The following is a 288,358-nucleotide window of genomic DNA, read 5'->3' as shown; positions in this document are numbered from 1 at the left end:
ACAACAAACAGTACAGTGGTTTAAAGTGTTTCTATGGCAGTCCTGTTTTCAGAATATTATCTGGTCACCTTACAATAACTATTACTAAGTCTCACTGTTAGCAATTTTCTTTGAAGTTAAAAGACGCCACAAGATTCTTAGGTGCAGTCGCTTATAATGTTTATCATTTTGCCATGTGCTGCCTGAGTGTACAGTATTCCTCTTTGGTTTACAAACAGCAGAAACATTTAAGAGTTTACAAGGACTGACTCAGCATTCCACCAAAATGACATTCAACCATAATAACTGATAAGGTGAGAAATTCACCTCTTTACAAGCTACACATCTGGTCTACACAGCTTGGAGTAGCCCCTTCTCTGGAGGCACCAGCCCATGCATAAATAATCAGAAGTCTGATCATTTTGGGGGCGCCTGGGTGGCTCAGTCGGTTGAGCATCCAGCTCTTGATTTCGGCTCAGGTCATGATCCCAGGGTCGTGGGATCAAGCCCCGTGTGTGGCTCTGCACTGAGCATGGGGCCTGCTTGGGCTTCTTCCCCTCTCTCCTTCTCCCTCTGCCTCTCTCCCCTCTCTTCCCTGCGTGCTCTCTCTAAAATTATTTAAAAAAAATTTTTTTTTAATTAAAAAAAAAAGAAGTCTGACCACTGTTAGCATTTAAGACAAAAATGGAGCAAGAATCATCTGGGTTTCATCTCTCTAAATTAGGGGAAAGTTCCTAATAGGGAGAAGGGGGAATGGGGTGGGGGTAAGAGGCATAGAAATCAGGGTCACACTTAGAGGAGGCCACCCAGAGGATGAGATGGTGCAGGCTGTGTAACTTTGTCTTCAAGGGAGATCTACCTATTTCCTCTGTTTCCAGGAAAATGACCTAGGTGGGTGGTGGAGTTAAGGAGGAATGTGCTTAAAGTAGCACTGTGGTCAGTAGAAAAGGCCTAGCGTGGGACTCTGGCATGCTGGGATCCTTAACTTTGGTGCTGCAGGGACTTGTGCCATGTCTCACCCACACAGGCCAGATCTAGGGAAAAACAAAGCAACCCCCACCGCCAAGCCCTCACCTTCCAGGGCTTCACTTCCCTCATTTGTGGAAAGAAGAGGTTGAACAAGATCAAGGTGTTTTTACAAAGGGTCTCTGGCTTTGGACACAGGTCTGTGAACCTCTTAACAATGTATATAAGATTGTGCCTCTGCCTTGTTTAGGATTAGTTGCCAAGAAAGTCCTCCTATATTTTAGGTATACAATACAGTGGTTCAAATTTTTAAAAACGGAAAAAAAAGAATATATTACAAAATACTCATTATATTAACAATGGACATTTGGTTTAGTTCAGTGAGTCGTTATGAATAAAGATATTGTAAAAATTTACAACAACAAAAAAGTCCTCCTAACCCCAAAAGCTTAAGAACCTGTGGTCCCACTCAACTCTACCTTCCCAGGATTCTAAGACTCTGAGGCAAACATTTTCTAGACTCTATGCTTTTCAACTTCCTCTTCAGGGAACACGGCTTCCCACTGTGATCAGTGTTCACGGTTAGCTCTCCACCCCCAACCTCACCTGTCTGCGGGATGGCCTCTCTTACTGACCCCCCAGCCTCACTCGCCTGAGGGATGGCCTCTCTTACTGACCCCCCCCCCCAACCTCACCAGCCTAAGGGATGGCCTCTCTGACTGACCCCCCAACCTCCAGCAGGGCTCACGGAACTGCAATCTGACTCCGCGGTAGTGCCCGCAACACTTTAATTACAGGAACAGTTTCAGAATCCCAAAAGGGTTCCAAACACAATCAGAAACTTTCCTAGTCTTCGCGCCCGCGGGGACGAAAAGGGCTTATGCTTTGCAGACCCCCAGGTGAGGGCTCGAGGGTTTTCCCCGAGCTCTGGGCAAGGTAGGGATGGGGGCGCGGTCCTCGCTGCGCCCCCGGCCCAGAGTTGCGGGGACCCTAGCCCATTGGCACCCGCACCCCCTCCACCCAACCCCAGAGGCGAAACCCGCGCCGGGTCTGCACCCCACACTCACCCTGCGACGCACCCGATCCGCACGGCGAGTTGCCGCACACCCAGCACCTGCAGGGGCCGGGCGTCCCCGCTGCCGCCGCCGGCTCCTCACTGGCGCCCTGCGGCGCGTCGTCCGTCAGCGGTAGCCCGGGCTCTGGCACCTCCGCCGCCCCGTCACTGTCCACGGGCCGCATCGCGCGGCCAGCGGTCTCCCCAGCGCCGCGGCGACTAGCGCGGGGAGTAGCGGCTCCGCTGCCCGGCTCTTCCGGCCGGCAGCGGCGGCGACGGGGCGCATGCGCGCGGGGCCCTCCTCCCCTTGCTGGGGACCGCGCTTGTCCTCCGCTGCCCTCTTACCTTCAGTTCCTGGAGCCTCCTGCGCAGGGGGAGGTCGGCCACCTCTCTGGGCTGCGGCGGTGCACACAGCTGGACCAAAGGCGTCCACCCCTCTGCTGCAGTCTAGCTAAACTGGCCAGCAGCTTGGAGTCATCCTTCCCCAGGCTCAGTGGACCCTTTTCTGTCGTTGCAGAGAGAGCGACGCCCAAGGGTCTTGTGGCCTTCTTTGGGGGCGGGTCATCGGAGGTTAGGAGAGTATATATTTATTTATTTATTGGCGTGGCGCTGCATTCAGCCCCTCTGGAATACCCTGGAGACCTTGCCAAACACTGTGCCTGTCTTTGTCTCCTTGCCAGTTATCCAAGGAAGGTAGAATTTTAGGTTAAAAAAAAAAAAAAAAAGGAGTAGCACATAACCACAGGGAAAATATATTTATAAGACTGGGACAGAACCCTTATGTTCTTTGTAACAGTAGACATTCATTATTGATCTTTTTTTTTTTTTTCCTCTTTTTCTGTTGTTGTTGTTAACTGAAACATACTAATTTGGTTAGATATAAGATTACAATAATCTGACATAATTGCACCCCGTAAAGTAAACAATGTATGTCATCTGGCCCCAGGGTCCCTCGGATTCACTAATAGGCTCTTTATGTTTAAGTAATTCTTCTTTCATCTCTGCTTGCTTTAAATGTGAAAGGACAGTGTCTGGGCAAGGATGAACCTGTCTAAACTATTCTAGGCCCAAGTGCAAGCAAATTACCAACCAAGAGAGTAAAGTTTGTCTTTACTCAGATATTTGCACGAAGTGATTGACAACTGAAAAACACTGGACTTGAAGTCAGGAATCCTGGGTTCTGGCTCTGATTCTATCCCTGAGTATGTGACCTCAAACAGTCACCACCTACAGCTTGAAACCTTGGTTACTTCATTTAATTAACAGAAATAAAAGATTTCCCTTCCTATTTTGCAGAGTTGTGCAAATGAAGTCCAATGAGGTGTGCAACAGCAGTCACCTGGAAAGCACTTTACTAGAAAATCCAGGTGTATTTTTAAGTAAGGTGAGCATATAATTGATCTTCTAAAACTGGGAATGCCTTTTTTAGAGTAAAAGAAGGAGCTTTTTCAGAAATTATGCAAGCCAATAGGCTGAAACTGGGATTGTCGTAGACAAACTGGGACAAATGGCCACCTGAATTCTGACTTGGTTAGCATATAACTTTGCCTTGTCTTAAAAAGAATTTAAGGCTGCTTATAAAAATATATGAAACTGATTTTGTTGCTGGTGGTGGTGGTGGTATTTTAGTGGAGAGAAAGTGTAGGGAAGGGTGGTGAGGGTGGTAGATCATGATTATGAATGAAGTGAGAACCAAAACGCTTCTCCAAACATCTAGAAATCAGGTGCAGTTTCACAACTGCATTTATTTGTAAGATTTAGATGTGCAGAATGTTTGAAGAATCCCTGTAATACTGTGATTTACAAAGGAGTATATATTTGGTCATTCAGATATTTATTTGCTCTTCATCCATAGTACTTGGCTCACAGCTGTCAAAACCCTTGGAATTTCCTGAGTGATAAGAGCCATGAGAGCAGCTTTTGTTATAATATTTGGTCTTTTGTCCTTAGTTCCTAAAATGGCTTCAGGGCCATAAAGGTGAAATGGGCGTCTTGTTATTCATAACAAACCTCCTGCCACAACTGAATTTATGTTAATGAGGTGACTTTCTGGAAGCACCTAAGGATGGGGGCTCATTGCCAGGTGAATTAACCATGTGATTAGAGGGTTGGAACTTTCAGTCCCACCCTCCACCCATGGGGAGGGGGAAGGGCAGGGATTGAGTTCAGTCCCCAGCTGCCAATGATTTAATCAATCATGCCTATGTAATGAATCCTCCATAAAAACCTCCAAAGAATGGAGTCTGGAGAGCTTACTGTTGGTGAAAGCATGGAGATGTGGGGAGAATGGCTCTCTTGGAGAGCTCACAGAAGGCCTGCATTCTTTCCCCATAACTTACTTGCCTTGTGGGTCTCTTCCATCTGGCTATTCCTGAGTTAGATCCTTTTACAATAAACTGGTGATCTAGTGAGTAAAACCCTTCTCTTAGTTCTGTGAGTGGCTCTAGCAAATTCATCAAACCCGAAGAGAGGGTCTTGGGAACCTCCAATCTATAGCTGGTGGGTCAGACGCACAGGTGATAACCTGGACTTACAATTGGCATCTGAAGGGGTGAGGGACAGCCTTGTAGGACTGAGTCCTTAAGCTGTGGGGTCTGAGGCTATCTCCAGGTAAATGGTGTCCGAATTGAGTTGAATTATAGAACACCCAGCTGGTGTTTGAAGAACTGTTGTTGGTGTGGGGAAATCTCCTTCTGCCCACCCCCCTCTGCAGTAGAATTATGTCCAGCAACCCTATTAGTTTCCCTCTTCAAATAGTGAAGACAGTGGTTAGGAAGTCTAAAGAAGAAAAAATCAGATGATTTGAGCAAGAAGTACCTAGAAGAGAAAGAGAAGAAAATGGATACCACACCAGTATAGACTGGGGTGACTAAAGGGTGCCAGGATGATTTGGGTCTTGCACTTTATTCCCTCTACCCTCCTTCCCCTCTGCTGCTGGCATTGATGTATGAAAGGTATCTCACCATCGTTTTTCTTGTTTGCTAAACAAACAAGAGCCCTGGAAACATAAAATCAACTGGTAAGAACAGTATGGACCAGACTAAGAGTCAGAAGACATGGCTCCAAGTTGCAGCTCTGCCCAACAGAAGCATGGGATGGCTAAGTTTTTCCTTGAGCATTTCTAGGCTCTGGTGACAATGACTTAGAGCTGGTGAGAGGTGGGTTCCCCTACAGTGTGAAGGGTGGGGCAGAAATCCTGACTGGGGGATGAGGGGACCAGCTCCAAGCCCATTACTAGTTTAAGTGAGGTTCTGCCTTCAAGGCAGAGGAGGCAAGGAGGAAGGATTGCTTTTGAGGTAGCTGGCAGCTAGAATGGACAAGATTTGTGGACTTAGTATGAAGGAACATTGTTTCTGTAGGCGAAATCATACAGTGTTCCAATTGAAATTCTGCTTCTGAAGGAATTCAATCCTCTAGTGAGAACAGGGACTTTCACTATAATGCCAGGTAACCACAGTGGGGTGGCACTCCCACAGTTCCGGGGTTAGGAAGGAAGAAGGAGGCTGGAAGTAGGAGAGTGGTATGTTCTAGTTGTCCCATGGACAAGGAAAAGTGCAAGATCCTCATCATCCCGGTGGGTGTAGATGGAGACCTCCAGCTACTGCAGGGGAGAGGGTGGACTCCTGATTTCTGCCTCCATTTATATGCAGGGATGTTCCTATGCAAGACACTTGTGAATCGGGAGCTCTCTTCTCCTGGTATAGCTACCTGATTCCTATCGGACTGGTATCTTGGTACTGATTTGAAAGACTGCTCCCCCCATTCCTCCTAAAAAGTTCATTTCTTACTCTTCACTAATGCATCTTATGATTTGGAAAATGGCAGTTTGTCCCAAGAAGTGAGGTGCAATTGTGTTTGGGGGGAAATCAGTGCTGTGGAACAGAAGATCATAATTCTAAATACCCTGATAAGTGAAAGAGGGAACAAGCAAAAAAGAGAGGTAGTTTAGCATTTATGTAGAGTAGTGTATTGGAGAGGTAAAAGAAACTTTTTGAATAGATGATAAAAACTGATTCTGGAAATAGAAGAGGAAAAAAAATGCCAGGATCGGTTCCTCAAAAAAGAATTCAACCTCATGATCCAGTAATTTACCTCATGATGTAGTAATTCCACTTCTGGTTATATTTTACCTAGAATAATTGGAAAGTATGAAATCTAACAGATATTTGTACAACAATGTTCATAGCAGCATTATTCACAATAACCAAAAGGTGGAAACAGTCCAAATGTCTACCAAGAGATAGATGAGAAACAAAATGTGGTGTATACAATGGAATATTATTCAGCCTTAAAAAGAAATTCTGGGGTTGCCTGGGTGGCTCAGTCGGATGAGCAACTGACTTTGGCTCAGGTCATGATCTCACGGTTTGTGAGTTCGAGCCCCACATCGGGCTCTGTGCTGACAGCTTAGAGCCTGGAGCCTGCTTTGGATTCTGTGTCTCTCTCTCTCTCTGACCCTCCCCCACTCATGCTCTGTCTCTTTCTGTCTCAGAAATAAGTAAACATTAAAAAAATTAAAAAAAAAGAAATTCTGACACCTGGATGAACCTTGAAAACATTAACTAAGTGAGATAAGCGAAACTTAAAAGGGCAAATACTGTATGATTCCACTTATAGGAGGGACCTAGAATAGTCAAATGCATAGAGACAGAAGATAGAATGGTGGTTATCAGGAGCTGAGAGGAGGAGGGAAAGGAGTGTTAGTGTTTAATGGGAGTATCTGGGAGGATGAAAGTTCTGTGGGGGGATAGTGGTGATGGTTGTACAGCAATGTGAACTCACTTAGTGTCTCTGAACTGTGCACTTAAAAATGGTTAAATTGGTGGGGTGCCTGGGTGGCCCAGTCAGTTAAGCATCCAACTCTTGGTCTTGGCTCAGGTCATGATCTTGCAGTTGGTGTGTTTAAGCCTCACATGGGGCTGTGTGCTGACAGTTTGGAGCCCGCTTGGGATCCTCTCTCTCTCTCTCTCTCTCTCTCTCTCTCTCTCTCTCTCTGCCCCTTCCCTGCTCATGATCTCTCTTTCTAGGGAAAAAAACCAGTTAAACTGGTAAATTTTATGTTATTTATATTTTACCACAATAAAAAAAAGTTTTAGAAAAAAAAGCCAGGGGAAAACTTTTCTGAGGGTGTGCAACAGACAGCTAATAAACCAACAATGTAGATCCAAAGTTGAAGTAAACCTGGGTCTGCAAACAAACTGAAGAGTGCAAGATACTTTCCCCTGTACTAGCCATGTTCTCCTTTCTTCAGTTTTGATTCATAATTATAGAGAGATGATAATATATTTTAAAAATTCCAGGGGCTCCTCGGTGGCTCATTCAGTTGGGCATCCAACTTCGGCTCAGGTAATGATCTCACGTTTCTTGGATTTGAGCCCTGCATTGGGCTCTGTGCCTGGAGCCTGGAGCCTGCTTCGGATTCTGTGTCTCCCTTTCTTTCTGTCCCTCCCCAGCTCACACTCTGTCTCTCTCCCTCTCTCTCAAAAATAAATAAACATTAATAAAAAATCCATAGTAGGATGGGGCGTCTGGGTGGCTCAGTTGGTTGAGCGTCTGACTTCGGCTCAGGTCATGATCTCACAGCTTGTGAGTTCAAGCTCCGCGTTGGGCTCTGTGCTGACAGCTCAGAGCCTGGAGCCTGCTTTGGATTCTGTGTCTCCCTCTCTCTCTGCCCCTAACCCACTTGCATTCTGTCTCTGTCTCTCTCAAAAATAAATAAACATTAAAAAAATTTTTTAAAAATCCATACATAGTAGGAGGAAAAGAGGTAGCATGATATAGTGTGCTGTGTACTTCTGAAATTTTTCCATCCAAGTATCGCTAATAGCTAAAAAAGTATGAACCTGGAACTATAAACTTTAATTTCTGGAGACAGAGTTTAAAGCCCCCATGAGAAATGGGAAGTTTCTTTTTTTCTTTTTTTCTTATTTTTATTTTTTAATGTTCATTTATTTTTGAAGGAGAGAGAGAGCATGAGCAGGTGAGGGGCAGAGAGAGAGGGAGAGACAGAGTCTGAAGTAGGCTCCAGGCTCTGGGCTGTCAGCACAGAGCCCAATGTGGGGCTCGAACCCACAAGCTGTTATTAGATCATGACCTGAGCCGAAGTCAGACGCCCAACCGACTGAATCACCCAGGTGCCCCCCTTTTTTTAATGTTTATTTATTTTTGAGAGAGAAAGAGAGTCAGAGTGTGAGTGGGGGAGGGGCAGAGAGAGAGGGAGACACAGAATCCAGCAGGCTCCAGGCTCTGAGCTGTCAGCACACAGCCAGACATGGGGCTCGAACCCACGAACTGTGAGATCATGACCTGAGCTGAAGTCAGACCATTAACCGACTGAGCCACCCAGGTGCCCCAGAAATAGGAAGTTTCTTTAAAGTCCCCTGTCCCATCTTAGACATGTATGCAAATTTTCCATTCTACTCCCTAATATATTTATGTTTCTCTTAATGCCATTTTTCATGTAACTCATTCAACTAATGTTTGAGTGCCTGCACGGGACCACTTCCAGTTCCTAGCAAGGTAGCGGGGAACCGAACAGACAAGGCTGTAGTCCTCTCTAGCATGGCGTGAGGGATGACGCAGAAACAAAAGAGGATGCGACCATTACCTAGCATGCAGAAGCCATGCCTCATCGGTGTGTATCTTGCCTAGCTTCCTGTCCCTCCCAGTTTGACCCCTTGGCCTGGGAATCAGGACACTGGGTTCAGTGCAGTTGTGCAGGTCTGGACACATCTGCTTGGCCCTCTCCATCTCCATTTCCTCAGCTTGGAAGTCACACGACTGGATCTCAAGCAGTCACCATTGGACAAGGGAGTGCCCCGCAGGCCTTGACACTGTAGGGACTTTCTCCTGCAGCTTCTTGCTTTCCTACTCTCATCTGTTCCCACGGTGCGAAAGGTAGCTCCAGTAAAAATGATTTCTGGCCCCTGCCACAGCCCTGAGGAACCTGTATCCTCCTGTGGGAACTTGCTGTTGGCTTACAGATTTCTTGGGAGTGAGGATGCCTGTGCTTTAAGACTTTGCCCTAGATGATAAAAGTACAACACAATCCACTTTAACCCCAAATTTGGATTCTACCCAGCTCTTATTATAATAATTGCTCTTTATCAAATGATCAGTATGCCAACCGCTATTAAACGCATGTCATTTAATCCTTAGATGAACTTTACCAGGCGTTTTTTAGCATAATGGTTAATACCAGGGCTCTTGGGGTCCACTGGTGGGGTACCCTTCTGGCTGCTTCAGTTACCAGTTGTGTGACTTCAGACTAGCGACTTAGCCTCTCTGTGAGCCTCCATTTCTACATCTATTAAAAATGGGATAATAAAATGTATCCAGCTGCTGTGAGAATGAAATGAGGTAATACGTGTAGAACTTCAGATGGTAAGTACTTTAAGAAATTGTGCCTTTTATTATCCCCATTTTACAGAGAAGAAAATTGAGGCTCAGAGATGATAACTTGCCAAAGGCATGCTGATAGGGAAGAGCAGAAGTAGGTTCAAAACCCAGGACTGTCAGGAGTCAAAGTCCATTGTCCCAATGACTTTACTCATCCAAAGGTCTTAATTGCCAGGATTGCTGGTTTCTGAGAGGATCTCATTAGGGCACGATCCCTTTTATGTTATATCCTGGCTTGGACCTTGAGGCTGTTAATGTGGCAACATCCCATGACTATGTTCCATACCATAGTGAAGCTGTGTGGTTTGTGTTAGGCTTATGGTGTCTGTCTAGCATCTAAACTTTCTTGGAGTAAAATGTTATGGAATGAAGAAAAGCAATTTTAATAATAATGATAATGATGATGATAATGATAATAGACAACCTATTTCCTTATCAGCTTTGAGAACAGTCATGCTCCACTGGCCACAACTTCGATCTCTTCCTAACTCACTTCTGTTGTCCAAAGCTGGGTTCTTAGCTAGGGCCCTCAGGGATGGGGTGGGGTGAGAGCTCACAGGCAATTTGCAAAGTGAATAGGTACCCACCAGCAATGCAGACCTGATTTTAGTTTTTTCCTGCATCCTTTGACTATCCAGGGCACTCTCCTATTTTCCCTGCATCCTGGGTCTGCTCTATTTTTATTTTCCCATTACTGGATCTTCTTCCAACTTTTCATGTTGCCAACAAAAAGGGCAAATATTAGTTTTTAGTAATATGAGGGCCAAGGAGGGAGAAGGCCTAAGCAAAGTGTCAGTGGGAATTCCAGTATTAAAGCATAAAGCATTTACTTTCAGACAAACAAGAGGTGCATACATTTGCATGCATGTGCATGCACACACGCATACACACGCATGCACACACACACACACGGTTCTTGGTTGCCACAGCCTACTCGAGGCCAGTACCAGTTTTCTGAAGCAGCAAGCGGTTTCACCTTCAGTGCTGGTGAGGATGGGAAGCACTCCAGAAGTTCCATCTTTATACAGATTCCGGTTTATTTGTTTAACCTTTCTACTTGCTCCAGCTGTACTTTATAAATTATAGAACTAGGTTTTGAAGTTCTATGCAATATTTAAAGCATGATAAAATTTTTAACAGTATAAAAGGGTATACTATGAATAATAAAATCTTTTCTCTCTTCCCCCAATCCCACTTCTCAGAGGCAATCACCGTAAACAATTTTTGTCTTTAACTCTTCTAGTGGTTGCTGTTAAACTCTTACACATTCTGGAGTCTCTAATTACTGATATGCCACTGTTAGATGATTTCTTTTTTTCTTCTTTGGAAGATGGAGAATTTTAGTTTTACTTGCCACTTCCTGCTTTCCCTAGTTCCTGTCATAACTTCTTGGTCAACCGGTGTCTGAACAAGTTGATATCTGGCAAGGTGAGGACATGTTTGACTTTCAGATAGTTGTCCTTTGTCAAGTCCTTATTATTGTCAGGCAGGCAATATTTATGATAATATCAATATCAATATTTATGATAATTTAATTAGTCTCACACCCATGCTAGTAAATAGAGATTACTCACATTATACAGATAAGGAAATTGAGGTTTTGGCTAGTTATGTAACTTGCTCAGAGTCAGTTAATAACTGGTGGAGCTAAACTTAACCTGTACTCTCCAATACCTAAACTTTAATTCTTAACCATCATAACCCTCGAAAAACAAATGCTCTGAGGCCAGTCTAGTTCTGCCAAGGTGAATATTTCCTTCATCCTGTGAGTTGTCTGTATGTGTGTGTGTGTGTGTGCGTGTGCACATGTACGTGTATGTATCCACATTTATAGTATGTAAAAATAAAGTGTATGACAATTGTGACAGTGATATCTTAACAAACAGGAGAGAGGAAGTGGAGTGTTATAAGGTTCTTCACATATACATTTGTTTTCATTTTGTTCAAAAAGTCAGTTATCTTTTAAAGAGATTAAAAATTAGGAGAAAAATCTTTTAGATGTACTCGAGTACCATTTCTAGCACTCTTCATTTCTTTGTTCCAATCTAAGTTTTTATATGCTATCATTTTCCCTCAGCCTGAGGAACTTTTAAAAATATTTCTTGTAAAGAAGATGTGATGGGACATAATTCTGTCCTTGTCTGAAACATGTCTTTATTTCCATTTTATGTTTAAGAGATGTTTTTGTTGGATGTACAATTATAGGTTGACAGTTTTTTCTTTCAATCCTTTAAAGATCTTGTTCTATTTTCTTCTGGCTTGAATTGAATATTCTTATCTCTGTTCTCCTGTTTTCTCTAGAAAATTTTTAAAAATGTTTATTTATTTATTTATTTTGAGAGAGAGAGAGCAGAGGAGGGGCAGAGAGAGAGACAGAGAATCCAAAGTAGGCTCTGTCCTGTCAGAACAGAGCCTGTCACAGGGCTCGAACTCACAAACTGAACCATGAGATGATGACCTGAGCCAAAGTCAGATGCTTAACTGACTGAGCCACCTAAGTGCCCCTTCTCTGGCAACTTTTTGTCAGTGATTTTTGTCAATATGCATTGATCTAATTTCTAGTTTTCTCTGTCTTCATACTGCTTGAGGATCATTGAGCTTCTTGGCTCTCTGGGTTAATATTTTTCATTAAATATGGAAAATTAACAGCCATTATTTCATCAAGTATTTTCTCTGTTGCCCCACCCTATCGCCCTAATTTTTGAGTTTCTGATTATACAAATCTTAGACTGTTTGGTTTTGTTTCACAGATCACAGAGACCATTCCATTTTTAATCCTTTGTTCCCTCTGGTTTGAATAATTTCTACTTCCTGTTTTCAAGTTCGCTTGTCTTTCTTCTGTAGTGTCTAAATTTATGTCAGACCTATCCAATTAATTTTTCATTTCAGGTATTATATTTTTCAACTCCAGAAGTTCCACTTGATTCTTTTTAATAATTTTCATTTCTTGCCTCATTGTGTTTTTGTCTTCCTCTAAGTCCTTGGACATATTTACAATAATAGTTTTCAAGTCCTTACCTGCTAATTCCATCATCTCTGTCATTTCTGGGTCTCCATGTTGAGATTGACTTTTCTAACTAACTTTTCTCCTAGTTATAGGTTACATTTTCCTACTTCTTTGCAGGTCTAATGGTTTTTTGTTTGTTTTGTTTTTATTGGGTGATAGAGTCTAGATTTTATTGTCTTCCTTTGAGAAGTGTTGAGCTTTGTCCTGGTCTGCAGTTAATTTACTTGTGGATCAGCCGTATACTTTCAAAGCTTGATGTTAAGCTCTGCTAGAATGGATTTATAGTAGCTTTAACTCTATGGCTAGATTACTTTTATTCATAAGACCTGGACTTTCTGGCATCTCAAATGAATGTCTTAGATGTTTAATGAGATCTCTCCGCTGTGGTTGATCGGAATGGAAAGGTCTCCCCAAATTTTGTGAGCTTTAGAATTGTTCAGCTCATAGCTCTCTGAAGTTGTTCTTTCCCCCATAGTTTTTTTTTTTTTTTCTCCTAGACTGTGTGCAGATTTTTGGAGTTTTCCCTCTGCATAGTATCCTCCTTTCACATACTTCTCTGCAAATTCCAGCTCTCTTCATCTCACCAAACTAAAATCTCTGTCTCCTCAACTAAGGAAGGCTGTTATTCTTTGGGTTCCTCTTCTCTGTGCCAGAATCTGAGTGCCTTTAAGCCTAAAGCCGAGACAATTTTAAGGACTTACCTCATTTGTTCCCTTTCTCTTAGAGATTATACTCTTGTATAGCCTGTTGTTCAGTGTCTAAAATAGATGTGTTTCATATTTTGTCCATATTTCTCTATACTTTATTTATGGGGGGGGGGGGGCTAGGATAATACCAGTTACTCCATCAGAGCATGAGTAGAAGTCCTTTATTCTCAAGAGTTTTGATCTAATGAAATGAAGCTTCCTTTGGTGATAGTTGTGCTGAATGCTCAGAAATTTGAGATGGTCCTATCAGATAGCAAGGCCACTTTGGATAATGATTGCATGCAGATATGTAGTTATTAGCAACTACTTGTGTCTTCAGCCAATAAACCAACCAAGTCTCTCATACCTTCTGAAACCCACTGACTTCTTCCTTTTATTCTTTTTTCTTATTAGTTGATTAGCATAGGTTCAAATACTTGCTTTAAGGCTATACTTCTACTTTACTTGAAGACCTTATTCTTTAATGTTATTAGTTATCATGTAATATCACGTATCAGAATTATTTGTGTAAAGTAATAGTCTACTGGAGTCTAGCCATCATACAGAAAAAGACACAAATAATGAGTGTACAATTCAATCAATGATCACAAATTTAATGTGCTCATGAAAAGAACACCCAGATCATGAAATAGAACATACCAGTTCTGCAAATGTCCTTGTGCCCTTCCCTATCACTACACCCCCTCCAAAGATAACTACTCTTCAGACTTCTAAAACTTATACATTAGATTTGTTTTTAAACTTCATATGATAACAATTTTACATATGCACTTGTTTCTGTGTGGTATCTTTCACTCAATATCATATTTGTGAAAGTCATCCTTGTTACTATATGTAGTTTTAGTTGATTTACTCTCTTTACTATATTACATTTTATGGATATATCATGTACCATTATCCATGTTGACTATTTTGAGGGGCATGGCCACATTTAGAACTATAGTATCTCTTGCCAATTTAACATATTTCCATTGGAAAGACTACTGGAACTGAGTTATCATACTCTGTATATATTCAACTTTAAAACTCAAATCCATAGTAATTCACAAATATTTATCAACTGTGTATTATGTGCCAGGTACCAGGCTAGACACCAACACTGGGACCTTAGAGGATTTTACAGTCTAGTGACAGGGGACAGATGTAAAAGTAGATAATCACAATATATTGTAGTAATATGTTAACAAGAGCCATAACTATGACTTTGTTAAAATTACTTCAAATGATTCACTTTTTTAAACCTTCATCTTTCACAAAAGGTATCAGCCTGTATTAGGGGACCAATCTTCTGGAGTTCCCAGAGGTGCCTTTATAGATAATTCAGACAGATTTAGAGAGATTAAAAAGAGTCATTCTTTTCAAAGGGTATCTGTTCAGTCAGTTGAGAAGATCCTATTATGCATCAAAGAAATGCCAATGCTATTCCCACAGGCTTTCCTTCTTCTGTGTTCCCCTTAAATGACCCTGGACCTTTGCATTTCTTATGTCCTCTCTCAACCAGTTCATCCATTCCCTGGACTTTAACTACTGCTTGTATCTGTCCATGACCCCCCCATCTTTAACTCTACTCCAGTCTTCTCTTTGAACCTGTATTTAATTCCCCTGGTTTTTAGCTACCTTTCAGGTACCTCTCAGGTCCCTGAGAACTGACTCCTGTCTTCCTAGTACTCTTCTCTCTCTCTTATCCTAGTGGAACCACTAACATTCACTCAGGCTGGAAGCCATTTTTGTCTCTCTCTCCCCCTTCTCCTCCACCTCCAGTCAGTCAGTAAAGCTTGTTAATTCTTTTTTCGTTAATGTTTATTATTTATTTTTGAGAGCAAGAGAGACAGAGCACAAGCAGGGGAGGGGCAGAGAGAGAGGGAGACACAGAATCCAAAGCAGGCTCCAGTCTCTGAGCTGTCAGCACAGAGCCTGACACGGGGCTCAAACCCACAAACCGTGAGATCATGACCTGAGCCGGAGTTGGAGGCTTAACTGACCCAGCCACCCAGACGGTCCTAAAGCTTGTTAATTCTACTTTGTAACTATATCTTGGATCTGTCCACTTTCTTTATTTCCATGGCCGCCATTATGATTTAAACTCCTGCTATTTCTTTTTGGATTGTTGCCATAGCCTCCTTATAGATACTTCTGATTTCAATCTAATTCTTCATATTCCTTTATTTTCCAAACTATGGTTTATTTGCCAAATCTTATCATTAAAAATCTTCAGTGTTACTCCATTACCCATAGTAGAGCTTCCCAAAACATGTGCAACAATTGTGTGTTACAGCAGATTAACAAATACAAATGGTGGCCAGGGTTGGGCCAAGTGTGTTGTCAGTCACAAGAAACCTCGACTTTTTACCCCAGTGTGCCATATGTGTTTTAATTTTCCATGTATGGCATGAATGGAAAGATTAGAAAGGGTGGGCTATAAGATTAGGTCAAAACTCCAGACACTTGTTGACTTCTCTAGTCCCCTCTCCAGCGCTCATCACCTTACCAATAATTGCCATTTCCTGCCACATGCCAAGCTATTTCATACCTATATCATTGCATAGAGGACAAGCTCTTCCATCAACCTGGAATGAATCTATTCCTTTCACTAACTGGCAAACTTTTATACATCTTTTAAAATGTAATTCAATCTTTGCTGTCTTGGGCAGCCTTCTCTGAGTTTCCAGGATGGAGTTGGCCATTCCAGCCTTTGTGCTTCCACCATAGCTCATAATCTACCTCCATTATGGCATCATCACACAGAAGAACCTCTTTTGGTTAACATGTTTTTCTCCCTTGCTAGTCTGTAAATTGCTTGAGTCTTGTCATCTTTGTGTCCTCAGCATATGGCACAGAGGAGGCTTAAGAAAAGATTAGGTGAACTAAATGCAACATAATAGTTTATATCAGCTAGGATGGGGTAGGTTATGTTGCTGCAACAAATGACCATCAAATGACCATATAGTAGAACTTTATTTCTCAGTCATGCTGTAATTATTCAGATTGATAGATATTCCTTATCAACTCTGGGTCACCCTGGAGGATTATACATGCCCTTCATACACACACACACACACACACACTCATTTTTTTAAAAACTGTGGCAATAACACATATTATATATATTTACCATATTAACAGATGTGTGCAATTCAGTGGTATTAAGTATATTCACAATGTTTTGAAACCATCACTACCATCCATAACATTTTTATCACCCCAAATGGAAATCCCACATCTATTAAACAGTTAAGCTCTATTCCCCACCCCTAGTCTTACCCCTCACTCCCAAGCCCTGGCAATTGCTAATCTGCTTTATTTGCCTATTCTGGTTATTACATATAAATGAAATCATACAATTTGTGACTTTTTGCATATGGTTTCTTTCACATAGCATGTTTTCAAGCTTCGTTCATGTTGTAGCATGTATCAGTACCTCATTCCTATTTTTGGCTGAGTAATATCCCATTATGTGTGTATACCACATTTTGTTTATCTATTTATCAATTTATGGACATTTGTTTCCACCTTTGACAATTTTCAAAAATTTTTATTTAATTTATTTTTTTAATTTACATCCAAGTTGGTTAGCATATAGTGCAACAATTATTTCAGGAGTAGATTCCTTAATGCACCTTACCCACTTAGCCCATCCCCCCTCCCACAACCCCTCCAGTAACCCTCTGTTTGTTCTCCATATTTAGGAGTCTCTTATGTTTTTGTCCCCCTCCCTGTTTTTATATGATTTTTGCTTCCCTTCCCTTATGTTCATCTGTTTTGTATCTTAGAGTCCTCATATGAATGAAGTCATATGATATTTGTCTTTCTCTGACTGACTAATTTTGCTTAGCATAATACCCTCCAGTTCCATCCACATAGTTGCAATTGGCAAGATTTCATTCTTTTTGATTGCTGAGTAATACTCCATTGTGTGTGTGTGTGTGTGTATATGTGTGTATATGTGTGTGTATATATATATATATATATATATATATATATATATATATATATATCACTTCTTCTTTATCCATTCATCTGTCAATGGACATTTGGGCTCTTTCCATACTTTGGCTATTGTTGATAGTGCTGCTATAAACATTGGGTTGCATGTGCCCCTTCAAAACAGCATACCTGTATCCCTTGGATAAGTACCTAGTAGTACAATTACTGGGTCGTAGGGTAGTTCTATTTTTAATTTTTTGAGGAACCTCCATACTGTTTTCCAGAGTGGCTGCACCAGTTTACATTCCCACCAGCAGCACAAAAGAGATCCTCTTTCTCCGCATCCTCGCCAACATCTGTTGTTGCCTAAATTGTTAGTGTTAGCCATTCTGACAGGTGTGAGGTGGTATCTCATTGTGGTTTTGATTTGTATTTCCCTGATGATGAGTGATGTTCGGCATTTTTTCATGTGTCAGTTGGCCATCTGGATGTCACTTTTGGAGAAGTGTCTATTCATGTCTTGCCCATTTCTTCCCTGGATCATTTGGTTTTTTTGGTACTTTATAGATTTTGGATACTAACCCTTTATCTGATATGTCATTTGCAAATATCTTCTCCCATTCTGTCAGTCACCTTTTAGTTTTGCTGATTGTTTCCTTTGCTGTGAAAAAGCCTTTTATTTTGATGAGGTCCCAATAGCTCATTTTTGCTTTGGTTTCTCTTGACTCCAGAGATGTGTTGAGTAAGAAGTTGCTGTGGCTGAAGTCAAAGAGGTTTTTGCCTGCTTTCTCCTCAAGGATTTTGATGGCTTCCTGTCTTACGTTTAGGTCTTTGATCCATTTTGAGTTTCTTTTTGTGTATGGTGTAAGAAAGTGGTCCAGTTCATTTTTCTGCATGTCTCTGTCCAGTTTTCCCAGCACCACTTGCTGAAGAGACTGTCTTTATTCCATTGAATATTCTTTTCTGCTTTGTCAAAGATTAGTTAGTTAGCCATATGTTTGTGGGTCCATTTCTGGGTTCTCAATTCTGTTCCATTGATCTGAGTGTTCTTGGGCCAGTACATACTTTCTTGATGGTTACAGCTTTGTAATAGAGCTTAAAGTCTGGGATTGTGATGCCTCCTGTTTTGGTTTTCTTTTTCAGGATTGCTTTGGCTATTTGGGGTCTTTTCTGGCTTCATACAAATTTTAGGATTGTTTGTTCTAGCTCTGTGAAGAATGCTGGTATTAATTTTGATAGGTATTGCATTGAATATGTAGATTGCTTTTGGTAGTATTGACATTTTAACAATATTTATTCTTCCTATCCAGGAGCATGGAATATTTTTCCATTGTTTTGTGACTTCTTCAATTTCTTTCATAAGCTTTCTATAGTTTTCAGTGTATAGATTTTTCACCTCTTTGGTTAGATTTATTCCTTGCTTTTGGTGCAATTGTAAATGGGGTCAATTCTTTGATTTCTCTTTCTGTTGCTTCATTGTTGGTGTATAGGAATACAAATGATTTCCATGCATTGATTTTATATCCTGCCACTTTGCTGAATTCATGGATCAGTTCTAGCAGTGTTTTGATGGAATCTTTTGGGTTTTCCATATAGAGTATTATGTCATCTGCGAAGAGTGAAATTTTGACCTCCTCCTGGCCAATTTGGAGGCCTTTTATTTCTTTGTGTTGTCTGATTGCTGAGGCTAAAACTTCCAATACTATGTTGAATAACAATGGTGAGAGTGGACATTCCACCTTTGACAATTTTGAATAGAGCTGATATGAATATTCATGTAAAATTTGTTTTAACACTTGTTTTCAATCCCTTTGGATATATACCTGGGAGCAGAATTGCTGGGTCATATGGTAATTCTATGTTCAGTTTATTGGGAAACCATCAAACTGTTTTCCACAACAACTACACCACTTTATGTTTCTTTCAGCAATATATGAGGGCTCTAATTTCTCCACAGTTTTGTTAACACTTGTAATTTTCCGTTATTATTATTATTATTGCCTTACATGCTCTTAATATGTTCACATCACCCTACTCGTATTTTACTGGACAAAACAGATCACATGATCAGTCATGCCTAGCTTCAAGGTGGGTGGGAAGCACAGTCCTATCATGTACCAGAAGGAGGGGCACCAGGATATTTATGAACAACCCTAATGACTATCACACAGTTAATATCAAGAGATATGAGAGATTAGATCAAAATAACTCCCCCCCCCAAATTAAAAATAAACCCATCATCTCTCTGCAAGTTCATATGCACAAATCAGGCCATTATCTCTTACTTAAATATTATAAAATTTCTAGGAGGAAAATTAGAGAATTGCTGTATAGATGTGAGCTAAAAGAAGAGGAGGAGGGAATATAAGCAGAAGGAAAAAAGAACAGAAACAAATGAAAAACTTCTAAAGTAGAATACCTTATTTTGTTAATGAATTATAAATACAATTTTGGAAAACATACAAAAGCATGTCACTTTGAAAAAAATTTTTGATCTCTTCTTTTTAGTACAAAATACAGTGTAGCCAAATACCACACAAATTTCTGGTAATTAAACTTTCAGTTTGAAGTTGGTTCACCTCTCAATGGCTTCATGAGTAGATGCTGCAGTACATTTTGTGAAATAGAATAACCAAACAATCATTTTCTGATGATGCTACAAAATCAGTCTGAAAACTGTGGAAATAAAAATCTGCATGGAAAGATTTTCCTGAAAAGGAGCACTTCGTGTCAACAAGCTTCTGTTACCCAGCAACCACTCCTCTGGAGTTCCCTTTTAATGGGTAATTTCAGCTGGCAGCTGGTACAACCTTGAAATGATCCTGTTTGTTTTCCTGCTCCCCGATATGTAGAGGTCACTACTGATAATAATGTGGCTGCTATTCATTATTTATCTGGAGTGTGATAACATGGCAGAGTTGCCTCAAAATGCTCTTTTTATATCTTGACATTAACTCTGTGAATACAGTTGAGTCACACTAGATGCACATTTCAAGGCCTAAGGATATTTACATTTTATTTTTGGTTTTTGTTTTTGAGAGAGAAAGAAGGTGCAAGTGAGTGAGGGACAGAAAGAGAAAGAGAGAGGGAGAGAGAGAAAGAAATGGGGCTCACCCGAAGTGGGGCTCACATGAGGCGGGGTTTGAGCTCACCCCAAGTGGGTCTGGAGCTCACCCAATGCGTGATCAAACTCACAAACCATGAGATCATGACCTGAGCTGAAGTCAGATGTGTAACCGACTGAGCCACCCAGGCGCCCAGGATATTTACATTTTAGAAGTATAAATGACCAACATGGGCATTGATGGAGTGATAAACACTGTTGTGCTTTGTCCAGTTTGTAGCTGTTCCATCAATAAATAAACAACTTTTATTCAAACTGCCCAGGTTTGAATCTCAGCTCCACCAAGTGTGTTCTTATACGTGTTTATTAACCTTTCCATGATGGACCTGAATCATCTGTGAAATGCAGCTAATAATAGTATTTACCATATAACTTTGTGGGAATTAGATGATCTCATATAGGTAAAGTGCTTAGAATAATGTCACACACAGTAGCTGAATGTAATTGATGGCTTTGATTGGGGATTGTGTTCTCTCTTGACAAATCACTCTTCCTCTTGCACCCCTCCAAGACTGGGTTAGGCACCCCATGCCATGTGTCTTTCTGGCATGCTGTACTTCCCCATGGCTAAACAACACTTAAATAGAATTATAATTGTGTGTTTAATTCCCTGTGTCCCCCAGTAGCTAGAAGCTCTGGATGGGTAGATGTTTGGTCTGTCTTGTTCACCACTGCAACCCTATGTGTTAGATGACTTATTCATCTGATATGCCCCGAGCAAGGTAGTGTGAAGTTGCAGAAGCAGCCAACCTAACCCACTGGGGAACAAGGAGAGGACAGGGATTGGCTGAGATTTACTTGGCTGAGATTTACAGGACTTTGCAGGGACTCTGAGAAGAAATCTGCTGAGTCATAGGCATGCATTTTGAGCAGGAAATAATTTTATTTTGAGGTCTTGCAACATTGCTGTTTGGACATGTAGCAGGTACTGCCACCAGAAAACAAAGGCACACAAATATTCGCTATCTTACCTTTGAACTCTTTCTTGCAAGTAATGGATTCACTTGAGCTAGCTTCACAAAAGATGGGTGGAGGTGGGGCAGGGGGCGGGGGGATGTATGTAAGGATATATGAGGGTGTTTCAGAAGTCAAGGGTGGGCATATAGCTGGGTGTCCTGCAGGACTGCCCTCAGGAGCTAAGGCCACCCTCTCTCACACTTCAATCTCTTTCTTTGTGGAGCAGATGGTTCTATGATACCAGATCTCCCTGCCCATCTGCTTTTTTCTTCTCTTTCTTCACTTCTCTGTTCAGTGGAAGGAAAGTCTCTCACCTCCTGGGTTATGTGTCCCTCCGTTCCAGCTGCACCCTGAGAATACTTGCTGTTGCTTAGCCACCAAGCTTAATTTCCAGGGGACAATCTGATTGGTTCAGATGGAGCCAAATGTCTCCCTCAGTCTGATTTATCATTGCCCGGGATCATCTATTACAACAGGAGTCCACTTTCATGGAAGAGCAATTTACTGTGAACAGGGTCACTGAGAAATGGCAGATACTCCAATAGATTTCTATTAAAACAATGTAGTTCAAAATGGTTTCCAGTGTTATGCAAGGTTGGGTAAGGAAACTAACATCATGGAGTGTACAATACATCCCAGCTAACCAGAAACCACTGGTTTTTGGTAACTTTTGAGACATAAAATATGTTCCTTTAATGGCATAAAAATATACAAACAGATTCTTCTGGATGAAATTTTACTCAAAACGAACTACTACACTGGTCTCTGAAAACAAGAAGACATACTGCTCTTCCCTTTGCCTGGAACTCTCTTGATCTTGATCTAGTCTGGGGATGGCAGGTTGAGGAGGAGGTGGGATAGGAGCAGTGAGGGAACAGGAATAAACAAGAAATAATTTTGTTGCAGAAATGAACAAAATTCAGTTTTAAATGGATCCCTATGCCTTTATTTATGGCAGAATTCTAGAAAGGCCCATTTGATGAATCTTACCCACTTGGGAAAGAAGTGGTCATTGGGTGTCAGCAGGAATTCACTAGCTAAGTTAATCCTATTCACTTTTTGATGATTTACAAAGTTGGAAGATCAAAGCAATGCTGGAGATAGTGTTACTGGATTTCAGCAAAGCAGGTAGAAAACAGTGGTCACTGGGAGTCAGCAAGAATCCTTAGTATTATTAGGTACTTTTACATGTGTTACTTCATTTAATCCTAAAAGTAACCCAATGAATGAAAGAAAGTTAAATATACACTGAATGTCAGTTACAACCCTTGTATAATGTATATAGCTGAAGAAACGGAATTGTAGGCAGATATCACAATGCCTCTAAGGTTATATATGGCTGGTATATTAGCTAAAGACCTTGCAACTGCAAACAATACCTGAATCCCAGTATTTTAACTATCTATTGCCGTGTAATACACAACTCCATGACTTAGTAGCTTAAAAGAACAACAATTTTATGTATTTGCAATGTGGATAGGGCTCAGTGGGGGAAAGCTTATCAACTGGAACTGGAGCATCCATTTCTAAGATAGTTCACTCACATGGCTGACAAGTTTGTGCTGACTTTCAGCTGGGAGCTTCAGTTCTTGCTGTCGGCTGGTATGATGGTTAATTTTATGTGTCATCATGACCAGGGTAAGAGATGCCCAGATAACTTATAAAACATTATTTCTGGGTGTCTGTGAAGTTGTTTCTGGAAGAGATTAGCATTTATTTTATTTATTTTTGGGCTTTGTTGTTGTTTTTTAGATGGCGGGGAGGGGCAGAGAAAGAGGGAGAGAGAATCTTGAGCACAGGCTCCACACCCAGCATGGAGCCCTATGTAGAGCTTGAACTCACAAACCGTGAGATCATGACCTGAATGGAAATCAAGAGTTGGATGCTCAGCTAGCTGACTGAGCCACCCAGGTGCCCTGAGATTAGCATTTAATTGGTAGGCTGAGTGAAGAAGATCACTGTCACCAATGTGGTTGGGCATCATCCATCAAGGGCCTGAATAAAACAAAAAAACATAAGAAGGATAAATTTGCTCTCTCTCTCTGAGCTAGGATATTCATCTTTTTCCACCCTTGGATATCAGCACTCATGGTTGGACAATCAGACTCAGACAGGGAATTACATATTGGATCTCAAGCCTCCGGGTTTAGACTGGAACTATACCACCAGTTTTCCTGCACACCAGCTTTCCTGGGTCTCCAGCTTACAGATGGAAGATCATGGAACTTCTCAGCCTACATTATGAGCCAATCCCTCAGAATATATCTCTTTCTATATATCTCTCTATATTTATCCTATTAGTTCTGTTTCTCTGGAGAACCCTGACCGATGCAGCTAGGTTTCTTAGTTCTTTTCTATATGCCTCTTCCATATAGTTAGCTTGGACTTCCTTACAGTACGACAGTCTCAGAGTAGTTGGACTTCTAGAGTGGCTGGTTCCTAAAAGTGCAGTGGCCCAAATCCTAAGGCTTAGGCCCAGGACTTGCACAATGTCATTTTCATCATAGTTTATTGGCTAAAGTAAGGCAGAGGGCCATTCCAGATTTAAGGAGAGAGACTGCAGAAGGTATGAATACTGGGAAGTATTACTCATTGCAGGTTGTTAAAGTAATATGCTAACCATACTGGGCTAGGGATTTTATTGGCTCACATTATTGGCAGGTTTAAGAAGTATAGCTGGCTTAGGCATGTCAATAATAAGGCACTCAAGTGAAGTCAACTAGAATATGTTTCTCTCTCACCTCTGCTTCCTCTGTGTCAACACCATTCTCATGCAGACTCCTTACTAATGATGGCAAATGGGCACAATATTTCTGACTTTTTTTTTTAATTAAAAAAATTTTTTAAGTCTATTTTATTTTTGAGACACAGAGAGAGTGAGCAGGGAAAAGACAGAGAGAAAGGGAGAATCCCAAGCAGGCTCTGCACTGTCAGCACAGAGCCTGATATAGCACTCGAACTCACAAACCATGAGATCATGACCTGAGCTGAAACCAAGAGTCAGATGCTTAGCTGACTGAGCTACCAGGCACCCCTGTATTTCTGACTTTCAAGGAGCCATGCAGGACCATGTATTCATCCATCCATGCACCAATCCTGTGACTGGGAAGATGGAGTATGCTAATTGGCTAGTCTGGGTCATGGCACATGCTATTGATTAACAACCTACCCAACAGTGTTTCCCATTGCCTGAAAGTCAGAAAAAAACTAATACTCAATTTTTCAGCTTCCTTTCTAGCTAAGTGTGTCCATGTAATTAAGTCTGGCTGATGAAGTAAAAAAGGAGGTTGATCTTTCAGACTTCCAGGGAAGATTTTTGTTGAGAGCTTAGCTAAGCTGCCTCAGCATCTATTTTGTTTGGCCAAATGAACTGTAGAGACCTTAAACTAACATTAGCTTCCTCATGCAAGCTCTTATCCCAGTTAATAGCCCATAGAGTCCTAAGTAAATGTAAATTCCTTACATTTAAGGAATGACTTATGCAATTACCTTCGTGATAAACAGTCTCCACCTCCTGGGGCCTTCCCCTTGTGCCCTCCCTCTTAGGTAAGACCCCTGTAGAACTTACCAAAACCCTGCTCTTTTTGGTTTGAAATGACTAAATCTGGCCTTAACTTGGAAATTCCAAAGCACTGTACCCATAGACCCTCATAAATGCATGTGCCCAGGTCCTGCCTCTCTCTCTGCCTGAACCCTGCTTTGACTTTCCTGTGGGTCCCTCAAGACATGCAAAATACTTCCTCTAGTACCTGTAAGTAATAAATCTTTTTCAATTATTTTGTGGTCTTTTGTCCAATCCCAGCTCACCATCCAGCATCCTGGGGTTTATTAAATAATTATTATTTTACCAAAATCATAATCCATTCTCCCCTGATTAAAAGGAAAACACCAGTTTTCCTATATGAATACCCCACACCCCACCCAACTACTTCCTGCTCTGACACTGGAGTGTGAGAATGTCAAGACAAGTGTGGCAATGAGGAAAAGGCCAAGAGAATCTCAGAGATGCAGAACAAGAGTTGACACTGTTCAACCACTGCTCCAAACCGTTAACCTCCTACACCTATACAGCAAACATCTTTATAGTTTCAAGTCACTTAAAATTGAGTGTACCCTTGCTGAACTGGATGGACTGAAAGCATAGGAGAGGTGCTTCCCAAAAGAAACCAGAACTGTTACCAGAAGCAGGGGAGAGAGTAAATGCTCAACAGGTGAAAGATGTCCCTTGCAGCTGGTAGTCCTGGATCTAGGAACAGGTCTCAGGTTAGTCTGCCCTCAGAGCCCTCATGAAATCAGCATTATTATACTCAATTTGCACCTGAAGAAACTGAAGCTGAAGGAGATTGAGAGATTTTCTCATTGTCACTCAACTGGTTAGTGGCAGATCTGGGAATACCACCCAGTTCTGTGGATTTTGATGTCATTGCTCCTTCTATGAAGTAGGACAAAGCAATAGGGATAACATTACTTTGATAGAGAATTAAATTCTCAAGAGATTTTGACAGGATGGAACAATGAACTATGTCTTAATAGAATGTGAGAGAAAACGACTTAGGAATATTAATTGTAAAATCAACATGTATCAACAGGGCAATGTGACAGCTAAAATAGTCGATGTGAAGGATGTGTTAATTTTAACAATAAAAGTGCCAGTTATTTTACCAGCAAAAAGTGGGTTTATTTGGGAATTGCTGAGAATTGCAATCTGGGACAACCAAGAGGTGGCAAAACCACAGCCAAGTCCAGAGAACAAAAGAAAGGAATGGCTTTTTGTAGAGGAAAGAGGAGAGTTAGAACAGAGGAGAGTTAGGAGGTGCTGTTATAATGTAAATGCCCATTGGAATAAACTGGGAGCTGGAAGAACAGTGACTTTTCATTGGCTGAGCTCTGGCTGTCTTTCATTGGCTGGGCTGTTGCCAGGGTAGGAAGAAATTCTCCCTCCTCCTGCTGGGATAATAACATAGTATGGATGTGTAAGGTCTGTCTCTTCTTGTTGGGTCTACAACTGATGAGTGGGAGGGTGTGAGAGCTTCTCTTACCAAACTTCTGACTCCATTCTAAAAGATGTGTCCAGGGGTGCCTGGGTGGCTCAGTCGGTTGAGCGGCCGACTTTGGCTCATGTCATGATCTCGCAGTCCGTGAGTTCAAGCCCCGCGTTGGGCTCTGTGCTGACAGCTCGGAGCCTGGAGCCTACTTCAGATTCTGTGTCTCCCTCTCTCTGGCCCTCCCCCGTTCATGCTATGTCTCTCTCTGTCTCAAAAATAAACATTAAAAAAAATAAAAAAAAAAAGATGTGTCCATTTATTAATTTTCAGATATATGTACAATTGTCGTATTTTGGTTACTATATTAATTGTCTATAGCTGCATAACCAGTTATTCTCAAAACTTAGCAGCTTAAAACAAACATTTAATATTTCACCTTTTCTGTGGGTTGGGAACTAAAGACTGGTTTCTGGGTGTTTCTGGCTCAGGTGCTGAAGAGGTTGTAACAAAACTTTGGCCAGGGCTATGGTCGTTTGAAGGCTTGACTGAGGATCCCCTTCCAACATTGCTCACAAGACTGTTGACTGGAAGCCTCAGTTTCTCACCACATAGGCCTCTTCATAGGGCTTTAGAGTTTCCTCATGACAGAAGCCGGCTTTTCCTGAGCAAGAGAAAGAGCAAGCAGGAAACTGTGGTGCCTTTTATGAGTTAGTCTCTGAAGTGCTATTCTGTCACTTCTGCTTTTTCCCTATTGGTCCAGCTAATATTCAAGGGGAGAGTCGCACCTTTGAAGGCAGTGTCAAGGAATTTGTGAACATATTTAAACCACTCATTATTACCACTGGCAAGACCATACATGAAGCATTTTACATGATTCTGAGAAGCAACACTTAAGGGAAGCCTATAACCCTGTAGTTTTTCTTTATAGTACCTATCATGGTTGCAATATTTTTGTGTTAATTTATAACATTCATCTCTCCTCCTGGACTGTAAGCTCCATTAGGACAGAAATGTAATTTGTTTTTCTCATCTTATTCTCAAGATGTGATTTACTGCTTGGCACAAAGCAAATACATAAATAAACATTTGTTAAATGTTGAAAAAATTCACCAGACAAAGGTGAATCTCCATGCTACATGAGAACTAGTTGGAGTAAATTGAGACTTAGCCTGAGAAGAAAAGACTCACTGGGGAACATAAGAGCTTTCTTCAAACATGCAAAATGGAAGAGATTCATTATGGACACCTCCAAGGCAGGCAGTTGCCATTGACTGGTGGAAACTCTAAGTTGGCAAATTTTACCTGACTGTAGGGAACAACTTTGTAGCAACTAGGAACATTTTATAATGGATAGAATGCTTAAAGAGGGAGTAAGTTGTTTGAGTGCCTGCTGGCAGATCATTTGTTGGGAATATTATGGAAATAATGGATACATTAGATACGATGTGGAATCAGATGACTTTTATGGAATTCTGAGACTATGTGATTCTGCAATCTTAGATGTATGCTATTTACCTAAGTTTAAAATGTTAAAACAACCAATCAACCAACCAAACAACTATCAGCCTGTCCCCTGTGGTAGGCATTAGTTGCTTCGCTTATCCAGCATGTGTTCCTACTTCTTTTTGAAAATAATCCTACCTTTGTTTTCAGGGGCTGCTCCAACTGCCAACCTTATGATTTTAGTGGGCACTGCTAATCAGAGTCCTCTGTCTCTTCTCTCCAACTAAAGTAGATATATGACCCGAACAGATCAGTGTTCCCCAAGACTTTTTAAATTGGAACTAAGGAAGCAAAATCTGTTGTCTCTGGTGTCAGAGTGGGAAGCATGTGAACCTGGGAGATGCTGGCATGAGTATTCCAACTGCATGAGTGAAGTGAACCCAGAGAGAAGAAACAGATGCTGATGGTGAGATGAACTTCAAGTTCCTGTGCCAAATGTTTTTGAGACTCCATGTTATGCCTGCTCTTTCTGCAGTTTGGCTTCATGAGCCAGTAAAGTCTCTGTTTTGCTCATAGAAGTTCAAATTTTATTTCTGTTAGTTGTGATAAAAATCCTGACCAGCTGCCTCTCCTTTTCCTTGACTTCTCTATTCTGTTAATGATACTCGTCGTTACAAAGCTGTGAAATCTCCAAGACTTCTTTCCCTTGCCTCTGCAAGTCCTGTCAGTACCATGTCCTGCAAATTCATCCTTGACCTTGCTATGAACTAAATGTCCAAAAACATTGCTTTGGACAATTACTTTTTTTTCCCCCAAACTCCCAGAATACATGCAGTTAATACATAGTCTGAGCAGTTCAATTCTGCTCAGACTATGGAATGATAAAGTGAAAGTGTTCACAGGATCTCATCAAACTATTTTGCTGATTTTTTCTAATATGTAATTTTCTCTTCCTTGAATGACCTTCTGCCTGCTGCCCGCAAGATTCTCACCCTTCCTTCCAAATTGAGATTAAGTCCCAACTTCTTTATGAGGTTTTCCTAAGCGTCCACCTGCAAGTCAAACTCTCTCCTCCCTCCTCAATTTTGGAATAATTTGTCTCCTCCAGTCACTTGTTAATTATATACAAATCTTCTATTATTGTGGTTTGTCTATTTCTCCATTACATTGAGAACTTCGAATATGATGTGTGTCATATGTATCCTTTTACCTCTCACAATTGCTTGTACAGCACTAACTTCCTCACAATAAGCTGTTCATTCATTCAGCAAATATTGCTTGCATATATGCTATGTTTCAGGAACTATTCTCAGCTCTGGGGATACAACTGTAAATAGAACAGATGGGAAAATTCTACCTTTGGCAAGCTTATATTCCAGTAGAACACAAACAAAACAAGTTGTCATGAACAATTATATATTATTGTCATAAACAATTAAATATTATATACTGTCCATTGTCACGAACAGTACAAAATAGGTCTACTCTGAGTCAAAATCATAAAGACAAAAAATACAACTTTATTAAGCTATGATAATTATTATAAACTACACATAAATTAATATAATAAATAACTAAAGCAGATAGTGAGTTAAATAGTGATAAATACTGGGGTGAAACAGAGCAGGGATTGGGTTGGGTGTGGTGGGGAGTGTTACAAGTGCCCAATAAATATGTATTGATTGATCTTTCCTCCTCAGATATTTCTTTGAATTATTTTACCAATTTTGCAAATTTATTTGATGAAGTCAAACCTCCCTTTCCATAGCACTCATGGAATCTGTTCATTTTCAAATATTTCCTCTATTCATTTAAAAATTAATTTTTAAAACTATAATCATGTCCTTGACATTTTATTAAATGTATCCTTATTGACCCTAAGATCCCAAAGAGCAAGTGTTGCAAACTCAAATGCTCCCAGGGCATGGCTGTAGGGCAACAAGGAGAGATTTATGTTCTTGCCAGGCAGGATTGCAGGCCCAGTGATGCCAGATTTTTCAAGTGAAACCAGAAATCAGATGTTTAAATCTGCTAACTAAACACATTTAAAAATACATCATGCAGGACAAACAGGACAACTCTCATCTGAATCTGGCCTACAGGCTTCCTCTTTGCTACTCTTGCCATAATTTGCCTACCCTCACCAATTCTACATTGCTCATTCCTATTTTGGGGAGCAGGGGGTACTTGCCTTAATCAAAAGACTAGATGTTATTGATATTATTTTGCACAAATCTGGCATTAATTGTCAGTAACTCCTGTATGGACATAATGGCTATAGTAACATAGCCAACATGTGTTTCCTATTAACACATTTCTATTACTCAGTCCAAGTTTCCTTGTCATGAAATTGAAGAGTCGGAAGAGAGCTTGCAGGGGTGGGGTTGGGGGTTGGGGTCGGGAGTAGGAGTGCCCTCTGTCTCCGGACTGAACGTCACCCCCCTTTGACATCCTTGCAGCGGTCATTCAGGCAATCCTGAGCATTGCCACAGGCAGGCAGTTCTGTCTGCAGCAGACCCCCAACGATGGCCCTCCCTGAACACACATCTCTATGTAACACTTGCAACTCACATGTAGTGATTCTGAGCTTGTTCTGAACAGTACAAAATAGGTCTACTCTGAATCAAAATCATAAAGACAAAAAATAGAATGATGGTTGCCGGGGACTGGAGGAGCAAGGAATGAGGTGTTAGTTGATGAGTACAGAGCTTCAGTTGGGGAAAATGAAAAAGTTCTGGTGGTGGATGGTGGCGTGCAGATGGCTTCACAACAGTGCGAATGAACTTAATGCCATAGAACGGTACACTCAAAAATCGTTAAAATGGTAAATTTTATGTTATATATGTTATACCATAATAAAAACAAATAGCTCTTGTGAATGAACAGAATAGGCTTCTATCCATGTGTGGTATTTTAGAGTTGAGTAATATTTATTTTTATATTTATTTTATTTAGTTAATCAATCAATTAATTAATTAGTTAATGGGGGGTGGGAGGGAGGGGAGGGTGGGTGATGGGTATTGAGGAGGGCACCTTTTGGGATGAGCACTGGGTGTTGTATGGAAACCAATTTGACAATAAACTTCATATATTGAAAAAAATAATTAATTAGTTAATTAATTAATTTTTAAGTAGACTCCATGCCCAATGTAGAGATTGAGAGTCACATGCTGTACCAACTAAGCCAACCGAGGGCCCCGATATTTTATTTTTTATATTTATTTCATATTTATTTTTATCTAAGGCCTGCCCTATTACAATGCTAATACTCATAAAATAAAATAAGTGAACTCTCTCACATGGCGTGATGGTCTGCCAATGATTGACAAACAGTGAGATAGTAGACCTGGAAATGAGGTTTGCAGGGGTGCCATGTTCCAGATGCAAGCCAGGGAGAAGGGAAAAGGAGAGAAGCGTGGATTGGAGGAAGGAGACAAGCAGAAAGAAGTGAAATAGCTAAGAATGGGAAATGCTAGGTGAATTGGACCCAGACAGAGGAAGAAAGAGGCTTATGAGAGTTACATTGGGCCAAGCTTAGGAGCAAAGGATGAAAGAAAAAGGGAGAAGACAAAGAAGCTGGACTTCCTGTTAGAAAGACCAGACCTAGGACTGGGACTCCAATTAAGCAGGACAGCCTTGGAGAGATGTAAGATACCAGGAAAATCAGACTTTATAAAGTGAACTATGTCAGGCTGGATTTGTGAAGGAAGCCATGTAAGTATAATTCTCTCCTGCATACCTTTTGGGGCCAAGCCTTCCTTATTCTACAGGAAGGTTGTTGTATGTATGTTGATAGAGTATGCCATTATGAGAAGCTGGGATACTAGAAAGATGTGTGGGGGCAAGGCTAGAGGTTGAAATCTCAATAGAATAAGACCCCTTAAGAGACTATACATAAAAGGATATTATAGGGCATTATGTAAATGTAAGGTATTTGTCAGGGTTCTTGCAGGAAACAGATGGCAACCTAATCTGTTCTGTCAGGATTAAGAGAATCAACAAGGGATTATCAATAGTAGAACGCCATTACTACCCCTAGGCCTGACAAGGCAAAGGAAGGAATGGTATTAGTGGATACCAGTAGGAGAGAAGCTGCCGGCATGCCGTGGTCTTCAGTAGAGGAACATACCCTCTGCTAAACCAGAGCCTGACAAAAAGAGAGCTGAGGGAGCAAATACCTCTCTTTCCTCCCATCTTCTGATACCGTTGGCTGACCCAGATGATAAATCTGAGGGCACATGGGCCCATGTATTACAGCTTTTAGAGAACAGAATTTCAGAACCACATGAAGATAGAGAATAGGAAGAGTGGATCTGGAGGGGCAAATGGAGACTATCCATCATAATATTAATATAAGATGGTATTTAAGACACAAGAAACCAGACTGTCTGGGCTTGAATGCTGGCACCACCACTTAGTAGTGATATGGTCTTATCAAGTGATTTATCCTAAGATGTGGCAGATATAGATGGCTGGTTGATTAGGTAGTCATTCCCAACACCCTTCTCACTTGCTGCCTTCTACAAAAGATCAGGAAAAGTTAAATACTCACTGTCTCACACTCTTTCTTAGCCGGGAGTGACCAAGGGGGACACAGTTCTGGTCAATGGAACACAAGTAATAGAAGTTAATGGGAGAGTTTCTGGGAATCTTTGCTTTTCTAATAAAATGGCAGATGGAGCCAATGCCCCCGGCTTCCTTTTCTATCCCCAATCTTGCTGAACAGACATGATGCCTGGAATTGGACAATTATCTTGTGATCCTGAGGGAGAAACCTAAATAATCTCCAAGACAGCAGCCCCAGTATCACAGAGCCATTAGCCAGTGCCAGCGGGCAATCATCCCTGGACTGGTGTTGAGGGAGACAGGGGAGTGGGAGGAGAGGGGAGGGGGAAGGAAATTTATTGAGCCATTGTTAATTAAGTGTTCAGTTATTTGAAGCCAAAAGCATTTCTAACTTGTACACTAAGCCTCAGTTCCCTCATTTTAAAAATGCCAGTATTTATTTTACAGTATCATTGTAAAGATGAAGTAAGGTAAGAATAACTGACACTTTTATAGCCCTTGAGATGTATCAGGCATTGTTTTGAGCACTTTACATATGCAAACTCTTTAAAACTTCACAAGAACTCTATGTGGTAGGCATTATTGTTGTCTCCATTTTAGAGACAAAGAAAGAGAGATTAAGTCATTTGACCAGTCATATAACTTGTAATTGCTAGAGTCAGTATTGGAACCCAGGTAGCCTAAATCCAGGCTCTGTGCCTTTATAAAGCACTTAGCGTGATAGCACAGAGTAAGCATCCAAACATGTCAACAATAATAATGTTGGTGATCATTGGGACCATCACAGGGATGCACAGAAAAAGATGCAGGGGGACTTGTGTTTGGTGGCTTGGAGGCTGGTTCTTTTCCAGTCTAGTTTGAAAATGGAACTGTGCACCTGGAATAAAATCACTTAGAATGCCAAGTGAAAAACTCAAGGAGAGGAAGGACTTAAGGTAGGCAAACCAGGAGTTCTGGGGTCAGCTTTGGATGACATTTCAGAAGCTACCCCATGATTCTTTTCCTTAGGTCTTTTTTCACACTCGTGTCTCCATTTCCCAGTGGCCATACTTCTACCCACCTGGAGCCAGGATTTCCACCCCACCCCCACCCCACCCCCCCCACCCCGCTTTTCCTTCCAAATTTTCCTCTCCAAGAACCAGGAACTTTTCTTTTTCTTGGTCAAAACATGTCAAGCATTTAATATCAAATTTGGCCAGTAGGTGTCAGCATCTATCTCAAAATCGGCGATCACTTAAACCATCATTACATTTAAACTCAAAGAGTCAAAATATGTAAAACAAATTAGTTTCCTACTTTCTTAATGCTTAGAAAGCTGCAATTCCATTTTCAAGCTTCCATTTTGCTAGATATCTGCACAGAGGTTACAGTTTAAACATTAAAAAATGTAGGGAAGAGTTTGAGGATAGAAGCTGCCTGCTTGATGATTCTCTCTCCCTCCCTCCCTCCCTCCCTCCCTCCCTCCCTCCCTCTCTCTCTCTCTCTCTCTCTCTCTCTCCGTCCCCTCCCCCATTCACACTCTCTCACTCTCTAAAATAAAAATTAAAAAAAAAAGTCTACTTGATTTTGCTTCAGGTCATGATCTCATGGACTGTGGGACTGAGCCCCGTGTGGGGCTCTGCACTGTCAGTGCAAGGCCTGCTTGGGATTCTCTCTCTCTCCCTCTTTCTCTGCCCCTCCCCACTCTCTCAAAATAAAAAAAAAAATTTTTTTTAAAAAGTCTAGTCTAGTCCAGTATAATGGGAAGCTTTGATTTCACATCCAACTCAATGCTCTTTCCCTCCTCCTCAGCTTGGGTATGACCAAGGGGCCTGCACTGGGGAAAGAGAATCCTCCTCCTTACTCTGCTTCTGTATCCACCAGGATTGGATAAGGCAGAGCAGGGACTACAGGGAGAAAACAAAAACCTTGGTGGGGATAGAGGCCCTTCATGATCTCTGTACTGCACAGATGCTGCACATTTCATCAGCCAGAACTAAGCACATCTAGGTGGAGGGACATGGGAAATGTAATCTTTATTTTGAATGACCATTCACCAAAGGCAAGATGACCTCTTCCAAAAGAACTTTCTGACTACCACCCTCAGCCCCTTCTGGGCTAGGATCCTCTCACCAGCAGACAGCTGCCTACCCAGGGTACCAGTGACAAGTCTCAAGTTCTACTATTTTATGTGGAGTTGGTTAGCACAGAAAATGCAAATATCCTTGCCTGAGAAGACTTGGCATTCCTCTAGGGTCATTCTGCTACTCTGGGAATAGTTCTACTCTAGATTCAGGCTGTAGGAAATGATAACAGAATGGTAGCAGGATCCATTGGACTCCTTTCAATCCTTTGGCTATTCTTAGCACCTATTTTCCTCAGCCTAGGGTTTTTCTGACCATTCTAACAGTGAAAGTTCCATTCAATATCTTGTGACCCAAAGTTTTCTATGTAAATATCAGATGTGGCAATAAATCAAGATCAACTAAATGAAAGCAAAGGCTCTTTACTTAGAGTTTGCTATGTGGTCAGAGAGTCAACCACTGTCCTTTGTGTTTTGGCAGAAACTCAAAGGCAGATGGAAGGGTGGGATAGCTTTTCAATGGAAAAGAAGGAAGGCTTCAGGTTTCTCTAACTGAAAGCTGTTAGCTTGAGGAAGTGTAGGCTGCCTAGTAAGAAATGGAACATCCTATGTGATTGGTTAGGGATGAGGGATGCAAGTTTGTTTTTCTCCAATTGGTCCTCTGGTAAAGCCACTTCCTGAGGAACGTGGTGGAGGCCTTCTCGGAACAAAGGAAGGTAACAAGCAACATGGCCCAATCAATTCCTATACATGCATGCATAACTCTGACACTTGTAACTTGGACTGTGTCCAATCAGACTATATATCACAATATATGGGAGACAAAGAAGCAGAAATTGCATAAAGGTCTACACCCCATTGCACTCGGGGCTCAGTTTTTCAGGTACGAACCCACTGAGCCCATGCCGGCAGAACGAATAAAGCTGCTTCCTGGAAAGAAGAGTCTTGGTGTCCCATCTCTGTATGCATGAGAATCCTGCTATAGTCCTGTTGTAAGTAGAGACACAAATTAGGGAAACTGTTAATTCTTAATCAAGTCCTGGCCATTTGGGGCTGATTATTACAAAAGTTAGTGTTTCACTTCCTGGATTTTCACTAGAGATAGCAATCTGGCTTCCTGCAAATCTAACAGTAGGCTGGCTTCTTAGTCTGTTTATTGTAGAAAAAGGGTTGGTTTCCTGGGCAAGTTGTTTTGGGTGAAAGTTCTGTTTTTATATATGGTTTGGCCATTGTTCATATATTCAGTCTCTCAGCAGCAAGCAGTAAATTTGTCTTTGCTTTATCAGCTATGATAGTACCTCACATTACTATCAAGTTTTACAAATTATAAAGTGCACTAATGTGTATCTCCAAGACCAGTAAGTATAAAAGTCCTGCAGGGGTGGTTCTGTTGGTTAAGCGACCAAGTCTTGATTTCAGCTCAGGTCATGATCTCACGGTTGTTAGATCCAGTCCCAAGTCAGGCTTTGCGCTGGGCATGGAGCCTGCTTAGGATTCTCTCTCCCTCTCTCTCTCTCTCTCTCTCTCTCTCTCTCTCTCTCCCCCTCTCCTGCTCACTCTTTATTTCTCTCAAAATAAATAAATAAACTTAAAAAAAATCCTGCAGGACATTGTTATCTTCATTGTAAAGCTGAGAAATAGGCTCAGAAAGGTCAAACAACTCTTGGACTCCACTATCACAAAACTGCTAAGGAGCCAAGTAGTGTGGTGACCACTCATTCTGATTTTCCCAAAGAAAATTTCTGTTCTTTAGTCCTGGTCTGCCACCTAGTTAGCACCTGCTCTTACTATCAAACTATCAAATGTGCCCCTGGTTTGAATGATAAATGATCTAGTCACTTCATCCTACCCAGCTGGTGAAAGGGCGGGCCTACGCCTGCCGACTCCATCTTGTTCTGTGTCCTTCACCTAGACCACGCCTCCACCCCTTGAGTAACTTCCCGCTCACCCGTTCAAACATCCCGGTCAAAACACCCCCAGCGACCTGCGTAACAGGACTCCGACCCTTCCCCAGCCAATCAGCTGAGGCCACAGCCATTACCTCACCAACTGCCCCTAGGCCCCAATAAAACCTTTGTCCTTTTGAAACTCTCTCTCCCTGGTATCTCACTGCTGCATCGGTGCAGGTAGGGGATTGAGCTCGAGCTAGCTCGAATAAAGGCTCTTTTGCTTTTGCATCGGACTCGGCTCCCTGGTGGTCTTTGGGGATCACGAATTCTGGGCATAACATTGGGACTTGAACATATGACTTCTGAGTTCCAAGACCTCTATTGCTCTGTTTACTGGGTTTTATTAACCCCAGTCTCCTTAGTCACGGTCTCTCCCACGTCCAGGCCTTTGCCAAGGCCTGCCACTCTGTGCACTCCAGTCCAGTGATTTGTTTAAACAAAAGTTCTCCTTGAAGTCTGTTCCTTTTTGATGGGTTGATGAGAGTCAATCACAACAAGTTCTGTAAAGTGATAATTAGCAAAATGAAAATAGAAATGTAAATATAGGTCTTGACATTTAATAGCCTAATGTCAAGGAATCAGCAGCAGCAGCTTGAATGTTTGTCTTAAACACTATGGAAAGATAATGTGCATTAGTGTCAATGTTTAACATCTCACCCAGAGCAATTTTTACTAACCTGAGGCCCCTGAACTGTAAAAGCTCACTGAATCCTTTAAAAAACAACAAAAAACCCAAAAATTGTGTAAATGAACCAGTTACAAACCCATTCAAGATTATTTTCCTTCATCAGTACTTGGAGCAGAATGTCAGTGTATTTTCTGCAGTCAATTAATTCAGCTTTTCTTAAGCAGAATGTCTGATTGCCTTAAGCAACCCTACAGAAAGGCTTTTTGTTCTAGAACAAAAGGCTGTCTGCATAGTTTATGTTAATATAAACCCGCAAGTGGCAAATGACTGCTCTTTGGAATGAAGGCAAATGGCTACTTTGAGACCATTGAGATGCAATAGGGCACTTGATTTGAGAAAAAAGAAACTATGGCAAGAAATAAATTGGTCAGCCCTGGTTCCTTTGTGAACCTTGGGGTCTCAGGCCCAACCACTCTCAAAGCCCTCAGCCCACCCCCCATTCTTCTCTCTGCTGTGATCCTTGAATTAAGAAACTCTGCTGGGAAGGTGGATCCTTTCAGTTGGTGTCAAACCACCCCCACTCGCAAAATTTTCCATAAATCATTCAATGCAGGAATTCTTCACTGCAGGAAATGAACCTCTTGGAGCTTGACTTTAATTTTACATTATTATTAGAACTATAAGAGACAATTGGGTCCATTCTCTTAATTTCTGGCAAGGAAGGTATTAAAGGTAGTATGCCAGTTTTACAGATGAGTTTTCCTAGTGGCAGAGTTGGGAATAGAAGCTCAGCCTCCTGGGGCAGTGTTCATTCCATGGCACCCCCTTTGCCACTGGCCAGAGGCTGTAGGGACCGGCCATCCCTAGGTGCAGATAGTGTTAGGTTCTGAAACTTCATTTGTATATCACTTGTTTGGAACTTGGGACACATTTTCCCTAGAAACACACTTGTTTAAATGTTGACTAGGTTCTCTGGCCAGTTCAAAACCGATTTTAACCCGTATCACTGTTTCAATTCTTGAAGCAGCACAAGCCTAAAACTCAAATGTTGGGCCTGACACTGGTCTCTAAGACTTTCTGAAAGCTAAAGCTTGCGTTTGTGGGGAACCCCAAATGCGCCAGGGTGCAGGAAAAGGGAACAAGGCTGATGCTGATGGAGGAGTCAAGACTAGCAGAGAAAGGGTCAGTTTGGGAGCTTTGGCCACTGTAGGTAGGAGATGAGAAGAAAGGGAGTTTTCGGGAATGATAATAGTCCAATAATGAGGCTGTGGAAGGACGCGATGAGGAAGTAATGAAGGTTATTTTACAAGCCGTTCTTTCATAAATTAGATATTCTAATAAGTTATAAAACACCTATATGAACTTAGGATGCACTTAGGGGGATAGTTCTCTTTTTATAGCAAAAGAAATGCTGGAAATTCCCATAAAATACTCCCTTAGAGGGGTAAATCACTGGAGTCGTGTATCATCTGAAGACAGCCTCCTCCTAAGATAGTTATAGATCCCCAGGGAGGCCAGTGTTAGATCGCAGGCTTCCACCAGGCAGACTTGCCCTCAGGAGGTTCTTGGATATGCAAACTGGAAGTGCTAAACCTCTGCCCTCTTGGGATCCCAGATGTGAAGCATCCTTGGCTATGCTGGGCTCTGCCCGCAGGATTTCCCACAGTCTTGGTTGAGATCTGAAACACATTGACATCATGGCAGTAGATGCCATGGCATCTTGGACTTTGTAATATCCATTTTCAATGCTGATGCTCTTGGAAGCAATAGCCTGCTGGACTCACCAGACTCTGTGGGGTTTTTTTGTTTGTTTGTTTGTTTTTAGTGTTTATTTATTTTGAGAGAGAGACAGAGAGATGGTGGGGTGCATGCATGTGATGAGCAGGGGAGGGGCAGAGAGAGAGAGAGATTGAGAGACAACCCCAAGCAGGCTCTGCACTGTCAGCCAAGAGCCCCATATGGGGCTTGATATCAAGAACTGTGAGATCATAACCTGAGCTGAAACTAAGAGTTGGATGCTTAACCAGGTGGGCCACCCAGGTGCCCCTCTGGTGGGCTTTAATATGTATGTCTTATTATCATTCAAGAATAGTGAGACCAATAGATCAGGAAACAATTGCCAGTAAAAAGACAATTACTCATAGTTCCCAAGAGAAGGGAGCATGCCCTACCACAGTAGGGGGTGAGGGAAGCCCAAGGGGAAGCACCAGCGTTGGTCAGAGGCAAAACAGGAAAAATGTGGGGCAAGTGTGTTTATTGTGGTTTCAATGGGAAGAAACAGGTGAGGCAGTGTAAGCAGGCTGAGGACTATTAGCTAGTTTGAACAATTTCAGTGGGCTCTGGGGCTTTCAGGGTAGGGACTGTCTTTCCTTGTCTGGTTCCCGGTCCTCAGGTGGTTAGGGCAGAATAGTGGCTCTGAGTGGGAGAGGCTGATAGAGGAAGGAGGTGGTGGGGGTGTGGGGTCTGGATTGGTTAGATTGCATATGAAAGAACTCCTAGCAAGTCTGCTATCTCTAGGCTGGCCCTGGGAGGGACAGTCTACAGTTAGCAAGGTCCCAAGTTGTCAAAGCATTGGAAATGAAAATAAAAAGGCATGATTAATACAGGTACTCCCTGCTACAGTAAGAATGTGGAAACTGGACTGATTTCCTCTTTGGATGAAGTGAGATGCCCCCATCCCTACTTACAACTCTCCCCTCACGGTTTGTGGACAGTTGGGGGAAGGAGATTCTGTGCTTCCTGCTCGTAAGGCAGATGGGGCCTCAGGCAAATTGTTAGAAAACAGGCAGAGATGTGATCACATTTGATCTGTTAATTGTGCAGCATTCCACACCAGTTATAATAATGACACTAAAGTTGATTAGGATCCATTGGGGAGGAAAATTTTTTTCCTCTGTCTTTTGTGATTCTTTGGCTGGTCTAATAAACAAATTATAGATTAATAGGAATAAAACAAGTTTAACTACACACATACGTGGTGCCCATAAGACTCTAAGACCCAAGGACAAGTCCAGCAATTGTGGTTTCCAGGCATTTTGAACTAAGGAATGGGATAGAGGCCTGGGCTTCACAGGGGAGGGAGGTAATTCACAGGACAATAGGAAAAGCAGATGTTTGCTAATTAGATGTTTGCTCTACTGTACAGGTAGGTCCTTCAGGTAAAAGTGATCTCTGGTAATAGCTGCCTCTCTCTCTCTGTCTCTCTCTCTCTCCCCACCCCCACCCCGAGCCAGGCCCCCTATCTAAAATTTTCTGGACAGTTAAGGGAGAGGTAGAAGTTTTTCTTGAGTCTGCTGGATTTTTATTGCCTTCAGCTCAAAATAATCCATCTGTTCAAGGGACATGTTTTCAGGTTACATATTCTGCTTCCCTTCAGCTCAAATACACAGGATGAATTTTAAAGCATTTTCATTTCAAAACTTCTCTGCAACTCTTATTATCCTATTAAGGTGAAAGAAAAAGGGAAATAGATGAATATTTAAATCAACTTATAATGAATTAACCTGGGCAAACATATGGAACTTAGGATGATTCTTCAGATGCTGTGAACTTTCAAACAATTACAATTTGATCAGGATCCAACCCCTCAGTAAACATATGAAGGGTACCCAAATATGCAATCCCCAAATATGTCTCTGGTGTATGGGATTATTTTGAGCTAAAAGAATTGAGAATCAGCAGACACAAGAAGAGCTCTTTACCTCCCCCTGACTACCAAAAAATAGAGTATAAATTTCTCTTTTTATAAAGGAAATTTATACTTGTAAAGGAAATGTCCATATAAAGATGTCTCCATATTAGGAAGAGAGCTACTCTCAGAGATAATATCTCCTGAGAGACTTACATGGGTGTAACCTGACAACCCTTATTTGCCATACATTTCCTCCTCTCCCCTTCTCATAACCAGCCTCCCTGACCATAAACCCAGAAACTCTTTCCTTTGTTTGGCCTATGATGATGGTATCTAACCTCAATCATCTGGCTGCTTCCTTGAGCCACATTTTTCTTTGTCAACTTCCATGAATGGATATGGAATTAAAACTTTTTTCTCTTATTACTCTTTTATCAGTTTGATTGATAGGCCCAGACATTAAATCTAGGAAAGCACAGGGAAAAAGATTTTTCTGCTCCTGCATATATATGACCAAATATACATATATATTCCACCCTTATTTGGTATTTGGTCATATATATGCAGGAGCAGAAAAATCTATTCCACTGTTATTCTGGGCATGTGAAGCATGAGATTGTTCTTCAACCTAAGTCTCCTCTTCTTTCCTCAAAGAACTTCTGGGCAATGCCTCCTGAGATGCTGTCCTTCAGTATCCAATTCATTGTTGCATAAATGTTGCATTATTGAGTGAGCAGAGGTTAGCACAGAGGTTGCAATAATGGATAAACTACAAGCCTTGTTCTCATGGAGTTCTTGGATTAAGGATGAATGAGCCTAAATATTTTCTGGGTCATAGATCCCTGATCATCCTGTAAAGGTCCATGGATTGCAGATTAAGAAATCTGGTTTAGCAGGAAAGGCAGAAAAGTAAATTATACTAGAGGGTATTTGATACCATAGAAGTCTGTATAACAATGGTTCTCAATCTTGGCTGCATATGGAAACATCTAGAGATCTTTTTAAAAATACCAGTGCCCTTGTCCCACATCCAGAGACCATGATTTAGTTGGTCTGAATTGCCACATAGGTATGAGGAACATTAAAAAAGGTCTCTGGGGGGATTCCAATTCCAACTAGTGGCAAGGTTCTGCAGAAGCACAGTGAGGGAATATTAGCTCTGGCTCTCCCCAGAGCTAAAGTAGCCTCTCCTTTAGGACACAGAGACATGTAGCTAAATAGGCAAGAAGCAACACTCATCACAGAAAAACCTACCAAGGATCAAATGTGAAGGAAGAATCAAAGCCAGATCTTGGAGAATAATGTGGTGGCAGGTTGGAGAAACAGTTCAAAACTCCATTTCTGGATGGAGAAGGAGCACTGAATGGTGTTTTCAGACAGCATTTGGGACATGCTCTTAGGATGTATTTGGTGGTTGATAGTGGCTGTGAGAAAAAAGCTGACTGACCCAATCTAAGGAGGGACACAGAGTGTCTGAGCACAGTGAAGCAAGGTTTTAATTTGTAATCAACCTTCTTGCAAGAGCATGTGTCTGATGGACAAGCATATTCTGGGCAGTTACAGCAGACAATTTATCTTCATGCATGCAAGTCCCTCCCCTGGTTCCTCATTGGCTGAGTACTACAGAGGTTATAGCCTTACTTGGACATCGCCTATGCCCATGTAAGGCAAAAAGTAGTCTGATTGGAACAAATGTACATTCTCTGAGGTGACTCAGAGAGACTTTCAGTCCCTTCTTTGTTCTTTGGTACATGCTCAGTGAAAAACCTGTGAAAATAAGCCCTCGAAACAGAGAAGGGAAGAACCTGGAAGTGAAGTGTCTAAGACTTTGGGACTGCAATGTGGCGGGGGGGGGGGGGGGGGGGCACAGGAAGGTTGTACATATTTCCAATAGGTTGTAAACCTACTGTTAACTAGACAGCACAGCTTTTATTTGGTATTTCTGAGAATGAATCATTTCCCTTCTCACAGTGGTTGAGTAGGGTTAGATGTGACTAAATCCCTCAAAAGCTTCTAGAAAAATGCTATCATTAACAGAAAATGTGTAGTAATAGCAAGTTTTAAGTTACTAAGACCATCCATCAGACATTAATCAGCACAGGAAGCCCTAAAGACCAAGGCCTGTAAGATAGGGCTGGAGGGAATTAACAACAGGAAATAATTCCATCAAAATATTTATTGAAGGCTCACTACATTTTACACACATTATTCATTTAATCTTCACAGTTATCTCTAGGAAGTAGTTACAAGGATCTCCTTTTAACAGATAGGGAAATTGAGGCTTAAAAATGTCAAAGACAAAATGTACTGGACAAGTAAGGGGCTAGTTTTATTCAGGCTATTGCAATAGGAAGAAGGTTCATTAACTAGGACTGTCTCAATGAAAGGGAAGGGGGTCTGGGGTTTTATAGGAGCAGGTAAACAGGGAATGGATCTAGGAGAGTTCTGGGAAGGGTGGAGATAGGTCAGAGGTCAGAGTTGTTCTTTGTGAGATTAGCTGTTCCTAGAATACAAAAAAGGGTGAAGGGATTTTGAAGTACAAAAGGATAGGGGTACTTCTTAACCCTCAATGTTTTCTTCAGTCTCAAGTAAAATTCAATATTGACAAAAGGTTGAAGCACATGTTCAAAGTCAATTAGCCAGTAAGTGGCCCAGCTGGATGCAGACCCAGTCTGCCTGGTGCAATCTGTTTGGGATTTGTGGCCAGAACATCAGTTTCTGTAAAAAGAGAGATTAAGTGCTCTTCAGCCAGGAAAAGCCGGGCCAGGGAAGACGCCAGAGAGCATGTTTCAGATATAGTTATCCCATGAGCATATATGGAATCACAGAGTTGAGTTCTAATTAAATAGCTCTAGGACCAGTCTTTGAAGAACCCAACAAACCAAGGTCCAGACTGAGGGTCCCAGGCTGGGAAAGTTCCAGGCTCCCTGTTGGCCAAGAGAACAACCAGGAACTGTCAAAGACACTGAGGTAGAAGCTGCCTGAGCTCTCCCTCCACTTTAGATACCTCTCTGGTCTTGCACAGCCAGCTGGGTGCAGATGCAGGGAGCCAGAGACAGGCCTGTTCCACCTCTAAGGGGCTCTTCAGGTGATCCTAGTGGCTAACTTGGCCGAACAACTAGCTGCCTTATATTAATTAGCCATCATTCTCATGGACTCATTAAGCAAGTTCAGGGACCTTTATTACTTTGTGGACTGAAGGGTGAAATCAAAATGAGTTTTTTACACTTGTGCAGCTTAATAATTAAAAAGTCAGAAAGGCAGTTCTGTGCTTTCTAACTTGCGGGGCCTCATAAACTTTCCCTTGGGCTGCTAATGGCAATATCCCCTCATTTACTGCATATTGATTGAGCACCCACGATATGCTAACCACTGACACAGGCTATTCAGTGAATAAAACAGATAAATATCCTTTCACTTCTGTGGCCTGCAAGCTAGTGGAGTAAAGAGATAATGAATACAGTAAATAAGTCCATTATGGAGAATGATAAAACATCATATGTGCTTTAGAACAAAGCATTTTAGATAAGGTGGTCAGTTGAGAAGTGACATGTGACCAAAGACTTGAAGGTGAGAGAGTGAGCCTTGCAGATGTAGAGGGAAGGATACTTTGGACAGAGGTCAGATCCAATACAAAGGCCCTGAAGTGGGAGTGTGCCTGGTATTTTCAAGGGGCAGCAAAAAGGGCTGGCTGGAGCAGAAGGAAGGAAGAACATGATAGAGAGGCCAGAGAAATGATGGGGGCAGATGATACAGGACCTTAGAAGCCTTTAGAAGGGCTTTTGCTTTTACTCCGAATGAAATGGGAACTTGAACATTTGTTATCATCATATTACTAGAACTATTGTTCTTATTTGCCTACTCTTGGGGGTAAAGGCTTGAGTCCTTTTGGAGTCACAGGGGATGCAGGACACCAACCAGAAATAAGAATGCCAAAGTCTGGATGTCAGTCCGGGACATCAGTAGGAGAATTTGGGGTCAGGAACAAAGACATCAGTGTGATATGAACCTGAGGGAACAAAAAGAAGAGGCCAGAATTGTAGGACTTGGTTCAATATCTCTACCTCTGGTAAGTCTTCACTGCTGTGTCTCCCAGTGAAAGGTGGGGACTCTTTCTTTGGGTTCCCATGGCACGTAGGACTTGCCCCATCACAGCATCAATCCATTCTGTTGTATTTGTCTGTCTGTCTGTCTGTGAATCTTCCTTCATAAACTCAGCTTTTAAGGTTAGGGTTCCTGTCTTAATTATTTTTTTTTCCATGGTGTCAAATTCAGTTCTGGCATATGGTAGATACTCAGTGAATGATTGATGAATAAATGTTCCCTGTGAGTTGTTGAGTGCTCACTCTGTGCTTGGTATCATCTCTGCATTTTATATGCATTAACCCATTTCATTTTCCCAGTAACTCTCAGAAATAAAGACTATTACTATCCCACTCTACTGATGAGTAAATTGAGTTTCAAAAAAGTTAAGTAACTTGTTCAAAGTTACTCAGTAAGTGAAGAAGCCATAATTTCAACCTAGGCTATCAGAGTTCAGAGCTGTGCTATAAACCATTACAAGGTGGCTGGCTAGAAGATGGGTGAACAGGTGGATGGGTGGATGAATAGGACAAGTCAGAATTATGATGCAAAGTTTGAATTAGTGTTCGCAGAAGTTAGCAAGGATGGAGGACATATTAAAATGTACACTTATTGTTAATAATTCAATAGTGAACAAAAGCCCAGGAAGCTGAAATTATCTGCCTACTATTGAAAGGAAAAACGAGGAGGAATGTGAAATGCAGAAAGGGTAGAAAAGTAATAATCCACCTGGATTTTTACCAGATGCACCAAAAATTCTCCCTTTGGCCCCTTGGCTCTCTAGGAAGCTCACTCCCAGACTCTGGAACTGGCTTGGTGGCCATCCCTGCTGACATAGGGAACAAGGATGGGAGGTTATACCAAGAAAGCTCTCAGAGGAGATGAGGTTTTTTCTTTCTTTCCTTTTTTTTTTTTTTTTTTTTGAGTTATAATTTACCTACAGTGATATGCACCAGTCTTAAGTGTTACAATTCAATGGGTTTTGACAGATAAGGTGAAATTTTGAGTTGAGCCTTGGAAGAATGAACAGCAGGCCAAAGGTCAGGAGTACCTAGCACGTGCAAAAGGCATGGAGAGCTAAAAGAGCAGTAAGTCCCTCCTCCTGGCAGTAGTTTGTTCCAAGTAGTCCCTCCTCGTGGCAGTAGTTTGTTCCAAAATGCATGCAACAACACGCATTTTGGATGTGACCAGTAGATAAGTGTGGAGGAGAGTCCACAGATATGCATGTCAGAGAGAGGAAACTAGTTTACAATGCAGAGTTTTGTTGGGGTTTGCGTGTAAAACCTTAACTCCCAATAGGGAGACCTCTCTGTCTTTTGCTTTCTCTTTGGAATTCTTTGATTACTTCCATTTCACCTTCTTTACTTATGCATAGTGCTATTCCATATCCAAAAAGCCTCAGGTGGTGCTCTTTACCTGTCACCAATCCAACCTACTATATTAACCCTTACATGCCCATACAGCTGCCTTTTCAATTTCTGACAGTACAGAGCTGTTTATCCTTGAGGATGTGGATATATACATCAGCTGCATTTGGGATTGCTATTTACAGGCTGTGGATAAGGACACCATTCAAAAGTTACAAGCCATTTACAGTGTAAACACATCAGCCCCCAAAGGGAGGAGCCATCCCAAACACAATGAGAGCTGATGAACCAATTGACTCTGGTTCAGTTATTCAATTCATGAGTGCTTTCTATCTACCTGGCATGCACCCCTTCCCTCCCATCTTTACTCATCTTTTCTCTCTGAGGTCTTTTCTGGCTATGCCATTTGAAATCCCACACTACCGCAGACAGATTTCCTATGGACATTTCTCTGCTTAGCTTTTTCTTAGCACACAATCTACCATCACAGTCTACCAGCATACTTATTTTACTTATTTATTGTCTATCTTCATCACTAAAACACAAGCTCCCAGGAGGCAGGTGTCTTTGTTTAGCTGCTGTTTCTGCAGTATCTTGATCATACCAGGCACTTACAAATATTTGTTGAATGAATGGATGATGCTAGGTTCTGCTAGGAACACAGACAGTCTGAACTAGAGGCACATTATCTATGATGGACATAGACCCATAACTCAGAGAACATTGGAAATAAATGAATGAAAAGTGAATGAAAGCAGAAGGTTCAAAATCACCAATAGAAGCCCAAATAGCCTGCTTTAAGCTAGTTAACCATCTTATAAATTTGACTGCCTTAACCAAATTCCTGAACATTTCTTTAAAAGGCACAGATAATGTAGCTACCTCCTTTTTAAAAGCAGAGCATAATTATAGATACTTAGACTTCAGAAAGTAAAGGATTTACAGGTTCTATTTGCCTATTTTTAGAAACACTGTGCTCTTTGCAGATCTGAAGAAATGAACTTTTATGACATTCAAAACATAGGGGAATTAAACCCAGAGATACAGATAACTAAAATTTTGAATATTATAATCGTACATATTGGGAAATGGTGTGCAGACTTCATTAACATGTGAGAGCTTTTAACATCCTTCTTCTAGTTCTTTTATCCTGGACTGAACTCTCAGTTCTTAGTGATTAATTGAATTTGAGTCTTCTCCACCTAAATTTTAACAAATACTTCATTGGATATGCAGATTGTGACAAGGTTTATTTAGTGTTAAAATGCGTTTTTATTCATTAGAAAGACTCAGTTAAGTCTGTTTTTTTTTCTGAGATAAAATAAAATTTAAGTGAAATATACCCATCTGTCTAAAGGGTTTTTTTTTCTCATGGTAAAGCTTTAAAATGTAATGTTTATGAGTAATTATTACCTTTCTTCTCTTGGATTATGGCTGATTTTCCCTTAAATGTCAAATCAGAAAGCCCTGTGCTACAACTTGATAAAGACTCTGCAAATGCTCAACTTTTGTCTTTTTCTTCATTGACCTTGTCAGTGACTTTTCAAATGTTGTTTGGGATTCACGAAATAGTGCACATGGATTCTGAGGACGGTGCAAGGTATGGGCCCCTGGAACACTGATGCTTCTATTATTATAGCATTTATACTTACGTTTCTGGTATGGATTAACAAATATTCATAATGAATAAAATGTAAAAATGAAAAAATGTAAGTTCACTCATTCATTCAACACCTGTTTTATTGAGTACTCACTAAATACTAGGAATAATGTTAGGTAGGGGATTGTAGCTGTGAACAAAGCAGATATAGACCCAGTCCCAATAGAATTTACATTCTTGTGAGAGCAAAGATAATAAATAGGACAACAGATAAATGAGCAACATAATTGTATTTTTTTTTTTTAATTTTTTTTGTTAACGTTTATTTATTTTTGAGACAGAGAGAGACAGAGCATGAACAGGGGAGGGGCAGAGAGAGAGGGAGACACAGAATGGGAAGCAGGCTCCAGGCTCTGAGCCATCAACCCAGAGCCCAAGGCGGGGCTCGAACTCACGGACCGTGAGATCATGACCTGAGCTGAAGTCGGATGCTTAACCGACTGAGCCACCCAGGCGCCCCAATAATTTTAAATAGAAGAGTAGCACTCTAAACAAAATCAAACAGCATGATGTGATGGAGTGACAAGGTAGGGCCAAAGTGATTTTAGACAGGGTAGGGGGTGCTTAGGGCTGTCCTCTCTGAGAAGGAGACATACAAACTGAGACTTGAATGAGAAGAATAAAATGAGTCTAGACTAGAAAGATGTGCTGAGAAGATAACTGTAGCTCTTAGCATTCCATGGCTGGCAAATCACCGTCAGTTATCCAATCTGACTTTTATTCTTCCTCAACATGTACGTGCTGCTCTAGCCAGGTGTATGCAGAGAGTGACCTTACCCTTCCATGGAGCTGACATCTTCTTCATCAGCCCCAAATCATCTTTCTCAAACCCCAAAGGTTTAGATGTCTCTTACCCGTGAATCCTATTGTTTCTTAAACAATAAAATAAAGGTGGGGAGAGGAAACGCTTTGTGGCATTGTTTGGCATCTGGGGAAAACCACTCATGCACCCGATGCACCTTCATCCTGGTGGGAAGAAAGTAGAGTTTTGTGTGAGGAGGACCCTGACAAAGATACAAACATGAATGTGAGCTTTTGGACACAGTGACCAGCCAGTTGAGGCACCAATATGTGAATTTCTAGTGGATGATCATTTGGTACATTGTGTTGACCCATTTGAGATCTGATCAAACCCCATAGGAAGATTCCTCTGCTTATTTCCGGGGCAGGGGGGTGGGGGGGGGGGAGGGCTTCTGGCAGCAGAAACTTAAGACTGTGTGTTACAGCCAGCTAGGAAGGAATGTTTCTGAACCTGCCACCCAGATTCTGCAGCAACACTGTCAGTGAGTTCCAGGAGCCTTCTAACAATAAGTGTCCCCCTGCCATGTTTCTCCTGCTTCTTTTTTTTTTTTTTTTTTTTTTAACATTTATTTATTTTTGAGACAGAGAGAGACAGAGCATGAACGGGGGAGGGGCAGAGAGAGAGAGGGAGACACAGAATCGGAAGTAGGCTCCAGGCTCTGAACCATCAGCCCAGAGCCCAACGCGGGGCTCGAACTCACAGACCACGAGATCATGACCTGAGCTGAAGTCGGACGCTCAACCAACTGAGCCACCCAGGCACCCCTCTCCTGCTTCTAATTCTATAATTCTAGAATGTTCAAACCTCTTCAATCTGACCATGCAAATACCATCCATCATTCACAGCCAGTTTTTCCTTAATGCCTATTCCTGTAACTCTGGCTTCTCTGAGACCCTGCTGGGCTCAGCATATCACTCTCAGAGTCTCTGATTTAGTAGGTTAGTAATTTTTTTAAATAATGTTTGGATTACAGGTCTTTGACCTCATTATTTAAGTTTGTTCCTAGGTATTTTATTATTTTTGGTACAATTATAAATGAGATTTAAAAAAATTTATTTATTTAAATTCAAGTTAGTTAACATACAGTGTAGTATTGGTTCCAGGAGTAGAACCCAGTGATTCATCAGTTACGTATAACATTCAGTGCTCATCCCAACAAATGCCCTCCTTAATGCCCATCACCCATTTAGCCCATCCCTGCAGTGGGGTTTTTTTTTTAATTTCTCTGTCTGCTACTTCATTATTCGTCTATAAAAACGCAGCAGATTTCTATATATTAGTTTCATATCTAATGACTTTCACAGTGATATCTGTGACTTTACTCAATTCATTTATCAGTTCTAGTAGTTTTGGGTAGAGCCTTTAGGGTTTTTGAAAAATAGTATCATGTCATCTGCAAATAGTGAAAGTTTTACTTCTTCCTTACCAATTGGATGCCATTTATTTATTTCTGTATTTCTGTATTTATTATTTTATTTTATATTATATTCTGTCTGATTGCTGTGGCTAGGACTTCCAATACTATGCTGAATGAATACATCGGTATTCTTATAAAGCACTTCTCCCAGAGTTTATGATCAGCCTGGTCCAAGAACTTACTTTCTGTCTAAAGGAGACTCAAGAGGAAAGGGAAAGAAGGTAGACAAGTGGGAAAGAAACAGGGCTGGTCCTCTGCAGTCTTTGGTTCTTTGGTAACCACAGAGAGAGACCTTCTCAATTTAGATGAAACTGGTCTTTCTAGTTCAAAGATACCGTTCTCAGTGTAGAAGATTCTCAAACTTTAGGAGGCAGAAGAATCACCCAGGCAGCTTGCTACAAATGCAGATTTCTAGGGATCAGTCCCAGAGATCCTCATTCAGTTAATCTGGTGAGGCCTCAGGAATCTGCATTTATAACTAGCACCACCCACTCCCAAGTCTTTAGGATCTTGCTTACCTCCTGACATTTTGAGAAACACTTGCATAATGGAAAGTAGGGGACCATTACTTACCTCTGCCTTCTTCCTTGTGTGACAGGGCACTCTATTTTTTTTTAATGTTTTATTTTATTTTTGAGACAGAGAGAGACAGAGCATGAACGGGGGAGGGTCAGAGAGAGGGAGACACAGAATTGGAAACAGGCTCCAGGTTCTGAGCTGTCGGCACAGAGCCCGATGCGGGGCTTGATCTCCCGGACTGCAAGATCATGACCTGAGCCGAAGTCGGAAGCTCAACGGACTGAGCCACCCAGGCGCCCCAGGGCACTCTATTTTAAGATGGGGTCCTAACATCCTCATTCATCTAACAAACATTTACTTAAGCCAAGTACCATACAAGGAATAGGGAATAGAGCCATAACAATATTTGGGACTTACTTATACTAAAAAATTATCCCTTGTTTGTCTGAAATTCATATTTCACTGGGCAGTATTTTATCCGACAATGCTAGGTAGCAGGGGATAGGAGGAGTTGTTGCAGGTTAGGTCCTCTGGCAAGCAGAGTCTGAGATGGAGTTTAGTGTGCAGGATTTTTACTAGGAAGTGCCTTTGAGATCAACACACATGGAAGCAGGCGGGGAGGTGGGGAGATGAAAGCTGAACTGGGTTAAGAAAGAAGGTGAACTGAGATAGGCCCCACAGCCTCAACCAATCCTAAAGGCAACCAAATGTATCCAAGTTGTCCCACACTGGGTTGAAATGGCTGGGACTTTATACCCCTGCTTCCTCCCATCATGGGGTATAAGCTGCCTAGGAAAAATGTGGCCTTAGGCAAGGCAGCTCTATAGCTGAGGCTGACCCTGAAGGAGCTGACAACTGAAGTTTCTTTGCTGACAACACTCCCAGCAGCCATAAAAATCCTTCCCTGAAGGAAGACCTGGGATTCACCATCCTCATTACTACAGACTTTGAGATCTAGTAATGATCCCACTGGTTTCAGTCATTCAAATGTGGACATTAAAAATTAATGTGATCTTGTTTTATACTTGAGAAATTGTAACATCTGGCTATAGTGATTAAATTTCTTTGGCAGGAAGCCCCTGGCCTATAGTCATAGATTACCGTTGGCTTTTTCAGGCTGGTTCATAGTATGACATTTTTGTAGACACCAACTTTTAAACTCCTACAGCCCAGAAAATAGGTTTCTGAAGAATGAATGTGTGATTTGTAGTGAAATCTCTCAAGGTTTAAGGAACAGAACTGATAAGAAGCTGGAATCAGTGGCTAATCATGGGGTGATGAACACTTCCAATTTCTATAACCCAAGTGGGTATAAAGCATGACCAGTTTATTCAATACTGTCTTAGGGTTGTCTCGTCTCCCATTCGTTATTCATTCATTCATTCATTCATTCATTCATTCATTCATCCAACAAGTATTAATTGACTTTGTTCATAGAAATGAGGGCTCTTATTCCCCACATAGCAGAATTTCTGCAAGCTTTCCATTAGTACAATTTGAGTAAAGAATGAAAGGCTCTTCTTGTTATAAGCACTTTTTTAAAGTGTATTTATTTATTTTTGAGAGAGAGAGCATGAGCACAAGTGGGGGAGGGGAGAGAGAGAGGGAGAGAGAGAATTCCAAAGAAGCTCTACACTGTCAGCATGGAGACTGATATGGGGGCTCGAACTCACAAACTGTGAGATCATGACCTGAGCTGAAATCAAGAGTTGGAGTTTTAACCAACTGAGCCACTCAGGCACCCCCCTCTTTTTTTTTTTTTAAATGTTTAATGTTTATTTTTGAGAGACAGAGAGAGAGAGAGAGAGAGAGAGAGAGAGAAAGAGAGTGCAAGTAGGGGAGGGCAAAGAGAAAGGGAGGCACAGAATCTGAAGCAGCCTCCAGGCTCTGAGCTGTCAGCACAGAGCCCAACATAGGGCTCAAACTCATGAACCATGAGATCATGACCTGAGCAACTGAAGTCGGACGCTTAACCGACTGAGCCACCCTGGTGCCCCCTACATTTTTTAAAACACTTTTTTTCCTTCTTGTTATTGATGTGTTCAGTTTTTTTGTTTTTTAAAAATATCTTCCAATGCCTCATTTGTTTTTCCTTGAGTTAGGCATCAAGGCCTTTTTTTCTTTTATATATATAATTTATTTAAGAAACACTGGCTCCCATAGCAACTTCAAAGGTTAACAGTGCATGTAAGCCAGAGGAATTTTCAGAAAACTGTTTATGATAGAATCACCAGGTCTTCCAAAAAAAAAATGCTTAAAACCTTTAAAAGCTGCTTAATACTGTGAGACACACACACACACACACACACACACACACACACACACACACAGAATTGGCTGATGGTGAAATGTGGGATTTTCTGCATTCTAGCATCTTATTACAGGGTAGGAATGAGACAGAATTCCCTGAGAGAGATGGGTACATACCATGGTAGGGAATATAGGACTAGAGAAAAAAGGTATAGTCCCTAGCAAGAGTGAGAATAGTACTTTTCTGCTTCAAAGTTTCAAGGGAGCCTCTTGGAGAGCTGGAGCTCTTCATCTCTGTCAGATGTTAGGAAAATGCATTATGATTGGTTACCATGTCTCTGACTTTATAGAGGGAGAATAGAGGCTAAGAGAAAAATGATACTTGGGAGATCAAAGGCCAAGAAGAATAGAAAGTAGAGAAAGAAGATGGCATGGCCATGAAAATGTACCACCTGTATTTTCTATTGTGAAGAAAAAATTGCCTGGCTGGCCACAACCTCTGTGCCACTAGATCCACTGCCACCATTAAGTTGAGTCCTGATTCCCGGGATGCTCCCTCCAATGATTAAGCATGGCAGAGGGACTAAGGAAGCCCATCTATCAAGAGCACCATGACTTTGGCTTAAAGACTCCACATCAGCTTGCCCAAGACTCTTCCTTCCCAATCTTCCTTCCTTTCTAGTTTTTAAAATTAAACAATCCATCTTCTCATTATTGAGTTATAAGAGTTCTTTATATATTCTGGATATAAGTCCTTGGTCCTATATATGCATGTGAATATTTTATCACATGGCTTATTTATTCCCACGAACAGTGCACAAGGGTTTTCTTTTCTTCACATCCATGCCATCATTTGTTATCTCCTGTCTTTTTGATGATGGCTATTTTAACAGGCATGAGATGATATCTCAATGAATGCCACTCTTTCTTAATTATGGTTCATTTTATATTAAGTTTTAAAATCAAGTAATGTGAGTCCTCCAACCTTGTTTTTTTCTTTCAAAATGATTTTGGCTCTTCTAGGTTTTTGCATTTCTATATGAGTTTTAGGAACAAGTTATCAATTCCTATAGTAAAGTTTATTAGGACTTTGATTGGGATTGAGTCTATAGTTCAATTTGGGGAGAAATTATATATATATATATATATATATATATATATATATATATATATATATATATATGTTTCTGTCCCTGGTTCCTGGCACAGGGGTCCTAAAACCTCGTAATTTCCTCAGTGTTAAGAGCACAAGTAGCATCTTCTGTTGTAATATTTAGTCTTTGGTCCTGGTTCCCGACAAAGAGCTCCTAAATCCCTTGGGATTCCCTGGGTGATAGGAATGTTTTTGTCCTAATGAGGTGACTCTTGGTGGGTTCCTAGATGGCTTCAGGATGTCTGCTGGTCACTAAAAAGATGTAGCCACAATTAGAAGCTTTGAGCTTTCATCTCCACTCCCCATTCTCTGAGAAAGAGGGAGGAGCTAGAGATTGAGCTAAGATCAATCATGTGTACACAATACAACCTCCACAAAAATCCCAAAAGTACAGGGGTTGGAGAGCTTCTAGGCTGGTGAACACAGGGAGGGTGGCACATCCCAACTCCATGGAGCAGAAGCTCCTACATTTGGGACACTTCCAGACTTCCTCCCATGTATCTCTTCATCTGGATGTTCATCTGTGTCTTTTATCATATTTTTTTTATTATATAATAAACTAGTAAACATAATAAGTGTTTCCCTGACTTCTGTGACCTGTTCTAGCAAATTATAAAATCTGAAAAGGAAGTCATGGGAACCCTAATATACAGATATACTGTATATATACAGATATATACAGATATACTTTTGGTTGTTGATCAAAAGTATAAAAGACAACATGGGATCTACAATAGGTATCTAAAGTGGGATGGTCTTGTGGGACTGAGCTCTTAACTTGTGGGATATAATGCTAACTTCAGGCAGACAGTGCTGAGTTGAGCTGTAGGACACACAGCTTGTGTTGGAGAGTTGGTGGGTGTAGGTTTGTTACCCACACTTCTACCCAACACTGTCAGAAGAGTTGTGAGTATGAGAGGAAAGGAGAAACAAGAAGTTTTATAGACAAGAAGTCTATAGTTCAGTCTGGGGAGAACTGACATCTTAACAATATTGAGTCTTCCCGTACATGAACATGGTATATCTCTCTATTTTGGATTGTAGGTTTAAACACAAGTTTTATTCCTGTGTTTCATATGTCTTTTTCAGGGGTTCCAGTGGACCCTTCATTTTCTTTGTCTTCCATTTCAACCACTTTCTCTCTGAATCTTTTTACTTCTTTCTTTATTTCATTTTTGTTTTCTTATTTTCTTGTTTTTCTTCCACTCCTCAATACTCTTTATTAAAACTTCATTTGAGGGGCACCTGGGTGGTGCAGTTGGGTAAGCATCTGAGACCTCGACTCTTGGCTTAGGTCATGATCTCACAGTTAGTGGGTTCGAGCCCCACATTGGGCTCTGCGTTGATGGCATGGAGCCTGCCTGGGATTCTGTCTGTCCTTCTCTCTCCCCCTCCTCTGCTTGTGTGCTCTCTCTCTTTCTCTCAAAATAAATAAATAAACTTAAAAAAACAAGAACAACTTCATTTGAGTCTATTCTCCATTGGGTACTTATAATGTAGCTTTCACTCCTAACATGAATATGCATTTTCTTTCCTGACTTCAATCTCTCTCTCTCTTTCTCTCTCCACCTATCACTTTGTCCATTTCTATTCTTGGATTTTGAATTTCTGATTTAAGGTCATTTTTCATATTTCCAAATGCTTGTTTGAGGATATTAATTCTGTTTGGAATTTTGTGTTTTGTGGTTGCTTTGTGGGTGTTTTTTGGTAAAAATTTTGTCCAGCTGAGGTGTTTTATTCTAATTTCTAATTTTTTTTCCTCCCCCTTGGAGTCACTTTGTGTGGATTTATGATACTTCATTTCATTTCATGGATTTAGAGAAATTTGCCATTCCTAGTTCAAGATCACCCTCTTCTGTCAATGTAGTGAAGTACAGTTCCTTTAAGGGCTGCTTTTATTTTTAAGTTTGGAGGGTGCATATATATTTTTTTAATGTTTATTTATTTTTGAGACAGAGAGAGAGACAGAGTGAGAGCACATACAAATGGGGTAGGGGCAGAAAGAGGGGGCAAAGAATCTGAAGCAGGCTCTGCGCCGACAGAAGAAAAGTCCAATGTGGGGCTTGAACTCATAAACTGTGAGATCATGACTTAAGCTAAAGTTGGAAGCTTAACTGACTGAGCTACCCAGGCACCCCAAAGGTAGATAATTTTTTAATGTTCTTTTCATTATTTACCTATTCCAATTTTATAATGTCCTATTCTGATTTTATTGATGTTACCTTATTTTATTTCTTTGAAGATTTCAGACAGATTCATTTCAAATTTCTTTTCAGATTCTTGTATCTCTCTCACCTCAGGGTATAAATCTCTCCTTTGTGACTACTTTTCATTGTGCTATGTGTGTTTTGAAACTTTTTTCTGGAAAGCTCATATTGTGTAGGAATTTTCTCCCATACATCCCTCTTCTGCGAGGTAGTTTCTTAGCTGCCTTAGCCTTGATCTCATGGGTTGACCAGACTCAACCCAGGTCATATATTTGTAGTTCAGCTCAGAGATCCCCATTTCTGGAGTGACAATTCTCCACAATTCACATGGTACAGACCAGAAGGAGACTCTGCTATGGACTCTGGCCCTGAGTAGGTAATGGTGTTTCTACTACAATTCTAGATGCATGGATGGAGCTATGTCATCCACTGTTCTTGGGTGGGAAGCCCAGCTCAGGTTCTTGTTACAGAAGGTGCATTCAGACTTTCCTTAGGAGGTATTTAATTGTCTGGCTCCAGTCCCACCTTTGGTTCCTGTGACTTGACACTTTGCTTATTGTTTAAGTTTTCTCTCTGTTTTGAGCCACTGAGATTTTTCTCTTGTGTTTTGACAGTAGTGTATGAATATATATCTTAAATTTTTTTTTTTCAATGTTTTTTATTTATTTTTGGGACAGAGAGAGACAGAGCATGAACGGGGGAGGGGCAGAGAGAGAGGGAGACACAGAATCGGAAACAGGCTCCAGGCTCCGAGCCATCAGCCCAGAGCCTGACGCGGGGCTCGAACTCACGGACCGCAAGATCGTGACCTGGCTGAAGTCGGACGCTTAACCGACTGCGCCACCCAGGCGCCCCTGAATATATATCTTAATATCTCATCTCTCATTCTTATGGATTTGGAGTACAGGAAAGAGGATTTTGAGTATATTTACTTTGAGAACTTTATCCAGAGGTTTTTATGCCTTTTCAAAAGTGAGAATGACAATATGTATCTAAACTAAAAAAAACAAAATCCTTTGATCCAGTAATTCTGCTTCTGAAAATCTTACTTGAGGGGGTTATCCAAAAGGTAGGGAAAAAAAGCTTCATGCATGCACAAAGACATTTGGTTATTAAAATATGGATATATTATAAATATTTCTTAAGAACTGGGAAATATTTCATAAATATATTCACTCAATGTAGTATTTTGCCAATACCAAAAATATTAATTTACAAAGAATGTGCAATATAAAAATGTTTTTTATAATGCAAGAGAAAAAATTATTTTCAGCTATCTTTTGTTGTTTTATACAGGTGTACTTAAAAAAAAAAGCATAGAAAGATAGAAAGAAGAATGGAAAGAAACTACACCAAAATGATAAAAGTGATCAACTTTTGGTGACTTTTTATTTTATTTTCTATATTTCCAAAATTTCATGTTATGTGTATAAATCATTTTTATAATAGAAAATGACCTAAATAAATATGTTGTCAAGAAGCTGAATGATAGAAGAATGAAATTTTAAGTAGGAATGCTTTCATGATTATAAAGAATGGATTGGCCATATAATAATTGATTATAAAACATGGTTCTGATGGCCACAAACCAGAGGAAGCTTTGTGGTATGGGATTATTGGTTGTGATCAGATTGCTTTTCAGTAGCCCAAGTTGGAGATACAGAGCAAGGAGGTAGGACTAGGAGGGGACGACAGATGGCAAGAACCTACAGTTTGCAGGCAACCGGTCAGGATCCAGGCTCTGATGGGGGAAAGAACAACTAGGAGATGACTACTGTGGGAGCCAGTTGGCAGGAGGCATAATGGGAAGCCAACATTTATTGAAGGGTTCCTAAGTTTGGACCAGGCACTATTTGGACACTGAAAATAGAGATGACTAAGATGGACACAGTTTTTACCCTCATGAAACTGAGGGCATGGACAGTCAAATTTTGTTTGGATAGTAAACATTTTAGGTTCATGAAGCCACAAAATCGGTGTCAGAACTACTCAGCTCTTCCACAGACAATAGTCAATGAATGGCCATGGCTGAGTTCCAATAAAACTTAATTTACAAAAATAGATGGTAGCTGGATTTGGACAATGGGACATCATTTTGCCAACTCTGATTTGGGGGAAGACAGACAGCCAACAAATCAACATCACCATTAGATTGTGATCATTATCAGGAAGGAAATAAAGAGGGTGATGTGATAATAAATTACTAGGGTGTCCCACTTAATATGTTATCTTTCACTGGGTTGTGACATTCATACAATAAAGCACACAAATTTCAAGATAATGTAGAATGTACTTAGCACCCCAGAACTGAGTTCCAAAGGATCAGAATGATTTGTCCAACCAAAGATCTGGTCAAGGAAAACATTCCAGGCAGAAGGGAAAGCAAGAGCAAGATCCGGAGGCAAGAAAAGGCCTGGCATTTTCCAGGAACAGAAAAGGGTTCCACGTGGCTGAATAACAGTGGGTGAGTCATAGATGGAGTGAGATGTGTGGGTAGAGGAAAATCCTGCAGAACTTACAGGCCATAGTGAGCATTTTGTGTCTTATTCTCAATGTAATGAGATAGCAGTGGAAGGTTTTAAACCAAATAACATGATCTGATTGAAGTTTTAAGGTGATGTGTGAACCAATTTCTTGTCTTCTGTTTGGTCTTTTCCATAGTGGTGTTTGGTTAGGGCTGGAGCTGAGGTGGCATGAGTGAGAAACATCCATCAAAGTCATTACCGTTGCTGAACCATAGGCATTGATTTTTTGTAAAACACTTTGTTGAAATGTTGCTGTGACAGGATTTACTGATACCTGCCACCTAACTGGTGGAGGCTTTAAGAGTTGTGCATTAACCGTAGACAAGGGACTGACAAAGTGCCAGCAGGGAGCTCAGAGGTGGGGTCAACTGGTACAGGTGCAGATCGGCAGGAACAACCAGCAGCTGCAAGAAAGATTAGTGAGGTCAGGGTGGAGGCCCCAGGTGAGGCTGGAGGAGGCGCCATAACACACAACTAACACCCTGGAAAAGACAGTGTGATGTTGCAGGAACCAGAGAGGTCTGGTTTGATTGTGTGTGGCTTTGTTCGGATTTGATTGTTTGAAGAATTTGTGTAGGGAATAGAGAATATTCCATGATGATGAGGAGAGAGGAAAGCAAGAAGGAATGGAGTGTGGGTTGATAATTACAGAGAAAGTAACCATTTAGTGTTTAGATCCTCCCTCCCTTTTCTCCTTCTTTGCCTCTCTCCTTTCTTTGTTTTGTTTTTAAGTTTCTTTCTTTATTTATTTTGAGAGAGAGAAAGAAAGTGCATGCGCACCTACGCACACATGTGGGGGAGGGGCAAAGAGAGAGGGAGAGAGAATCCCAAGCAGGCTCTGCACTGTTCGCGCAGAGCCCGATGTGGGGCTCGAACTCAGGAACACTGAGATCATGACCTGAGCTGAAATAGATGCTTGTGGGACTGAGCCACCCAAGCGCCCCTCTCTCCTTTCTTTTTTAAATATATAGGGGATGAGAGAACAAGATGATATTTAATTAGTGGGTACCACCTTATTAGGGTTGCCATGGAACACAAACCTACTAAGATATTATTTACTGTTTATCTGACATTGGAAATTAACTGTATTTGTATTTGTTAAATGTGGCCATTCCGTCCTTATGGCGTTGGTTTTTCCACTTCAGCCTCAGTAGGGGAATCTCTGGGAGGACAGCTGCCACCAGGAGGCAGCCGGGTGCTTTGTGGACTCTGGATGACTGCAGTCTCTGGGAGTGTACCTTCGTTTCTATTCCATCCTTCCCCACCTCACCCCCGGCTCAGCCGTGACTTTCTACTGTTCACTCCTAATCTTGCTTTGTTAAAGTAGCTAAACTCTAGAAACGTTTAAAAACCCTTTCTAAATGTAAAAAGAATCCATGGTGTAACATACATCCTGCCTTCCTAGTTAATTGCAGTTACAAATTAATTCTTTCTTCCTTTAAAAACCTGAATTTAGCTTAAAAGTTCCTGCCACTCACTCATTGACCTGGGTGCCCCTCCCCTCCCCTCCCCGCATTCCCTCCTGCCCTCTATCTGTACTGGCTCTTTGCTCCCTTTCTCCCCACCCTTTCCTTCCTCTGCTTGTCACCATGGTTACATGGGGACCTGTTTCTGTGGTGCCCTCTTCCATAGCTTGCTTCTGAGGTAATTTCCCCAGTGAATTCCAGCTCCTCTCAATTATCTCTGCCCTCATCTTCCTCCAATGAAGAAAAAAATCAGGGAGAGAGAGAGATTGGAAATCCCAGCTGCTCAGATATCAAAATTCTATCTGTAACCAGGAGATTTTCTCCAGGTAATGTTACCTCTTTATTTGGTTTTCCTTTTTTGGGAGGAAAAGCCATTCTTGTCCCCATGCCTCTTACTCGGCTGTCATCCTAAATCCACATGTAACATTTAATTAATTAAGTGCCTTTTGGCCTTGAGGCTATAATAACACCCAGCAATTGTCTTCTTCTTTAAATGCCTCCAATTCTGGAAGTTAAAAGGGTCCCTTCAGGACAGAAAAAAGGAACCAAACCAAGAACACTGGCTCTGTCATGTGGGGGAGGCCTCAGTGTGTAAAGCATCAGCCTGGTCAGTCTAGGTCCCAGTGAGAGGTTTTGCAGGACAGCCTTGAACTGTGTCATGAGGTGGTAAAACTAAAGGTCCCCAGAAGAAGAAACTTTGCAAGAGAGATGGAGTGGAAAAGTCTCCAACAGTTTTCAAGCAGCAAAAATGATTCTAAAAAGCCCTAGGTACAATAACACAGAAGCAGAGATGAGAAACAGCAGAGTTTTGGTTAAGTATCTGGCTTTTGATTTGCTCGGTTTTTGGTACACTGAGATTCTGTGAGTTAGGTAATTTTCCATGCTCCTCATGCGCTACAGGATAACCTACTCAAATTATGCAAATGATCACTGCAAGGAAGAGGCAGAATTGTGTTAGTGTCTTCTGTAATTCTATTGAAACTAGGATTCGTAATGTCCATTCTCAAAGAAGACTTGCACCAAATGAACAATGGTACAACAACATGTTTTTTAATGTCATGAAAGGCTGTAACCCACAGAAATACTTAGAATCCCCATGTCCTCACCCACCCACTCCCCTTCCACAGCTGCTTCTGGGCCTCTCTCTTCTAAAACACAGATTTGAACATCCTCCTTCAGCCTGCCCTGTGAGTTTCTTTATGTTATTTTTTCAGTACGGCTTCATGAGAGTCCCCAAAACAGGACCCTGCTGGGAGAAGCGTGGGAAAGGAAGAAACAGAATAGAAAAAAGCAGAACCTTCTTTAGCTCATAGGGCCAGGGGAAGGGCTGAAAATACATTGACATCAACATTTTTACCTGATTAGACTTACATTTTTGATAACAAAATTAGCCGTAATTTCCTTTAAGCATCTGAGCATCTACCCACACTCATTGGGACAATCATCATAATAGCAATAATTCTTAGTGGTATGCCCTACTTGACCCTCCTCTACTCGTGAAGTTTAAGGAGTCTTGCTGTGTTCAAGGACAGTAAAATTCAACTATACTGAGTCATCTCTGGCTTAACCAAAGAAGAAAGGGAGGATGAAACAGGTCCTCTCTTTGTGTGTATTGCCCATTGCCCATACTCACTACCCTCTGATTAAGAACACTGACCTTCTGGAGAAGAAAACGGAGGGCAAGAGATCTACTGGGAAGATGAGAGCAAAGTGTTTATAGTATGTGTCTTTGTTGTGGAGGTGGTGGACATTGGTGGCACAAGCAATGCAATGGTAAATCTGTTAGGGCATAGGGAAGGATGGTGGCTGTTTCAGGCTGAATTTAATGAATTGTTTATATCTTGATTGAGTCATTAGACATTTATGTTCTAGTCTTTAGCTCTGTGTGATTTAAATTGCTTTTCTGACTGTTCCTCTTGGGATGAGCAGCCTTTGGAAGATTAATTTTCCAGGAGGCAGGCCAGTGGATTGATTTCAGAGAAAGAATATCATCAATGGGAAGGAAATCTCTTTCCCCAAACCTCCTTTCCCACTTTAGCTGTACCTTTTCTAGGGACTACCCTGTGTCGTCCTGGTCTCCTGGAGCACAGATGTTCACAGTAGTGGCCACAGGGTCACTGGAGCCACCTGCACAAGTAATCTGGTTCTGCTGCCCTCTGCTGGCCACAGTGGTCATGTTCGGCTTGTTAACCATTGGTCATGTCCCTCTCCCCCAGGAGGCTGCAATTCTTACCCTTCAACTCTTCTTCCTCCACAATTCACAGTAAGAACCAAACCGTCTTATTATTAAGGAAGGTGGCATGGGGCCAGGTTGCAGCTTCCACATAGAGTTTATCTAACATGTCTGAGTGAATGATTCTGGCACCCATCACAATGGATAATGGGTTATTTCTGGGAAAGGCCCTGAAATATGTGCAGGAAATGTCTGAGCTCATCAAATATACCCTGACTCATTCAATTTGTTATCAACGGTGATATCTCTTGACGTTGCCCCCCGCATATTATGATAGTTTCTATTTGGGGGCCTCTAAACACAAAGCCACTTTTTGTAGCATAATAATAGTTATTATTATTATTATGATTCATCTGCTAGAGCATCCTTGAAGCAGTACCTGAGCACTGCAGAAATCTCAAATCTCAGCATCAGGTTGACCTTTTAAACTGAAAGTAAAGGGGAGAAGATTTGGAAAGATGCTGATGGAGGTGAAATCAAGCATCCTGGGGATAAAGGAGACTGGGTTTAGATAGCCCAATGTGCTGGGTTACCAGGAACCAGTATACCTGCCAGATTTTATAGTATATTGTAGACCTCCTCAGAATCTTGGGCTGGCCCCTCTGGCCCTTCTTAGCACACTAATGCAGTACTTCTGGGAGGATCCACCTACCATGTAACCTTTCTTCTTTGTCATGGAAGAACCTTTTGGCAGATGTGTGTATATAAAAGTGGTCTGCACTTTGCCCCTACACCAGTGTAAATATTATAAACATGACCATCTGGCTCATATCATTGATGACTCCAGGGCATACTGGACTCAGATTAGGAGGACAAGATAGTAAAATCTTCATCAAACCAACAGTGACATCTCCAAGAGATGGCTGAGGTGGGGTGGGGGGAGCTTAGGCCATTTTAAGCTCCATTTTGGGGAAAACTTCCCTTTAAAAAAGTTATCCACGTATTAAATGCAAATAGTTCTTAAGAATTGGGAATGTGAAGTGGATAGAATCGATTCAATGCGGTTCTGGACCAGGCTATGGAGCAGGTAAATAAGCTAAAAGAGAAGGGCAATAAGGCCCTGAGAGCTGGCAACATTGATGATACATTATAGTGCTGTTCTAAAGCAATTAAGTTAGATCCCCAGAACCACATGCTCTATAGCAATTGCTCAGTGGCCTATGCCAGAAAGCTTATGAGGATGGTTATAAAACCATTGACTTAAAGCCTGATGGAGGCAAGGGCTATTCACGAAAAGCAGCAGCTCTTGAATTCTTAAACCGATTTGAAGAAGCCAAGTGAACCTATAAAGAAGGTTGAGAACATTAAGCAAATAATCTCAGCTGAAAGAGGGCTTACAGAATATGGAGGCCCAGGTGGCAGAGAGGAGGTTCCATGAACCCTTTCAACATATCCAATCTGTATCAGAAGTTGGAGAGTGATCCCAGGACAAAGACAATGCTCACTGATCCTACCTACCAGGAAATGATAGAACAGCTGTGAAACAAGCCATCTGACCTGGGCATGAAACTGCAAGATCCCCAGGTCATGAAGACTCTCAGTGTCCTCCTGGGAGTCGATCGGGACAGTATGGATGAGGAGGAGGAAGGTGCAATACCTCCACCATTACCTCCTCCCAAAAAGGATACCAAGCCAGAGCCAATGGAAGAAGATCTTCCAGAGAATAAGAAGCAGGCACTGAAAAAGAAGGAGTTGGGGAATGAGTCCTACAAGAAGAAAGACTTTGATACAGCCTTGAAGCACTACGACAGAGCCAGGGACCTGGACCCCACCAACAGGACTTACATGACCAATCAAGCATCTGTATACTTCGAGAAGGGCGACTACAGTAAATGCCTAGAGCTTTGTGAGAAGGCCATCAAAGTGGAGTGAGAAAATCAAGAAGAATATCGACAGATTGCCAAAGCTTATGCTCGAGTTGGCAACGCCTACTTCAAAGAAGAAAAGTACAAGGATGCCACCCATTTCTATAACAAGTCTTTGGCAGAGCACTGAACCCCAGATGTGCTCAAGAAATGCCAACAGGCAGGAGTACTGGGGTGGCTCAGTCAGTTAAGCATCTGACTTGGGCTCAGGTCATGATCTCACGGTTTGTGAGTTCAAGCCCTGTGTTGTGCTCTGTGCTGACAGCTCAGAGCCTGGAGCCTGCTTCTGATCCTGTGTCTCCCTCTCTCTCTGCCCCTCCCTTGCCCGTACTCTGTCTCTCTCTCTCTCTCCCTCAAAAATAAATAAACATTAAAAAAAAAAAAAGAAATGCCAACAAGCAGAGAAAGGAGCAAAGGTGACTGGCCTATAGAGGAGAAGAACAAAGGCAATGAATGTTTTCAGAAAGGGAGGATCCCCAGACTGTGAAGCATTATACAGAAGCCATCAAACGGAACCCAAGGGATTCCAAATTGTACAGCAATCAAGCTGCCTGCTACACCAAACTCCTGGAGTCTCAGCTAGTGCTCAGGGACTGTAAGGAATGTGTCCAGCTAGAGCCAACCTCCATCAAGTGTTTCACAGGGAAAGCATCTGCCCTAGAAAAGATGAAGAACTACAGGAAAACCGTGGATGTCTACCAGAAAGCCTTAGAACTGGATGCCAACTGTAAGGAGGCTGCAGACAGTTACCAACACCGTATGATGGCCCAGCACAACTGACACCACACACCAGAGGTGCAGCAGGTAATGAGTGACCCCGCCATGCAGCTCATCCTGGAACAGATGCAGAAGGACCCCCAGGTACTCAGCACATAAAGAATCCTGTAACGCACAAAAGATCCGAGAGCTGGTGAATGTGTGGGTCTGATCACAATTCAGTGATGATTTGCCCATCATCCCTTTCCTTTGCCCACCTGTGAACAGAGGAGCTGGGGCCACAGTGAGCAGCACAGAACAGAGGGGAGAATAGGGGAAGGTGAACAACTTCTATTTATATAGACCTATGTGGAAGGTAGAGAGACTCTCACTCACGTTCCTCATATTGAGGCTGCCTCTGGGCCCTCCCAGCCCATGCATGGTCTCACCTGTGGCCCTTGGGTTCCATGTTCCCTTCCCTACCCTCAGTCGCTGTCTTAGCTGCTCTCCCATAGTTGGTTATTTTTTATTTGGGACAGTTCGTATGTATGGGGAGGGGAGGGTGTTCTTCCGGACCTCAGGTCCCAACTATCTTCACATTGTTAACTCCACATGCCCTTCTCCAATAAAACAAGCCAGCCAGGCATGGTTGTAAAATTTAAAAAAAAAGGGGGTGGGGGGAAAATGAAAATAGTTTTTAAAAATCAGATAAAGAATTCCAAAACCAGTTGTAGCAGTCATGCATACTTTGCCATGGCTCTTTTCCCCTCTGATGTAGTAATGCCCCATTTGGTGGCTATCTCATCAATGCATGCATCCGTGTATGCAGATTGTGATGACTTGGAACTGTGCTGTCAGTAATGTGAACAAGAAATAAGTCTTTATTGTTTTAAGCCAGTAGTATTTGAGTGCCACCAAAGTATGACCAAATAACCCACCTTATCCTGACTGATAACAATCAGTATAAGTACATCAATGTAAGTCAATCACTAGGGTTCTGATTGCAGAGAGACCTGGTTTGAACCCTGGTTCTGCTGTCTGTTAGCTACATGCCTTGGGCAGGCTTCTGTACCTCTCTGAACTTCCATTTTTTTCTTAAGAAAATGCTGAGAATAATAACATTGGTGCAAGGTTGAATGGCTAAATACATATGAAATAGCATATGTTCTGCACATAGTAAGTGTTCAATAAATGGTAGCTATTATCATTATTGCCTTCAATCATTAACAATATTTTTAGCCCAATTTTTTTAAAGTTTATTTGTTTTGAGAGAGAGAGACTCAGAACATGTGTGTGTGTGTGTGTGTGTGTGTGTGTGAGAGAGAGAGAGAGAGAGAGAGAGAGAGAGAATCCCAAGCTGACTCTGCATTGTCAGTGCAGAGTGTGATAGCCTATTTTTTTTAAGGTTTATTTATTTATTTTGAGAGAGAGAGAGCACATGCACATGCGCATGTGAGTAGGGGCAGGGACAGAGAGAGAGAGGGAGAGAATCCAAAGCAGGCTCCATGTGTTTAGTGGGCAGAGCCCAGCATCAGGCTTGACCCCACCAGCCATGAGATCATGACCTGAGCTGAAATCAAGAGTCTAACATTTAACTGACTAAGCCACCCAGGCACCTTCTAGCCTACTAATCATAAGTATGCAGGCCATGCAAAGACAGGAGGAATGTGTGTGAGCCAGCATAGTTATTAAAGTAGATGGAATACTGCCTTTTAGAAAATACAAAAAGGGGTAAGTTCTTCAAGCTCTGTGGTGAAAATATGTACACATATGATTATTTTGTGATGGGGAGGGGGGTTATATTTGGTCTTTTAAAATAGTATCTTTGCTTGTTCACACTCCATTCACAGAACAAGCCCTCTTTACTAAAACTTAGCGAATTCTGTGCTAAAAATATTCCATTCTCATTTGGTGCAATGAAATGTCATATCCATTAAACACCAACATACCAAATGCTGCTTATAGACTCTTAAGCCAGCAAACCCAAGTCAACAGGAAATTGTGATCAACCTCAGCTTGTTCATACTATACATATTAACAGATTATTTTGGAGAATTATCTAAGGCTTAATTGTTATCTTACAGCTATCTTAGAATTATAACTCATGTACTCCAACCAATTTTTAAAGAAAAGAAATTGTGACCCAGGGAGTGAAAGTGACTTCTCAAGGTCACAAAACTATAAAGGTGGTTGTATTGGGCCAAGATCTCCAAACTTACAAGCTATTCCCTACCCCCCATTATAACAGAAAGTTACAGATTTTTCAGAGCTGAAAGACCTTTAGTTTGACCTGACTCAGTTCCAATATCTTATAGAAAAAACTGAGGCCAAAGGAGACTCGGTGTCTTGGTTTCGGGAAATCTTTAAAGCTAGTACATTCTACAGCTTTTGGCCAACTTTTGTAACCACAGGCTTGGTGTTCCTGACATGCCACGGTCAGTTCAATGTGGTTATTTAGAGCAGGGGCCCAGTTAGTAGACTGGTGATGGGTTAGCAACATCACAATCACCTAAGGAATGTTTAAAAATAAAAATTCCTAAGTCCTGTTCTTTGAAGATTCACTTTCAGTGGCTCTGAGGTGGGGTCCCAGGAACCTGTGTAGTTAGTTTGCTTTCTGGGTGATTCTGGGGGAAAACCAGGTCAGGGAACCGTTATTAACAAAAGTCAGTGTTTTATGTCATTCTCTTCTCTGCAGAGATTGATCTATGATAATTTCCAGCTAATGCCTAGTTACCTGTGGAAAAACTAAGTCAGGAAAAGTCCTGAGCAGTAGGGAGCCTCTAAGGTGTTAATCTTGAAGCCAACCTCAAGGTGATTAGAGTAAGGAGAGAGCTGCCCTTGCCAGGTGAAGATTGATCTGAAACGGAAGCACATCCAGGGGAACAAAAAGTGATCTAGGAATGCTTGATCTCATCTTCCAGGGATGGGTGGCCACTAAATCAGAATTGGCAGCCTGACTTCACTTGGGAAAACATCATTCTGAAACAGAGGATATCAGTTTAAATATTTTAAAACAGAATGTTTGCGAGAACACCATTTAAAAATGTATATAGAAATTGTTACAGTGAATCATCATGAATAATAGACAAAGATGGGAGATTATATTTTGTCAAGTTTTGCAAAATAAGAGCTGGAAGGACTCTTTGAAACCTTTTAGTGAAGGGATTCTAGAAACATCAAAGGGTGTAGCTTCTTCCCTGGGAACTCTGGCTCTCTAAACTCAGATTCTCGATAGAGACCACACCTCCTGCTGATGACTTTTGTTGTTTTGTCTGTTCAGCATCTTTTCTTTCTTTTTAATAGCATTACAGTTTTACTTTTGGGAATCACCCTTACCTCACTGTCATTGCACATGGTTCTCACCCACAGGTTCCAACAGTGGGCATATGACCCAAGCTTGGCCAATCAGAGCCTTCTATCCTTAGCCAAAACAATTGCTTCAGGGATGGGCACTGGGCCAATGAGTCTCAGCCCCAAACTTTTGCTACAACTACTGGAAAAGGAACACTGTCTTTCAACTGGGCATGTCTACTGGCAAGATGTCATGTTGGAGCTGCTGATGGGTATCTCTCCTCCATGAAAGGAGAGACTGGCTTAGAAAGAAGTCAACAATAGAGTCAGAGAAAAACAGATTTATGAAAGTATCACCTGAGTAACTGGTAATGTTTCTGAAGCTATATGTATTTTCATATTTAAACTAGTTTAGTTGGATTTCAGCAATTTATAACCAAAAGAATCCTGACCATTATTTCCCCTCAGGGATCGGAGCCTGGGTGGTGAAACAATGATTAATTAATTTGTCTAAGGTCATAGAACTAGTAAGTAGCCACAGTGAGATGCAAACGCGGATCTGCCTGAGTCTAAAACACATGTTGTTAATCACTATGTCTGCGGCTCTAAAGAGAGGAATATTCTGGTCACGAAATAGGATAGATTTACAGGCAAAAGTCCAGAAAATGTGGGTCATGTTTCACTTCTCCTTTAGATACTGTAGAACTTACTGATGCCTCTTTTATTGTTTTTACATGCTGCCTTTTAGAAATAAACTCCAGAGGCATGTACATTGTTTAAAAGGAGGGAGAACTTCTTGCTCATTTTGTTTCCTTCATATCATTTTTCATAGCACTTTGCATATAGTAGCTGTTCAATAAATGTTTTCTATCAAATTGAGCTTGTTGTGTCCATGGGTATAAATACCAATCAGTAGTCCTAGGTTACTTGGAACATTCAAGGTTCTTGATTGGGGTGTCTTCTGTAGTTTACACAGTCCTGAATTTTCAATTTTTAATATGTATTTTGTCTTTAAGCACTTCATAGCATGCCATGATGTCATTGATGGATACTATCCAAAATGAATCTTGACTTTCCTTCTTAACTGGCTATATGGGCAAGTTACTTAGCTTTTCTAAGACTAAGCTCTCTCATTTGTAAAACAATGCTATTATTACAGAATCCTAGAAGATGGAATGACAGTACAGATAAAGCATTTAATATAGTGCCTGGCTCAGGGGTACCTGGGTGGCTCAGTCGGTTAAGCGTCCAACTTCGGCTCAGGTCATGATCTCACAGTTCATAAGTTCGAGCCCCGCGTCGGGCTCTGTGCTGTCAGTTCAGATCCTGGAGCCTGCTTCAGATTCTGTGTCTCCCTCTCTCTCTGCCCCTCCCCCACTCATTCTCTGTCTCTCTCTATCTCTCAGAAAATGAATAAATGTTAAAAAAATTTTTTTTTAAATATAGTGCCTGGCTCATCGTAAGTACTCAATAAGTGCCACCTATTATTATAATGAAATTAAAATGTTAAAATATAAATCATAATACTGAATTAAAATGTTAAAATTCCTAAAGTTTTTTTAAGAACTGTTAAATATGTGTGGGTGGACAGCGTTAAGGGAATGAAGGACAAAGGACAGTTGTCCTGGGATCTGGCACTGTTGGAAGGACTAATTTCTGGGACACAGTTTTGCTGAGAATTATTGTTAAAAGCTTCAGCTGGGGAAGATGCTCCCTTTGAGGCATCTCTGAGTAGTGCTGACCATGGATATGGATCCCTCTTGGGGATAAAAATTTCAAAGGGCATAGACTTTCTGAAAGTGTTAATATCAAGCCTCGTGTTCTTTGGGTCTCTATGGATTAATTAAATTAGTTCCAGTCCTTCATTTTTGTGGATCAGGTTTTAGGTAGATTTGCCTAAGGATTTACTCAGGAAATAAATTGTTTGAATAAGGATTTACTCAGGAAATAAATTGTGTTTCTTTTACCTTCCAGACCACGCCAGTTACCCCTAGGAAGCAGGTGGGCCTGTACAGGTGTGTTCTTTTGGGGTAATCCATGGCCAGGATTACTTATTTATTTGTTTGTTTGTTTGTTTGCTTAAATTTACATCTAAGTTAATTAGCATATAGTGCAATAATGATTTCAGGAATAGAATCCAGTGATTCATCCCCTACTATAACACCCAGTGCTCATCCCAGCAGGTGTCTTCTTTAATGCCCCTTGCCCATTTAGCCCATTCCCTCCATCCCCCACAACCCGTCCAGCAACCCTCAGTTTGCTCTCTATATTGAAGAGTCTCTTATGTTTTCCATGGCCAGGATTCTTTGTGAGACTGGGAATTTGCTGTAGGGGATGAGGCCACTTCTCAGATATGCAAAACAGGGAGGCTGAAGCTGGTAGGCTTAAAGCCATTTCATTTCTACCAGCTTTATGGAGTTTCTACAAAGCAGGACTATTCCAGGGGATAGAGGACAGGATGGCATAGAAGAATCACAGATGCCTAAGACATAGTCCTGATCTGCAGGGCTGTGTAACCTGTGGAGAGATGGATAGATCAACAACCAACCATAATGTAAGGCAGTATGAATTATGAGCCTTGCTCATGGTAAAAGACATGGGCTGAGAAAGGAGAATCCACATCTAACTGGTTGGATGAGGACTAAGATATCAAAATGTAGAAGAGTTGGGAAATGCCATTGTTGGTAGTTGGGGTAGCATGGGCACAGAAGCAACTATGTGCTCAGATAAACAGGGAGTGGCAAATTGTGAGCATAAAGGGAGTGTGGGTGAAACAGAGGTGCAGGAGTAGGAGGAGAAGCTGGCCAGATTTTGAACTCCACCTTTAGGACTTTATAGGAACCACTGTAGGTCTTCCTAGGCCTGCGGTGGTCCTGGGTGCACTATACCCATGAGAGCAACCATGTTAAAATGCTTCTATATCCAAGGCACTTGGGTAGCTCAGACAGTTAAGCTTCTGACTCTTGATTTTGGCTCAGGTCAAGTTCTCACGGTGATGAGATCAGCCCTGCATTGGGCTCTGAGCTGGGCCTAGAGCCTACTTAAGATTCTCTCTCTCTCTCTCTCTCTCTCTCTCTCTCTCTCTCTCTCTCTCTCTCCCTCTGCCCCTCCCGAACTCTTGAGGGCATACTCTCTCTCAAAAAATAAAAAATAAAAAGATAAAAATAAATGCCTCTATATCCCACACTAAAATCGACAAAGAACTGAGTTGAGAGAGTTTAGCTCTCATTGACTAGTTCAGATACCTACAGATGTGGTCCTAGAACCACATCTAGTGCCAGGCTGGGAAGAGTTTGGAATTAAATTGGGATGGATTGAGTACAGGACTTGAAAGGAAATGTTGAGGGGGCACCTGGGTGGCTGAGTCAGTTGAGCCTCTGACTTTGGCTCAGGTCATGATCTTGCAGTTCATGAGTTCAAGCCCTGCATCAGGCTCTGTGCTGATGGCTCAGAGCCTGGAGCCTGCTTTGGATTATGTGTCTCCTTCTCTCTGCCCCTTCCCTGCTCATGCTCTGTCTCTTTCTGTCTCTCAAAAATGAATAAATGTTAAAAAAATTTTTTTAATAAAAAAGAAAGGAAATGTTGAGAATCTCTTACAGCAGTGTGACCACAATAACAAAGCATTTGATCATTTTTCTGGTAATTCATTTTTAAATTTTTTTTTTTCAACGTTTTTTATTTATTTTTGGGACAGAGAGAGACAGAGCATGAACGGGGGAGGGGCAGTGAGAGAGGGAGACACAGAATCGGAAACAGGCTCCAGGCTCCGAGCCATCAGCCCAGAGCCCGACGCGGGGCTCGAACTCACGGACCGCGAGATCGTGACCTGGCTGAAGTCGGACGCTCAACCGACTGCGCCACCCAGGCGCCCCTGGTAATTCATTTTTATTCTAATTTCCAAAAATGTTGGTCTGCAACACAATGGAAAGACATTGGCCTAAAATACACTGGAGATTTTTTAAATTTCCATGGTTCAAATTTTTTAAACATTAAAATATTTTTTAAAAGTTGAGCAGCTCTGATCTAGCTGAAGTAATATTACCTTTTAAAGAAATTTGAGGTCGGAGATGACAGAGGAGTAAGTGGACTTGAAGATAGATGAATAGAAATCACACAGTTTGAATAGCACAGGAAAAAGAGATGGGAATATCTAGTACTCCGCATTGTATTTACATTTCAGTAACTGTGCCTAAACATTCTGACTTAGGTGAAGATAATTGTGTGGCAAGTACAGAAACCCAGTCAAACTAATCTGGAACAAAGCCAAATGTGTGTGTGTGGTGATGGTGGAGGTGGGGTTGTTATTAGAAGGCTACTGAAGTACGTCAAGGAATTCAGCGGCAGGGAGTGCCATTGGATGCAATGAGGTATTTGCGGGAAATGGACAATCCCTAGGAATTGGGCTGCTTCCTTCTCGCACCCTCTCTCTCTCCCCCTCTTTCCCCTTGTGGTGGATGCTGTGTTGTGCTGCTCAGATCCTTATTCAGAAATAAAAGACTTACTTTTCCAGCTGCTAGGAGGACTCCCAGAGACAGCTTCTGCTTCCTCCCCTCTTTGGGGATTGCTGTGGTTAAAACACAGCCTTTCTTTCTTTCAGCCCACATCCAAAAACTAATCAACATGGAGGTGTAAAGACCTGGTGGGGCCCCTCGGTCCAACTTGGGACACCTGAGAGGGAGCATCTTGGCTCCCTACAGTGCTACTTTTATTGGAACTGCACCACAGCACAGCTGTTCTCTGCCGAATTCCCCTTTCTTTTCTCTGTCGGGTGTCATCTCAAGGGTACTACCTGATAAATGTGTGTACATTAGCTTCTCAGAGTCTGGTTCTCAGGCGACCTGACTTGGGACACCAGACCTCCCTCTCTCTTCTTTTTCTTACCTTTTCTCCCTCTCCTTTCTCTCTCTCCTAGCTCTTCCTCCCTCTCCCCCTCAGATAGGTAGTTTCTCACCCCTTCTTCTCTCTGACCTTCTAAGTCATTCTCTCCTCACTTTTCAGACCAGCTTCCTCTGCTCTTTTGCTGCCCTTATGGCTGCTCCAAAATGGTGTCTTTAGTACCTCAGTGACTGTCCCTGTAGCATCTTTCACTGGTTCCCACCCAACTGCTCTTTACTAGGTTGAAGCACCCATCCTGCAGCAGCCATGGGTGTCAGTTTATATCAGCTTACATTTGCATACTTTTCTGAGAATTGTCCTTAGCCAATAGGGACTTTCATTGCTGGAGATGTCTGAGACGTTATGCCCCATACTTTTTGGTCAAAGACTATCAGGTGGGGGGTGGGGTATGAACGTCTGTCCTCCTTGCCTCAAGGCAGGACACACTGTGTGCTACAGTTCACACTCTGGAGTTCCCCGTGGTGGAGTCAGGCTGAAGCTAACTTCTCCTGAAAGGACAACTTTGTGTGGCATCTTCCCCTGCCCTAGTCTCACTCCCTTACAGGTATAGCATGACAGCACTCCCCCAATAAATCCCTCTGCTTTGAGGGGACCTGATTTAAGATCATTTTACAATTCCAGTGCCTGTGGCTAATTGACCCAGCTTATGCTGTCCTAATTCCAAATATCCAGGAGAGAGAACTAGATCAGTTCAGGCTGAGCCCAGCCCAGCATCCGGGTTGAACCCTGGATGAGGAGTTCACTTCAGGTCCAATCATCTATGGCTGGAGAGGGGGCAGAGTTATACCGTGTAAGGTAGATGAAGGGTACAGGTGAAAAGAGCAACTCTGAGAAAGGACTGGCCAATTGTAGTGAAAGTGGACCCTACCATGTGTCCTCCTCCTCAGTCTTTCTTGAATTTCTGTCAGCCTTCTCACTCCTCACCTCATTCCTGTCTGCAATCCCAGGTTCAGACTGGAGGGTGAGGTGTTGAAAGGTAGCACCATGTGATGAAGAAAGATCTGAATTGAGTGTCCAGAGGCCGGGATTGTAGCCTGCCTCACTCGGCTTGCTTCACAGCTCCGGGTCTCAGGTTTCAGGTAAATCAGAGAGTCGGTTTGCTAATAATGCTTCTATTAAACAGAGAAGAATCGAAGTCTTTCATCTCTGCATCCCTGAACTCAGCAGAGGGCCTGGCACAGTTAGAACACTGGCAATGTATTGAAAACAGGAGACAGACTTTAAAAACAAAATGACCGTGGGTTACATTAAGGTAATAAGGTAGAGCATGACCCCGAAGCACGCAACATTCCGGGTGTGGAGCCCATTAACTAGCACTTGGTAAGTGCTGACTTGTGCTGGGTCTGTGTTAAGTACTTGGTGTGCTGTTCTGATCACTGCTGCAGTATAAAAAAATCACCCCAAAACTTAGATGTTCAAATAAACAATTTTATTATGCTCATAGATTCTGTGGGTGAGGAATTTGGATCCAGTACCATGCGGATGGTTTGTCCCTTGTCTTAGCTGCTTGTCTGGGGCCTCAGCTGGGAAGACTGGATGGCTGGTGGTGACTTAACAGCTTGGGGCTTGAATCACCCAGAGGCATCCTCGCTCACAGGATGGTGGTTGATGTGGCTGTTAGGAGGGACCTCAGCCAGAGCTGTTGATCAAAGCCTTGACTTCCTCAGAATGGTGGCCTCAGCCTAGTAGGATCCTGCAGGTGGCAGCTCAGGGCTCCAGAAACGATTGTCCCAGTTCACAAGACAGAAGCTTTCTTGTTTTTGTGATCTAGGCCCAAAATTCAAACTGCATCATTTCCACCACATTCTATTGATTACAAGCCTGCCCAGATTTAATGATAAGGGAATTAGGTACCACCTCTTGATGGGGTGAGGGCAAGGTTCTCACAGAACATGTAGGATGGGAAATTTTGTCGCCATATTTGGAAAATTCAGTCCACCAAGTGCACATTATCTCATTTCATCCTTCCACTGTCCTTGCAGTAAGCATTATTATCCCTTTACAGATGAAGAAACTGAAGCTCAGAGAACTTAAGTAACTTGCCTGTGGACAAAGCCAGCAAATGGCAAGGCAGGACTTAAACGCAGTCTGTACAAAGTAGGTGTTCTTCAACAGTATATATGCTACTTATAGAAAAAGGGAACTGAAAAAAATAAGACATTCAAAGGCCTGTCTCCCTGTGTACAGATCGGGAGTGGGTAAGACTTCTTATCCCCCCATAATTCTAATGTCAGTTAATATCTTCCCCATGTGGCAAAGGAATCTGGTTCCTGTGCATAATGCCCCAAGGTGTCGCTTCCTGGAAAATGTGTAACTACTGTGTGTACCTTAGGTCCATTAAGTTTGCCAGATATGTGCTGGCAGTGGGGTTGATGTCTACGCCTCTCTGCTCCCCATTCATTTGGAAAAAGAGTGTGGGGAGCAATAAGTTGGGGGAAGCTCTTTCACACGGAATCATTTCAGAAACAGCTCCTCTGCCGTGATCCCCTTTTGAAACCATATCTCCCCTTTAACTTCAAACAAGGACCACTTCCTCTAGGAACTCATCTTTGATACTCCCATGATCTTTATAATCAGAATATTCAGATGATGATTGGCACTCAGGGCTTACTCTGTAGGTTTCTGTGTCCTAACCCTCCGATTAGTCTAAGGCCCCAAAGGGCAAGGACCATGCCCTATTCCTCCTCAATTCTCCTCCCCAGCACCACAGGAACAACACCCTGTTCTTAATAGGTAGTCAATAAATAGGACCGAATAGATCAAAGGGACTTACGAAGTTTATTATTGTATTATAACAGGAGGACACACATGCATCTTCGAAAGCAGTTTTTGAGAGCCTACCCTATAACAGGCACTGTGCTAGGTGCTAACAAACCATGTGATCCAGGAGCAAGAATTTAGAAAATCAAATATGAGCCTCCTGGACACTCTGTGGCATGTCAGTAACATCCAAACTGATGTCTAGAAGTGAAGCATCCTTGATCAGATTAAGAGGCCATCATATTGGGTAAATTTGAGGCAAGTACTGTAAGGTTTACAAATCTATATCAGCTCTCAGATAATTCTAGAGTCAGACATTTAGAAAGTCCCTAAATAGGGTTTTTAAAATTCAGATTCTTGAGTTTGGTTTCTTCTATAGGTTCTTTGAATAATTTTTTTTTTAGCTAGAGCTATCAGATAGGAAAGGATGGGTCTTACAATTCTTTATTTTAAATCAGTCTTCTTGTAATAAGCAAATTTCTCTACCCTGCTTTTAATTCATCGCCGTTTCACCACAAAATGTTCTTAAATGCTGTGACCTTTGGAAACACCTTTGAATGTTCCAAATCAGCTGATAAACCTGTTCATATATCTTGGGTAATCAATATCAGTGCTTCATCATCACTTACTATTCACACCCTAAGTTCTTGATGTAAATATAACCCTATTGTATAAAGCTATTTCCTCAGCATCCATCACCAAGAATAAAATAATTGTAAATAATTACCTTTGAGATATGAAAGAAAATGTAAACATTTTATTTGGCAGTTGTTTTGGAACACATGAATAAATAAATGGAAAAGTACATATTAATATTTCTTTTTGGAGTAACAGATACCATTAAACACTTATTTACACATCTTCACTGCAAAGAACAGTTACACAATTCAATTTTGTCTTATAAAAGGTAACTTCCCACACCACTGGACTGGACAGTTAAGGATGGAGATACTGGTAGTGCTTGGTTCTAGCAGTCTCAATGTTTGAAAGGCATTCATTTGCAAGTGTGATAAGAAGAGTCATCATGCATTGAGTTCGTCCGGATCATGTACTGTAGAAAGTTTCTGATGGCAGCCACAGAATTTGGTGTGTCATGCGCTTAAGTCAACTATGACATGTTTGTAAATCTGTGTATTTCCCTTAAAACTGGAAGCAAAAAGAAAATTACGCTTATTAATGGACACATGCGTGAATGATCTCGGTGCCTGAACATTTAATTCCTGAAATTTCACAAATTTGGCTTTTTCTGCATCCCAGTTATACACTTGAGTAAAGGAATAATCACTTCCAAGAATTGCATATTGATAGTTATTTATCTGAAGAGGCTGGAACACCATGGATCCTCGTGATGGCATCCTCTGAATATCCTGAAATGAGGATCCTCCCCATTTCATTACTTTGGAATCACCAATGAATCTTGTCAAGCAAATGTACACGTCACCTTTCACTGAGAAGTGCTTAACAGCATATACATCCTCCATGTTAGGGATGTCAGTTTGGTTAGTGAATAATTGTGTTGCTTTGTTCCACTGATAAATTACAGGACGCTGGGAACTACTAGACAGGATTAAATGAGGCGTTCTGAGTGTCTGAGGTGTTCTGGCTATTTCTAGATATTCCACATCAGTGTCCCTGTACCACGCATGTAAGGATTGATGGGAGTAGAATCCATTTCCATTCCATTTATAAATGGTAGTAAAACCAGCTTTTGAACTGTCAGCAACAACAAAGTACCAGTTGTTTTCAATCTTGAATGTTTCAATGTCATTGGGTTTTCGGATTTTGAGAATTTCAATATCCTGGATTTTTATAAATTTATTTGCAAAACTGTCTCGCTTATAGATGTGAGAGCCGCCAAACAGCTGGGCCACAATAACATAGAGCTGAGTTTCAATGACTATAGGCTTGCACACTACAGTGGACGTGCCTGGGAAAAGACAAATGAGAGATTAGTTGGATGGCCATCCTCTTTTGCAGCATGTAAACATGCAGGCTGAGGCCATACAACTTCCACCAAAATCAGCCTGAAATAAGAGATTTCCTTGGTTGAACAGGCAAGGCCAATCTCTAAGACCCAATGGCAGCAGGATCCTGACGTTCTGTGCCTTTGTGCCTCATGAGGCCTTGTTACCAACACCTGAGTTGTCATGTCACATCCAACCTGCACTAGACATTCAGGACATATGGCTACAGCCTGAGTTTCCTCCTCTCACTTCTTACAGAAAGAAAGCATTGCTTTCCCTGACATATTATGAGTTATAGTAATTCTAGTGAAAACTGCCATTTATTGAGCACCAACTATGTGCTTTGCCAAATCATCTCATTAAAAATTCCCAACAATCTTAAGAGATAAATATTATTATACTCCCTTTTGCAGATGAGCAGATTGAAGCTCAGAGGGGTTCAGTGCTGCTAAGAGAAGGCAAAGTTGGGATTCAAACCCAGGTCTACCAGAGTCTCTATGCTTTTAACCCAAGCTGGGAGAAGGTGAGCTATTCCAGGGCTTCCAACTTGGGCTAGGATCCCACAAGTTTCTAGATCATCCTACAAAGTCTTGAGCAGTGATCTGGGTAGCCCATGGTTCTAACTGTAATTGGTTTGTTCTAATTGTGAATTGAATCTTGCTCTAAAAGTAACATAATTTTCCCCTAAAAAAGGATAAAGATGACACTTGTAATTTTTCTGAAGTTTTGGTGGCAGGAGAGAAGAGAAGAAAGAGGAATCTTTGAGAAAAATGGAAGAGGGGTACAGTCATGGGTGATACTCCTAACAGTTATTTTTGGAAATCTCAGAAAACAATATGGGATCAGTGGACCAGCTCAGTATCCTTTTGGTAAGAGTTTGATGAGAGTTTGATCAGTAAATTCTGGTTGACTAGAAGGAGCTTGGCTCTAAGAAATCCAAAGAGAGCGGGGCAAATCTGGGCCCACACCTTTTCTAACTGCAACTTTAAAGGCTCTGAGGCAATAAATTCTGCATCAACTCTGTACTAATAGGTGAAATTATTCTGTTTGTGACCTTTCAAGGGCTCAACTGATTGTATGACTTCAGGAAAATCACTTTACTTCTCTAAAATTCAGTTTCTCTTCTATACAATGAGAGTTTGGACAAGATCAGGGATGTCCACTAGATTTCAACCACGTACCGTATCAACTGATTGATTGGAAAACTTCCTGGAAAATTATTTTGAGAAGGATTCTGTTGCCCTGTCTGCACTCTGTAAGCAAGAGCACCATGATTGATTAGCGATATCTGTCTGGGGTAAGGGAAGTCATAGTAACTGCATATTTGGCATATATTTGTCATTCTAGATGAGATGATGGCCTCTGAAAGTCTGCAAATGTGTGATTCATTTCTCTTTCAAGTGTTCATCTTAAGATTCATCTGGAATAATGATGAATTATTCCGGGTAAGAAGAACCTGAACTGAACTGCACAAAACTGCGCAATAGCCCATGGGAAAACTGAGGGGTTTGGGGGAGAAAGGGAAGCATGACCTTCCACCTTGAGAAAGAAGGAGGTTTCTGGGACAACTTCAGTTTGAAGAAGATTCCTTCATCTGGGCACCTCAGTCTCAAGCCAGCCCCAGACCTGTCTTGATCCTATGAGCAATGGGGCTTGTGGCCACCCACAAAATCTAATTATGACCCTTCCCACCCAAAAAGGTGGGAGAAGTTTATGGAAAAGTTTAAGATTTAAATACGTTAGAAGCTAAAGCTAACGGAAATATTTCAGAAGGGGCCCATATTCTCACTTATTTAAAAATTGTAAAGTTGTTGAAAAAACTTAAGAGGGCACCTAAGTAAAAGTTTTCAGGGAAAAAAGGTGGTTTCCGACGTCAAATTAAATGCATAAAACACTTTAAAGAGCCTGCCTTACTGCCAGACTTCTCAGGGTCTTTACTGTGTATTATGAATCTCTAACAGGGAGATATAGCTCACAGATATATTGGACCAAAAACCCTTTCTGTCACTAGGAGTACATTAACCTTTTGTAGGAGTCATGTTTGTGCAACAAAGCTTGAGATTCAATGATCTAAAATAACATCCTTATTTTATAGTTAAGAAAAAGGGAGGGCCCAGTGAGGGTGAGTGGTTCACCCAGCTAGTTTGTGGCAGAACCTGGATTAAACCTCATGATTCCTAGTCCAATATTTTTCCTGGAAAAATAATCCACCTTTTATTGTGTGTTTACTAGGCTAGGTTCTGTGCTAAGTTCCTTGAATATGTGATCACATTATCTTATGATTGCATTATCTTAACAACAACCCTGTGAGTTGGGTATTATTATTCCCATTTCCAAGTCAGGAAATTAAGGTTTAGGCAACAACCCCAAGTCACTTAGTAAATGGTACAGTTGGGGTTTAAATGACTCTAAGCCTGCCCAAAGCATCCCCCTATACCACTTGTCTTTTTCTGTTCCCCTTGGTTCAATGTGCTTAACTTTCTATTCAAAATACAATCAGGCTTTTCATACCTGTAATGTTGTCATAATTCCGGAAGGTCTTTTCTACATGGTCCCATTCAAGGAAAATGCACTTTCCAGTAAAAGGCTGAGCAATGACCACATACTCATCGTTCATATAAGAAAAAGTATCTATGGACAGTGATTGATAAGGCAGGTCTTGAGACTTTGCAAATTCTGCAAAAACAGGAAATGATGATGAATAACTGTGCTAATGCCTTGCTCCTTGGCTAGATCTCAAATGTCCATAAGAAATACATTTATTTAAGAGAAATAGTAAAATGATAATTTTACTTTGCTTTTAAACACACAAAGTTTTAATGCTTTATAGTATTTTAAAAATTAAATCGGTCAGTTGGTTTTTAAAGATATAAAAAATATCAATTCCTGCACACACATAAAATGTAGCCCTTATTTTAACTTTATGAGGTGGAATCATTTGGAATCCATTACCTGTAATGATGCAATCAAAATCCTTTGGGGAGAGACTATTGATTTTGCGTTTCTTGTATTCTGGGGGGCCTTCGCAGTAGATGTCTTCAACAGTTGCATTGGTGTGGCCTAGCCATTCCACCAGCCACTTCAGTTTACAGTCACAATTAAATGAATTCCCTCTCAGGTCCCTGAAAGACAAATTTCAGCTGATTTTGCTGTATGAGGGTCCTACCTCCAAAGGCATGACTTTACTTCAGCAATTAACACATGCAAAATGCCTTTACCTGGCTTTACATCATGCCCCATAATCTACCTTAAACCTGATCGACAATTCACTTTGAGTTCAGAGAGTTCCCACAGTGCACCCTTCATTGCTACCCAGTCAATGGAACCTCAGAAGTTATTCCCTCTTGGATCAAAGGCAGCTCTGTCTAGAGCTGTGTGTCCATAGAAATATAGTGTGGACTCTATACATAATTTAAAATTTTCTATAAACACATTAAAAAGGTAACAGGAAATAGGTGAAATTAATTTTAACAATATATTTTATTTATTTTAAAATGATATTTTGCTTAGCATTTCACACAAAATATTATTATTTAGATGTGTAGTCAATACAAACATTATTAATGAGATAGTTTACATTTTTAAAAAATAGTAAGTCTTTGGAGTCTAGTGTGTTTTACACTTAGAGTATATCTCAATTTGGATGCTAAATTTTCATCAGAAGTGTGTGATATGGATTTAGATTTCATAAAATTTCTAGCTGGAAACAATAGTTTCACACATCCAAGTTGTTCCAAACATAATTACATTTTCCCATAATTGAACTCATTTAAATTTAGTTTTTGGCTTAATTTTTAAAAAATTAAGTAAAATTTAGGGGCGCCTGGGTGGCTGTTGGTTAAGCATCCGGCTTCAGCTCAGATCATGATTTCGCGGTTCGTGCGTTCTAGCCCTGCTTCAGGCTCTATGCTGACAGCTCAGAGCCTGGACCCTGCTTCAGATTCTGTGTCTCCCTCTCTCTCTGCCCCTACCCCACTCACACTGTGTGTCTTTCTCCTTCAAAAATAAATAAACATTAAAAAAAATTTTTTTAATTAAGTAAAATTTAAAGTTTTGTTCCTCAGTTACACTATGAATGCTGTTTGATGACCACATGTGTGGCTACCATATTGGACAATGCAGGTCTAGAAGATAGAATACAGTGCTTATTATATCATATTTAATTAAATCAAGGGAGCTATTTGCTTTTCTTCTTCCTCACAGATGTAATTCATTCTGATCCTACTCCATGGTCTACAAATTGAATTTTAATAGGAAATGACTTTGACACAGCAGAGTTAACTCAGACATACAACAACTCATGTCTGTAATAAACTATACAGCATGGGTAGTTCAAATTTCCACATATGATCCCAACTCACCAAGTTTTCTGTTTATTTGCATTGCTTTTGTTCGGACATTCCAGGTCCTTCCTAAAACCCTTCTTGGTCACACGGAATTCCTAAGATAGGTATTGCCTAGTGTTCACACAGCACATGAGTAATTTTTAAATGTTGAAGCATTTAAAAATGCTTTTGGAGGGATACATTCAAGAAAACCAAGAAATCCACTAAAAGACAACTTGGCAAGGATCCTTGTACTTCTTAGATAATTCTCGATTTGGGCATCTCAGAGTAGGCCCAAGAGGCCAAATCCATTATGGGATTTCCATAGAGGTTGAGCCAATTTCAAGTGGGTTTTCTTGTTGTTGTTTGTTTTTTGGGTTTTTGTTTTGTTTTGTTTTGTTTCTAGTGTGCAGTATTGGCTGACACCAGGATGGGCCAGAGGATGGTGCCCAAATAAGCTGTATCCCCAAGTCTGTCATAGCATATCATCTAACCTCTAAGACATTCCCAAGACTGACTTCATCTCCCAAGAATACTCTGACCCAGAATAATGAGTATCAGTTTTTCTGGGTGATTGTAAACCAGACGGATAACTGTGGTCTGTCCGAGACTCTCTTGGAAGTGTCCTGATTCTGGCACTCTCTTGGAAATAAACCATCATTCAGGAATTGGGGTAATAGGCATTGAGGAGGGGCTGGGGAAATACCACAAGGAACAAAGAAAGTTTTTCATTAGCTTACTGATTTGAAGTTAAATACTAGGTTTAGGAGAAAATACTTGACTTAGATCTTTTGTCATTGGAGAAAATTTGTTTTGAATGTATATTCTATAGCAAAGTACCTGAATTGATAAGAAGAAATCTTTTGGTTTCATATATTCTTTCATTTGTTCCTGTATCTGTCTATCTTATGACATTTAAATACCCTTCTAATGTCTGGAAAACACTTAATGAAGCTAAATTGCTTTTGAGAGGATTAGGCATATATTACTTGCTTTGCTTACAGCAAAATATACAAATTCCTTACAAAGATCTTTCACTCTGAAGCTTAAAAGTCAAAGTTTGAAAGCTCTTTTGTTTGAAAAAGGGTCAAAAATAATTAAGTTCATTCCCTTCCTGGGGCTTAAGCCAAATTCCTGGGGATTAAGCCTAGAGTTGTTGTTCAGTCTAACTAGAGAAAAGGCAAACTTGCCTCCCTTCCCCCACTTCCTGTTCCATTTCTCTGTTGATTGACCAACCCATGGGTGTAACCTTTCATCTGTACTCGGTCAGTTTCCCAGACTCCTTTATGTTTTTCCTTTGTAGCCCCATTTCCTGGAACTCATGTGAAAAAAGGCATCTTGAAACTTCACTCTGGGCCTCCTCTTCCCACACCCTCAAAGTCCCTTATCAGCACTACCTCCCAGAGGACAAACACTTTGTCAAAGGAATGCCTGGGCACCATATATTCAGAATTTCCAGTGGGAAATACCATAGAAGGCTCCAACATTAGTTCAAGTAAATTTAAAATTTAAGCCAATTTAAAATTTAAATTTTAAAATTCTAACTTAATTTTAAAGCCAGTTACGAATTCTAATCCTCAATAACAGGCTTCTTTGTTAACAACTGCGAATTAATTAATCAGTGATTTCTTAGGTCCTCTTACACATTCGTTAAAGAATCCAGGCCTTTGAAAATATCTTTTGGGAGTGTCTGGAGATTGTTGTTTGCAAGGCTCCTGGAAGAAAAAAAGAAAAAAAAGAGTGATGTAAACTATAGTCATAAACTAAATAAATGCATTTTATGATAAAACTTAATTATAAGTCCCTTTTATTCTTTCCCGACTACACTAAATTACTTGCAGGACCTTTTCTTCTCCTTCTTCTAAGATACTACTCAGATTCCTACTATCGTATTTTCAATTCTTGGTCTCATTGCTTCAACACTTGCTCAGTGTTTATGGCACTTTATGTGTCATGGTAAAAAAAGAAACTAACAAACAACCCCCACAATGCCAGCAATAAAATGATACTGGGCATTGATCCTTCTATGTAGAATAGAATATGAGATTCATACTCTTGGACATTCAGTCTAGGGGATGTGTCCCAAATGATGACTAACTAAATGGTTGACAGTGCCCTTTTTCCCTCACACTCAGGCTGCCCCTCCTCCTCCCTCTCTCTTCCTCACGTTCTCCAGACAGCAGCTGAATCCACAACTGATAGTGCCAATAGCTCTAGAGTTTGAGGACTCTGTCTAACTTACCTCCCTGCCAGCATATCCTTTCTTCTTTCCAAAGTATATACTCCCTTTTTACATACATTCATTCGACCTCAGAAAACAGCTTTCTCACAAATATCCATCCATCCATCCATCCTCTTTAATCATCTCCTCTTTCCTTTTCTTCCAGTTCTTGTCTTATTGTCACAGGAATTGTTTTTCTCTATTTGTTCTTTCATAAATCACTAGAATGATTCTAATCAAAGCTAATGAGTAGAAAATAGTCCTGATACTATCAAGAAAAGAGAAATGTGTCCATATTACAGAAGTGTGGACATAACAAGGAGTGGGCCTTGCATGATAGGAAGGAATGTACGTACTGGTAATTTTTTATTTTTAACCAGCATTGTATATATACATGTTATATACTTTTCTTATGATTGTTTTTATTCCACAAAACTATTAAAAACAATTTAAAAAATTTTTTTAAATTAAATGAAATAAAAAGAGCTTATGTGTTTGGCCTCCAAAGTCCTTGAAAATTCATTCAAATTCCATTTAAAACACACTGAAAACTCTTCTTGTCTTCCACCTGCTCTAATTATTATGAGATTTCTCAAGTGCAAACATTCAAGACTTTTAAAACCTATTTTTAAGTTAATTATGTTGTTTTCCTGAGTTTTAGAAATTACTACTAGATTGGAAAACTCTTTTCAATGGACCTTGGAATGTAAGAATGGGAACTGAATCAGAATGTTCCAGTCTCAGTGACAGTCCATTATATAAAGAAGGGCACAGCTCTGGAGTCATTCTGAGCTTGGTTTGAATCTTGACTCCACTCTTTCCTGGCTGTGCGACTTTATAAATCTTCCTCAAGACTCAGTTTTTTCATTTTTAGGGGGAAGTTAATAATACCTCATGTCATAAGATTGTTAGAAAAAGTAAATGGGATAACTCAGGAAGGCACCTGGCATCTGGTCTACTCTCAACAAAGGGCAGCAGGGAGGTGGGGAGAAGAAACAAAGGAGAAGGGCTTCTGTGTGTACACTGCTCAGGAAACAACATTTAGAAAACTGACCACACGAAAAAACTACCATGACTGTCCACCTATTTAGTATTAATAAAATGTTGTTAAAGAAGACTTTTCAAGAGAATGTCTCCATAATTCACTTTTCTGAATTCTCTTGAATGAAGAGATTTCCTAGTGTCTTGGACAAGTCCAGAGTCATTCCCGAGTTATGTGTCTCAATTTATTTTCTGGCACGATGTGTCTTTAAGTTCTCATGCTAACACCTACATGGGTGAAACCAGCACAAACTACACCTGGCTGCAGGGCACAAGGTTGGAGGAGGCTGGATCATAAGACAGTGGATGTGAAATGAAGAAACAGACAAGTCCTGAATTGCTACTGCCACTAGGGTTGCCCAGGAAGAGATACCCTGTTTGCATTGCTGCCCAAAGCAATTATTTTATTTATTTTATTTTATTTTATTTTATTTTATTTTATTTTATTATTTTATTTTATTTCAATTCAATTCATTTCATTTCATTCCATTTGATTCCATTCCATTCCATTCCATTTCATTTCCAAGGCAGTTCTTCTAAACAGTGAACAAATCTGGGAGTTCCACTTCCTGCCCAAAGGATGCATAGAGCTCTAGGCCTCACATACCCAAGGTGAAGGCAACCACAGAAGCAGCTGGTAAGACACAGACTTGGAGCTACAGGCTTCTGGGGTAGAGACACATCATTTTTCCATGACAAGATGGAGGACTTTTAATTCAACAGAGTTGTTGGATGGGACCGATGAAGGCAGGTTGACCTGATGGGCTGTAGAATAAGGCTTTGTGCCTCTTGAGGACTTCTTGTGACAGAGAGACTCTCACTCTGGGGACCAGAGGGTGGGACAGCATAAGAGGTGCCAAAGGCAGAAGTGATGGATGGATTTACTGCACTCAATGTGACTCTTTCCCTGTTCCACTGCCAAAATTCAGTGAAATACTGACTCACAGTGGACCGTTTCTGAAGGAGATAGGATGGAGCTTCATGCCTAGGTTTGGTGACAGGGAGGCATGAGAAGTCTGCCTGGAATCCTAAAAGAGGCAGAAATAAGTGGAAGACTCAGAAATGAGAGGAAGGCTTCCAGATGCCAGAGGCCCAGGAATTGGAGTTCAGACAGCTTCCCTGAAGCCTTTGGGAGGCCTCAGTGACAGGGTTCACATTTGCATAAGAAGAAAGCTGCAAGAGGGAATGGAGCAGAGAATGTCTTAGGAAAGCAATGCTGACAAAGCCTGGGAATTATTCTGCAAAACAAATGTAACTGGGCCCTGATGTAAAGCAGCCAGTGCAGGCTGATGGGCACATGGTGAAGGATGCACAGGGCACATAGGAGATCAGAAGAGTCTGCAAAGTGAAGAAAAGAAATATGAAATGCCTCCACACATTTCTTAGCTGGCCAGTTAAGAGTATTTTCCAATTTGCCAAGTAAATAGAATTGGAATTATGTTGAGACCCACTGCCCAACTGGGGAAAGATAGTTAATCTAGAATTATCTAGAGTAGAAAAGAATTGGAAACAACCTGCATGTCCGTCAGTAAGGATTGTGTGCAGTTAACATGGAATATTTTGCAGGAGATTTTAAAACATGAGGTAGATCTCTATTATTTGACATGAGATTATGCCTAAAGGAAAACAAAAAGCAGGGAAATTGGAGAATAGTACGTAGAAGATAATCCCACTTGGGGAGGGAGGATATGTGTCTAACAATCCATAAAGGTCTGGAAAAAGATATAATCGTTTACACTTAGAATCTTTTACTTTTGCTATGTAAACATCTGGATTGTAAGAGTTTTTATCATCGAGCATGTATTGTTATTCTAAATTCTAAATTCAGAAGAAACAAAGGATAAAGTTGAGGTTTTAAAAAGACCCCATTGCTTAGTATATGTGTATGTAATGGTTCTGTCCAGTGAGGATTTAATCATTCTAAACCAATTATTTTACTTCATCTGTAAAGTTCTGAAGTTACTGGGCTGGAGTGTGAATAACTGTCATGGTCAGATGATGTCAACTATTTCATGAGATCGGTTTCAGGATGGAGCTCCCATTTTTCTCACAAGATTCCCACATGGCTTCAGGCCCTCATCCTCTGAGGAAATTTAGGACTGCAGTCAGTCCAGATTTGGAGCTACACCTCTGGGTTCCTTGCACCAGCTGAAACTCAGCTTTGAGGAGGCCCTGGAGCTTCCAAAACCATCATGGGTGTCTGGGGCTTATGGGCAATTCTCTGAGAGACTTGGGAGGTGGGCGGGTGGGGTGGGGAGCTCCTGAGGGGTCTGGGCCAGGGCTGCTAGGAAGAAAAAGTAGCAAGTCCCTGATGCTCTGGGAAGCCTGCTCAGCATTTGGTCCTTAGGCAGAAAGGGTGAAGATTTCATGCCTATTAGGTTACTGAAACAGCTAGAGATATTGAGATAGGGTTAGGGTTAGAGTTTTTAGACTTGATGTTAGGATCATTTGATTCTTCAGATTCCATCTCTACATTGAGTCTTGCTACTGGAGAGCAAAATGGAAAATCCAATCCATTAAATGTTCTCAGTTTCTCCTTTCCCTCCATCTTCCCCCTGCTTCACGAGTAACAGCTTCATATTATCATTCCCTTTTCCCTAATAGCTGCTCTGGTTGAAATATGATCTCTGTCTTTTGTACAACTGGCTGTCACTTTCATACCCACATCAGTGTAGTAGTTTGGGTGCTGGCTTTGTCTCAAGTGGACGAGGGCTTCCATTTGAGCATCCTCACTGTCAGGAGTGTGCCTTTTACCAACTTAATTTAACCTCTCTCGGTTTCTGTCTCTACATCTGCAAAACTGAGTAAAGAATACCAATTTCATTTATTGTGAAAATTAACACAAAAAACTACTAATATTTTTATAAACACACGTTTGAAATAGATTCCAGGGAAAATTTCTGCATCTGCATGTGAATTTTTAAGCCTTATGTCAGATAATCAAGGCACAAAACTAATCTGTTTCTTGGTTGTTGTCAATGCCAGTGATACTTAATACCTAAGCACTTTTATTATTTTTAAAAAATTTGAGTTTATTTATTTATTTTGAGAGAGAGAGAGAGGCAGGGAGGGGCAGAGAGAGAGGGAGAGAGACACAGAGAGAATCCTAAGCAGGCTCCGTACTGTCAGCACACAGCCTGACATGGGGCTTGATCTCACAAACTGTGAGATTATGACCTGAGCCAAAATCAAGAGTCAGACACTAAATCAACTGAGCCACCCAGGTGCCCCAATATCTAAGCACTTTTAAATGCTCAATTCAGGAGGTTGAGATCATCTATTTTCTTTGCCTCTTTGAGTAGACAGAACTTTATGCCTTGGTATTTTTAAGTGTCTCATCTTTTACTGATGTATATAAAGCATACACATTTATTAGTGATAGATATGTCACTGGCATATATTTTTTCCTGATATACATATACACATATATATGCATATGCATATATATGTATACATACATATGTAATAATACTTATTATTATTTCTTCAAGAAAATTTGGAAAGTATAAAAATTCTATTTTTCAAGTGTAAAACAATAACCATCCTGCCAATTACTGTTAAGATTTTTGTCATATTTTGGGGTGCCTAGGTGGCTCAGTCGGTTAAGCGTATGACTTCGGCTCAGGTCATGATCTCACAGTTCACGAGTTTGAGCCCTGCATCAGGCTCTGTGCTGATAGTTCAGAGCCTGGAGCCTGTTTCAGATTCTGTGTCTCCCTCTCTCTCTGCCCCTCTTCCGCTCGTCCTCTGTCTCTTTCTCTTTCTCAAAAATAAATAAAAACATTTAAAGAACGATTTTGTCATATTTTCTTTTAGTCATTAATACAGCGTTCATCTCATGGTGATATTCATGTGGAAAGCAAGTGATTTCAGAGACACATGTTACTGTTCCTAAAGGTCTAGAGACCTTCTGTCTCCTTTCTGGTCCAGTGTGAGATGGCATGAAAGTGTGTGAGCTTGAACTGATGTGGGGGGCCTCCTTCCTCTTCAAAAATATGTTAGGTGGGTAAGGGTCAAATCATTGCTAGATTTTAAAACTAAATATGAGTATTATTAGAAATAAGAGGAAAACAAATTACAAGGCTGATGGAGAGAGAGGAAAGGAGTCAGAGGTGGCCCTAGAATTGTCAGGAAAAGACGTTCTGCATTGCATGACTGAAGGAAATCCGGGCAACTGACCAAGCCGACACTTTGCCTGCCTGCCCTCTTCAGGGCTCCCTGGATTGGGCAGCAGAGTGGGGTGGAAATGACATGAGCCAGGAATGGCATACTGGGTTTGAGCTCTGACTGTTTTCTTTTCTGCAAAGAGAACGATCACTTGGTCAGAATAATCTGCAAGTTCTATTCTAGCTCTTAAATCACATTTTTATACTTTTCACCTGTGAAAGGCTATGGCTTCATCTTTAATAATTATGAAATGATATGAGGAGGGGCAATACTTTAAGCCACATTGTTAAGAGTCAATGAGTTTGGTCACAGGTTTTTATAGGGAGTAGGGGTGTACCGGAATGTCTGAGGTGGGGAAGTGCGTGTTGGGGATAGCACTGATCAGGAGAGGAGTGAAGACAAGGCAAGGAAAGGTTTGAGGATATATTTCATCAATGTTAATTTGTTCTAGGTTGATTCTGTAGTTAGTACTGGAAGGATGCTTTTCTTATCACTTTATTCCTAGTACCTGGTACAAAGTAAGCCCTCAGTAGATACTTAGATATGAATGAGGCAGGCTGGAGTGGAGGAGTAGAAGGCCACCAATCTAGACAAAGAAAAGAGTAGAAGATGCTTCTCTTAGCCCCCTTATACCAAGACACTGAGTTAGGGAGAAAGTACAAAGCCCTGTGAACTGCCATTGGCATGCACCCCCACATCACATAGATCCACTGCTCACAAAGAGCCCTCCCTCCTCTTAGCCTCACCCTCACTTAGCCTCACTCATTCCAAAGCAATGTGGAGGCTCTTTAAAGTGTGCCTTCAACTAAGCACCATTCTCTAGTCTTGGTTCAGAGTCTGCCTTAGACATATTCTTTAAGACACCAGGAAATTACCCAACTGAATGTCTAGTTACCTTGAAACTAGCTGAGTAGGGTCAAGCATTCCCAATGGCAGACAGTCTTTCTTTCCCAACAGAGGGGATGACCATTCCCTCCACTTTGGTGTCTTCCTGGTTTACCTGAGAAAACCTGTGATTATGACTATGGAACCTACTGGAAAGTCTTGTCTCTTAAGGCAGACCAGACTGTCTCAGACAGCACGTTTGTTTCAGTGCCATTGGGCTCTGCTGCTAAGAAACATCACCCACAGCTATCTGCAGCTATCCCAGCCTCCCTGCAGTACAGATTCTCATCTTGAGTTGCTGTCTGACTGAACTTGTAGTGCTTCAAGAGCAGTTATTTTCATTTCATACAAAACATTTAAAGGGGTAAATACATTGCAGCATTTGGAATCTTGATCCAGGATGAATAGAAGTTAGGCAGTGAGTTTAATTTATCCCTACATAACGGTGCTGACTGCATACCAGACTCTGTGCTAAGCACTTTGCATAGATTAACTCACTTGATCTCATGATAACCTTAGGAGTTAGGTACTCCTAAGTATCTTATTGTTTCCTGTCGATATTTTTACAGATTATTATCACTCCCATTTTACATATAAGAAATCTGAGGCACAGTGGAGTTAAGTGACCTCCTGATATCCCACAGTTGTTCAGGCTTTGAACCCAGGCAGTCGGGTGGCAGAGATCACCCTCAGCCACTGCATCGCACTGCCTCCTTGCATGTATGTCATTGTGAAGGCATCCTGCCTGACTGATTGGGGATACATAGGCACCCTGAGTTTGAGGACTGCTGTATATACCTTTTGCACCCCTACAGTGCTGAGCAACCAGCAGGTGCCCCACAACACATACAGATCGATGACAATTTTCCCCGAATATTTTTATATATACATGCAAACAGACCTGCCTCTATTGGGCCTTAATTACAAACACATATGTGATACCCAAGGAAATAATTATGAAAAAGGCTCATGGGTATTAACAGAAATACACAATGTTTAGAGATTTCATCATCGTTGGCCATAAAATATTTTTAATGCATTTTCCCCCTGATTTCAAGAGTAATACACAGTCATTAGAAAAATTCAAACCTTGTTGAAATATATAAACTATTCAAACATTCAAGTTAAACATGTATAACATTGGGACAGTCACTCAAAATAAACTAATAGATAGTGTCCCAGGATTTGACTGGCCTTATAAGGACTGAAACGTATTCACCCTTCTCTGAAAGCTAGCTTGAGGGGGAGTGTGTATATATAGTAACTTTTAAGTTGTCTATAAATCTCTCTTTAGAAGTTAAGTCTCCTGAGATAGATGTATAAGAAGGTAATGTAAGTGTGCTGCTTCCTTAGAAACTGACTGAATGTGTATATGCTCAGGTGGGGCAGAGTGGAAGCCAGCTGGACCTAAAAGTATATGTCTCATCCCAACTATTTGCATTTGGAGAGGAAGAGCAAGGCTAGGGCTCCTGTCTTCAGGATCTTTTCCTTCTTTCCTAGTCATATTTGCTCCTCAGACCATGTCCTGTGGGAGGATCCAGGCAGCGCAATCAAAGCTTTCTGGTCCTGACATAATGGGAGGGCACAAGACGTCTTATTAAAGACCCCAGGAAACTTCTGCTTTTACTACTAACTGGGGAGCAGCTTAAATGCAGGTGCACTTCCATGTTCTCATGTCACCGTGGGTAGTGCCACTGTCCTGTCTCTTTTGTAAGGTCACCAGGAGACTATAATGAGGTCAAGACCTGAAAAAACTTGGCAAACTCTTCCTCCAGTATGTGCAATTTAGAGGGTCAGGTGATCATTCCTCACTGGTTCAGTGCTTGCCTTTGATTGGAAGACTTGGTCCGAGGTGGAGGAAATTGCACTTTGAAGCCTAAAATCTTAAAAAGGACACTAATGGCTCCAACAGATGCCAGATTTATTTATAAGTGGTAAATAATGGAAAATTAACTTGATGTGCTGAGCAGTCAGAGGGACATTTAGGCTTCAAATCTTCCCTACCCATCTCTCCTTGAAAGGAAAAAAAGGAAAGGAGAAAAGAAAAAAAGAAGAAAGGAAGTAAGGGAGGAAGGGAGGAGGGAGAGAAAGGAAGAAAGGAGGGAGGAAGGAAGGAAGGAAGGAAGGAAGGAAGGAAGGAAGGAAGGAAGGAAGGGAGAAAGGAGTACAGCTCAAAGAATGGCATAACTGGAAAGGAGAATATAACTTGGGGACAAAGGCACTCAGTGAGAAAATATTTGTTTGTCTAATTCCTCTTGCCAGGCTGAGCTTCTCCAGGTTGGAATTGGATCTTATTCATCTTTGTGTGACACTTTCTTAAAGACTATTTAGGATGAACCATATGGCATTGCATTTTTGTAGATCAAAAACAGTCTAATATTGGCAATGCCATATGAGTCAATCTGAGTATTAGATAAAGATGCAAGAGACCTAAGGGTCATATTCATTTAGTCAACTTTAACCTGTTCCCTCATAACACCTTCCCACCTCTAGCACCTGGTCAGAGAGGTTCGTCTTTCCTTTCACCGTCTGACCCTTAAGATTCATGCCCCTTTGAATACTGACTTTAGTGTTCCCTTGAGCTTGAAAATGTCTAGATGTTAAGCACACGCTATACCAGTGTCCCCTTCTTATAAAGGGCCTCATTATGACCCAAATTTCAATTCCCATTTCATTTGATGGACCCAACAGTCTGTAGTCAAACAAAATAGATGTTCTTCATTAGGGTGTTGTATAGATTTTTTTTTTCTTTTTCCCTTTTCTCCTCATCTCTAGCCTCTTTCCTTCCATTTTTTCTTCCCCTTCTTTCCTTCCTTTCTCTCCCTCTCTCCCTTCATTAACCATTCCTTCCTTCCTTCCTTCCTTCCTTCCTTCCTTCCTTCCTTCCTCCTTTCTTTCCAGATCAGGCAGTCCTTTAGACTGAAGAGAAGATACACTTGAGTGAACCAAAGGGAATGGCAAGACTTATACTGCAAGTTCCCAGAAAGGATACCTGGATCTTGCATCCTTCCTTTAGCCCTTCATGATGCTAAGCATCACACAGAAGCTATGTTGAATGGGATTTATGTGAATTAAGAAGCTCTCAAGTTGAGGTCAAGACTTTCATTTCTTCTTCCATATATTTGTTTCTGTTATTTATCATTTTCTAAATAATGAGGTTTGGTGGTGTTTGGCTCTGTGATAAAATGGCATAACATATATACCATGCACGATTATTTTTGCATCACATTATATCATTGACATGCAGAGCAGCCTAGCAAACATTTTTTATTGTAATTACTTTTTACAGGAGACTTGAAAGGTATAATGATTTGTGCATAATACATCTGGCCATCAGTTCCCCCTTCCTTGTTGCAAATCCAAACAGGAGTTGAAACAAGGCTTGGTGAGAAGAAGCATTAGGACCATGTGGACACACTAGAATGTGGCTCAAAAGGCAAGTATTTTTGTCTGCCTTGTTCCCTGCTATAGATCCTGGGGCTTAGAACAGAGCTGATAGTGAGGTATTGTGCGGGAACAGGTTAAAGTTGATGGAATGACATTTGGATCTCCTGGACTTTTGTGTCAACATTAATGAGACACATATTAGGCACTTGAAAAATAGCCTTGAATGGATGAATAATCATTGCAGTTCGACTACTGATGCTATAATCCCATAGCTATTCAGTTCACTAGTCACATATCACCTCTAGGTCTCTGTTTTCTCATTTCTAAAATGGGGATTATTTTACTTATCTGGCAGGATTGTTAACAGGATTAAATGAAAATCCATGTAAAGCAAATTGACCAACATAATAGTGGGGACTTAATAAATGTTAGTGCTTTTTCTTCCCATGCCCTCTAGCTTTCTTAAAAATACGCGTGTGTGTGTGTGTGTGTGTGTGTGTGTGTGTGTGTGTGTAGGCGGTGGGGGAGGCTAGGACAAATAAGTTATTTTGTTCATGTTTTTCAAGCTTCCCAAGCTCAGCACTATGCCATTTTAGGCTGGATATTTCTTTGTTGTGGGGGCTGTCCTGTGTATTGTAGGGTGTTTAAGAGCATTGCTTCCCTCTACCCACTAGATGTCAGTTACAGCCCCCAGTTGTGACAATCAAACCTGTCTCTAGATATTGATGAATGTTCCCTAGGAGGCAAAATTGTCTCCTGTTAAGAACAACAGTTGTACCTCTAGCCATCCATTGAATAATTAAACATTTAATTTATAAACAAGTTGTTCAGGTACTGTGTAGACATTGCTGGTGGGTATAGCATATATTTAAATGTATATAAAGTCAGGATTTACACAGAAAAAGAAAAACAGCACATATCAAATTAAGCTATATAGTCAATCCATAATTATCCATGAAGTGAGTAATGAAGTAGATAATTAAAAAGTTATTTCAGTCACACAACTTCCCTGCATTAGATTATTTTCCTAATTATGGTTGGATTAGGCTAATCCTATTAATAGTAATCAATTTCTTGGACACACACTGGCTGATGACAGGGAGATATGGCAAGTATGCATGGAGAGAAATCATTTGGGTTTCTTAAATTTTCATGGACTACCCATTAAGTGGGTGCTTTAGCCACAGATTATCAAACTGCATTGTCTGTTAGTAAGCTTAAAAAGTAACAGCAACATTCATACTTACAGGTGAATTAAAGACTTTAGTCCCCGGAAAGTATGTCTTGAAATGGACTTGATGTTGTTGTTTTCTATGAATCTGCAATAAGTTATAATATTTGTTGTCAGACAGCTGTAGGAACCCAAGAGGACTTGTCCTGAATTATTATGTCAAAGAAAAGTTTTTTTTACTTACAAATACTCTAGATGTGGAAGACCAATAAAAGCATCATCACTGATCACATCAAAGGAGTTCGATGTGAATAATCTGCCCAGGAAAAAGTACACAATGAAAACAGTTAACCTGACAGATTGTCAATCTTTGCTGCTATTATGTCTTAAAGAAATGAATGGGAGTTGTGTATGGAAAAGTGTCTAGGTGTCTGTCTTCCACAGTGTTGTTTATTTAGGTAATCTTTGAAGCTTTTTTTTTTACCCCCAATTCTCTCTTCATCAGATACTCATAGAGTCTTCATGTCCCACTTCTCACAGTGATGGATGTCACATGCCCTGAGTAACATTTTTGAGATATAACTGGACAAGTATGACAGTCAAAGCAGCCAAAGCAACATTTTGCACATTTTTATGACAAAGACACTAACAGAATCTTTCCCTCTTGCTCTATAAACTTCTGGAACATTCTGATCAGCTCACACAATGGTGCCTCAGGGTGTTAAGCCTGGAAGCCCTGGAAAAGTAGCTCCATCAAAGCCTAGTTTTGCTTTGATATCTCACAGTAGATAGGCCATCAACACTGGCTCAATGAACATCAACTAACATCCTTCTTAGATAATAGAACAGGCTGAAGATGGGAAACAGTGAGGCTTAGGAAAAGGTTTAGACCCATTTATTACTAAATAGTTGGGAAAAAAAAAACAGTTTCACTTGGGCACATTTATTTGCAATGTCAAAATCCACAAGAATTTGGTTTTGAAATTACTGATGAAAAGGAACATCAACCAGCAGTCCCAACATCCTGTTGAACAATTTGGAAAAGTTGCCAGCTTCTGAATGACAGACTTAAAAGAGGTGATTATAGGCCAAATAATACAAAGATGAGGTGTTTTTTTTTTGAGTGAGTATTAATTTATGGAATTCATTAGATAAAGTGTAGATACAAGCTAAAAATAAAGTTTTAAATGTACTGGTGACAAATTTATAATGGGTTCAAGTGATGTTCCATCTACACATTAAGGCTCTTGTGCGGGGGAACCTCTTATTCCACTTGTAACTATTATCCAAAATGTGATCTAGGTCATGGACTAGACCAGGTGTTTGACATAATTTGATAATTCAAATCTCATACATCCCATTTAACTGCACTATGTAAAGTCCAATATTCTCTGTTAGGAATCTTTTTGACTTACTTTTGAAGTCTAAGGATTAAAAATAATTGGCACTAACTAGCTTGGTGATTTCACCTCTAAGGAGATTAATACTAAGAGATCTTACTTCCTGAACATTTTTGAAAATTTTATTTGACATCTGGGATTGCTTCAGAATAATCAGGGGAGGGGAAAGCAGTGAGTTGGAGATGAATTGATCATGACTGAGAATCTTTGAAGGTAAAACATAGATACATGGAAATGAAGTTTACTATTATCTCTACTTTTACATGTGCTTGACATTTTCCATAAAAATGGGAGGAAACATGAACCAAATAAATAAAACTAGATGCTCTGTTCCATTTCATCTTAAGCTATCAATCCTGGAGTGATGTTGGATTCTCTTTCTCTCCTCTTCCAACATCATAGCTTTATACTTAAGTCATTGACTAGGCTCTGAAAAGTCAACACTAATGAATAATGATACTTATTAGATGCTTGTAGTTATTACAACAAATTCAAAGGTTTATGATTCCAGTCATAACTCTGGCACTTGTCTCTTCTTACTTCACAGTTGTGAAAAACAAGATTGCTCAGCTTTGCTCCAAGTAACATCCAAAGCCTTCCTTATGTTCCAGAGCTTTGTTTCATTCTGAATAGGCAGTATCAGTGATGGACAGAATAGAATAAGGCAAAAATAGATACTGAGAAATACCTCCCATGCTCACTGCTTTACAAACTGCCCCATGGTTGGGGCAGCCACTTCAAAACTGTACACTCTAAGTCACCAGAAGAAAGAGCTTTCAGCACTAGTTCCCCTTATGTTGAAATTAGATGCAAAACAGAGCAGGAAATAGATATTAGTGGGCAGAACTTGCCCACGCATGTCAGGGAAATAAAACAGAGGATTCCCAGTAGAATTTGTATCTGCGTGTCCATTGCTTATCCCTAGCACCTGTAATACTGCCCATCCCATAGTGGACACTGAATAAATATTTGTTAAACAAAAGGAATTCAATTTACATTAAATTCTTGTCATTACTACATTACTAGATTCAATGTTCCTTAGAGCAGGGGCTTACCCTTATTTACTTTTGTGTCCCCAGCCCTGAGCACAGTTCCTGGTTAAATAATGCTTGTTGAACTAGATATTTCAAGGATTAAAATCTCTGGCTAAAACGGAAGCTACATGTAAAAATATGAATGAATCTCACCAACCTAAGTTGAGAGAAAGAAGCCAGAACATAATAAAAAAAAACAAAAAAACAAAAAAACCAAAACCAAAACCAAAACAAAACCAAAACAAAACAAAAACAAAAACAACCCACAAACCCCATCAAAACTCGCTATACTGCCAGAAATCGAGATAGTGGTTACCATTGGAGATGGGTGGTAACTGGAAGGGAGCTCAAGGGGCGTCTTTGGGGGTAATGATAGTGCTTAGTTTCTTGACCTGGATGCTGATTACAAAGATATTCACTTTATAAAAAACCACAGTGGTGTGGAAGCAGGAATGAACAGGTAGAGCACAGAGGAATTTTAGGGCTGTGAAAATACTCTGTATGGTACCAGAACGATGGGTACATATTATCATACATTTGTCAAAACCCTAGAATCTACAACATCAGAAGTGAGCCATTATGTAAACTAGGGACCCTGGGTATTAATGTAGGTTTATCAATTGTAACAAATGTCCCACTGTGGCGGGGGATATTGGTAATGGGGGAGGGTATGCATGTCTGAGGGTAGGTGGTATATGGGAAATCTCTGTGCCTTCTCTTGAATTTTGCCGTGAACCTAAAACTTCTCTGAAAAACATTCTTAAAAAGTCATCGAGATAAACACTTAGTATATGTACCCTTTTCATTATGTATATTACATTTCAATAAAAAAAGTTTCTTAATAAAAACTAAAAAATAATCACTCTGGTTAAGATAATAATGAGTATCTTAGTCGTTCAATTCTAAATTCAATTGTGGTTTTCTATGGACAAGGATTCTGTAGACAAAGATGTATAAAATTATACATACATTATAAATATAGTTGAATAGGCTATCCATTTTATTATTCTATGTATACTTAAAAGACTAAAAATCATGTTCTATAAAGAGGGTGAAACTCTGATCCTTAATTTTTATGAATTTCTTGAAATATGTTTGATTTCAATATTATGATTTGCCATTGGGCCAGTTGTTAAAGAATCCCACAGTCCCTGTTAAAAGGAAACTGTGCTACTCCATACCATCTTCACACATGACAGACCTAGAGCAGATCAAGGCGGCATGTTTTATAGAGCACAAACTCTGTCCCTTTCCACAGATTACTAGGGCTAGGACTCATGTCTTTATCCAGAATAGCTGATCCTGGGGTCAGTCAGCCTCCCAAGGGCCAAATACCCTGGTTCAAAAGGCAAATTAGGCTAAAGATAAGTCCCTTCCTGGGTATTTGGAATCAGCAAACAGAGATGGAGCCAGCCAGCAGAGGAGCTGAAGGAGAAAGGATGCCTCAGGGTTGAGTTATCTCCCTGGCAGGCAAAGTATGAGCCAGGCACACTTACGAGAGAGCAGAATGTGGAGGAGGCCTTGCAAAGGGAAGGTTGTGTGAATGTTGAAGCAGGGGAGATGCCTAGGTCTGTGTTAGATCCTAAGCCACAGCTTCTTAATCTTGGTTGCACTTGGAAAGACCTGAGAAGCTTTAAAAATATGGTGGTAACTGGTTCTTACCCTGAGGGGTTCTAGTTAAATTCTACACTTGGGGCGTGGCCTGGTCGTGAGGATGTTTAAAAGCTCCTTAGGTGACTCTTATATGCAGCCTGGGCTGCATATGGTACGCTTCCCTTCCAGGTCACTTACACTACCCCCTCTTTACCTGTGGTGGCTGAGAGAGCAGTTCGCTCCTTGTAGCAAGTCTAGTTGGAGCAGTGGCTCTGGGACATAGAGGTGCTGTGGATGGTCCTGTCCCCATAACTACATGTAGTAAGACTCTGCAATAATATGACTCAGATTTGACAACCATGCTCACAAAAGCAGCATCATAGAAGGGTTGGTGGGGACCAATGTACCATCTGAATGAACTTGATACTCTGAGGCACAAATCAGAGATCTAGACCCCATAGGCTTGCCAAGCAGCCATCCTGTGGGTTGGTGTGGAGATAGTCTAGAATTTGCTCTTCACCTCTGGTCCTATGGGAACCTGTGAGGTCTCTGCCACTTCCTCTATTCTTAGGGAAGGAAAACATCAGGCATTTCCCCCTAGAGTTTTGGTAGAGGTGCACACAGGGATGTGTGTTGACCGATCTGACCTTGCCCCCAAAGGTAATGCACTTATATCTCTTAGTCATCACCCTCATGAATTCAGTAAGAAAGGGGACTGTAGGAGGAATGAGGAGGACTTTATTTCCTCTCTGCAACCAAGGGAGTGTATGTTTCCTTACAAGAAGGAGATTTAGGAAGACTGTACATACCAACTGTTAATTCCAGGCAGGCAATAGCTCATTCTTTAAATGATGGTTGTTGCCTTCATAATAGCCTATATTTCATAGATTCTTGCTGGATTATCTTATTTGGTCTTTGGAAAAACTCTGTGAAAGTGGTAGAGGAGATATTAATATCTGTTTGACAAGAGGAAACTGAGGATCAGAGGGCTGTGAAAAGCTTTGCTTAAGGTCATGAGGCCCAAGACTCCTTGTCCAGTGCCCTGGTATTGACACACCTGGTAGCCTGTCAGTATAGGGTCACATAATGACTTAATAGCTACATTCTGGCAGACAACCATAACAACACTGTTCGGCTCATAAGGATTTAAGAAATACAATGAAACAATAATCCCCTTTTTAAAGGAACTAATTAATGTGAGTAGTCTCAAAGTGATATTAAAACCTTTTAAACCTGTATTTTTTTTTCAAGTAAAGACTTTAAAACTTTTGAATGCAGTTTGGTGTATTCTGCTTATGAACACTATATGCTCATTGTAGAAATTCTGCAAAACACAGAAATGCTTAAAGGAAAAACTAAAGATTACATAATCATACTACCCAAAGATATTGATATGCATACATATGGTACATATTCTTTCTTTGCTTTTATTCTTAAAATGTTCTTTCCTACATAAAGATCAATGAACTATTACCTACATCTACCCCCTTAAAAAATTTTTTTTTAAACATTTGACTCCTTGATCCATTTGGGACTTACTTTTATGTATAATATGAGGTGAGATACTGCCTTGATTCTTTCCTAAATACTTACCCAAACTTACTCAAAACCTTTTATTGAATAATTAATGCTCTCTCCATTTGTGAGTGTTGCTTCCTTCAAAGGTCTGCTATGTTATTGGTTTCCCAAGAATCAAATGTTGGATTTATTTATTATTCCAATTGCTTTCTAGTTTATTATTTTGTCTAATTATTATTTATTTTCTCTTGTTTTCCTTAGGATATTTAGCTTAGTGCTCAATTCATATATGTTTATTCTTTCTGATTTAAAATGAAACTATTTAGAAATATGACTTTACTTCTGAGTAAAGCATCCAGTAAGTTTTGATAGGTAATAATCTTTTTTTTTAAATGAAATATATACTTTTTATTGATAACACATATCACATCACCATCAAGAGTGCTCTGACCTTGGAGAAGAGCACTTTATTTATTTATTTTTTCAATATATGAACTTTATTGTCAAATTGGTTTCCATACAACACCCAGTGCTCATCCCAAAAGGTGCCCTCCTCAATACCCATCACCCACCCTCCCCTGCCTCCCACCCCCCGGTAATAATCTTTTCAAATTGCATATTTGATTGCCTCAAGCATTTAGAATAATATTCTTAAAATTCCCTATCAATGATAGGTTTTTTAAAAAAGTTTTCATGATTTTATTGTTAATATCGCAGTGGGAACAGAGGATGGTATCTGAAAAGTATCTGCTAGCCTCAAGCTCCAGTTCCTCCCTCTGGTGCCTACATCCAACTGCTTAGATGGCAGGAGGGGGTGTGTGTGGGGGTCGCATGTCTTCGCAAGCAATAAATTAACACCAAGGCCATAAAATTGTTAGGGGGTTCCTGGTTGAATTCAAAAGCTAGGACCAGAGCATTTAATTCAAAGGAACAAAAAGGTGGGTGACAGGGTCAGCGCGGAGCTCAGAGTCCTGAGGGAAACCGAGGTAACAACAGAGAAGTAAAGAAATGAGCAGAAGATGAGAGAATTAGGATCTAGCTACACTGGAAGAAGGTCAAGTTTCAGGCTGCCCAACGTCCAGCCAAGAGGCTGGAGATGGAAGTCCACAAGAGCAAAAGGACTGGGCGGGCACATGTGTTGATGCCAAGACTAATGGGCCGCTGAAGTGGTTTCCTGCCCTGGTTCCTCACCTCTCCAGGGACTGCAGGAGGAGCACAGTGAAGAGGGAATCAGGAAGACTGGCTCTTAATTCCCAGAATTAACCATAAATACTCCGTGTGGCCTTGAGACTTCTCCTGGCTGTGTTGTCAAATGAGGGGGCAAGACAAGGTATTTTAGGTTGTTTCCAGCTTCAAATATATATGAATCTATGCTTGTAGCATTGTGGGCTTCATTCATGGAAGAGTAGGACTGGGCTCTGCATGGGGAGCTGCAGATAGCTGAATAGGAGGAGTAATCCTGCTGAGAAAATCTCCCCTAGTCTCCAACCAGACTGCTGATCTGGCCATGTGCCAGCATCCCCTGACTCTAATGATACCTACTACTTCAAATTCCCTCTAGTCACTTGTGATATCTCGATTACCATTAGAATTGTCATTCACACACGAGTGGCCTGCGTTGTGTCTTCTAGGCCAGAGCAGATTCTTCTGGCTATTTGGGGCGGGGGCGGGGGGGGGGGGGACGATGGAGATGATTTAGGAGGGCTCTCCCATATAATCTCCCCTCAGTAAGGACTACTCTGCATGAAGAAGAAAAGAGTGATCAGCCAGTACTTTCACTTGGAGATGGCATTAATCAGATATAGACTAGAGAATCTGGTTTCGAAGCTTGTAATTGTCACTTATGATGTACACGATACATAAAGTAGGTGAATCTGTTTCATCATCTGTCAAGATCAGAATTATGATAACCAAAAGACTTCCCGGAAGATTCTAAGAATTACCTGAGAGAATGTATGTGAGCATGTCTCCAATGCTTCTGCCAGAGAATAATCAAAGAGCATAGACATAAAACATCAGATCTGGAAGAGCCGTTAGATATAGTGAAGAACCTTAGTTTTACTGCTAGGGAAACTGAGGTCTAGTGAGATTGTCACCTGTCCAAGAGAACTGTTATGGGCATCGTCCAAGGAATTAACCAGCCATGGGTAGTGTGTGTGACACAAAAACGCACAATTCCAGGCACATATGCAACATGTGTTATATATGCATATATAGGTAAATGAGAGATCAAGCCACATAGGTTATAAGCTGCTAGAAGATTTAAGGGCATAGCTGGAAAGCTTGCCAACTTGTTTAGAGCTCACTGTGCTTAAATGATTCAGCCCCTTCAGTTACTAATATTCTCCTTTATCTAAAAGAATAGGGCTGGTTGAATGATAATTAATGATGGGCTGATGATTCACCTTAGTTAAATGCACATATTCTAAGTGCATGTGCCATGTGAATAATTTACACTTGAATATTTAAAAATATGTTTTTAAGACAGGAAAGCATTAAAATGGGAAGCATCACACATGAGCACATTATGTCACAGTTTTTTGGTTTTGGGGTTTTTTTTGGTCTCTCATCCCTGCAAAACATTTTCAGTGCAATTCAGCTGACACTTAAGTAGACCACCACCTCTTCATCTGGATTGATAGGAAACAACCCTACTTTAGCTTCATGTAAATCTGGCGGGAGGTGAGGGGCACTCCAGAGAGATATGTAGTTTACGTCCTCCTTTTTTTTTTTTTAATGTTTATTTATTTTTGAGAGGGGGGAGAGGCACAGAAAGGGAGACAGAGGATCCAAAGTGGGCACTGTGTTGACAGCAGAAAGTCCGATGCAGGGCTTGAACTCACGAACTGTGAGATCATGACCTGAGCAGAAGTTGGATACTTAACCAACTGAGCCACCCAGGTGCCCCCAATTCCTCTTTTTTAAGGTGAGAAAACAGGTCTCCATAAGTTAAGTGATTTACCTAAGGTCACATACATCTTTTATCAGTGGCAGGGCCAGGATTAGAATGTAGGTGTTAGAGTTGCAGGGATTCCCTTGGGAATATTCTTGGCATGCATACTAGCAAAGATTAGAGCATGGATCTACCTCATTGCTTTTATAGTCTATTACCTCTCATCCCAGGATAGTCAAACTTTTCCTTTCTAGGAGTTGGCATTACTAGTCAACAGCCCATCCTCCTGATGTTGTGTGTAAATTCAGCGTGTATTGCCCTGGTCTTGAAGCACCAAGGAGAAGGGACTTAAATTTTAAGCCTATTCTGTGACAAGCCTCATCTTCAGCAGCTTGCCATCTATTAACTCATTTTAATCTTAAAATGAACACTTAATTTAGGTTTTATATTCTCCTCTTAAAATATAAAGAAAAACCAAAGTGAGAGAGGTAAAGTAATTTGAAGCCTGTAACTGGCAGAGCTGGGATTCTGTGCTTAGACTGGTAATGGTCATAGGCAAGGCCACGCTTCCTCTTTTTAATCCCATCAGATCTGCCCACTTATCTGCTACAAATCTGGAACAGCCTTGCCCAGTTGTTCCCTGAGTATATTCCCTGAAATATGAGGCTTTATAGGGTTGAGAGATTGTACATGAACAACAACAACAACAATAATCCAAATAAGTCTGGGAAAAGTGAGTAAGTGAAGATAATTGAAGATAATCTTAATTACACGGATCTTTCTATCCTTAAACAGAGACTCTTCAAAAGGGAATGAAATATGCAATTTCCCAATTTTATTGATCATGGGACCCTTTTATCACTGAGCTTTATGTAAAACGAATATTCCACGGAACATACCCACAGAAATGTTGGATTAGCCATTTGGGAAATAGCTGTGATGGAACCTGCTCCAGACAAAAACGGTGAGAGTGTAGATTTAAGTTCAGGGGCATTTTTCCTTTAACATGCTGCAAGTGGTAATCTACTTCTTCAGGAAGATGGAGCACCCACTGGGAGGTGCCAGAGAAGCTGTGTGTGCCAAGCTGCTTGACCAGGTGGACAGTGTGGCAGGGAGGCGTCCTCCCAGATCTCACACCCGATGAATCCACACTAACAAGATAGTCTGAGTTAGGCCTTATATGGAGATAAATGGTTTCATGTATCCTCCAAGATGGAATTCTTTGTATCTGCCTAAGCACTGCTAGCAAGGCTTTCTAAAAGAAGGTGGGGTACAAATAATTAATCTAATAAATAATATGCATACCAAAGGCATAGATTCCCAATATCCTATGAGATGTTAAGAAAAGTGAAATGACATGAAATAATTCCAGAGGCTTTTCTAAGCCCAAGTGCCTGTGAATAGTCAAGGTGGGGGTAAAAAGTGCAGTTTCCCAAATTTATTTGAGCACAGACGCATTTCTTTCAGGACAGTTGTTCCACAGGACACAGGTTTAGAAAATGCTGGTCTAAGGCATAACTTTAAAGTATATAAGTCCTTTTTCATTTACTATTTTTTTCCTCTCTCTCTTTTTTTCAAGTAAGGAGACCAGAGCTTACACATACAAATGAGAGTTGAATCCTAGGGAAACAAGATGTTCTTGCCAGTAATGCTGCCACTCTTTCAAAGGGCTTTTGAAACTCCTTCTCATTAATTGTGTCCAGGAATCAGGACACATTCCCCTGAATACCCTCATTAATGGCAAAGGTTGACCCTTTGAGAGGGGGTTGGATTTTGGGAACAGAACTGTGCAAAGTCAAGCCCGGTGATTCATGTTCAAGAGGAAGTAGACGAAAGTAATTAAAAGTGAGGACATGGGTTTAAACCCCAGATGTGCCACTTAGGAAGGGTGAGACATTGAGGAGGTTACCTAAAACCCTTCTAGGACTCAGTGCTTCCTCTGTGGAATGGAGGTAATCATACGCCCTCATAGGGTTATTGTGATGATGAAGTTAAAGAAAAGAGAGAGAGAGAGAGAGAGAGAGAGAGAGATCTATAAAGTGCTTAGCATCAGGCGATTCAAAAATGACAAAAACCCCCTAAAAAGACTGCCTGGTTTTACTGCATGGCTTGTAAAGTGGCAGCAAAGACAATTCTCAGAGAAGGACCTAGAAATGCTTTGCCATGGAAGCATAGAAGGGAGGAATCTATGACCTTCCACAGGAATTCGCTGCAACTCCAGAGTTATTTGTACATACAAATTCTTGTCTGTTTATTTTTTTTAAAGGTTCGTTGCTTTTTAATCACACCTGACACAGGCAAACACTTGCCATCTCGCCATGTAAACAGGCACAATTCCTTTCTAGTCCCTGCCCATGGGAGGGATAGTGAAATATTGTTTTATCATCAGCCACCATGAGAAATTGAGAACTACATTATTATTTTAATAATGATTCTATAATAGTCAATTCCATATTATGAGGCTCTTTCATTTAACAATCCAGTTTACTGGTTTGTTAGAACTGATACAATAAATTTTGTCCATTTCTTTAACAAGACCACTTTCTATATTATAATTTAAAGTAACTCTATTTGTAGAATAGAACAGAATACAATAGAATTGTTTTAAGCCAGGAAGACGCCTTAGTTAATTGAATGTAAAGGTTTCAAAATGTCAACTTACATTTTATTTGGTGTTTATCCTTTAAAAAAATCTGCTTCCAGGGGCGCCTGGGCGGCTCAGTCGGTTGAGCGTCCTACTTCAGCTCAGGTCACGATCTCACGGTTCGTGAGTTTGAGCCCCGCGTCAGGCTCTGGGCTGATGGCTCAAAGCCTGGAGCCTGCTTCTGATTCTGTGTCTCCCTCTCTCTCTGCCCCTCCCCCATTCATGCTCTGTCTCTCTCTGTCTCAAAAATAAATAAACATTAAAAAAAAATTTTTAAAAAATCTGCTTCCAGATTTTTGCCTTTTCCTGAAAATAAGGAAAATATGACCCCATGTTCATGTACCATATTCTCATCAGCAATAATCAGTTGGAGCAGAGGATGGCATTTTTAGGCAAGGCATGTCTTCTCTGGTTTACCCCAGTCACTACCAGGCCCTAAGGTCTTATACCCAGCTGATTCCTTTATTTATGCTACCACCCAACCCCCGCTGGCAGTTGAGTTTGAGAACCATAATTGGTCTATCTCTGGTATTCTCTACATATAAAATCTGAGGCCCATGGACATTTTGTGACCAACCCAAGTTCAGAAAGCTCATTAATGGCTGAACTGGATTGAAACAAATGTCTTCTAGCGCAGACTTCTTTCTATCCTGTCACAGAACCACTCATCTGAATACTGGTCAGTGTTCATTATTTTGAACAAAATCATGTTTTACAAAATGTGGTGCATTTTTTTCATGAGGAGGAAGTGACAGCATTCTGCTTCCTCTCTGTCCCTGACCCCAAGAAAGGTAAATAGTTCATGTTTTCTGTCAGAAGTATTTGAAGGAAAGATTTCTTAGCAGGTTCTGATGGAGACCTATGCGTAGAACAACAAAATTTTGAATCTAGGATCCTAAGCAAACCCAGCCCATACAATCGGATGCTAATCTAATGTTGTGGTCAGTCAAATTAAAGTGATTTTCAGTGCTCGCTTCAGCCCCATATATACTAAAGTGATTTTCAAAAACTATAATAAAAGCTAACATTTAATATTGACTTACAGGCACAGTGCCAAGTACTTTATTTTTCATTTTTGAATGAAAATTTTTTTGCTTTATTGCTTCATTTAATCTTTACTGTAATCCTGTGCAATCTATGATTAGTCCCCATTTTGCAGATGCAGATAATGAGGCTTGATAAAACTTGCTCCAACTCATAGAACTACTAAGCAACAGAGTGGAAACCGAACCCATGTTTATTTCACCATAAAACCTGTGTTCTTTGCTACTTGCCACATTGCCAGCTCTCCAGGGTTAGCCATTTGGATATCACAGCTGTCACCACAAAGCCCCTTCAATCATTCTGTAGCCTATATCTCAACAGTTGGCACAAGTCACCATCATCACCAATCAACTGGATATCATTTTGAACAAAATGAGAAAGCCAATCAAGACTGGCTTACAATAGGGGCACCCGGGTGGCTCAGTCAGTTGGGCATCCAACTTTGGCTCAGGTCCTGATCTCATGGGTCAGGTCATCTCATGGTTCGTGAGTTCATGTCCTGCATCAGGCTCTGTGCTGACAGCTCGGAGCCTGGAGCCTGCTTCCGATTCTGTGTCTCCCTCTCTCTCTGCCCCTCCCCTGCTCATGTACTGTCTCTCTCTCTCTCTCTCTCTCTCTCTCAAAAATAAATAAACATTAAAAAAAATTTTTTTAAAGACTAGTTTACGATAAAATTGTTTAAAAAAGAGACTACATTATGATACATTCAAAATCAGGCAATTATAATTTACCTTATTAGGGATCTCTGTTAACTGAGAGCTGCCATATCAGGTCAGGGAGGGAGGTGACACTCATCTCTGTGTCCCTAACAAAGTCCAATGCTATGCCTGTTGCATAGCAGAATCCAAAAATGTGTTTATGAAATGGGAAGCTTTTTGCTTTCATTTTGTTACTGCTTGCCACGATGCAATGAATAAATACTTTTAGCTAAGCAAATATAAATAAGTCAAAAAGGAAATTACCCTATGTTAATGAAATTTTTTTTTTATCTTCATACTCTTTAAGCTTAAGCAACATTTCCCTTTGGATGTCTTGTTGGACAGGATAATGGGGGAATTTTACCCTTCATAAGAGAGAAGCTAGTTGACCTCCAGAATCAATAGAGAACCTGGGAGAAATATTTGATTTCTTACATGTCAAAGGCCTAGTAGAAGTCCAAGTGGGACAGAAGAGACTCAGGCAGTGCGTCTCAGGAAAGGCTTTGAAAGCTTTGCCTTTTACATTCTGGTATACTGGAAATCTCTGGTGAAGTTTAACATCATAACACCATGCTTTTTTCCTTTCCTTTTTTTTTTAAAGTATAATTTTTATGTACAAATAACACACCTGACACAGAAGAGAGGATTGGGACAGACCAGGAGTAGGTGTGAAGAGACGGGCTGGGGGGGGGGGGGTGGGGGAAGCATAAAGAAAGTGAAGAGGCAGGGAACAGGGAGGACGGGGTCTCCAGGTAAACTTCTACTGGCCCTGGCCTCTCCTGGGGAAGAGGATGTGGCCGTGCCTCGCAGTCTGCCTTCCACTATTTTGTTCTGGTCCCAAAAGCAAGGTAGTTTCTTGACTAGACTCTCTGCCTGACCCACTCAAATTTAGTCTATATCTAGGTCTTCAGGAGGGAGGAGGGTAGAAGTCCTCCAGTAACCTGAACCTCAGAGCCAGGGGCTCCCCACATTGTGTTCTATCCCACACTTTCTAGGTCAACCTGGGTCCCTAGGACAGATTGGGGAGCTTCTCTTTGGCTTGAGAGAATATCACCCAACCATTACTCTCTTTGTAGGAATAGTCCTTGGTTCCTAGGGAAGGGGGACGATTCCCAACTTAAGGTGCCAGTATGCAGGAGGGAACTGAGAGGGTACCTGGGTGGCTCAGTTGGTTGAGCTTTGGCCTCAGCTCAGGTTATGATCTCGCAGTTTGTGAGTTCAAGCTCCGCGTTGGGCTCTGTGCTGACAGCTCAGAGCCTGGAGCCTGTTTCAGATTCTGTGTCTCCCTCTCTCTCTGCTCCTCCCCCGCTCGTGCTCTGTCTCTGTCTCTCTCAAAAATAAATAAACATTAAAAAAATTTTTTTTAAAAAAGGAGGGAACTGAGTTGGTGAACAACACCTTTATTCTGAGGCTGAAGAAAATCTCTTCACTTTTTTTTCTTTTTTGGTTCAGTTCACTTTCTAGCTCTCCACACAATTAGCTCATGTGAAATCTGATAGGGTACACCGAACATGAAAAAGGATGTGACTATCTACTGATAGGAAAGCAAGAGTATTAAGCATAAAATCTGTGGAAATATGGATTGAATCCAACAAATAACATGCTTAGTCCAGACTTACAACATCTGGGCTCTTTTGTAGGACCTTGGCTATTGATAACCCTCCATGATGTCCAGAGACATGGGGCAGATACAAGCACAAAGAACTCTAGTAAGTGACAGGAAGAACGAGAGACATCTGTAAAATCTATAGAGCTTGAGAAAATAGAGGTCAGGGAATGAGGTACTTCAGTCTGGTATAAATGGAGCCAAGGGAGAGAGAATGTGTGTGTGTGTGTGTGTGTGTGTGTGTGTGTGTGTGTGTGTGTGTGTATGTGTGGTGTCAATATTATGAGAGATGACCCTGGACCAATAGCCAAATTCTATTAATACCAATTCAGATGTTCAGTCTTTCTCTGTTTCTAGGGAAACATTAAACATTTCCAAGCACAAGTGTGACTTGATGAGATCTGTGTTTCAGGAAAGTAACACTAATGGAGGAGGGTTAAACAGGCACCCAGTGCACAAACTCCCACAGTGGCCTGAGGGGTGAATTGCAGCCTCATTCAGGGCCATGGCCCTGGGGTGAAGAAGAGGTGGCAGGTTCTCATCCTGTTTGAGAGAGGACTTGTCTGGTTGGAAGTGGATAGTGAGGGATAAGGGGCAGGTAACTCCTAAGTTTCTTGCTTGAATAATTGAAAGGATGAAATACACTTTCAGAGAAAACATTGGTTGTACAGGGTCAGCTTGCAGTCACGACAATTAATTAATTAAAAAGCTCAAAATCAGATCTATGGTCCTTAGGCAAGTTGTAGACAGAACAACCTAGTTAGCTGGCTGAAATTTTTACTTCTTGGTCTATTGTGGGGGGGAGGGGCATCAGCTGGGCATAAACCAAAACAGGCTCATCCACAGCCAGCAAATAATTCCTCTAGAAGCCCTCTTAGCTTTTAGGTCTGGCTTGAGTACTCATCAAAGAGTGCTACATATGGGGTGCCCGGGTGGCTCAGTCATTAAGCGCCCAGCCAGGTCACGATCTCATGGCTGGTGAGTTTGAGCCCAGTGTCAGGCTCTGTGCTGACAGCTCAGAGCCTGGTGCCTGCTTCGGATTCTGTGTCTCCCTCTCTCTCTGCCCCTCCCCTGCTTGTGCTCTGTCTCTCTCTCTCTCCCTCTCTTTCTCAAAAACAAATAATCATTAAAAAAAATTAAAAAAAAGAGTGCTACATTTTTCTTAATCTTGTAACCTAAGGATGAAAGGGGGCTGATCACTGCAAAGAAGAGATAGGCCATGGATATATTTTCCCAGACAAAGAATATTTTGAAGGACTAAACGATAAAAACTTAATAAGGATGGATTTATTATTTACCTTGTTCATGGTATTTGCTTTTTCCTTATTTAGTTTTTTTACTTCTTATGGACTATGTACTTGTGTGCCAATTGTGGATTAAGAAAAGAAATAGTGATTTTTTTGATATCTTCTCCCCCACAAGGATCAATTCTATTGCTTCAAACAAGATCAAATCTCATTGGAATAAGTAGAATTTTTTTCTGACCACACTGAATTCTTATATATATAGCAGGATACTAAAATCAACCCTGTAATTTATTCCCTGCATATAGCACTCTCATAAGAATTGGAGGGATTTAGTTTATTAAACATTTTATAAATGAATGGAAATGTGGCCACATTTTATACTCTTCAGTTAGAATTTTACTTCTGGAATGAGCCTTTATCATTGGGGATTTCAGTCTGTAATTGAGAAGAACAGGGCTTTAATGTGTGAAAACACATTTCTGTAAATTGCATTCACTCCAAGCACTGTTCTCCACCGCTAAAATCAAACCCAAGTGAATAATCATTCTCCTTGGTTATGCTTCATGACTGGCCCTATGGAAAACATGAATGAAATTGCATTTTCTTAGGCAAAGTTTTGTTATTGTTGCTGTTTAAAACCGTAAATAAGACATTTTTAAAATGTTTTGCACAACTAATTTGATGATTTTCTTTCTTTTTTTTTTTGGTGATAATTCTATTCTTTCTCTCCTCTCTACAGAGTCTGGGCTTTTGCTGTTCTTGCTCTCCAATGCACATTGCCAGCCATGGCCTACCAGGATCTTTTCCCCAAAAACACGGTATGCAACTTAAGGAGGCACTGCGTCCGTTTCCCTCACTACCCGGAGCTGACATTTCAAAAAGTACTTCTCATCATGCTTCTGCAGAAGGTCTGAAAAAGCCATAACAAAATTATCAGATTGTTAGCGTGGATGATGAGAATGGGTCATTTCTTTTCCCTTTTCAAAAACAGAGCAAGAAACCAACTGTGTTTGTGTGTCAATCAAGCAGAACTGAGTCTGAAGTTTGCATCTTCACAGGATATGACAGGTCAGTCCACAGTCACAAATGCTTTAGAATTCATTGCAAAACACAAGCAATGGCTGGTGTGATCCAGGCCTCGTTTGATGGCAAAAGTCATGCAAAGGCAAATTCAGGCCCCTTTGTCTTCATGTTCCACGGGGAGTTGGCAGCCCACATGGGTTTTTCAGGGCACTGGATGGCCCTACCCCATAGGAGAACTCTTCCTGTCTGTGAACCATCTAGTCCCATCAATGTTATGATTATGGCACAATTCGTATTTGGAGCCTTAGAATTTATTTCCTGCTCAGTGAAAATCAGCTTATTAGACCCTTTCCTGAGGAGCAGGAAGCAGAGAACATTGGGCAGGAAGAATAGGGAGCAAAATCTTTAGGAAACAGGGTCCTGAGATCAGAGACAAACTTTGACACCTGACATTTTTGCATAAGCTCTGCCCTGGCACAAGTCTGCCATGTTGAGGTTACCCAATGTGAGTTAAGTAAGGACATACCGGGCAAGAATCACTCGCCCTTTTGTTATTTCTGAAACCTGAACTGCTTTTAGAAATAAGGGCTGGAATGTTCCATAGGAACTCAGAGCATGGGACACAGGGGCATGGCACACACTCGGTGTGGGCTATTTAAAAACCAGTTCCTTGGCTTCCCTCTGTGATTCTAAATACGTGGAATCACATTACCCCGCAGCAGCCGGTAACTATTCCTATAACACTGTCCGGCATCTGTGCCTGTGAGGCTGGTCCTCCAGCAAAAACAAAGTAGGGGCGTTCTGACTGATGGGGTTGCTCTATCCAGGTTTTCTGTGTCACAGCTAATGTCTATTTAGTGTTGGAATATTAGTATGTGTTGACTGACCCTTCTTGAGTTTTAAGGACTGATCTATTTAACTATCCTGGGGGGAAGGAGGTGCCTCAGCTCATCAAAAGGATGCTTTTTAAATGAGCCATTTATTTATTTAACAAGTGGACAACAGAAGCACAATGTATCGCGTTTTCAGATACAACCAATTCTTACGCTATGGAAGGATTCCAGCACTGGAGACTTTGCCTCTTCATGTGCTCTTTGCCTGACTCTTTTTTGGGTCTGTTTGATGTGTAAACACTTCCCCTAATCACACCACTAGCCATCAATCAGGTAAATCCCTTAAGAATATTCTACTCAATTGTGTATCACTCAAAGACATTAGCTGGTAGAAAGACATTAGCCAACATTGTTACGTAATGTCATAACACCTGATCGGGTTTGTGAATCAATGACATAGACAAACCAGTTTTGGGATTTCATATAGATAAAGCAATATATTAACAGATTTAACCGAGGTTTTTTTTTTTTTTAGCTTTATAGCTTTATGTAAAAAATTAAACCTCCACCTTTTGTAAAATGTGTAAACAATTTTTCATACCTGATGCCAAGCATTTTATCTACTTAAATCTTGATTATCTCTGGTAACACTCCTTCAATGCATTATCACCTCCATTTTACAGATGAGGAGACTGAGGCTCAGAGAGATTTAGTCATTTGCACAAGATTCCATGTCTAGTTTCTAATGAATAGTGGGGTTAGATTTACACAGGTCTCTCCAATTTCAAATCATGCTGTTTGTCTCTCTATATATAACTTAAAATAGCCAAGATGGCCAGTTAAGGCAAGAAAACAAAAAACAAGCAAGCAAAAAATTTGGGTCTTGAATCATGCAGTTCAGATAGCCAAAACTCAGTTGATTGACAATTGGCTAAATTTCCTCCTGGACCCATGTCACTACAACCCTAGTCTGTTGCCTGATACCTGAGTACCAGGGGACCTCTTGACCCTCACGTGGTCCTGCTCTAAGGACGAGCATTCCAATGGCCCCAACATTACACGTCCAAACAAATTATACATGTGACATTGTGCCTGTGGAGAAATCTGATTTCTTAGTCGAATATTGTTTTTTGACTGTTTTGAGACATAGACTGAATATGTGGTTCCCTCGTGGCTAACTCAAAACATACAGCAAAGACTAATCCTTTGCACTATCCTATATTAATATTTTCCTTCCCTCCTTGTAAGTTATAAATTACAGGAGATTAGAAAACAATCTCACGAGAGTTAATATATTAAGGAGTTACCTCGAAGGAACCCGGATTTGTTTTTCCCCACATGGTAAATCATACAGGGTAGCAGCCGGCCCCAGATCCCTGGGAGACAACATCTTGAGCGCATATGTTACGCAGGGTTCTGTATGGACTAATTCAAAAACTCCAGGGCGAAATAAGCAAAGTTCCCAAGTCAAAAATGAAAGTAAAATAGTGGCATGGAATTGGGATCATTGTTGCAAACATTCCAACAACTTCATAAATAGCCATGAAAGTAGACAGCATTACAGGTTAGCAAATTTACCCTTGCAAGAAACAACCTGCACTGCCCATGTCAAGTCGCAAACAAACCCAGCTACCTCTTACTTTACTGATATTCTTTTTCTTTCCAGAAACACAGTCACATTTGACAAAATTAATATTGAGTTCGCTTTACTAGAGGGCTTATCCAAATATATGCTATATTAAAAATAGTCATGATATAAATATTTCTCACAAGAGCTGCAGCGATGGTGTGAATAAAAAACTCCCTTCTGAGATTTCAGTAAAACCAGATCTCACAAAGGATCTGAAAGAAAACAAACAAAAAACAAACAGACAGACACAAAGAGACACACACACACACACACAGAACAAACCTTATGTTAATCCGGTTTAGCAAAACAGTCACTATTTTGACACTATTTTATGAAGTACGATACTGTTCCTTCCCAGATGAAGTAGGAGAGATGAATCGGCTACAGGTTTCCCACAATAATGTTCAGGGGTTGGGGGGTCTCTAAGCAGGTTCCATAGCAGCTAATAAAAATCAAAATTTCTAAATGCAGCAAAATGTTAGCATTGTCAAATGGCCAAGCACGCAAGAGGAATTTCTCTCTCCATGCCCTCCTACCGATACATACAAAAAGCCCCAAATACATCGGCTGGAATTTTTAAATCGTAAATTAGATATCAAAATGCTTACGGGCCTTACAATGAGATAACATCAGGAGGAACGGTGCGTGGAATAGATCTGGCATTCTCACATAAAGCATTATCTTTGGTACAAGTACACACGGCAGGGCATTTTGGCTTCGCTGGTTTCTTCCCCTCAGTCAGCAAAAGCGCAGATAAGAGACATAGGAAATAAGCGATTCTTTTCAGGGGGATGCAGGCATTTCCCATCCTTTGGCTTCTCTCTGATTCCATGCAGTCGAAAAAATATCCCCAAACATGAACAGGGCTTCTGGAATTCAGCTGGTGATTGTCTTGCTCTGAGACCAGGTCACACAGGAGTCCACCCTTTTCCTTTGCCTCTCTGTATCTCTGCTTTTCAAACCGGGGACCTGCAGCTGATTCGTGAGCTGCTCTTCGCTCCAGCAATGCGCTGCTCCGGGAAGAGACCTGTGAGGTGCTGTGTGATGGGAGGGACCCAACGGCTGGAGGAGAGAGCCGACTTGCATCACCACGAGAACACTGAGCACAGACCAGCCTTCAAAGGCAAAGTGAAGTGATGTAACAGAAAATAAACAGCGTTCCGCTTGCACGGGGAGGCTCTTTAATTGTTACCAAAAATAGGATGGCTTTCTGTCTTATTAGTGGATGGGAGCAGTCATCTTGTATCAGATCTCGGCAGTCTCAGAAACCTCTGGGAATTTGCTTTGCATGTAGCAAACCAAAAACTCGCTTTGGAGCCAGCCCTGGCTGGAAAAATGAAGTTAAATGAAACTCTCTCCCTCTGCAGCATTTGGCTAAAACCTTGGTAGTTTTTGCTGAATCCACCTGACTGATGCCATCGTTGAAAGACAAATGAGAACACATGGAGAATGTGACTTTCAGGGAATGAATGTGAGTAAATACTTTTCTGACACTTATCAACAGTTATGAATTATTGGTTATCATAATACCTCCCTCCCCCCCATATGTAAGCCATCCTCTCCTTCCCCAATGAGGTGTGGAGATGGCAGTGTGGACTGCCTCTGTGCATAATCCACTTTCCTCATTTCTTACTCCCCCTGCGTTAGTAGTGGAACCAGAAGCCTGAAAGAGCTCCCTGCCAGCAGGAGGCAGCCAACTTTGGCTTCTCAGGGCCCTGAAAAGATCCTGGTTTAGCCCAGGAGGCTCAGACAGGGTGGGGGAAGCACTGGACTAAGAGCCGGAGACCTGGCGTTGAGGTCCCAGTTCTGCCACAAACTAGCTGATGTTATCCCTGCATCTGTTCCCCTGCCTGTGAAATGAGGATGGTCGCCAAGGTGTTCCATAAATATTATGAACATTAAATCAAAACGGTAGGCTATGGTACTGTCACATTTGATGGAAAAGAGAATGTACCCTTGGAATAGGAAATTAATTTAAAGAAGAAAAAAAACCCACAACAGTCCTTGACATTGGGATAGGGCGGTATAGTCCAAGAGGGTGGGAAGACCCTTAGCTTGGAGGACACGTTGGAAAATAAACTGTGGGTCCTCTTACCATGCTGAAGTCGGCCACCCCTAGAGCTGGCACAGCTGGCCAGGGGATGTCAGCCTGCAATCCTGTCTCCTGCTCAGCTTCTTAGCGGAGACATGTTCTTAGGAACATTTGAGCAAAGGTGTGATTATGACATAAACTCAACCTCTACGGGAGCTTGATGCATTGTCAGTTTACCCATCCCCCCTTTCCCTCGCATCACATGCCCCATGCTCATACCTATCACTTGTTTAACCTCTATAAACTCTGGAGGGGGGGGGCGGAGCAGCAAAGGCATGTTCATTCTTGTAGCTGATTTCTGTCTGTTTACCCAGAAGACTGTAAGCTTCATGAAGGGAGGCACCCTGCAGTGAACCCAGTGCCTGGACAGCGTTGTGCACGCAGTGTGCAAAAAGTAAGCCTTCTAGAGCGACAATGGAGCAGAGAAGCTATTCATGGTCAGGACATGCTCATCCAAAGAAATGTCACATCACATCTCAGAGTTACAATAGAGGGATCTGATCTCATCAAGGGAGTCTGGGGACAGTTCCCTGAAGAAGTAATGATTAAACTGAGTTCCCAGGTAAGGGGGAATGAAAGAGAGAGTGGTAGCATTCTAGGTGGGGCAAACAGACACAAGGGCCTGGCCTCCCCCCAGGGAGCAGCGGACACCCCTCCAGTGTTTTAGGAGTGATTTAATCTGGTTTGTGCTTCAAAAGGACCAGTAGATTATTATCATTCAGCCAGTTTTTGAGGGTATATAAATATGTTGCATTTTTACAAAAAAGGAAAAAAAACCACCTCAATCCAAGATAAGTAATGATTTTAGAATAGATTCTACTAATGTTTCACTGTCAAAGTCTCTGTAGGGAGGGAGGGAGGGAGGGAGGGAGGGAGTATATGAGAGTGTTTTTAGACTGTGACCCACGGGCAAGCCCTACTTGAAATGGTAAAAGTGTCACTTAAAAGTTGGCTGCAAGCCAGATTTTTGTAAATTGCATCCTGCTTCAAGTGCACAGTGGAAATTTGCTCCATAAAAATAATTATGTGGTAAAAATTTTATAGAGGATTGTTTTTATTCTTACCACCCATCCCCTAACTTATCTGACTTGTAAATGATGCATTTTGTAATTATAAAATAAAGACCCGGAGAACTTTCAGGAACCTTGGAGTTCTCAGATTCGATCTCCAAAATGTTATAGATGAGGAAACTGAGTTACTGAGAGGTCATTCGGACGGTTAGGAGCAGAGCCACCACTCTGTGTGGGGTGACACCATCACAGATACCTGGTTAAAGTGATCGATGCGGTTAAACAGGATCATTCGCTCCCTGTGTTTCCCCTTCAAATGTATCAAATTATCAAGATTGCTTGATCAGACCTTGGCTTTGTACTCTTTAGACATGGTCAAAGAAAGTGTGAGCAGTCTTTTATTTTTGACTTGAGTAAGCCAGAAGGACAAATGGATGAGGGAAAGAAATCATATCCATAACTTCACTTTGCCGCTATATGTATCTGGTGGCTAAGTTTGTCAGCTCAAGTGGAAAAAGGACCATGGGGAGGGGAGTGGGGACTCTAAGGACAAATTACAATGGGCATTCTGAAAAGACAGTAACTTTTTCTTTTTCTATGGCATTTAAAGCCCAGACTTGAATTCCCTATTCAATGAAAACACCCACTAACCCACTAAGATCAGGCAAAATGTTAACCCTGTCATGTAGATTGCTAATGGCCTTTTAGGAAAGACAAAGTCCTGACTGAAGGATTGGATCTGAGGAGGGGGCTAGGGAGAGCAGTTTACCATGTTAAAGTCTTAGGGGGCCTGGCAAGGGGGCTCTTATTGCTGATGACACTTCCCCCTTCTCCAGGAAGCCCTGGTTGGGCTCAGAGAGTTGTGGGAATCGAGAGGATGGAGGCTTAGGAGTTTCCACAAACTCAGACACCTTTAGATAAGGTTTGATAAGCCACCTGTGGATTGCGGTGGGGACCCTGGGAGATTGGCCTAGAAAGGATGAAAGCAGAGCTGGAAGGAGGCCCAGGGGGTCTGGGAGGCCAGGCTGAGGAAGGCTCGATGCCAGGCCCAGGCTGGAGGAGTAGCTGAGTGGGTCCAGGGCTGGCTCTGCGTTTTGCCAGCCGTGTGACTACAGGCTACAATTTAAGCTTTCTAAGCTATAGTTTTTTCCTCTGTAAAATGAGGATAATAATAATATACATCACACAGAATTGTCGGCAGAATTAAATCCAGTAATGTATCCAAAGTGTTTAGTATGGGATACATGGGAAAGATTTGTCATCATCATCATCGTTGCTGCAACAGGACTTGAACTCTGAACATGTGACTCCTGATACCTGGGAAGCAAAGCTCTCAAATAAAAATGGGTTTACCTTAAGTCTGTATTCACTCTAGGAAGCAGGCACTTCTGGGCAGGATGACAGACTGTGGCCTTGCCAAGAGTCTATTTGCATAAAGCAACCAAGGATCCTCCTGGGAAAGAAAGAACTCACCAATTTGGGTGAGACTACAACATCGAAACTCAGTCCAAGGACAAGGTCCAGAGCTGGAGAAAAAGAAGGTGCTTCTAAACACGGGACAAAGATTGTTTTCAGCCTCCTGCCCTTGAACGTGTGTAAATTAGAAGGGGTAAGAGGAATCTGCTTGGGATCCCTGTCACAGAGGGGGTTCTCTCTAGTTTAGTGGGCATCGCGGCATTGCAGGTGGGTGCTATGAGGAACTGCACACAGCGCTGTGGCACTGGAGATACAAGACCAACAGCGTCCCCATGCAAGTGCGTAACTCAGATATCACCAAAGTCACCGGGCTTTCCACCAGGAGCAGCTCAACACTAGTGACCCAGCAGCAGTGACAGCCCCACAGAGGAGTTGGCGGATGATCCCAGCAGGAGCCAGAGCACAGGAGAAGGGAAATGAGGATCTGGTGTGTGTTTGGGAGCATGTGTGCGACGTTCCCTGGGCATCCTCAGAAACTGGACAGGGGCTTTGTGGGGGAGCTGGAGATTCTGGGAGAGCTGATGAAAGCAGAGTGAGAGAGGAACAGCCTGTGCTGGTTCTGATTCCAGCTCTCCCATCCGGCTGGTGTGGCCTAGGAAACACGCATTATGCAAGTAAACAAATCATTATTATGAGCCTTGAAAGATGCAGCTTGGCCCTGCCTCCTTTTACAAACACTCACACACGCAAATGGTGTCAGTTCGTGCGCGCGCATGGTTGTGATGTAAAATGTTTCTTACAGTCTATGACCAAAAAGAAAAAAGAAAAAAAAAGAAAGAAAGAAAATGAAAATGCTTCATTAGAGAGTGCATAAGATCTTCACCGCCCCAGGAGTCTGTGAAATGTTGATCTCAATTTCAATCAATTCCACTTACTGATTGAGGGCAGTAAATAGACCAGTTAGAATGCCATTTCTGTTATTCACTAGCTGTGTGACCTTGGGCAAGTTGCTTAGCTTCTCTTTGCCTCACTTGCTACGTTGATAAAGTAGCAAGAATACCATCTTTGCATTGTTGATATTAAGATTAGTGACAATGCACGTGGAAGGCATGTCACAAAGAAGGCATTCAGCTACTGACAGTTCTGCCAGAAAGTAGATGAGAAGTAGGCGAGGGCAGTGAACAGAGGACCAGATTTTGAAGATTGCTTAGAAGGAGTGTGTCACTTAGGACTCTTTGGAGAAAGTGTCAGACATTGACTCTGCCAACCTTAGCATAAAAGGCCCTTATTGCCATGGTGATAGAGTGACTGGCAGAATCCAAGGAAGGGCTGTCCAAGCAGACTGCAGAATGGAGAAACTTGAGGGAGCTTCAGAGTCTAGGTAGAAGGAGGTAAGGGACAAGGTCCTCAGGTGCATGCACTCTAACCAGTTCTTATCCCCATGTTCCTCCCTGAAGGAGAGAGCCCGGTGGGCTGATCTGGGTTCAGGTACCTACCCACTTGCCACAGGAAAACAGGACACATTGGCAGCAGTCCCACCCCCACCAAGAGTGGACACAGTGGCAGGGGGGTGGCACCCCAAAGGAAACTTTGGTACTACTACCAGGAGCAGAGAGGATGGCTGCTGGGTAGGCAAAACCCAGGAATACTCACTACGGATGGGACGTGTGCCAGTATCTGTCTGCTAATATCATTTCCCTTGGCCCCAGCTTATCACCCCAGCCGAACTCATGATTTTTAAGAGAATGACCAGAGGACAATTCAGACAAACAGGGATAATTTCTCAAAAGACAGCTAAACTCTTGTGTCCTGACTGTGGAATTGGGGCATTTTCGATTCCTGCAGTCCATCTTTGGCCAAAAGGGGAGATGGAAGGCAAGAATAATGAGAGCTGACACTTAACAGAATGCATATTGTGTGCCATCTGCTGTTCAAAGCCCTTTATGTATATTAATTCATTTAATCCTCATAACAATCCAATGGGTTAGATCTTTATTAGTGTTGTTATTTCCTCTCTACTTACAGATAAGGAAACTTAGGGCCAGGAGGTGAAGTAGCTTGCCCCGGGTCCTGCAGCTGGTGAGGAGTGGCACTGGGATCTGACTCTGATACCCACGATGTTGCTGCGTCCCCAAAGGATCAGTGGGATGTGAGACACTGGGTGCTGCTTTGGAGGCCCATAGTGCCTCATTGGCTAGGTGCTTCTCCCGGACTACAGTTCCCAGCATGCAACCGGGCTATCACATTAACCCCTTCTTCACCAAAAGTTCCTCACTGTCTTCGGTAAAAAAAAAAAAAAAAAAAAAAAATTAATGGCAAATGTGGCAAAATCTGGTCTCCCTAAAGGATAATTATGCAATTGAGGCATGAATGCAGATGTAAGTGGGAATGACAGAGGAGAGGGTAAAATTCTAGTTTAAATTATACTCTTCATTTTTTTTTAATGTTCAAAGGAAGACACTGAAAATTACTGTGGGAAGGATCATTTTTTAACTGAGAAATGTGTACTGTGACAATATCAATAAGGGTATTTTAAAGCACCCATTCTCAAACTTTGTTGCACTTTGCAATCACTTGGAGAATTTTTTTTAATGTTTATTTATTTTCAGAGAGAGAGAGAGAGAGTGTAAATAGGGGAGGGGCAGAGAGAGAAGGAAAGAGAATACCACGCAGACTCCACATGGTCAGTGCAGAGCCCAACACGGGGCTCGATCCCACGGATCACAAGATCATGACCTGAGCTGAAATCAAGAGTCAGATGCTCAACCAAATGAGCCACACAGGCACCTCTACTTTGAGAATTCTTTTTTTTTTTTTAATGTTTATTTATTTTTGAGAGAGACAGAGACAGAATGAGAGTGGGTTAGGGGCAGAGAGAGAGGGAGACACAGAATCTGAAGCAGGCTCCAGGCTCTGAGCTGTCAGCACAGAGCCCGACGCAGGGCTCAAACTCACAAACCATGAGATCATGACCTGAGCCGAAGTTGGACGCTCAACCAACTGAGCCACCCAGGTGCCCCATTCACTTTGAGAATTCTTAAAAATACTTAATGCTGGGGTCACATCCCTAGAGGTTCTTATTTAATTGGTCTGGTGTATGACCTGGACATTGAGACTTTTAAAGGTCACATGAAATTCTAAAGTGCAGCAAAATTTGAGAACCTTGGTTTTGAAGATGTGAAATATTCAGGTGGGGTCATAAAGATAAATCAACATGTGACTAGCTCAAGGAAACTTGTAAGATAAAAGAGAGGGAGACAGAATAGGCTCTCAAGCAGTGGTTTTTAATCCTGGCTGCATATTAGGATCATCTGGGAAATGTTTAAAAAAAAATACAGGTGCCTGGGCCTTACCCCAGACTAACTGAATTAAAATCTCTGGGGATGTATTCTGGTTCCCGGGACTGTGGTTCTTAAAGTGTTCCCAGACCAGCAGCATTGGTATCACCTGAGAACTTATTAGAGATACAGATTCTCGGGCCCCACCCCAGACAAATGGAAACAGAAACTCTGGGGTGGGGCCCAGCAATTTGTGTTTTCACAAAGCTTCCAAGTGATTCCGATTCACTCTTAAGTTTTGATAACCACTGCCCTAGGATGCAGGCCCGTGGAGACAGGAATCTGGTCTGACGTTTTCCCAAAGATCCTAACACAATGTTAGGCACAGAGAATGTGGTTTCCATAGTCTGTTGCATTAATGGCCCTCAATGAACCAGGCCTCCCAGTATTCATGCCCTTGTGCCCTCTCCTCTGGGAGCAGGACTGTCCAACAAAATCTGCAGAAGTAACACAATCGATGCCAGTTCCTGGCCAGAGTCTTAAGAACTGGCAGCTTCTGCTTTTGCACTTTTAGGAGTGCTGAGGTGCTATGTAAGTCAGGCTCCTTGTGAAGAGGTCACGTAGAGTTAGAAACCCTGAGTCTCCATAGAGAAGGAGACCCAGCCACTCCAGCATCTAGGCTGAGTTCAGCTCCCAACGGATCTGCCAGATGAATGCAACCACAAGAGTGACTGCTGGCAAGGCCAACAGAAGAAACTCCCAGTTGAGCCTACACCAGATCAAAGAGCTGTGAGCAAATCAAATGATTTTAAGCTAGTCAGTTTTGGGTGGTTTGTTAATGCAGCAACATGAAAAATGAAACAATGCTTAAGAAATACCTGTTGAATTAACAGTGAAAGTGCTACAGGGACATGGAGCTAGAACACAGCCTCTCGCTTTTGTCAAAGGGGGAAAAACAGGAGTTAGATAGAAAGCAGGGACATAACTACCAGTTGGTGAAAAGGATGGCTAAGGAGGGAATTCTGAGCAGAAGTCATTAACACTGCATCCACAGCCCAGACAGCAAAGGCCCACAGGGCCTAGCCAAGAGCGGAAGAATCAAAGGTACTCGGGAGCCTGAGTGGCTCAGTCAGTTAAGCATCCAACTCTTGATAATGGCTCAGGTCATGATCTAATGGTGGGGAGATAGAGTTCTGTGTCAGGCTCCTCGCTGGACACAGAGCCTGCTTGAGATTCTCTCTCTCTCCCTCTCTCTCTGTCCCTCCCCTGCTAGCATGCGCTCTCTCAAAATAAGTAAATAAACTTAAAAAAGAAAAGGTGCTAACTCTTGCTACCACACTGAATACTGATTATATAGTATAATATATATATGCCACCTACTGGCTGTGGGATCATGGTTAAATCACGCAACCTCTCTCTGTCTCAGTATCTTTGTGTGAAATGAGATTAATGTTGCTTCACAGGCTTTTGCCAATGGCTGGATGAAATTGTGTCTGTGAAAGCATTTCAACTCTAGTCTTTCACAAGTGTGAGGGTCTATTATGCTGCTCTAGTCATGTTTACTAAGTTGAATTCTACCCTTCCTCCCCACCTGGCTTTTATCTATTATGGCATATAGATAAAACATCTCTCCAATATTAATGCCCAGCAACAAATATTACATATTTAAAGTTACATATAACTTATATAATAATATTCTATATAACTGTATTATATATATTTGAATTATATATTAATTCTTCTCAACAGATTTGCATTAATACTATTATTACCCCATCTTACAGATAAGGAAATGTAAGATCAAATGCGTTAAGTCATTTGCCCAAAGTCACGCAGCTACTATTAAATGGAACTCAACCCATATTTGTCTAATTCCGAAATTCAAGTTTTTAGGCACACAGTAGGGCCAAACTATTCAGGAAAACTGAATGGTGACCCTGTGGGTACTCAAAGAAGAGTAACCATCTGCCATTGGTTGTAAATAAAATGTGCTATGTTACCACATGAATGCATCTCCCATTTTAGGATAGAAGTCCATGGAAAAATAGATCTCATATTATAGCTAAAGTTGACAGGTTACATCTATTCGGTAAAACAAAGGAAACCAGTAGTTAATCTTAGGGCCAGCAATCTGTGATGAAGAGTAGTCAGAATTTAGGCATTTTGAGAAACAAACTAAACTTTTTAGTCCCGGAAGTGAGTTTCCTAAGTAGTCAGTTGCTTAAGAAAAAACAAGCCCAGATACAAGCCATGCCAGAACAGCTTCTTTGGCCTCTAAGTCTCCAAAATTATACAAAAAGAGTGGGTCGTTTTTTGTTGTTGTTGTTGTTCTTGTTTTTTGAACTACTTCTTTTAAAATTCTTCTGACAGAAGCTCCAGTGTCTTCTGTAGGAAGTATCTTAAAATCACCTTTGTCAATACCAATGCTACATTGGTGTGTCAGAACCAAGGATAAGAGAGGGAGGGTCAGTGGGTTCCTAAGGTGCTTGGAACTGTTTACTGCCCCCTTTCAATTGCTCTTCATTTATTAGTTCAATGTATACTTCTGAATATTATGCACAAGGTGTTGGGGAATGCAAAGACATACAAGTCTCTGTTCTCAGCAAATGGAATGATTACCCAGACTGTAAGATGGTAGAAAGCTCATTCTCCATTCTTATTCTCTCTGCTTCTTTGAGAGGCAGCAATAGAATTGTAGAAACTGATAGATCTGAGTTCAAATTCTGACATTGCCACCTACTGGCTGTGGGATCACGGTTAAGTCATGCAACCTCTCTCTGTCTCAGTATCTTTGTGTGAAATGAGATTAATGTTGACTTCACAGGCTTTTGCCACTGGCTGGATTAAATTGTGTCTATGACAGCATTTCATCAACTCTAGTCTTTTACAAGTGTGAGAGGTCATTATGCTGTTCTAGTCATGTTTACTACCCTTCCTCCCCAACTGGCTCTTGTCTCGGAATCTTTTTCCATTTTATTTCCCTTTATTGTAAGGGTAGCCAAGATTTGTTTGAATCAGGTCTGGTAAAACAGGCAAGCATGGAAATGACTACCATGAAGGAAAGAGTTGCTGTACTCACAGAAGTTGCTGTACCAACCTTGGAGTGTAAAGTAGGAGGTGTGGCACACTATGTAGGGAGGCTACATGGGGAAGCACTGGGGTCAGTCAGGAGGCAGAAGGAGTGAAGGAAAATGTAGACAAGAGCCTTTATTGTGCTAGTCTGAATAATCTCAGTGGGCTTTGGGACATAGGAGCTGTCCCTGATTATCTGGTACCTGTTTCTGGGATGATTAGGGCAGGTGGATAGTGGCTCAGAGTAAGAGAGCCCAATAGAGGAGATGGTTGGGGAGATGGATTCTGCATTAGTTGGTTTGCAGATGAAAGATATTCTTACAGATGTGTCGTTTACTACCTCTAGGAATTGGTTAACCTTGCAGGGGCAGTCCCTCCAGGGTCAGGAAGTCCCCAGATGTCAAACCATCAGAATATAGAAGATAAAAAGACATACTTACTGTACCCTTCCAATGGCTCCTCAATAGGAAGCAACTGACTGAACTCTAAGGGATCTGAGAACACTGTGGAAGCCTGGGGAAGCTATTCGGAGTGGTGATCTGCAAGGAAGGGAGTAGGAGGGTCAGTGAATCCAGTAGGATTTTCGCCCTGGCCCTATTCAGTTTACCAAGATTCCAAACCCGTCACAGAGTGAAGCCCGGGTGAATGGGATGAAAGGCAGCAAGTTGTACTGCTTAAAAAAATCCTCCTTGAAGGTGCGATCTGCAGTTTTATTTATCTTTCTATTCCCTTGATTGAATGATCATTACCTAGGAGAAACCGCTAAAATGGGCTTGTAAAGGAGAAAATGTAGTTTAGATGTGTGGGCTTGTACTTACTTTTTCCTCTTAAAAAATGAACTCAGTTTTGTTTAATTTTTATTACCACAGTTAAGTATGCCAAGTTTATACATTTTCATAACTGTCTTCAAAGTTGAGTAGAAACTGAATTAGGCATGGACTGGAGACCATTGCTTGCAGCCCCAAAGAAAGAGACCCCCTGACTCATGCTGGTGGCAGAAACTGGCCCTGCTTTCTTTCCTTGGTTAAATTTTCAGGGAGGAAAGTTGATGTAATTGATGAAGAAGAAGAAAATGATGGTGGTGGTGATGTTGCTGACAAATAACACTGGCACCTGTTTATAATGTGCCAGGTGCTGTTGTAGGTGCCTTGGAACTATTGCCCAATGAGGAAACTGAGGCACAGAGGCTAGGCAGCTCACCCACATACAATAAGAAATCCATCTGGCTTAAAACTGAGACATTCCACACTCTTGATCACTCCACAGCACTGTTGCTGTGAAGCTGTGAAGCACTTCTTGCTTCAGCATGGTTTCCTGGAACAAGGGTTGTCTCACTGTACTCACAAGAGCAGGCAGGGACTGTGGGAGTGCAGAACCCCTGTGAGGTGATGGGTATTCAGCCCCTGTGCTCCTCTGGGTGTGTACCCGGGGCTGATCCTGGCCAAAGATGTGGCATTTGGGAAGTTTGTCTCTAAGCCGTGGTAGAAAGAGAAGAGGCCAGGATCTGGTTCTGTCTGGGATGAGCTGTATGACCTTGTGCATAGCTCTTGACATCCCGGCTCTGGTTTTCAAAGGAAGTGCTTGGTCTGGATGATCTCTAAGGATCCCGTACATGTGAACTGCCTCTGTCAGAAACCCTCCTGGAGGGAAGATTATCAGAAAGGCAGGGAGAGCATTGAGCAGCTTCTTGCATGGACAGTAGTAAGTTACTCCTAGCTATTTGGTGCCCTGAGGAGTGAAAACATTGGCCTAGTTGCCTCTTGCTTCACCCTGGCTGCAACTGTTGGACGGGAGATGCCAACATCCTGAAACTCTTGGAACCTCCACACACAACGAAGAATTGTCCTGCCCCAAAGCTCCTAGCGTTCCCACTGAGAAGGAATAAAAGGAGTTCTCATAGTGGGAACATAAAAAACTTCTTTGTGCATTTTTCTGAACATTAATCAATAATCCATTAACTCAGGGACACTGAATGCTCTACATACAGAATCCAAAACAAACTGACAGATACCCTCCGGCAAGAACTGAGGAGAGGCTGTGTGGCCTTGGACAGGCATTTCGTTTCCTCATTTCCTCAGGCCTCAGTTTCTCCATCTTTCTAGCACTGACATTCTATAACTTCCAAATTTCTCTCCTCAGGCAGGAAAAATACCTTGTCAAAACAGGGGCTTGAAAAGACTTTGTTTTCCTCACTTCATGTCTGGCAGATGCATATCCTTCAGTTAACCAAAATGCACATGGCAAAGTTTAAATCAAAATACAAAAGCATTCTTTATGGACTATATTGACTGTAGCTAACAATGCCATAATGCATATTTGATCTTGTTCTCGTCACAAGAAACAAAAAATTTTTTTGTAGCTCTATATGGTGATGGGTGTTAACTAGATTTATTGTGGTGATCATTTTGCAAAACTACATACAAAGATCTCATCATTATGTTGAATACCAGAAGTTAATGTAATATAGGTCAACTGTACCTCAATTTAAAATAAAAGTATATGGAAGGAATATTTTTATCAAAATATTTTATCAGAATATTTTATCAAAAATATCAAGAATATTTTTGATAAACTAGGATTTTAGCTATTTAGCATTTTCTCTATAAATATATTGGAATTTTTCAGAGCCAAACACCAAAAACAGGGGAAGGGCATCATGGTAGGCTGCCCTTGCTACCAGCTAGACTTGAATAGCGAAAAAACAGAAGGTTGTTAGTGAATATAATGAGCATGATTCTAAGTCATGGGCAAGGTGAACGTAACTGAGCCAGAAATATGATTTGGGGTGGTACTAAGGGAAAACACTGCCTCTAGGGAGGACTTGTTTATTGAAATATAAAGTTGAAAACATGATTATTCTCTCTTCTTCTCCTTCTTCTTCTTTTTCTTCTTCTTCTTCTTCTTCTTCTTCTTCTTCTTCTTCTTCTTCTTCATGCCTGAATCACTGCCACAAAAGTTATTAGACATTTTTTTCTTAAAAGAGACACTTCTCTACCTTTTCAAGGAGGCCACTAAGTGCTTTTTTGTCTGATGATTTTGGTTTAAGATTCTGAAACTAAAGGAGAAACATACAACCAGACTGCTCGGGCTTTGGAAACTTGAACTTCGTGATGTTGGATTTCAAGCTTGTTGCTTTTGCCTTATCCATTTAGAAAGGTCCTGTTTTGTTTGGCTTTGAATTCTCATTCTGGAAGAATTAAGAGCTTTCCGTTGCTGCCCGTGACTTACGGCCTGTGTTACACCCATTAAGTTTGCATAGGAATGATGATCCAAGAAGCTTGGAATTTAACCCCAGAAAATGGCAAAGGAATGGTTATGACCATAGGATTAGTGCCCCGCTGGTCTGGGGCAAGGAGGAGCATCAGCAGCAGGAAAGCATCAGGCTCCTGCACCAGCCCCTCTCCTGGCCACACGTGCGTCACTGTCTGTACTGTTCCTGAGGTGGACTGAGGAAGATGGAAGAGCCAATACTTGCTGGGCCAGCTGATCATCTTACCTGCCCTGCATACAAGGCATTGTCATCCTCATCCTGCAGAAGAGGAAGCACAGCTCACAGAGGCTAAATGACCTGCCCAGGGCCACATAGTTTGGCTTCACACTGACTTCTGTCTATTTCCAAAATGTTTATCATGTGATTCCTTATTTTTGATGTATATGAAATTATGGGCAGTTCTGGAGGCCTTGTCTATGTGAGGCAAGTGTTGTGTAAGATGTCTGTAGAATATATGGCATTCGAGGCATGGACACGACTGAGGATGATTCAGCGCTGGCTCGGGAGGCTCTTTGGGGACACGTAGGGGAAGCCTTGGGTCATCCCAAACCAGTAGTGTGGTCTAGTGTGGTGGTTATGGCTTCACCCCTGGCTCTGCCATTTACCAGCTGAGTAACCTTGGGAAAATTTTGGAACTTTCTTATCTTTTTCTCACCTGTAAAATGGAGATACCAGTACTCTTGTCACAGGATTGCTATGAAGAGGAAATGAGATACTGTAAGAAGGTGCTTAGCACATAGCAAACTATTATTATTCTGATGTCTCCCGCTATCCCAGGTACCCTTATGAGAGCCTCCCTCCTGAACCTGTCAGAATGACTGAAGGGAGAAACCAGGCCTGACCCAGGGAGGAGAACAGAGTGGAAAGGCTGCCTTCCCAACCCAGACTATACCCTCAAGCCCAGACCTCTGTTACAGTGCCTTCATTCTAGTCTGAGGGTAAATCACAGAACCTTGAAGAAACACAATCCAGAGGTGGCATTTCCTTCCACCCTCAGCCTGAAGAGCAGCCAGATTTCAGAAGGGCTCTCAAATGACAGCATCAGCACCCTGAGATGATTGTTAAGGTTTTTCCAGGAAAACAACACTCACTTTCCCTTTTGTCATTTTTCAGGCCCAACACTGAAGTGAGTTGTGACGGACACAAGCCTTGCTTAAGTGGAGTGCCCATCGGCTGACATTTGACTATAATCGTGCCACTCAGATTAGATTGCTGGATTGTTTTTTGTTTTTGTTTTTTTTTACTCTAAACAAATGAATCTTATTTCTTACTCAGCATGTTGTCTAAGTTCACTCATTCAACACATGTGTGCTAAGTGTGTTTTCCATGTGAGGCACAGCACAGCACCGGACATTCAGCACAGGGCAAGCCCCACAGAGCTGCTACCTTTGGGCATCATGTAGTCTAGAGGAGGACACGAGAATTAAACAAGAGGAAGCACAGTGTGGGAGAAGGCTGTGTCAGGGGACAATCAGGTTGGCGGAGCAGCGATAGCAGCACCGAGTCCTGACTAAAGTGTCAGGAAAATTTAAACTAAACCTGAAAGGCCCCATCTCTATTTCAGCCCACGCTGGCAGCTTCCTCAAGGTCCCCAGATTCCCTGTGGATGTCAGATGGCTCAGTAGTAGAGAGTATCTCACCGTAGTCCTTCTGCTCCCAAAGATCTGGGAAATGTCTTCTCTCCTTTGCCTCTGAATCCTCCCCCAAATGGCGAAGGCTTCTGAGAAATGGTTTCTAGGGTAAACCAGGGAACATTGAATATAATGTGAAACAAGAAAAAAAAAAGTACAAGAAGAAAAAGGTTTTATGCCTCTGTAGGGAAGGAAAAACTTTCTCCTCTACTTTCTTATGTTCTGTACCTGAGTCCTGCAAATTAAGCTGATGAAAGGCAGATTGACAAGAGATTTTTAAAAACAGGATTTAATTACACACTTGTGCACAAGAGTTCACAAACAAATGTGACTTAAGGAGGTGTAAGAATTTGGGACTTGTATGTCATCTTAACAAAGGGTGATACTGTTGGGGGAGAAAGGGGAGACAAAGGAAGAGGGGCTTGGGGCTTCTGGAATGTGGGTAAATTATGAGAAGGGTCTAGGAAATGTATGATAAATAAGACTTGGTTTAGTAAGGTTTGTTATGCAGATAAGTTTCTCTCAGGTGACAAGAATTGTCTCAGTAGTTCTTTTCCTGGTACTGGAGAGAAAGGCATGTTCACAAATGAAAATTTACATTACATTTACAAAGGGAAATGTGTGCTTTGCTTTTAGACAAGAAGTGAAAGGGCAAAGGCTAAATGCTTTCAGCTCAAAACAAACCTTATTTCAAAATGGCATTTTTTGGGTGACATACTCTGACCCCTTTCACTGGGCCTTGTGTGAGTATAGAGCATTGTGCTAAGAACTGTTTATTTATATTTTGTTATATCATTTATTTCTCATTACAACTCTCTGAGGTAGGTGTTGTTATGCCCATTTTTCAAGTAAGGAAACAGGCTAGAGAGGTGAAATAAATAGGTTGTAGAGCCAGCCAACAGCAGAGCTAGGATTTGAGTCCAGGAAAATGATAAAGTTAATTGATCCTTTTTCAGTAAAGACAAATTTTTGCAGGAGTGAATGTGGGAAACACCATTGTTCCTCAAAAGGGGCATTTAAAAAGAATCAAGAAATGGATCCTTGGCAGGAATTGTAAATCCTCTAACACCTTGTGGTGCTGGCCAAGGAGGATCTCGATGAACATGAACTGAGTAAAGCAGAGGGAAGACATGGAGATGAGAGAAAGAGAACGTGGGAAGCCCCTCAATTAGTATCTCCCAACGCATCAGGACCCACCCAGGCTCTTCTCTCACCAATCCCAGTCACAGGCCAGCTGCCCACACCCTCTTCTCTTGGATTGTCCTGCTCCCAGGAATTTGGAGAGCTTGGTGGCTGGTTTCCATCACTCTCTCTGGCCCCTAAAATCCTGATTCTCAGAGCACTCGATAAATACAGTACTTTAAAGCATTAGCTTTAAACATCAGTGTTCAAGAAGCACAATAATCTACTAGCAGCAACAGAAGTCGATTCCCTCCACAGGCAGAGTAAACCTGAAGTTGGTTTTCATCCTTTATTGGTTGCCTTCTCTCCTTCTCTCCTTGCCATACACTGACAGGTCCCTTCATCCTGGGTTTGCTGTTTTATCTCACTGTGTCAGCCAGTAGGAAGTTATCTGATGGGATACAGTGTATGAGTGACACTAAGTGGTTCCTCCAAGGCCATTTGTATCAGAATAGGGGACAGATGCTTTAACCCAGTGGCTTTTAGACTGTACTTCTTGGGCTTTGCATCTACTTCCCTGAGCTTTCCCTCTCCCTGTCTCTCGTTCTCATAAATACACTTTGACCAGAACCACTCCACTTATACACTAAGATTCGGGTGAGATTTCATTTGAATGAGAAATTCCTTAGGAGATGCACTGAACCCAAAGAAGCGAAGCTTTAATAATGTCACAGGCAGTTGTGGTGGGGTCGAAAGAACTCTGAAGCCACTGAGCATATGAAGTGTCCCCTTTCTGCCCTTTATTAGCTGTGTGATCTTGTGCAAATCTCTTGATTTTGTGGAGCCTTGGGGTCCATACTTATACCCCTAACTTGCAGGAGAATTGGGAGCATTAAAGAGATCGTGCAAAGTAACATGTTTGTGAAAGGTTGTTATGAACCACTGGTCAGGCATTGCTGATGCAATGGAGGAGATGTCTGGGGGCCACAGGAGGAACCCCTGGAGCTCCTCAAATCATGCTAAGTGGCCACCTAGTCACACAACTATTGATTTAGTACCCTGAATTCCTTGAAGTTGTCAGAATTCCTTTTGCCACCCATCTGGTTCTCCAGTTTCTAATCACAATCTGGAAGTTTTGTGAAAACTCAGGAGGAACAGTTTTTATGGACTGTTTTCTCCAGTGGACCAGATTGTGCTGCTTCTCCAGGTTAGCCCTCAAACTAATTGAACTCTCAGCCCGGTAGCCTTCATACGGAAAGGCAGGGAAAGCAGAATGGAGCGGTGATGAATGGTGCCAATTGGACTGCCTCATGCCTCTGACTCATTTCAGAACCATTATCATGTCAACAGAAGCATCTCCTCTATCCTCATAGTTTTTGCAAGGAAATGCTATTAGTAAAGCGAAGTCCAGAAAGAAGTATTGCATTGACATTTTGATCAGGCTTAAAGACAGAGCAGAAATAGACATCCAGATATGCCTTGGTCACTGGCTCAAAGGGAAGAAATAGCATTAGAAAAATAGGAAGGGAAAGTCTACGTACCTAAAGTAGGGTAAATATCACATAATAACAAATAGCTATTACTTACTAAACATTTGCTATGTTCTTGACATTATGCTTGACATTATGCTTGTGAATAAGTTAACTTGTTTGATCTAAGACTGCTGTATAAGTCAGGGTAAGCTAGCCATAACAAACATTCCCTGAAGTTCAGTGACTTAACATATGCAGATTGACTGCTTATACATATCCCACCCTCCCCAGGACCTTGGACTCCTCCACTGGACTCTGCCTCCCACCAGCAGACGAAGGGAGAGGGAGAGAGTGCACATGGGGAGGTTCTCAAGCAAGGTTTCTTCAAGGCTAGGCCTGGATGTGGCATGTAGCCCTTCTGCCCACATTCCATTGGTCAGAATTCAATCGTATGTTCCTTTAGCAGAAGAAAAGGGAGATAAGATTTGGTGAATACATAATGTCTGCCAGAATAACCATTGTACCCTTTCTCAAAGATTCTTTAAGACTCCCTTGTTTAATAGCCTCTGCTGTGATATGGCTACAGGGACATCTACCATATTTTAGACTTGGAGACAGCGAATTAAACTCTACACCACTACCTCCATGTCCCACTGAACAGTGGTGGCCCCAGTATGTCACCTGATGCCTCATTTCCCTATTCGGTGTTCCAGGCATGTAGAACTGTGAATATTCCCATAAACTTACCCTGTTCTCCAGGCCTTCCCACTCGTTGCTCCGTAAGCCCAGTTGGGTCTAGAATCAGTGGTGTGGGGTCTAGACATTGGGAATTTATTTTAAAGCTCCCTAGGTAGTTCTACTTTACAGCCAGGGAAGAGGACCAATGAAAGGATTGGTCTAAGCCAATCATGGCTAATCACACTCTCTTTGGTCAGATCAACAAATGAATATACTCCTTACCAATCTAGATTGGTAGGATTTTGAGGAGTCCACTCTCATGACCAGGATTATTTCTCTGATTGTCCTAGACTGACTTGGATATCTTTTCAAGGGTCTTTAACACCTTTAACCTATTTCTATCATAGAGCTAATTAGTCCATGTTATGCGATAGACCGACATGGGCAATGTTACCCCAAATGTTGGGAAGACTGTCTAATCCCAATATGCTGTTGTAGTTCTTTATGGCCTCCCTGGAACCACCACTGATTTTCAGGATGCTGAAATGATGGCGGTAGGTTCTAGTTTTTGCCCCAAGTCTAAAATGTGGTATAAATAGCACCTTTTAAGGTATCTTTGCATTCCAAGGAAAGAATGAATGCTTCTTTAAATCTTGACACTTCTCTATTCCACCCACCCTTGCAACTGAAGAGCCCCAAAATGGCTCTTCCTTTCTATGACATCTCCTACCTCCCTACCCTTGTATGAATTCTGTGTCCAGACAAATGAAGGTTCCTTGAGGCCGAGACCACCCAGCTCCTCACCAAGGAGAAGGCCCAGACTCCCCGTGGGCAGCCCCTGTGAGGTGCAGGTGCCTAGGCAGCCCCCTGCCATGGCACAATCATGTACATAGGACTCACAGATTTCAGACCTAGCTACCAAACTGGCACCCACTATGATGAACACGTAGAGGAAAGAGATGACAGTGTGAATGGAAAGTGCTACTGTGAATTCTGGCCAGGTACAGTGCCTTCATCAAGCCATCAGTTGTGACAGTGGGGGACTTCCCTGAGGAAGACATGGGCTGGATGAGGTGTACTGCCCCAAAAAAGGCATGCCTCTGCTCCAGCTCCTAACTTGTGCACTTCTTGCCCCTCCCTGTGTGTGCCCATGGCCCTCTTCCCTGACTTCATTTTTATTTTATTCACCTTGCCCTTGCAAAATGCCATTGCATTTTGAGAGCTGTGCATTAAATTTGCTAGAAACCTGAGGGGGAAAAAAAAAATGACTCTGTCTTTGGAGATACTGTTTGCTTTCCTAGTATGCCTTTCTCCTCTTTTCCTTTCTATCCTTGATGGTCTGCTCAGCTGTTACCTTCTTGAACTCAGACTCAGGGTTTCCAGGCTCTGCAGGGAAAGACTAGTCAAGACAGCTGGACCTGCTGATCTGGCCACCCAGGTACCATAGACATGCCTTAGGGACAAACTGGCTGTGTGTGTGTGTGTGTATGTGTGTGTGTGTATGTATGTATGTATGTATGTATGTATGTATGTATGTATGTGTAAACCAGCAAGTGATATAACACTGCAATCACTGACTTGTTTGGTGCAGATGTTCCAAGGGTGGGCATTGTTCCAGAGAGAGAGAGACACCATCTCCCCACAGTCCCTAAAAATCTCTCAGGATTGTCAATGGCTGTCTGTCTTGGTAGTGAAGACCACTATATCTTAAAAAAAAAAAAAAAAAAGACTCATTCTATACAACTTCCTTTCTTTTGCACCAATGTAAATCTGTTCCAACAGCTGATGGCAGAGCCCTTTAGTAGAATGACCAGACTTTCTGTTTTTTTCTTCAGTGAGGCAATATTAGCTAATTAACAATTAATAGGTTGACCACTTTGGACTATGTACTCCTGGAGCTCTTGCTCTTAGTGATGGGATGAGCACACCAGTAAGACTAGGATGGACCCTTGATCAAGACTAAAACTTTGGAATCATTATGTTTTTCTTTTATTAAAGTATAATTGCCATATGGCATTGTATTAGTTTCAGGTGCACAATATAATGATTCACTATTTGTGCACATTGGGAAATGAATACCATAGTCAGACTAGTTCCATCCGTCACCATGCGGAGCGACAGAATTGTTATGGTCTGAGCCCTAACACAAATGTGGCCTCATTCTGAACCAAAGGCAGAGGAAACAAGAGTACCAATACATTGCTGAAATAAAGCACCTTTAATTTGAGACCGTATTTTCCTCCTCACATCTCTGATGTGCTGAACTCATTGAATGAATGTGCCCTGAGGGATTGTTAAGCGCTGGGTACTCCTGCCACCTCTGGGTCCTCCTGGCAGGTCCCTGCCCTCAAGGAGCTGCTTGTTTGCAGCTGGAAGTTCTTGTTCCATTCTCAGAATCGCTCTTTTGAGGGTGTCTGGCTATGTTAGAGGGACTTCAAAAGCAGCTTTAACGCTTTCCCCCTGGAGAGCAGAGCACTAGTAATCAGTATGGGAAGAAAGGAATGGATACTTTGGTATCCATGAACTGAAGGGTTAATGTCTTGGTTTCTCCATGTGAAAAGTAGTCAGCTTCCTGATTCCATACTGTTGAGGGTGACCTTTTTTCTCTCTTGGAAACGATTTAATGCGGAGCATCTATTGGTGGGCTGCAAGTACGAAGAATTCTCAGGATCATGTGTTTAATTTCCCCTTGAAATCAATTCACATTTATTAAGTGTTTTTTTATATACGAGGCACGGAGTAAGGTGCTTCATATACATTATCTCATTTAGTCTCCTGTAAGCCTCCCAATCTCCTGCGAGTGAGACATCATTAGCCAGCTTTTACAGAGAAGATAAAAGGGGAAGGAGGAAATGGTAGCTCAGGGCTCTGAAAAGTGCTAATTCACTTCCAGGGGATGAATATGCTTGCTGTCCAGTTTCTATTCGATGGATTTCAATAAGCGTGTTTAATATTAATACCTGCCTCTCATTTGCATAATCTTTTCAACTTTTCAAAGAACCGTCATCTCTTTCATATGTTGTTTGATGCTCTTGCTAGCTCTGCCCTGATAACAGTCTAGAACTACTTGATGGCGTCTCTTTTCAAGCCTGAATCTCTGCAGAGAAACTTGCTTTTGAAGCCAATAGAAAGCTTGCTCCCAGAAACCAAATCCACATCTTCATTTGCAGGGTCTCCCTGGGGCGGCATAGTGTGCTGCTTTGCACAAGCAGCATACGTGAGCACTCATACTGGAGCTGATTGCTATGGTTACATCTGCCCCCAACATTCTAAAAAACTCTAGATTTTAGAAATTTAAGTGCCTTTACTACCCTGCCTTTGTCTGGATCTTCCTGCCACTCGGTTTGCCCCAGTTAATGATAGCCAAAGCAAATAGAAAGAAAGAAAAAGAAGAGGAAAGCACATTTGTGTGCTTGTGCACTGAGGTGCATTTATTCTCAAAAAACCCAGAAACCAGCCTAAATGAAGCCGGGAGGGGATGACGGGAGATGAAACACAAAGCAGGTGCTTGCTTAATTGCTGCAGCTGGTGTCAAGCGTTTGGCATAATTTTTCTCCTCGTTTTGTTGGCACTGGTGCTCATTTAACTTTTTAGCTGAAGCATTGGAGAAGAGTCTAGGAACCCACTCTGTTCTTAGTTTTACAGAAAAGCAAGCAAAGCAGTTTTCTGAAGTAAACACAATCCTGAGGACTTTTTTTTTTTTTTTTTGGCTTCAAAACAACTCATTGATTATAGAAAGGGAAATTGGCTTTAATGCAATTTGACATCTTATTTGATCCTGCCCAATTTGCCATGGGTCAAATTTTTCATTCGTGTCCAAAGACTTGATTCAACTGTTCAGACCCATCTGTACAATATGGATTTCAGAACTTTATGTATGAGCCCAATGCTTCTTAAGGTGTTTTCTTTGGAAAAACAAGTTGTTAAACTCTCCAGTTAATGTGGCATATTCATTTTGCTGTTTGACTTTTCTTCTTTCCATGGTGAAGGGACATGTTACAAAAATATTGGCTGCAAGTTTTTTATACACTGTTATTCCACAAATGTTTATAAAGCATGAACGCCATGCAACCCTTTGAAGAATAAACAATGTGCCAAAAACAATACAAAGAATCATGAGGCATGCAAAGATAAGGTCTTTTCCTTTCAGCAGATTGGGTCACAGAAGGAAAGGGAAACAAGGACAAGGAATAACATAACGCAGTTCCGCAGTTCTGAGGGAAGTAACAGTCACATGCCAAAGAAAAGCACATGTAGACCAGTTCTTTTTTGTTTTTAAGTTTATTTATTTATTTATTTTGAGAGAGAGAGCATGAGGGGGAGAGAGGCAGAGAGAGAGAATCCCAAGCAGGCTCTGCACTGTCAGAGTCGAGCCCCATGCAGGGCACAAACCCACAAATTGTGAGATCATGACTTGAGCGGAAACCAAGAGTCAGACCCTTATCTGACGGAGCCACCCAGGTGCCTCTGGACCGGTTACTTCCGATGGCAGGTCTAACTTAAAGGAAGAAATTCTTCATTTTTCTCTTCCTTGAAGCAATTCAACTTAAAGAATGCTATTCAATTACTGCATTTAAGGTGATATTTGGATTTCTACACATTTACCATAACTTTTTCCACCTTCTATTGATTTTAATCTGTATATATACGATGCGTATTTGTATATTTTATGTATAAATACATAATTACATTTTACATAAATGTATTTCTATTACATACCATCTGTCTATATGATTAGTACAGTTTTGAACTGAAAAAAATTTTTTTCTTTTGGAACTTTATTTCTGGTTGCATTTCAGGGATGGGGAAAGACAAGTGGTCGTTCAGAGAGGGCTTTAAGAGACCTGGGTTCAGTCTTGTTTTCTCCTTCACCACTCAAGTTCTAGGTCCCTGAGGGCTTAACCTGGAAACTTGACCTTTCAGTCCTCATGTTAGCATGATGCCTCCTGTGGTCCTGGACGAAGCCAGCGGCTGTGCATGGAGCGAAGGAAACTGGAAACTTGAGGGAGCATCAGAGGTGCCAGAAGTGGAAGTGGGAAAGGAAGTGCGGGATTTGGGGGAGACGTTCCAGTGCCTCTCTGCTCTGTCAGGTTCCGCCTTAAGTACGACAGTATTTGTAGAAGGCCACGAGGTCAGGGCCACTTGCAGTTTGTGGTGTGGGTGATTCCTTGTAACTACCAGTGGGTATAGCCCTGGCTCTGGGAGGTGTGGAGCATGGCATAGCAAAAAGTCTCTGAAAGATCTACAGGGTAGCTAACGTCTGTGCTGAGTGGTGTCCACAAAGCCTTGAAGGCAAATAAAATGAGTTCTGAGGAACGGACAGAAGGAAATTGGGGAAAGTGTGGAGAGAGGAATGCCATGGCTCTCTGTGGTTCTTTCTTAATTTGACAGCCAGCGATCTGTCCAGGCTGTAACTAAACACATGCCTAGAGGTTACTGCTGGTCCCTCAGTGATCTCCTTGCTTCAGACTCTTCCTGCCCAGGTCACACGTCACTGCCTTTCCTCAGACGCTCCACTCCCCATGTGCCTTCCTAAGCCATGATTTATCATGAATCCCTGTTACCTGTCACATCTCGTCTCAACTTTTTAGCTCAGGGTTTGGTATTTTAGCTCAGGAAGCACGGTATTAAAATCGGAGCCTAGCTTTTGCCTCAGCCTTTGCAGCTCTCAAGCTCTCTGACTCTGGACATGTTGTTCAACTTCCCTTGCCTTCATTTACCTTATCTATAAAATGACTGGGGACTGAGGTCTCCAAATATAAATGATTTCCTAGAACTGCTCGTTCAACATGACCGCCCTGGTCTCACACATTTTCTAGGAGTTCCCAGATTCAGATATGCTGGCCCGCACTCCCAACAGAATCTATACTCAGCTATCCCCCATCACTTCTCAGCCTTTTGGCTAAGATCAAGTGTAAAAATGTCATCCCCCTCCTATTATTCTCTGTAACATTCCTCTACTACAGACAAGTGGGTGGCCTCAAGGACTCTGAAGCAACTTAAATGATTCCATCCTATCTGCTCTGGCTCTGAGTCACTGCTACTGAGGGAAAGCAGCTCCTGGTCCCTGCACCACCCCATGACTGTCAACTCCCAGATTAAAGCCCATCTTATCCAGAGGCCCTCTCTGACTAGTCATACCAATGGCCCAGCTTCTATGGTGGCAAGTTTAATAGCTCTATCTTTGGATCCAGTGGCCTTTGGCAATCTATTTTAAAATTCCAATCATCCCCCCCACCCCCAAAGTGCTTTTTTAAAAAACGTAATTGTCATTATATATATAAACACTGTTGTAGGCTTTTTCTCCCCCATTGTATCATAGATATTTTCTCTCATTTTCTCATAATCTGCACAAGGTGTTAATAAATGCCTTGGGGCTCTGTTAACCCTTCCCCTAATGTTGGGCAATTAAGTGTTTAGTTTTCCCATATTATAAATATGTTGCTTTTGAATATTTTGAATTATTTTTTTAGTCACCTCAGATGTGTTGTTATTGTAGGACAGAAATATTCTTACCTGCTTATAGCATCTTGTGGTTTGGAAACCCTTGCATATATCTTATCGAATCTTTAGCACCCTCCTATGATAGTTGTCCCAGCCTCCTTCCCTGCTCCTTCAGCCTCCGCTTGTGCCCTCTGCCACCTCCATACTCAGCAGATGGCTTGCACAGGGCACTACATAACTTTGTCTCAAAGATCCCTACCTCTTCAACTCTTGCCTAATCCAGTGGTTCTCAAGCTTCAGGTACATTGGAATTGCCTGGAGGGCTTGTTAAGGCAAAGATTGCCCCATCCTTCAGAATTTCTGATATAGTAGGTCTGTGATGGAGCAGGAAAACTACATTTCTAACCAGTTCCTGGTGGGACTGATGCTGCTGGACCAGGGTTCACACTTGCTAAACTCCTGTTATAATTCTTTCTTCTGATGTCAGGGGAAATGGTATAGCTTCTCTAACTAGTACCCACCCAACTACCCATCCTCTGAACCTCCTTCTAATCTTCTCTGAGACTGGGCTCTTCTTCTTGTTTTCTTCTAGTGCCTCCTATATTTGTGCCATTGAACTGTCCTTACCTCATCCTTCAAGCACCCTCCCATCACCGCTCTTCCAATAGTAACCTTTCTCTCACCAACATCACCCAGTTCTGACTACCAAGCCAACTGTCTTTCCTTCTGCTGCACATGTATCTGAACTTGAACCTGATCTTCACCTACTACTTCTACTTCTTATCCATGTATTTGCTTTCTAAGTACCAGAAATTTCCCAGGGCACCTGGGTGGCTCAGTTGGTTAAGTGTCTGACTTTGGCTTGGGTCATGATCTCGCAGCTCATGTGTTCAAGCCCTGGGGACTATGTGCTGACAGCTCAGAGCCTGGAGCCTGCTTTGGATTCTGTGTTTCCATCTCTTTCTGCCCCTCCCCCACTCACACTCTGTCTCTCTGTCTCTCTCAAAAATAAATAAATATTTAAAAAATTAAAAAAATAAAAAGTACCAGAAATTTCCCAGGCTGCTCTATTGAGACTATCTGGAAAATTGAAAATCACCCTTCTTCCCAAATATAGCGGCCTTTCTTTATTAGGTACCCATAGCAGTTGATATTCATTGAATTCCAACGGCATTCCAGGCATTGCGCTAAGCACTGAAATATGTAAGCTATATATATAAATATAATCTCATTGTGAAGATCATCCTCAGATCCACCCTATGAAGCTGGTATTATTTTACAGATTAAACATACTAGGCTCTGAGGGGTGCTCTGAGAGGTGCTCAGTTGGTAAGCATCCGACTTCAGCTTAGGTCATGATCTCACGGTTCGTGAGTTCAAGCCCCGCATCAGGCTCTGTGCTGACAGCTCAGAGCCTGGAGCCTGCTTCAGATTCTGTGTCTCCCTCTCTCTCTGCTCCTCCCCCACTCACACTCTGTCTGTCTCTCAAAAATAAATAAACATTAAAAAATTAAAAAAAAATACTAGGCTCTGAGAAGTTCAACAACTTGCCCAACAGCTTAAGGGAAGAAACCAGAATCCAACCCAGTTCTGATTCCACATCCCATGTATTACATATTACTCCAGAACATGCATCAGAATCCCCGTGCACCTGTTAAAATGCCAATTCCAGGTTCTAGTGCCAGAGGTTCCAAACAAGGTGTGGCTGAGACCTTAGGAATCTGAATTCTTAATCATGCCCCAAATGATTCTGATATGAGTGTTCCCAGAACCACATACATTTTGAGAAACAGTCCCTCTGTATTGACATAATTGGCCACTTCCTTTCTTTAAACATTTCCTTTGGTTGCTATGATACAACATTTTTTTCTGGTTCTCTGGGCTCTCTGAGTCTGTTGTTCTCCATCTCCTTCTTCCTCTCGTGCCCCGATCAGTGGCCCCAGATTCTGCCCTCCGCCTTCTCCTCCCTCTGCTGTCTGTCCCCATGAGCCCATCCACCTGCAGCACTCCAACTCAGGCAGATGGTTCCCCACCCAGCCATTCTGGTGCCAACATCCTGGTGAGAGTCATGGAGCAGCATGAAATGATTTTGGAACAGCAATGAACTATTGCCCAGGCTCTGGATAAAACTGTGAGGCAGATGATACGTCGATTTGGGTGCCCCATCACCCCACATCACCCTTGGGTCTTTCCTCTTGCCCCAAGGGCCCTGTGCTTTGCAGGTTTGTAATCCAATCAGTTCAGCAAAAAGCCGATCATGTTACACAGTCACACTAACATGTTAATTCTGCCGCCTATTTGCATTTTTAAAGTCTTTTATCTTTTTATGTGGGTTCAACCGTTGTTCACAAGTGGAAGACATTTCAGGCTTCACTTAGCAGATGGGGGTAGTTCAGAGGGAAACTGGGTCAGAGGAGGAAGGAGTGCAAGCTGGTTTGGGAGGGACCCTTCTCTTTGGCATTTTTTGAAGCTTAGACTCAAAGGCAGCCAGTAACACCATTGGCTGGGGTGGTGGTGGGGGGTGGGGTGGGGCAGGACTTGGCCTTTCTTGCCTCCTGAACACCCGGGCAGGGATAAGCAATAACTGAGCTGCTTGCAGGCCCATCCCTAGAAGCACAGAGGGTGAAGACAGACTGTAGCGTTGGCTGCTCTGCTGGCTTCCTGCCACCGTCCACACTCAGAGTAGCTGCTCCTCTTCATCTGTCAAGTCTCAGCTTAAATGTTCTCTTCAGAGCGGTCGCCCTGACCGCCCTACTTACCCAGGCCCCTCTTGGTGATTCTGTGTTGGCAGCTATTTTCCTTCATTGCATTTATCAGTTTGTAATTATTTTATTTGTTTATTTACTATTCTTCCTGTTCCCATTTGGACAGTAAGGCTCGAAAGGACTGAGATCAGTCTGCTTGATCCCCACTGTGCTCATAGCATAATGCCGGCTCAGAGTAGATATTAAGTATTTGTAGCAGGAATGGCTGGATAGCTGCACCTTCCCCACCTGGCACCCAGTGAGTAGTCCCTGAGCTCCAATAACTGTCCCCAGTAGCCGTCCCAGGGCTGAAAGACTCAAGACAAGCTGGTTCAACATACTGGTGAGATAGTGGTGGTAGGGGTGCTCTGAGAGTGGCATCAGGAAAAATTATGAAAGACTTTGAAATAGGCATTAAAAAGTTACTAGGTGCCCTGTCTAGCACCCTATTGAATCACTGGGACTTTCATCATCTTTGAACTCTTTTACAACTATTTAGGTTGTATAAAACGGATAGCAATACAAATGATTTTTGTCACTAGAGATGCGAATGAATTTTGTCTGGTGGAAGTGCAACTGATTATTGCCCTTGGATATTGACCAGTTTTGCATCTATTCATAAGTTCATTTTAGCTTTCCTGATTGCCTTTATGCATGGATTCTTTGAATTCTTCTTTGAACTGACAGTAAATTCTTGCTGGTTGCCTCATGAAATAGGTAAATAAAATCTCTGATACGTGTTTTTATATTTGTACAAGAGTCATGATTTTGGCTTTTTAGAAAATTATCTTTTTAAATTGGACTTGTCAAATCACCTTTTGTGGATTAAAGGATACCATCAAGAAAGCAAAAAGACTGTATAAAATGGGAGAAAATATGTGTGAATCACACACCTGATAAGAAATTAATAGCTGGGGGTGCCTGGGTGGCTCAGTCAGTTAAGCATCTGACTCTTGATTTCGGCTCAGGTCATGATCTCATGGTTTGTGGGGTTGAGCTCTGCATCAGACTCTGTGCTGACAGTATAGAAGCTACTTGGGATTCTTTCTCCCTCTCTCCCTGCCCCTCCCCATCTCACACATGCGTGCACACTTGTCTTTCTCTCTCTCAAAATAAATAAATAACCATTGGAAAAAAAGACATTAATATCTGGAATCTATAGAAACTAAAACTCAACAACAGAAAAAAACTAAACAGCCCAATTCAAAAGTAGGCAAAGGACTTGAATAGACAGTTCTCCAAAGAAGATATAAAAATGCCCAATACTCACATGAAAAGGTGCTAATATCATTAGTCATTAGAGAAATAAAATCAAAACTATAATGAGCTACCACTTCATGCCCACTAGGATGGCCATCATAATAATTTTCTAAAATAACATGTATTGATGAGGATGTGGAGGAGGTAGGAATGTACAATGGTTGCTGCTATGGAAAACAGTTTGGTGGTTTCTCAAAAGGTTAAACATAAAACTCCCTTATGACCCAGCAATTCTACTTCTCCAAGTGTATCAAAAGAATTGAAAGCAGGGACTTGAATAGATATTCGTACACCAATGTTCATGCCATCCTTATTCACAATAGCCAAAAGGTCTAAACAATCCAAATATTGGTCAACAGATGAATGAATGAACAAAATGTAATATATATGCAATGAGTATTATGCAGCCATTAAAAGGATATAAACTGGGGCACATCAGCAAATAGATGGACCTCTGAGCATGGCGGTGTCTGATATTGCAGGTAGTGAAGAACACCCAGCCTTAGCCCTGCAGAACACCAGGAGCCTGAGAAGGCATAGACTCTGGGGAAGAGGGAAAACAGAGTGTGGTGTTGCAGAAGCCAAGGCAGACTAGCGAACTTACCCTTGACATCTAGTAACTAACTCACTGTCCAGTGACTGGGGGCCACATTGGCCACGGTCTAATTCTTGTCATGTAAGAGGGCATCATCACCCAGTAGAGTAATACATCTGGTCATAAAGAGAACCTTGTCAGTCACACACTTTATTTTCAGAAATTGTGCTAAACAGTATAGCCTGCATAAGGTCATTGTCTAATAGAAAACAAATCAGGACGTAGTTAGGAGAGATTTTTTTTTTTTATTCAAAGATTATTACAAAGGAGGAAAGGGACTATTGCAACAGAGAGAACCTGCAAGTGTCTCAGAGGTCAGGGCAAATAAATGTCTTTTTTTGAAAGGCGTGAACAAGGCTGGAAAGAACTGAGTGTGGGGAAATGGAGTGAAGGGCTGGCATGATCAGATGGTAGATCAGAGACGATTTTATGCTAAAAGGCCCATCCGTTCTCAGGAGGGGCTCAATGCTGGCTCATGCTGCAGGTGGGCCAAAGTTCAGGGACTTGGAAAAAGGAAAGAAGCTTAACCAAAGTTTGGTTAACAAGCATTGAGTTCTAATTGATCAGTGGAGTAAGCAGTTCAGCTCATCATTTCTGAGGCAAAGAATGGGAATTTGGAAGGTCTGGGTGTAACTTTGTCATGGGTTAAACAGGGGTCATCGGAGGCTTATCTAAGTCATATGTGAAAGAGTCATTCTTTGCAGTAAGCTGTTTTCCAGAACACAAAAATGAGGGGATTCCTGGGGCAGCTCAGTCCATTAAGCATCCAACTCTTGATTTGAGTTCAGGTCATGATCGCAGGTCAGGAGATAGAGCTCCACATGGGACTCCATGCTCAGCGTGGAGCCTGCTTAAGACTCTCTCTTCCTCTCCCTCCGCCCCTCCCCGACTCTCCTTCTCTCTCTCTCTCTCTCTCTCTCTTTCTCTCAAAACAAAACAAAACAAAACAAAAAAACCCCAAACAAAACAAAAATGAGGGGTTCCTTTAATCATCACTATTTTCTAGGAGCAAAGAGCTCAGGTAAAATTCAACATTGTCAGCATGCTCTGGGATGTGAGTTCCATCTCCCCAATCTGAGGGTCACACTGGTCCTCTCAGCCAGCATAGATATTCCTGCTCAGGAACTTAGGGACCACCCTTTGCTGTGGCCCAAGCTGGAACCCCTTCAAGCCCCCTTTCCTGAGTGTTTAGTTAAGGCTTTTGATTCCTCCCTTGAAAGAGTCCTGCTGCTTGACATGCCAGGAACACATCTTATCCCCAAGACTTACCTCCAAGATAGCCTCATAACCTTTTCTTCCAGACCGCTGGCTCCAAAATGCTGTTCTGAGGGTAATGGACCACTCCTTGGAAATTTGCTTCCTATGGGCTGAATGCAGTTCACAGAAGTGTTTTGCTCCAAGTGGTGTTTTGCTTTGATTTTCAAACTTGAATTCGATGCCAATATTAAAAATCCGAATATTGAATCTAAAAATCCAGATTTCCAACTTCTCAAGAAAAATGGGGTGCTCTAGCAATTCTGGCCTGCATCTCTATCGTATGTTTCCTACAGTATTTGACAGAATTCCTGACAATAAACTGTGCCATTGGAAAAGTTCTATTTATGGATCCAAATATTACTTTGGGTGCTGTTGGTTTTTTAAAGCCCTACTCAGGAGAAGCATGAGCTCTCCATTTCCTGTTTACCATTGCTCCTCTGAACCTATTCAGTCATTTATATTATTGTGTATGTTTAAGTGTTTCCATTTCCTACCACCAATGATCACTTTCAGTACCAGGACAACCAGTCAAAGAGGTTTGACTTTCAGAGAATATGTTAATTAAGGCATCGTTTTGGAAAATTTCTTACTATTTACATATAATTGCCTGCCCACATAATAATGCTGACATGTATCCTTAACCATCCAGTAGACCTACTTCACTGGACATTTCACTTGATATACTAACATGCTGTCTACACGATCAACTTGTGTCCATACACTGAAATCATACGATTTGATCAACTCGTACTTAGTTCTTGCTTACACCTTATGAAGAGAAAGAGGCTGTTGGGGGTCACTGGTGAATGTGGGAGGTCTAGGAGGACATACTTCCCTTTCTTTTGGATGCAAAGTTAGTCCGATTTGTAGATAGAGTTAAACCTGTGGTTTAAGCATTTGGAACATAAACATCAAGTCCTCCGTCTCCTAAGCATTTCCAGTCTTCCTGTTCTTAGGACTAGAGGCCCCTCCCTGGCGCTTCCACAGCCTTTTGGGTCTATTCATATCACTGCCCACAGCGCTGTACTTTAATGATCTGTTTCTGTGTCTGTGTCTCATGTAGAGATTGAGCCTTGATGGGGGAATTATGTATTTTCCATGATTATAGGCCCCAGGCCTAGCCAGCTGTTGAGGCAGAATCCAGAGATACAACACCCATCCACCTTCATTATTATAGTGAGTCTCTCCACTTCACACGTTCCTGAGTGAGGCATGAAATCTTTATACCCATAGATATTATATGACAAAAAATAAGTGCACCAGTTTTCCGGTGACATTTAGTGTTCCTGGTGTCTGCTTCTCATCTCGTCTGATCTGGTGTCTCCCTATCTGTTGTTAATCACAAGCCTCCTTATCCACGACTGCCTCAGGGAGCGGTTTTATAGACATCCTGTCTCTGTTCTTGCCTCCTGGGAGCAGGCCTCAAAATGACAATCAATTCATTTGGTAATTGATATATTGCTCAGTCTCTCCGCTTCACTTCCATCCAACCACAGTGTTCATGCTCTGGCAGTTTCCTTCGGGCATTTACACAAGCAAGTGACCGACCTTTGACCAGCTTGCAAAAGATACCTATTGGACTGTGTCTCTGTTCATGGACTGAGCTCTACTTAGGGAGGCTGTACAGCTGCCTTCTGCCAGATCCTGACTTAGAAATGTATGGTAAATACAGGCTGACCTTGCCAAGGGATCTAGGCCTGGGTTCTTCCAGTCCTTTGGGTACTGAGTAGAGTCTTTCTCAGCACTTACAAAGCTCCCCCTCCATGATCCACCCCTCTCCCCCAGTTTCTCCCATCTCAGTGCCTAGGAAATCTGTCTTTGACTATCTAGCATTTATATGACATGATTTCTGGGACCCCAGGAAATCCCACCTATCTACTCCCCAACCTGTTCTATTGTGCCTGACATTGCTTTGATCACCAATACTTGCATTTACCCATTGGAGTCAAAGTTTTTAAAAACCTCTGGGAGTAAATTTTTTAAATGTAAACTTTTTATTGAAGTATAACATTCATACATAAAGGTACACAAACCATAGGTGTAAATGAACCACTATGGTTCAAGAATGCAAGGATCAAGAAACAGAATATTGCTGTCTCCCCAGAAGCCCTCCCCACCATGGCCTTGTGCCCCCTTCACCTCCCCTTCACCCACCAGGGAAACCATTATCCTGACTCATAAACAGATTACTTTTGCTTTTGTTCTTTATATAAAGATTGTGTTATATGTATTCTTTTTGCACAGACTGATGAGGGAAACAAAGGCGAAAGAAATGTGCCTTAAATTAAATCTCCTTACAGCTTTGTAGCCCACTGATAGACACCTGAAACATAGAAAGCATGACCTTGCTCAAGGAACTCCTGGCTGTCTTACTGCCTTAATGTTTATGTTTTGTTAAAAACTAAAAGTAACCTTACCTGAACAGCAGCTAGCCCCTCGAGGTCCTGAAAGCCTTGCTTCCAAAATTCCTTAGAAACTTACTTTATCTCTCTCTCCCCTCCCTCCACCAACTTAAATATATATAATCAGTCACTCCTCACAACCCCAGTGCAGCTCTTTCTGCCCACGTGTTCTGTCCCCATGCTTTAATAAGATCACTTTTTTGCACCAAAAAGTCTCAAGAATTCTTTCTTAGCCATTCTCTCGCAAACCCCACTTCAAATTTCATCATATACAACGTTTCTTCTGCTCAGCATTATATTTATGAGATCCACCTAAGCTGTTGTGTATAGTTGTAGTTTATTCACTTGTATTGTTCTATAGTCTTCCATTGTGGGAATAAACTATAACTTATTGAACTGTTCCATTGCTGAGGGACATTTGGGTTGCTTCCAGTTTTTTCCTTATAAATAGCGCTGTTATTTATAACTAGTGTCTTCTAGTTCAGGTCTTTCAATGAACATATGTACACTTTTCTGTTGAAAATACGCTGAGGAATGGAATATATGAGACATAGGATATATTCATCAGCACTAGATCTGTCTTTTCTGTTTAGCCATTCTGGTGGGTGTGTAATGGTATACCTCCTGTTCTTAATTCCCATTTCTCTGATAACTGATAAAGATGAGCACTTTGTTTGGTATGCATTGGCCATTTGGGTATCCTATTTTGTTAATAGTTCAAGTCTTTTTGCTAAATTTTCTATTAGCTTTCTGGCTTTTACTTAACGATTTTTAAAGTTCTTCATATAACCTGATAATTTGTTGACTGTGCATACTGCAATATTTTTTCCCACCCCATGAATCAACTTTTCATTTTTAATCATCTTTTAAATGCACAGAAACCTTAATTTTATTTATTATTAATTGATTGATTAATTAATTTAAAGTTTATGTATTTCGAGAGAGAGAAAGCACGTGTATGCATGCAGGGGAGGGGCAGAGAGAGGGAGAAAGAATCCCAAGCAGGCCCTGGGCTGAGTACAGAGCCCCACATGGGGTTTCAATCCCAGGACAGGGAGATCATGACCTGAGCTGATATCAAGAGTCGGACGCTTAACCAACTGAGCCAATCAGGTGCCCCTATTTATTTATTTAGTTTTAAAGATTTATTAAATAATCTCTATACTCAATGTGGAGCCCGAACCCACAACCCTGAAATTAAGAGTTGCTCACCCCACTGACTGAGCCAGCTAGGCATCCCTAAACAGAAGTCTTTAATTTATTTATTTTTTCCTTAATGGTTAGCCCCTTGTGCGCCCTGTCTAGGAAATTTTTTTTCTGCCCTAAGGAAGATATGAAATATCATGAAGATGGTTTCCTGTTTTCTCTGAAACTGATTTTTTTTTGCCATATTATTTGATTGACCCATTACTACTTATTGAAGAGTCCATACTTAAAACCATGCCATTAATCATGGGATTATATATGTGTGGGTTTGTTTCTGGGCTATCTTCAAGAAGCAGTTAAATGTTAAGCTTATTCTCAAGAAAGAATGCTTGTAATCTGATTGTTTCCCCAAGTAGCATTTATTATGTACTCATTGTGAATTAGACATGATGCTAAGCACGTAGCTGCCTCATTTCATTTTAAACCTCATTAACCCCCTAGGAGATAGCTGCTATTTTAATCTCCATTTTGTAGATGAAGAAATTAAGACTCAGAGATTAAATAATTTGCCCAAGATCTCCCAGCTAGTAAGTGGAAGAAAATCTGGCTGACTCTGAAATGTGGCTCTTTACTATGAGCAGAGTAGAGCGGGGAGGGTAGGCAATAAGAGTATGTATGTTGAGAGTGAAGGGTGATGGTAACGGGGAGGCGTGACACCAACTTCCCTCACTCCACCACATACTTATCATAGTATTTTGTTGCTTTGTTTGACTTACATGGCACTGGTGCACATTTAAATGTTCACATTCATTGAAATAACACATTTTATAGATTAGGAACCATAGGTTTATGCCATTTACTATGTACTTGGCATATGATAGAGTATATTGTTCTTTAAGGATTTTATTTGTTAAGTAATCTCTACACCCAATGTGGGACTCAAACTCACAACCCTGAGATCAAGAGTTACATGCTCTACTGACTGAGCCAGCCAGGCGCCCCCATAGAATATACTGTTGTCATTACACTATGTATTCTTTCTTGATTAGTAGTCAACCTTTGAGAGGAAGGAGTGACTTTTACATATTTGTAACCCTGTAACTAGAATAGTGCTCTGCCCAGAGCAAACAGTTAATAAATATATTTGTGTTTTTAGAGTTGTTGAGCTGTGATTGCAAACTTGAGATTTTCTGTTCAGGGAGGTTTTCTATCCTGTATAAATTGTATTTAGTTCAGATCATGTGTTCTATCCCTAACATATATTTCCTATTTTTTCTCTTTCAATAGCTGTTGCCTCAAAGGGAAAAATGCAAATCTTTGACGGAATGGTCTGGAAGCAACAGATCTGAAATTCTTAAAATGTTAGAACCAGGAGCTACTTCCCACACAATGAATGAGTTAAAAAGAGAGAGAAACTGACAGAGAAAGACACAGAGACACAGAGAAAATTGAGTCTTGTAGAGAGACAAGCACTCCAAGTTCTAGACCTTCACCAGGTCTGTGGCTTTAAGTTCTGTGCTTTTATTTCTCAGGTGCAAAATGGGGCTTATTTTAAGAATAAAATGAAGCAACAGACAAAATGGACAAAAACATACCAAGAATAGTTGAAAAATGCTATTAAATGTCAAATACTGTGGGGGGGGGTGGGCACCTGGGTGGCTCAGTCGGCTGAGCCTCTGACTTTTGGTTTTGGCTCAGGTCATGATCTCAAGGTTCATTAGCTTGAGCCCTGCATGGGGCTCTGTGCTGAGAGCACAGAGCCTGCTTGGGATCTCTCTCCCTCTCTTTTTGCCCCTCCCCTGTTTTCTTTCTCTCTTTCTCTCTCTGTCTCATAATGAACAAACATTAAAAATTAAAATAAATGTCAAATATCGGTAGAAAGTAAATTGAATATAAGGTACAGGTGTGCTTGGTTTTAATAATAAAAGAACTAAATATAGATTTTAGATATTTACTAAAAAAGGAACTGCTTGACAAAGTAACTCAATATAGTATAATGTTAAATTGTGAGGCTACCTATTGCTTTACATTTTTTGAATAAATGTTTTTATTGCAGTATAATCTGATTGTATTTTGAAATAATCGAATTTACAGTAATTTAACTTACAGATTTTTGAGATCACATTCACTGCATTGAGTAAAAAAAGATCTACAATTTACTCTCAGGAATAGAAGGGGGCCTTGAATATCATTATCTTCTGTTTAGTGCAAAAGATGTAAAAATGATATGTATGTTAAGTGCCAAGGTTTTCTCTAAAATGGGCCCGCTGTAAAAGTCAGTGGCGTGCCAGTTCGATTCAACAAATATTTAATTAGCGCTTGTGATTTCCAAGGAACTGTGTTGGGTGCTGAGAGGAAGCAAAGATGAAAAGCATCAATCAGTTAGCTGGAGGGAGACAAGACGTGAACCCAGTAACTGGTCTGCAAAGCAGAATGGGGCATCATAACGTAGGAAAGGTAAATCACAGGGAGAACCTGGTGGAGCTCAAATAATTTAAATTTTCCTGCCTACGTTTTTGTCTTTTTCTTCTTTTTAAAAGGAAATATTTTAGATTCCTTTTCACGTGTGCCAGGTGGTTGCGGAGAATCTGCGACCCTGTGAAATCTCCCCTATTCCCTGTTCTTCCTTTGCTCCCATATTCCATGAGCTCCTCTGCCGCCAGTACTGGAATGGCATGTATTGTGTGGGTGGTGAAACGATGGAAAGTTATTTTTGTTTTAATTATGAGAACTGTTTTATGGAGGGAGGAGGAGAGGCAGATCGGAGACAGACGCTTCAGCGGGGATGCTCCGAGGAGGCGTTACTAAGGTTACTAGAAAGAGGACGGCAGGTGATATACAGGCAGGATTTTTTTCTAAAACAAAATATTTTCAAACGGGCGTGGGCGTAGTGCAAGCAGTACCACACGACATTAAAAGCTGCGCTCGCGAGGGGAAGGAGGCCGAGGGAAAAAACTAACGGTTGCGACTGTAGAAAGTAGATAGCCTTTGCCTACTCTCCCGGCCTTAGTTGCCGCTGCCTTTGTTTCCCGGGGCTGTTCTGGCTGTAGCACGAGGTCGGCGCGCCCGAGGACGGTGTCATTTAAGTGTGACACGCGGCCGAGCCGGACCGGAAGCGGCGCCCAATCGGGACCCGTAGAAAGAGGCGGGGAGCGGGCGGCGGCGGCCTTCGCTGCGGGGAGGCTGCGCGGCGGGGGCGAACCGGACTGGCCCTGCAGCGGCTCGCTCAGGCCGTGCGTAGTCGCTGCAGCCACCGGGAGAGGGGAAGCGACTCCCGCGGGCGTACTTGGCAGAGCAGAGAGGAGCGAAGGGGTGTGTGATAAGGGCCTTGAGTGTATTTGGGGCTGGCTAGAAGGACCTCCAGAATTGTTCCTCATATGCTACTCGTTGATTATCTTTTGGTTGTTTTTTTGGTTCTAGAGAACACCCGGCGTCTGCCGTCTCGAATTTCTCTCGGCCCTTGTCATTTGATTCGTTACCCGAAGTGAGTGAGAGCTTTTCAGTGCAACCACTGATTTGAGATGAGTATGGGATGGATGAAGCCGCCAGAGGGGGGAAAATGGGAGAGGGGGAACAACGGTAGGAGGTGGTGTCGCGGGCTGTGGGGTCAAGATGACATTAATAATAGTCAACATTTACAGGATTTTACCATAGTAGACTCTGTTCTAAAACTCTTTATATGCGGTACCACATTTAACGTACAGTCCTATGAGATAGGAGACCGGTGCTCTTATTAGCCGCGTTTCATAGAAGGGGGAAAGAGGGAACTGAGGCTCAGAGAGGTTAAGGAACATGCAGAACAAAAGACAAATGAAAAGTTCAGAGCCAGGATTTGCACTCTGGTAGGTTGATGCCAGAAATACATCTCTAAGCTCCACACAATGGTTGACCCTCATCAAGATGTTTGGAAAATGAGGACATAAAGGGTGAGAAGTTGCTGAGATGTGGTAAGACAGCTGGAGCAAGGAGTTGACATGATAAAGGGTGGGAGATCCAGGTGATAACAGATGTTAAGGGAGGATAGAGTTGGAACTGTGGCCTTCTTCTACCCTTTACCTCCAACCTTGGCTAGCACCTTCCTCTTTAGAATTTTGTGGGACAGAGAAGAGAGGTTTTCACCCACACACCTAAGTTTGAAAATGGAATCATAAAAATTCACAAATATGTAAGATTTAAGGTTTACTTGATGTAGACACCTTATTTAGCAGATGAAGCCCAAAGAGATAAAGTAATTTATTCAAGGTAGCCAGGACTAGAAAGGTATCTTGTCTTAGGTCCAGTGCAATAAAGTTTAGGGAGTTCTTTCCTTTTTGTCCTGCTGCACTTGTAATAGTGAATATTAAAGTTTAAAAATTTCGATATGTCATCTGACCTGGACTAATTCCTTGTAGCCATATGAATTGAGTATGACCTCAAAAGTCAAATAATCCACTGATTCCCCATTAATGTGTGTTCCAAATTCAGTGTAATGCTGAAACCAGAGGCTTCTTCAAGTACAATTGAGTGACAATTGAGATCTTCCTGGATTTCTAAGAACTTCAGTTAAAAAATGAATTGGAACAAAATAAAGTTTACTAGACCAAAGGGCAAGGTTGTTTACTTTGAAGAAACTAGGAAATCTCAACATATGTTGTAAAAAGGCAAGTTTTAATGAACTGATAGTGTACTCTTCACAGAGTAAGTCTAACGGAATATAATAATCAGGGTAGCATATTCCATAAAGGCAAATTGGAGTAGTTGAAATCGTGGGCTTAAGAGTCAAGTAGATCAGCTTAGCCACTTATTTGCTCTGTGACTGATTTACTTAACTTTGTCTTTGATTTCTTCATCTGTAAAGTGGAGATCATAGTTCCTAATTTATGGAATTAGAAGCAGTGTTTGTTAAGGACCTACCATAATGTCTGGAACAAAGTTGGTGATAAATACACTGAATCAGGTGAAGCATCCCTGAATCTTGTGTGCGGTCACATGGCAGGTTCTATAAAAAGAACCTCGTTTTCAGTGAAGAGGTCAAAGAGTAGCTTCCCTGGTTGGCTTAATAGTAATTAAGGTGGAAAATGTTGATTGATTCATTTTCTGAAGGGTAAGTCTGTTACTTCAAAGTGAATGAAAATTTTAGTTGGCTGGTGAACAGTGATATACCCACCATGATCCTTTACAGTTACTACAGCTTTTAAAGATAACTCATTTTTGAACTGTTTCCTGAACTATGAGCAATTTAGGTTCTAGGTAACTGACTTCATACTTCTTTACAGATGCATGGTCATGGGGGCTATGACTCTGATTTTAGTGATGATGAACACTGTGGTGAATCTAACAAAAGGAAAAAAAGGTAAGTAATTTTTTATTGATCTGTGTTTCAGATCCTTTCCAGGTTGAGATGACGTATAAATAATACTGAAAGTTTCTGGATTATGTTTACCTGTGAAGACAACGATGCTCTACTCAATGAATTTTTGTTCATTAAACTATAATGAATTGACTCGAGAATTTGAGAACAGTTAATGTGAAAAATAAGAAAATGATGTTTATGCTGTGAAGAGATTTATGGAAGTGGAGGTGGGGGAAAAAGGAGACCAAACAAAACTTAGATTTCTCTGTTGCATCTATTTTTCATGCAACTGTTCAGGTCTTTTTACTTGTGAATGTCATAGCTAAGTATGGGCTTAGTTGGAGGTCCCTTTGCAAGTACTTGACCTCAAAATGAAGTTCATGTGGAGGGTAAGACTGTGCAGTTTTATGGTTTTGTGAATGAGCAGACTAAGTGTTTAAAGGAAGGAGCTCATGGAAGTTTTTATTGAATTGGAAGGGACAAGAACTGTCAGCAAATAAAGCCTATGCTTTATGACGACTCTGCATCCGGTGATATTGCTGTGTTTAGGTGCATTGTTTTCAGCTTTCAGTGGTTAGAAATTGATTTCAACTGTTAACTTAGAAGTGATTGACTGATCTATATTAACCAAACTTATAAAAGTTGTTTTACTATTTCACACCGAGAGCAATACGTAAGGCATACTGAATGGAACTGAACATTTTTGTTGGGTTCAGTATTCATGGGTGACCAAAAGAATAGAAATGATTATAACAAATTATGTTGTATGGTTCTTTATGTTTTTAAGATTTTTCACTTAAAAGTATTACTTTGTAAGAATAGAACTTGAGCAAATCTAGCTGAATAGTCTGTACTCTTCAGTTATATCTATCTTTATAACTAGGGCTGATCATCTGTAGTCTATATCATTTATAATCAACCCTTATTCTTTTTATATTATTGGTTACCAAAAGCATCAGTATCTCTACAAACAGGAAAATTGTGGCGCAAAGAGATTAAGTAACTTAATCTCATTTAAGATTAAGATGGTGGAAAAAAAAAAAGATAGTGAATGACAGAGCCCAAATTTGGATCCACGAATGTAGGTGGTCTAACATCAGAACCCATGCATTTGTTTGTTTCACCTTCTCCATTTTCTAAGTATTAAATAAAGTTAAGATATTAATTAAGTGATTTAAGGAGACCTAAAATGTCTCATTAAAGATCAGTGAGTCATTTTTAAGTTTAGACTTGAAATTTTAAAACATGTTCCAATTAGGAAAATAAAAAGAAACAAGAAACACCCTTTAAGAAAAATGAACTCTTTTAATAATTTTTCTTCTTCATAAACCAGGACAGTTGAAGATGATTTACTGCTCAAAAAGCCATTTCAGAAAGAAAAACATGGAAAGGTGGCCCATAAACAAGTTGCCGCAGAATTGCTGGATAGGTGTGTACTTCAGTGTAAATGTCCTTTTTTGGTTTAAGATGTTTTTGTAAACTCAGGGACTTGGGGGATTTAATTGTATTAATTAGAATATAGAAATTTGAATTTGCTTAAAATTTGTCTTAACAGGGAAGAAGCAAAAAATAGAAGGTTTCATCTGATAGCTATGGATGCTGTATCCTTTTTATACTTCTAGATTTTTATAACAAATAGAATATTTTTAAATCTACTTTTCTATTTCATAAAATCTTGTGAAGTCAAATAGACCTATATTATGTTTTTAAAGGTAAATGTTTATTGATGTGCAATCTTGTCATTTATACTTTTGAGTACAGTTCTCTTTTATTGATACATAAGAAAGATTTAGAGACAAAAAAAAAACGTATTAGTAATGATCTATAAATAAGTTTATAAAATAGTCCATGAACTTGCAAATATTTTTCCAACCTGTTTTTGTCTGGCTCTCAAAATTTCTCATTTTAATACTGTTTTATCTTTAATCTCATTTTAACTCTTATTCTCTTACTACCTGGTTCTTGGCTATGGAAGTTCTTTATGTGTCTAAAGGTAGATCTGTCTGTGGACTGTCCTCAGGCCTGTAGTTGCTTCAACTCTAAGGCATGACTTGGGGCTGTCTTTAAGCTCTTTCTTGCTTCCCTATTATAGTCATGTCTCACCTCAACTTTTTGGTAAAACTGTGGCTTATTACACTAACTGCTACCACTATCCATCCATACTACTGTTTGGAATATTGGGAGAATGAAAGAGAGGTCAAGCAAGACCTGAAGTATTTCTGGATGTTTATTACTATGGGCAGGATTAAGAGGAGACCATGGCAATTAGATACATCCCCTATCTATTGACGTCTCTTTCACTTTGTTATCATTCCTAATCCTTTTCTATAAGTTATAGAAATCCTCTTATCACCGATTTATTTATTCCTCTTATCTTCTAATCCAATATCTCAGCTTTCCCATGGATTTATTCTCATCTGCCACTTGTTCCTTTAACATTTCGGCATCTATTGTGCCTTCGGTGACACCACTCTTTTGGGGGTATTGGGGCATCTAGTTACAGCCTGGTAAGAGTGAAAGTGTAGGTCCCTTTTCTGGCATTGGTGGAGGTGGGGCCACAGTTATTTCTAGAATTTTTGGCTGGAGTAGAGTAAGCGTTGTCTAAAGTTATCTGTCTTGTTAGATTTCCTCTCTCTTGGTTATTCAGAGAGAACAGGCTTTTGTTGGGACTTTCCTTGTCTGTGCTTGTTGACATTTCCAGGTTGCCAGCTTCTTCACTTCCAATTCTGAGTTCATGAGGCAAAAAGAAAACCTGGGGAACTTACCGCCGTGTCAAACCATGGGTCTTGAACTCCCTAGCTATTAATGGATTCTCCTCCTCACTTTTAGAGTCTTTTTATATTTGTTTTAGATATAATTTCCAAGGTTTTTAGTTGTTCTTAATGAGAAAAATAGGGAGAAGCACAACTTTGCTCCATCTTCCTGGAAGCAAAGTCCCACTCAGCACCTGTTTTTATAAATAAAGTTTTATTGGCACATACCTGTGTTCTTTCATTGAGGTGTTATCTGTGCTTATTTTCATGCTAAAATGGCAGAGCCAAACAGTTGTGACAAAGACACGTTTACAGGTGACAAAGAGACCATTTATAGAAAAAATTTGAAATAGACCAAAAGCTGGAAAACCCAAATCTCTGGATGTCTGGATTTTCTCTTTTTTCTTTTCTGGAAGGTTAACTGCTTTATTGCCAGCATCATATTCTGATTCAATATTCTATCAGAACACATTGTAATGAATAAGGTCATTATTTATCTTTGATATAATAGGATGTAGTCAGACAGTATTATGGATGAGGTTAATTTTATTTGCATATTCGGCTCTGGAGAAAATACCTTTGAACTTTTTAAAACAGGTAAAACGGTCATGTATCTTGTTGTATTGTGTTAAAAATAAACATGACTGAATTCTTTAAGTATTAAAAGAAATATAAAAAAATAACATTGTTTTTGAAAGCTTAATGTTAGGATTTAATATTACAAAAGTTGTATCTTCTATTTTAGAGGCTTTGTCATTACTGGAATAACTAGATCTTATAAGAGTTAAATTGTATTCCATATCTTTAATTTTGGACACTATATTTTTCATAGTATTATGTTAAATATTGATGTGAGGCTGTATGTATTTCAGCAATAGGGACAAGAAGTTTTCCTTCTTCCCAGTTGGAGATAATATTTTATCACAAGAGTAGTATATGCTTGAAAAATGTTCAAAACAATATAAACAGTATTCAGTAGAAAGTGAAATCCTTCTACGCTACAGTGTTGACTCTTAACAGTTTAATATTTACCTTTCAGATATTTTTTAATTCATAAACATATATAGTATGTATTTACATATTTAAAAAACTAAGTAGATTCACACTGTTTGTCTCTACTTACTAGTATGTCATGGACACAGAACAACTCCTGAACAAATAAAATCCTTAATTTTTTGCATTTCAGTATCAAAGGCATACAAAGTTTGTAAATGACTATATTTTGTACTATGGTGGCAAAAAAGAAGACTTCAGGCGATTGGGGTAAGTGTCATGAAGTTTACATAGAATGGGAGGAAGATACGGATGTCTTTAAAGACCCACAGCTACTGTGTCTTCTGATTCTGTCATTCTCTCCTGCTCTCCATTCCAGTTTCCTTATCATATCCTGAAATGGAGAGGCTATCCATAACTTTTGGCTAAGTAGCTCATCATGAAGCCCATTATCTGGCAACAGGCCTCAGGTAGCCTGCAGAGCCAGATCTGCCTCAAACAGTAACAGGATATGTGAGGAATACTCCGATGCCTGATTATGCAGTAATTTTTTTTTTTTTTGGTAAGGATTTTTGAGATCATTAACTTTTTAGACCTCAGTGTTTGGGATTGCTTTTTAAAAGGTAGCGCAAACAGGAAAAGAAACAAAAACAAAAAGCAACTCCTCCCTGTAGTTGAGGCTCTTCTATCAGAGCCTTTTCATGGTGTGTGTTTTTTTTCTCTGACTTAATAATTTTCTGAGTTTGATAAAGCCCTAAAAAACTTTGTATTATCTCATCTACCTCAAATTTATCTCCCCTCTCACTTTAGTCTGTATTCCCCAACAATCCCTTGTTCTACCCCCAAACTGTTAACACCTTTTTTTTTAAGTTTATTTATTTATTTATTTTGAAAGAGAGAGTGGGGGAGGAGCAGAAAGAGAAAGGAGAGAAAGAAAGCCAAGCAGGCTCTGCACTGTCAGCACAGAGCCTGACACAGGGCTCAGTCTCACGAACCGTGAGATCATGATCTGAGCCAAAATCAAGAATTGAATGCTTAACTGACTGAGCCACCCAGACACCCCCAAATTGTTAGCATCTTAAAAATATTATCCCCTTTCTTCTGGTCTGCCGTTACTCACTCTTTCTAGGAAGCTGTAGTAAAATGAGGTATGGAAAACTCTTCCATTTTTTAAATTTGATCTCTGTGGCATGGTGTTACTGACGTTTTAGATTCTAAAACTTACTTTCACTCATTTTTCCTTATCCACTTAGTGTTTATTTAGATTTCTCAAACTATCTTTGGTAATTTAGCACCATTTGTATAATTGAAACCAGTACTAGAGACGGATAAATGCCTTATTCCTTTAACTTGTTTGTGTAGCAGCCCTCTTTATCAGTGTCTTTTGAAAATACTGAAATCCTTTTTATAAGTTTATGAACATATATACATATTCACACATAAAACTGTATCTTCATGTATTTATACTCAGCTGTTAAAAAATCTCACAGAACTGTTTAACCTCCTAAATTTGACAAATTTTGTGTTTATATTAAGTTGAAATAGTTTTATTTTCCAGGGAAAATGACAAGACAGACATGGATGTTATACGAGAAAATCATAGATTCCTATGGAATGAGGAGGATGAAATGGACATGAATTGGTAATTTTTGCCACCCAACACATAATACATAAACTGTTTTAGTCCTGTCTCTCCTGCTTCCTGTTTTCTTATCCTGTCACCTGTCCAGGTCATTCAGCCCCTGCGTGGAGGAGTTCTGAGTGGAAGACATAAAAACATGCCTTGGAGTAGTATTAAGTTTGGTTTGGTTCTTTTGGTAATTTTTAGCAGTTTTTACTGACTTGTCATTGCTTGACTTTGTCTTGAAAATACAGTTTATTGCATTTTTAGTGTATTGTTTGTTGTTCCATAATGTGCTTCTTTTTAAATTTTTAAAATATCTTGGGAAAAAGTAATACCTGAAAGTAATACTTGAAATGCAAACATAACAAAAGACAAAAAGTGAGGAGTAAGGCTCCCCTTCTCTGACTGGCAGCCTTGCAGTTGCCCTCCCTGAGAGAGCCACTATAAATAGTTAATATTCAGGTATTCTATGCACATGTAACGAATAGGCCTCTTTTAAAACATTAATATTTATATCATATGTGTTATTTATTGACATTGCTTCCAAGTAGTAAACTGTGGTTGAATTTCTAAATGCAAAAGATTTATATATTTTTATGGATCTAGGGAGAAGAAACTTGCAAAGAAATACTATGATAAATTATTCAAGGAATACTGCATAGCAGATCTCAGTAGATACAAAGAAAATAAGGTATGCCTCCCAAGTATTTATAGAAGGTTCTTATTTAAGTACAGTATTATTATTATTATTATTATTATTATTATTATTATCATGCCCCACATTATTCTTTTAAAGGTGCTAATTCAAGTCTAGGTTGAATTAGTCCTGCATCTATGAAGAGTCATTTGGACCGTTTAACCTCTACAGCTATGAAATTTACAAAGGGTCTCTTAGTCAAGGGTCTCTTAGTCAACCTTTGTGGACTGAGGCATGAATAGTCTAAGATTAAACACAAGTGGCTACTGGATCCTGTTTCATCCTGACTCTGGCCTAGAGCCTCTACTGATTATAATGAATGATTTGACACTGCAGAATGATGTCTTGTCTCACAGATGATGTTTGAAATTGATAGACTTTTTTTTTTCAAAAAAATTACCATCTGTAAAGAGGTAGATGCACATCTTCTTTTATATAAATGTCTGTTCTAGTAGAATTAAATCTTACCAGTGCTAATTAGTAATGGCAGATTTCTGTTCTCACTGCATCTTACTCTAGTTGATATTAAAGTGATTTTTATTCCTATCTCAAATTTCACATTTGTAACTAGAGAAGGTGACCCAGGAACAGATGATGTCAGTTTGAAATGGGTTGGTGGGGGGTGGGGGGGAGGGAATGTTGCATAAATCTGTATGTTTTGGCTAGTGTGCATTTGTATTAAGAAAGATAATCTGTTTAAAAAGTTGTTTTAGGTTTATTTATTATACGAATTTCTTTTTCATTTAAATAATTAAATCTCAGAATCATGATTGGTTTAATTTTTTTTTCAGTAGTGGCTTTAATATGTGAGTTGCTTCACAGTATTCTTATAGGTAACAGTATCTGTTTTTACAAACCCTTGTTTTTTTTTTACAAACCCTGTTTACAAACCCATGCATGTCATATATCCCAAAGATTTCCCCAGTTTCTTAGGAACTAGCTCTCCTGTCTGTACTAGTTCTTGATCACATTAAATCCAAAAGGCATCACAGCAATTGGAGTTACTCAACTGCAAGTTGAGTATGAAATATAAATCTTTCTAAAAGCACATAATAAAGCAGCTTTTTCAATGCTGACTCATCTGTTGATTGTTTTTCAGTATTTAGTAAGGACTGGGCAAGGTGTTGTGGATTAAAATGTGACTGCCGTTCAAAAAAACCTATAGTAATAATTGAGGGGAGAAAGTGTATATAAATCAATGTTAAATATTTGTATTCTCCATTTAAAAAACACAGTATATTACTAGAAATCATGCTTGAAAGAGGATAGTCTTGAAATAAATTATATTTTCCTATTAGAACATGATGAGTAGTTAGATATGAAGGTAAATCCAAGTAAGAAATCAGAAATAGGAAATCTGGAGGGAGACAGATGTGTTGTTTTTTTTTAAAGACTTAATTTTTTAGGGGCAGTTTTAAGTTTACAGCAAAATAAAGGGGGAAGGTACAGAGATTTCCCATATACCCCTCACCCCATACACAGGGGGATCTTTTCTAGGAGGAAAGATGACTTTTTTTGGCATACCACATTTGAGGTTCTGGAAAATGTTAAAAGAGTAGTGCCTTTGATTTCCTTACTAGGATGCATTTTCTCATAGTTTTATTTATACAAAGACAGTGTTTTATTGATTTTTAAAAAATCAGCTCCTAGCTCAGTGCCTAATATATATAATAGATGGGGCATTTTTAGTGAACTCCAGCTTTTGTCCCACACACCTATTCCCTTCCTTATTACTTCTTCCCTTTCATCATTGAGAATTTGGTTGGATCATTGCATCAGGATTAGATTCAGCTGGAAGGACTGAAGCACTCCTCCATAACACTGGCTTAAAGGAGATATAAGTTTATTTTTCTCCTACATAGGAATCCAAGTGGATGGTCACAGACTTTGTGTTTTCAGGAAGTTAGGATCTGTCTGTCTTATTACTTGCATGTGTGATCTCTTTGTGCTAGCGGGTAGAGTAAGAGGCAGTGGCTCAGCACCAAATCCTTAGTAACTAACTAGTAGGACATACTGTATTTGTTACATTTTTTATCCCCCTATAAGATTGTAACCTTCCTGATGACAGACAGTGTTTTTAAAAAAATTTTTTTTAATGTTTGTTTACTTTTGAGGCAGAGACAGAGTGTGAGTGGGGGAGGGGCAAAGAGAGAGGGAGGCAAAGAGTCCAAAGCAGGCTCCAGGCTCTGAGCCATCAGCACAGAGCCCAATGAGGGGCTTGAACTTACAAACCGTGAGGTCATGACCTGAGCCGAAGTCGGACACTGAACTGACCGAGCCACCCAGGCACCTCTGACAGACATTTTAATAATCATTTTATATCTTCAGCAGAGTTCCAGGCCCAGTAAGTAGTTGCTTAATAATTATTGAATAGATTGGGACACCTGGGTGGCTCAGTCAGTTAAGCGTCCAACTTCAGCTCAGGTCATGATCTCACGGTTTGTGAGTTCAAGCCCCATGTCAGGCTCTATGCTGTCAGCTCAGAGCATGGAGCCTGCTTCGGATTGTGTGTCTCCTTCTCTCTCTGCCCCTCCCCCACTCGTGCTCTGTCTTTCTCTGTCTCTCAAAAATAAATAAATGTAAAAAAATTTTTTTTTTTTTTTAAATAATTATTGAATAGATTAATGAATGGAAGAAAAAGTTGGGAAACTTATTTTCATTTGACTGTGCTTCAGTGGACATCCTAACATATATGTTTTATGACAAGCAATCCTCACATACATGTATGGACTTAAAAGTAGAATTAAACAGACTTATTTTGAATGCTTTATTTTTTTCCTAGACTGGAGAGATTTTTTTTTTTTTGGGGGGGATTTTAATGAGAATATTTTCAAATATTTTGAGCCCTCATTTGCATTTAAAATACAAAATTGCCTGATTCAAGTAATAGGTGATTAAAAAAAATAGGCAAAGTTAAACAGGCATTGAATACTTCATCTGAATTATCTTATTATAGCAACCTATAATATTGGGGTTTTTATTCATACAAAGGAAATAAATAGACTGAGAAGTTAAGAAACTTTCCAAGGTCACAGAGCTAGTTAGTGAATGGTAGAGCTTACATTGGGTCTGTATGATTCTAGAGCTGAGCTTTTAACCATTACAGTAAACTGAATAGAAAACGAAATAATTTACTATAATTTCAGGAAATTAACATGTGAATATGAAAGATCTTAAAAAGGCAGTGGAGAAAAAACATTTTTTAGCTAAAATACAAAGGTATGTTTAGGAATCTGGAGGGAAGTTTAATACCTTTCCACTTTAGGGTCCAGAGGGTCCCATTTCTCTTTCTTGTTCATTACTTTGCCATTGCAGTGAGGAAAGAGCCATTCATGAATGAATGGTTGTGGTTGTGTTCTAATAAAACTTTATATGTAAAACAGGCAGCAGGCCTGTGAGCCATAGTTGCTAACCCCTGGGGTAGTATGTACCAGGTACTATTCTAAGTACTTTATGTGTACTATTCCTATTTAAACCTCTTAAACCAAAGAAGAAAGAACTGTGTTATCTCTGCATTACGTATGAGGAAACTGAGGCACAAGAATATTTAATACCTTGTCCAGTTATAACCTGTTAAGCGGTGGGGCTAAGACCTAAAACCTGGATAATTCAACTCTTTTGCACTATAGTATATTGCTTCTTTACTGTACTATAATCTCTTTTTTTTCTGTCAATGTCATAAAATAATATATATATTTTTTATTAAAGGAGGCATCTTGTGGCCTAGCACCTGTACCTTTTAATAAGTAGTTTAAAAGTAAAGATTGTTCAAGGGGCACCTGGATGGCTTAGTTGGTTAAGCATCCGACTTCGGCTCGGGTCATGATCTTGCAGTCTGAGTTCGAGCCCCGCATCGGGCTCTGTGCTGACATCTTAGAGCCTGGAGCCTGCTTCGAATTCTGTGTCTCCCTGTCTCTCTGCTCCTCCCCAGCTCATGCTCTCTCTCCTTCAAAAACAAATAAAAACGTTAAAAAAATTTTTTTTTAAAGTAAAGATTGTTCCTTAACATTGTTCAAATATATCTTTAAATAACTGGAATCCTATATGGAGAAAAAAAAGCTATCATGTTTAAAATTAAGTTTGCTTTTTTTTAACTCTTTATTTTAATCACTTGTTGCTCATCACAAGTTTACTCCCCATCATATGTTTCATCTACCCACCCCCACCTCCCTGCTGGTAACCATCAGTTCTCTATAGTTAAGAGTCTCTTGGTTTCTCTCTCTTTCTCACTTTCTCTCACTCTTTCTCTCTTCCCTTTATCTATTTTGTTTCTTAAATTCCACATGAGTGAAATCATATGGTATTTGTCTTTCTCTGACTGACTTATTTCACTTAGCATAGTAGTCTCTAGCTCCATCCATGTCATTGCAAATGGCAAGACTCCATTCTTTTTCATGGATGAATAATATTCTAGTGTGTGTGTGTGTGTGTGTGTGTGTGTGTGTGTATTTTTATATAACACATCTTCTTTATCCATTCGTCAATCTATGGACACTTGAGCTGCTTCCATATTTTGGCTGTTGTAAATAGTGCTGCATAGGGGTGCATGTATCCCTTTGAATTAGTGTTTTTGTATCTTTGGGTAAATACCGAGTAGTGTTATTGCTGGATCTTAAGGCTGTTCTATCTTTAACTTTCTGAGGAACCTCCATACTGTTTTTCAGAGTGGCTGCACCAGTTTGCATTCCCACCAACAGCGCAGGAGGGTTCCTTTTTCTCTACATCCTTGCCAACCCTTGTTGTTTCTTATGTTTTTTTATTTTAGCTATATTGATAAGTGCGAGGTAATATCTCATTGTAGTTTTGATTTGCATTTCCCTGATGATAAGTGATGATGAGCATCTTTTCATATGTCTGTTGGCCATCTGTATGTCTTCTTTGGAAAAATATCTGTTCATGTCTTTTGCCCATTTTTAATTGAATTATTTGTTTTTGGGGTGTGGAGTTGTATAAGTTGTTTGTTTTTTGGACCAACCCTTTATTAGATCTGTCATTTGCAGATATCTTCCCCATTCCATAGATTGCCTTTTAGTTTTGTTGATTGTTTCCTTCACTGTGGAGAAACTTTTTATTCTGATGTACTTCCAATAGTTTTTTGCTTTTGTTTCCTTTGCCTCAAGGGACCTATCAAGAAAAAGTTGTTATAGCCAATGCCAGAGAAATTATTCCTATTGCTGTTTTCTAGGATTTGTATGGTTTCAGGTCTCACATTTAGGTCTTTAATCCATTTTGAATTTATTCTTGTGTATGGTATAGGAAGTAGTCCAGTTTAATTCTTTTGCTTGTTGCTGTCCAGTTTTCCCAATACCATTCATTTGTTGAAGAGATTGACTTTTGCCCATTGGGTATTCTTTCCCACTTTGTCAGAGATTAATTGACCTTACAATTGTGGGGTTATTTCTGGATTTTCTATTCTGTTCCATTGATCTATGTGTCTGTTTTTGTGCCAGTACCATAATGTTTTGACTACTACAGCTTTGTAATGTAACTTGAAGTCCAGAGTTGTGATGCCTCCAGGTTTGCTTTTCTTTTTCAAGATTGCTTTGGCTACTCATGGTCTTTGTGGTTCCATACAAATTTTAGTGTTATTTGTTCTAGTTCTGTGAAAAATGTTGTTGGTATTTTGATAGAGATTGCATTCAATGTGTAGATTGCTTTGGGTAGTACAGACATTTTGACATTTGTTCTTCCGGTCCGTGAGTGTGGGATGTCTTTCCACTTCTTTGTGTCCTCTTCAGTTTCTTTCATCAGTGTTTTATGGTTTATGGAGTACAGGTCTTTCACCTGTGTCTATTTGGTTAGGTTTGTTCCTAGGTATCTTATTATTTTTGGTGCAGTTGTAAATAAGATAGTTTCTTAATTTCTCTTTCTACTGCTTCATTATTGGTGTACAGAAATACAACAGATTTCTGTACGTTGATTTTGTACTCTGCAACTTTACTGAATTTATCAGTTCTGGCAGTTCTTTGGTGGAGTCTTTCAGTTTTCTATATGTAGTATCGTGTCATCTGTAAATAGTGAAAGTTTTAATTTTTTTCTTACTGATTTGGGTGCCTTTTATTTCTTTTTGTTGTTTGCAGTACTATGTTGAATAAAAGTAGTGAGAGTGAACACTCTTGTCTTATTCCTGACCTTAGTTAGGGGAAAGGCTCTCAGTTTTTCCCCACTGAGAATGATGTTAGCTCTGGGTTTTTCATATATGGCCCTTATTGTGTTGAGATAGGTTCCCTCTAAACCTACTATTTTTGAGGGTTTTTTATCATGAATGGATGTTATACTTTGTCAAATGCTTTTTCTGCATCTATTGAAATCATATAGTTCTTATCCTTTCTCTTATTGATGCGATACATCATGTTTGATTTGCAAATATTGAACCACTATTGACACCCAGGAATAAATCCCACTTGATTGTAGTGAATGATTTTTTAAAACGTATTGTTGGATTTGTTTTGGTAGTATTTTTGTTGAGTATTTTTGCATCAATGTTCATGAGAGATGTTGGCCTGTAGTTTTCTTTTTTTGGTGGTGTCTTTATCTGGTTTTGGTATCAGGGTAATGCTGACCTTATAGGGTGAATTTGAAAGTTTTCCTTTTTGTATTCTATGCAATAGTTTGAGAAGAGTAGGTATTAACTCTTCTTTAAATGTTTGGTAAAATTCACCTGTGAAGCCATCTGGTCCTGGACCTCTGTTTGTTTGGAGTTTTTTTGATTACTGAATCAATTTCTTTGCTGGTTATCAGTCTGTTCAAATTTTCTATTTCCTTCAGCTTCAGGTTTGGTAGTTTATATGTTTCTGGGAATTTATTCATTTTTTCTAGGTTGCCTAGTTTGTTGGCATATAGTTTTTCATCATTATTTGTATTTCTGTGGTGTTGGTTGTTATTTCTCTTCTCTCATTTGTGATTTTATTGATTTGGGTCCTTTCTCTCAGTTTGGCTGGAGATTTATTAATTTTATTGATTTTTTTTCCAAGAACCTGCTCCTGGTTTCATTGATCTGTTCTATTATTTTTTTAGTTTCTATATCATTTCTGCTCTAATCCTATTATTTCCTTCTTCTGCTAGTTTTATGTTTTATTTGTTATTTTTCTAGCTCCTTTACGTACAAGGTTAGGTTATTTATTTGAGATTTTTCTTGCTTCTTGAAGTAGGCCTGTATTGCTATAATCTTCCCCCTTCGAACCGCTTTTGCTGCATCACAAGGTTTTATTTATTTTATTTTTAAATGTTTATTTATTTATTTTGAGAAAGAGCAAGCAAGCAAGGGAGTTGCAGAGAGAGGGGGAGAGAGAGAATCCCAAGCAGGCTCGAACCCACCAACAGTGAGATCATGATCTGAGCTGAAACCAAGAGTAGGACAGTTAGCTGACTGAGCCACCCAGGTGCCCCATTTTGTTTTTTTATAAAGGTTTTTAAACTGTTGTGTTTTTATTTCATTTGTTTCCATATACTTTTTTCAGTACTTCTTTTATTTCCTGGTTGGCTCATTCATTGTTTAGTAGCATGTTATTTAACCTCCATGTATTTGTGGTCTTTCCAGAATTTTTCTGGTGGTTGACATCTAGTTTCATAGCATTATGGTCAGAAAAGATACATGGTATATGACTTTGATCTTCATGAATTTATTGAAGCTTGTTTTGTGGCGTAATACATGATCTATCCTGGAGAACGTTCCACATGCACTTGAAAAGAATATGTTCTGCTATTTTAGGATGCAGTGTTCTGAATATATCTGAATATATATCTGTTAAATCCATCTGTTCCAATGTGTCATTTGAAGCCATTGTTTCCTTACTGATTTTCTGTTTAGATGATCTGTCCATGATGTAAGTGGGGTATTAAAGTCCCCTACTGTTACTTATTACTGTATTATTATTGATTAGTTCCTTTATGTTTGTTATTAACTGTTTTATGTATTTGAGTGCTTTCATGTTGGGTGCATAAATATTTACAATTGTCATATCTTCTTCTTGGATTGTCCTCTTTATTAATATATAGTGTCCTTCTTTGTCTATTGTTACAGTCTTTGTGTAAAATTTTTTTTTTTAATGTTTAGTTTTGAGAGAGACAGAGACAGAATGAGAGTGGGTTAGGGGCAGAGAGAGAGGGAGACACAGAATCCAAAGCAGGCTCCAGGCTCCGAGCTGTCAGCATAGAGCCTGATGTGGGGCTCGAACTGAGGAGCTGTGAGATCATGACCTGAGCTGAAGTCGGACACTCAACTGACTGAGCCACCCAGGCGCCCCAACAGTCTTTGTTTTAAAGTCTGTTTTTTCTGATATAAGTATTGCTACTCCGGCTTTCTTTTGACATCATTTGCATGATAAATGTTTCTCCATCCTCTCACCTCTCACATCCTCTCACATCCTCAAAGCATGTGTCTTTAGGTCTAAAATAGTCTCTTGTAGGCAACATATAGATGGGTTTTGATTTTCTATTCATTCTGTCACCCTATGTCTTTTGATTGGAGTATTTAGTTCATTTACATTCAGTGTAATTATTGATAGATATGTATTTATTGCTATTTTATTACTCATTTTGTGGTTGTTTCTTTTGTCTGATCCTTTCTCATCTTTCTCTCATAAATGGTTTGCTGGTTTTCTTTAGTGGGATAGTTGGATTTCTTTCTCTTTATTCTTTGCATATTTAATGGTAGTTTCATTTGTGGTTACCATTAGCTTTATGTATAACATCTTTTATATATTGCGGTCTCTAGTAAGTTCATGGTTTACGTTTGAATCCATTTTTCACTCCTCTTCTCCCTATGTTTTAGGTATATAGTGTCATATTTTACATAGTTCTTTAAGTCTTCAGGTTGATTTCTGGGGTATTTAGGATAATTGATAGTTATCTAGTAGTATTCATTGGACAAGGTGAGCCTAAGGTCCTCCTATTCCCCTGCCATCTTCCCCTCCTGGTGAATTAGATTTGCTTTTTATGTTGGTAAATATCATTATTTCAGTTATTGGCTCTGTGTTTAGATGTACATACAATTTAAGTAATGTTTAAATTTATCCTAACATAAATGTAATTTTTTTCTCATTAGTTTGGATTTAGGTGGCGAGTAGAAAAAGAAGTAATTTCAGGGAAAGGTAATTCCTTTTTGAAATTTTACTTTTTAATAGGATGAGGTTATTTTGTTATACTATTGAATTGAAGTCATTTGGTAAGATTGTTCCTGATTTATACAATAAATGCTTATCTATAAAAGTAAAATTACAGACAATGTATTTGTGATACATTAGCAAATGTCAAAATATAATGCTTTAAAGATTTTTACCTCTAGAATTTTTGCTTTTAGAACATTTGATAAGAGTATAAGTAGAAAATGTTTATTTTTTACAAAACTTTTAAAGTTTATTTATTTTGAGAGATAGAGTGCTTGAGCAGGAAAGAGGCAGAGAGAGCGGGGAGAGAGAGAGAGAGAGAGAGAGAGAGAGAGAGAGAGAATGCCAAGCAGACTCCACACTGTTAGTGCTGTGTCCAATGTGGGGCTCGAACCCATGAACCGTGAGATCCTGACCTGAATTAAAATCAAGAGTTGGACACTTAACTGACTGAGCCACCGAGGCACCCCAAAAATGTTTAAAGAGTTAAAGGAAACTAGTAAAGGATGAATACTTGAGTTTTTCTTTTTATTAACTTTTGGAAGAATGATTTGGTATTATTGTATTTCAGTCTAATCACATTTTGAAAGTAGAGATTAACTATCACTTTCAACCAAATGGAATTTTTGGATAGGCTAGTTCTTATTTTGGGATATCATTGAGACTGAGACCAAATATTTAGTCTTACAGCAAAAGATCAAACATTTGGGAGGCAGTTATTAAATGCTTTTTTAATGCATTTTTGTAATCTCCTCATAAGTCTCTGAAAAATTAATATCTTTATCCTATTTCATGCTGTAAAGTTACCTCTTTTTTGATAATTGCATTTCAAACTGTTAATGCTTCTGAAAACTGCATAGGAGCATTTAGGAAATCATTTTAAACCAATAACTTAAAAACTTTAAAAATAAAGGTTGCATTTTAGAATGATTAAACTTTGACACCACCCTGTGGATCATTTCCATCTTCCATAAATTCGATGTCTGTGTGAAGTGTAAAACTGGATATGCAATAAAACAAAATTAAAGAGTAGGACTTTTTTTTTCTTTAGATAAAGGATCAGCCCTGAAGATACTCTAAAGGAGAAGGAAAAAGAATAAATTTAAAGCTATTTTTAACTTTTCTTAGTATTACATTTTAGTTTATGTTTTTACCTAAACAATGAGAAATTTTGAAATGTTTCACAGTTTTAAAATTTTGTACTTTTATTAAGTGGAATTTTCAGGTGATGGTAAGTAATACTGCTTTAAAAAATTAAAGGGCTGGGGCGCCTGGGTGGCGCAGTCGGTTAAGCGTCCGACTTCAGCCAGGTCACGATCTCGCGGTCCGTGAGTTCGAGCCCCGCGTCGGGCTCTGGGCTGATGGCTCGGAGCCTGGAGCCTGTTTCCGATTCTGTGTCTCCCTCTCTCTCTGCCCCTCCCCCGTTCATGCTCTGTCTCTCTCTGTCCCAAAAATAAAAAAAAAAATAAAATAAAATAAAAAAAAAATTAAAGGGCATTCTCTAAACTAATATAAGTGAAAAAAGGATTGATTGGTGAGCGAAAGCTATTGCTATGATTTAGAATTATAATTTGGTTGCCATTTTAACAATAGAGCCATTACTAAACATGCATACATTTCATAATGTATTCACTTGGAATGAGTGAAAAATGCCAATTTAGAAAAGTTACAGGTTCTTTGGACTGATAATTTTCAAAATCCATTTTGATAATTTCTTTTTAATGAAAAGTTTAGATTTGTTCCTGTTGGTGCAATTACTTTTTTACTGTACAAATAAAAGGTTCATTCTGTGAAAGGAAATAGTAGTTGGGTAGTTCCTTTCATTTTTTCCTCTTGGATTGTCAGGATCAGTCCTTTTATGCAGAATGTTTTCATACACAGCAGATATGTTGTGTTGATTTTAGAGTCAAGTAACTCTAAAACATAGAACATTATTATTCTACTTAGTCATTTCATCTCAGAGTGCTACCATCTAAAACGTGCTTTAAATGCCATTTTATGCTGGTATTTAAAATAGATGGCATAATGTTAGAATTTTAATCAATTTAAAAATTATTATTAAATATTAAAAGGGATTCGCCAACATATAAATACATGTATTATGGAAAATATATTTATTCTTTTAGGGTATTATTGAGTATACTCTTTTAGTACTTCCATTTTCCAAAGTAGAAGATTCCCTAACAGGGAGTTAGTAAAACTCTGATCTAAACAGTTTATCTGTTGAGCAAGAATTCTGTGACTGATTTTTTTTTAAATACTTTCTTTAGCTCTTTGATTTAATACTTATTTACACATTTGTTGAGCATACTGTAGTTATTACACTCAGTTATTTTTTAATGCTGACTTGCTAGAACTAGAATATATGTATGTTAAATTTCAGGAGTAATTCCAAATTGATATTAATATTCCAGATTAAAATTGTTTCCAACTATCGTAGCTAATATTCCTTTCTTTTTCACAGGCCAGTTTTTCTGTGGAAATAAATGTTGTGAAGAAAAAGAAGATTTGAAGAGTTGGGAAGTTAATTTTGGTTACATTGAACATGGTGAAAAGAGAAATGCACTTGTTAAATTAAGTAAGTTGATTTTAGGTGTTATATAATTGCTTTCTTCAAAGTTTATCTAATTGCTTAGATTTAAAAATATATAGGCTAATTTAAGGTTTAATTAAAAAATTTTAATGTGTCTTTCTGGAAGTGCTCTTTTTTCTGAGAGCTTCCCAAAGTGATAGATAACTTTTGAGGCTAAAATTTTTATGTGGTCACTATTATGGTGACATTTGGGTGAAACAGTTCTTTTTTTTTTTTTTAATTTTTTTTTTTTTAAACGTTTATTTATTTTGGAGACAGAGAGAGACAGAGCGTGAATAGGGGAGAGGCAGAGAGAGAGGGAGACACAGAATCTGAAACAGGCTCCAGGCTCTGAGCTGTCAGCACAGAGCCCGACTCAGGGCTCAAACTCACGGACCGCGAGATCATGACCTGAGCCGAAGTCAGACGCTTAACCGACTGAGCCACCCAGGCGCCCCTGGGTGAAACAGTTCTAATGACAGATGTAAACCGATAATTTGTAAAGTTAAGACCTCTTCCCATTAACATGAGTATGTCACCAGTGCACAATGAGATGCAGAGTATCAGAAAAGTCAGCATAAAATCTGTTACCTAGTAGCCATATTGTTACGGTGTGGACAATAAATACACTCTCTTTGTGTCAATAAGGAAAAAGATTTAGGTGGGCATAACTGTTTGTGACATCAGTCTTAAAATCTTAAGGTTATACCCCAGAATACAGCAACCTCTTGTAATATGCATGTTTTAGAATCTTTCATTCTTTCTCTTTCTCTCTTTCTCTCTTTCTCCCTCTTTCTTTTTCTTTCTTTCTTTCTTTCTTTCTTTCTTTCTTTCTTTCTTCTTTCTTTTCTTTTCTTTCTTTCTTTCTTTCTTTCTTTCTTTCTTTCTTTCTTTCTTTCTTTCTTTCTTTCTTTCTTTCTTTCTTTCTTTCTTCTAAGCTACTCTTCTGTGTCAGCTTCTTCTCCTGTCATGTTAATTACCTTACCTAAGTAAACTCCTGGCAATTTTCTGCCCACTCCATATAGAAGTCAAGAATTTCCTCATGTGCTACTTAATGCTCACCAGTGCAGAAGTCCCTCCTGGAAGTACTCATGGGGACAAGTCAGCTGGTATGAACTGAAATTAAGTATAAGTCAAAAGAAGAGCCCACAACTGGAACTTTTTGAAATGCTCTTTTCTATTTGAAAACTCTTAGAGCACTTCAGACCAAGTGACTATACCCAGACTATTGTTATTAGATACTTTTGATGTGAGACACACATTAATGCTGTGTATGAAACAGAGTTTGCTTTTAGAATAAATTGACAGCACTTTTTTTAAAGCAATGTTAGAATATTTAAAATTTCTCAAGCATTCTAATACCATTTTTACTGTGCATAGGCATTTTTTGAAGTGGAGAGAATCAGATTTTTTTTTCAGAGTTTTGTCTCCCCTCTTATAGTAAAGGGATATAAGGAAGAATGAGAATGTATGATATTAAAAGTACAGTAGCAGTACAGTTATTCAAATTCAGCCTTTCAGTGGTGTCACTTTTTTATTTTTATTTTTTAGGATTATGCCAAGAATGTTCCTTTAAATTAAATTTTCATCACAGGTAATATTATCTTTTGAAATGCTGTTGTTATTGTTTAGTAGTCTTGTATAGTCACTTACCTGCACTCAGTGTCAAAATGTAGATTTAAGTGGTTGATGGTTTAATTAATTGATTGTGTAGAATGTCTGGGATAGACTGTATACATATACCAGGGAACTGGAAGTTTGCCATGCCTTACTCTAGCCAAGCAGTTTTAAATAGGAAGGCCTGTGCAGGGTGATAGATATTAGAATTTTTAGTTTGGAGTCAGTGTTCAGATGCCATAATATTCTTGGAACTGTATTATAAAGCAGGTCTTCATAAAGTGATTTTATATGTCTCATTTAAACAGTGTTTTATTTGGAGCTTGTCATTCTTACAAGGGATTATATTCCTCTGTTCTCATTTCAAATGTCAAAATCAGGCTCCTGTTGAGTGAGCTAGAATGTGCCTGTCATATTCAGTGGGGGAGGAGTATCCATGTTCTGCAATATGCAGTGTATATATAAGTAAGATCATGGGCTTGGAAATCAGACTCCTGTGTATTTCTCTCAGCTTCTCCACTTACTAGTTGTCTGTTTTAGGCACGGTACTTAAGCTCTGGGGGGCACCTGGGTGGCTCAGTTAAGCATTAAGCCTCTGGAATTGATTTTGGCTCATGTCATGATCTTATGGTTTATGAGATTGCACTAACAGTGCAGAGCCTGCTTGGGATTCTCTCTCTCTCTCTTGCTGCCCCTTCCTCTCCTCCTCCCCTCTTTCAAAATAAATAAATATGCATTAGAAAAAAAGGTACTTAACCTCTGTAAGACTCAATTTTATCAACTCTAAAAATGAGGATGCTAAGGATACACTAGTGAAAGTGCATGTAAAGTGCTTGACATGGTGCCTGGCATATGGTAGGTCAAGCATAGAGGGGTCCCTGGTATTGAGGATGTTCAGACAAAATTGGTGACCTGCCATTATTGTGACGATCACATTTCAGGGCCTGAATAAGGCCCTGAATAAGTTAAAAGTTTAACAATGAGATTCTGCAACTTTATAAAATATATATGTCAGTATATTAAAAAAATTTTTTGACGTTTATTTATTTTTGAGAGACAGAGCACGAGCAGGGGAGGGTCAGAGAGAGAGGGAGACACAGAATCCAAAGCAGGCTCCAGGCTCTGAGCTGTCAGCACAGAGCCCAATGCAGGGCTCAAACCCACGAACCATGAGATCACGACCTGGGCTAAAGTTGGACGCTTAACCGAATGATCCATCCAGGTGCCCCAGTAGATTAATTTTTAAATCAGCTATGCTATGAATGTGCTGTAAAATATCTAGTATTTTAGTTGTTAAAAATAAATATTAAATAATTAATAATTTTTAAATTATTGAAATTAGTAGAATTTCTTAGATTACTTGAATAGCCTAACCTTTATTTCCCCTCTCCATCAGTGATACCAGAGGGTTTTTTTTTACCTTGACTTTCGAGCTTCATTTCAAAATTGAAATGATTCTTATGAAAGGCAGAAAGTGATGATTGTCTTAAAAAGTATAGCATTTGGGGGCGCCTGGGTGGCGCAGTCGGTTAAGCGTCCGACTTTAGCCAGGTCACGATCTTGCGGTCCGTGAGTCCGTGAGTTCGAGCCCCGCGTCAGGCTCTGGGCTGATGGTTCGGAGCCTGGAGCCTGTTTCCAATTCTGTGTCTCCCTCTCTCTCTGCCCCTCCCCCGCTCATGCTGTGTCTCTCTCTGTCCCAAAAATAAATAAAAAACGTTGAAAAAAAAAAAATTAAAAAGTATAGCATTTGGTATAAGTACCTTAATTTGGAAGGTCTGATGAGTAAATTTCTTGAAACTAATCCCCTGTTGTCTCTTCATTCTCCTTCTCGGTCCTAATTTCGGCATTATCACCTTTTCCTATCTAGTGTTTCCTTTCTTAACCAGTTAAAATCAATTGCTTGCCAGCCATGGTACCAACAGCCTTGTAAACATGGCCTAGAAGAGATAAAGCTACAGCAGTAAAAGGACAAATGGTCTAAAGTAGACATTTGAGTTAAAGTAAGCCCCTCCATCCTCATTCCTTTATGCCTTTACTGTATTCCTTTTCTCTTAGCAGAAGAATTTTCTATTTACAGATGATTTGGAACTGTTAGAGTGTTTCTTCTTGTTTTGTGTGTTTTTTCAAAGTATAGATAGATAGGAATTATGTGGAGGGAAATGACATTTGTTTTTGTAATTTAAAAAATGGCTAAATGATAGAAAACAAGTAGGAAATGAGGAAACTATGATTTATATTTACTAAGGTTTGTATACAGAACTTACAAAAAATAATTTGTCTTAGAGTTTTAGGCTTCCTTCAAAATTGTCTCAATTAATATACTAGCCTGAAATATTTACAGACTCATTTAAGGGTTCCTTATGTAAAGTCCATTGTAAAAATATGTACTTTAACTAACTTGACTGTTTTGCTCATTGGTTCTTATTTTTCATAAAGGTCAGTTGAAAAAGTTAACTTTAGTTTTATATTGTTCAACATAAAGGAGAAAAGAAGTCAAGTCAAAAAAAAGAAAGGATAAATCCAAAAAAGATCATGAAGAGTCATCACATAAAAAATCCAGATCATCTTCTGTAGAAGAGACGTCTCAGAAAAAAGCAAAAGGTAAAAGGGAATTCAAATATAATACCTACTCACATTTTTAAACATGAAATGTAATCTGCTATATGTATCAAATGTAGAATTTAATTGGTGAATGTATTTAGATTTCTGTTTTATAGTAGTTGAAAGGAAACTGGTTGGGGAATTTAGATAGGAATTTATAGTAATTTACAGGAGTTTCAAAAACAAGTATGGTTTTAATTCATTTTGGGCAGACAGTAATAATGTTGCAAATAGCATTCTCCTTCCTGACTTTGTCTCTTAGACACCTGTTACCTTGGGCAAGTCCCTGAGCTTTTTGAGTTTTACTTTCCTCATGTAAGTAGGGACGATGTGAATAATGGGCTTCTGTGCTGTTTGAGCTTATTGTGGAGAATCAAATAAGAATGTGAGAGGCACTTTGAACATTGTGAAACAGTACATAATCTATAAGTCAGTATAAAATTATAACACTGTGATTTTAATTACCTTGGCCTGTGTGATTTTCTTACTAGCTTATGAGCTTCTTGAAATCATAGAGCTTGATATATATGTGTCCTCAGAACCTAGCATGGTGCTGTTCACATACACTTAGTAAATAATTGTTAAATTCAAATCCATCAATCACTTACTTCTTCCTCAGTAGTCCTTAGGCTCTCTAAGCCTTAATTTCTTCATGTGTAAAATTGTCATGATGGTAGTACCTAGATTATAGGATTGTTCAGAAGTTCAAATGAGATAATGCATATAAGCTGTTAGCACAGTGCTTGGTGCATAGTTAGCTATTATGAAGGTTACTGCTAGTTTATTTTTCAGTCCATAATAGAGTAAATTGGCTATAACTTAGAGTGAATTGAACTTAAATTACGTGGTTAATGGAAGATTACATTAGATTCAGCCAAATGTTAACATAATACTTGGACAGGAGAGGGCTCCCTTGCTCCAGCTATGAAGATTATTAATAGGTTTCCTTCTTACATGTATTTTTTTTCTTGTGAATCATAACATATTCAAGCGTATAGTACCACCAACTTACAGAGTTGGTGAGATTGATAGATGGTGAGAAGAAAATACTGTTCTGGGGTTTATTGAGAAATGGTATTTGAAGCAGAATTCCTTTTTGTGTCTGTCTCAGTCATTTCCAAACTCTAAAATAAATGTTAATAAATGTGAAAATCCTGTTTGTGTTTAAAAAATTGTTTTAAAAATATTTAATGTATCATACTTGAGAGTTTTGTTAAATTCATTATTATAGTATATAATATTGTATTCACATCATAGTATGATACCATGTTAATCACTATGTATTCCAAATTAAAGAAGAACTAATCCCTACCTTGTAAAAACTTGTTTAGTACATTCAAAGCAGACAGTCAGATAGCTGGATACTCAGGATCAGGTATGGGGTTGGAACGCTCGGATTACACAAGGATATGCGTGTGATCTTCCTTACACATGTTTTTCCTGTAGTGTTCCGTGTTTTAGTAGATGACATCTCTGTCAGCCTAAAAACTAGTATCATATCTGGAACTTATCCTTGATGCCTTCTTTCTTCTCATTATTTATGTTTAATTTGTTACCAGATCCTGTCAGTTTTACCCCAACAGTGTGTATTTCTCAAGTTCTCTCTACTCTAGTTCAAACCACCATGTTTTCTCATCTAGACCACTGCTGTATTATCCTCACTAGCTCTGCCACTATCTTGCCATCCCTCCTGCCCTCCCCTTAATCCATTCTCCATAAAGCAGTGATTTCCTATTTTTCTTAGGATATAATCAAAACCTGCATAAAACCCAGAGGCTTTATATGATCCAGCATACAAAACTTGTGGTTCTCACCATGCTTCACCTCACTTTGATACTCCACTTTCACAGCCTTTCAGTTTCTAGACAATGCCAAACTTCTTTCCATTTAGAGGCTACACAGATGCTGCTTCCTCTCTTTCTAACCCCTCCCCCCACCACCAGATGCCATCCTAACTCATCCTCCGGGTCTAAGCTTAAATGTCACTTCCTTAGGGATCCTTTCCTGATTCCATCCTTGACCATGAATTTAAATTAATACTTCTAATTATAATACCATCAACATTATAGACCTGGAACTTTTCTCATTACATATATGACAGTTATATAAAAGCCCCAGGAAGGCAAGGGTTCTGTCTGCTGTGTTCATTGCTGTATCCCAGCACCCCACTAGCACATGTAAGGTGTAAGAAAGAAAGATTGGGAAAATGAAAGACTTTGAAGATTGTTTCGGGACAACTTCAGGGACAGAGAACCAAGGCAGAGTAGAATTGAGAGATGTGTTTCGTATTTAGTCTTTATTCAGAGCCCCTGATGGCATAAAATATAGTTACTTTTTTTCAACTTCTGTGGCATAGAGCAGAAAATGACAGCATTTTAGCAAACTTAGGAAAACCATGTGGAACTCTATAATATCTTTGTATCTGGGATCATCTGGAACTAGCTTGATTTTTATGTGATACTTTATAGCCAGACCACCTTAATTTGGCCCAAAATTGCATAATAATAAATGCTTAATATCTCAGCCTCATTTTGAACTGTTGACAAAACTTCTTCAAAACAATCTACTTTCTTGATTTTCTTCCTGTCTTTCTGGCCTTTCCTCCACCTCTTGATTATAGGTCCTCCTCAGTCATACCCTTAGGTGTTGGGGTTGCCTAGGGCTGTTAACATGATTTCTCTTCTTTCTCTATGTTCTCCCTTTGTGGTCCCATTGATTCCCGTAGTGTCAGATTACTATCATACAAAATGTTAAGTAAGTGGATAGATGGATGGATAATTGGATAGCTAGATGGTTGAGTGAATGGATAGAGAAAAAAATCTAAAAGAGATCCATAGCTTGACTTTGAGGACCAGTCTGCTTTGGCAGGTCTGAGCAGAACACGGTACTTAGGTAGAGTGTCTTGGCAGAAAGTTGAAGATATTACCCCTCCCCCACTACCAGTCAATCCCCAAGCTCACTTTCTTGGGAAGGCCTTTCCTGGCACCCTTCACCCCACTCCTCCAAGCAAGGTTAGGTCCCTATTAAACATTTCAGTAGCACCATGCACTTCTCCTTTGGACATACATATCACCCTTGGAATAATGTGTTTTCTGTTAAGGAAGGGGCCATGTAACTTATTTAATTCTTTATCCAATTTCTAAGCACAGTGCTTTCTCCATATAATAGGTGTTCAATAAATGTTAGGTGAGTGAGTAAATCGGCGAAACAGTTCTCAACATTGAAGGGAACATCAGAGATCCCAGCCCTGGGATCATGAGCAAAAAGATACTCTGTGGTTTTCTTTTCAAAGTATGGTCCTTTGGTATTGTCATCTCTTGGGAGCATGTTAGAAATGCACAGTCTCGGACCCTTCCTGATCTCCTGAATTACAAGTACACTTTAAGTTCCGGGATGATTCATAGGCACCATAAGTTTGAGATGTACTCTCTATATCAGGTACTTGTTCTGCTTTCACTCTGACACCTTCAGGGAAGAACGTAGTACTGCCCAAAATATTCTTTTACATTTCAGTTAGTTGTAATTGTTAGCAGATTTCTCCTTAACTAATTTAGCCCAAACCTACAATTTCTTACCTTTGGTTCCAGTTATATCCTTAGGCCTCCAAAGTAAGCTAACCTCTTTTTGTACCTATAGACATTTGGAACCTGGTACTGTGTTCCTCATAGGACAGAGAAGAATCATTTCATTTGTCACCAGCTTAGCTATGTTTTTATTTGCTTTCTGATAAGTAGGAAATAGGAGTGAAGAAACAATAACCTAAAAAAGAAAAGAAAAGAAACAATAACCTAAAGTGGTTGCCACAGTCCAGGCCTTGGCTTCCTGTGGAGTCTTTACCCTGTGGTTGTGCCACCCTCTTCATTGGGCCTGAAAGGGGCTATTTATGCATCAGCTTTGGTTTACGGGATCTTTGATCCAAGGAGGTTTAGAGGGCTTGTTGCTCTCCATCTGTTATCTGTCATTTTCTGATTTATCAGGCTTCAGAATTATTTCCCCTCTGGTCTTACTGCAAAAGATTCTATAGAGTTATGATTTTTAAAAATTGTGCTAGTACATTTTTAGTACTTTTTGCTTTCTGTTTCCCTCACTGGATGACTATTGTAGAAATGAAAATGTTTGTTTTATGTAGTAATATTTTGTGTGAATTTTAGTTACTAAGAATTCTCATCTGTATATGAAAAAGTATTGTGAAAAATGAGTATTTGTAAACTGCTTTCAAATGTTGAACATCTCTATTGATAAAATATGATTATGTTGCAGCTAATCTGCAGGGTTTTTGTTTTTTTTTTTGCAACATGAATTCATGTTTTTTGTTGTTTTTTTTTTAAGGTGTTTATTGTTTGTTTAAGCTTTGTGCTGTATATTTCAGGCATAAAATACCTCTACCTAAAAGACTCTAACATTTTAATTAGAGAGATAAGTCTGAGAAACATGAAAGATTAGAAGACAGTAAGGTGCTTTTCTGTAAGAGTTTAAAGTAAACCAGGCTCTTGGGAAGAATTCTGGTCACAGGTATAACTGTTACACTGTTGCAGAATGATTTTTAACAAAGCAATGCTGTTTTCTTTTCAGGGCATTCATCCTCAAAGAAATCAGAAAATTCTGTGAACAGTAAGTATTTAGCATTTCTTTATTTAACACAAATATATAGATTCAAGTTATTTCCAGTTTGGGTTTCCCATCAGTTGTGACTTGCTCATATGTATATTATTTTTTGGTTTTGTACTATGTGAGAAAAATCATAGAAAAAGTGCTAGAAGTGTATGATTTTTCCCCCAGTTTTAAACATTTTAAAGTTTCTTATTTTAAAATGGAAGAGCATAAAATTTTTTTCAGTAAATATAATGGATACACACTTTGATTTCACATCATGGAATATGAAGGAAGAAAAACAGATGAGGTTGGAATGGAAAAAGAATTGGGAAAGTAGATTAAGACTTAAGAAATGTCACTTACAGGGGCACCTGGGTGGCTCAGTCAGTTAAGCGTTCCACTTCAGCTCAGGTCATGATCTCACGGTTCGTGAATTCAAGCCCTGCGCCAGGCTCTGTGCTGACAGCTCAGAGCCTGGAGCCTGTTTCAGATTCTGTGTCTCCCTCTCTCTCTGCCCCTACCCCATCCCCCTTGCACTCTGTCTCTCTCTCTCTCTCAAAAATAAATAAACATTAAAAAAAAAATGTCACTTATATTGTACGAGACTGAATTATCTCCGTTGTCTTGTGGTTTTGACTGATCAAGTGAAATGTGTGGTTTGTGTATGGAAAGTAGAATTTGGCAGCTGGTTACTACTGATTCGTTTTTTAATAAGTACAGTGGTTTTCACCAAATTGTATCAAACCAGATTGGATTTCATTGAATATTTGCCACAAATTTTATTGTTCTTTCCCCGCAACATTCCAAAAAACATTCAAATGACTTACAGATATACATACAATAAAATAAGATTTTTAAAAGTGAAATCAGAATAATGGAAAAATAAGATAGAATAGCAAAATAAAGCTAGACAAACATTTACCAAAAAGCCCTGCATAATTGCAAAGGTAGATCACACATTTGTCACTCTTCTTCCATACAACCAAACCACATAAGGAAGCCACCAGTAGAATGATTTATAATCACACACAGTGTGTTCATCTTTTTCTAGGCTGAGTTCTGAGAGTGAGTCGACTCTCCTGTAGATTCATAAAAGGGGCGTCCATCTGTGATGTAACAAACAGTAGCCTTGCATCTCAGTAGTAATACAGTGTCAAATTTCTTCAAAGACATTGCAGTAGGGTTAGTGTAGTTCAATAGCATATCTAATTCATTTAGGCCTATTTTATAGAAATTCAGAAATTTGAGACTTGTAGGCTTAGAAATTTATAACCTTAAGAGTTAAGTTTTTTCTGATTTAAAGTAATATATATTACTGTGACAAAATCAGTAAAAGTAATTACTCCAAATCCCGCCTTTCAAATAGAAATATTACTAGTATTTTAATTCTTTTTTTTTTTAAAGTTTATTTATTTATTTTTGAGAGAGAGAGAGTGAGCAGCAGAGGGGCAGAGAGGGAGAGAGAGAATTCCAGGTGGGGCTCCACGCTCTCAATGCAGAACCTGACACAGGGCTCGAACTCACAAACTGTGAGATGATGACCTGAGCAGAAATCAAGAGTCAGATGCTTAACTGGCTGAGCCACCCAGGCACCCCTTAATATAATTCTGAAGGAGAATTTTTAAGTGGTCAGTAATCAGAAATTTTGCACTGGGAAAAATAGAGGAGTTTTAAGATATTTACTGTTTAAAGATTTAATGGAGAGGGAAGTGTCAGTGGAGGCATTCCTCTAGTTTAGGAATACAACATACATCTTATAAATTATTTTGCTGATACCTGTTTTGTTTTCAGCATATTTGAAGTGTCCTAAAGCACTGATATTTGTTTCTCCCCACATAAATCCTCATTGATGTGTAGCCCCTTTTCCTAAATTAGGTAAAGTATAGTAACAGTTTCTAGAACGTAGCCAGGCTTGATACTGAAAGACTTCTGCTATCTGGGGCGGAAGTAGTGTGTATATATCTATATCTATATATCTATATATCTATATCTATATATAAACATATATGTGTATATATGTCCCATATATCTATATATCTCTCTATATAGATATATATAGATTTATACGTACACACACACACACACACACACACACACACACATATATATATATACACACACACACTATCTTTCATTTTCACTTGGATGATGTTTAGTTACTTTTACTGCTATTTAATATATGGATTATTAAAACCAAATCCATGAAGAAAAACCCAATTTCTGTGGGGAAAAAGAATTTTAACTTGCATTTGTTGATTATTTACTCTGTCAGCCACAATGGCAAGTGGTTTAGTTGTGTTACCTCATTTAATCTTAATAATGGGCATATAATAGCCCATTTTGCAGACAGAAGAACCAAGACCCAGAGATTTTACATAAATTGCCTAAGATCTAGTTGTTGTTTAATAGCAGATCTGGGATTAAACCCAGATTTATAACTCTACAAAGTCTACGCCCTTTTACCTGTATCATCAATAACTATTCATCAGTGAATCAAATGTAAGTCCACTCTTTATACCCCAATTTTGGCAGATACATTCGACAAATCTATATTAAATAATTTGATCTGTGTCTCAGTTCTATCTGTAAAATGGATATAAAGAAACTTAACTTTTTTTTTTATTATCAGAGCCAAATGAGACAATATACATGTAAAGCATGTGTCCCACACAAAGTTAACTTCTTGATAACCTATAGCTATTATTGTTGTTTAGGAAAAGAAAGAAAACCAGACATTAAACAGATTCTGTGTTTTGTTCTCTAGAATTGATCAAATCAAAAGTTAAGTCTATAAAAGTTTGACCTATCCATTATGTTATCATAAGTGGAGACTTGCCACTTCTTCAGTAAGCCCAAGTTACTTAGTTATCATAATATCTAGAAGAACCAAGATGACAGATCTGTTTTCATTATTCAGACATATAGGGAAAATTGTATGCAGTTTGTACCACATTCTAAAAGGAACATTGAAAACCAAGAGATTTTCGCATTGAGAGAACTTGAAATTGTCATAGGAAGAAGGTTGAAGGAACTATACATGTTTAGTTTGGAGAAAAGTGAAGGGTTGGGAGAGAAGGGATAAGGAGTTAGACATGGAAACTGTAGATGTTTGTAAAACTGCTTTTGTGTAGACTTATTTTTGGTGAGTATTTGGCAGAACTAGAGTCTATGGATAAAAATTGCCCAGAGACAGATTTTTGCCTTAATTTAAGGAAAAACTTCTCAATTAGAAATATCTGAAGAAAGCAATGGGGGAATGGGCTGCTTCAGGAAGTAGTGAGGTGTTTAAGCATAGATTGGACAGCCACTTGTTGGGGGAGATACTGCAGTAAGAGATTGGATCATTGGATAACACCTAGATTAAAGACCTCTAAGATACCATACAGAGAGTCAGTGATTTATATTTTGATCCTCACTTGCTAATAACGGCTGCGTAGATTTGACACTGATACAAGAGTACCATTTTGTATTGCCTGTTCTCTTGTTATTTCCTTAGCAATGCCCCTCCCACCTCGGGCAGGCTGTATCAATTATCATAGGAATGGTTTCTAGTTACTGCCACTCTCAGGGAACTAGAATATTATAGATTCACAGGGTTGCACTTAAAGGTCATATAGTCCAGTCTTCTGGATTTGATTCTCTAATAATATTTGGTCACTTTTTTAGCTTGTGATCTTTCAAAGAAAGTTATTTTATAATACTCTAAACTGATTTGCTCTTTTACCAAAAAACTGGATTGTCTGGTATCATAAAACTGGTATAGGAAAGCTGGCCTATGGGAAGTACTCTTGACAGGGAAATTAGCTGCGCATTTTCAAAGTCCTTGTAGGTTTTGTTCTCTGACAACATTAACAGGGTAACACTGTAGTGTTAACTGTTAGGCCTGACTGGTTTTTCTGTGCTTTCTTTATCTCATGTTAGTGAGTTTTCATAAAAATAAAAAATAAGAGTAGAAGACTTTTACTCTCTTTTCTCTCATATTTGGTTTGGGACACTGGCAGTTTCAGTGCTGGTTGTTATTGAGTGGGAATCTTGTTCCCAAGGCTTTATAATTTTGTCATCTTTTATTGTCTTTGTATGTAGATCATTAAAAGTACAACCCCTCCCCCCCCCCTTTTTTTTTTTTTACCATTTTTGTCAGAATTTGTGCCAGAATAGATTTCATTTAGAACCAAAGTTCAGATATACATATTGATTCATGGATCAAAGTCCAGCAGGTAAAAGGCTATAAAACCACTGTGGCAGATCAATGCTGTTTTATTTTTGTGTGTGTTTAACTAAGGGACATTCTGTATTGACAGGCCAAATTTGTGTCAGTTCATTTTAAGACCAACTTATTGGAGAGGAACTATCTGCTATTAAAATTACTTTACGACATATACTTTTATTGTATTTTTCAGTATTTGATAATTTTTAGTTCACCAATATAGGGGGATTTACAAGAAACATGTCTATTTTGTTATATTTTAAAAATAGAGTATGGGGTGCCTGGGTGGCTCAGTCGGTTGAGCGGCCGGCTTCGGCTCAGGTCACGATCTCACAGTCCGTGAGTTCGAGCCCCGCGTCGGGCTCTGTGCTGACCGCTCAGAGCCTGGAGCCTGTTTCAGATTCTGTGTCTCCCTCTCTCTGACCCTCCCCCGTTCATGCTCTGTCTCTCTCTGTCTCAAAAATAAATAAACGTTAAAAAAAAAAATTAAAGAAAAAATAGAGTATATTCATTGTTTTGATTGATTTTTAAGGCAATACATGATCACTGTTTAAAATATAAAATATTTGGGGAGCACCTGGGTGGCTCAGTCGGTTAAGCGTCCGACTCCAGCTCAGGTCTTGATCTCACAGCTCGTGGGTTCAAGCCCTGCGTCGGGCTCTGTGCTGACAGCTCGGAGCCTGGAGCCTGCTTCCGATTCTGTGTCTCCCTCTCTCTCTGCCCCTGCCCTGTTCATGCTCGACATTCTGTTTCCCTCAAAAATAAACATCTAAAAAAAATTTTTTTAAATATAAAATATTTGGAAATGCTTGAAGTAGAAAGTATCCCAGGCCCACAGGTAATGTAATGACTGTTAAGTTTGGTTGGACCTTACAAACTTACAGTATATGTAACTACAAATTGGATTATACCATACATGCTTTCTGTAACTTTTAAGAAACTTGATATAGCACAGATGTTTTTCCATGGTCATACATATAGATATGCTAAGGTTTTTTTTTTTAAAGTTGTATAGTATTAATTTAACCAATCCTTAATCCCTAACTGGTGAGGATATAGGTTGTTTTCTTTTGTTGTTGTTATAATATAATGAACATCTTTGTACATGTATCTCAGGTGCTTATTTATTCTAAGTAAATAGCTAAATTCTTAAAAGCAGCATTGCTGGTCAAAGTGTATGTACATTTTAAACTGATCTATATTGCTAGATTTTCCTCAAGAAAAAGGTTTATAGAAATTTTACTCCAGCAATGTATTAGTATGCTTGTTTCTTTGAAACAGCTTCTTCTAATTAATTTAATCAGCATTAATTTTTAAAAGTGTCTGACAATATTTTTTCATAATTTAACTAACTTGTCCTACACACTAGTTCAATTCTTCAGGTCATGATCCTAATGCAAATAAACTCTACAAAATTCTTAACCTGTGTGTCCTTTGTATGCTGATAGAAAGAAGAAACTAAAGTGAAGACAATTACATTTCAAGAGATCATTCCTTTGTAAGAGTTAATATTGGAATCACTACTTTAACTCAGTGTAACTTAGGGAAATTTCCCTTGAGACTTTCCTTGGTCTTTTTGCTGAGACTCTGGTATATCTCAGCTTATTTATTTATTTTTAAAAAGAATGTTATTGGTCTGGAAGAGTGAATTACATATTCAGAGCCACAAATGTTGAAGCTAAATTGCAGTTAACTCTGAAGTTAATTAATTGCATTGGTGGGTAGTTCAAAACATGTTTTAAATATAACACATTTTAAAAATCTCTTTTAAATCAACAGGAAATTCTGATGAAGATGAAGGTACTTCAGAATCTGAACTTTGGAAGGGCCCCCTACCAGAGACAGATGAAAAATCACAGTGAGTCCTGATATTAACAGATAATGCATACCCTTTACATCAGTTAGGAAGCTGCAGCCACAGCCGTTCTTGATAACAATTAATGAAAAAGCTCAGCATCATGAATGTCTGTTTAATTCCAAGGACTCTCTAGTCTGGTAAGATCAGAGTTTAATTCTAGTCATTGCTTATGGCCATAGACAGCTAACTCGTCCAGCTTCCTCTCTGTCAGTAAATTTTTCTTCAGCTCACCTTGACAGATGGCCCTCTGGTCTTTGCTTAGAATCCATCAGAGAAGGGCTGTTTACTAGTTCCAGAGCAGCCTATTCATGATATTCTGATTATCATAAACCTGTACAGGGGAGCTCCTTGAAGATACAGATGGGTAAATTTCCAACAGCCACCTTAGCGCCCAAAGACAGATAATTCAGTGTGTACGTTGTTATCTGCTTTGGGTTGGAAGAGCTATCTGGGTATGGGCTGGGATGTTATCAGCTCTTGTCATATACTGGGAAGTTCAGCACTAGAGCTGTCTCTCCTAAAAGAGGGTAAAATAATACCTACTGCATAGAATTTATTATGAAGATTTAATGAAATAAAGAATGTAAAGCACTTTGTGCCATACCTACAAATCTAAGTGCTCAATAAATTTTAATCCCATTTTGTTAGTCTTTAGGCATGTTGGTTCATAATGGAAAAACAATGAACCAATCATTATTCACTAATTTAAGCTGATTACAAAACATCTTGCCAATTATGATATGTTCCCAGTGTAATAGAATTCAAGTGTATTGGAAAGAGTTTTTGTTAAATAAGATTACTTTTATTCTGTGACCTTAACTTTTTTTTCCAGCCAAATAAACAATTCCTACATGTAAAAGTTATTGCTATAAATAAAATATTGCTATCCTAGTCAAACTATTGACTAAACTTTCAACCGTGTAACTTCTCTTTGAAGAGCTTTATAGCTGAAAGTGATTAGACTAGGTCTTAGGATCAGCTCACCTTTTTAGGCAATGAAGATACTTGAGTAAATCCTAAGAAGGCTTTCATAATCCAGAACTCTTTGTGACCTCATAAATACTTGACGTTGATCAAGTACTCAACATCTAAGTCTAACAGAGATTCAGCTAATTTCCCATATTTAAGTTTTGACTACAATTTGTAAATTTTTACTGCATTTTGCTGTCATGCTGGGGAAAAAGGGACAACAGCAATGGGGAGTGCCAAATTGCAGATAATTCTTAAATCAACTTTAGCTGATTCTGTTTTTTTTTTTTTTTTTATTAATTTGAACATGGTATAATAGCTTTTTGCATTCACAAGTATTTAAAATCAAATGATGAAGGCCCATTGTGAATCCCTGATCTAGAAGAATTTTTCTGAAGAGACTGGTAGACTGGTGACTTTCCAGTTTGATTGCCTGTCTCAGAAAGAAAAAAGCAAATGTATATACATTTAATTCTCATAGCACCTCTGTGAGGAAATATAATATCCTCTATTGCACAGATAAGGAGACTGAGCCCAGAGAAGTTAAGTAACCTGCTGTTACTAGCTAGTAAGTGACCGAACTGGAACTTAAATACCATCTGACTTGAAAACCTGTACATTTTCCTTCATCACAATGGTTCCAAACATTAATTTTGTACTTGACAGTTTTCATAGTATTTTAACAATTTAATATCTCCTTTCAGACTTCAATTCTTTGTGTTAGACATGATTTTTACAGCTACAAATATATATTGACTATTCTCAGAGCAATAAAAACCTATAGCCTAAGCAGATTTTTCCCATTCCTAGGAGCAAGACGTGTATTTTGCTGAAAATAGTTTTCTTTTTCATTCATTTCTTGATCAGACTATGATTTGAAATGAGAATGAACAGAGAAACTATAAAGTCAACCAAAAAAAATAAAGAGAAGCAATAACATTTTATAAAGTATGCACTTTAAAGTAAAATCTTAGGTAATAAATACATTTAGGGGGAGGTGGCAACATATGAAACACTTTATATTTAATCAGTCTGGGTATAATTATGATTATTCAAAAAGTTAAGAATTATTTGATGGCTGAATCATGAAATACATTGATATATAGAAGAATCAGCAAATTACATTGAGTGAAAATATTTTATTTTCATTAATCTCCTATTACGTGTCACCTAGTAATTTCTTTTCTGTTGGTTTTAATCAATATGTATACTTTTTCTTTTAAATAGAGAAGAGGAATTTGATGACTATTTTCAAGATTTATTTCTGTGAGATGGAAGAGAGAAGCCTACGTTCCTTAATGTGAAAGTGCACTTTGAAACTCTCCACAACAATGTCATCTACAGGTTGCAGCTTGAGTGGTTTATCTTTGGAAATAAAAATCCAACTACTGTCAGGATGTCAGCTGCTTTGAAAGTTTTTCAGTTCCATTGGAGACATGTTTCCCTTTCCCTTCTGTGTCTTTTCAATTGCTTATATACAGCCGCTCCGCCCACAGCTCCTCAAGGGTGAAGCTAGTACACTCTACAGAGAGTCTGTTGTTCCTGTAATTTGTAGTTTTTGTTGTTTTACTCATTCATATTTATCTTCCCTTGCCTCAGTTAGTTTAAATTATTAGAATTATTGGTATCTCACAAAAAATTATAAAATAGAGTAAGTATGTCTCTCCAGCTTCTATTTATTTACTTTCCTTTCATCCACTGGCACCCTCTTTTTAAGCACCTGCTTTCCCATCACCACCTGTTTCTAGCTGCCTTTTTTTTTTTTTTTTTTGCTTACCTTTCTCTTGCTTTCTTCTCCCCTATACTACTTAAGGGAGTTTGTTATAATCAAAGTTGACTTCCCAGTGTGTGAGCAGTTTATTATAAAGTAAGTTAATTACTATTGGGGGAGGGGGGCAAATGAGGTCCCAGAAGTCAAACCAGTAGATTAGGTTAAAAGTTGACTCTCCAACAGAGCAATTCTCCAGTAAGATAATTGAGCTGAGTAATAGTAGGTGCTAGAACTTGTCCCAGATATAGTCATGCAAATATGGGTGTACTTCCATGCCAAGATATATTATAAAATGTAAATCTTAATTTGAGGATCATACCCCTCACAGTCACTGGATGTGCTTTAGGAGATCTAAGCACTCCTAGAATCTGTGTAAACTTCTGTGATTGTGTGTATTTTGGGGGGAAAAGGGTCTATAGTTTTCATCAAATTTTCACATGGATGTGTTGATATTTTTAAAAAAAGGTTTTAACCCATTTTTATAGAGCAAGAGCCAAAAGATAGAGGAGAAGATGCATGATTTGGTGAAGAGAGAGGACCTGTAGAAAGTGATCTAATAGCATGTCGATTATTTTGTTGAAGATACACTTTTTTTTTTTTAAGTTTATTTATTTAGAGAGAGAGAGTGTGAACCGGGGAGGGATAGGGAGAGAGGAAGAACAGGAATCCCAAGCAGGCTCTGTGCAATCAGCACAGCCTGACATGGGGCTTGGGGCTCAATCCCATGAACCTTGAGATCATGACCTGAGCGAGATCAAGAGTCAGATGCTTAATTAGAGCCACCCAGGTGCCCTGAAGATATACTATTTTAAATGACATTTAAACATGGAATGATTGGTATTCAATTGCAGAATAAGTAGTTTAGTATCTTTTCTTTTTTTTTTTAACATTTTTGAGAGGGCTTGAGTGGGGGGGGGGGGGGGGGCACAGAATCTGAAGCAGGCTCCAGGCTCTGAGCTGTCAGCACAGAGCCCAACATGGGGCTCGAACCCACGAACCATGAGATCATGACCTGAGCCAAAGTTGGACGCTGAACAGTCTGAGCAGCCCAGGCGTCCCTAGTGCCTTATTTTTATATGGTTATCATCAGAGATTTTCCTTTTATTAAACAGTTCTTATTCATTGTATTTGTCAGACTTCTATACGTGAGGCATTATGCTGGATATTGCTACAAAGGAACTATCTACGAAATAATTATGCAGTCATTTCTAAACTATCAAAAAACGGTAAATCAGTATTGGTTTATTAATATTGAACATTGTTTTCATACACCCTCTTAAAGAAACTGTGTTTTTTTAATATCTCACTACTTATAGTGAATAAAAAGGAACCTTGATTCCTGAGGAAAAAGTGTTGAAATGTTCAGCAGCAAACTGAAATTAGGAAATATGTAGCTAAAACATTTTTATGATAAAAATATATTCATAGTTTGGCGATCATCAGAAAATAAAATTCCTGTAAAATTAAATGATGACTAGAAAAACCAAAGACTTTTTAAAAATAGATCCACATATTTGGTATTGCAGGTGTGGTTTATGGACATGAGGTTCATTTATAAATTCAGATCATTACATATAATCACAATACTTAATCTGTTCATACATAATGGAAGTCCTATTTTTAAGGTGTCTTTGAAAAGGCCTCAAGATGATGAGTTTAAAGATTAATTCTCCAGCAGACCTGTCTCACATTTGGCTACAGTGCAGTCAGTTTTCAGTGGACCACTGGTTTGGGATATGAAGTTATGTTTTCTTCTACTAGCTCTTAAGCAAAGTTCCTATTTTTGCAGACCTTCAATGGTGGCACATCTTTGCTCCTCAGTTTGCTTTCTAGTGAATAAGGAGGGGAAGTTGTTTGAGCTGATATTTTGTTGTCAAAAATTACATAAAGGAAGAGTTTCTTAGGCAGTTTCTAAAATAATCATAAAAGTGGAGTTTCAAAATTATTGTAAGTAATGGAAATCAGGTATACATGTATTACCTACTCAAGGTGATGAGTTTAATAGACAACACTCATTTGGGTGTATATATTCAATGAGTTTTTTATCCTCTAAATATATTTTTTTAACTTTTGGGCACTCCTCATTTATACCTGTTTGTTATGACATTTATTCAAAATATTATTCATTCATATTTACTGAGCACCTACCTTGTACCAGGCACTACTCTAGGTACCAGGATAGACTTAGGAACCAAACAGACAAAAATAGACAAAAATCTTTTCCTCTCACAGACCTCACATTTTAGTGTGAGAGTAGCAATCCTAGGATTCTAAATCTTAAAATTTTTTAAATTGTCCTTAGTTTCTCTTGAGAAACCAATATTTAGAATGCCTAGTACATAGCTATAGTAATCGTTTTTTAAAAATAATCTCTGTTGAAGATTGTCACAGACTGTTATAACTGTCTCTGTTACAGATTGCCAAAAGTGGGTGTGATGTTCACCTTTCCATCGTCAAGGATAAAAAGTGGAAATAGATGATAAGCATTTCAGATAGAATAACATTTGATGTCCTTTTATTTTCTAAATAGTATTTACAGGCATTATAAATTCTATACTCTATTTACTCTTACCTTAAGACACGTTGATGAGAGATTTTTAGTTTAGGAAGGAATTTGAGGTATGAATTACAATTAATGTTATGGGCTGAATTATGTCCCCTCCCCCCCCCCTCCCCCAATTCATGTTGAAATTCAAAATCCCAGTACCTCAGAATGTGATTATATTTGGAGACAGGGTATTTAAAGAGGTAATTAAGGTAAATGGAGATCATATGAATGGGCCCTAATCCAATACGACTGTGTCCTTATAAAAAGGAGATTAGGACGCAGACACGCAAGATGGAAGACTTTGTGAGGATACAGGGAGAAGATGACCATCTACAAGCCAAGTGGGGAGAGGCCTCACAAGAAACCGATCCTGCCAACACCTTGGTTTTGGACTTGGAGCCTCCAGAACTGTGAGAAATTTCTGTTCGAGCCACTCAGTCTGGTATTTTGTTACGGTAGCCCTAGCAAATGAATACTATTAATAAGAACCTTTAAAAAAAGAGTTGGTGACTGGTTTCAGGATTGTATATTTTTAATTTAAAGCAAATTGGCACCAAAAATGCACTTGTTTTCGTCTTGTATTTTCCACTTCTGTTGAACTTTATTTTACCCTCGGGGTTTCATGCTAGCAATAGGTTTTCTTTTGGTGGTCACAAGGGTAGTTTATCTGAAGATCTTTTACTCTCTTAGTTCGTGGTTTGCTGAATGAAATTCGCTGAAGTTCTTTTGCATGTTTTCTGTTTTTCTTTAGAAGTAGAAACAATATTTGAAATTTAGACCAGTTGGATTATATTACAACATTAGACATGTTTTGGACTTTTTGTCATCACTGCCACCTCCTGAATCTTCTGTGGCTAGCAAAAAGAAAAACAGTAGTATTGGAAATCAGTGGACCCAGAGTATTTTTCTTCTAACCTTCTCATGACCAACTTAATAGCCTAATTAATAGTTTTAACTTTCAACAAGTACCAGTGGTTTGATCATTTAAAAACTTGAGATCACGTTCAAGGTTGGTCCTTTTGAAAAAGAGAATCTAATAAATGATTAACCAATTAACATCTGGTTCTCAAGGAAACCACTGATCTGCACAATCTAGGAGTCTAAGTTGTTACTTTGTGCCAGGTACTAATGTTGCCTGAGAGTACAAAATTATGTTCTTGGGTCACAGAGACTTCTCAGGGTAGCAGGAAAAAAAATTCAAAAGGAATTTTTATGCAAATAAAGTATAATAGATCCATATCCAATATACTGAATACTAAAAGAAAATGTCGGGAGACACTTAACCTGATATCCTGTTCGTCGTAAAATTGAGATAAGGATTAAATTTACTTGTACTAGGAAATACCTTTGCTTTTCACTTAGATAGTAAAATTTACCACTTCTGTTATCTTTTTGAAGTGCAAATCAAATCTTATTGTTTTCCCATTTAATCCTTTTAATGATTCCCCCTTGCTCCTGTAGAGGACAAATCCTCAAGCAAGGCCTTTAAGGCCACACTTTCCTGCAGAACTGTCTTACCAGTTCCCCAGACTCCAGTTATACCCGTTTTAAGTTCTACAGTTGCATCAGGCTTATTTCCACCTCAAGGCCTCTGTTCGTCACTTCCTCCCCAACCCCACCTCCTTTCTTTGCTTAGCCAAAGCCTGCTGTCTTCAGAATTTACCTTAAGCATCGTTCTTCTGGAAAGACTTCCCCTGTGGTAGTTATAGATAGATAATCAATTGTTCACTTATTGGTTTAATGTCTAGCTCCCCTACCAGGTGGTAAGCTCTGTGAGATAAGGACCCCAACTTTTCCCAGGCCCTGCCTAACACGGGGCCTTATACAGAGCAGATCCCCAATAAATACATTGCTGAATGGATATCCAGAAGTCATAAACTCCTACTTTTATTGTGTTGAAGGACCTCCTTAACCTTTTAAGCAAAATATTTTCTCCCTCTATGAATTTTTAAAAATACCACTAAACACAGTAGAATCATCTAAAAGGTATGTTGTATCTTTTGTTTTACAAGGCTCTTCCAGACACAGATGATTTCTTTGCTAAACAGAATTTCTTACAAAATCTTTTGAGTGCTGTCAAGACGGAATACAAAATCATGATGTTAGCATTCCAATTTCAAGATGACATTTGAGTCATGTGATAAACTCATAGTTGATCCCAAGCATCTTAACAGTGGTTTCCTGAAGATAATGTTAAACCGAACAGAGTGACTTTAGGAGTAGAAACTTCATTGGGAAAAACAGCACAATATGGGAACATTCGAGGCATAGTCTCAAGTCACCCCATTCAGCTGTCCAGCTTTACTTCCATGTAGGGCTTCCTTAAGTCTGGAAGGGAGGCTGGAGATAAATCTTCTCATTACATACACAAGAATTTTGAGCTCAGAGAGGTGAAGCAAATTGCCCAAAGCCTTATAGCTAATGCATAACGTTAGGACTAAAGTTGTTTTTCTCACCTAACCCTGATCCCACTGGTTCCATGACTCTTGTATTTCTAAAAACTCAGTATTCTGTGGATGTACCCAGGAGCCACCTACTAGAGTGGATAAAGAAGCCTAGCCCCAATCCCTACTTCAACTGGACCAGTCAATTCCTCCTGGAATTATTCATAAGATCTTGTTTGGGGGGAGGAAAAATCTCTCAAAAGCACTAATCAATTTATTATAATTACTGGGAAAGCAAGTCTCCTGTTTGCATTTACTTTTTATGGTTTTGTCAGTTGAAATTAAGCTCAGCCTGACTTCTGGCTACTTTACAACGAGCAAAAACAGATACCATCTAGGGGTGCCTGGGTGGCTCAGTTGGTTGAGAGTCCGACTTCAGCTCAGGTCATAATCTCACAGTTTGTGGGTTCGAGCCCTGCGTCGGGCTCTGTGCTAACAAACAGCTCAGAGCCTGAAGCCTGCTTTGGATTCTGTCTCCCTCTCTCTGCCCCTCCCCTGCTTGCGCTCTGTCTCTGTCTCTCTCTCTCTCTCAAAACAAACATTAAAAAAAAAAAAAAAAAAAAAAACAGATTCCATCTAACCTTTTGCAGCCATGTTTCCTTCTTCCTGCTTTTTTGTCTCCTCTTCAATTACCTTCATCTTTGCATCGTATTCATCAGCTAGGGATTTCCATTCTACTCTGTTGTTCTGAAGACCAGTCAGCATTGGTGTGATTTCTTTGTGAAACCGTGAGAACTCCTAGCAAGAATTTTAGGTCAGAAACATAGTCATAGTTGATTTTCAGTACTTTTCATATGCAGAAAAGGAACTGTAAGGAATTATTACAGTGCTCAGAGCTGCTAGATTGGGCCTAACTCAGGGCCTTGGGAACAGGAAAGACAGGTGCTGTTTTCTAAGTACGTCTGGGTCTGTTCAGTGTGCTCACTTCTAAATTCTCTTAGTTTTTATTCCACCCCTGAATGAGAGATTAGGATAATTCCTCAAGCTACTTTGGAGAAACAAGGACACCCCTAATGGCTTTCCATGTGGGAGACTCAATTTTGGTAACAGTTTGAAAGAAAAACCCTAGTCCAGCTGATTATACATTTTACTCAATTCGTTTACTTACCTTGTATACAAAAGTACAAACAAAATCAATAAATCCAACTTGAAGTTTGGGTAGTTCGTCTTTTTTGTTTCTGTCCATCATAGGCTAGAAAGAGAAGTACATTCTTTAAGGATAGTTTTCTAAGACTCAGGGAACAAAAGAGACTGATTTGTATCAATAATTTGTAATAAGTAGTGTGTTTCTATGTCAAAGTCTTTACAATAGGCTGTTGCTGCAGCACAGTCCTCTCCAGATCTCCTTGTTCCCAAAATTCATTTGCAACCAGAAGTGCCACCTGCAAGGAAGAGTAAGACTCGGTTCATGAAAGTGACTTATTAGTAGAGAATTTGCATTTTATCAGTGTGAGTGACATTTCAGGATAGCGTTTATATTAATGCTCGAGGTGTTGTCACACCATATGCTCTTTGGTATTAAAAAGATGTCATCTACAGATTATATTGAAATGGCAAAGAGGAATTCCTCTTCGTGTGTCAGTGTTCTAGGCCCATTCTTGGAGTACCTGTCTCCTATTTGCTATTGCCACCACTTCTCAACAATAGAAAGGGGAGATGGGAGAATGTTTAATTCCATTATATTTTGCTTCAAGCTCTAAAGCTTCCCACACCCTCCTTTTGTCCTGCTTCTCTCTTAGCATCTAGCATGTGTGTGCACATACACGCACACACGCGCACACAGATTAGAACACAGCTTTACTTGACTATAGTGTGAGGACATTTAAGGGAAATTTTATATAGCTTTAAAAAACCCAGTATCTACCAAGTTCGATGATTATCCACTAGCTGCCTTACGTTGACATGAACCCAGCTTGCCAGGAAGAATAAGATGTGACCACCTTCTTTAAGATGCTCACAGTCTAGTAGAAACAGTTCTGTGAACTATGTGGGGAAGTGCTGTGGATCAAGAAGGGAGTAAAGAGGAAGGGAAGACGATCTGCTGAGAGAAAATTGAACATGCAGAGCTTAGAGTGTGAGGCAGTGAAGGGGAGAGAATGACAGGAAATAATGGGGTGACCGTGAGTTAAGGACAGGTGGTGACAGGCCATGTAAGCTTTGCTAGAAAGTTTGATTCTCTAGACCAGTGATGCTTATTCCTGGAGGGGTAGGGTTCCTCCAGAATGCACTAGTGGCCCAGGCAGGTGGGGGCCAAGAGAGATTTAAGCGAAAGTAACTTTGTTTTTTCTTTTATATAAAGCGCTCTTTGTACAACTTTTGGCGGGAGGTGGGGGTGGGGGGTGGACTGAAAGCTTGAAAATCTCTGGCAAGGGGGAATTTAGAAGGCTTTGAAGCATGGGAGTGGCTGAGCAGAACTCTGTAAATAATCCCAGCAGCCACTCAGAGGAAGGCTGGGCGTTTCAGGATGAGGAAGGATCACTCAGGAGGATCCCTGCCACCACAGAGCTGATGGAAGAGGGTGGAAGTCTGACCTGAGGCTGTGGCAAGGGTGACAGGCAGGAATGGGGGAGATGAACTTCAAGCAAGGCCCCAGGTTTCTGGCCGGGGTGACTGTGCAGATAAAGAATAAAGGAGAAAGAGCAGGCACGTCAGGATGGAGGAGCACCAGTGTATGGTTCGGGATTTGATGGTTCCAATGATTCTGTCTTTACTAATACAACCCACATTTATAATTGGACCCAGTGAATTCTGGCCTTTCTTCTGCTTAGGGTTTTCCCTAGACGTCACTGAGGGAAAAAGAAGCTTCTTTCATCCAGTTAGTAAGAAATAAGTAGTAAACTAGTGGCTCCTGACTCCCACTCCCCAAGGCTGGCAAAGAACTTCCAGGGAGGGCACCCTTAAACGTGAACTTATTACAGATGGTGCCTTGTGATAATTGACAGCACAGTGAAGAAGAGGTTGTGGGAGCAAACCACCCCTGCTAGGGGAAACCACTGATGATTCATCTTTGCCCTGTGCTGATTGATTCTACTAAAAACTCAGACATTCCCTGAATAATTTTATATAGTTCTTGCAGCTTGTTCAGTGATATGGAATTCTTTGCAGAAAGTAGTTCTTTCTAAGGTCCCTTCTCTTTGCCTTGTTCTGGGCAAAGAGACCAAATGACCTATCGTGTTATTGACATCTGTGAGCGCTTGAAAGCTATTTGCCTTTCTTCATTAACAGAAATCCAACAGGGAACATTTTATTTTTGTCTTAACTTCTCAAGTTTCTTTTTTCTTTTCAAATTATAAACTGATGGTTTGTTCCAGGGTAATGAAATATAGTTGTGTACAAAATATATAGTCATATAATTGCTAGCTATAATAAAATTCCGAGATTGCCAGAATCTTCACATTCACCCTTACATGGGACCTAGACTGCATCTGAGAATGTGACAGAAAAGGAAACGTAACTGTACTCGCCTGACTTTGTACCTCCCAGGGTTTGGTTATAGCTGACAGATCACATGCAGTCATCATCATTGCCCTTAGAAGAAAACAAAAGTTGTTAAAATAGAAAGACATAAAAAATAAAGTGGGGTTTTTTTTTGTTTTTTTGTTTTTGTTTTGTTTTGTGTGTGTGTGTGTTTGTTTTTTGTTTTTTGCCAAAAGAGGAATAAAATTCTGACTACTCACATTATAACCTCTTTTTTGGTTGGATCAATGGTTACATATTTGACGGCCTCTTCCTCAGTTTCCATTTTTTCACAGGCATCAACAATTTTTTGAAACATGGTTCTCTTCCTAAAAAAGATACAGCTGTGCAACAATTATAGCATATAAGACCAGAGATTTAAAAAAGTATCTTTAATATGCGCTTCTCAGAGTTAAAGTTTCCACTTTGCATCAGATGTTTACATAGTGGATCTAAAGGGTCAGGGAATAAGAGACTAAATGGCTGCTAACCGTTGGCACAGAAAGGGTTTAAGACAGGAAAACCACCAGCCACAGAAAGGGAAAAAATTGGTAAGTTTGAATACATTAAAGCTAAAAGATACATGTGACAAAAGAGATCATAACATAAACATAAAGGCCACAGGCTGTGATGAGACGTAATGCATAAAAGCAACAAAAAAATCAGAACCTAAAATACATGAAAAGATACTCAACCTCACTGGTAAACAAGAAAATACAAATTTGAACATCAATAAGAAGCCATCTCACTGTCAAATTAACAAGATAAATAAGTGTGTGCAGATCAAAAGTAGTCCAGAGAAGAGGTAGCAGGAACTCTTGCACACCGCTGGTGGGAGTTTAAGCTACTCAGGAGTGCAGTTTTGCAACGCAGTATAAAACTTAAGATTTGCAACTCTTGTCGCAATCCCACTTCTAGGTACGCACTTCAGAGAAATTCTCACGTGTACAAGGACATATGATGTGGTATTGTCAACAATAACGAAAAGTAGGAAATGATCTAAATGTCCATGAATAGAAGAACGGCTAAATTAATTATGGCATGTTCATAAAGCTGAATATACAGTTCAAATGAATGAACTGGATCTTCATTTACCACCAGGGTAAATCTTTAAAACATATTTCATGAAAAAGCAAGTTGCAGAAAAGTATGTACAAGATGAAACCATTTATGGAAAATTTTAAAACGCACGTAACAATACCATATGAAAATGTGGACGGAAAGGACAGATACACAGCATCCGGATGATGATGACTGTGAGGGGAAAGGGAGGGGTTTTTCATGGTAGAGTGGGTTCGGATGCCTCAATTGCATTTTTTTTTCCTTAAAAAAAAAAAAGACCTCAGGTGTGGCAAAATCTTAGCATTTGTTGAATCTGGGTCATGGATATTTGGATATCAATTATATTCTTTCAAGTATCTGTCTTCATCTTTGAACTATTAAATAATTTTTTAATTAAGAAGGATCAAAGAGGCACAATTTGATACTACCCATCTAAGTCATTAAATAGTTGGATATTATAACTAGTTCACCTTGTCCTAATCCATTTTGCCAAGCAACTCTATAGTTCACTGACAAAATGGGCAGAAGCTGGGAGTATCCAGTCTCCTTGGTCATTTCTGTAGTGCTCTGCTGTACATAACTCAGAATTATGTGAGTTGGGTTAACGTGCATCCATATGATCAAGGTTTTTTAGCTCCGAGTCTCCAGCAGAATCAAATGTCTGAGCCTGCAACTCTAAATACCAGACTCTGGACCATGATGACTCCACCAGACCAAAATGCTCCTCAAAGGCTTTGCGGCATCACCCTTCTGGCAAGTACACCAACTTCACCATGCATTCCTCAAACTTCTTCAATAACAAACTAATCAACAGCAGGGATTAGTTTTTTTAAATGTATTTTCAGATGTCTAGTAAATTCACTGTCAGTACCTTGAAGGTATTCTACTGATGTTCCAAAAGGAAAATGAATAACTGTGTGTGTGAATAAATGCCTTTTGACTTGAATGCAGTGGATCATTTATGTGAGGCAGAAACATAGTGTAGGGGAGTTCTGTACTTACTTGAAGTATAAAGCCAGGTCAGTTGCTATTATTGCAACTTCAAACAAATGAATAACTGTTTCAAACTGGCGTTTATTTAGGTTCTGGAAGATGTTTAAACTCTGTAAGATAAAAATTCACAATAAAGTGCAATCATTAATTTGTCTTGGTTCAACAAATAAGCCAAACTATGTTTAACAAAATAAAGATTATTGGCACAGAGAGACGAAAAACTAGGTCTTTCTCTCACGTTTTTTGTTTTCAGCTTTCTCTTGGATTAAATTACCACTCTACTTTGAGTAATTTAAACTATAAAAGTAGATACTATTAGCAAATATTCATATAAGCAGTGTATAAGTTTGGGGAGTAAATAAAAGTGTTTTCTCCCAGGATCACTTAAAAATATAACAGTAGACTTAAATTTTGCTTGTATTAACTGAGGAGATTTAATAAAGAATATCTGGTACATCCAGTTGTTAGACATGCTGAATTATCCACTGGATAATTTTTTTTTTTTTTTTTTAACATTTATTTATTTTTGAGACAGAGAGAGACAGAACATGAACGGGGGAGGGGCAGAGAGAGAGGGAGACACAGAATCAGAAGCAGGCTCCAGGCTCTGAGCCATCAGCCCAGAGCCTGACGCGGGGCTCGAACTCACGGACCGTGAGATCGTGACCTGAGCTGAAGTCGGACGCTTAACCGACTGAGCCACCCAGGCGCCCCTCCACTGGATAATTTTTGAGTAATCACAGAAGTTGCTGGATGACTTCAGAAACTATAAATTATACTAGTACTCATGTATATATGGGAAAAGATAATGAAATCTCTCAAGTTGTTCTTAAAATGTTTTCTTGCAATTTTACAAACAACTAGACCTTTCTTCAGAGAGATTCCCAGTAATAATCTCTTCACATATGGATCAGCTTAATAGTGTGATAGAAAATGAGAGTAAATTTGGCAGTGTGTGCGTGTGTATATATATATGTGTGTATATATATATGTATATGTGTATATATGTATATATATGTGTGTGTGTGTATATATATATATAATGTTTTTTATTTATTTTTGAGAGACAGAGCAAGAGTGGGGGGAGGGACAGAAAGAGAGAGAGACACACAGAATCTGAAGCAGGCTCCAGGCTCTGAGCTGTCAGCCCAGAGCCTGACATGGGGCTCAAACCCACAAACCGTGAGATCATGACCTGAGCCAAAGTCGAACACTTAACTGAGTCACCCAGGGCACCCCTTGGCAGTGGTTTTTAAAAGGTTTCATATTCCAATATGTATCCTTTTGATGATTACATTATTTTAAGCAACAAACTACACCGGATAACCACTGAAAATATGGAAGCCTAGTTAATAGCAGTGTAATAATATGTATTATTTGAAAAAGGTCTCATATTCCAAATAAATCACTTTAGGCATACAGGCCAAAGGACAGATGTATAGTAGTTTTGCTACATGAAGTTGATGGTCATGAAATACATACATATACCCGAACTGCATTCTTGTCTTTTTTTCCTCACTCATTTTGATGTTCATCTAAAAACATGGACAAGTCTCCAAATTGAAAAACCTGTCTTAATTCTATACTTTTTTTATTTTCTCTTTTTTCTTTCATATCTAAGGATCATAAAAGAAGAGCTTCTATGTGTTTTTTTTTTTCTTTTTTAAGTTCATTTATTTATTTTGAGAGAGCGCGAGCACACGAGCATGGGAGGGGCAGAGAGAGCTGGAGAGAGAGAGAATCCCAAGCAGGCTCCTCACGGTCAGCACAGAGCCTGACACGGGGTGGGGGGCTTGATCCCATGAACCGTGAGATCATGACCTAAGCCAAAATCAAGACCTGGACACTTAAGCAACCGAGCTACCCAGAGGCCCCTAAGTGGTTTCTTTTTAACCTATAGATACAGATTCATATTAAAAATCCTGCTCTGATTTATATTAGTTGGTAGAAAGCTCTTGACCAAATTTGTGGCCCATCTCTTGTCCCTTTCACTGTACACATTTTGGCCTTTACTATGGCTTCGTCTTAGTTTTATTTTTCCAGTAACCCTATTTTATTTTTTTTAACCTGATATGTATTTTTGAAAGCTCAAATAAAACCTTTTGGGAACAAATTGAGTAACATACACACATATACACATGCCTTTTTTTTTTTTTTTTTTTTTTTTTTTTTAAAGTAAGCTAAGGCAGAGCCAGTGATCAGAGCAGGAAAGATGATCAACACCAAGACATCAGATGACATTACTAAAATATGAAGAATTAAGTATCAGATGAGAGTCTATGCAGAAAAAACAAGTCACATGTAAGGCAAAAAGATTGGCCATATATACCTCTTCAGGGTAACACTTCAATGCCAAAAGACAGTGAAGCAACGTCCTCCAATTTCTGAGAATAAGTGTGACACAAGACTATATGTCCAGTCAAACTGATCTTCAAAAACAAATGTAACAAACAGTATTCTTTTTTAAGCATGTACTTAGATTAGCCTCTCTTAGAAAAACTACCATTTGACAAAAGTCTAGCCCATCAAGAGGTGAGTGAAAATAAGATACACAGGAATGGAGAAACCATAATAAAAGGATTGATTGTAAGTATTGGGCCCATTTAAATATAGAATTACGAATAAACAATTGTGTTAGAGCTAGAGAATATTATGCTAAGCGAAATAAGTCAGAGAAAGACAAATACCATATGATCTCATTCATATGCGGAATTTAAGAAACAAAACAAATGAGCAAAGGGGAAATAGGGAGAAAGAGACAAACCAAGAAACAGACTCTTAACTACAGAGAACAAACTGATGGTTAACAGAAGGGATGTGGGCTGGGGGACGGATTAAATATGTGATGGGGATTAAGGAGTGCACATGTGATGAGCACTTGGTGATGTATGGAAGTGATGAATCACTGTATTGTAAACCTGAAACATATAACACTGTGAACTAACTGGAATTTAAATAAAAACTAAAAAAAAAAAAAAAAAAAAGGTTAGGGGTGCCTAGGTGGCTTAGTCAGTTAAGTGTCTGACTTCAGCTCAAGTCATGATCTCACAGTTCATGGGTTTGAGCCCCACCTTAGGCTCTGTGCTGACAGCTCAGAGCCTGGAGCCTGCTTCGGATTCTGTGTCTCCCTCTCTTTCTGCCCCTCCCCCCGCTCACAACGTGTCTCTCTCTCTCTCTCTCTCTCAGAAAATAAACATTAAAAAAATTTTTTTAAAGGATAAAAAACTCTGGAAATTATTGAGCAACATATGAATTTATAAATATATAATGGTAAAAAAATACTAATGATAATAAGTACCTTACAAAATGGAGGTGAAGATGGAAGCAGTATTTTAATTGTTTCATGTTTCATAGCAGTGAGTTAGTAGACAATATAAAGTTAATACATATAGTCTAAAAATATCAAACATCTAAATGCTGAGCTATGGTTTTTCACAATTTCTCATAGTCCTCTGTTCATTTTAGAGGGTTCGTTAAGAACTAATATCTCGTGGGACACCTGGGTGGCTCAGTCAGTTGAGCATCTGACTTTGGCTCAGGTCATGATCTCATGGTTTGTGAGTTTGACCCCTGCGTTGGGCTCTGTGCTGACAGCTCAGATCCTGGAGCCTGCTTCAGATTCTGTGGTCTCCTCTCTTTCCTCCCCTCCCCAACTCAGGCTCTGTCTCTCTCTCTCAAAAATGAATAAACACCCCACTATTTCTTTTGATAAAGACACAGTATCTAAAGTTCTGCAATTACATTTCTAAAATATTTCTTCCATTAAATTTAAATAGAATTACACAAAAATAAATGGAAAACTACTCAACAATGAAAAGGATTCAATCGCTGGTATATACAATACTAATCTCAGAATTATTACTTTGCATGAAAGAAGACAGCACAAAAGAGTACCTGTATAATTGCGTCTATATAAAATCTACAAAATCTAAACTATAGTGACTAAAAGCATTTCAGTGGTTGCCTAGGGCTGGGAGCAGAGAGAGGCCTGCACTGCAAATGGGCATGAGGAGTGGTTTGGGGTCATAGGAATATTTTATGTCTTGATTGTGGTAGTGGTGTCCTAGGTATATAAAATTGTATAAACTCATATAATTGTACACACTGAAATGATGCAGTTTATTGTACATATATTATACTTCAATAAAGCTGATTTTAAAAACATAACTCTGGGGGTGCCTGCGTGGCTCAGTCAGTTGAGTGCCTGACTTCGGTTCAGGTCATGATCTCACCATTGGACCCCCAAGTCGGGCTCTGTGCTGATAGCTCAGAGCCTAGAGCTGCTTCAGATTCTGTGTCTCCCTCTTTCTCTGCCCCTCCCCTGCTCTCTCTCTCTCTCTCTCTCTCTCTCTAAAATAAAGAAACATTTAAAAAAATAACTCTCTGGGGCACCTGGGTGGCTCAGTCAGTTAAGCGTCCAACTTTGGCTTGGGTCATGATCTCACAGTTTGTGAGTTCAAGTCCTGCATCAGGCTCTGTGCTGACAGCCAGAGGCTGGAGCCTGCTTTGAGTTCTGTTTCTCTCTCTCTCTCTGTCCCTCCCTTGCTCATTCTCTGTCTCCCTGTCTCTCTCTCAAATATAAACATTAAAAAATTAAAAAAAATAAAAACCATAACTCTGACTTTAAAAAAAAGCTTGAATACTATGATCCCATCTTTCTAAAATTGTTTCTCTCCATCCTGCCTGCATACCTTCACAGGGTGGCTGATTACAGTTCATTAGGTGTTAATGAAATAGCTATTTTTGAGTCATCGAATTTGAAATGAATTTTTTATATTTATTTTTAAATTTTTCCCTGTCATTGAGTTTTCATAGTGAGCAAGTGTAATTTTTACAACCAGTATTAAGTTATTAATTTTGAAAACATAGAAACGTATAACATTCTATTTGTTTTCCTGAGGATTGTGCTGAAAACCTGAGGTAGGGACAGGTGCACCACCACAAGAGAGGGGACCATGTCCCAGCTCATTCTGGCGGGGCCCCCACTTGCTCAGCTGGTTTCACTAGCTCACAGAGAGTCTATGTTCTCTCCTACTATTACAACAGCAGTAAACATATAAATTCCCAGTAGTGCATCCAAATAGGTAGGAATGACTCCAATTCATCCTGATTAGAGCTTCCTAGTGAGGTGAGGCAGGAGAACATATAGGCTATTCTAGTCTTCGGTGTGGTACCTGTGACACCCGTGGAGGAGACTGCTAACGTGTTCATGACTCACTGTGACCATACATTGGATATTTCATTGCTTCTTCACTCCTTTTATAAGATGGGGTTGGTATGGAAAAGCATAAAGAGGATTGTCACAAACTCTGTCAAGAAGTGTTTGGAATAATAACAGGGGTCTGTTATTTATGCTGAGCCATTTGTGTTGTCATTTCTACAATACATTGTAGCATTAAGATGTATGCTCTTTCTAATCTGACTAGCGAGCTTTCCATCTAGTCCCTCAGGTGAAAGGGTTGACTGCTGTCTGCTTTGGAATGCAGGTGGTTCTTAACCCTCAGAACAGTGAATCCCAATCTACTGGGATATAATGACATTTTAAGGCAAAGCTTCATAATATACAAAACAAAATACCAAAATTGTTATCTAAATCATGAGGATTTCCCTTATTTAAATGCTTTTAATGCAAATATTTTCTTTATACAAAAAAAGTAAATAAAAGAGCAACATTGTTTCCCAAAGTGTAAAAAGAACATTTGATGGCTAAAAAAATTTGGTTTTTTTTGTTTTTTGTTTTGTTTTTTTTTTAGCGTTCCATTTGCCTGCTCATAAAAATCTCTGTGATTGCATTGCCTGGCGACTCTATTTACAGGCCTTATAAGTCTGCAATTAGCAGGTTGGATAGCATTGTAGACAAGTCCTTGCCAAGGTGGTATGGATTACCGAGATGCAGTATGCCTTTTGAGAAAGAATAATAAGCCTTTATACAGCCATCAAAACCAGTTCAGACTCCAGAGTAAATAACATTTAAAAAATTAGGATGGAAAGCCACAAGTCCATTATAAACCCTTAAATCCCAGAAAGGAAAAACATGAGTACGAGTACCACCCAAACATTTGTTTGAACTCATGACACTGAGGTCAAGACCTGAGCTGAGATCAAGAGTCAGACACTTAACAGACTGAGCCCCCCAGGCGCTCCTTGGCTGAAGTTTTTAAATATATTTTGCTTTAGTAGGTAAATGTAAAATTAAATAATAAATTATATTTGACAGTACCTGTTTACGATGTCACATAATCAGTGACACCACTGATTATGGAAAGTGGAGAAAATTCTTACTCAAAAATGTAAGGTTGTTCCAACCAGTAAGAAAAAGACTCATAAAAAATTAAATAATAGCAATTTACTCTTATCTTCCCAAACTACTTTCAATTCCACTCCTTTTAATTTTCATAGAACAGATATTACCATCATTTTTATGTTATAAACCCTACTGCAGGGAGAGGCTCTGGCTATCCACCAGAATTATTAGCAGTCTTATTAAAATGCAGATTCCCAGGCCAGAATCCCTGAGAACCCCATCAGTAAGTGTGAAATGAAGCCCAGGGTCTGTTTTTAACAGCCTGAGTACACTTGCCTGGTGAATTCTGATGCACTTGTCTGGGTCCCTCTCTCTGGGCGTGGCATCAATCACAGGTGATAACAACACTCAAGTATTGGGGCGCCTGGGTGGTGCAGTCGGTTAAGTGTCCAACTCTAGATTTCAGCTCAAGTCATGATCTCACAGTTTGTGAGATCCAGCCCCATGTCGGGCTCTGCCCTGTCAGCTCAGAGCCTGCTTGGGATTCTCTCTCTCTCTCTGCCCCTCCCTCGCTCTCGCGCGCGCTCTCTCTCTCTCAAAAATAAATAAATAAACTTTAAAAACAAACAAAACACAGTCAAATACGTTTTTTTCTTTTTCCAACTTTTGGCCTGATCTCTCTGCCGTACAAGTTTCCCCACTTGGCTTCTCATTACTTGGGAAAATGTAGTGTTATCTCTAAATTTGGACATATTTCTGTATGTTCCTTCCCTGAGACTTTAATAAAATATTATCACAGAAACAGAAAAGCTCCACTCCCAGAGGGCTTATTTCTCCTGAGCATGTGTGATTCTAAACAAGGTCTCTGCTATGACAAAATTGTTCCCCTCCATCTAATAAAGACTCATTTAATTAGTTTTGGTTTGGAACTTTCTCAAGAGATTTTTTTTTTTTTTTAAGTCTAACTAGATTATATCCACAACTTTTCCACAAGCCTATATACCCCTTAAGTAAAAGTGTTAAAAGGAAGAATGATTGCTGCCTATGGAATGTTCGTAGTACCTGACGTGTGCAAATCCAAGTGAATTCAAGACCACGCCCAAGCCACTTCCAGCCCAAAGCTGTCGTTGACCCCGCCCCTCTGCTCTCCTATGCCACGCCCACTCCTGAATGTGGCCTCTCCCTGTCTCTCTGATGCCAGCTGTCTGTCCCTGTCTTGTATCCTGATTTCATGCTTGCCTCCACTACCAAAGCTTGCCTTCCTCAAAGATATGGACAATTCCTCACAGTGCGTGCCCCATGAATAAGAAAATCACTGGCTACCTAGCCTCGTTTCCCCTTTCCATGGATATACACGTTAGGGTGCACAGAGCCCTCTCACGTCCACCGTAAGCTTTTGCTTCTCTCTCCACAGACCCGCTGAGATTTTGCGACTTTCTATGCCTCTTTTCTATCTCAGCTCCTTCTAACTTGGTTGCTCAAAAACTGTTGCAAAATAGCTATTTCTAGCAATTGACCTCAAAGAGAGTATAGACTGCCAACTGCCACAACTCAAGGCCATCCTCTTTCTAAGCATTTTCTGTGGGTTGGTGCTTTGATCCAGAGCTTCTGGCTGCCCCTGGGAAAGCCTCACGTACCTCATCCTGCAGTAGAGTCTTACTGTACTCCAGGTGGTGCCTCTCCAGAATGGAAGATCCATGAAGCTTTGCTAATGGAGATGTGGATCTAGGAGGAAGAGGATATACCATAATTTTAAAGACTACACATATGCCCATAGAGAATAGAGTCTTTACTCTCTGAGGATGTTTTCCATTTCTCCTTTCTCCCTGTCCTCTAATGGCTGTGAAATGGTCGAAAGTAACATATTGGAATAGATTTTTTAGGCTTAGAACATGAGAATACACTCTTAAAAAATTCTTTAAAAAACCTAATTTGTTGAATGCATAAAATGACTGAATTATTTAAATTAGGAAGTTTGGTTCATCCACTGCATCTTTCAGTTTAAAATCTTTAGGTTCCCTGGAGCTTATGGTAGTGGCCTATGACTTCCAGAACATGTAACAAGTCTGTTGAAGCCCCATCGACAATTTGCATGGAAAATGTTTATTAAGAATTTCCAGGAACCAAAATAAAAATGATTGTAAAGCAATCATTTCTTTCCTCCTCAAAGACAGGGACACAGAGTTTAAGTTAAAGTTCCCATTTGTTTTTTATTTTGTTTTTGAGACAGAGAGAGAGAAAGAGGGAGAGCTGAGGAGGGGCCGAGAGAGGGGGACAGAGGATCCCAAGCTGGCTCCTCACAGACTGCAGTGGGTCCAATGCAGGGCTCGAACTCACAAACCATGAGATCGTGACCCCAGCCAAAGTCTGATGCTCAACTGACTGAGCCACCCAAGTGCCCCTTGAAGTTCCCACTTGTTAATGATTAGGTCACAGCTTTATATAAGTGGGGACCTCAGTCTTTGGTGCCTTGTCTTTCTTCAAGTCTTCCTGTTTAAGGAATGGGAAGCATCTGAAGATAAAAAGGTAGAAAGAGGAAGTGATGGAGAGAGGCTAAGGTCAAAGGCCTACACAGATAATGTGAAGACTTTGCTATAGAAATACAGAGCGAATAAATAATTTGAAGGGAGGAAGAAATCAGAAATACGGGTGGGAGCCTTAGTAGAGAAGTTTCATCTTATTTCAGCAAGAACAGAACTTTAGGGAGTAGGGGAGACAGTAACAGGTCACGAACAAGTCTGGTAAACCAAATGCTCCAGTTAGGGAACAATCAGACTATGCCTGAGCAATATTATAATTGATCATAATTTTAGCACATATTTACATACATACTCTGTGTCAGCACTGGAGATTAAAAAAAAAAAAAAAATCAAAGCTTGATTCCAGTCAGAAAAGAGTAGTATCTTTAATTCCTTTAGTTTTAAAAATATCAGTCAAAAAAGGTTTCTGGGAGTTAGAGATACATCCAGTCTCAAAATAACACCTCACAGATTACTTAATACAAAGGAGAAAATGTACCTTTACATAAAGAGATCTCCTGGATATCACCCATAAATAATTTAACTAAACCTCATAAATAATGGGACAAATTGCTCTCATGGGCCTCCTGAAGAGCTGAGAAGGGCACAACATCATCAATGTAGAGTTCCTGCCAAAAATGTTTACTCTGGGCATAAACTGAGCCTGGGTGGCTCAGTTGGTTAAGTGTGTGACACTCGATTTTGGCTCAGGTCATGATCTCGCGGTCCGTGAGTTCGAGCCCCACGTCGGGCTCTGTGCTGACAGCTTGGAGTCTGGAGCCTGCTTTGGATTCTGTCTCCCTATCTCTCTGCGCCTCCCCTGTTCACGCTCTGTCTCTCCCTCTCTCTCAAAAATAAATAAACATTTAAAAATTTTTTAAAAATAAAGCAAATTTCAGAGAAGTTATTAAAAGTTTCAATGGGATATTGAGGGGAAAAATGTTTAAATCACACCATCCGTCAATAATTCTCTGTATTTTGGATGTCTGCAACAGTAAGCTTCAAGTATGGAAAATAGCCAGTGTAGACTGTGATACTATCCAGGCACTCAGGGAGAAAATAACCAAAGGAGAGAAACTCAAGCAATAGAGATTATGGTATGGCTTGACTATTGAACCTATCAGTTTCCCTGGAACATTCCCCCAGAATGATTTTTGAAAATTAGAACTCCAGCAAGGGGCAGTGTTGGTAAAGAAGCACTAAGGGGTTCTTTTACGGTAGACTAGTAACATCCCAATTTCCTGAAGAAATTTGAGGATTGTAGTACAGGGGAACACCACTGTCAGTATCCCCTGGAGAATTCTGAGGTAGCGGAGGAGACGATTAAAGACTGGATCCAAGTAAATTTTACCCTAAAATGTAAGAAGTAGAAAATGGCACAATCTGTAGATGACAGAACAGGAAGATTGACCTTTATCTCTGAAACAGTTTAAACTGTTTTGGAGTTTGTGAACGCTTACAGAATAATCACAAGGAGATTCCAGAGAAGGTTTACAAGGAGAATATGATGCCAAGTTGATGTTATGGCACCTTCTGTGACAGGGCTGGTGGGAGCGGAAGGCCAGGACCTCATGTGTCTGGATTTCAGCCAGGTAATTGACAGGACACCTCAAGATATCTTCAGTACAAGCCAGAACAGCAGAGCTCAATGAGTGTACTTAATTGGCTGTCTTCAACCCTGGGGGTACGTTTCCAGCCCTGGGCCCCGAAACAAGACCCTTGCTCTTGTCCTGATGCATAACTTTATCAGAGACTTGAATGAATATTGATGGAAATCATGAGTAACTTTCCAATGACAGAAAACTGGAAAAAAACAGATAATCCACTGGCTGACAGAGCGTGACAAATGAAGACTTCAAATAAGAGTGGAATAAAGAATCAAATTAAGAAGATGAAATTTAATGAAGATTAACTATAAACCACTTCAGGTCCTATCTGGATTACTGTGTTAAATTCCAAGACCCGCTTTTAAAGAATGACATAAAAACACCAGACAGGATTCACAGAAGAATAACAAATAAAATTACATGTGTGGAAACTGTTATATACGAAATGATTTAAGTAACCTGCTGTGTTCAACCAGGAAAGGCTGGGGGAAGTGATAATTCTCCTTAATATGAAGGAATGGCCTGTGGTTGAGAAATTACATATATTCTAGCAGCTCCAGAGACCTGAACCAGGACAAACAGATGTTCTCGGGAGACCGATTTCAGTTCAGTATCATGAAAAACGTCCAACCGTTAGAATCATCTACAAATAGAACTGTCTGCCCCATGGGCCATTATGGAAAAAAAAAATCATATGTGGACTCAAGGAAATGGGGAAGGAGGCAGTAGAGAGGAGAGGTCTGCGTTGAATGGGGGATGAGATAAATTCTAAAATTCTTTGTATTTTTGTCCCAATAACATCCTGTATTTCTTCAGGAACAGGATGGGGGAGAGTAAAAAGGCAGAAAGACAAGAGGGGTGAGAAACTAAACAAGGAAAGGGGGCAAAATGAAGAAAGAAATCAGTAAGCTTAGAAATGAGGGAAGCAGAAAACAAACTGGCTAGCAAAGTGAAGTGAACACAGGAGCACAAGAGAACTGGAGGGAATAATAGAAGTGTGAAAATGGCCAGGTTTTTAGGGCATTGTCAGAGGGTAGGCTAGGGCTGGGGGATAAGGATGGAAACCAGAACCAAGAGGGCCAGACATGTTGGAGACAAGAAATCAGACCAAGGGCACGAGGAAGTGGACTCCAGCCGGGAAGTGGAGTCATGTCTGTCCCTGCTGCTTCAAGTCACCCTAGGCAGTGACCTGATTTGTAGCCATCAATGTGAGAATAATAATACTGTTTCATTCAACCTTGTAGTGAACTGCTTTTGCCAATGTAATGTCTCCATGTCTTTGTGGGCTCCTGAGCGATTCCTCCAGAACAATAAGGATGTGAAGAGACTCATCGAGCGTCACTACTGAAGGACAGTGAGCAGAAAGACCGTGTTTGATCACAACGGTGTAGTGGAGCTACCAGAACCAGGAGCACATCTGTGCTCAGGTGCCTGCCGTGGGGAAACCCGTGCACGGGTCCCAGGCCTTCCGCGGCCACCTATTCCTGCTGTCCGGTCTACGGAGAGAAATGTTGGAAGAAGTTCAACGTGCCCCCCCACCCCCAGCTGACAGCCAGGGGGACCCGCACAGACTCTGAATGCTGGACCAGAGCAGAGACCTCAAATGTGGCTGCATCCTTCCTGCAAACTGGAGGCCAGACACCACATCCAATGTGGCTGCTTCCTTTCACGTAAGGCAAATTGGACTTCACCTTTTGGAGCTTGTTTCTTCATCAGTAAAAGGTGGAGTGCAGCAAAGATTAAATGAGACGATGAGTGTCAAGTTCTTAGCCTGGGTCAGCTCACGATAGGAGCTATAAATGTGAGCTCCTTTGGAGCTGAATTGGCTAATGCACCAGTGATCCGAGGAGAGGAAGGGGACCCGGTGACTGTCAGGAGACTTGTGTGCGAGGTGTGGAATAGCCAACGTGGGCCCGAGTCTCTCGGGAGGAAGACATCCCTTGCCCGAAACCAGAGTGCCATTCCTCTTTTCAAGGCAAAGCCCCATAGGTGAGAAGTCACTGCTCACGATGTGCTTTTCACTCAGTGAACACATTTTTCTTAAGCACCTACTATGTAGTTTCGTCCACATGTAATTTCATTTGATTCCCACAAGTCTTTGCGGGTAGATATTGTGCCCATTCTACCGCTAAGAAATTGAGTCTCAAATAGACGAAGGGATGTGCCCCAAGCTGCCTCAACCAGGAAGTGGTTGGACCCCACAAGCCCAGACTCCAAAGCTTGTTGTCTCTAGAATACCTAGTGCCTCCGGTAGCTAGTGTGTCAGAGGTGAGGATACAGTATCTAAGGCACACAGGGCATCCTCAAAGCCATTATCAAGGAGCAAGGCTGGCCATGGGCATTGCTGATGAATTTTGAAAGGTGTCAGTGACATAATAATAATACTTACTACTCATTTACTGCCAAGAGGCTACCATGATATTCATTTGTTCATTTCATCTTTACAACGACCTTACCTATTAGGTACCATTATTATAACTCTTATTTTCCAGGCGAGGAAGTCGAGGCTTACAAAGTTTAAATGACTTGTGAACCCAAATCTGTCTGAGCTGAGAACCTGCACCCTTACTGTTTGCACGTTGTCAGGGCAGGAGAATAAGGTGCAAACCAGCTGAAGGAGAGCTGGGGAGCAGCAGAGGAGCCAGGGGAAGGGAGGGGAGTGAGCCCAGGAAGAAACGCCCCCTGGCTTAAGCTGGGGGCTACACAGGTGTATACAAGTGTAAGCCCAAGGCCTGTGCACTTTCATATATGAATCTGATACTCTGGCTAATCAGGTTGAAGAAAGGAGGAGTGAAGGCATTTACAGGTAGGGCAGGGCACGCCTGGAAGTGGAAACCCAAGGGCAAGGGGGCTGCAGGGCTGCAAGCTTCCGGGGAGAAAGCAGACATTATCATGAGGCTGAAGCTCAGAAGGAACAGAACATGGCCCTGAGAGTCCTAAATGTGATGAAGAGTTGCTGACAGGGCCAAGGGACAGAGACAAGTTCTCTTCTCCCCCGAGGTGCCTTCAAACATCATCAGTATATCACTTACTTCATCTGATACAAATTATTGGTGCCTCTGTGGTCAATGTCATGGCAGAAAGCAGCAGCGAGCATGGCAAAGGCTTCAAGATCCGTATAGTATTTCTTTAGTCTCCCTGTCTAAAAGAATATATGTATATACATTTACTTAGATAAATACACCTCCGAACAAGTGCAGTGAAGACTGCCTGCAAAGGAGAAGACGGCCTGCCATGTTTTTAGACCAAGTTGGCTTAATTTCTTGCATATTACAGCTCCTTCTGGGCAATTACAAAACCCAGCAGGTAACCGAATTTTCCTTTAAAGAGGTAAGTATGTGAATGTCAAGGTGATAATCCAGCCCCATGCCCAGGGATACCCATTTTCCCTGGCATCATCCACAGGGAAGTTTGGGATTTACAGGATTGTGTCCACGAATTCCAAAATTACTGACCTAAAATGGTGGACCGTATCCATTTCTCATCATGCCTAAGAGGGAAATATGTGGGTTGACAATTATTTACAGCTCTCTGCACCTACCATCAGCAAGGTAAACATGGTCTGCCCCACGTTGAACCCGTGCCTCCAGTTGTGGTAAGTGATGGACCGGTACCCTTTTCTCACGGTGTACATCCACCTGGTAAGAACCTGTCACCCAAAGAAGACAACACCGTTCAGACTTTGGAATAGAATTCTAAAGGTTACAAGGTCTGTGACAATCTTATCTAAAAAGATAGGTTGGTCTTGTTGACAGGGTTTAAGCTGATATATTTACAAAGTTAATAATAATTGAAAATCCTAACTGAAGTTAATCTTTTGAACCACGGGACACATTAGCGAGTACAGCAACAGAATCACACAGTATTTTAAATTAAATGCGATCTGACCTCTACGGGTACTTTGAATTTCTCCACCACGTTTATTTCAAAGAAGAGTCGCAGCCCACACCTAATCAATTCGTGCTCTGTGATGGGGAAGTCACTGAAGCGGAATTCGTACAGGTCCACCGTCTTTGGGTCTGGCAAGTCCTCTTTCTGTTGGGACAAGGACAGATGGTTTCAGGTTACATGCATCTTCTTTCCCTTTGGTCTCACACATTCAGCCCTGGGCGTAAAACAAAATTACCATGAAAGGATACCGCATGCAACCCCACTGAGCCTCAGTGGGACCGGCTCTGGGGGATGCGGTTTACGTGTGTTATTATCCTCACAACAAACCTGCACAATTATCCCCATTTCCAGATGGTGACACTGAGACTCAGCTATATTAAGAAACTTTCTGAGTGCTGGAATTCAATTCCAAATCCATCTCCAATGGCTGTTTTCTTTCTTTGCTGCTAAATGAAATGTTTAGTTGCAGCAGCCTTACCTGTTTTCAGTACTCGACTTTATTTTCCTATTCAAGAAATGTTTAGTAAATAGTATGTGATCACTTAATTCATTTCTATTGTATTCTTTTTTTTTTTAGTTTTTATTTTACATATATTTATTTTTGAGAGGCAGAGTGTGAGCAGGGGAGGGGCAGAGAGAGAGGGAGACACAGAATCAGAAGCAGGCTCCAGACATCTAGCTGTCAGCACAGAGCCTGATGCGGTGCTTGAACCCACGAACCGTGAGATCGTGACCTGAGCCGAAGTCGGACGCTTAACCGACTGAGCCACTCAGGCGCCCCTTTTTCTATCGTACTCTTTATATGCTCAGTAGACTGTGGGCGCCACAGTGTGGGAGCACGCGTGTCTTATTTGCTGCGGTAGCCCAGAGTTGGCAGGGCCTGTCCCAGACAGGTGCTTGGGACATGTCTGTGGACTGAATGAACAAATGCTCTGCGGTGCATTGCTACACCTGCAGACACCTCACTTACCCCCACACCTTGTTAGGATTTAGGACTGTAGATAGGTTAGAGAGTGAACTCAGCACATGAGTATTGACATGGCTGAGGAAACAAAATTATGGATCTTGCCCTTAAAGAACGCGGTCTATTGAAATGGTTATACAGTATAGATCATTGAAAGGTGAGAGCTTAGAATACTCACAGAGCATAACATCCAGGGCCCAGGGCTGGGGGAGAAATTGAAGGCAGGTTGGAAGTGGGATTGAAGAAGGAGAGATTCAGGAAGGATGTGAGTTCACCTGATTTGTTGGAAGGCAGGGAGGAGGAAATCCCAGGGGAGGAGTGAAAGCGCCAGGAGGGAGAAGTTAGCAAGAGCTATGTGGGTCCACGTACAGGAGCAATTCAGTGCATTGGGTATTTACTGAGCCCGTGCTGAGTCCTGTGCACTGTGCTAAGGCCATGTCCCTCAGCAAGTTTAAGGTCCCCCAGGGGATAGTTCACGCTCTACTTTATACAGACTTCAATACCAAATGGTATATGGTTGTTTTAAGTAAAATTATGGGTTTTCATCCACTAACCCCTGAGTCGGAGTTGACTTCTCACACCCTTGTCCTTCTCTCTGTTCCCCAGGTCTCCCAGTGACCTCCTCTGATCCCTTCTCATCAGTCTACTCTTGGACTGGTCACTTTAGGCAGAGATTTTTTTTTTTTTTCTTTTTCCCTGAAAAGCAATGGTTTGGAGCCAGGAGACTAGTGTTCAGTTCTGGGTTCAGATTAGCTACATCTCCCAGACTGAACTAGCCTGTGAAATGGGAACAATAACAGTAACATTGTTGTCTTCATTGTCTAGCAATGGCAATTTCATCTGCAAGTGCCACACAGAATTAACAGGGATTCAATTCACAAAACTTTTCTTTATTTCTCACAGGACCCTCCTATGTCCTTGGCTACTCCTTCTTGTCATTTTCTTTCTCTCTCCAAACCTTCCCGGCTTCCTTGCCCATGTGAGTTCTTCTGTTTCTTTCATTCATTTATTGTTTATTCATTCAACAAACACTTATTGGTTCCTATGTGTGTTGTAGGCATTATGGATGAATAAAGTAGACATTATCACTGCTCCTGAAACATGCATTCTCACGGAGAGGCAGACAATAAGCACATCTTTTAAAAATCAGAGTAAGAGAAGGTTCATCAGCTGGGGTGGGGAAAACTCCATGCCACACAGACTCCCCACTAGAGGCTGTCTCAGTCCTACAATTTGCAGAGTGAAGATAAAATGTGAAAGTGCTTTTTAATGCTTTCAGGCTCAGTCACACTAAAGTGTAAATGTGCATTTTAGCAGGAAACGAAGGAAGAAGTTCGCAGAAGAATGACTCCCAGATCCCATTTGCAGTAACAGGCAATCCAATAAGATAGCAGTTTAGTACAAAGATGATAGGTTTTGAAGAACAGCCATTTAAAACTCTGTGACACAGAGGGTTTGTAAGAACAAAGGCTTTTGTTAGTCTGCTAAGTGGGAATTCTGGGCACCCCAAGGCCAGTTTTCACCTCTCTGAGGAATCACACAGTTAAGCTGTTACCCCAACTCGGCCATGAAATGGCTCTGATGGCCACCTGTGTCGAGGCTGGTTTGCTCCGTCTGTTCCCAGAAGGGTCCCCCTGGGCCCCTGAGCGGGCCACTTCACGGGGTACCAGGCGGTCATGCTGCCCTGCCTTCCCGCTGGGCCTCAGGGCTCCTGCCCTGTGCTCCCTGGGGCTCTGCTACACCAGCTGGCCTGGGGTTCTCTAAGACAATGTGCTCGCTTGTGTCTCCAGGCCCCGTTTTGTACCGTCTTGCTTCCCCTTCTCACCTCCAGCCATCCCCAAAGCCCTTATCTGCAACTCCTGCTTTCCCATTAAGCCTCATTGCCACGGCTATTGTCTCATATTCGACCACCCACCGTCTGTGAGTAGAATCAGGCCCTTGGCCTCCCCGGGGCCGTTGGTGTCCACAGTCTATGAACTCGTCCATCTGGGGCAGTGTCACTGTTTGCATTTTATCTCCCCAGTAAATGGGGCTTCTTGAACCAGATAAGACCAGACCACACTACCTTTTGTCCTCAGGATGCAGCGCAGCTCCTTGAATTATAGTACCTCTCGATAACTACTGCATGAATGAGAAAAAACTGAATTAAGGATGAGTGACGAAGGTACTTCTTTGGGAAATCCTCTCCAGATCTACGGTGTGGCGATCGCGAGCTGCAGGGCCTCCTGATTTGTCTTGGAAAGGAGGGAAGGTAGGGGGATTTCTTTCCTCATCAGCGCACCCCTACCTCAGTCCTCCTCATAAAACAAAATTGCAGTTGGCATCCTGACACTGTAGAAATTCTCTAGTTCTCCACCTAAAGGACGAAGGCCCTTACATTGAAGAAGCAACAAAATGGGCAAAGAACCAGTAGCTTTACAAGGAAATAGACTGTTTTGAATGTAAAATCTGCTCCAGGCTTGTCCCAAATCATTACTGCATAAAACTGAGGAACTCAAAACACAATCAAATATTGCCAAGTTCTCCAAAAGTCATGCATCTCCCCTTGCCATGATTGCATCTTCACTGCAAACATTCTTGCTGTGTAACTAATTAATCAGCTATAAGGTAATTTTTGCCATAAAAATAAAATCACAAAAAAAAATGAGAGGGACATTCAATAAAAAGGATGTAACATAAAACATGTAACATTATGTAACATCTTTATGTAACATAAAAAAATGAATAACACAATAAAAGAGACCTTACTGTAAAATTTTTTTAAAAATGTGAATATATTTAGAATGTATAGCGTAGATTCATGGCAGTACTGTGCCAATAACTGATTTCATTCTGTGGATTGAACCTCAGCGCTTGTCTTCAAAGTCTTTCATTTAGAGTATTACACTCTTTTTTTTTTTTTTTTTTTTTTTTTTTGCTTGTTGATTTGTCTCCTCCTTTGGCATCACACTTTCTTTCTTTCACTAAAATTTCTTCCTTTGTTAAGAGAGGCATCAGTTTCCAAATACTAGGAGGCATATTTGCAACAGAGCTCTGTATTGTGCTGTGAAAGCCTTCTACACCATTGTTTGTTCCTGGCAGATTGTCCCGCGTCTGCTGATAGACGTTCCTAAGTTCTATGGGGAATGTGGAGGAAATGCTAAGGTTGTAATGCGTTTGTAACTGAGCTTTGGCCATTATGACTGGCATGTTACCGTTGTCTAGTACAGCCTGGTGCGCAGTCTGGCTTCACATTCTACTCCACACTTCCAGTGAGGTTTATCACCGTATTTTCTATCAAGTCCGTATACGGAGTTGTCATCATCCCTACTTTAAGACCACCCCGTGTACTTGTCACAGCATAGACCACTATGAGGGCTAGCTGAGGTCCATACAGACCATTATGAGGGCTAGCTAAGGTTTATATAGACAATTATGAGGGTTAGCTGAGGTTTACATAATATAAAGACGAGAGTTTTACTGATAACTAGCTTCAGTAGATTAACTCTGCTGAAGGCAGTCAATTCCTCAATGAAGAAAGGAAACCAAACTGTCAAAAGAGTTTTCTCTTTTACAGAAAAACTGCCTTACAGATCACTTAGTTATGTGGCAAAAATATTTGCCACGAAGTGGTTGTGGCAAAGATGTCTACAGCAAAGAAGTTTCAGGCAAAACTACCTAGAACCAAATATAGGATTAATAACAGGAAGAGAAGTTATTTCAACCATTTCAACTGGTGGCAACAAGAGGAAAGAACCACATTCCTCCAAGTTCCAGAAAACAGAAGCGAGTGCTGGCAGAGGACAATTGTGCCTTGAAGGGTCTTTGTTCTACTGTAATTCTGTCATGTCTTCCGAGGTGACCACAGTGTCATCCAAAACTATCAAAATCAACGAGGCCATGACATACCTAGAATCTGTGCCTGCGTTCCTTTACGCAGAAGCCTAGTTTTTGATTCTCTGTTATCTTTATGGATTGGACTGTAGGGGGCACAAGGAGGAAAAAAATGCAGAGAACTAAAAGGTCACTCTTTATAAGAAATCTCTTTTCTTTTTAGCCTTTAAAGGTGACAGAGAAGAGGGAACTCTTACATGAGAAATGAGAACATGTATCCTAATATATTTTATTTAAGCGGCGTTAAGGATAGAAGTAAAACACTTACCAAAATTGTGACAAGTTGTTTTTCTTCACAGTCTTCAATTACATCTATATTTAACTTCTCTTTAATTTTCTAAAATGTAAAAGCAATTGAAGTGTGAAATTCCCATAAAGTAAATTTCTATCTGACTCCTCTACTCTTAAAATCAGTTTAAATGTATTTAAAATATGCTGTAATGAGTTCTTTGCAAAGATGTATTCTAGATACAAAAAAGACCTATAGCATTGATTATGAAGAATTTTCTCCAAAAAAAATAATGTAATGATTTTTTTTTATTTCCTGAAAATGTAACAGTGGCTGTCAGAGAGAGAGAAGGGGAGACAGAGAGAGAGAGAGAGAGAGAGAGAGAGAGAGAGAGAGAGAGAAATGTGGGTTATTTATATGTAGGCAAGAAAGAGAAAAATGAGTGGCTTATATTTGTTTTTCTATTAGTTTATGGAAATTTCTCTTCATCCTCCTCAGGTTTTCTCATTTTTAACATCTCAAACTGTCAAATAAAATTTCTCTTAATCCCCAAGCAACTCAGCAAAACCAAGACCAGAAAAAACAAAACCCACCCCAAGAAAACTACACCTACACACACACTCTGAAAACCAGGGAAATAAAAGGAATAGAGATAGGGGATGTGTGGTATTTTCCCTTCATTTGGTGGTGATTAGAACACTGTTAATAAATATCTATCTACTTGCTTCCCCATCGTCCATGATATTGGTCTTGGCCACATTTGGCCAATGAGAATTTTAGTGAATGTGCCATGAGGGAAGACTTGAAATGAGCTTGCACAGTTTGGCTTGCTCTCTTGCACCTTTGACCTCACCATAAGAAGGGCATTTATCAAGTGGCTTCTGGGCAAGAAGGATGAGGTATGCATAGAGCAAACCAAACTCACAGCTTAGAGCCAAGCCCAACCAGAAATCAGTTGAAGACTAGTCAACCCACCAATGCATGAGTGAAAAAATAGATGTTTAATGTTGTATACCACTGAGATGTTATGGTTGTTATACATGGCAATGTATATGGCAATAACTGACTGATACACTTCCCTTCCTGGAAATATTTTTTCCTTGCTAACATACTTGAATCTAGATGTCACTCCTCCAGCTCCTACAGACCCGGGAGTTGTGTTGTTGTTGTTGTTTAAGCAAAGTGCTATTCCAACCAAGCAGCCAAGAAGTCCAATAAGGCTCTGTGTCCACTGGGCCACCCAGGTCCGCAGCTCCCACCCCACCCCCCACCAATCTCCTTGTCTCCTCCTCCTTAGCCTAGGACTAAACCTATTCTCATCTGTCAGACCTCTAAGTAATTAGGCGAATTCCAGGAGCTGTGCTTAGATGCCACCTAATGTCCACAGGACTGAATTCCCCACTTACCAGAATAGACTTGACTTCATCAGGAGTAGCTTTGGTCTGGCTCATGAGCATTTCCTGAGCTATATCCTTTCTGTTTTCTAGCTTATTCATTTTATCATAGGTGTCAGTATTTAAAAGAGACCATCCAAGAAATTGTGTGAGAGTCTGAAATGGATAAAATGTGATTCAATTCTCTAAAACTGAAAAACTGATTTGGAGGCAACCATCTACATTCTTTCCTCTCAATCAATCTCCCTTCTACCATCAACAATTCAGCTTCGTATTTCAATCTAAGAACAAAAATGTACCAATAATCAGCCCCAGACAATGAAATCGGCTAATCCCTTGCTTTTCAAAGTGCACCAGGCACCATGAATATTTTATTAGAGCAAAAGAATTATAATATCCAGTAGAATAAAGCACAGCCTGAAACTCAGAGGATTGAGGGTGACAGCAAGAAACATAAGGAATAGAAGGGGTGGGGAAAGGAGATAGAAAATTTCTGTCCAGTTGCCTAATATTGTAAAGAATTTTGATTAAGCCAAAGTTCAATCTTTGGAAGAAAATGTTGCAGTTTACAGAAGCCAGGAAACAGAAATGACACAATAACCACATATTGACCGCAAACATATGTCACTCATGCCTTAATGGCCCTTCAAAAATACCACTCCAGAATAACAAATAATTGCACCACCTCTATTGTTTCATGAATTTCATTTGTCTCCATTAGTTTATGATTGCACTTACCTCAGTAATGTGTTCATCATATTCATCAAAAGGTTTTCCATCTTTCCTGTTGTAAAATGTAGCTACTCCCACAATATCTTCTTTCTTGTTGACAATAGGCAGGGATAAGACATTTTTAATGACCCAGCCAGTTTCATCTACAGGTCCTTTCTACAAACAGGAAGGACATTTAGATTATTTTCTTAACTTTTAATTTTGAAATACCTATAGATTCACAGGATGTTGCAAAAGAAATATATAGGGAAGCAGTAGGTACCCTTCACCCAGTTTCCCCAGAGGTAACAGCTTGTGTAACTGTAGTGCACCATCAAATCCAGGAAATAGATACTGATACAATCCATGGATCTCAGTCAGATTTCACTAGGTTTATGTGTACTTATTGTGTGTGTGTGCATGCGTGTGTGCATTTCTATGCAAGCTCATCACATGTGTACATACGTGCTCCTACCACTAGGATCAAGACAGAGGACTAATGGAGCATCACAGGCTTCCCTGAACTACTACCCTGTCGTAGCTACCTTCCCCAACTCTGGTTATCTTTAAGGAAGAATAATCTAATCTCTATGTGAGCTGCACAATTCCTACACTGGGTCAGAAATTAGCTGGGACTATAGAGCCATAAAAGTGTTCTAGGCCATTTGATGCAGTGTACTGGAACCAAGTGTCTACACTGTAACAACCCTAACGGCTTCTCTTTTGCCCACCGCTATAAGGATCGGAAGCCTCAGTGTTCCCCATTCACTTTTTCTGTCCCCCAACACCTGCTTAACTAATTCCTTATATTAAATTCTCTCTGTTGAAATACCTAGTGTGGTTTCTGTGTTCCTGACGGATCCATCAAAACCGTCTTTTGTGTTCCCCTGTGATGTGCCAGGACCTGGGCTAGTTGCTGGGGCTACTAACCACAGGGCCCTAATCTCAGGTTGATAACATTCTAGTGGGGGGATACAGACACAGAAGTTTAGGAGCATTTCTCAAAGTGTGGCGTGAGGTCAATGTGCAAGACCTTTTTTCTTTTTTTTCCAGCTTGTGTCATAATTTGAGGATGTGCATCTTAAATAAGCTCCCCGGGTAGCTCTGATGTCCTCTGACACCTGTGATCCAGGGTGCGGCACCTGCACAGTATGAGCAAGGTAGCCAAGCACTCAACACACTACCCTATTCCATCTTCTGCTTCCTTCAGCACAGTGAGCCGTCCCCAGAGGCCCAGGCTGGTCTGCCTCTCCTGTGACGCCTTCTCTCACCTTTTCCACCCATACGGAACTTTTCTTTTTCAGAATTCTAACAGCACTTTTAGCCTGGAGCACACAAGGTAGCAGTTTAGATGATTTCCAAATGCTTCGGAGTTGTTGATTTTTGTCTGTGAGGCTATTTCCTAATCCTGCGGAAGAGCATTTCCTACACTGTTGGCTTCCATGTAAGTGAGGGGCCGGTGCTGGGCATATGACCGGTGCTCAATAAACAACTGCTTATTAGTTGGCGAGCTTGTCTTTATACTTGGAATGAAAAGCAGAGAAACCAAGCCTCAACTTATTGTGTCCTGACATTCAAAGCTTTGGGGAAAAAAATTTGAGTGGTTCTCAAAATCTTTATCCTCAGAGCCATGCGTGGCTGCCCCCAAATATCAGAGCAGAGTCCGGGCTCTCCCGGGCCAGCTCCCTTCCTTCCCTGTTCCGACAAGGACTGCTTAGGGTCAGACACTTTAGAAAGTGCTTGCCCCCTTGCTCCTTCCTGTGTACTCTTCCCCGGCACCCGACTGCCATAAATGTAGGGGTCAGGGCCAGCACAGCATGGTCACAGTGAGGCTTTGGCTGCAAGGAGGGAGGAACAGGAGCAAACGCGCCATATGGTGTTTGTGTGTTTTCCACATCAGTGAGCAGAGGGACGAACAAGGAGATCCGAGGGAAACCTTCCAGGAAACAAAGCAGGCGCCCGTAGGTTTCCCCAGGCCCGGCTTGCGTCTGTTGCTGCTCCCACACCCCTCTCGCCGGAGGAGGCAGCCTGTCCAGCAGGCATAGCTGGGGCTCTGTGTGTGTGTGTCTGTGTGACAGACAGGAAGACACTGGTGGCTCTCTATTCCTGACCGGAACTAGGGCTCTAAGTGGATGTTTGTGAAAATAGGGACACAGAACACGGACCAGAAGGCAGAAAGGGAGGGGCCGCAGAGATAGATGCGAGTTTCTCCCCAGCAGTCACGTGGGGAGGGGGTGGCAGAGGGGACAGGTAGGGAGGGGGATCCCAGGATGCTGCAGGAGGAAAGATAAAACCAAGAGTCTGACAGCAGTAGAGGCCCCCGAGGACCCGATAAATAGTTTTTCTTTTCTAATAAGCTGCAGGGAAGGGCCTGGGAAAACCAACAAAGGGCTGAATCCAGGTGTAGACCTTGTGCAGCTGATCACTCCTGCGAAGAACACTTAGTGAGCACCTATGATGTGCCAGGCGCTGTTTGAAGCACTGAGTGACCAGGAGTGGGAGGGCATGGAGAAGGGGCAGGGTCCCCCCGCTTCCCTGCCCAGTGCTGGGGTGATAAACACCCTGTCTCCTCTCATCCCCTCCACCTCCCACCTCTTCTCCCTTCCCTGAAGAATCTGCTACTTGGCTGGTGACCCTGGTCCCTCCAGGGTGAATGGGACATAAGCCTTGTGCGTGCCTCCTGGCCACCTGAGCACAAGGCAGACCCTGAGGATGGGGGAGGGGGCAGCAGTGATAGGAGGCCTGGCAGAGGGCAGAGTTACCTGAAAGGTGAAGTACTCATCTGCGGGGGCGTTCAGCATGTTACATATCTGTAAAGCAAGAGGACATGAAAGTCCTGAAACATTGTGCGGAGGGGGGACCACCGACCCACAGAGCAGTGTAAGAAAGGATGCATTTGAGGCGAGGGTTTCTTCTGTGGCTCTCCATGGTTTGCACGCAAATTATTCACACTGAGCCACGGCTGGGCCAAATTTGCTAACAACACATTGAGGTTCTCTTCTGCTAATTAAGTCATTGTGTGACATTTAGCACAATCTCTGCTTCTGCCTACTCTTCCCAGCCTCTAAGGATTCTTCTTCCAAATTCAAAACTTTTAGCTGTTCAGACCAAGGAGTGGAGGAAGCTGAGGAGAAGGTCATTCTGCTGGGGCAGGGATGACAGAGATTCTGGGAAGGTTCTATTTCCTTCCTTCCTCCCTCCTTCCCTCCCTCTCTCCCTCCCTGGCCCAAGGTCAAGGATTTGCCAAGGGATTTGCCCAGGGCAGGACCGAGTCAAGGCACCCAGGGCTCTTGAGTCATAGAGTGCACCACCATATTACAGCAGCCCCCACCCCGCCCCGCCCAGGAATGCATTGTTCTGGCTGGGTCTGCTGAAATGTTTGAAATCATCCTCTAGGCTAGTGGTTCCCAGCCAGGGTGGTGTAGAGCATCTGATGGGTAGAGGGCAGTGATGCTGCCGAACATCGTACAGTGCACGGGATAGTTCCCCACAACTGTTCTAGATAGTTCCCCAGAATTGTCTGGCCCCAAATGTCAATAATGTCAAGTTGGAGAAAATCCCGTGCTAGACACAAAATATGTTTTCAGTAAGTCCTGCCTCTTGTAAGTGCATATGATAGGGTGATACCTTTGGGAGTGAAAGGGAGGACTATTGATAACTCAAGCACAACAGGTGTGCGTGGAAGCTGGCCCAGGCAAACTGGATGTATGTTCACCCTAATCATGATTAGAGTCCCAGGAAATGGCTCAAGCTCAATTCTCTGGAAATCACTTTGGGAATGCCAATTTGCCTAATGAGCAATTTTGTGAGAAATACCTTAAACTAGATTTACAACAGTTTGCGCCAATCTTGGGCTCTCAGAGAGCAGGGATGGGGCCCAGGGAAGGAGCTCCGATGTGGAAGGCAGCAGTGAAGCATGTGCAGTGGGTCTGTGATAGAACCACAACCTGGCGGAAAATCCTCCCCTGCTTTGGGAATCAATCCCCTGGCACGTTGGTAATATGGCAAGTTGATGACTTGGCAAATTAACCATTCAATGAACTGGCTTTTGACACAATCGTTTTCTCCAAACTGATTTTTGGGGAAACGCTGTTTCCCTAGAAAACTGCCTAGGTGGCCTGCAAGGAAACAAAGGATGGGGGTCAATGGTCGAGCAATCTGGTTATGTACAGACGCTGAAAAGTTGTGGTATCTGTGGACTCAGGAATGAATTGGAATGTTTTCGTCATTACTACTAAGTCAGGAGTAACATTTAAAAAACACTCCAATTATTTTGGAGTGATTTTGAAAACATGATATTTGTTAGTGTAAAGTGCTGTTTATTCCTAAAAGAAATAAAATTGTTTTTTCTCTTTGTTTTCTTTTCTTCCCCTTTGGCATGTCTCTACCTAGAAAAAGGGATCGTGTCACCTGTTTGAGGCCACCTGGTCCTGTACCCAGTGACCCCAGGGTTTAGGCCTCCTGGAAACCCCAAAGCAAAGCACCCTAACATAAGAACATCCTGCAGTCACATCTGGAATTTTCCTTACTCTGCTACTGTTCCAAACCCAGCAACTTTCACACTAAGCAGAGGCAAATTTGGGACAGTGAAAGAAAACAGGAGCTAACCTAGGTTTTATTTCTCCTTCCCTCTGACCCTCGAGTGACTCTATTAGTCACTATAATTCACATGCCCATTTCCTAAATAATGAAGATGAATGAACACTGCTCAAAACACAAGGACAACGCTAAAGCGAAATCAAATATGCAAATATGCAAATAAGTGCTATAAATACATTACAGAAACTTGGATTCATAACGGGGAAGATAGGAAAATGCCAACACTAAGAAATGTTGGAAGCATTGAACTCTCGCAGGGAGGAATCTTGGTGCCAAAAGACGACACAGATGGTGGAGAAGCCCAACAAGGGAGAGAAATCAGCCACGAGAAGGAAGGAAAGCATGGCTGAGGCAGAGTGGGAAAAATATGGTGACTCTGGTCCTCTGGCCTGGAGACCTGTGGGACCTACCAGACACCTCTTGCTTGTTGTCTGCCTATATCTTGACCTCTCTTAGCCAGACCTGGCCTGCTATCTGTCCATCCCATCCCACCCCACGTGATAGACTGGGGCAAAGATCTTCACTTACTTTATCAACCCACTACATTTTGCATTGCAATCAGTGGTAAAGTTCCCCATTTATTCATTTTTCTCTCTTGTCAGTAATTTCCCATGCTTCAAAAGTCTTGACCAAGGTAACTGTACTTGAGATCAAATTAAACCTAACATGAATCATGGTCACAGACTTCTAAAGGATGTCTGAAATTTGCATGGCTAACAGAATAAGAAGTTGGGGGAATGGATGAATCTTTCTCACAACGACTAAATATTTTTTTTTTTTTAATGTTTATTTATTTTTGAGACAGAGAGAGACAGAGCATGAACGGGGGAGGGGCAGAGAGAGAGGGAGACACAGAATCGGAAGCAGGCTCCAGGCTCTGAGCCAACAGCCCAGGGCCCGACGCGGGGCTCGAACTCACGGACCGTGAGATCGTGACCTGAGCCGAAGTCGGCCGCTTAACCGACTGAGCCACCCAGGCGCCCCTCACAACGACTAAATATTTTTGTGTAATCTGGAAGTCTCCAGTCAACCTACTTTCAACTGCCAAGATGCCCCTCCCCCATGTCCTGTGTGAGCATCTCACATGTGTGTGCATTTTACTTTCACAACTGCTCCCACCCCTTAGTTGATAAGGGCTTCATCCAATATTATTCAAGGTTTAAATGTGTTCAATAACTTACAAATCCATTTTCAGCAACATAGGTCGGCAACCCGCTAACGAGAGTCCAGTGGTCTGCAGGAGGTGTCCTTGAGGAAGATTAGAAGAAAGAAAATCATTGTCATACAGAGAAGAAATGCACTGTGCACGAAAACAAAATGGCAACTTCCTGGCTGCTGAGGACAGTACTCACGGGATCACTTTGATCTCTTCTTTTCCATGTAAAATGTAATCGATGATTTTATAAAAGATGACTTCCTAAGAGGAAAGAGATTATGAGAGCGATCTCATTTCCCAAAGAAAACACTTCTTATAGGCGAGCTTATACTTTAAAACTCATTTAAATGGTACCTTACATTCTAACCACATTGCTCTGCATAACTACCACCAAATTACTCATGTCCTGATTACAAGCTTGCAACACAACTAGAAAATACTATTGGCTATTTATCTACATGAAGAAGCCTGTTAAGCTAAATTTTAAAAGTTGAGTTTATCCAAACAGCTTTCACGGGAATCTTGTTTTACTTTTAGCTGATCCCTTTCTATTGTCCAGAAATACCTGACTACTAACTTCAGCATAACAAACCATGTAATTTCTCAACCTCAGTCAATGTTTTCTCTTCCCCACTGTATAATGAACATTTCCCACCTTCCAAGCTGGAAGGGACTTGAGAACTAATCTCTCTACTTCTTTGGGCAGATGAAAACCCCAAGGCCTGGACACATTCTATCCCAGTACCTTCACTTTCCTGTGTGTTTGGGAACATGGTGGTGAGACATCGTTCCTGCCCTCTGAAGCTTGTGTCAAGGGGGACACAACTATCCAACTCTTGCCTGGAGTCTCGAGTCCAGCAGGTGTGAAGGAGGGCCTGGGCATAGTGCACTTAAAAAGCTGGGCAGGTGGCTCTGATGTCCCTCCCTATTGAGATCTATTGATTCACTAAGCCCGGCTTTACAGAAAAGGAAATTGAGAGGTTAAACAATGAGTTAGGCAAGGAGCACCTAGCTGGCTAGGGAAGACCTGGGACTTGAACCTCAAACTCCTTGTCCAGTGTTCTTTCTACTACTCTGAGGTCCCCCAGAAACTTACAGGACTAGAATCCAGGGCTTCTCAGGCCAGCACTCTTCTTTCCTCCCTACTGGTTTTGGCAACCTGTACCATGCACACATATCACTGAGGAAGACATTTGCACTTACTCTGCCATCTGGTGTCTTTGGACCTTTATAAGGCTCAACTTCTCCAAGTTTGATTGGCCACTCATCATAGAATTCCTGGAAGCAATTATATGTAAACATATTAAACAAACTGTTCCATGACCTACTATATCTTCTATGAGTTTCATGGCTTTGCATATTTTATTTACTTATTTATTTTATAAATCCAGAATTTTAGAGCTGGAAAAGATCTACGATTTCCAGTAATATCGCTTACAAACTTGTGAATGTGAACAAGTCACTCAAGCGTTTTCATCTGTAAAACAGTGATGATAATAGAGTTTATGCTATAGGGTTGTGGTGAGCATTAATGAACAATATGTACAGAGCACTTGCCCTGACACATAGTCAAAGGGACTCAATAGCTAGTGGCTCTTTTATAGATAAATAAACTAAATCTAAATAGGTTAAGAAGCTTGGCCAAGGTCATGCAGCACGACCAACAGTGTGGCCACCTTACCCAACATCTGTTCTCTCCCTCTTCCTCTCTAACAGACCCTGATTTTATTTAGGTGCCAGGTGGTCATTTTTCTCAGGGAATATGGGCTTGTACAGCCCCTGGGTGGCCCCTATGAGATGCCTGGGATTAGTCTGAGGGCAGGCAAATGGCCCAGTTGTGGACAGTGAAGAAGGGGGAGAAATCTGCCAAGGCGCTTCTGGGGAAGGGTGCTCCTCACATCACATGAAAGGTGATGATGGTAACATTTACAGGAAAAGCCTCCCAGTTTGGTCCTGTCCATGTGCCATGCCTTGAGCTATAACAGCCATCTTGCCACCCCAAGAGGAGACCTTGCCACCATGCTGAAGGCGGCAGAGACCCTGCCGTGGGAAAACAGGAAGCCCCTGGGGCCTTGATGACCGTGCTGCGTTCTCAATGAACCAGACCTAGAACTGCCCTTCTTCTGCCCTTCTTCTTCCAGGAAGAACTCGGGACTTCTTGTTAAATGAGATAATAACTGTCTTATTGTTAAAGATGCTTTTAGCTGGGTCTGATGTTACTTGTAGCCAAAAGCACCCTAACCCAAATACACTCAACTACAAAGTCCCAGAGCCAGGATCAGAACCCACCTCTCCTGACACTTGGTCCTGTGTTTATCCACTTAGAACAATTACTCTGAAAAAATAACTTCAATTCACAAGGAGAATAAGAAATAGAAACAAGACAGTGTTCATTACTTATGCTGAGCTAGGAGAGCTCCAACCGAATGAATGAAACAAGATGAGAAATGATTATACATTGTATGTGAATATTATCCATTTTTTAATGGATCACTGTCTTGTATAGACGATTTGAGGTGAGACAAAATGTATGGAAGAATGAGGACCTTCTCCTTGGTCATGTCCAGCAGTCCGATGGAGTACCGTTCACAGTTCAGATATGTTCTAATTGTGTAGAGTGCTTTGTGAAATTGCCGCTCAACATCTGTGAGCTCTTCAAATACTTTATTGGCAGACCACATAAGGATCTGAAAGGATGAATTAAAGAGAAAACAGAACAAAATACAGTGAAGACATGGAACATTAGCCAAAAGAAAGGAGAAGGTGTCTCAGACAAAAAGAACACATATCAGTAAACAATGCAATTTCATTTTTGAACGTGTACCTGTCTGACAAACTACTCAGATGCAAGGGTGTGGGTTTATGAAAGTGGTAACTCATGATTGGTCCCCGTGCCCGAATGTTTTGGCTTCAAAGGGCAAGTGACCTAAAATTGCAGAGGCAGAGGCAGTTTTGGGGGAGAGGGTCCAGTATTGGGGGCCCTCTGGCTCGTGCTGGCAGTTAAGGGGAGAAAGCCATAGGCCTTGCTCCATGCATCTTGAGCTACCCAGAGGTAACCTAACCTGGACAGTTGGAGGGGAAGGGATGTGGAAGCCCTCCATCCCCACCACTCTCCCCCACATTGTACTGATGAAGAAACTGAGGTTCAGAGAGCAGCCTGGACTCAGGTACCCTAGTTACCAATGTTGTTCTTTATGCTTCTGGCTCAAGGAGGCAACAGACTTCAGAAGAGTGATCTGCTCCTCAAATTAAGGGCTTCAATATGTAGCAGGCACCGCTAAGAGCTTTATGTTACAAACTCATATAATGATCATTTGATAGTTACAACAAGCATGTAGGGTAGGTTACTCTAATTATAGCCAACCCACAGAAGAAACCATGGCTATCCGGGATAAAGACTGAAGAAAGGCAAGCCAGTGGTACCTACAGACGGAGAGGCAGGGAAGGGGGGCGGGAGGCAGGAGCAGACCACGAGAAGACAACTGGGACTAAAGTTTGGGAATCTGCTCCATGTGGCTTAAACCCCCATGAGTGATAGGAGGGGTCTGAGCTTGTTGCCTCTGGGTCCCTTTGTCAGAACAGGTCGGCATGGAGTGATTAATGTCACCTTCCTGTTACCTGGCTTCTCCGGGATTCAACACTGTACAGGTACTGGGTGTGATGAAGTTTTAGGATGACAGAAACAAAGCTGAGGTATTTGGAAAAGACCTATGGAAGGCAGAGAAAACCAAATCAGGTATGATATCTTTCTCTCGTTAAACAACAAATCAATTTCCCAAGCCTCTGACTCGATGCCCAGGGTTAGCGTTACCTCCTCGTCCTCTTTGGAAAATTCAGATGCATTTACTTTGTTAACTGCCATAACCACAGCAAGAACCTCCTTGCCTGTCATGATTGGTGTTGCCAGCAGGTTCTTTGTGACATAGCCGGTTTGTTTGTCCATGAAGTCAGAAAAATGGCTGTTCTGAAAGACACATTCACATGTTTGCCACAGCAGCACAGAACCACGCAGTGTAGATCCGGGAATGGCAGCAGACCACTCTCTCTAGTCCAAACCGTACAGACAACCGGGGCCCCGGCACAGTGGTCCCACACACACCCCCATCCCATGATTGCACAGAATGAACTCACCGGTCTCAGGACGAGCATCTCCCACCTGAGCTATGGCCTCTCTAGGCGAGGCTGAGGTTGGGCCAGGAGAAAAGAGGTGATGTCACGGCAAAGTGGAAAGTGAAGTGCTATGAGGAAGCAAGGTTACAACGGACAGAAAGTGTGCTGGGAACGAGCGCACAGCTGGGATTACAGGTATAGGCCACCGAGCTCTTCTTTCTAATTATGACAATAAAATGTGCACTTGGACTCAGGCAACCAGTACATCATAACAAAGAAAAAGATTAATCCTCTCCACCTGATTCTAATCTCACCAACTTGAGAGAACCAGTGTTAACTGCTTAGTATGTTTCCTTGCGTACCTTTCCCTAATGTTTGGACAAAAGATTTTCTTTTTCCCTTTTCATAAAGCTTTCTTTTCGAATTTACACATGACATTCATCACATAACAATATTTTGTGGACTTCCCTCCGGACCAGTGCATATGGATGTGAATTTACCCTCTAGATTCTTGTACAATAGCGCAGTGTGGGAGCCCCGTGGTCCACTCGACCATTCTCTACTGACTTAGACTGTTTATAGTTTTCCCCACTACAAACAACGTTGTGCTAATCATGCTTGCTTTCGTTTTTATGTGATGGATTCCCCAAAGTGGAAATCCCTTTTGCTGGATCCACAGGTGTATGTGGTTTTTATTTACACAGATTACTTTCATAACAAGTTGGAAATCTTACTTCCACTGGTCATGTGTGAGAGGACCACTCTCTTGCCAGCACGAGATGCTTACTAGTTTTTAATGTTCTACCAACCTAATATCTTTCATGCATTTTTTTTTTTTAATTTCTCTCTTTGGGAGAGACGAAGAGGATCTTCCCAGATACAAGCCTCATGCAGTAGATGCGAGAGATGATTCTAATACCCTCATCATGGAAAGGGCACAGTGATGAGTATGAAGAGGCCCATAAATGGAAGAGCATCAGAGGATCAAGGATAGTCATTCTTATCAGCTGTAAGTTAGAGGATCACGCACTCTAGATGGGTGTAGACTCAGCCTTTCGTGGCTCATACTATCTCTCCTTTGAACCTTCAATTGAACCTTCAACTGAACCTTCAATTGAACCGAACTTTCAGGCTGACTCCAAGACTCACAGGCCAAAATTAATGTGGTTTTCCTTTCATAGGTTGTATTATTTTCATTTCCCTGTGTTGATGGTGCTTCTAAGAACAGCACAAACCCCTAGAGGCTGGACTCTGTTCAGTTTCCCAAATTAAAAAGGTGGGAGTCCTCTGGTGTGAGACTTCTGGGCCGGAATCTACCAGGGAACAGGGCCACTTGGTCAACAGAAGTCACAGCTCAGCTCAGAGCAGTAGACCTGGGCTGTGCCTCACAACCACCTGCAGATAAATGCGGATCTTCAGACCCACCGGGTCCTAACCTCCTAAAACAGAATCAATCTCCCCCAGGAATCTGTACTTTCAGTGGGTGATTCATTCCTGTGGAGGATCCCTTAGAAGCAGTGAGATGCTAAAGGAGTCAAATGCAGCCCCTTATCCCAGATCTCTTTTCTACCTTTCCTACCGTGGACCCACACAAACCAGCCATTTACTTAGGCTCTGGAGTCAGAGTACCCTGGCTGAAACCAGGCCTCAGTTTACCAGCTGTGTGATCCTGGGAAGGCTACTTAGCCTTTGTGAAAACAGGAACACTGATACTGTGAACTGTCCAAAGTTCCTGACACATAGAACAACGCAGGATGGGTAGAGCACTTAGAAAAGTCTCTGACACATAATCGTTGGTCAAAAATTACTGGGAAGAGACACCTGGGACTTCATTGGGCCTCCCTGGATGAGAAGTAGTTCTCTCTTGTGATTACCGTTCTGCCTCATTTACACACCGATCTCGGCCACTAAATGAATAATCAAAATACCAGATACACGCACCAGGGGATGATGGAGTCAGGCAGTGTTTCTTTGCAAACACACTTCACTCTGCAGGTTCAAACCTTGATGCTATTTTATCCTAGATTCTAAACACAAGGAAATATTCTTAAGTTTAATCGGCTGTTTTGAGAAAATGACTTACAAGTATCAAAATGTAATTCTTGCTTATTATTGTATCTGAAAGCCCTAGATAAAACCAGCCGTCAGATTACACGGTAGGCGAGGTGAGGCTTTCCGGTTCACCAGCTCAAACAGGCCCCAGTGAGGTATGCTTGAGTAATTCCTGTATTTCTTGGATTCACAAACTCCCCTTGATGGCCCTTCAAAGAAGCCACTGAAGGCAACTGGAGAAATTATGTAGAGCAGCAGACTTACTGTGTCCCTCATCCAATCTTCCCATTGTTAGATTCTGATGAAACACCATTATCCCTTGAGACCAGGAGCCAGAAAGAGAGAAGAGAAGGAATACAGAGGAGAGAAGTACGGCAGCTAGAGGCAACCTGTTAATTATTGAAAACTTAGGACTTCTCCGTGGCTTTCTTTTAAACCACATTCAGAATGAAAGCCACCCATAGAATTGATCAGCAGTTTGCCCAACAGAGAAAGAAATCATTAACCTGAGGAGGATATCTCTCAGTTCCCTATTATTAAAAGTTTTCCTGTCTTTAACCTGTTTTAAAAACAGACAATAATCATTGACCCTTTTTTAGCCACCTAAACACAGACCCCAAAAGCCCCTTGGCATAAATATAGTATTATCGTAGTTGTAGTTTATTGAGTACCTATAGGAACCAGGCACTTTACGTACGTTGAATCTGTATATTTATTTGCCTCTATGTCTCAGGTGCAGAAAAGCAATCTATCACACAATTACCTGGTCTCAGGCCTGCACCTGCACTGGGGTCGGGCTCTTACCCTACACCACGTGGCTTCCCTGCTATCACTTTCATGGATTCCCCAAGGTCAGAGCATCTGGCTTTACCTCTTTTTCTAGGTGTGACACGTCCTTCCCTCACGTGTGCCAACACTGTCAACCAGAGAGAAGCCATGTGTGGTCAGTGGTGTGGTAAAAGAGGGAGACCTCAGAAGACCCAAGTTATGGTCCCAGACCCATCACATGCTGCCTAATTGCCATTGAGAAGATTCTTACATGTACGGGATGGAAATAAAAACATGGTCCCTCCTTCCTTGCAGGGTCTTTGCCAGAATCAAATAGATTACAAATGTGAAAATGCCTAGAAATTGTCAGATACAAAGAAACAGTAAAGAATTAGTAGAAATTTCATTAAAACATTGGTTTCCATCTTTCCCTTTGCAGATTTTACCACAGTTGATTAAAGTCTGGCAAAATTGCAGGGATGTGTGGTAGGGGGAGGGTAGAAAGATCATTGGACACAGACTGGGGACACCTCATCTAGTCCAGCCCTTCTCACTCACTGACCATACCATGGACTGTAGGAAAGATGCAGCCTCAGCTTCCTCTTCCCAAGGAAGAAGTCAGCTCCAGACTGCTGGAGCCCCTTCCATCTGGTATCCCATGCTTGCCTTGGAATCCACTTTTCCCTCCTGCATCTGCTCACCCAACACACCAGTGGTTTTCAATACTGACTGCATTTTAGAATTGCCTGGGGAGCTTTTAAAAATACTATCGCCTGCATCCCAACCCCTGAGAGTCTGGTGTATTGGTCTATTAAGTCTTGCATGGTTATTTTTTTTAAAGCTCCCAATTCGATTTCAATGTGCATTCAGAGTTGAAAAGCACTATTCTACCAACCATGAGAAAAAATGCTTAGAAGCAGTAGAAATGGAAAGCAAACGAGCTGAGCAGGATGTCTGTCTTCAACACATACTTCTCTGTTCTACCCATAACAACCAGGAGTCCTTAGGTTAAAAAAAAAAAAAAAAAAAAAAAAAAAAAAAAAAAGGAAAAACACGACTCCTGCCCACCTCCACCTCCATTACTGTCCTGTTCATGCAGCGTTGCTCACCATGGACAACAACAGACCAAGGCTGCCTGATCTGTTAAGTAGCTCTCTGCTATTATTCTCTTCTCAGCATGTGGAACTAGGCTCATTAATAAAGCATTACAACAGAAATCATTTTACCTGTCTCTTTAAGCAAGTTTTTTTCCAGAAAAAAAAAAAAAAACAAACAAACTTGCATGTCACTTTAAGTTTGAAGTCCTAGTAATTTTGGAGATGGTGGAGACTGGCAAGAAGCATATTCCCGTGAGAAAGCCTCAGGGTGAGTGGGCATAGCCTCCTAATTGGTGTCAAGAGAATTTTGCTGAAAGGGTGCAAATTGCTTTAGTCACTGAAGCGGGGGCAGTCAGCCCCAGAAGCTTAGACCAGCTTGAACTCACGGAAGGGAGGGATCAGAAAGGACTGAGGGACTCTGTGCTATCTGATGGCAACCCTTGCACCTAAGGGCTGTGGTGTGGTTGTTTGCAGAGTGCTGCTAATGTTTGACGACTTGTGTGTTTTCTGGATCCATGCGGCTGTGCCCCTGTAATCAGCTTCAGGAGGCATGAAGGGGATTATCCTCCTGTGACCAGCTGCCCCCATTCACGACCCAACAAACCTTGGCACAGAAAGCAGAGAGATTTTAGGGACCACTTCCCCATCAATTCCCTTCCATCATAAGCTACTGCTTCCCTTTGGTTACCAGCAAATCATACTAATGGGGCGTGCATATAGAAAAAAAGTCAGCAGGAGAAAGTACAGGCTGGTACCTGTGGTTATTGATGAGCAGAACAATTATGAGTGATTTATATTTCCTCCCTTTTGTTTATTTGTATTTTATAATCTTTTTAAAATGAATAAGCACTGGTGGCAAGAAGAGTGATTTTTTTTGTTTGTGTGTTTGTTTGTTAATTTTTTTCTTAATGTTTATTTATTTTTGGGACAGAGACAGAGCGTGAGCAAGGGAGGGGCGGAGAGAGAGGGAGACACAGAATCTGAAACAGGCTCCGGGCTCTGAACCATCAGCACAGAGCCCGACGTGGGGCTCGAACTCACGGACCGCGAGATCATGACCTGAGCTGAAGTCGGTCGCTTAACGGACTCAGCCACCCAGGCGCCGTTTGTTTTTAAAAGCATGTAACAATGCCTTGTGTTTGTGCGGGACGCTGTGGGTCTTCAGGGGCAAACTACATGACTGGAGTGGATTTTTTTTTTTTTTTTTTTTTGAAGTTTAAGTAATCTCTACACCCAACATGGAGCCCAAACTCACCACCCGGAGATCAAGAGTCACACACTCCCCGGACTGAGCCAGCCAGGCGCCCCTGGAGTTGATTCTGAGTAGAGCTGAGTTATAGGGGGTTGGGATGGTCAACTGCACTTATCACCCAAATTTACACTTTTCACAATCCAAATGTGAACATCTGAACTTTCAAATGGTATTATTTTTTCTTTCTGCACATCTGGTCTGTAGGTGAAAGTGTTCACTTGTGAGCCAGTCCATCTCAGAGCACAGAGTGACCTGAAAAGGTTGTGAGTGAGAGGTGTGTATGCGTGCGTGTGTGTGTGGGGCCGGGGGGGGGGGGTGCAGTTCACAAGTCTCAGCATCGAGGAGCTTCCTAATCTCCCAATAGCACCGCTGTGCCTCGCTGTTCAGAAGGAAAGTTCCCAGAGCAGGGAGGAGATGCAAGGAGCACCCGTGGAATGCACCAGGCCCAGGTGAGTTTGCCCGACAAAATGCAAAACATTACAAGGGACACACACTAAAAACTTACTCATTGTTTATCTGAAACTCAACCTGAACTGGGCATCTTGTATTTTTATTTGCTAAATCTGGCAACCCTTGGCCTGGCGGATCCTCTCCCCACCGTTCCTACTCAGGTTATAGCCAAACCCACGCTACAAGGGTGGCCCTCGGCGCCCGGCTCTCTCTCCATTGCTTCCTCCCCTCAGCCCGGCCAAGACGTCCGGTGGGCCCCACCGTCATAAAGCCACCTACCTTGTGCACGTCTGGGACATTAACGGCTTTCTTCGTGTGAGCAACCCAACCCACTATCCCAATTTCCAACGGGAACACGACTTCTCTGTCGGGGCCCACCAGGTTGTCCTCAAACCTGGAGGTGGGGGTGACGTCGAACAGCCGGGAGGCCACCTCAGGCGTGCCGTTGCGAGCCCGGCAGGCGAACAGGCTGCAGCGGTCGGCCTGCAGCAGCTGCGCCAGCTTCTGCAGGGCCCCGTGCACCGCGGGCTCGGCGCCGCGGGCCTCCTCCTGCACCGCCCGCAGCAGCTCGGCGCACAGGGCCCACTCATCCGCCGGCGACAGCGCCCCGCTCGGGCCCGGGGCTTCCGGCAGCCTCTTGGCGAAGTACTCCTTGGCAAACTGAGGGTTGTCCTCCAGGTATTTCTCCACGGCCTCTTGGCTGATCTCGCCCATGGTGTGGTTCGCTTTGCTTCGCTGCTCTTCCAGGAAGGAACACCCTCAGAGCACCGCCTGGGACCCAGTGCCAGCGAGGAGATACATCCTGGTAATGGCACCTCACAAGATCCCCCAAAGATGGAACAGAACGGTTGCTCGCTTGGAAGAGCTTTCAAAAACTGCCGGTAACTCTTGGGCTGTGACAGAAGGTCTGGCTTAGAGTAGGATTCGGAAGCACAGGATTAAAGAGTTCTTCGGGACACGAAATCCCTAAGCATTATTAGCTCATAAGTCCTCGGAGAATCCTCAGAACATCTTAGATCAGCCAGGCAAGTGGCAAGTCGAAGTGATTCTTCCAGAAAAATAACGGAACACGAGCCGCCATCCGCAGCAAGAAGAATCATCGATAATATATCCATTAATGATATTACATTAGCATCGATTGACAATTTGACTCATTTTTTCCATGACAGCTATATGAAGTGAGACTATTAGACCTTGGAAGTGTCTCCTTATTTGTACAGCAACTTTAATGAGCACGTAGGGGAGATAGAAGCATTTAGCATCCATGCAACATAAAATGGAATATTAATCTTTCCTTCTCTTAAAAGTCCTATGATCAAACAAGTTGCCTGGCCTACTTTGTCTAAAACCTTCACCTCTCAATTCCCCTCATTTAAAAGCTTGACCTCGGTAGTGTTGTAAGGAAACAAACCTTAATCTTATTCTAGAAAGGTGAACACGGCAAAACATTTGCCTGGGATCCAAGCCTAATCAAGCCACAACTTAAGCAATAATCCTTGTCAACAGACATGATTGTAAAAAGCAGCCCATGCAGCTGCTAACTGGGTTTTCCTGCCATGCATATTAGTGTGGATTTTGTTTTGAATAGTAATAGCCAGACTTGTGCATTTTTGCTCCGAGACACAGTCTGTTAAATCTAGTGGATAAAACCTGTCTTGTCCGTTGCTTGGATCTCCAGCATCTCGGGGGAGGGGGTGGAGGGTGGGGGGTGGGGTTGTGCGTGGACAAACACGTAGTACTACTTAGTTTGGCTTAATGTTCAGTTTATTAAACTTTTACATCCATTAAGCACACTTTCCCAAATATTTAAACACTGTTATACAACTAATAAGTCAAACAACATATTTCATGAACTGATTTCCTTGAATTTTCTTTTTTTCTTTTTAGAGAGAGAGAAAGAGAGAGAACTCATCACGAGGAGGGGAGGGGGCAGAGGGAGAGAGAGAATCTTAAGAAGCCTCCACACCCAGGTTGGAGCCTGACTCGGGACTTAATCTCACAACCCTGGGATCATGACCTGAGCTGAAACCAAGAGTTGGATTCTCGACTGAGCCACCCAGCCGCCCCCAATTTCCTTGAATACTTAAATGCTGATTTCAAAGGTAGCCAAGGTCTTTTAAGCATTTTAAAAAAAACTATAAACTTTGTAACAGATTCTCTTGAGTGAGCCCCCATGTTACAGTGGCTCTAGAAGTTACCGTTAGACCCACATTTAAGTCTACTTCAAAGATAGCAACGCTGTGCATTTCATTTACTGTGCTAAACTTAAAGCTTACCTTGATAGAGTGATAACAGTCTTACCGAAAAAAAGACATCCACTGAGGTCACAGGTTCTATGTCAGTTAATGAGAGGGTCCTGGTTGGAACATGGTTTTCCCAGAAGAACCCAACTCAGACTGGCACTTGAGCTATTGGCTTCTCATGGAGTTCACTTGCTACCTCGAGGGGCCCTGCAGAGCACACACCTTCTGTCCTCCTCTGCCTAGTCTCAGGAGAGTCCTCCTCAGAGTGCTGTTTACTTCAACATCCTATTAGCATCTCATTATAATCAGAGTAATGCAGGGGTTTACCTCTGAAGAGAAAGGAGCTGAGTCAGCCCACCCCTCTCATGGGACCCTCACCTTCTCACAGTTTGGACACTTCCTACTGAAAGAGCAGACCTAGGCCGGCCGACTAGTAACTATGTCCTGGACATGGCCTCAGAAAGAAGTTCCCGCTCAAACCTCAGGCCACGCCTCCTCCCCTTGAGTAACATGTTTTCTAAGAAAGCAGGCTATCAATTGATGCATTCTTCCGAAGTCTAAGGTGGGAGGAAGGGGAGTGTGAGAGGCATGGAAAGTGTGAGTAGAAGAGGGAGGGCTTCTCTCAGGTAGGGGCCAGAGGCAGGAGCCCTCAGCCCTGTCCAGGCTTAGAATGACCTGGGAGCATTTTTACCCCTCTCCAAACCAATTAAATCAGAGTCTCTGGGGATGGTGTTTGGTGCTAGGTATTTATATAGCACAGCAAGGCTGACAGCCAATGGTTAATAGGTGACCAGTGAGAAACGTTCTGTATACACTGAGGCCAAACATGTTAGAGACCCTCAGACACAGTGGTTCTTAAACTTCAGGTGCATCAGAATCTCCTGGAAGACTTGTTCAAACACAGATTGCTGAGCCCCACCCCCAGAGTTTCTGATTCAGTGGGTCTGTGACCACCAGGCCCAACATTTGCATTTTTAACAAGTTCCAGGTGACGCTGAAAATTGCTGATCTGGGACCACACCTTGGCAGCCATTGTTCTATCCTCCCCCAGCCAATCGGCTGAGGCCAAGACCCTTCCCCAGCCAATCGGCTGAGGCCATGATCCCTATAAAACCTTTGTGCTCTTGGAACCCGCTCGGTGTCTCACCGCTGTGTCGGTGCAGGTAGGGGATTGAGTTTGAGCTAGCTCGGATAAAGGCTCTTTGCTTTTGCATCAGACTCGTCTCCCTGGTGGTCTTTGGGAATCACAGATTCTGGGCATAACACTACCTAGTTCTTTTGTGTGCCTATGGCACAGCTCCAACTTCTACCAAAAGTATGTTGTGTACTCACAGTTCCCTAGTTCCATCCTTCCCTCATAAGCAGAGAGGAAAGAACACATATCTATATTCCATATGCAGATACATACTTAATAGGAAAAACAAAATACCCACAGATGTTAACATTCCTCTACTTATAAAAATAAAAATTAATTTAAAAATGAAACACATTCTATTATTGCCACCATTCTTTATTTTTGCTTTTATAATTACTCCTGATTTGTGATTTGCTCATTCTTTCAACATGTCTATTGATTGTCCATCACAAGCCACCATATTAGCCTCCGTGGTAGAGACTTCATGTTCCCCCTCTTCTTATTCTCTCCTCCTCCTCATTATATGAGGTTATTCTTTCCTGCCCTCCTCCCCTATAGGGCCACGTGATCAACTTTGCCTATGGGTTGTGGGCAGAAATGTCTCTTTCAGGTAAGAATGATTAATTGCCAGCTTAAGACCCTCTACTCTCCATTTTCCTGCTGCCACATCAGTTCCAGATGGAGGGGCCTCCTGATTCCAAGTGAGGATGTCCTGGAACAGAGCCTCCTGCTGACCTGAGATGGGACGTGTAGCATGAGTGAGAAATAAACCTTTCTTGTTTTTAGCTCTGAGAGATGAGGGTTATTTGTTACTGCAGCACATCCAAATCAATCCTGACTGCTACACTTCTACTCAGGGGGGATGCAGGCAACAAGTAAGTCTTGATCCCAATTTCACACACACTTGTGGTATAATACGGGAGTTAAAAGTAATACATAAAGAGTTGTAAGACATGGAACAGAGCATGATAAATGCCAGAAATGAGGTACATACGTATGGCTATGAGAGTTCAGAAAAGGGATTAATGGGTGGAGATGGGGAGGAAATCGAGTGTGTTCCAGATGGTAGTCACAACAGGAGCAATAGCATGGGGTGTAGAGTAACAGGGAAGAGTGAGAGCTGAATATGAAAAGGTAGGTTGGGCTCAGATTACAGGAGTCTCAGAGACGAGGCTGAGGATTTTGAACCCTGGTAAGTTTGGGGGGCAGGAAAAAACATTATGAGGGTACTTTTCCACAAATCTAATCTAGTAGTGCTTAGAAAGATGAGGTGCAGGAAAGAAATACTGTACATAGGGATACAGATTAAGCAGCTTTATTGCATTTTGTTCATTATCAAATACTCTAAAAATGTGTATAGGCTTTGACCCTGCAATTCTGCTTTTATGAATTTATCTTGCAAAAATAATTAAGATTGTATGTGATTAATGTTGTTACAAGGGTGTTCATGAAAAGTACAAATATAAAAGTAAAAGATCAAAAATAGATATTCAACAATAGGAGTTTGAGTAAGTAAATGGCATTGTATCCACAGAATAGAAACTACATTTATTAATAACCCTACTGTAAAGGCCTGTTTATGAAGGCCTGATATGAAGAAGTATTTACGATATGTAGTAAACTGCAAGATAGTTTTGCCATACAATTCCACTTATATACACATACATGGAGGTGTGTATACCAGCATGGTAACAGTGATTATTTCAAAGTGATGGGATTTATCACATTAAACTTCTTTTTTTTGCCTATATGATTTTTCTCAAGTGTCTATAATGAACATATATAATTTGTGTAAAAAATTCATGCATTCATAAAGTTAAAAAAATTTTTTTTAATGTTTACTTGGTTTTGAGAGAAAGCAAGAGTGTGAGCAGGGAGGGACAGAGAGAGAGAGAGACACAGAATCCAAAACAGGCTCCAGGCTCTGAGTGGTCAGCATAGATCCCAATATGGGACCGAAACTCACAAACCACGAGATCATGACCTAGGCCAAAGTCTGAGGCTTAGCCAACTGAGCCACCCAGGCACCCCAATAGACAAAATTTTTAAGGTTATTTTCATAGGCTATGGGTGAGGTTGCTTGGGAATGAAAACTGTGAGACCCAATTCTAGGCATCAATTGACAGGAGCAGGCAATTGTTTAAGTTAGAAAAAGCAAGTGAGGGGCACCTGAAGGGCTGTCAGTTAAATGTCCGACTCTTGATTTCAGCTCAGGTCATGATCTCACAGTTCGTGAGATCGAGCCCCGTGTTGGGCTCTGTGCTGACAATGCAGAGCCTGCTTGGGTTTCTCTCTCTCCCACTCTCCCTGCCCTTCCCTTCCCCGCAACTCAAAATAAATAAACTTGAGAAAAAAGCAAGCAAGGAAAGAGGGGTCACTGGGGACTACTTTGAGTACTGCATGGCATTTTATACAAAGATTTTTTTTAAGGGAAATTCTGAAAGCCTGCCTATCTCTCTTCTCCTGTCTTTGACCAAGTCCTATTGTCTCCACTGCCCTTCTTGCTCAGGGTGGTTCCTGCAGAGTCCCTGGCCAGTGCTGACAAGAACTTTGTGTTACTTATTGGCTGCTCAGTACAAGGCACTGAAAAAAACAAATGTAAGAAAATAACAATATTTTTTTAAATCACCAAACATACTACTTAGAATGAGTTAAACAATTTTTTAAATGCTTATTTTATTTTTGAGGCGGGGGGAGGGGCAGAGAGAGAGCGAATCCCAAGCAGGCTCTGCACTGTCAGCACAAAGCCTGTGGGGCTCGAACTCACAAGTGGTGAGATCATGACATGAGCCGAAATCAAGAGTCAGACACTTAACTGACTGAGCCACCCAGGCACCCCTGAGTTTTTAATACTACACAATACTTGTTGACTTTGTTGAAGTTCATTGTTTAATTTTTATGTCAACATTTCTAAGATATTACAGACATTAATTATCATTTATTTAGATAAAACATCTCTGAAACAACAACTAGGTCAATGTGAAAGCAACATTCCACTTACTCAGAATAATTTTAGAAATATAAGCCGCAAGGTATTGATAATAAAAAGTGATCATAAGAATAGCTAACATTATAATATATAATCGGTGCCAGGTACTCTAAGACCCTTACATATATTAACTCATTTAATTCTTACAAGAACTTAAGGAGGTAGGTACTGTGATTGTCTGTATTTTACAGGCGAGAAATTGAAGCACAGAGAAATTAAGTTAACTAGCTCAAGGTCACACAGCTAGTAAGGATAGTGACCTACCCCCAAACTGCCAGTTTAAATAGGATTAAATGAAAAAGTGTACCCACTGGTACACAAGACATCATACTAGCTGCTGTAGGGGAATATACAAAGACACTTCCTGTAAGGAATTATACACACACACACACACACACACATATATATGAAAATGTTATTAAACACCAATTTAAAAAAAGTTAAATAAAAATTCCAGGAACTCTTTTAAAAGCCTACAGATGTACAAAAGAATGGTTTCACTTCCTTAAACTTTCTGCTTAACAAGTTTGCGTTTCTCAGTAGTATACTATACTAATAAACAGATGTAATACTTCTATTGTTGCTAACATTTTCTACTGCAGTTGACTTATTTCTACAGGAAGCAGTGCTTATATAATAGCCAAATCATATGCACATGAGATTGAAGCACCCACACAAAACTAGCAACAATACCCTGGATTAACCAAGTACGTTTCAGATCATTATACTGAATACACTCTTCAGTTCCACCTCAGCCAGGTTCTCTGTTCCCACTATTGGTCATCACCAAAAGGCACCCCCCCAAAGGCAGGGATTTCAGTTACATCCTGGCAGCCAAGTGCAAAGGGCTCCTTTCACCTTACACATCTGCTCACAGGAATCTCTGTACACACTGAATTGATGGGTGGGACCAGGTGTCTCAGGAATAATTCACTTGGTGGGATCCATGTTATTTTCACCTAAATTGAGGACACTGACTGATGACTTTGTAACCACTGAAAAGAAACCTGTTGAAAAAATCAGTTTGACCCTTTGCACCTGAAAAAGTTGGCCGAATAAGTAATCTTTTCATTTTCCCACCAATTATTTTGGCATCTTTTAAATGTAGTTAGAAGATAAATGCTACCCAATTTCCTTGTTTTTCATTTTCCTTGGCCTTTCTGTCAGGACGTGGATGTAAATGTCAGTTTGCATGAAATGGAGTTGGTTTGAAATGCTTAATTGTTACGAGGGTAAGGACATAAAGTTCTTTGACTTAGCTTTTCTTTCAATTATGGTAAAACATCTTTCCATATTTCCTAGGAGCTAGTGACTTGCTTGTTGCTGTATTCATTAAGGTTACACTATTCTGTTACAGGTAAACCCCCCCCAAATCTCAGCAGCTTAACCCAACAGAAGTTTATTTTTCATTCACAAAAAGTTAGTCACTGGTGGGGTCCCAGGTTGTGGCGTCTCTGCCGGCTGGCAGATGAGGGAAGAGAGACGGCACGGATGATTGGACAGGCAGCTTTTACAAGCCCTGTCTGGGACTGACACACAGTACTTTTGTCCACATTCCATCCACCAGACTTAGGCATGTGGCTTTATGGAGCTACAGGAAGTGGGGAGGTGCCTTCTGGCAAAAAAGTCTCTTCTCCACAACTCTCCACCATGGAAAAGGAATGCACATTTTTTGCTGGAAGACTAGCTCCCACCTCTGCGATAAGCGCTGAATCCTGAGAAATTATATTGTAGAAAGAATGACCTCTGGCCAAGTCTTTTTAAATAAATATTTTATGAAGCTTACCTAAAGTGATTCATTTCAATAAAACAAATGAAGTCAATGTCTGTTAGGTGAGTGCCTACTAAGTGCAAGTCTCTTAATAAATCTCATGGAAAAGTTGGGGGAGGGGCATATACCAAGATGAAAGACTCATGGTCTGCCTTTTCCATGAAGTATGGCAGCAAATGAACTTTTGTGTATATCATCTATGATCCATAATTTAAAACATAACTTTACTTCCGGGGGGAGGGAGAAAAATGTTTGTAATGAGAATATTTGTTTTGTTTTCTGATTAAACATTTTCACTGTAGGAAACTTTGGAAAGTACAAAAAGGTACAAATCAAAAAACAAAAACAAAAACAACCTTCAAATGTCCTTAATCCTATCACACAGAGGTAATCACCATGAATATCTTTTCCTGTTTTTATTATATAGATACACGCATATTTGAAAAAAATTACTTTATGAGGACAAATTTCAAAGCACCGATGTTAAAAACATCAGTTGACCTGTATTCACCTATTTGCAGTCAGGAAGAAATTTGAGAGAGAATGCCAAAATAAACTGTTTTTCTTTGCTGGTATCTGGGACACCAAGGTTCACGACAGATCAATAAAAGAGAGAGAGGAGAAGGAACAGTTACAGCACCTCTTACACATCTAACACATGAAAAAACATGTTGCAGAAACAATCGCCATACAGTGCGCTGAAATTCCCTGCATTTATTCAGCACGTAGCGTGTGCAAGGACCGCCAGCACATGTTCTAGGGGAAACAGATGAAAGGGATGCAGTTCCCAGGAGAACTTTTCTGGTAGTAATAACCATCCAAGGGCAGTTACACTCGGCCAAGAGCTCTCCCTCCATCACTGGGCCTGTTGGAGAAGAAGCTGGAAGGGCTTGACTCTGGAATGTTGAGGAGGGGGTCCAAGCACTGATTGGACAGGAGAAAGATGCTCGAAAGTCATTTCCCACCCAGGGTGCACATATACTGCCATGTGTACCTCCCCCCACACGGGACCTGCAGGGGCAGCTCTTATTTGAGCTATTTGGGATGATTCGTCCTGTGATAAAACTGGCCTAACCAGAACATCTCCTAAGTAGCCGGTTGGCCAGAACAGGGCTTTCCTCCCTCTGGGGCAGTAAGGAGTTAAATGCATCATCATTGGCACTCCAAAGACACCCTAAAGAGTCAAGTTGGGGGAGGAGGCAGGGATGGAGGGCAAGGTGGCAAGTGGAAGCAGAGAACCAGGCAGGTGGATGTCCAGAGAGTTATAGGAAGGCGCTTGCTTCTTCAACACACCACTAACTCTCATTCAATCAAATGCTGCATCCTCTGACTTCTTTGACCCATGCGAGGAACGCTAACTTTGAAAGATATGACAAAAACATGGTCAGTAAGGGGCGCCTGGGTGGCGCAGTCGGTTAAGCGTCCGACTTCAGCCAGGTCACGATCTCGCGGTCCGTGAGTTCGAGCCCCGCGTCAGGCTCTGGGCTGATGCTCGGAGCCTGGAGCCTGTTTCCGATTCTATGTCTCCCTCTCTCTCTGCCCCTCCCCCGTTCATGCTCTGTCTCCCTCTGTCCCAAAAATAAATAAAAAATGTTGAAAAATTAAAAAAAAAAAAAAAACATGGTCAGTAAATGGTACCATCAGGTAGGCAAAATAGCATAAGGAGTCACAGCATTTTGCCTCAATTGACCATAGAATTTTGTTCGCCTCCCAGCTCCTGTCCACTCTTCAGCGAACTCACCTTAGGTATTTTGAAGACAAAACAAAATTCCACTATGGCTTTGAAATAAAATTGCATCATAAACAATTGGTAGACGTGTTTCAAAGCGGTTTGAGCGAAGTGCCACAGAGTAAGTAGGCGACCACCGAGGTTGCTCAAGTATTTCCTGCTCTGACCAGGGTTCGTTTCTGGAGAATATTTAACAGGGAGGATTTTAATGCTTCTAAAGATGTTGAAACTAAAGAACAAATATTGACCCAGAAAGTACCACAACTCTCCCGAAAGAGAGTAAAATACGTCCTTTATAAAATGAAAAACTCCTTGGCCGAAATATCCCCAACCCCCTGCACAACTGGCCGTCGGAGGTTAGAGGGGCCAATCTGGCACGGGCCCGGGGCGTGGGCGCTGAGGCACCGGCCAGCATCCCGGGGTCCCCCCTCCCCCGGGAGAGGCCACGGTCTTCCCGCCAGGCCGACCTGCGCCTGCAGCCAGAGCCACCGGGCCCCGAGGCCACCCCAGGCCGCAGCTGGCGGTCGCTGGCACGAGTGCCGGGTGACCAGGCCAGGGCTTGTATCCGCGGCTCGGCCGAGGCCACCCCGCGCGGCAGCTCCACCGCCCGCGGCGGCCCCGGAGGTGAGGCTCCCGCCCAAAGGGACCCTCCCTGCCCCGGGCGGCGGTGAGTCAGGTCGCGTTATGCAAGTGCTGGCCGGCCGGCCCGGCGCCTCCCCTCGGTCTTTCACCCCCGGCCGTTACGAAAGCGCGACCCCCCTCCCGCCGGGGCTATAAAGCGCCCGGGCGGCCCCTGCGGCGCGCTCGTCTCCCTGGCTCCACGCGCACCACGCCGCCACCAGGCTTGCGCGCAGCTCCGGGCGGTGAGCGGCGGCGGGGCGGGGGCCGGGGCCGGGGCCGGGGGCCGCGAGCCGGCCGGGGGTCGCGGGCTGGCGGGCGGACAGGGCCGGGGGTCGCGGGCGGGGCGGGCGGGGCGGGCGGGCAGGGCCCGGGGGTCGCGGGCGGGCGCTCACGGCGCGCGGTACCCGCAGGACTGACTTCTGGGCACGATGGCGTGGGTGTGGGCGCTGGTGCTTCTGGCCGCGCTGGGCAGCGCCCGGGCGGAACGCGACTGCCGGGTGAGCAGCTTCCGAGTGAAGGAGAACTTCGACAAGGCTCGGGTAGGTATCTGCCGGGCGGTCCCCGGTGCCCCGCGTTCTCCCTTCCGGAGGCCGGCCCTGCACGCCGAGCCTCCAAACCCCGCGCTCGCCTCTTTCGCAGTTCTCCGGGACCTGGTACGCCATGGCCAAGAAGGACCCCGAGGGCCTCTTTCTGCAGGACAACATCGTCGCCGAGTTCTCTGTGGATGAGAATGGCCAGATGAGCGCCACGGCCAAGGGCCGAGTCCGTCTTTTGAAGTCAGAGCCTCCCTCAGCCCCCCATCTCCAGCTGAGCACCCAACCCTAACTGGGGAGGGCGGGGTGGGGGGGGGCAGCCTCCGGGTGGGATGGTGGGAGGAAGCCCTTTGTCGGCCTGGCTCAGGATCTCTTTGGCTTTTGCAGTAATTGGGACGTGTGCGCAGACATGGTGGGCACCTTCACAGACACTGAGGACTCTGCTAAGTTCAAGATGAAGTATTGGGGCGTAGCGTCCTTTCTCCAGAAAGGAAGTGAGTAGTCAGTTCAGTAGGACCATCTCAGGGGATGGGGAGGTCATACCTGGCCAGATTGCCGAGTTTCTTCTTCAGCGGCACTCTTGGAAAGAATGGTCTGTTAAGTGGCAGGAACCCTGAGCAGGGCCTGAGGTTGGGGAGGTGAGATTGGGACTGACCAGGCCCCCTCCCTGCCCACTTTCCCTACCTCCAGCTCAGAAAACCTGGCCCAAGCTCAAAAGGACTTTGGGCTTGTTAGGTGACCTCCTTCTGCCATTTTCCTATCCAGCCACTGTGCCAAGGTGTGTAGCTTTCTCTATGCTCAGACTTCCCACCTCCCCAAGACCCATCCCACCTCACCATTCACCCTGGTTTTGTATTTCCTCCATTTCATTGGGCTGAATCCCTGAGACAGCTTGATTACTTGGGGCCCCAGCAGAGGCAGGGAGACCTTTATCCAAGGATGTGAGGAGCACTGTGCATAGGGTTGGCTGACTCCGGGGTGCCCTGCCTGCAGATGCTGAGATTCTGAGCCAGGCACAGTGTTCTGGGTGGCACTGATCTCTCTGCTTTCTCCCAAGCACCAAAACTCAGATGGGGGACAGACAGGGTGTTGAAGACTCAGAAAAACATCCTAAAATCTAGGTTGATCATAAGAACACAACATTTACCTGCCTTTTTGACTTTCTTTCCATTTCTCTTAAGTTTCAAATCTGGAATCCATTTGGTACCCAGGAAATAATGCAGGCCAAGGGGGACATATCATGGGATCTTAGGGAGTTACCCCTACAAAGGGGGTTCAATATACAGATGAATAAACTGAGACCAAGAGAAAGTATTGATTTGCCCACGGTCATACAAGTTTGTGGGAGCCAGTGTCAAAAGCCAGGGATTCCAACTCCCAGGTAAGTAGTAAAAAAGTATTTTAAATAATGCAGCAAAACTTCCTAGAGTGATTCATTTAGTGTGAAAGATAGGCGTTTCTGGTAATGAATTACAAAAATCAATACTGGGGGTACAAGATTACTAATTTTTAGTAAACGTAAACACATAATGCTCTGTTGCATTTTGAGATCCACTCTGGAAAGAGCTAGTATTCTGCTGGTAGTGCATTTGGGAAGAGTGGGAGAGAACCCGATGAGGAGGTGGGGTTTGCTTCTTGTGTCCTACCCCTCCTTTGCTACCAAACCAGATTAGTCTTGCTTTTACCTCTGGTAGGTTGAGATTCTACCTAGGATTTCATCTGGAGGCAAAAAAAAACAAAAACAAAAAAAACTTAAAATCTTTAAAGCGATAGCTATAGATATTCCGTGAGATGACTACAATATGGAAGGCTCAGAATTCAGTTCCTTGTGAGATTCCCTTTCAGGAAAGAAGCAGTGCTGGATAGTGGTCAAGCATGCAGGGTTTAAATTTTTTTTTTTTTTTAACGTGTATTTATTTTTGAGACAGAGAGACAGAGCATGAACAGGGGAGGGGCAGAGAGAGAGAGAGAGGGAGGGAAGCAGGCTCCAGGCTCTGAGCCATCAGCCCAGAGTCCGACGTGGGGCTCGAACTCATGGACCGTGAGATCATGACCTGAGCTGAAGTCGGACGCTTAACCGACTGAGCCACCCAGGCACCCCGATCCTGCCGGGTTTAAAAGTTAGACTGCCTGAGTTGAAATCCTAACTCGACCCACTACCTGTGGGAACTCAGGTGTGTTCCTTATCCTGTCAGTCCCTCAGTTTCCTCCTCTACAAAAGGAGGTGATCATAGCCCTTGCCTCATGGAGTTGTCTTCTGTGGATGCAGTGAGTTGACCTGCAGAAAGTTAGAAAAATGCCTGAGATGTGTGTTCTCCGCAAGTGTAGATTATTAGTGCTTCGTTTTCTCCCCAGGCATGAGTTACATTTCATCTTCTGGGCACGGGATAGGAGGTCCCACAGAGACCATCAGTTCAAGCCTCTCATTTTACAAGTGAAGAAACTGAGGTATCTTTTAGAGAAGTGACTAGCCCAGGGCCACGTGGCTACTTAGTGGCACTTAGTGATACCTCTTTGCCCAGGGCATGAGCTGCCCCCGTGTTTTCTAAGTGTCCCACAGACCGTATGATTTGTTGTTTCTACCTTCCTGTATCTTACATGCTTTGGGGCCTGGGGAGGTGGGGGGCTTTTACAAACTCTACCATCTCTCCTTGTGCCGATTTCTTTCTTCCTTGATCTTGGTCTGGCATTAAACCCCGACTTGGTCAGGAGGGTCTGAAGCCTCAGAGAGTGACCTGCGTTCTTAGTCTCTCCCCCTCTTCACATGCTGCATTTCACCAAACAGATGTGTTTAAAACGAGGTACACTTATGCAGAGAAAATAGCTCAGGAACAAAGGCTCGCTAAATTTGTTGTCATGTTATTTTAAAAATAAATGCAGTAAATCTCTCAAGTTGAATATTAAGTGTCAGTGTCAGCAGACTCCAACACGGCTTGCTGCCCCAGCCTTGGGCGTGCTCTATCCTGGCCTCCTTCTGCCCCAGCTCTGCCAGCAGCAAACAGGACGTCTCAGGGGTTAAGGAATGCCATCATCAACCGATCTCGGTGGAATGTAGGCTTTACCATTGACTGGCCTCTCTGAACTTTGATTTCCTTAACAGAAATGTGGATAATGAATAGTTCCTATTTCATAAGATTGTTGGAAGGACAAATTAAGGTAATGCATGAAAAATGCTTAACCTGATGCATAATGAGTGCTCAGAAAATATCAGCTTTGGTCATTATTGTTTCGGACCATTCCTGAAAGACCTGGACAAAGACTCTCCTTTGTCTGTCTTCCAGATAAAGTCTATCACTCTGCTGGTAAAGGAGCCTGTGCAGGCTACATAACAATGTTATGTACATCAGTTCTTGAAACCTGGGTCCCCAGACCACCTACGTCTGGATCAGCAGGGTGCTTGTTAAAAGTGCAGACTTGTGAGCTCAAACCCAGACTTTCTGAATCAGAAACTCTTGGGGTCGGGCCCCAGAGTTGGCACTTTTGGTATGGTCCTTAGGTATGCTCCTTCTGCACAGTGAAGCTTGAGAAACTGCTCTAGATAATTCAATCCAAAGATTATCTTTGCTTACTCAGGTTTCAAGGTCTCAGACTCCATTCACTTTGTCAGGGCCTGCTGGACTTTGGTGGGGGGTGAGGGGGGGACAATTAGAAATAGCATCACACCCACCATCCGGCTCTACTGGACTATTAGACCGAGAACTGGAGGGAGGTTTTCACCTGTTTGTTCACTTTTGATGATGGGAGGACACAGGTGTAGGATGCTGAAGGGACCTGATCCTGGCCCACTGCACTGAGCAACAGATCTGCAAGGGAACCAGGTCACCGAGACAGCTCCGTCTACTAAGTGTTTTCTTTGTTTTTTGGACTGGCATTTAGTTAAAACCTCTAAACCCATCCATGTGGGTACAGTATAGAGGCAGCTGCGGGGGCTCCTGGCCATATGGCCGCTGCCTTGATCACTCTCCCTCCCCAGCTCTGTTGCATGCAGACAGCTACTATCCAGAAATGTCTGGGGGATTCTGGCTCTACAGGGTGACCCACCCCCAGCTGCTGGGAGGGAGGAGGCTGGAGGACCAAGTTTATTCTTTCAAGTGGCGCTCAGGCAGTTCATCTCTTGCCTTAGGAGGGAGAATCTGGCAAGGATTGTTAGGATTTAAATTCTTCTTCTTTGAACTATTTAGCCAAAAAGAACCTGGAGACAAACCAAACCAACTTAGGCCTTTTTTTAAAAAAAAAAGTCAAGAACAGTAGTCAATTTTCTTAAAACCAAGCATTGAAAACTATTTAGTTCTTAAGTCAGAATTCACATTCTGGCAACAATCTTGGAAAAACAAAATTAAGCTGCAGATTTGCTGAGCTGACAGCTGCCTCGATCTCGAATTGGGGTAGCATTTCAAAGGAGAGCACATTCGTGTCTGAGGGGTTGGCTGCTGGGGCACCTCTGACAGACACACTGAGCCCCATCACCAGGGAAGAAATGACTTCATTTGCAGAGGAAGAAGACTTTGCCCAGAGGCTGGGGAGCCAGTGAGGGAAGGCCCTGGTCAGGGTGAGGCCCAGCAGGCGGCCCCATGGCTTCTGTTCCTGGCCCAGCTCCTGTGTCTGGGCACCCTCAGCTGTGGCCTCGGACCCTGTCCCGTGGGAAAGCCTGGAGGTACAGCAGGGGCTCACTCTTCCTCCTGGAGAGCCTGGAGTGAGCTGAACTGTGGGCTCAGCTGTCCTGCGGGTCTGGATTCACACTGAAGCCCTCCTCAGCTGGCGCTCTCAGGGTTCTCCGAGCTGAGAAGCACACCCTAAGGTGGCTTAGGTGGGTAGTAGAGGTCCCCCTATGCTTTCTGAGGCCGGGGGACCCGGGTTCCTCTGCATTCCTCTCGTATGGAACCAACATAGAACAGGGACCATCACCTGCTTCACAGCTTGGGCAGGAAGGAGATGGAGACACAGAGGCTTTTGGTTTCTTGTTTCTTGTCCCCTCTTTCCCCAAGTTACGTACTGCCTGGAATTAATGTGGTGTAGATGTTAGGCCTGTGGGCTCCACTTCTGTCCTGCTCTTTGTGATCTTGGGTAAGTTATTTAGTTTCTCTGTACCTCAGTTTCCTCATCTGTAAAATAGGAATAACAGTGTGGACTTTTGGGTAGACGGGAGGAATAATTGTTTACACAGTGACCGATGCATAATTAATTGCTCAGAAAGTCCTAGCCATGGTTACATGTTAATGAGAATGTTAAATTAGTAGAGATGTGGCACTTTTTAAAAAAGTTTTATTTTTAAAATTTTGTTCCTTTTTTAAAGTTTATTTATGTATCTTGAGAGAGAGAGAGCATGCCCGTGCACACAGGAGAGGCAGAGAGAGGGAAAGAGAGAATCCCAATCAGGCTCTGAGCTGTCAGCATGGAGCCCAGCACAGGGCTTGATCCCATGAACTGTGAGATCATGATCTGAACTGAAATCAAGAGTTGGATGCTTAACCAACTGAGACACCCAGGCACCCTGGAGATGTGGCACTTTTTACCAAATATAAGGTATTCAGGTAAACTTGAGCATTCATTGTTGTTTCCCCAGTCCAAATCTCTCAAACATACATTCTTATTAATGTTATTTCTCATCCTGCCTTTGTTGACATTTATACCACTTTGTGTACACTTCTTCATGGCTTATTACCTCCCAGCCTTAGGGCTAAACAAAATCTAAATTCTTCAAGGGCTCAGCTCTGCCTCTGTCAGGGGAGATCTGAAAAATACAAGCTTCTAAGAATGAATATGTGATGTCAGAGGGTGGGCACCTTGTGTCCTCAACACAAAAACTACTCTCTTTTGCCAGCATGAAGAAGCATGTCAGGTTTCTAAGCCAGAATTAGGGTGAAGCAGAAAAGCCGTGAAGGGGATCATCAGAATGGCATCCTCCAGTGGATCGGGGAGCAGCAGGGCAGTGAGAAGACATCAGCCACAAAGGCACAGACATTGTTAGAAAATGGATGGAGAAGACAACAGTAGAAAGGTCTATTTTGTGGTTTTCGATGGGCCCACATTCTCTGTGGTTCTTTGGATAGATACAATCACATTTATTGTCAGGGTGGGAGATAATCGTTGAAGTGAACGCGGCCCCCCACGCCCTCAACTCCAGGGTTCTTTTCTGCAAAGGAGAACAAAGGCTTTCTCATTTTCCCAGCTTTGTAAAAGCCATCAGAATTCTCTGTAGTCTCCTGTTTCCTAATGAAATAAAACCAGTTTCAGGAAGTCACCAGTTTCTTGAGCCTGCTTGTCAGTTTCCCTGGCACCTGCGTTGGCTGAGGGAGCGACACTGGCAGTGTGGCTTTCTGGCTTGCAGATGATGACCACTGGATCATCGACACTGACTATGACACCTACGCGGTGCAGTACTCCTGCCGTCTCCTGAACCTTGACGGCACCTGCGCTGACAGCTACTCCTTCGTGTTTGCCCGCGACCCCAACGGCCTTCCCCCGGACGTGCAGAAAATCGTGCGGCAGAGACAGGATGAGCTGTGCCTGGCCAGGCAGTACAGGCTGATCGTTCACAACGGTGAGTGGGTGAGGGTCAGGGCACCGCACACTCTCCTGAGGGGTCACTGGGCAGTGAGTTTGGGCCACAGGCCAGTGAAATACGGTGCTTCTGCCAGAGAGAGAAAACAGGGAGTCTCAGGAGCCCTGTTGGGCCCAGTTTGGTCCTTCTTGACCAGATCTTTCACTGGCCTTATCATGGGGCTGTTTCAGGAGGGATGGGCAAAAGCCCTTTTCCAAAACCCTGGCACTTTTAATTAAATCAAACTGCAGAGGACAGGCTCTTCCTTTATATCTGCTACCCCAGGCCCAGTCTGTGTGGCTACACTGCCCAAAAAACCATTTGGACAAAATTAACATTGTTTAGGGAGTCAGTAGCCCCAGTGAAGACCTGGGCAGCAAATAATGGCCATTGCTGCCAAAGTTAAAGAGAGGGGTGCCTGGATTGCTCCGTTGGCTAAGCATCCGACTTCAGCTTAGGTTGTGATCTCAAGGCTCTTGAGTTTGAGCCCTGCGTCGGGGTCCGTGCTGACAGCTCAGAGCCTGGAGCCTGCTTCGGATTCTGTGTCTCCCTCTTTCTCTGCACCTTCCCCACTCACACTCTGCCTCTCTCTCTCTCTCTCTGAAAAATAAATAAAAACAATTTTTTTATAAGTTAAAGAGAGACCTCACCATAGCAAGTTTGAAACAGAACCATTTCAACAAATGCTCTTTTTCTCATATGGAACTAGAGTGCCATGAAATTGACTAGCTGGTTTTCCTCACTTATGTTTTTTGAGATTCCCCAGAACAATCGTTGAATCTTTTTATAGATGTTACTCTTATCTGATCTTTTCTTTTTTAGCATATGTGCTGCCTAAGCGAGCACTACCCCTGTCTGATCTTGCTTTAAAAACCAGTAACATTTTGGAGGAAAGTGTGCAGTCTATTTTGAAATGACACTCACTCCCACGGGAAACTGAGTTTCAAAATCCAAATAGGGTAATGTTAGCATGTAGAAAAAGAGAACAGAACTGAACTCCTCCATCAGTCATCTAACTAGCTGGCCCATGCCACACCAAACAGATATGAACCTAAACCAAACACATTAAAAAATAAGATTTTGATGCTCTACCCTGGGGGCAGCCTAAATGGAGGGTCCGCAAAGGATCTCACCACAGCCAGGCCGCACGCCAAGCCCTTTCCCTGAATTATGTCACTTAATCCTCAGAGACACCTCATGAAGTAGATACTCTCATGATCCACATTCTACAGATGAGAAAACTCAGGCTATGAAAGATTACACAGGTTGCCCCAAACCTCCCACAGGTAATTGAGTTGGATGCAAACCATGGTTGTTCTGTGACCCCGACCCTCCTTGTAGAACCGCCTGCTGACACATGACCGAGGACATGGTGGACATTCTATAGAACCACCCACAGAGTGACTGAGGCCAGGCTGATTTGGCCTCCACTTCCTGAGATAGGAGGATATGCTCCCAATCCTTTGAAATGCAGTGAGGCGGGGCACCTGGGTGGCTCAGTCAGTTAAGCCTTCAACTTTGGCTCAGGTCATGATCTCATGGTTGTTGAGTTTGAGCCCCATGTTGAGCCCTGTGCTGACAGCTGGGAGGCTGGAGCTTCTTCAGATTCTGTGTCTCCCTCTCTCTCTCTGCCCCTCCCTAACTTGCACTCTGTCTGTCTCTCTCTCTCTCTCTCAAAAAAAAAAAAAAAAAAAAAAAACCACTAAAATTTTTTTTAAAGAAAAGATTCAGTGAGGCAATTTAAGGCACGTAGAAGGAAAACTTTAAAACAGCAGCTCCTATGCTGTCCCCTCTCTCTTGCCCCCGGAGAAATTCAAAGGATTTCAGAAAGCCTTAAGGATGCCGATGAATTACAGATGAATTACTGCCACATCTAGCTGTAACCCTACAAGAAACATTTGAATAAAGCTGAGCCCTAAGGCCATCCTGATATACCCCATGTACCTTTAACATTGGGTCCAACTTTCTGTCATTGACTTTGTTTTCTGTATTTCAGGTTACTGTGATGGCAGATCAGAACAAAACATTTTGTAGCAACGTGGAATTTCATTGGAAAAGTTCCCATTAACTCACTCAGCCTTCAACTCTGTCTTACCTTAGGAGTTTAGTTTCCCTGCTCTGCTCCCCTCCCCTCAGCCAACATGGAACCTTAGTACACATAAAAATATATGAGGTGATAAGTGAATCTGCACTCGAATGAATGTCTGCCTTCCTGGAGTGTCCTAAAGAATCGTTTGAGGCTTAGGATTCCAGACTTTGATTTATTAAAATATAGTCACCGGTTTGCTGTGATCTGGGTTTTTATTTGTGTTGTGTCTGTGTCAAAGTGAGAAGTCCTGCAGATGGTTGGGTACGGTGTGCTTTAATATACCAGGAGGGGCTCTTGTCTCCCAGCCTCTTCATGACTTTTGGCCTGTTCTAGTGCCCAATCTCCATTATTAATGACTGTGGCTTCTCTTGACTTCCTGAAAAAACAGGTTTCCCCATTAAGTGAGAAAGGCCTTAACTACTAGCCTGGCCAAGGTACTGAGGCCAAAAGAGGTGAGTGTTGGTAGGCCAGGCCAGCGAGCCCAAGGCCTCAATGTACCCAAGGTTCATGAGGTAGGTAGGATGGGGGGCTCACCACCAACCCTTCATTATTTCTAGCACTTAATTTACTTCTTTTTATTTTTTTTTAAATGTTTGTTTATTATTGAGAGAGAGAAAGAGCAAGAGCAGGGAAGGGGCAGAGAGAGGAGGAGACACAGAATCCAAAGCAGGCTCCAGGCTCAGAGCTGTCAGCACAGAGCCTGATGCAGGGCTCACACCCACAAATGCGAGATCGTGACCTGAAGCGAAGTCAGATGCTTAACCGACTGAGTCACCCAGGTGCTGCTTAATTCAGTTCTTACTTCAGGCATGGCCAAAATATTGAGGGACAGGTTGCTGTGAGCTTCCCTGGGGGAGTTAGGAGAGGGGGCCCTGGAAACGAGATCTGTGGGAAGATCATGGCGCCCCCTACTGGAGTGCCGGAAAGGGGCTAGCTGGGATAGAAGTAGTGGGGCTGGAATGGAACACCAGTGTCCCACACGGTTAGTAGCACTTGTGAACACAATGCCTAACCTCATTCAGAGCCATTTGCCTTCATTTCCCAGGAGCTCCCAGGAACTTCAGTTTCTTATTTGGAAAAGGCATCAAGGCTTTGGTACCAGAGTCTTGGTTTTAAGTCAAAATCCAGCTTAGATATGTATTAGCTGTGTGATTTGGAGCTGGTTATGTGATTTTTCTGAGCCTCACTCTTCTCTTGTGAAATATGGGGAAATAGTATCTGCTTGATAGGGTGCAGTGAGGGTTCAGTTAGACCACTCAGGAGTTGTGCAAGCCCCGGAGATGATGCCAGACTGATGTTCATGAACTGGGTCTGGAGGTGGGGAAGGGCACATACGTGTAGAAATCTCTGCTTGGGGGCTGGCATATCACAGAGCCAAAAGGGGCTTCCAGGTCCACCACTTCACTGTGTGTTCTCCCATCAAAGAGGCAGATGACAGGTAACCCCGTAGGGGTAGTCCCTGCCTGTCGTTCACACGGAACAACAGGTGTCAGAACTGGGCTCTTCATCTTCAGTCTGATGATTCCAGACACCCATAACGTAGCCACACATCACATCAAAAGACAGCTTTAATTTACCAAATCTGTCGACCAAAGATGAACAAAAGATCCCTGTCCTCTTGTTCTCAAGCTTGTGATCACCATAAATCTTCCTTCGGAAGCAAGCTACTCAATAAACTCTGTAAGCAATGGCAACCAGCGGCACTGATTTACTCTGCAACAAAGATTTGTTGAACACCTACTGTGTGCCAGTACCCGAGCTCTTGTGTGGTCCTGCCATTGCCCAGACTGCAAGTGATGGCATATCCCTGGGATCTCTTTGGCTCTTGTTTCTCCCCTCCCCACCTCCACCGCCTCTTTGTCGCAGAGATAATTCATAAAAATGGAGACCTGTAAACACAATGTGATGACTCCTAATGTTGTATCTTTGGACCCAAGTTTCCCATCCCTGCCTCCAACTGCCTACTTTCCATTGGATCTCATTGGGCTCTCAAATTTATCCCCAAATGAAACTCCTGGCTCTCTCATCCCCCATTCTTCTCCTAGTCTTTCCCCATTTTTCTGGCCTGCTGGATCATCCAATCATTGTTCATCCAAGAGTCACCTTCGAATCCTCTCTTTCCCTCATGTTCTACATCCTGTCTGTCAGTAAATCGGGCTTACTCTGCCTTCCCAAAGTAGTCCCAAGATCTTATCTCACAACCCCCTACTAAGGCCACCCACTCTGACTTCCCATTTTTTTTTCTACCTCAGCAGCCACCTAATTTGTCACATTTTTATTCTTGCTCTTCAAAGTCCATCCTTTGCACATCAGCCAGAGTAATATTTAAAAATAGATATTAGGTCATATCAGTCTCCCAAATGCAAACCTCCAGTGGTTGCCCATTGAACACAGAATAAACTCCCTATGTGGCCTCCCAGGCCCAACATAGTTCAGCTTTGTCCCTTCTCTGGTTTCAATCAATGGGCTCCAGCAGGGCACCCCTCTGTCCTGGCATCAACAACAGTGTGTAACACAGAAGATCAGTCAATAGTTTGCTTTGCCTACACCAGTCTTCTTTCTGTTCCACAAGTATACCAGCCCCTTTGTACCAGGACCGGTGTTGACAATGTCTGCAAAGCCTTATTCCCCTGGATTCTGATGGTTGGCTCTTCCTGGTGGTTTATCTTTTGGCCCAAATATCAACCCCAGAAAGGTCTGCCACCTCCCATCCCATCCAAATTGCCATCAGTGTCCTATTTAAAAATTTTTTTCATGTTTATTTTTGAGAGAGAGAGAGACAGAGCATGAGCATGAGCAGGGAAGGGGCAGAGAGAGAGGGAGACACAGAATGTAAAGCAGGTTCAGGCTCTGAGCTGTCAAAACAGATCCTGACGCAGGACTCAAACTCATGAACCATAAGATCATGACCTGAGCTGATGTTGGACGCTTAACCAACTGAGCCACCCAGGTGCCCCATCACTGTCCTATTTTCTTCATGATGTGAATCCACTCTATAATGCTATATTATTTACTGATTTCTGTTTAGTGCTTCTCCCCCAAAATAGAAGGTAAGTAAGCCCCATAAGGGCATGAGCCATGGCTGTCTGGTTCACCGCTGTGTTCCCAGCACCAAGAGCACTGGCCATACCATGGGCTTAAGAGGCACCTGACAGGTGGATCCATGGAGGGAATCACTTACGCTCTCACTCTCAATGTTTTGAGTCATTCTATCTCTTCTCTGATTCCATAACATGGCTTCCCCTAAAGAGGTACATGGCATTTCTTATAAGTGAAAAACTAAAGTCACTTTAATTTTTTTGAATTTCTTTGGAAATTCCTCAAGTTTTGTTGACATTATTGAATAGTCTTGAGGCCTCGCAAGTCCAGGGTGGGGACCTACAGTGGCAGTGAACCTTCAGGGAGAAACCTGAGTATTAGATCACTTTCAAGACTCACTCCAGAAACCAGCATGGTGTGGCTTTATATGTAAGAGATGTGATTGCTGAACAGCTATAAATAAAAATTTATTAAACTCAATCATATTACAAACACACTGGAAAAAGTTCATATTTAAAGGGAGCCCATAACAAATCCTTTTATGAAGGGTAAAATTGTCATACTGATTGATCACCCCTTAATTTACTGGTGCTATAAATGTGTATTTGCATAGGTTACATTTTCTTAAAGCAGGCTACAGTGATGTGATGGTCCTGGAAATAAACTCCCTTTGAAACCGTATCCTAGCTTTCCAGAGGGTGATAAACTCTGCCTATAGAGAAAAATTTAATTAGTTGGAAATAACGGACAGATCATTTCTTCTGACAGATGTATCTGTAAACATGGCTCCCTTTTCTGGGTAGAAGAAGCAGTGGAAAATTTTCCTCCATTCATTCCTAAACAGTGACATGTTATAGAGAATGGGGTTCAGGGCTGAGTTGGCAAACGTGAAGGCCACCACCCAGAAGAAGAGGGATGGCCAGATGACCAGGTCCTGCTTGAAATTCTGGATCAAGATGAGGAGGATGGTGATGATGATGGGGCTCCACATAATGAAGAAGGAGATCATGAGCAGGAAGAGGGTACGGAAGAGCCGGAAGTCCTGCTGGGACACGCGGATATGGTGGCTCTCCGAGGAAGCCAGGTTCACCGTGAGCCTTTTCCTTGATGCCTTTGTGATCTGCAGGAACACAAAAACAAAGCCAGAGCCACAATTTACTGCAGGATGTAGGGGGTTTGGGCTGAGGAGGAACAGAGCATCTAGGAGTTGGAATCTGCCGTCCCTGCTGCCCTGGGGCAACTTTGGAACTTTGTGTGGAGAGGGCCGGTCTCAGTGGCCTCACAACTGCCCATACTTAGGATGCTCTGGGGAATAGGGCCCCTGGCTGGCCCCCTGGATATACGGCCCCCATCCGTATTGTAAATAGAGTTGATGCAGAGGAGTGGAGAGGCTGAACTGAATGGTCTAGAAGAGAAATATGTGAATGGAAGCACATTGCTATGGTCTGAATGCATCCCTCTAAATTCATATGGTGGAACTAACCCCCAAGGTTACGGTATTAGGAGGCAGGGCCTTTGGGAGGTCATCGGGTTATGGGGACAAAGCCTTCATGAATAGGGCCCTTAAGAGAGTCCCAAGACAGCTCCTTCAGTCCTTCCACCATGTGAAGACAGCAAGAAGCTGGCAGTCTGCAGCCAGAAGAGGGCTCTCATCAGAACCTGACTGGGCTGGGACCCTAGCCTTCAACTCCAGCCTCCAGAAGTGTGACAAATAAACTCCTGTTATTTTTAAGCCACCCAATCTGTGGTATTTTGTTATGGCAGCCCAAACAGACCAAGACATGCATTTCCCCTATTATTTCTTTTTTTGAAAGTGGTAAGTAAGTAACTGTATAAAAGCAGTATGTGTTCGGGGCACCTGGGTGGCTCAGTCGGTTGAGCGTCCGACTCTTGATTTTGACTCAGGTCATGATCTCGCGGTTTGTGAGATTGAGCCCTGCGTCGGGCTCTGCGCTGACAGTGCAGAACCTGCTTGGGATTCTGTCTCTCTCCCCCACTCTCAGCCCCTCCCCCACTCATTCTCACTCTCTCAAAATAAATAAACTAAAAAAATTTTTTTAAATAATAAAAAAAATTGAAAAGCAGGTGGTGTTCAAGGTATAAACTCAAGCAATATGATGCTGAAGGAGAGCAAATTAAAAATATAAGCAAAGCTTCTAGCTTCCTGTACCATCCATGTTCATTCCCTGGAAGGAACCCGTGACCAGTGTCCTGTCTGTCCTTCTGGGAACGCTCTCCCATCACACACATGCCTAGCAATGTGAACACAGATGTCTGCACTGTTGCTTTGCCCACAAATGGGACCACGCCATGCAGCCCCCTCTTAACCCTTCTTCCTTTCCACTTAGCAACAGGCCTTGGTGCTCATTCCATATAAGCCCAGACAGAAGGCACCTCATCCTTGTTATCTGGCAAGTGGCTGCATAGATTCCACACTGTGGCTGCACCAGGATTTATCCAGGCCCCTATGGATAGATATTTTACTTATTAGCCTTTTTGGAGGCGGGTGTGAGGGCCCTGGTTTAAGTGGCAGTCCACACACACTTGTCCCTTTCTCCTCCCCTCCAGGTTATTGGGTGGCAGAGAGGGCAGTGGGAGATGGTGTGAGGGTGTGGCCAGTCTGGGCAGACAGGGAGCACTGAACCCCCACATCTGGTTCCTCTCCTTCCACAAGAGCAACTGAAATGGATTCTAGTCTTGCCGCAGGCCACTGAGGTGGGGCCATGGAAGGCGGCCGAGACTGGAGGCTGCTCATCTGCCAGGCCACCTGCTGCCGGGAGCCAGCCTGAAAGCGAAGCTGCTCTGGAAAGGGCCCACAATGCCTGGCATGCACGCCATTTGGCAATGAGTCCCTGATCAGTAGGGTCTGTTGGCACCACCAGCTACATGGAGACCAGAGGCCATGACCAACCGAAGGGGACGGTCACCTTACAGCGGGGACACATAAGGGATGACTCCATTAGCGGCCTCATCGTGTACACTGTCCACATTGCCCTGCCAAGAAGGATGGAGTCCCTCATACCGTGTCTTACACATATTTTTGAATGATGTTGATGTAAATTCATATTTATTAAGCACTGACTTTGTGCTAGGCTCTGTACATATCACTTGGCTTATCTCTCTACATTCTCCCAACAATTCTGGGACATAGGTACTTTGATGATCCCCATTTTACAGATGAGAAAACTGAGGCTCAGAGTGGCTGAGGAACTTTCCCACCAGTACCCAGCTAAGCAGTTGCAAACCTGGGCTTCAAACTGGGCAGCATGACTCCGGCCCATGCAGTTTTTTTTTTTTTTTAATTTTTTTTTAACGTTTATTTATTATTGAGAGACAGAGCGTGAACAGGGGAGGGGCAGAGAAAGAGGGAGACACAGAATCGGAAGAAGGCTCCAGGCTCCGAGCTGTCAGCAGAGCCCGACGCAGGTCTCGAACTCACAAACTGCAAGATCATGACCGGAGCCGAAGTCGGACACTCGACCAACTGAGCCACCCAGACGCTCCACTCCGTGCCATGCTCTTCATCTTAAACGAGTTTCTTCCTACCCTCTGCTAATCCCCACCAATGGAAATCCTTCTGCCTGGCCTATGACTCCATGCTCTGATGCCAGAAACCCTGAGAAGCCTTCCTAGTTCATCTCCCACAAGGCATCCTGCAGTACTTTGTCTCCAGCATTCACGTGGCCCTTGCCACGTGGACCATGTGGTAGGTGCTGAAGCGTCATTGTTACCTCAGCCACCAGACTGCAGGCTCCACGGGCAGCCCTGTGGCTTCTGTGGCCTGGGGCTCTAGCAAGTGCCTGACAGTGACTGTGAAAAAACAGACAGAGAAATGGACTGACTCATGGGTCGAGTGAATAAGTGGTCGGGTCTGTTTTTAGCACTGACTGATGCCACCGTTTCCTCTGCCCATGGTTCCCATGACTTTCAGGGCGTGAGAAGGAAAATGGGCTCATTATAATCCAATGTGGCTCCTTGCTGCTTCCCACCCCACGTTAAGATGACAAGACTGGGTGACTTTTATCCAGGCTTTAAAATGTCTCTGTCATTGCACAGAATGCTTCATGTGTTTTAGGGGAAATTAAATGCTCAGCTAACTTGAGGATTAACTTTAATCCTTAAAACAAGCCTAGGGGGCAGGTCCTGTCATTACCTGACTTTGGGTATGCAAGATGAAGGCTCTGAGAGGTGAAGGAACACACTCAAGGCCTCATGGTCAAGGTGGAGGAGAAGTGCCCCTCTGGGGAGGCATCTGAGCTCTTCATCATGGGGCTACGGGGGAGCACAGTGCTCCCAGGGATGTGGTCCATGGCCACCTGTGTCAGAGTCACCAGGCGAGCACTTGGGACCACTGTCAGATACTCACTTTTGTGGGTCTGAGTGGGCCCAGAAAGCTGTACTTCTCACAAACTCTGAGTGATCTTTGCTGACTGAAGTATGGGAACCACTTATACAGGACAGCAGATTTGGAATTGCCCCACAGTTCTTCATAAAGAGTCACTTTTTAAACAGTCCTTTTGAGATGGTCCTGAGGGAACCTTCTCTCTATCTCACACCTCTGCCACTCCAGGCCACCACACCACGGTGCTGACAGGTGGGTGCAGGGGGAGGTGGTTCCTCACTGACATGCTCGGGACCTGGGGGTTGGCTCTCCTTGGGGTGCTGCTTGGTCAAGCAGCAACACACAGATTAGAATCTTCAGACAACAGACTCCATCTTTCTAGAGGGCCCACCTCCCTCTCCATCACTGGCAAGCAGGCCCCAAACCTGGGGAATGAGGGCCAGGCATGGAGAAGGGGCTGAATGTTCATTACCTAACACCTCGGTGCTTAGCTAAAACAGAGTTCATTTCTCAGTTGAGCCCCGAGATGCATGAAAGTTTTCCAACTTCAAGCAGTACCCTCATTCTCTCATTCGGAAAATATTTATTGAGCCCCTACCATGTTGTGCCGAGTACTCTCATAGGTGCTGGATATACAGCCGGAAAGAAGGGAGCCCTACCCCACCCCTCCCCGCTCTTCCATCTTAGTGTGTATCTGGAGAACGAGGAGGGGAACAAGAAAGGGTAGAAGCATCTCCTCTTGCTATGGCAGTGGTTGCTGGGTGACAATGTAAACCAAGCCCCAGAAGCTAGCATTGCCAGCCTGATTGAAATCACTTGGGAGTGACTGGGGGACTACTACCCTGGGAAACTATTGATTGGAAAAAGCCACTGGAGATGTATAGCACGCTTGAGTCATGAGGAAAGAGGAAGCAGGGAAGGCAGAACCGTGGATAAGGCCACTGCCCTGAGCACGTGAGGCAGCTTTGGAAGGGAAGTGCCCAGGTGAAGCCTGCTCTCCAGTCCTTGCCCAGGGCAGAGCCAGCAACCCCGACAGGGACTTTAGAGCAGTGTTCCCCGAAGGAGACCCATAGAGCACCAGTGCAAAGAGATGCTCTGTGGGGAGAAGGGGGTCTGTGGTCAGATTTAGTGGTGCTGCCTCCTCTATTCCTGGGTTGGAGACTCTCAAAGAACATTAGCCTGAGGCCTCCCAGACGTCCTGCTGCAAAGACACCTATTTAACATTGACTCATTGGTGGTTCCTAAACTCATTTGATCACGGACCCCTTTGTGATATCTAACAGCCCATGGAGACCTAGAGAGTGCTTTAGGGGAGATGCTGCTTTAGAGGAATAAAAGATTGGGGTGATTTCAAAGAGGCACTTCTCACGCCTATAGATGGAAACTGAGGCAGAGACAGTACCGACAGGTAAGAGGTAGACCTGGTGGGAAAGGGTTGGCAGATGCAGTTATGTGTCTTATGGTTTCTGATGATTTGTTAGTTGGGTCTCTATGAAAACAGCTGATTGACGCTGATGTTCAATTCATTTTACAGAGTTACGCTCATAACAGAAAAATTTCAGCTGGGAAGCTGATCCAGTGTCTCTGAGTTATGAGTATCATAGCGAGTATGAGCTCGTGGGGTGGAAAGTCCTTTTTTAAAGGTCTTATATTTGCATTAACATGATTTTCAAAACCACAACATTAGATAGCTTTCAAATTCAATTCTAGCAGCTTGTTCAAAATATTATCATATCCACACTCTCATTTTATTGTGTTTAACAACCCACTGAGGCCTGTTGACCCCCAGACAAAACTGAGGCCCGCAGTAGTTAAATGACTTGCCTGTGTTAAAGTCACACAGGAATAAAGCTTGGACTAGAAGCTAGGTCTTAGGACTTTTTGTTCAATGGTTTCCCCACTGTGCGAAAGGAGAAGGTAGAGTTGGCCATTTCACTGTGTTCCAAAGTTTGTCTTACTCATTCAGTGAGTGTTTGCTGAGTATCCACAATGAATAAGCCAGGCTCTGTGCTAGGCATGGAACTATAGCAGTAAACATAAGAAAGTCTCGGCCCTCATGGAGACTGCATTCTAGTGTGCAAAACAGATGCTTTACAAATAAATACACATAAATGGAATATGACAGGCATGGTAAGTGTACAGAAGAGAAATATATCAGGGTAATGAGGGACTAGAGAACGATGAGAAGGCACTCTGGGGAAGAGCCTTCTGAGCAGAGACCTAAATGGAGTGGGGGAGTGGCCCACACAGAAATTGGGGGAATGGAGATCTGGGAGAGGAAATCACAGGTGCAAAGGCCCTGAGGCAGCTGTGTGTCGGCATGTGTGAGGAGTAGCCGCCAAGGTGGACACAAGAGAGAGTGAGAAGATGATGTGAGAGGGCAGGCAGGGGCCAGATCACACAGGGCATCAAGGTGAGGGCTTTGAGTTTTGCTCCACACATGAGGGAAGTGATGGGGTCTAAATGGTATCTTCGAGTCACTACTGAGAGCACTGTTTCATAACGGTGAGTCATGATAGATATTCTCTTTCACCCAGGAGCTGCCTTGGGGTCTGTGATGGGAGGAACTGAAGGCTGGCCATGGGTTTATATCAAAGTGTCCGGAAAGTGATGAACAGGAATCTAAAGGCTGATGGATATGAGGACCCCTCCCCCAACTCATCAGGGCTCTTGGGGTCTCCTGGAATGTTTCCATGTGGGCCCTGGCCTGAGAAAAAGATGGAAGAGGGTGGGAAAACCTTTCCGTGGAATAAGTCAATCCTCCCTCAGAAGGCAGCTGAGTCGTCTCAGGTGAAGTGCAGTGGGGCAGACCAGAGCCCTCGTGGCCTGCAAGGAACTCAGGAGCGGGACCGCCCTGCCCGAGCGTCGGCTCCTAGCTCTTGCCACGCTCCAAATCTGGACTCTGCAGTTTATTCTCTCAAAAAAATCTCAGGGGTACCTTTTCCCAGCATGCTCTGAGGGTAGGGTCAGAGGAATAGCCATGCCTAACAAATAACAACAGATGTAGTCTACTCACCCCCGCTACAGGCAGGCACGGCTCTGTGGGTCCCCGGTAGTATTCCTGACGTGTCTCCCAACAACCCTACACTGTCCGAGTTATCATCACCATTTTGCAGATGAGGGAACAGAGGTCCAGAGAAAGTGAGTAACTTGCTAAAGGCCACACAACAAGGACTCAAAAGCCGGGTTACTGGAAGAGCCCTTTATGTCTCCATGTCTGCCTTTCCTAGCCCTCTCCTCTTCTCTCTTCTCCCCCTTATTCACTTCTTACGTCCGTGTGGTGTTCAATGGTTTGCCAAGCATTTTCACACTGAGTTCTAGCATCACTCTGTCCTGTGTACTAGAGGCTCACTGCATCGAGCAGCAGTCCTGTTGTCTGTCTCCCCTTCCCCTTCCTGTGTTGGAGCTCCTTCTGAATAGAAAAACGTGACCTGCTCACTCTTGACCAATCTCCACTCCCCACCAGCACTTTGCAGAGAGTAGATCCTCAACAAATGTCTGAGGAATTAAAGTGTTGGGACGCTGGGGCCAGACTGCCTGGGTTCAAATCCTGATACCACTGCTTATGAGCTATGTGATCTTGGGCAAGTTACTTAGCCTCTCTGCATTGGTTTCTTCAACTGTAATTCTTATTAGGATTAAATGAATTTGTTCCTGACACATTTTAAGTACTACACAAATATTTGTTAAATCATTTTTTAAAGGATTCATTTTAAATTTCTCTTCCTTATTCCCTCACTTCTTTTCTTTTAAGGTAATAATAGCTAACACTTACATAGCATTTACACATGCCAGGCCCCTACTGCAAGCGCTTTACAGACCTTGGCTCCAGGCCTGAATCTGCCTCATACCCTTGAACAAGCCCCAGGCTGGATGTCACTAAAGTGGGTCACAAGCCAATCAGTGGGGAACAGTCTAGGGAATAGATTGGGGATCCATCTCCCACAGGACCCAGGATTAACAGACCCGGATAGAGGCTGGCCTGGTTCTGAGCAGCTAAGAAGGTTCTAGATCCTCAGCTACAAAGAAAAGGCCATAAAAAGTAGCCAGATAGCAAGCAGGACCTACAGGGCTCCGCTTCGATAAAATTGTTTGCCAGATGACCTGTAACATGCAATAAAACCAAGATTCAACAACTGTAAACCTTCAAGAGGACTCAAGGTTTTGCATGAAACCTTCTGAGATGAGCATGAACATATATGTACATGCTACTTGCCTGAGCCAGAGCCGTACATGTGAATGGGCCACCTCAGGAGATGGGACACAGGCTGGCAGGGTCCTTTTTACTTCCCTGTACATACCTCCAAAGTAGACATTACTTCCTGGCTCAGCACACTTTTGAAAAGCACCTTCCCTGGGAGTGTGGGGTAGCAATGGGAAGGTACCAGGAAGGGGCTTCTGGGAATATTCTGTTTCTCGGTCTGTTTCTGGAAGCTGCTTCTAGGAGTCAGCTGTGCACGCATGCTGGGGATGCTTTTCTGGATGTATATTATACTTCAATAAAAAGTTTTTAAAAGTGTACGTTCTCTATCACCGTATTGCTATCTGTGATGGGGTAACAATGGACTCAACCCAAAAGCCCATAAAGTGAATTATATCACATCTGTATGATGGAAGACCATGAAGCCATTAAAAAGAATGAGGCAGAGATATGAGAGCAAACATGGAAAGATATTCCAGTATAGTGTTAAGCCGATAAAAGAAATTACAGAGCAAAGAGTGTTATCTCAAATCTGAAACAAACAAACAAACAAACAAACATTGGGTTGACCCATGGTGAGTAGTTGATATTCGACCATTTTATATGGTTTATCATACATATATAACATACATTCATTATACTCATGGCATAAAAATATGCATAAAGGCACATCTATAAAAAAGTAACCTGAAAAATACACTTTGAACTGTTAATGGGAGTAGATGTTTAGTTTCTGTATCACACATTTCTATATGTCTTTAATTTCTTTTAATTTTTTTTTAAGTGTATTTATTTTAAGAGAGAGCACAAACAGGGGAGGGGCAGAGAGAGAGGGGAGAGAGAGAACTCCAAGCAGGCTCTGCACTGTCAGCACAGAGCCCTGATGCAGGGCTCAAACTCACAAACCGTGAGATCATGACCTGAGCCAAAATCAAGAGTCAGATGCTTAACTGACTGAGCCCCTCAGACACCCCTTCAGTTTAATTTTTTGTAATGAGCTTTGTATTACTTTAGTGATCAGCAAAATTAATAATAATAATAATAACAATCACAAAGATATAACTTAAAAAAAATATTACATTCTCACTCCTTAGTGTTGCAGAGGGGGTAGACCTGGGCAGCGAGCCAGGCTTGGACCAGCGTGAACTCTGAGGTGACTTCTCCCTGGAAAGGCTAAGATTCCATCTGAAATACCCCCGGCTTCGGTGCAGTTCAGCTGTGGCCCTTGAAGCACACATACCTGTAAAATCTTGGAGTAGCTGATCACAATGAGCAATCCCGGCATCAAGAAGTTCAAAGTAACAAACGACACATCCCAGGAGATTTCTCCAGCGATGCTGGGCCAACTCAGTGTGCAAATCGGAATTTCCTGGTTACAAGAAGGAAGAAAACGTCACTTAAGTGGTGGCTTCTTGTTTGGCTTGAGTTCAGTCCCAGTAGGAGGGTACCTAACCTGTTACACTGTTGTGTCACCGTTACACAACCAGGTTGACAGGAAACCCCCGCATCCTTTCCCCTGCCCACACAAACACCCCTACAGGCCCTCAGAATACCCGCAATTATTACTCCCGTTCTCCAGGAGACTCAGCTGGGTGTCAGGGTCACATGCAGGTAACAGCTCAAGTTAGCTGCAGGCAGGACTCCAGGCCCAGTGCTCTTTCCCCTCCTGAACTGAGCTGCAAAGAGCCCTTGAGCCTTCTCTTCATTTTACAGGTGAGAACCTGAGCCCTGAAAGGCCACACAGACTGGAAGCGACACGCATATGAAAACAGGCAAGAGGTTCCGGTGCAGTCACACTGGGACTGCTGAAGGCACCAGAAACAACATTGAGGCATCATTTAAGGGAATGACGATGTCTAAAATGTGTCAAGCCGCATCAGAGACGGCTGGGGCTTACTCCAAGACAATACTGGTGCCCAGACTTGGAAGCTCTTTCCTCCTGTGTCCCTCCTCCAGGAGAGCACGCTACAGCCCCGTACAATTCTCCATCATTCAAGATGTAAAACCACTGGAAAGGGGTGGAAAAGCATGCTTTGTGGCCTTTGCTGCTGTCAGTAGGCTGGGCTGAATTCAAATGTTTGACAGTAATTACACACCTTGAAGCATATAGGGACCTTCTTACATGGTTACTAGGAGCTGCTGGAATAATCCACTCCATCGATAGGTCAATGGTCTGCCTGCCTGTCTGTTTGTCTGTCTCTCCTCCCAAACAAACTCCTCATGCGTGCTTGACTGTAGGAACAGAACTTTAGAAAGTTGCCCTAAACACTTCTGAACGTGTAGAACAGAATTTTAAGAGCACATTCTGTGTACAAAGAGCACATTATTGACCTCTGGTGGACAAGGCATCTTAACCAATGGGGTAGTAGTATTTTTTTAATGTTTATTTGTTTATTTTGAGAGAGAGTGAGTGAGCAGGGGAGGAGTAGAGAGAGGGGGAGAGACAGAAAATCCCAAGCGGGCTCTGAGCTGACAGCACGGGGCTTGATCTCATGAACCATGATATCATGACCTGAGTCAGACGCTTAACTGATTGCGCCACTCAGGCGCCCCAATGTTGTAGTATTACTTATAGCATCATTCATTTATTCATTCAGCCTATATTTATTGAATGCTACACTAAGTAAAGGCAAAGAACTTTCATCATGTATATCACAACTGAGTGGTCAAATTCAAAATGCAGCCAAATAGTCGCTTCTTTTCCTATTAACAGAAAATAGTAAGTCTGATATTCACTGAGCACTTATCTATGCCAGGAAACACTTTAAATACATTACCTCATTGAATGTTTGTAGCATCCATATTGAAATGCATATTACTATTTTTCCCACTACACCGAGCAGAAAACTAAGGCTTAGAAACACCCTCCTAAAACAATAGTTTAAAGGTGTAGTACTTTTTAATCATAGAATATTTTCCCATGAGAGCTAAGTAGTTATAAAAGAAATCCAGAGACATACCAAGAAAACTCTAAGGCAAGTCAAGCAGGGAAGAATGCCCAAGGGCCCCCAACTCTTTCCAAAAGCCTTCTCCAGAATGTCTGCCAAAATCTCTCCAGGCTTAACATGATTTTGTAGAATACATAATGATAGAGCTGGGTGTTCTCCCTTCAATAGGGGCAAAAAACTAGATCCTCAAACGATCTGCTTTGCCCAGTGCTGTTGAAGAAAATGTGTAGGTGTGAATGAACAGATATACACCTACGCACGTGCACACACAAACACACACACACACACACACACACACACACACACACGCATATGCATAGAAAAAAGACTGGAAGGATACAGTCCAGAAAATTAAGTGTCTGTTTCCAGGTGGGACTCAAGTTATTTTTGTTCTTTCTAAATCTTCTAGAATGTGCCAAAAAAAGGGCGATAAACGTTAATTTTTTTAAAAAATGATGATCAAACATGAAACCATGATAGTTTAGCAGACCTAACCAGCTATTTTTTCGTTTCAAACACAATGAACGCATCCCAATTTCATGACTCTGAGGAAGATGCTCTTTCACCTTTTGATTTGTAGCACTCACCCCAGGCCCAGAGTGTGATAAGGAAGTGAGATAAGAACTTTGCACAGTACCTCACACATGACCGAAGAGACAGTGTGGCTGGCCTGTGTGGACTGAATCATTTATATGCTCTTTAGAAAGCTTTATATGGTACCATTGTTTACGCGCAGAGTTTATTTTCATTAAGAAATTTAACAGCAGGCGCCAGGCCCAAAGTCAGTGAGCTGGCTTGCTATTATAATTGCGTTTTTGTGGGAAAATCCATCTGACTTACGTTATTTTGATTCTAGGTATTCTGACCCAGGCTGTGACTTAAGAGAGAGTGTGACAGTGAGTCAACTCTGAATGGCGGAGACATGAGTCTTATAATATTCTCTGTACTTTTTCTGCACATTTTGGAAGTGTTTCCTGATTTTAAACAGGAAAATTGAAAACCAGACGTGCTAGGCGCATTTATGACTGAGCTACAGAAGCAGAGTGGCCGAGTCAACAACTGTCCTTTAATTGGTTTGTTCAATCACTCACTGACTCCAGCCACAGTGGCAGCCACAGTGAGGATGGGCAAGGTGAGGCCCCTGCCCTCGAGGAGGCTATGATGTGCTTAAGGAGAGAGAGAAGGGCTAAGAAACTTCAATACAGGGCAGCGAGCTGGCAATGCCCAGAGCTACGGATGACAGGAGAGCACAGTCACCAGGGAGAGTGGCCTCCCGGAGGGGTTGTGTTCACTGTGCCCAGAGGCATGGGGCTTCGGTCAGGAGAATGGGGAGGCTGGAGCTCGGGACAGGACAGGAAGGGACAAAGTCAGGAGGCCACGTACAGGGTGTTATGTGGTTAAGTGTGACTTGTATCCCCATCCCAACCTCTACCTCTCCCTGGCAATCTCATCCATTGCCATGGCTTCGTTTCCAAGTTGCAGCTGCATTTTCCAGCCCTGTCTTGTTCTGTCTTCAAAACAGGTCCCAGTGTCCTGAGCACATCTCTGAAGGATGCCTCACAGGTATGACAAGGCTCCAATGTCCCACCCCAGAAGGCTCCACCTCCTGCCGTCACTGACTCGGGGCCTGGAGAAGCCATTCCCAATGCTGCCAGCAACCTGAGTACGGGCCTTCTGCCTTCTCCTCCCTACCTTCTGCCTTCACAGATACCCAGTGGACCCACGTATTTCATTCTCACCGGCCCACCCTTCCCGGACCTGGTCCATCTCTCACCTTGGAAGTCCAAACTCTCTAAAGGACCACAGCTGGCCCTTCTCCAGCTGGCCTCCACCAACCCTTCCGGCACCATGTCTTGCCAACCTGTGGACTCTTTCCTCTGCTTGTAATGTCCCTCCGGTTCCCCACGTCCTTGTCTGGCTAACTGCGTTTTGTCTTCACACGCAGCTGAGACCTCACCCATTCTCTTCTAAGAAGACCCCCGGTGGCTGGGGGTATCTGTCTACAGGCACCGCTCCACGCTGCCCCCTCTCCACACTGGCTAACTTATTTGCAGATGCCGCCTGATTCCAGCTGTTCCCCGTCATCCTTCTGTAATGACGCTTCTTGGAGTACCGTCGAGGATCCCTTTGTAAATCATTCTCCCTGTTCCACCTCTTCAAACAAAATGGGAGACTTCGAGATCACTTGAAGGAACTGGGAATCCTAGTGGATATCTCCTTGTCTCTCCGCTTCCCAGCCAGAAAAGAAAGAATATATCAGTGCAAGAGATGAACTTTCTTATATCTTAAAGGATCCTCTACTACTAACAAAGGCAAGCAAATTGCGTTGATCTCCTCAGCTAGTTTGCACTCAGCAGAGGCACCGTGACATGATTGGCCTGGTGTTAAATTGGGGCAGAGCATTAGGACCAAGGGCTCCCAAGGAAATGTGAACTTGCAGGAAGTGGCACAGGAGTGGGGTGGGGGGAGGTGGAGGGGGGACACAGAGCCAGGCTAAATTCTGGTTCCATCCCTTGCCTGCTCTGGGACTTTAGGCATTTTCCCCTTCGGAAGATGAACAAACAAACACCTGTTTGTAGGATTTCTGTGAGAACCAAACTGTGCCAGGATCCGAGACCGTCTGCATTCTCATTACCTGCACCTCCTGGAACAGGACAGTGTCTCGGTCACATGACTCATGATGAGGGCAGGGGGCACGGGCGCTCAGTAAATGTTTGTACAATGAATGGGCAGCACATTCTGGCCGGGGTGCACGGTCCCCCCCCAGCCTGCCATTGAGGCCAGCGCCCCGCCGGGGCCACAGCATACACAGGCAGGAATCCCACTGGACCAGGCTGAGGTGACCTGGCTGAGATGTCTGTGTTGCCAGGATGTGCCCACCCCCTTAAAACGGCAGCCTATTATCTTACTGCAATCAGAAGAATTACACTATTTGAAGAATGTTTGAAATATTTATAACCAAAGATAAGGAAACTAATAATAGCTGGCAATTCGTGAGTGCTTAACTGTGTATGTGCCAGGTGGTGGCCCATTTACCGAACATTAGTCCCCATGGCAATCCTATGTTAGACTGTTATCACTCCCATTCTACAAATGGGGAAAGGAAGGTATAGAGACGTGGGACCACTTGCCTCTGGCACACAGCTCCTAAAGGGCTGACACTGGAATTCAGACTCAGAACGTCGGACTCCAAAGCGCACGCACGCTCCTAATACCGAATTATCTAGCGTTTTCAGCATGCCTGTTATTTCGTCATCCCTTCAGGGAAGGGTTAGAGAGCCTGGTCACCCTGGATTGTGGGCACCCGCTGCCCAAATGGGCAAAGGTACTCATGTTCCTGTTTTGGGGAGGAGGAGGGGTGCTCAGAATAGCAGAAAGCTCTGAGACGTACTGTTTCCCTGGCCAGCGCTCCTTGAGAGGAGGCAGCCAGTGTGTGCTTGGGGTTACTTAGTTTTCTCGGCCGGTGGTTTGGGTAGGAAAGTGTCTCCCATCCAAAACCTCCATATTTAGTGTCCAAGTGGGAAGGGGCAGGCAGAATCTAGACAGGAAGCTGGGAACAGAGGATTGAGAAAACAAGCTTTTGCTAATTTTAAATGTGAGACTCCATTCAGTCTAGCCTAGATCCTCTCTTTTTTAAAATGGCCACACTCCGCCCCCCCCCCCATTTCTTATTCTTTCCAACTTATTTTTTCAACCCTTCATCCTCAGTTTGCTCACCTATAAAATGAGTTGTTTCGTACATGCTCAGGTCACAGCCCTTGAGGGACAGGGGAGTTTTTCTGTTCCTTGGCTTACTGGCAGGTGCATGTGGTGGGGGTGCGGGTGGGGCAAAGACAAAGAGGATGGAGAGCTGGAAAGGACCATGCTGGCTTTTCATTCCAAGCTCCCTGACCCCACTTCTACTAATGTCAGGGAAGAGGGCTCCTGTGGCCGACTCACCTGGCCCCCAGTCTTCTCCGGTGCTCTCCCAGTGGTTTTGTCCAATCCCTCTCCCTCTCTTATGATCAAGGAGGTGTTTCTGCATTAATACAAGAGGGGTCTGTGTGCTCAGCCCCAAAGGAGACGGAGTGAAAGCCACCACAACACGAGTCTCCATGGAAGCGCTTTGCAGCACAGCTCTGGTCATCCCGGAAGTGCCGGCGAGGGCTCTGACCAGAGGTACCTTCCACCAGAGGTGCAACTACAGAGTGACCAAACAGGGAGGATCCCTCCATCTGAGCAAAGGCCTTCTTGCTCAACAACCACCTGTGTCCATGTAGGCAAGCAGTTACACTCTGGGCTTTTGGCTGGGAGGGGACTAGAACCTCACTTTTTTAGTGCTATTTGCCAGTTAAGTATAAGTGTACCTGAAGCAATTATAAAAGGGAAGGGCATAAGGCACATGTCTGGAACATGAGATACCCGTAAGATATATTCAATTTGATCTTTAATTTCCTGAGTGTCATTTTGTCTGTAAGAAGAAAATGGGGAGAAGTCCCACAAGATCTGTGAAAATACAGAAACACTGTGACTCAGTGAGAGAATAACTTAAAAAAAAAATCCAAAGATTGAGGGCAGAACGTTAGCCTCCAGCTGATCCAGTGGATCTGGGGTGAGCCTGGCCTTCCACTTATTCTAGAAGCATCTAAGTGACCCACCCTGATTCTCAGGTATAGCTGGGTTGAGGAGGACAGGGCTGCCCACTAAGTTAGGGTCCTTGGCCCACCACACCAAAGGCACCCCACCAACTTAGCCGATCCCAGCTATCCTGGCCTGCACTTGAGGGGTATGGCCACAGGCTTACATGTTCTTTGATGAAGTGCCATGGGCCTGACATGGTTCCTGCCTATTAGTCATTCAAGGCCTTAAAACAAAACAATCAAATAAAAAGCCCACAATGTATCCCATGCAAAAAACAAACTATTAGGAAAGAGACTTGTAGATTTCATCTGTGTGAAAAACAAAAAATAAAAAAAGGATAGTGCTTATACAGGATGCAGACTTCTCCCCACACCCCACTAAGAGGACTGTGTGAGAGACTGGTCTGGGGAAAGCCCCAGAGAAGCCCATCTCTGTGTCCATGCTCCAGAGGATACACCCAGCGGAACATCCCCTGGTGGTACTGTCCACTTCCGTAGTGAGAAGCCTTCCCCCAGGTTACATCTCATCCCCGTGCCTTCCTACCTTCTCACTCCCTTCTGGTCACTGTGCAGGCCTCTCTTTGGGACTGTGGTTTGTGAGGGTTTTGCTCAGGTTAGAAACCCAGCGAGTTGTAGAGAAAGGGAGGGGGTGAAGAAACCAGCTTAGGGCAGACCCTGTGAGAGGCTGAGCCTGGAGCAGGACTCATCCCTTCCTTTACGGTGCACAGACCTATGTCCTCTCCCTGTCCCTCCCCATGAGGCGTAGAAAACCCAACACCCTGGGATGACAGCCAGAACAGGCGGCCACTGTCCTACACCCGGCCCGTGCCCACAAGTCATGAGCTGAATCAAACTGCAACAGCGCAGTGGGGCAGCAACGCCGACAGACCTGGACCTCGATTCTGGACTGCGCAACTGGAGTCACCCTCGAGCCAATGTCAGAACTGTCTGCAGAACCTTTGTCAGGTTGTGGACCCCCACTGAGATCCTAATGACAACTCTGGGCATACTACTCAGAATAAAGCTCTGGCAGCCTCTGGAACCTGCAGGACATCTGGGGTGCCCAGGGTACTCTGAAGCCACCTGTCCCCCAAGGCTCCCAGGGCAAGGTCCTGCGGTCTAGTGTAATCCTTCTGTCTTGCAGTTGGAAAAGCTGAGGCCCTGGGAGGGGGAGTCACAACACCCCTGGTGGCAGCGTTGGGTCTGGGGTCCCTGGGTCTCCAATGCCCTTTCTCCCTGACTCTGCAAAGCAGGACACTTACCCAGCCTGTACTGAATCTGCCGTGCACGATCTCAACTCCAACTCGCACCAAGGATGACATACCCTGAGCAAGTCATTCCCCTGTGTGCCTCCCCATATGTAAAGTAGATGTGATAGCAAGAGTACCGTAGCACCCTGCCAGGAAACAGAATTCAACATATGGCAATGCGATTAGCCATTCCGGACCCTCGAACTTCCATCTGACTGGCCGCTAAGCTCTCCGTTATTTCACTGACCTCGAAATGAAGGGTGCACTTTACAGGCATTTGGGGGACTCCACTTACAAGGTTTTGGAGGGCGTTTATGGGACCTACGTCGCTGCGGTGAAATTTAAGAGCTAAAACTTCAGAGCGCCGGGCACAGTGTCACAACTATTAAGCGCAACAAATGGCCTGTGATTGTTTTGTTGTTACTGTTATTCATCGTCCCTGGTCGCCGTTTCCGTCGGACCCCCGCCTGCCGGCCCGCCCCAGACACCGGCGGGGCGCGCACCGCCCGGCGCTCACCTGGTCCCGACCGGAGAGCCGCTGCGGAACGACTTGGAAGAAGACGCAGAGGGGCAGCGCGGCCAGCGCCGAGTAGCCCCAGATGAGCGCCAGCAGCGCGGCCCTCGCCCGCCGCCCCAGGCCCCGCACGCCCCGCTGCAGGCGAACGATGCACACCATGCGCTCCAGGCTGACGGCCGCCAGCGTGAGGATGGTGACGCTGCCGCTCAAGCTCATCACGTAGAAAAGCAGGTGGCAGGCGACCGGGCCCAGCAGCCAGGCCTCAGTCCATCGCACAGCCAGCACGGGCGGGATGGCGCTGGTGAAGAGCAGGTCCGCGCAGAAAAGGTTGAGCACCAGGCAGGCGGTGGTGCCGCGGCGCCGTCGGCGCGCCACCAGCACCAAGGCGCACACGTTGCCCAACAGCGACACCGCAAAGATGAGCGCCAGCACGACCGTCTCCACAGCGGTCAGCACCAGCCGGTGGTCTCCCTTGACGTCGGAGAAGAATGGGAAGCGGGTGCGGTTGGCCCGCTCCAGGCTGCGCGGGGACCCAGTGCCCGCCGCCTGCGCGCACTCAGGGGACATGCCCTGCGCCCGGCGGCCCGCAGCCGTCTGCTAGCGCGCTCATCTGGGAGGCGACTGAGCGCCAAGGCGGGGAAAGAGGGAGGGAGGCGGTTGCGACATCTCCCCTCTGGCCCCCTCCCGCCGCAGGAGCGCCGGCGCTGGGCGTTGTGAGCTGAGCCTGGGGCGCGCGGGAACGAGGAAGTGCCTGGCGTCGCCACTGGAAACACCCCGGCCTGGCGAGAGGCGGCGGCCGCTGGGGAGGCCTCACGCCCTCGGACTGTTGGGCCAGCGCCCGAGGGTCCTGGAAACCCCACTGGGAGAGCCCCAGAACCCCTGCAGGACCTCCCCAGCTTCCTTCATCCTCCAGGGGCATCCCATGTCCGAAACCTTGAAACCACCGATTTAAGTAAAATTGATTTAAGAGTATCAGAGCTGGACTTTGGAGATCATTTTGTCCTGTGTTGCCCAGACTTCATCAAAGAAGCCCCTCGGGTCCGGGGGTGGACTCCAAAGCACTTTGCAATGGGGCCACACCTTTTTTTTGGGGGGGGGGGGGGAGGGAATCATTTGTTTTAGCATTGCTTAGTAACATGTGACATTGGGGTGAATTATTTTATTTCTCTGTTCCCCAGTGTTTTTTTTTTAAATCTATAAAAAGAGAATAAAATATCTCATCGAGTAATTTTAAGGATTTTATAAAGAGATTAACACTTGGCATATAGTAATTGCTCTCACACACAATTATTATTTACTATAATAAATTATTAGTCTTCAATTATTAGTTATTATAATAAAAATGCATGTCAATTTTGCATTCTGAGCAACGAGCGATGATATAAAAATGCTCTCGTGTAAAAGGAAAAATCTTGAATAAACTTGACACCCCAGAAAGGCAAACTATCCTAGACCTCGAGGTATATACACAGGCTGTGAACGTGTCTCAGCACCCCAGTTTGAGAAGCACTGGGCAATCCAGGGCTTACAGATAAGGAAACTGAGGCATAGCAAGAAGCGACTTGTCCAAGGTGGCCCCTGGTTAGTAATAAAAGCCAGGTTCCCTGCCCCTACCCCGTGAGTTTCCACCACACCCGTCGTGTCTAGTTTTCTGTTAAATTAGGCCGTTGGAGAATGAAAAATGTGCCTGTGGCCCTAGACCCAGTGACCACTTCCCTGGCCAGCCACCCCCCACTCCCCTTTGCCACACTGCTAGGCCTCTCCCAGTTGTGCATTCTGTCTTGTAGTTGTCTGTGTACTTATTAAGGATTTGGCACAGCAGCCTGAGGTGCTGTGTGGGGAGGAGATGCAGTCTGCTTATCGCTGTGTCATGTGTCTCAGTTGACAGTGTGACCTCTGAACTGAGGATCTGTTTGATTGCAAGGCAGTGGAAGATGTTCAACTGGAACCTTGAGTAAATTCAAGTTGTCAAACAGAACGAGTTCGCTTTCTGACACTGTTGGAAAAGGGCAAGAGATTGAAATAAAGGGAATTCATATGGAATTTGGCAACTCTCTGGGGTCAGGGTATGTTAGCTTTTTGTGTGAGGGAAAAGGGAGTTGTCTGTGTTGAGAGGGAAGGAGAGAAGGGGGGTTGGCAGAAGTGGGGGGGGGGATCCCATTATCATAGGCTAACGTGCCACGAGGACAGGATAGGTTTCCTCAGAGTGGGCAACCGGGGTGGGGTGTCAGGGCTAGAGGGCTTTCTCCATAATTACTCTCCGGAGTTCTTCCGATGGCAAAATGGTGAGTGCAAAGCTTCCCAAATTTTCTCCTTTTACATTGCCTTCATGGCACCCCTCAGGCCAAAAGAAATACCTAACAGTTGAATTTATTAAGCAGCTGGATCCAAATGACTTACTAAGACTTTATGTCTTAAGAGCTCAGTAGCCATCTGTGAAAACAAAAAAATAATTTTTTGTTTCATTCTTAAGCAGACATAGTGACTTCCCAGTGGGATGAGTGCACCTGTTGAGCTCTACAAAACTGGGAATCAGATTGGGCACTGCCACTCTCATTTCCTGCTCCACGATGACTTTCATGTGTCTGCTTTTTATCACAGTACCTCTGAAAACTGAGCGTTTTAAATGGGCTTCACGTTGCAGCTGTGAATGACCTAGAGCTAGTCGTTCACATGGAGACCAATGGATGTTGAGCAGCACCGTGTTTCCCTGGGCACCCAACCAAGCACATGTGGGCATGTGGCTAAGAGCACAGACTTGGAAACTCACCTGCCAAGACCAGAATTCAGACTGTACAACTCACCTTGGGATGTTGGGCAAGTTAGCTTCTAGTGTCTCAGTCTTTCCATATACAAAAAGGGAATAATAATAGAACTGATCTTGCTGGGTCTTGAGGGGATTAAATGAAGCTCCTACATGTAAAAGCACTTAACACACAAGTCATCCAGTGCTCGACACTGTTTATAGACTTAAGGACTGACCACACATCCTTGTTGGCTGAGACAGTCTCCATTTATGAAATTATTATTAGAACCCTCATTCTTTTTCAAATTGCCCTGGTTTGGAGGATAAATTCTGTGACCATGGTACCCTTACATTTATTAGCTCGTTGGGTGCTCATTAAGTCGCCACAGACACTGGGATTTAAATTTAAGTGGTCTGGCTATGGGACCCCTGCTCTTAAACACCAGAGAAGTGCTTCTTCTTTTTTTTTTAAATTTTTAAAAAATGTTTATTTATTTTTTGAGAAAGAGATACAGTGTGAGCGGGGGAGGCACAGAGAGAGAGGGAGACACAGAATCTGAAGCAGACTCCAGGCTCTGAGCTGTCAGCACAGGCTTGACGCGAGGCTCGAACTCACAGACTGTGAGATCATGACCTGAGCCAAAGTCGGACACCTAACCAACCGAGCCACCCAGGGACCCCCAGAGCAGTGCTTCTTAACCAGGGGTGATTTTTAAATACACACACACACACACACACACACACACAAACACACACACTGTGGCTGTAGAGATAGAGACATTGGTAATGTTTGGAGACACTTTGGTTGTCACAACTCAAAGGTTGCTACTGGAATTCAATGGGTAGGGGAGAGGTGGGAGCTACTGCTGGACACTGCACAAAGCACAGAACAGCCAATTGTCCAGCCCCCAAATGCCAATAGTGTTGAAGTTAAAGAACCCTGTAACAGGGGCACCTGGGTGGCTCAGTCGGTTGAGCGTCCGACTTCGGCTCAGGTCATGATCTCACAGTCTGTGAGTTCGAGCCCCGCATCGGGCTCTGTGCTGATGGCTCAGAGCCTGGAGCCTGCTTCCAATTCCGCGTCTCCCTCTCTCTCTGTCCCTTCCCTGCTCATGCTCTGTCTCTCTCTGTCTCAAAAATAAATAAAAACATTAAAAAAAAATACAAAAAAAAAAAAAGAAAAGAACCCTGTAACAGATGCTATTACCTCACCAGACTTGACTTCTGTTGTAAAGTCCCACCTAGTGGCAAAAGCCAGAAATGGTATTATTTTCCTTGTTGAGGTTTCCTAGGAAACTGTAATCCCTCTAACCACAGGTGAGCCTCAGCTTTGTGCTCTGGCCCCAGGTGTGCATGGCTGCAAAATATCCTTGGTCCGTGGGACAGGATGTGAAGTCGTCAGGGTGAATTGACCTCACAAGTTCCTCAGAGTCAACATGGCCCGAAACTACAGGCTGAGCCCTCATTATGAGAGTTGCTTTTATTGCTCATGGTCATTACTTGCTATTATTACTATAGCTTTGTAATATAGCTTGAAATCATGATGCCTCCAGTTTTGTTCTTTTTTCTCAAGATTGCTTTAGCGAGTTGGGTCTTCCATGGTTCTACACAAATTTTAGGATTGTTTGTTCTATTTCTCTGAAAAGTGCCATTAGAATTTTGATAGAGATTGTACTGAGTCTGTAGCTTGCTTAATGTGGCCATTTTGACAATATTAATTCTTCTAATCCATGAGCATGAACTATCTTTCCATTTATTTTTGTCTTCTTCAATTTACTTCATCAATGTCTTATAGTTTTCAGTACATAGGTTTTTCACCTCCTTGGTTAAATTTATTCCTAGGTATTCTATTCTTTTTGATGCAATTGTTAATGGGATTGTTTTCTTAATTTCTTTTCCTGGTATTTCATTGTTAGTATATAAAAACACAACAGATTTTTGTATATTGATTTTGTATCCTGCAACTTTACTGAATTTGTTTCTTAGTTCTATCAGGTATTTTTGGTGAAGTCTTTAGGGTTATAAATAAAATAATGTTGTCTGCAAATAGTGACAGTTTTACTTCTTCCTTTTCAATTTAGATGCCTTTTATTTCTTTGTTCTGGCTAGGACTTCTAATACAATGTCGAATAAAAATGGCGAGAATGGGTGTCCTTGTCTTGTACTGGTATTATAGGAAAGGCTTTCAGCTTTTCACCATTGAGTATGATGTTAGCTGTGGGCTCGTCATATATGGCCTTTATTATGTTGAAGTACGTTCACTCTATACCCACTTTATTGACAGTCTTTATCGTAAATGGATGCCAAATTTTGCCAACTGCTTTCTCTACATCTATTGAGATGATCACATAATTTTTATCCTTCATTTTGTTAATGTGATATTTGATTGATTCGTGGATATTGAACCATCCTTGCATCCCTGGAATAAATCTCACTTGATAATGGTGAATGATTCTTTAATTTATTGTTGAATTTGGTTTGCTAATATTTCGTTGAGGATTTTCACATCTATGTTCATCAGGAATAGTGTCCTGAAATTTTCTTTTTTCATGGTGTCCTCCTCTGGTTTTGGTGTGGGATAATGCTGACCTCATAAAATGAGTTTGGAAGATTTATCCCCTCTTCAATTTTTTGGAAGAGTTTGAGAGGGATAGGTTTTAAATCTTCTTTGAATGTTTGGTTGAATTCACCAGTGAAGCTTTCTGGGCCTGGACTTGTGTTTGTTAGGTGGGTTTTAATTATTAATTGAATCTCCTTACTAGTAATTGGTCTAGTATAGATTTTATATTCCTTCATGATTCAGTCTTAGATGATTGTCTATTTCTAGGAATTTATGCATTTCTCTAGTTGTTCAATATGTGACATATAATTTTTTATAGTAGTCTCCTATGATCCTTTGTGTTTTTTCAATATCAGTTGTAACTTCTCTTTCATTTCTGATTTTATTTATTTAAGCCCTCTTCCTTTTTTCTTGGTGAGTCAAACTACCATGTGATCTGGCAATTCTACTTCTGGGTATTTGTGGGAAGAAAATGAAAATTCTAATTTGAAAAGATATAGGAGTGCCTGGGTGGCTTAGTTGGTTGAACATCCTACCCCTGATTTCAACTCAGGTCGTGATCTCAAGCCCTATGTCAGGCTCTGCACTGAGCAGGGAGCCTGCTTAGCATTCTCTCTCTCTCTCTCTCTCTCTCTCTCTCTCTCTCTCTCTTTCTCTCTCCCTCTCCCCACCACCCTCCTCTCTAAATTAAAAAAAAGTAAAGATATATGCACCCCTATGTTCACTGTAACATTGTCTACAATACCAAAGATATGAAAACAACCTAAGTGTCCATCAATGGATGAATTGATAAAAAAGATGTGAAAAAAAAAAAAAAGATGTGAGATACACACGCACACACACAATGGAGGACTTCTCAGCCATAAAGAATGAAATATACCATTTGCAACAACATGGATGGACCTTGAGGGTATTATGTTAAGTGAAATTAGTCAGAGAAAGACAAATACCAAATGATTTTGCTTATATGTGGAAGCTAAAAAACAAAACAAATGAGAAAAACAAAAACAAATTCACAGGGAACATAGTGGTAGTTGCCAGAAGGGAGGGGGCTTGGGGAGTGGGTAAAATGAGGGAAGGAAATCAGGAGGTGCAAACTTCCAGTTATAAAATAAGTAAGTCATAGTGATATCATGTACAACATGGTGACTGTAGTCACCAATATTGTTTTGCCTGTTTGAAAGTTTCTAAGAGAGCTGAGCTTGGAAGTTCTCATCATAAGAAAAAAAATTGTAATTAGATGATGGAGGTTAACTAAACTTATAGTGGTGATCATTTTGCAATGTATACAAATATCAAATCATTATGTTTATACACCCAAAACTAATATATTATTTGTTAATGTTATTTTTTAAAATTTTTTAATGTTTATTTTTGAGAGAGACAGAGACAAAGCATGAATGGGGAGGTGCGAGAGGGAGGGAGACACAAAATCCGAAGCAGACTCCAGGCTCTGAGCTGTCAGCACAGAGCCTTATGCGGGGCTAGAACCCAGGAACCGCAAGATCATGACCTGAGCCGAAGTCAGACGCTCAACTGACTGAGCCACCCAGGCACCCCTGTTAATGTTATTTTAATAAAAAATAAAACAAAATGGTATTAGGCTTAAAAAAAATACTATTATTATCATGCTCCTCTGCTTCTTCCACTCTAGATAAAATGATAGAAATGGAGACGAGGATTCACCAAGTGTAAATATGAACAGTCTGGTTTTGGGGCTAAAGGGAAGACCACATTGAAGGATGACTTCTGTGCCTGTTTATTTTATATTTTTAACCAGACAGGAGCAGAGGACTTTTTCTGCATGTGGTTTTTCAAATTTTCCTCTAGAAAAAGTTTACAAAGTTTGTATAAAAATGCTTGCTGGCCCATCGCTTCCTTTGCAAACCTCTCCTGTGAGTAGTCTATCCGTCATCTGTCATCTCCCCATTCACCTGACTGTATCGATCCGAGTTGAGACATAAGTCCTTGCAGACATCAGAGTGTCTCCTGCAAAATCAGGATCTACTCCAGAGCAGAATGCAAAGGGTGCTGCCCTCGTGTAAAGATTTTAAGTCTTCCTCCTACCTCTGTTCTTCCTATCCTGCTAAGGAGGGTTCCCGCCGCACCCCAGACCCAATTGCCCTGACCATGCCCAGCTGGGTAACTGCCTTGGCCAGGCCAGGCCAGGGTGGGTGGGGGAGGTGAAGGCCGCCTCGTGCTCTGAGAAAGGCCCCTGGTGCTCCTTCTTCCAGGCCGCCCCAGAGTTCCCAGGTAGACGAGTTCTGAGCAGCATTCCGGCACATCGGAAGGCATTGGAGACCAAGCCGCACCTGGGAAAGGGCAGGTGCTCTCGTGCGCCTCAGGCCTGTGGTCCTCTCCACTGTCCGCCTCGTACCTGTGAGACGGAAGAAGGAAACCCAAGTAGGAGCTGGAAAATGGAAACGCTAAACCCCAGAGGGACAAGTAATCAGCCCCCGGTGGTGAAATACTCACATACCAGAGCCCAGGGCAGGGATCTTTAAACAAGATCTGGTGGCCCAACCACAGCTAGCACATGCAATGTGTCCTATAAATTAGAAAAAGTGCCCCCTCTGAGCAGACGGTTAGGAAAAGGCACCTCTTCCTCAGGGTTGATGCAGCCAAGGCTCCGGGCTTGGCAAGCGGGGCCTGGCTGGGTTTCAGCCTGTGCACGCGCCCCTCAGGCAGGCATCCTCTGCAGGGAACAGCCCGCTCGTTCATTCGCTGTGGCTCTGCCTCAGAGCGTGTGGGCTTGTGGCAGCAACGGTCCTTCCCGCTGGCTCTTCCTGCCCACTGGTTTCTGTCCAGGCTCTCAAAGGCCAACCCCTACCCTATCACCAACTGGGCAAGGCCCCGCGTGTGTCTCACTGGGCCAATCATTTGCCCGGGGAATTTCCTCCAGCTCCCTGTTGCCCGTGTCTCCCCTGAGGAATTGAAGAGCAGAAAGCAAGGGTCGGCCTTGCAGCAGCTGTGAGGACTGAGATGTACAAAGGGGCTGACTCCCTTGTGCTGAACAGCCAGGCCTGACCACTGTCATTGGAGTCCCAGCGTGACTCTTTCCTGAGGTAGATAAAAAGGGTGGGACCGGTCCGAAAGCAGCTCCTGCTTCCCTGAGGGGGACTTAGGAGCCAGTAAAGTCAAGGATCAGCTCCACTTCTGAGGTAACTTTGGAGGAGGACAGTGAGGAACAGGCCGACTGGCAGGGTAGGTGGGGGAGAATAAGAATATTACTACTACTACCAGCAATCAAACATCTATGTGGTAATTACCACATTCTAGGTGCTATCTTAAACACTACTATTAACTCATTTAATCTTTGTAATGATTCTGTGAGGTACTGTGGTGGTTATAAGATATGGCTGCAAATTTTTTCATATACCTCCCTTCAAAAGGTGGAGGCTAATTTTCCTCCCCTTGCACTCTGGCTGGACTTACTTTCTTCTAAAGAGTGACTATAGCAGAAGTGATGTGATGTGACGTCACAGGCTAGGTCACACAAAGGATGTACCTTCTGCTGGCGCTCTCTCCAGTATCTCTTGCTCTGGCGGGTGAGGCAGCCACCATGTTGTGAGGATCCTCAAGCAGCCCAGTTAGGGAGAAACTAAGGCCCCCTGCCACCAGCTGGCACCAACTTACCAGCCACAGGAGTGAGCCACCTTGGAAACATCTTCCAGCCCCAGCTGAGCCTTCGACTACTGTACCCCCGACCTACCTCTGACGGAACCTCAGGAGAATTCGTGACAGAGTCGCCGAGCTAAGCTGCTCCTGAATACTTGACCCGCAGAAACTGAGGTAATAAATGTTTATTGTTGTTATAAGCCACTGAGTTTGGGGGTAATTTGCTTCATAGCAAAAGATAAGGAATGCCAGCTGGTACTTTTATTATCTCTATTTTACAGATGTGAAAACGGAAGCATAGAAAAGTCATGGAATTTGCTTTAGGTCCTGGTAGATGGGATCTGAGACCAGGCGGTCTGGCTCCAGGGCCTGTGCTCTCAAGCCCTATGGTAAATCTGTCAGGACTCAAAATCATAAGAAGACTGAGACCTGTGGCAGAGACACAGCTCGGGGGACTCAGCAGTGGTCCCAATCCTTGGGTCCTGCTCGTTTTACCAATGGGCTCTAGTCTTCCTGTCCAAACTGGGAGTTACCAGAAAGCTTTCCAATGCATTTCTTGCTTGCTTAAATTGGCCGGAATTAACTCCTGTTGCTTGTCAGCAAGAAGCCTGATCAATGGGAAGAGACCTATCCTCCCCAAACCCTGCTGCTGTTTTAAGGACAGAGACTTTTCTTTCTTTCTTTTTTTTTTTTTTTAATGTTTATTCAGTTCCTGGGAGAGAAAGACAGAGCATGAGCAGGGGACGGGCAGATGGAGAGGGAGACACAGAATCCGAAGCAGGCTCCAGGCTCTGAGCTGTCAGCACAGAGCCCAATGCAGGGCTCAAACTCACGAACTGTGAGATCATGACCTGAGCTGAAGTCAGTTGCTTAACTGACTGAGCCACCCAGGCACTCCGAGACAGAGTCTTTATTTTAATGGCAGCGGGAAGAAGGAATGTTGCTGGTTACCTCATTCCAGGCTTCTGAGGAGAGAAGCAATCAAAGGCTTCAGACACACAATTTTAAACTCAGAAAGGAATGCAGTTTAGGGATGGCCCATCCCTACTTAAGTGGCAGCTTTTCTCTGTGGTCCCCTCTTGGCCAGGAGCCACCCTGGCCCTCCTAGTAAGGAAAGTGGTCCACTCTGCACACACAGATGGGGCACTTACCGCAAGCCAGACACGAGGCCCAGCCCGAGAAAAGCAAAGGCAGGAGATGAGTGGTGCCAGCCCAAGCCCAGAAGAGCCTTCTACAGTCCAGGATGTGGCTTCACTGAAATTCTGCAGGTCCCAAGGAGACCAAAGTCTCACACAGAGTGTGGCATAATTCATCTTGCGTCATTTTTCTTTCTTTTTTTTGGCTACTTTATTTGTTCTGGGTTTCTGATTACAAAACAGGAAGATTTAGAAAATGCAAGAAATAACTCAGAGAAAATAAACCCAGACATCATTCTTCCATACAGAGATAACCCCATGGGATTTTGCTGTATAGCCTTCTGGTGGTTTTTTGTTTTTGTTTTTGTTTTTGTTTTTATTTTTGTTTTTGTTTTCTGTGCATTTGAGGCTGCCTGTTGGCATACAAGCACTTTACAAATTGGGGGGTTGGGAGTTCATTCATGCTGCACATGCTATTTTTTTTTAATGCTTTTATTCATATTTGAGAGAGAGACAGAGCACAAGTGGGGGAGGGGCAGAGAGAGATGGAGACACAGAATATGAAGCAGGCTCCAGACTCTGAGCAGTCAACAAAGAGCCAGAGCCCGACGCAGGACTCCAGCCCACGAGCGGCGAGATCATGACCTGAGCCGAAGTCAGACGCTCAACCAACTGAGCCACCCAGGTGCCCCTGCACATGCTATTTTGTAATACACATTAAAAACATTTCCTGGGACTCATTTTTCTATTCTGTCCTTCAGTTCTCTCACGCACGTGGCTGCCCCATGATGTATTTAGTGCACCTCTTGCTGCCCAGGGAGGGCTTGGCTGCAA

The 288,358-nt window shown here is 41.8% G+C and overlaps 6 protein-coding genes and 1 pseudogene across 15 annotated transcripts in view; 3 read left to right on the top strand and 4 right to left on the bottom strand.

Annotated features, from left to right (window-relative positions):
* Positions 1-2,265, bottom strand: part of SLC35G1 (solute carrier family 35 member G1) — a 10,229-nt gene extending 7,964 nt beyond the window's left edge. For 2 of the 3 annotated variants that reach the window (XM_019445129.2, XM_019445131.2), the window contains exon 1: positions 2,013-2,265. In XM_019445129.2, coding sequence (XP_019300674.2) covers positions 2,013-2,184 — 172 coding nt within the window. In that variant the 5' untranslated portion in view covers positions 2,185-2,265. The remainder of the gene's footprint in view (positions 1-2,012) is intronic. The other variant, XM_019445130.2, reaches the window with a different exon arrangement.
* A 60,815-nt stretch (positions 2,266-63,080) lies between these two features.
* LOC109264288 (stress-induced-phosphoprotein 1-like) lies at positions 63,081-64,803 on the top strand (annotated as a pseudogene).
* Positions 64,804-75,569: 10,766 nt separating this feature from the next.
* On the bottom strand, positions 75,570-115,072 carry LGI1 (leucine rich glioma inactivated 1). 4 transcript variants are annotated; one of them, XM_019445124.2, is made up of 8 exons: positions 114,512-115,068; positions 114,035-114,106; positions 94,976-95,047; positions 94,808-94,879; positions 83,503-83,574; positions 80,487-80,656; positions 80,046-80,210; positions 75,570-77,497 (listed from the first exon to the last, which is right to left on the bottom strand). In XM_019445124.2, exons 1-8 carry the CDS (start codon positions 114,724-114,726, stop codon positions 76,662-76,664), a joined length of 1,674 nt encoding a protein of 557 aa, XP_019300669.1. In that variant the 5' UTR covers positions 114,727-115,068; the 3' UTR covers positions 75,570-76,661. The 4 variants fall into 4 exon arrangements, with proteins under 4 accessions (XP_019300669.1, XP_019300673.1, XP_019300671.1 ...); XM_019445128.2 differs by having other exon boundaries at positions 75,570-76,716; positions 114,512-115,058; XM_019445126.2 differs by lacking the exon at positions 114,035-114,106 and having other exon boundaries at positions 114,512-115,071.
* A 36,130-nt stretch (positions 115,073-151,202) lies between these two features.
* Positions 151,203-189,104, top strand: LOC109264672 (protein FRA10AC1). Of its 3 annotated transcripts, none has more exons than XM_019445122.2 (15): positions 151,203-151,241; positions 152,205-152,268; positions 154,040-154,116; positions 155,450-155,545; positions 155,672-155,717; positions 158,056-158,132; positions 159,421-159,504; positions 160,093-160,177; positions 169,230-169,275; positions 171,755-171,868; positions 173,414-173,456; positions 175,962-176,080; positions 180,653-180,691; positions 186,660-186,738; positions 188,935-189,104. In XM_019445122.2, exons 3-15 carry the CDS (start codon positions 154,040-154,042, stop codon positions 188,975-188,977), a joined length of 948 nt encoding a protein of 315 aa, XP_019300667.2. In that variant the 5' UTR covers positions 151,203-151,241; positions 152,205-152,268; the 3' UTR covers positions 188,978-189,104. The 3 variants fall into 3 exon arrangements, with proteins under 3 accessions (XP_019300667.2, XP_019300666.2, XP_019300665.2); XM_019445121.2 differs by lacking the exon at positions 151,203-151,241 and adding an exon at positions 151,919-152,017; XM_019445120.2 differs by lacking the exon at positions 151,203-151,241 and adding an exon at positions 151,929-152,096.
* A 3,436-nt stretch (positions 189,105-192,540) lies between these two features.
* Positions 192,541-238,009, bottom strand: PDE6C (phosphodiesterase 6C). Of its 2 annotated transcripts, none has more exons than XM_019445118.2 (22): positions 237,177-238,009; positions 230,980-231,132; positions 230,787-230,876; positions 229,715-229,855; positions 228,372-228,446; positions 227,365-227,429; positions 227,194-227,260; positions 224,176-224,223; positions 221,441-221,590; positions 220,715-220,858; positions 219,348-219,416; positions 214,240-214,386; positions 213,893-214,000; positions 213,384-213,493; positions 207,863-207,950; positions 199,991-200,091; positions 198,148-198,270; positions 197,935-197,998; positions 195,778-195,852; positions 195,579-195,662; positions 195,052-195,208; positions 192,541-192,880 (listed from the first exon to the last, which is right to left on the bottom strand). In XM_019445118.2, the coding sequence occupies exons 1-22, from the start codon at positions 237,609-237,611 to the stop codon at positions 192,819-192,821; spliced, it is 2,556 nt and encodes an 851-aa protein (XP_019300663.1). In that variant the 5' UTR covers positions 237,612-238,009; the 3' UTR covers positions 192,541-192,818. The 2 variants fall into 2 exon arrangements, with proteins under 2 accessions (XP_019300663.1, XP_019300664.1); XM_019445119.2 differs by having other exon boundaries at positions 198,148-198,255; positions 237,177-238,005.
* Positions 238,010-247,522: 9,513 nt separating this feature from the next.
* On the top strand, positions 247,523-256,751 carry RBP4 (retinol binding protein 4). The gene is made up of 6 exons (XM_019445116.2): positions 247,523-247,627; positions 247,796-247,924; positions 248,025-248,161; positions 248,306-248,412; positions 254,247-254,459; positions 256,456-256,751. Exons 2-6 carry the CDS (start codon positions 247,814-247,816, stop codon positions 256,491-256,493), a joined length of 606 nt encoding a protein of 201 aa, XP_019300661.1. The 5' UTR covers positions 247,523-247,627; positions 247,796-247,813; the 3' UTR covers positions 256,494-256,751.
* A 3,278-nt stretch (positions 256,752-260,029) lies between these two features.
* Positions 260,030-278,106, bottom strand: FFAR4 (free fatty acid receptor 4). Of its 2 annotated transcripts, none has more exons than XM_053909735.1 (3): positions 277,621-278,106; positions 269,371-269,499; positions 260,030-260,707 (listed from the first exon to the last, which is right to left on the bottom strand). In XM_053909735.1, exons 1-3 carry the CDS (start codon positions 278,029-278,031, stop codon positions 260,318-260,320), a joined length of 930 nt encoding a protein of 309 aa, XP_053765710.1. In that variant the 5' UTR covers positions 278,032-278,106; the 3' UTR covers positions 260,030-260,317. The 2 variants fall into 2 exon arrangements, with proteins under 2 accessions (XP_053765710.1, XP_019300660.1); XM_019445115.2 differs by having other exon boundaries at positions 277,465-278,104.
* Positions 278,107-288,358: the final 10,252 nt, after the last annotated feature.

Source organism: Panthera pardus, unplaced genomic scaffold (genome assembly GCF_024362965.1).
Source record: "Panthera pardus isolate Hobbes unplaced genomic scaffold, ASM2436296v1 HiC_scaffold_22, whole genome shotgun sequence".
Lineage (NCBI taxonomy): Eukaryota > Metazoa > Chordata > Mammalia > Carnivora > Felidae > Panthera > Panthera pardus.
The sequence above is the reverse complement of the archived record's forward strand: the minus strand, read 5'-3'. Positions and strand labels throughout refer to the sequence as shown.

Excerpts from the sequence above, each read along its gene's own strand:
- FFAR4 (XM_019445115.2), bottom strand. The coding sequence starts at position 278,031 with ATGTCCCCTGAGTGCGCGCAGGCGGCGGGCACTGGGTCCCCGCGCAGC. Across the intron at positions 269,500-277,464 it reads GGCTCTCCGGTCGGGACCAG|GAAATTCCGATTTGCACACT; the intron begins GTGAGCGCCGGG and ends TCTTGTAACCAG. Across the intron at positions 260,708-269,370 it reads GCTACTCCAAGATTTTACAG|ATCACAAAGGCATCAAGGAA; the intron begins GTATGTGTGCTT and ends GTGTTCCTGCAG.
- LOC109264672 (XM_019445122.2), top strand. The coding sequence starts at position 154,040 with ATGCATGGTCATGGGGGCTATGACTCTGATTTTAGTGATGATGAACAC. Across the intron at positions 155,546-155,671 it reads GCCGCAGAATTGCTGGATAG|GGAAGAAGCAAAAAATAGAA; the intron begins GTGTGTACTTCA and ends TTGTCTTAACAG. Across the intron at positions 169,276-171,754 it reads AGAAGTAATTTCAGGGAAAG|GCCAGTTTTTCTGTGGAAAT; the intron begins GTAATTCCTTTT and ends TCTTTTTCACAG.
- PDE6C (XM_019445118.2), bottom strand. The coding sequence starts at position 237,611 with ATGGGCGAGATCAGCCAAGAGGCCGTGGAGAAATACCTGGAGGACAAC. Across the intron at positions 230,877-230,979 it reads TTTCCAAAGAGGACGAGGAG|GTCTTTTCCAAATACCTCAG; the intron begins GTAACGCTAACC and ends TGCCTTCCATAG. Across the intron at positions 195,853-197,934 it reads CCTGGGAGGTACAAAGTCAG|GTGGCACTTCTGGTTGCAAA; the intron begins GCGAGTACAGTT and ends TCTTCCTTGCAG.
- LGI1 (XM_019445124.2), bottom strand. The coding sequence starts at position 114,726 with ATGGAATCAGAGAGAAGCCAAAGGATGGGAAATGCCTGCATCCCCCTG. Across the intron at positions 114,107-114,511 it reads CCTCCTGATGTTATCTCATT|ATCCTTTGTGAGATCTGGTT; the intron begins GTAAGGCCCGTA and ends GTTTTCTTTCAG. Across the intron at positions 83,575-94,807 it reads CTAAAGTCTTTAATTCACCT|GAGCCTTGCAAACAACAATC; the intron begins GTAAGTATGAAT and ends TTTTTCTTCCAG.
- RBP4 (XM_019445116.2), top strand. The coding sequence starts at position 247,814 with ATGGCGTGGGTGTGGGCGCTGGTGCTTCTGGCCGCGCTGGGCAGCGCC. Across the intron at positions 247,925-248,024 it reads AGAACTTCGACAAGGCTCGG|TTCTCCGGGACCTGGTACGC; the intron begins GTAGGTATCTGC and ends CCTCTTTCGCAG. Across the intron at positions 254,460-256,455 it reads CAGGCTGATCGTTCACAACG|GTTACTGTGATGGCAGATCA; the intron begins GTGAGTGGGTGA and ends TCTGTATTTCAG.